The sequence below is a fragment of the Asterias rubens genome, chromosome 13 (genome assembly GCF_902459465.1).
Source record: "Asterias rubens chromosome 13, eAstRub1.3, whole genome shotgun sequence".
Classification (NCBI taxonomy): domain Eukaryota; kingdom Metazoa; phylum Echinodermata; class Asteroidea; order Forcipulatida; family Asteriidae; genus Asterias; species Asterias rubens.
The window spans coordinates 9,028,630-9,316,987 of record NC_047074.1 but is presented as its reverse complement, the minus strand read 5'-3'; the positions used below and the strand labels follow the sequence as shown (position 1 = coordinate 9,316,987).

At 39.3% G+C, this 288,358-nt stretch overlaps 11 protein-coding genes, 1 long non-coding RNA gene and 1 other non-coding gene across 21 annotated transcripts; 8 read left to right on the top strand and 5 right to left on the bottom strand.

Moving 5' to 3' along the window:
- The first annotated feature begins 6,484 nt into the window (after positions 1 to 6,484).
- Positions 6,485 to 17,059, top strand: LOC117298922 (kidney mitochondrial carrier protein 1-like). Its single transcript, XM_033782304.1, has 8 exons — positions 6,485 to 6,808; positions 7,627 to 8,042; positions 11,737 to 11,881; positions 12,612 to 12,894; positions 13,342 to 13,466; positions 14,186 to 14,333; positions 15,453 to 15,533; positions 15,694 to 17,059. The coding sequence occupies exons 2-8, from the start codon at positions 7,979 to 7,981 to the stop codon at positions 15,733 to 15,735; spliced, it is 888 nt and encodes a 295-aa protein (XP_033638195.1). The 5' UTR covers positions 6,485 to 6,808; positions 7,627 to 7,978; the 3' UTR covers positions 15,736 to 17,059.
- Trnay-gua lies at positions 8,255 to 8,327 on the top strand. Its single transcript has one exon. It is a non-coding gene; the product is annotated as a tRNA-Tyr (tRNA).
- Positions 17,060 to 25,709: 8,650 nt separating the features above from the next.
- On the bottom strand, positions 25,710 to 35,506 carry LOC117298572 (membrane magnesium transporter 1-like). The gene is made up of 4 exons (XM_033781891.1): positions 35,420 to 35,506; positions 29,608 to 29,660; positions 27,215 to 27,318; positions 25,710 to 26,136 (listed from the first exon to the last, which is right to left on the bottom strand). The coding sequence occupies exons 1-4, from the start codon at positions 35,493 to 35,495 to the stop codon at positions 26,010 to 26,012; spliced, it is 360 nt and encodes a 119-aa protein (XP_033637782.1). The 5' UTR covers positions 35,496 to 35,506; the 3' UTR covers positions 25,710 to 26,009.
- A 2,883-nt stretch (positions 35,507 to 38,389) lies between these two features.
- On the top strand, positions 38,390 to 39,373 carry LOC117298698 (beta-1 adrenergic receptor-like). The gene has a single exon (XM_033782015.1). It carries the CDS (start codon positions 38,390 to 38,392, stop codon positions 39,371 to 39,373), a length of 984 nt encoding a protein of 327 aa, XP_033637906.1.
- A 14,830-nt stretch (positions 39,374 to 54,203) lies between these two features.
- Positions 54,204 to 62,856, bottom strand: LOC117298696. The gene is made up of 5 exons (XM_033782014.1): positions 62,734 to 62,856; positions 57,646 to 57,768; positions 56,064 to 56,202; positions 55,377 to 55,469; positions 54,204 to 54,432 (listed from the first exon to the last, which is right to left on the bottom strand). Exons 1-5 carry the CDS (start codon positions 62,854 to 62,856, stop codon positions 54,236 to 54,238), a joined length of 675 nt encoding a protein of 224 aa, XP_033637905.1. The 3' UTR covers positions 54,204 to 54,235.
- Positions 62,857 to 82,700: 19,844 nt separating this feature from the next.
- On the bottom strand, positions 82,701 to 91,248 carry LOC117298695. The gene is made up of 7 exons (XM_033782013.1): positions 91,213 to 91,248; positions 90,105 to 90,467; positions 89,258 to 89,588; positions 87,054 to 87,108; positions 85,605 to 85,654; positions 84,168 to 84,862; positions 82,701 to 83,231 (listed from the first exon to the last, which is right to left on the bottom strand). The coding sequence occupies exons 2-7, from the start codon at positions 90,454 to 90,456 to the stop codon at positions 82,882 to 82,884; spliced, it is 1,833 nt and encodes a 610-aa protein (XP_033637904.1). The 5' UTR covers positions 90,457 to 90,467; positions 91,213 to 91,248; the 3' UTR covers positions 82,701 to 82,881.
- A 905-nt stretch (positions 91,249 to 92,153) lies between these two features.
- On the bottom strand, positions 92,154 to 99,826 carry LOC117298694. Its single transcript, XM_033782012.1, has 7 exons — positions 99,626 to 99,826; positions 99,215 to 99,353; positions 96,025 to 96,236; positions 94,792 to 94,881; positions 93,894 to 94,218; positions 92,793 to 93,092; positions 92,154 to 92,503 (listed from the first exon to the last, which is right to left on the bottom strand). The coding sequence occupies exons 1-7, from the start codon at positions 99,824 to 99,826 to the stop codon at positions 92,154 to 92,156; spliced, it is 1,617 nt and encodes a 538-aa protein (XP_033637903.1).
- Positions 99,827 to 103,534: 3,708 nt separating this feature from the next.
- On the top strand, positions 103,535 to 106,635 carry LOC117298286 (myosin-G heavy chain-like). The gene is made up of 2 exons (XM_033781441.1): positions 103,535 to 104,290; positions 105,498 to 106,635. Exons 1-2 carry the CDS (start codon positions 104,198 to 104,200, stop codon positions 106,293 to 106,295), a joined length of 891 nt encoding a protein of 296 aa, XP_033637332.1. The 5' UTR covers positions 103,535 to 104,197; the 3' UTR covers positions 106,296 to 106,635.
- Positions 106,636 to 107,667: 1,032 nt separating this feature from the next.
- Positions 107,668 to 125,522, top strand: LOC117298534. The gene is made up of 12 exons (XM_033781839.1): positions 107,668 to 107,883; positions 110,609 to 111,258; positions 111,848 to 112,126; positions 112,567 to 113,213; positions 114,415 to 114,594; positions 115,404 to 115,839; positions 116,796 to 116,946; positions 117,607 to 117,901; positions 119,680 to 119,761; positions 121,832 to 122,023; positions 122,821 to 122,994; positions 124,500 to 125,522. Exons 2-12 carry the CDS (start codon positions 110,634 to 110,636, stop codon positions 124,544 to 124,546), a joined length of 3,108 nt encoding a protein of 1,035 aa, XP_033637730.1. The 5' UTR covers positions 107,668 to 107,883; positions 110,609 to 110,633; the 3' UTR covers positions 124,547 to 125,522.
- Positions 125,523 to 127,548: 2,026 nt separating this feature from the next.
- Positions 127,549 to 137,100, bottom strand: LOC117298337 (activating signal cointegrator 1 complex subunit 1-like). Of its 4 annotated transcripts, none has more exons than XM_033781535.1 (9): positions 136,958 to 137,100; positions 136,179 to 136,318; positions 134,060 to 134,254; positions 133,384 to 133,562; positions 132,542 to 132,631; positions 131,681 to 131,727; positions 131,160 to 131,279; positions 130,414 to 130,627; positions 127,549 to 129,709 (listed from the first exon to the last, which is right to left on the bottom strand). In XM_033781535.1, the coding sequence occupies exons 2-9, from the start codon at positions 136,303 to 136,305 to the stop codon at positions 129,593 to 129,595; spliced, it is 1,089 nt and encodes a 362-aa protein (XP_033637426.1). In that variant the 5' UTR covers positions 136,306 to 136,318; positions 136,958 to 137,100; the 3' UTR covers positions 127,549 to 129,592. The 4 variants fall into 4 exon arrangements, with proteins under 4 accessions (XP_033637426.1, XP_033637425.1, XP_033637428.1 ...); XM_033781534.1 differs by having other exon boundaries at positions 137,005 to 137,100; XM_033781537.1 differs by having other exon boundaries at positions 130,414 to 130,606; positions 137,005 to 137,100.
- On the top strand, positions 135,527 to 215,220 carry LOC117298336 (FERM, ARHGEF and pleckstrin domain-containing protein 1-like). Of its 6 annotated transcripts, none has more exons than XM_033781532.1 (27): positions 137,578 to 137,688; positions 146,165 to 146,584; positions 159,064 to 159,168; positions 165,962 to 166,004; positions 175,468 to 175,546; positions 176,281 to 176,378; positions 176,996 to 177,119; positions 177,956 to 178,199; positions 180,024 to 180,190; positions 181,078 to 181,143; positions 182,164 to 182,410; positions 183,124 to 183,361; positions 198,640 to 198,749; positions 199,356 to 199,445; positions 199,983 to 200,113; positions 200,562 to 200,643; positions 202,586 to 202,772; positions 203,618 to 203,668; positions 204,654 to 204,784; positions 207,322 to 207,354; positions 209,716 to 209,874; positions 210,680 to 210,793; positions 210,908 to 210,965; positions 211,338 to 211,507; positions 213,056 to 213,163; positions 213,618 to 213,769; positions 214,457 to 215,220. In XM_033781532.1, the coding sequence occupies exons 2-27, from the start codon at positions 146,258 to 146,260 to the stop codon at positions 214,512 to 214,514; spliced, it is 3,372 nt and encodes a 1,123-aa protein (XP_033637423.1). In that variant the 5' UTR covers positions 137,578 to 137,688; positions 146,165 to 146,257; the 3' UTR covers positions 214,515 to 215,220. The 6 variants fall into 6 exon arrangements, with proteins under 6 accessions (XP_033637420.1, XP_033637423.1, XP_033637422.1 ...); XM_033781531.1 differs by having other exon boundaries at positions 177,956 to 178,205; XM_033781533.1 differs by lacking the exon at positions 207,322 to 207,354 and having other exon boundaries at positions 177,956 to 178,205.
- Positions 215,221 to 257,285: 42,065 nt separating this feature from the next.
- Positions 257,286 to 258,227, top strand: LOC117298325. Its single transcript, XR_004519965.1, has 3 exons — positions 257,286 to 257,387; positions 257,602 to 257,745; positions 258,178 to 258,227. It is a non-coding gene; the product is annotated as an uncharacterized LOC117298325 (long non-coding RNA).
- Positions 258,228 to 269,046: 10,819 nt separating this feature from the next.
- On the top strand, positions 269,047 to 288,144 carry LOC117298693 (G-protein coupled receptor GRL101-like). The gene is made up of 13 exons (XM_033782011.1): positions 269,047 to 269,071; positions 269,449 to 269,754; positions 270,357 to 270,488; positions 271,307 to 271,660; positions 273,166 to 273,273; positions 274,649 to 274,930; positions 276,962 to 277,088; positions 277,261 to 277,332; positions 278,823 to 278,894; positions 280,092 to 280,163; positions 284,496 to 284,567; positions 285,502 to 285,594; positions 286,977 to 288,144. Exons 1-13 carry the CDS (start codon positions 269,047 to 269,049, stop codon positions 288,142 to 288,144), a joined length of 2,883 nt encoding a protein of 960 aa, XP_033637902.1.
- Positions 288,145 to 288,358: the final 214 nt, after the last annotated feature.

The following is a 288,358-nucleotide window of genomic DNA, read 5'->3' as shown; positions in this document are numbered from 1 at the left end:
CGCACCATGATGAACATGTAAGATACGCCTCAGTATAGAGAAATATTCAGCAAGTCGTTACTTCGATACTCTACAGCCATGGCTGATAAAAGGCAACGCAGTGACAATTTCACTGCTAACGAAAGGATGGCTCTCGTTGAGACCATGAGGGACTTCATTTCCATTATTGTGACGAACGATGTGACACGAATACCCAAAACAGTTATTGAAGACTGAAAAACATTACCACCACAGACATCATATTCATCACGGACAGTAAGAATTTTAAAGGGACCGTTACAACCCACCTCTATAGAACAGCTTAATAAAAATATACGGCGCAACATAAGTGACAGAACGCGGATAAAAACTGTGCAGGACGAAGTCCCGAAAATGCAATAACAGGTGGCTGAGATTTATACTTGAAATATGTGTCAGTTTGACCCATATCTGAATCATTTTGAAACAGAATCCGGGTCAATTCGGACCAGGAGTTTTTAGAGTGATTTGTATGGATATCTGTGTCTGTACATTCAATTCCGAATCGTATGATCAATATTAACCCATTCAGTACCGCTGAGCCAGATGCGCTCAAAAGAAGCATTCTACTACGTGACCAATGAGTCCCTATGGCACCTGACTATTTTCTCTCTTGTTTACCATGGAGGCTCACTGGCACACGCACGAACAGTAAATTCGCAAAATATAAATGGCGCCCTCAATCGCATGCAGGCCCCGCGTGCGTGTATCAAGGAAAGTTTTGTCTGTGAAGGTTTAAATAGAGAATATTTATACATAATGGAAGTAAATGCTGTAAATAACACATATGTAAACTGAATAAGGTTACTTACGGGAGATGGCTACGGAAAATTACATGTCTGAGACCTGAGTAGAACTAAAAAATAAACTCGAACAGAACACAGCGGAATCAGGAACAGATATGAGCTTAAGGTGTTCGCTGCAAGCATTATATATTTCGCAGCCAACGCCCAGTACGTTGGTACCCGGGCATACTAGACATTACAAAGCAATACCAAGTAAATACTAGGAATGCAGTGGTTGAAATAAATAAAGGGGAAGGCGGGCGGGACAATAATAGAAATACCTTAGGATAATACCATGAAGCAATAATGATAATACAATACAACAAACACACTTATCGGCGGAGATAACATCTCCTCTTGATGGAATTCGTTCCTCAGTCAACAGATGCAGTTCGCAGTTCGCACGATGCGGCCTGATAACGAGAGGTGGCCGATGTAGGCCTACCGATGAAGTTGGCACCCTCGAGTATGCCGAATGCGGAGAGACACAGACGGCCGACCATTTTTGACAACCGCCCCTTGTACTGTCCCCCAATTTAACCCGAGTCAACAGATTCACCATCAAGAAAGTGGCTGACAAAATGGCTCCATGAGGCTTTTTCACAGACCTCGGGGAGTATAGGCCTATACATTGCTGACACACATCGGTATGGTTACCAAAATAAATATTCTTTATCCCCGATGCAATCTTGGATAAGCAGTTGTTGTGCTAGGCGCTAGGCTTATTTCTGTGGTTACAGACAGTGGACACTTTTGGTAATTGTCAAAGACCAGTCTTCTCACTTGCTGTATCTCAACATATGCATGAAACAACAAACCTGTGAAAATTTGAGCTCAATCGGTCATCGAAGTTGCGAGATGATAATGAAAGAAATAACACCCTTGTCACACGAAGTATGTGGAGCAAATATTCTTGGTGTCGCTCTACTGAGAAAATTACTTCTCATAATGTTTTATAATATCAACCTCTCCCCATTATTACTCATTTTCAAGTAAGGTTTTATGCTAATAATCATTTTGAGTAATTACCAATCGTGTCCACTGCCTTTAAATAACTCTTCGTTTGGGTCCTGGCTTATGTTTGGCCGATACGTGATAAACAGTTTTATGTAAATAGCAAACAGATTGCACACAACGTGACTTGAGTTCTTTATTTAAAAATAATAATAATGGCAAGTTTATTAGCTAAAAGCAGATTGTTAGAGTGTTTAACAGCATACTGTACAATGTTAAGTTTTCAAATACAACTTGATAAAGTCACAAAATTAACACTTAACTTCGGTTACACATAAGATATAATCACCGATGAATTGTTTTTACACACAAGCCTGGAATTACATGGATGCCATGGAGGTCAATGTCTCTGTTGCCCTGGTCTGGCCCTCCTTGGTGCACTTTTAAACGTTTCCCATATAGATTTTAAGGTATTTTCCAACGAACCCTTGCAGACGCGCGTCCGCGGAGCGGAAGGCACCTCCGCACACTTCGCGTCCACAATTTCCATCATCTTGCTTGAGACACGGCTATAATTACGCTGCTGGTATACCCAACGCCTGTTGGGTAAATTTTTACCTAATAGTTATGGTGTTCGCCCACTACATCTAAAACAGGTAATATTTTACACAAGTTGTGTAATCTTTCCTCTGTGTGCATCTGTTATCAATCGAATTACTTCGCTATATAAACGAAGCTTTGTTGACGTGTTTGTATGACTGTTGGTTGTGTGTAATGGGCGACTTTATTTAAGAGGTACGAAAAACAGTGAACTGCATTGTGGCTTCAAGCAGTGAATGGCAAATTAATTACTTTACCTCTCTCTAATTCAAAGAAGGTTTTTTTTTTTTACTCTACTTACAACACAATTGCATTATTATAATTGTGTTGTTTAGTTTATTTCAGAAATAAAAACCTCAAAGCCATAAGAGTTGTATGTTTACAATACTATTCAGAAGATTTTAAATTTAATGACATAAAATTATACAAAAGCTAGAGAGTTCTTTTATTTATTGATCTCCTTTTTTGTTAATGCTGCGATGTTGCTTTATTAGTGTCATGTTTTAGGATTTCAATGTTATTGAATAGGCAGGAAGGTGATGCTTTTTTTTTTTCTTTCTTGTTTTAGAATAATATTGGCTCATTCGGAGTCGGTGCGGTCAGCATCGATTTATGAAAAAAAAAATTGTTTTTTTTTTTATCAGGGAGGTGATGTGTGTTTTAAAGACTCTGCTTTCAATTGGTTTGGAAATAACCAGTATGCTCACTTGGTGTATCTCAGCACACAATAACAAACCTTGGCAAATTTGAACTGATCAATTTGGTCGTCGAAGTTGTGAGACAATAATGGAAGGAAAAACACCCTTCACACGAAGTTGTATGTTTTCAGAGGGTTCGAAATCAATTCAAATATTAAGCCATTGGACACTTTCTGAACAGAACAAAAACTAAAAGTTCACACAGATTTACAAGTAACTTTTACAGGGTTTACAGAAGGCAATGGTGAAAGACTTCCCTTGAAATATTATTCCACAAAATGTTTTACTTTATGAGAAAATATTAAAACAATTATCAATTCTCGATATCGAGAATAACGGATTTATTTTTAACACATGTCATGACACGGCGAAACGTGCGGAAACAAGGGTGGGTTTTTCCCGTTATTTTCTCCCGACTCCGATGACCGATTGAGCCTAACTTTTCACAGGTTTGTTATTTTATGTATATAAGTTGTGATACACGAAGTGTGGGCCTTTGGACAATACTGTCTACCAATGCTGTGCGGCTGCTTTAAGCTATAATTATAGGCTACGTTACTTCAGAAGGAGCCGCTTCTCAAAATGTTTTATGCTATCAACAGCTCCCCATTGCTCGTTTTACCGGGTAATTTTTTATGCGAAAAAATATTTTGGGTAATTACCAATAGTGTCCACTGTCTTTACAGGAACACGTTGCCTTGGATCGGTCGAGTTGGTCTATAAAAAGCGTTTGTAACCGTTTGTTATAAAGTGTATATGGTTAGAAAGATGTTGTAAAAGTAGAATACAATGATCTTCACAAATATGCCTCAAAATTGCCTGGTTTTCCTTTTATCTCGTCGACTAACATGGTCGGCCATCCATAAAATGGCCGACCGTGTAGTGTTAGTTCTCAATTTCTAGGCAAATTTGTGTGGATAATTATATTCTACTTTTAATTTATCTATCTAACCATTAAATTTTGCATTTAATAACAAACGGTTTCAAACGCTTTTCAACGACCAACTCGTCCGATCCAAGACAACGTGTTCCTTTAAGCAAAAATGTGCTTTTAAAAGCAGCTCTATGAAATTTAATAATAAAATTATAAAGAGATATTTATAAAGCGCAAAAACAATAGCAGAAAGAATCCGCCTCAAGGCGCTGGAAAAGAATAATAAAAAAAATATATATATAGACCAGACGAATACAAATCAGAGTGTTACACAGTAAAATAATTTAAGGAATCTAGATACAGAAAGCTGGCAAGTCGCTGCCTACGAAACGCTCTGTGAGCAAGCCCCAATAATGCCAAGTGTCTTTGGCTCCATGCTTGAGGTCGAGACGAGACCAACTTAAAACAAGTAGACCTAAAAATATTAGGCTTACCTTCAGAGCTCTCTATTATGCAAAATCAATCCTAGTTCTCTTGTTGTTTTGTCTTGTCATGGGTGAACATCCAGCGCTCACATTTCCACCACAGTTATCCACGAACACTTTTGTTTAATGTGCCCATAATAATTACATGCATCAACAAGTCTTTTATAGTGGCGGCTGCCCATTTGCTGGTGGAATTAGAGGGCGGCCTTCATTAAACTACCGCGCCATCTTCAAATTATCATGCCCGTGAAAGATCACAAGCCAGTCCCGGTGTAATAAACTGACTTTAGATTCTTCATCATGAGCAGAATATCCTTACATTTCGGAGTGGCAGACATGCAATGAATGTGTCAATGGTTTTCCCTTATCGTTTTGCGGCAGCCCTTCCAGGGGAACCTCTGTACATAATGAAACGTACATTCCACATGGATTTTGTTTAATTTGCATAATGACGGCAAGGGATTATAGGTCTACCATAAAGATCAAGGAATGGGCCTACCGTGTCCCAGCTGTGTACAGTGTCTCAGGTTTTAGAACCTTGTTGATTTGAACAACTGTCCTAACCATTAATTTTTTATCGAAGCTCCATTTTCAGAGGATTAGATCATACACATTTTTAGACAATAATTACGAATTCGAACAGCGCTCGTTTCAATCCATGCAACCAATTCTTTCTGCTCGGTCCCAGCTTTTATCCGTAAAGTGAAAGAGCCGTTTTGCTACCACCGAAAAATTCTTTATTAGGTACTTTTTGTATGACACACACAAACCTCTTCTAGACAGATCAATTTAACTAATCCACCGTGTCTTAAATATACTGATTGTATAAAGTTCCCCTTAAAATAATACTTGCTGATTGCGAACTGAGTAAGACAACGAATTATTACAAATTGTTGACTCGAGACGATAATTAATTAGTCTGTGGCAGGCGTTTCTACCCCCCCCCCCCCCCCCAAATAGTATAACTGTACTCGGAGACGCCGCGGCCGGTGTCCCAGTGAATGTCTGCAACACCCCTTTTCCCGGGATGGCTGCTGGAGGAAGAGGATTCAAAAGAGGGCGCTTTTAGAATTGTAGGCAGGCGTATAGACTGTTTGGATGGCCAGGCCGGTGTCGCATGCAATGATGTCCTCTTTGCAATACTATCCGAAGGACATTATTGCATATGCAATTATAATGTCCGCCGGACGTTTTTGCATATGCAATCGTGTCCACCCAGACGCAGCTGCATACTGCAATTGTGTCCGCCCGGACACATTTGCATAATGTGTCCACCCCCGTGCAAAACCGTCCTTGCAGTAAATTAAACGCCCCTGGTAGACGGAACACGTTCCCCAATGTTTTACAAGTGCATGACAAAATTAATGACATGGGAAATGTTCGGCCGTTGGGTATGCGCTGCAATCATAAAATACGTGAATATTCATGCTGCATATACGTAGGTTCAGTGCATGCACGCTCGCTTACGCGCGGACGTTTTTTGCATAACCCCGGACACGATTGCATATGCAAAAGTGTCCGGAGCGGACAGTATTGCATGGCGGACACAATTGCATCTGACACCGGACCGGGGTCAATCGAACGGGCGGGGAGGGGGGAGGGGGAGGGGGAGGGGGGATAATCTCCCCCTTCTAGATGTAAAAGAGTTTAAAACACCACCTCTTTACATTTGGAGTTGTCCAACAAAATTTAATGGCTCTTTACTATAAGAGTGGCGGTTATTTCATTCTTTTAGAAGGATTTCAATCCAGGACAGAGTAAAAAACAACTCAAAAAGATGCAAACTTCAATTTAAAAGAGTGGAAGACCACTCCCATATGGCTCTTCCTTCAAAGAGTGTTTTTTAACTCTTTTGCATTGAGAGAGCAAGCAGAATATCCTGCCACACCGGTTTGGCCGGCCTACCTGAGTTGTCCACGGTCTGATCTGTTCATGTCCGTATTACTTGTTATTATTATCTAGGGCGCCCTCAACTGACAAAAATGGTGATCACGTTTACAGCACATGTACATTATGTGTTAAACGACTGTTTCCTGCATTTACTATTGTGTGTGCAGCAGCTGCAGCACAATGCATGGTGTGTAATTATGGATGGATGTGGATGCCAAAAGGCCATCCACACAGTACACACACAACCGGACCGGCGCCTGTCTGTCATAATAGCTATGTCTAAAGCTACTTGTTTTGTACGTACTGTAAAAATACAATAAAATGTAAAAGGCTAATTTAATAAGTTAACACAGTGACAGAAAACTCCCACAACGCACATGATCTTCAAATCAAAATGACGACAGATATGAGATAAATAATGCAACATTACGATTCGCGAATCGTGAGTTTCGTGGTCAACATTTCTTCTACGTTTTCTCATCTCCATCAATCAATCAAATCGTGGTAAGTCAGAATTAATGTTGATAGTGATACATTTATTTTTTCATGATGGTATTTATATTCTAGCAATTAGCATGACTAGCGTCTTTAGCGAACAGTATGTTACTTGCATTTTTTGCAAGCTGATTTTCCTTCTTGACATAATTTTATGGGAAGTGAAAATTGCAGTTGAGTAATCAATTATTGACAAGACCATGGTCAAAATGGAGGAATAAGAACAGTGCTTTTCATGATGTTGGGGTAATAATACTTTTGGTAATGTGGCTGGATCATATAGAAGTCCGAGTGTGACACTTCCAACCTTCATGACCTTTGCCACTTTGTACCCTGGACCATGATGGAGGTACGTGTAGGCCTGCCGCCTGGACACTCGCCTTCGGGACACTTCGTACCATATTTAAAACCGGGTTGGTCTATTTGTACCGTGTGCGAGGTACAACCCTAAAGTGACTCTGCTAAGTCACTTCGTCAGACAAGTCACACTCACTCCAAACATTCAATAAAATGTGTATTCCTTTTAATAAGTTATAACTTAATGGACACATACTAAATAATTCTTAATGAATTGTCATTTGTGTCTGTTATTAATTAATGAAGCTGAAACTTCTACAAGTAAATTATATTACATTAGGCTACATCTTCATTCACTCAGAGCACTAGTTGCGATAACGTAACCCTCCTCCCTGGCGGCCGTCTGGAGGAGGGTTAAGTTATCGCAACTAACAGAGTAGGGATTAATGTCATTTCCAAATGCTTAATCTAAAAAAGGTATCAAATCCTTGTAATGGATTATAATGTTTTCAAATCTTGTCTTTCATCAGATCATGAACACCCAGCAGTCGAACCTTGGATTTGAAAGATACATGAATCGGCTTTAGACACTCAACAGAATCCCGCCAACAGAGGGCTGCCATGAATCCGCAGCAAGGCTGAACAAACACAGAACACCTCTGAGAATCAGCAAACTTGGTTGCTGTTTTGTCATTGTGCCAACATTATATTGAACCTCGAGATTCTGAATCCCAGGTTGGACTACAGAGTCGGTGGGCGTTGGATCATTCCGATCACTGACACTCTTAGCTCAGTGGAACGTACCCTGAGTGATTCAAAGAGCTTTGTTTCCCTCACAGAGACCCCTTTTTCCGTCGAGGGTAGCCGGCAAAGAAGGAAACAATGATTGCAGGGGATTGGAGACCGTTTGTCTATGGAGGCATCGGTTCTGTTACTGCTGAGTTTGGTAAGGCATCAAGGCATCAGAAACAAAATACCTGCCATAGTGTCTTAAGGTCCGGTCCTACTGTCACAGCGATAACGAAAACGATAGTTAACGATCACGATGCAAAGAGAACGCCTTCTATTCGTCGAATTGCTCCACGTAGATTACACACTACGCTCATTTATATGGTACGAACAAAGATATTGACAAAAAAAGGGACACCGCCAATATAGGGCTAGATAACTCAGTTGGTAGAGCGCCGGCACGTAAATCCGGAGGTCGTTGGTTCGAATCCCACTCTAGTCAATTCTTTGTTCAACCCCCAAAATCATTTAGCAAAATTTACCCAGTCAGTTTCCCTTGTGGTTTATATTGATAAGAGTTAATACAATGACATTTCTGACGTAATTTGTTCAAAGATTACGAAAGTTTTCCTTCACTTAGAGTCAATCACGATGAAAAGAATTAGCAAATTGCCATCTTTAAATTAGATCCGGTTATTTTTATGAATGAACCGAGTGACACTATTTTTTTTTTTTTTTACTAGCGCCCTCTAGCGGCAAAAAAAACTATTCGAATATCCGGTTAATTTCGGATAGTTGGCCAGCGGTAACCGAATACAAAAATTTCACTATTCGCCCAGCACTACTTAGCACCAATGGTTTACCAGGTGCTGTTGCGCAATATGCTGCCTATCCAGCCAGGAACACCAGGGCGAACCTCTTTTCGATAAACCCCCATGGGACCAATGGCTTTACGTCCCATCTGAAGGACGGAGCAATGATTAAGTGTCTTTCTTAAGGAAACAAGTGTCAAGGCTGGGTGTCTTTTGGACACCCAGTTATAAATTTGGACACGCTGTCTTTTTTCTGTCATTAAACATTTTGACACATAGTTTTTAAGTTTCCAGGATATTTGGACCTGTGTCTTGGTGCGTAATGATGCACAGTGATGCTTTGCGCATTTTCTTTTATGCGGCTCCTTTTTTTACATGTTAAACAACTACTGCGCCTCGTAGTCGCCATACTTAACGTATCACGGATTGAAAATGAACCTGGATGTACATGTATTCCTACCATGACTGTGTAATCCATGATGGAATTTCGACACAGTAGGCCTATATCGAGAAATTTCAAGCCACCTCCCTAGCAGGGGCGGTTCAGAAACGGATAAAGCACTCTATCGGGATCGATCACAGTGTTGAAAAGTTGCAGTGTTAAAAAGGGTCTGTCCACATTACACGGATTGTACTTGTCCAACAAAGAGATACTGTACAGTGTGGGATGTGGAAGGCCTTTAACATCAATGACGTTATTCAGACCTATCAGTGACATTTAGATCTACCCTTGCTCTATGATCATGATATCTAATGTTTGCACATAATATTAGTAGCGGTTGAGTCCTGTGTCCAATGTCATAAAACCTGTTATCACAAAAACCTTGCTAAGCACAGACAAATATTGCTTAGCAGAATCGGTCTCTACCAGTATTATGGTCACAGTGGTCCAGTGGTTAGACTGCAGGACTTGCAATCACAAGGTTGTTGGTTCGAACCCCCAAGCTAACTGCTGATCTCACAATGACTAGAATTATAAGTATTGCCGACTAATTACTGAATCACAATTTCTTGATTTGTGTTAAATTCATAATCATCGGCGCTAAACCAGTGTTTGTTATGAGAGAGATTGGCTGTTGTCAGCTTGGTGTTTACAGTGTATCCATCCCCTTGTGGGAGTTTTGCCGAGTTCCCTTGATAGGAAGATCATGTAAACAAACAAACAAACAAACAAAATAAACAAACAACTGGCTACCAGCCAATGGTTCATAAAGTCATAAACTTTACAATGTACATTGTTGCGACTTAACATGTTGACCCACAGTGCCACCTAGTGTTGGCTTTTAAACCTTCCCCTTTTGTCTTCTGTAACAGCTTTATGAAATTGGGACCAGTTCTGATGGTGTTACCCGTTTTTATATAGCGCTTTCCACGCCCGAGGGGTGTCTCAAAGCGCTTTGACATCATTACCCCTGGTCACTAGGCCTTTAAATCATGCCTTATAAACCATCTCAACTCCCTGGGGAGTATACAGCCTAGTGCACAATATAATGCGCTACTTGGCTAAACCAAACACAAGAACCACCTCACAGGTACCCATTTACCCCTGGGTGCAGAGAGAAGCAATTATAGTGAAGTGTCTTGCTCATCAGGGACACAAGTGTCACAACGGGGATTCGAACCTACACAAGCATTAGAGCTTGAGTTCGGTGCTCTTAATCCACTCGGCCACGACACCTCAAGATACAAATTAGTCACTGTGTCAAGCTGGCACCCCATGGGTTTACAATCTACAATTTAATGTACTGTACAATGACCTGTGCAATGATCATCAGACATGTCAGATCTAGTCATGCTAGTGTGACCAGACCACCTGGGCCCACAATTTCATAGAGCTGACTCTGAAAGCAGAAAAGCACAACAAAACGATGCTTATTTACCAGAATAAGGTTACCGGCCAAGCTACCATGTCACAAGATGTACAGTTTGTGACTGGTATCCTGTCAGAGTCATCCAGCATGTACGTCCAAGGCCAAATTTCATAAAGAGCTGCTTAAGCAGACAATTTTGCTTACAACGTACAACTTTGTGCTTAAAACTAGCAAATAACTCCAAACTTGTAGTTTTGGGAGGAAGTGAATAATTTAAGATTTGTAGATCTGTAATGTAGTTGGTTGTGCACTGACTAATTGTAGGCCATGGCGTCTAGTGAAATTTACCATTAGACTGGTTGCGCCTCCAGTGGTACATTACAGTCATGACAGTAGCACAGTACATGTAGTTGAAAATCAGTAGTTATGACTTGACTATTGACTTAGCAATCACAAGTCAGGACTTCGACACATAGTCGCCCAGGCTTCCTCTTAAGTTACTGGGAATGTTTGCCGTCAATAAGTGAGATGGAAAGCTGAACACTTTATGTTAAATATCAAAGTTCAAATAAAGGTCAATGAAATGCCTTCAGTGCACTGGTATGGATGTCAATTGGTAGTTTATGGTTGTGTTTATGGTCGTCCACAAGGTCTGTGTATGTACACTATATTATACCTGCACTATTGATTGACAACTGATTACAGACACAGAAAAACAAACATTGAGCAAATTACACCCGCTTTAGAAAGAACAAGTTGTCTATTATGCGTGTTTATCCCCCCAGATATGTTTTCATACAAACTCAGTTTCAGGGAATGTGATGTAGTTTTGATATGAAAAGCTCATGGTCTCTATTGTTGTACTTGGTGTAAAAGAAAATCGGTAAAGCACTGGACACTATTGGTAGTTACTAAAAAATATTTATTATATTAGGATAAAAACTTAATGGTAACGAGCAATGGCTGTTGATAGTATGTATAGTGATATGAGAAATGGCTCCCTCTGAAGTAAGTATTTGAGAAAGATGTAATTTGTCACTCGGATAGCAGACCCCAGGCCTAAGCTTTTTATTATTGATCTGAACGAAACATTTCTTTTCTTTCATTTCTCTCTTGCAACTCCTTTGAGTTCAATATTTAACAATCACACCTCTGTTTTTATATTTAATTGCTCTCTACAAATGCGCCTAGATGCTTTTAGATTTTAAAGGCGCTTTACAAAATTTCTTCATTATTATTATTATTGTTATTATTATTATATATTTTTTTTCTTTTCTTTTTCGTTCAGGTACCTTCCCCATCGATTTGACCAAGACTCGACTGCAGGTTCAAGGTCAACAGACGGGAAGCTACAAGGAGCTCAAGTACCGAGGGATGACCCACGCACTGGTCAAGATCTCAAAGGAGGAAGGCGTAAAGGCCCTCTACTCTGGGTACGTGAAAGCTTGATTCGTTAAACCATTCATTGAATCCTTCAAAATCCACACAGGTTTCTTCTGAGTATGTGACACATTGATTAATAAACCACTCTTTGAACCCTTCAAAATCCACGCACACAGACCAGTAGGGTGTAAGGGCTCCCTCCTCTGGTATGAGAAACGTTGACCTGTTAAAACCACTCATTGAATCCTTCAAAATCCACGCACACAGACCAGTATGGTGTATAGGCGCCCTCCTCTGGGTATGAGACACCTTGACCTGTTAAAACCACTCATTGAATCCTTCAAAATCCACGCACACAAACCAGTATGGTGTAAAGGCGCCCTCCTCTGGTATGAGAAACGTTGACCTGTTAAAACCATTTATTGAATCCTTCAAAATCCACGCACACAGACCAGTATGGTGTATAGGCGCCCTCCTCTGGGTATGAGAAGCGATGACCTGTTAAAACCATTTATTGAATCCTTCAAAATCCACGCACACAGAGCAGTATGGTGTAAGGGCGCCCTCCTCTGGGCATGAAAAACCACGCATTGAATCCTTCAAAATCTATGCACACAGAGGTGAGGGTGCTCTAATCTGGGTACATTGTATCTGAAACCTCAATTTTGCCTCTGTGAAGTAAAAGGCCTCATCATGCCTGTACGTGAACTATATAGGACTAACCATTGTAGTGTTTCATTACCTATCTACCTATGTGTTAACTCACCCATTCTTCCACAGAATCAGACCGGCCATCCTACGCCAGGCGTCGTACGGCACAATTAAAATGGGCTGCTACCACTCCTTTAAGAGACTCCTGGTGGAGAACCCCGAAAACGAGACACTACTCGTCAACGTGGTGTGCGGCGTAACGGCTGGTGTGCTGGCGTCATCTATCGCAAACCCCACCGACGTGCTGAAGGTACGGATGCAGGCGCAGGGCGCCAGTTTTGCCAACACCAGCGGCATGATGAGCTCCTTTGTGAACATCTTTCAGGAGGAAGGAACCCGGGGATTATGGCGGGTGAGTTTCTGTCAAAAAAATTATGATCGGGGGAACAGTTTCATAAATTTATGCATACATGTACTTTATAATTTGAAGTATTCGTTAAAGTCTGTGCCATTATACATGATTACAGATAAATGCACTCGGATAGTCTTGTAGTTAGATCTTTTCAAACTTCTTCCAAATCCTTGCCTGTGATTCTACCCAAGTTGGATGAATTCAGTAATGCACAGCCAAACCAATCAAACTTATCATCAAGCAAGGCATATACCAATCTTATCAGACATGTCAGAGTGAAAATAGTTTGCCTGAGTTTGATGGAATTGGTACTGCACAGCCGAACCAAATGCAGAAATACCAATCTTATCAGGGTACAACAGTTTTGAGTGAGTTTGATTGGATCCGACAAATATTACCGATGGGGATTATTTTTGCTATTTTGGATTTTTCAATTTCTATTGACAGGGTGTGGTCCCCACAGCGCAGAGAGCAGCCGTCGTCTGTGGTGTAGAACTCCCGGTCTACGATTGGTTCAAAAAGTGGATCATTGACAATAATTGGCTGGGAGACACCATGTCAACTCACTTCATGTGAGTTTCCGATCTTTGTTTTTGTCCGAAAGGGGTACACCAAAATGTTGTGACAGCACTTGCCAGGGAATTTGGTGCTAACAATTGTTATCCCATAGAAGGCCTAGAATTTCAAATTTGAAAGGGCAAGGCCATTTTCATTTTGCAAAAGGCACTTCTATCAACAATCTTAAAGTCAAAGGGAAACTTTTGAAGGGGCACCTAGGCACAGTCCTGGGTCCTCTTTGTAATTCCAGGCGCTGCCAGGCTTCTGCCATGCCTTGAAATAACTCACTGCACCCACAGCAATTGTTTGGGTCCTCTCTGCAAGGTTCCTGTACAAATTTACATTTTCCTCATGAAGTCCGAGTTATAGTCGGTTGCGCGATGGTCGGGCGATGGAATCTTGATGCACGATCATAAAAAGACACGTTTTTAGGCTTCGGTCTTTGGATTGCGCGCAAGGGACCGACTATAAACCGGCCTTTAGCGTGCCCCTCACCAGAGAGAGATTACTGTGCCCCTTCACGGGCGAAGAGAAAGAAGTAATTTTCCACGAACTTGATTTCAAGACCTCAAAATTAGATTTTGAGGTTCCGAAGTCAAGCATCTGAAAGCACACAACTTCGTGTGACAAGGATGTTTTTTCTTTCTCATTAATACCAAATGAGAAGACTAGTCTTCGACAATTATCAATAGTGTCCAGTGTTCTTTAACACTCTATTTTCTTTTTGTATCAGTGCCAGCTTTGTCGCTGGCTTTGCTGGAGCTGTTGCGTCAACGCCCATCGATGTCGTCAAGACACGACTAATGAACCAAAGAAACCTACGAGGTTGCTCCAGTAAAGCTCAACACATCTACAAGAACTCATTAGACTGTCTGGTCAAGGTGAATATGAACAGCAAAATATGCTTAGAACATGTAGAAGAATAAGGTTACCGGCCGAAATACAATTTAACGTTTACTATCAGTGACTGGTGTCCCATTTCAATTCTGCTTAGCAGAAAATGATTAAGCAATATTTTCTGCTTACAGGCACTGCCATCGATTTCCCCAAACTCTTCCTAACTTAAGACTTATCTTAGGACTTAGGACGAGTCCCAACCCTGCACTGTAGCATGCAGACCTTAAGATTAATCCAAAGGCAGAAAGAGTTACTCGTCCTAACTCGAGATAAGACGAGTCCTAACTCTTTGTGAAATCGACGGCTGGACATCTTTGCTAATTGTCAAAGACTAGTATTCTCACTTGGTGTATCCCAGCATATTAACAAATCTGTGAACAATTGGACCCAATTGGTCATCGAAGTTGCAAAAGAATACTGAAAGAAATAACACCCTTGTTGCTAAAATTAATGTTCTTACCTTGATTTCAATTTTCTGGCGCACTGAAGTGAAGAAGTGGCAATCCGCTGAAAGGATGCATGCCTAAAATGGGGGGAAAAAATGTAAAAACAAATTTACTGAAAAATGGGGCAACAAAATTGAAAACAAATTTACTGAAATCGATTATGGAAACCTTCCTGACTGCAAGATACAAATTTTAGCAGCTCTGCATGGAGAGGTAAGCTCAGAGTTCTGTGGTAAGCAGAATAGTGAAATTGTGCCCTTACCTCTCTTCGAGGTTCATACTTCCTGTGAATGCAAATTAAAATCGGTTGACTTGTGTTGTGAAACACTCGCTGTGGAAAACAGCCCTGTGACATCAAAATTTGTATCGCATTGGCATTCACGAGAAGTACGAGTTAGGGTTTACGTACATCATTATTGGTCCCTCTCGTCAAAGAGTAAACACAAATCCACCATCAACAAGTCGCGTCAGTTGACTTGTGCAGAACTCCTCCTGCGAAACATTCGCTGCCAAAACACCCCCGTGACTTCAAAATTCGTATCGCATTTGCATTCGCAGGAAGGATGAAACGGGCTTTACAACCTTATTGTGCCCCCTCTTCAAGGAGTAAAAAAATTTTTTAACATAGGAATTCACTTCTTACTTCTACTTTTTCAGACGTTCAAGTACGAGGGATTCTTCGCTCTGTATAAAGGCTTCATACCAACATGGGTGAGACTTGGACCTTGGAATATTATTGTATCCTTTTTGTATGCTGAGTTTAAAGTGGGGAAGGATCGTAGTAAATTACCCAACAATGTTTGTGTTATGCCCAAAGTACAAGAAAACCTTCAACTGAAATTAAAACTTAGTAATACCGGACAATTGTATTGTCTTCCTTAATATTGGATGTCACCAGTTTTTTATTACATACGAGCAGATGAAGAAGCTTCCGTTATGATGCGGTCACATCCTGTCAAGCGAGGGCCTGCCTTGAGGGTGCACAAACAAAAATGAAATCTTGCCTTGAAGTAGAGTGCGTGGAAGTCTACAACACTGCAACTCCTACCTGCAGAGAACAACTCTTATGTTAGGGAAAACAGATTGATCAACATATTTTTTTACCAAAAACAAAAAATCAGGTTTTGATGGGAGAAATTGTTTAGGTTCTGATTAGGACCAGATATGAGGTGGAATCTTTGTCAAGTTTAAAAAACATTGGCGAGTATTCAGGAGTTCAGGGAGTTCAGAGGTCACAAGACAGAGTAGCACAAGCAAAGAATTGGCGCTTACAGATCAGGGACATCGATGAGAGAAATGTATAGGTTCTGATAACTAGACAGGATATGAAGTGGATCTTTGTCAAGTTTGGAAAACATTGGCGAGTGATAAGGAATCTAGGAATTCAAAGGTCACAGGAGGGAGTAGGGTCTAGTGTCATGGCTCTGTCTACCGCTAAGCGAAGAATTGGCGCTTACAGAAGCAGGGACATCAGTCTGGGCGACCAGTCAACTAGTGTCAAAAGTCATAACTATTAAACATGTTAAATGCCATGTCTAGTCGAGACTGCTGCTTCCTGGTCAACCACGCTGCAATGATCACTGAAAAGTGGTTGCGACTAAGCATCAAGGAAATGAATTGGTTCTTTAGAAGCAGGGTCATTGGCTCTTGCCTCTTAAGCGTATTGGTGTGTAATGCAGGTAACAGAACCCAGTGCACTTATCGTAAAGAGACCGGGTTCACTTCGTGATCCTGGTTTGATCGGCTGCAAATTATACAAATATTGACTGCTTCGAGTGCTATGGTTAAAACAACGACACCCGAGGTGATCCCCGAGCAGTCTATTTTCCCGAGGCGTAGCCGAGTGGAAATGGAACGGTGCGAGGATCACCGAGGGAGTCGTTGTTTTAACCATAGCACGAGTTAAAGCAGTCAATATTTGTTACACGTATGCACAACTGATTGGGTTGGAGGTGGTTAAAAAGACGTCTGGGTACTGCACGTCGCCGGACTACCACACGGCAAAGGTCGCATTATCAGAACGGCAAACGATCTCACGGCCGCCGTCTAGTAAAAGTGAGACATAACATGTGATGCGATCTTAACCAATGAACGGGCAGAAACCACAGCACCTTGTAAACCATTACATGGTGCTACATGGATTAGGTCTTGTACTTGCAAAACAGTGCTCTGCTTACCTTGCATGAATAATACTGAATATTGAAAGGCCTTAAAGGAACACGTTGCCTTGGATCCGACGAGTACAATACAATGATCCACACAAATTTGCCGTGAAATTGCGCGGTTTTCCTTTTACCGTGCGAACTAGCGCGGTCGGCCATTTATGGGAGTCAAAAATTTGACTCCCATAAATGGCCGACCGTGTTAGTCGACGAGGTAAAAGGAAAACCGTGCCATTTCAAGGCATGGTTGTGTGGATCATTGTATTCTTCTCATAGGGCCTATGCATTTTGTAACAAACGGTTACAAGCGCTTTTCAAAGACCAACTCGACCGATCCAAGGCAACGTGTTCCTTTAAGCGTCACTGAGTGGATTTGAGCGCTATATATAAGAAGCCACTATGTATCATTATTTGAATCATTATTTCACAGATTAACAGTGAAATTTTTGCTAATGCGCCGAACCTTTATGTTACTAGGAATTCTTTGCTTACACATATTGATGTTTTCTTCCATTGGGCTGTGTGCAAAATCACACTTGCTGGAAGTCCAGAGTAGGCCTGGGCGACTAGTGAAATTTACTTCTCGACTAGTCGCAACTTTGAAACTATTAATGACTATTTTGTACTTCCCAAGATGCATTGGGACATAATGCCATGAATGTTTGCCGCAGGCGCAATAGTAAAATTCACGCTAAAAGGATTGAAGGATTGTTTCACTGATGTTTGATTGTGTTTATTACGTGTAAGTAAATCGTCTTGAAAAGTCATGAGCGTCACAATTGGTTTTCCAAACAGGGTGTCACGACTATTTTTGTAGTAATCGTGACTATTTTTGTAGTAGTCTTGGCAACATGATTAACGGAGTAGTTGAAAAACGGTAGTAGCGACTCGACTGAGCAATCTATAGTCACAATTATATAACACCCAAGCAGATCCTTGCCATTTGATTGGAGGATTGTCCGTCACGTGATAGCAAATAAAAGTACCATTGCACGCTGAGTCACTCGCCGTGCTTTTTCGTTCCATCCGAAAAGTACCATTGCACGCTGGCACGCTGCCAGCGTGCAATGGTACTTTTCGGATGGAACGAAAAAGCTGAGTAAAAACATCACTGCGTGCGCGTGTCTTTGGTAACGCAGCAGGTGTTACTGCAAGAAGGCATAGTAAAATTACTAGCATTCGGCTTCTACAGTTGAAATTGTTTGTTTTGAAAGTTGTTTCTTTCAATCAAAATGACAAAGTTCTACTTGGATGTTATATAAAACAAATAATGAATGTTTTTCATTCGTGCAATGGTGCGAATATGTTCATTCGTTGAAAGCTGGAATGTTCCATTCAACTCGGCTCCGCCTCGTTGAATAGAACATTCCATCTTTCAACTCATGAACATATTCGCACCATTGCACTCATAAACATTCATTATGTGTATACTACGACACAAGTCGCACTAGTCGCCCAGACTTAGTCCAGGGTCTGTGTTTCTTTTGTTAACAAATGATGTCACGGGTCACATGTTCCATACACTTCCCGCTTGGGTGAAGGTTTTTTTTACTGACAACTGGTCACAACATTTTTTTTGTTTTTGTAGTTTGGTCTGTATATTTATGGTGTAACTTAAATATTAATAAGTCAAGGAACTTTTGTGAAAGATAACAATATTTGTTAATATTGACATGTTTTGATGGTTTGTATATACTTTGTATTTCAGTTCAATTGATTTTACAAGCTTTTTTGTCGCTGTATGTAGATTATGCAGCATGTTTTGTTCTCCAGAGGAAGCTTTCTTAGTAATGATATATTAAAGAGACTTTAGGTTTGTCTATGCAAGACATCAAAACCAAAACTTGTTTTATTTAACTTCAAACATACGCTGCGTTTTATAAATGGGCAGCCTTGTGTTTTATAATATTATGTTCTTGGTCTTGTGTTTGAACAATCATATTTGTTCAGTAAATGCAATGGTTTTTCAAACAATAACAAATCTTCCGTAAATGCAATGGGTTTTCAAACAAGAATAATAAATACGCTGCGATTTTAAGATGGGTAGCCTTGAGTTGGTGGAAGATTTTGTTTCTTTCAATATTCCCAATCATGTTCTTGGTCGTTTGTTCGAACAGTCATTGCTCTTCAGTAATTGCAACAACATTTCAAACTTGCGCTGCGATTTTCTAAATGGATAGCCTTGAGTTAGCGGAAGGTGCTTTCAAGTAATATTCTTAGTTCGGAGTCAGTAATTGCAACGGATTGAACTGCATAGGTTTTAAATTATTTTAATTTACAGAGACGGCTGTCCAATAGTTGGCCAAACAAATAAATACTGTGTGCCGTGATGAAGCCAATTTCATATATATTTACCAACACAAAAAAAATATGTTGGATATCAACAACAAGGGACATTCGGGCCTGATACTTCACAGAGGTAACGGAGGCGCTTGCCTCCATGCCCCCTGGTCATTGCCTTGGTGCCCTTGAAATGCTCCAGTAGAATTTACAACTTCCCAGTAGGGTGCCCTTTACCAATGAGAAAATGCCTCAGTGCCCTGGCCCTTTAAAAAAACGAAGCATACAGGCCTGGACATTTTTATAGTGCCATGTGTCTGCCAATTTTGACGCTTACGTGAACATTATTACATTAGCTTATTTTATCTGGCCATAGTTTCATAAAGCCTGTTTAGCATGAAATTCTGCTAAGGACAGAAAAATCTTGCTTGGCAAAATCAGGTTGCTGGCCAACATCCCATATCACGTACAATGTTGCAACATGTGCCCCACTCATTTTTGCTTAGCAAAGAAATTGGTTAAGCAGTAACAGCTATGAAATTTTGAAGAGTTGAAGACGGCCTTGAAGGCACTGGACACTATCATGACTATTGGTTATTGTCAAAGACACGTGTTCTCACTTGGTGTATCCCAACACATGCACAAAAAACAAATGTGTGAAATTTTTGACTCAATTGGTGGTCATCGGTAGTTGCAAGAGAATAATGAAAGAAAAACACCCTTGTTGCCAATTAATTTGTGTACTTTCAGATGCCTAATCAAAGGCTTCAGGGCCCGACGTCTACGAGTGAGAACAATTATTTGGAGTAACTAACAATTGTGTCCAGTTGCTAATTTTTCATTTGGATAATTTTACTGATTAATTACTAAAGCAATGCCCCTTATTTTTGACCGCGCGAGGGCGCTATAAATAGTATTTTGATCACTTCCGGGGGTACACGCGATTCGCCCTGCACAAATTAATAGGCGTTCTGTCACTTTTGTTGCGCCGTAGTTTCAATTTGCTCTAGAGGTGGATTATAACGGCTCCTTTAAAAGTCTTATTGTCTGTGATGGATTAGATGTCTGTGGTTATAATGTGTTCCAATCTTTAAAAATTGTTTTGGGTATGAATAAATATACCCCCGGAAGTGATTGAGAGCGCCCTCACACGGTCAAAAATATGGCCCATTTTGTATGCATTGCATGTTGCCAATTGCCACTTATACATGTTATACATGGTCAAGTGGTTGAAGAATACCATGATTTACACCCATACATGGGTGGGTAGGTGTACACATTCAAACCGGGGACATACAGTATGCAGGGATGTGATTACTCTGGAATTTTCTCCAGATTTCAGTATTTTGTCTTCTTCAAAATCTCCATGTGCCATTTCAGTCACCAAAGGACAGAGAAACACTCCAAACCTGTAGTTCTGTACACGTATTTCTGATTTCTGCAAATCTCCTGATTTGTAACATCTGTGAGGTTGCGGGTCTAAAATAAATGGGGAACTCCAAACCATCAAGTCATTTTCTGCAGCCATGATATTTGTTCTGCTTACACAATGTACATTGTTAGTCAGATTTCCTCCAATGGTTTTGCTCTTGGAAAAATCTGAAAATTGTGACTAAATAGCCTGGATGTCTATTTAAGCCTACACCATGTGCAAATGTACAAACATGTACATGTAGGTCAGCCTTTGTACTCGATAAAATATTCCTACTTTTTTCAAGGACCAGGAAATCGGAAAAATTGTGATTAGAGACGTACTAGACACTATAAGTAATTGCCAAAGACCAGTCTTCTCACTTGGTGTATCTCAACATGCATAAAATAACAAACCTGTAAAAATTTGAGCTCAATTTGTCTTCGAAGTTGCGAGATAATAATGAAAGAAAAAACACCATTGTCGCACGAAAACGTGTGCTTTCAAACGATTGATTTCAAGACCTCAAAATCTAATTCTGGAGGTCTCAAAAATCAAGTTTGTGGAAAATTACTTCTTTCTGGAAAAATACGTTACTTCAGAAGGAGGTTTGAGTGATTACAAATTTTAAGTGTCCACTGCCTTAGCCCGACATGTCTATTTAAAGGAACACGTTGCCTTGGATCGGTCGAGTTGGTCTTTGAAAAGCGTTTGTAACTGTTCGTTATAAAATGCATACGATTAGAAAGATGTTGTAAAAGTAGAATACAATGATCCACTCAAACATGGCTCGAAATTTCACGGTTTTCCTTTTACCTCGTCGACTAACACGGTCGGCCATTTATTGGAGCCAAGTTTTTGACTCCAATAAATGGCCTACCGTGTGAGTTCGCAAAGTAAATGGAAAACCATTCAATTTCTTGGCATATTTGTGTGGATCATTGTATTCTACTCTAAAAACATCTTTCCAACCATATGCATTTTATAACAAACGGTTACAAACACTTTTGTATAGACCAACTCGTTCGATCCAAGGCAACGTGTTCCTTTAAGCCTACACCATGTGCACATGTAGGTAAGCCTTTGTACTCAACGAAATATTCCTACTTTTGTCCAAGGTCCAATTATCGGGCCTGTTTTAGGAAATGGTCTATTCGTGAAATCTCATCCCTGCGTATAACAAAGGGACAATAAGGTACCTGGTTGTGTTAAAGTCCCCAGTTTGAAAGTGTGTAAAGAACAAAGAAAGATGTTGCCAAAAAGTACGAACAAAAGAGGGACAATAGCCTCTTGTTTTTAAATCATCTTGAAAGATGGGTAATCGTTGGTTACCAGGTATGTGAGTAACTTTCCATGAAAAAAGAGGAAAAGAGAAAACCGGGCAAGAAAAAAAGAGAAAAAGATTATATTTCTATACTTTTGTACACAGAAAGTGAAAAATCAAAACCCCAAAAAGAGGAAATCAGTTGAAAAGCGGAAGTCTCACATGCCTGGGTTACAGAGCAGTTTCAGAAACTATAAAGTCTGAGAAATGTTTGCTTTTCAGTGAAAAGGAAACTCACAAGAATTAAGTATTTAATTTAAAGCATTATTTAAATTGGTACAACAAGCTGAGCTAAAATTTATGTACACGATTTGCATCTTCTCCTAGTTTACATCTAAGCGAGTTTCTTTCGTATTGTTTAGATGTACTGCTGAAAATTAAAGACAAATAAAAGGTTAACAAATTGAACAGTTGACAAAGTCGCTGAATCAACCTAACATTGTGTTTGTGTTTTATTTATATTTCTTTGATATAACAATCACAATCACAGTAAACAGGTACATGTAAATAAACATTTCTTACACCAACCACCAGCCAGACGTGCCAGAGAGAAAAACAAATTACAAAAGGCAAATTGCGCTTAATTGCTTTAGACAATTTGTCGCTGGTTTAATCCGACATCTCAATCAAATTACACGTACTAAAATAAGAGACTACTTCTGCATGTGTTTACTTGTTGACAACAGTGACTGTCATCAGCTGCAAACATCTGATTACATTAACAACAATCAACTCAAATCAATGTAACATTTATTTCCGCAATAAGAAAAAAAAACAATTATTTGAACACAATTTAGAAGTACAATACAATCAAAGAGTAAACATGACCATTGATATTCACCTAGAAAAAAAACCAAAGTGATATTGTAAAGTAGCGAGTAGGGAGACTGTTCAATTATAGTTTACTCAGTCAGTTGTCCTTCCATAAATGGAAAAAAAGAAGAAAACAAACATTTACTGGCTACACATCTCAATCAAATTACATGCACTAAAATAAGAGACTACCGCTGCACGCGTTTCCTCTTCTTGACAACAGTGACATCAGCTGTAAACGTCTGATCACATTAAAAATCAATCCAATTCAAGGTAACACTTATTTCCGCAATTCTCCGAATCATTTGGACAAAAAAATAAAGAAGTACAATACGAGCAAAGAGTAAACATGAAGGTATTGACTGACCAATGATAACGATACTGAACAACAACAAAAAATGTAATAATATAAGTCGTGAGTAAAAGAGGGTGTTCAATTATAATTTACTCGAGTCGGTTTCCTAAATGAATGTATCCGATTGAAAAGTTACAGAGCACTATTTTCAGATGAGTCGCTCAAATACATTTTACATGCTCACTAATTTCCGCGATTTTGTGAAATTGTTTTAATAATTTTTACAAAAACTACAGCAGGTAATATTTTAAGAGAAGCTATCTACTGTCATAATCTTTAAACCGTGTAAGTTTAATGTAAACAGTACCCAACCACTTTAAAGGTATTAATAATAATAATAATAATAATAATACAGCATTTTTAAAGCGCACTTAATCTGTAAACACTCAAACATGTCAAAGGCGCTGGTAAAAGAACAAGAAGAAAATTTCACTCTATATCTGCATAGGCTAATCTGAAGAGATGGGTTTTGAGAGAATGTTGGAATCGTGAGATGTCATGTGTGTCCTTGAGATGTTGAGGCAGAGAGTTCGTGAGGCCGGGTGCAATGTTTTCTGAATGCCCTGTCCCCATAGCTGGATAAACGGGTCAGAGGAACATAGAGCATGCTTCCCGATGATGTCAGACCCGGCCTGACACTACGGGGCTGAATCATGCTCTGTATGTAGGTAGGAGATAGTCCATGGAGAGCCTTGAATGTCAGAAGAATGATCTTGTATTACAAAGGATGGTCAAGATAATAAACATCCTAGGATCTTGCAAAGAATTACATTAAATGAAACTCCTGCGTGCCACACCCGATAAAACATATACCAAGTTGGAGCAGTCAGCCACTTATGTTACATGGTTTCGTAATCATGCAAGACATCCTGGGTACCAGGCAAAATCGCCCTACAGTCCACAATAATCAACTTAAGTCACTTGCTCGGACTTAATGATAAATTTGCATTCAAAGAAAAAATAAAACTGACAATCAAAATACTTGTAAAAGATGGCTAAGGCAGTGGACACTATTGGTAATTACTCAAAATAGTTATTATCATAAAACCTTGGTAATGAGTAATGGAGAGCTGTTGATAGTATAAAGCATGGTGAGAAATGGCTCCCTCTGAAGTGACATAGTTTTCGAGAGAGAAGAAATTGTCCACTAATTTGATTTCGAGACCTCATTCAGATTTAGAATTTGAGGTCTCGAAATCAAGCATCTGAAAGCACATAATCTTGTATGACATGGGTGATTTTACTTCCATTATTATCTCACAACTTCGATGACCAATGGAGCTCAAATTTTCACAGGTTTGTTATTTAAACAAAATTCTTTTGACAATTACCAATAGTGTACAATGCCTTTAAAACTGTGTGAAAACAAGTTTCAATAAGCCTCAATTGGAACTTGCATTTTTCATACGATACACTTACAAACAAATTCAAATCATTATCAACACCGAAGAACAAATTTTTCACCGTGTTTTCAACAAAACATGAACTGTGGATGGTGCAAAACGTTGTACTTTTTTAAATTCACAAAGTTAACTTTAGTGCATGATGTAACTCTCGTCCAATATCCAATCGTTCTTCATTTTTTTTTTTACTCGGTTTTCAGAAATTCGATTTCCTTTTTTTATCAAATTGCTAGAATTCCAGCTTGTTTCTATTACACCATAATTAACTTTGGAATAATGATTGTCCATGTGTTACATCACCTTCAGTTGGCCTCTCGATAGAAACTAAGTTGACAGAAATGCAATTTCACATTGATTGTGGGTAAACAATTAAACTGTTTTCGCTTTCGTATTGGAGTTCACAGCACAAAATGTAATGATCTGGAAGTAGACACAGTGGGTCCTCTATACCTCAATTGCCTGATAAAGTCTCAAATGAATAACCTGGGGGTTAGCCTTGTCTCAAGGATTTTTTTACGCAAGCACCCTGCTTTGAACTCACCAGGTAGCATGAATCGCATGTTGGACGATGAACTGCACAGTACTGCATGCAGTACTTACTATACAGTAATTGTGTGCTACAAGGGTTCCATAAGCGCAGAATTCTGTGGTAAGCAGAGCCATGAAATTTGGCCCAGGACTAAAAACAATATTTGACCCTACATGTAAATGTACAATTACTACAATGTACGAAGGGGAAACAATGCGAAAACCTTCATTCATAAATATCTCAGACAGTTTCGCTATTTCTATTGGTGGAGAGCACCTCACGTGCGTGTGTATAAACCTTTGTTCATGACCGGTAAAAAGTGTTAATTCATGGGCGTGACACGCGACCTTGCACCTGTTCTTTTAAGACAGTTTCTTCATTCCTATTGGTCGAGAGCAACGGCTGAAACAGTTGTGCCACATCACGCGATACGCGCACAGCATTCCCTTATTAGGAGTTATTTACCTGAGGGTGGCGGAGGGCTTTACCATTTCATAGCTGGAGGGGTGTTGTGTTGAAAGAAACCATTTAACGATTAAAATTTTTGCATTTATTTTACTTTTTGACCAAAAAGTGATGATGTTTTTGACCGAAAAGGTATTTATGAGTGGGAATCAAAGTGTGTTGAGTCAGTTTTCAACTAGTAGGCCTCGTTGGGATTAAACAACTAGTTGAAAACCTCTTCACCACACATTGATTCCCTTATTATTTAACTACATTGTAAAACTAAGATTCAATCACTTGTTTTGCTGATGAAATAAATTTACTTTCTTGTTAAATTTTTCCCCCAAAGTCTCTTATAATCTGTTGATGTATTTCAGGGCACTTTTAGGAAACAAAATATCCACTTGTCTTCACAACACATTCTGTGACAAACATCACTGAAAAAAAAAAAAAAAAAAAAAATCAATTGAGGATGCAGACCGGTCTTTGTACGTCACGTAGCTGGCTCTATATTCTCCACGTTTCTTGCGCTCCCGCACGAAGGGTTCAACCCAAACATGGCCTGGCCTCGGTGCCGGAACATAAAGAAGGACGGCCTGTTACCAACTGTGTCAAAAGATCTGCAAGGAACGGGAGAGAATTTAAAATGTTGAGGGGTCCACTTTTTTGAGAAATTAATCAAAAATCATGCTCAGAGCAAAAACAGAATGCAATGGACAGTCAACACTCATTCTAAAGAGCCATGTTTTCAAACAGAGGTCCTGCTTACAAAAGTAGGCTACATTTTGAAGTCCCGAATATCAGATCTGCTTTGACAACTCCCTAAAAAAGGATTTTGGAGGGTTAGGATAAGGATGGAAGAGGAATAGCCTAGGTAACAGAATCGCCTAAAAGGGGTAACAGAGTATTCTAGGATAACAGAGTATCCTAGGGTAACAGAGTGGCACAGGGTAACAGAGTATTCTAGGATAACAGAGTATCCTAGGGTTAACAGAGTAGCCTAGGGTTAACAGAGTACACTGTAGCACAGGGTAACATAGTATTCTAGGTTAACAGAGTATCCTAGGGTAACAGAGTAGCACAGGGTAACAGAGTATTCTAGGATAACAGAGTATCCTAGGGTTAACAGAGTAGCCTAGGGTAACAGAGTATTCTAGGATAACAGAGTATCCTAGGGTAACAGAGTGGCACAGGGTAACAGAGTATTCTAGGATAACAGAGTATCCTAGGGTTAACAGAGTAGCCTAGGGTTAACAGAGTAGTCTAAGGTAACAGAGTAGCCTAGGGCAACAGAGTAACACAGCGTAACACAGAAGCTTTGGGTAAATGAGCAGCAGAATAATAGACTATATGGTAACAAAATAGCTTTAGGTAACAGAATTGACTACGGTAACAGAATTGCCTAGGGTAACAGAATAGCTTTGGGTAACAGGCAAGCTGTAACAGAATAGCTTAAGGTAACATAATAGCCTACATGTAGGGTTACATAATAGCCTTGCGTAACAGAATAATAGACTACAGTATGGTAACAGAATAGCTTTGGGTAACAGAATTGCCTAGGATAACAGAAAAGCTGTAACAGAATAGCCTTAGGTAACAGAATAGCCTTGGGCAACAGAACATCCGGAACAGAATAGCCTAGGGTAACAGAATAGCATTGAGCAACATAACATGAGGGTATAACAGTATTCTACTTACTTCTTCTCCATGTCTGCCATAGCTTTGATTCCCCTGAACTGCCCAGCTATGTTGAGAACACCATAGATTGTAAACAGGAGACTGATCAAGCACTGGCAAATGATCTACAGACAGAGAAGAACAATCACATCAGAACAATAGGTCAACAAATTCTGGACATGTGGCGTGTGTCTGTTTAGTGTTATTGTGCTCGACGCAACCACAAATTGTAGCCCATCAACCATGTCATATTTGCCCATGCTGCCTACATATTATAGAAAAGATATGGAATGCTCTACCTACAGTAGTACATCAGCCTTTCAACAGCAAAAATATGGTGTGTCACAACCTTACGCGGTTAAGAGCACCGGATTCAATCGGTCTCTCTTCTGATTAGCAGTGGGTTCCAGTCCCGGTCGTGACACTTGTGTCTTTAGGCAAGACCATGATTGCTTCGTAAAGTTGGAGAGGTACATAGCTTTCTGTTATACCAGCCAAGCTTTTGATAGATGTTACCCAAGCCGGCCTATATCCATATGGACTGTAAAGGAGGTAACCCTGTCTTAGCCCTAGGAGTGGGTGGCAATGGCCCCTGGAAAATAGTAGATTTGAACCCCACACCTTGAAGTTGCCTTCAGGCCTTGTGTGTCTGGCGACTTGCATACAAAAATGTAAACAAAGGGTAAACAATGACAGTTGAAAAATCCATGCTTCAAAAGATATTGCTTGCTACATATATTTGCCTGGTAACATGCAGGCCTACTGAATGCAAAGATATTTTGCTTGTTTGTTGATCTCCCACATTGCTGAGGTTTTTCCTAATTGTTTGCATATTCAAAGTCAAAGAAGCCATGGTCTATGTTGCCATGGTGATGTTCTTAATCTTAGTGCTTGGCGTTGGTCTTAGTGCCTGGCGTTGGTCTTAGTGCCTGGCGTTGGTCTTAGTGCCTGGCTTTGGTCTTAGTGCCTGATGTTGGTCTTAGTGCCTGATGTTGGTCTTAGTGCCTGGCCTTGGTCTTAGTGCCTGGCCTTGGTCTTAGTGCCTGGCCTTGGTCTTAGTGCCTGGCCTTGGTCTTAGTGCCTGGCGTTGGTCTTAGTGCCTGGCGTTGGTCTTAGTGCCTGGCGTTGGTCTTAGTGCCTGGTTTTGGTCTGAGTGCCTGGTGTTGGTCTGAGTGCCTGGTGTTGGTCTGAGTGCCTGGTGTTGGTCTTAGTGCCTGGCGTTGGTCTTAGTGCCTGGCGTTGGTCTTAGTGCCTGGCGTTGGTCTTAGTGCCTGGCGTTGGTCTTAGTGCCTGGCGTTGGTCTTAGTGCCTGGCGTTGGTCTTAGTGCCTGGTTTTGGTCTTAGTGCCTGGCGTTGGTCTTAGTGCCTGGCGTTGGTCTTAGTGCCTGGCGTTGGTCTTAGTGCCTGGTTTTGGTCTCAGTGCCTGGCGTTGGTCTCAGTGCCTGGCGTTGGTCTTAGTGCCTGGTTTTGGTCTTAGTGCCTGGTGTTGGTCTTAGTGCCTGGCGTTGGTCTTGGTGCCTGGCGTTGGTCTTGGTGCCTGGCGTTGGTCTTGGTGCCTGGCGTTGGTCTTGGTGCCTGGCGTTGGTCTTGGTGCCTGGCGTTGGTCTTAGTGCCTGGTTTTGGTCTTAGTGCCTGGCGTTGGTCTTAGTGCCTGGTTTTGGTCTCAGTGCCTGGTTTTGGTCTCAGTGCCTGGCGTTGGTCTTAGTGCCTGGCGTTGGTCTTAGTGCTTGGTTTTGGTCTTAGTGCCTGGTGTTGGTCTTAGTGCCTGGTGTTGGTCTTAGTGCCTGGCGTTGGTCTTAGTGCCTGGCGTTGGTCTTAGTGCCTGGCGTTGGTCTTAGTGCCTGGCGTTGGTCTTAGTTCCTGGCGTTGGTCTTAGTGCCTGGTTTTGGTCTCAGTGCCTGGTTTTGGTCTCAGTGCCTGGTTTTGGTCTCAGTGCCTGGTTTTGGTCTCAGTGCCTGGTTTTGGTCTTAGTGCCTGGTTTTGGTCTTAGTGCCTGGTTTTGGTCTCAGTGCCTGGTTTTGGTCTCAGTGCCTGGTTTTGGTCTCAGTGCCTGGTTTTGGTCTCAGTGCCTGGCGTTGGTCTCAGTGCCTGGTTTTGGTCTTAGTGCCTGGTGTTGGTCTTAGTGCCTGGTTTTGGTCTTAGTGCCTGGCGTTGGTCTCAGTGCCTGGTTTTGGTCTTAGTGCCGGGTGCTGGTATTATGATCTGGTGTTGGTCTTAGGGCCTGGTGAACAGTGTAGGGCATGTTATTGATCTCAGGGCCTCTTAGTCAGGCTTCACAATGAAAGTGCCGTTTGCAAGATGAAAGTGGCCAAGTATTAAAATTACAGACCTTTGATTGTATGTACAGCACATTGTGATGACTAGCACTAGAAATGAGCTACAGGATACAGGTTGTGCATTATTATTATACTTACATCAATGGGTAATCTTGTAAACTCTTGCTCGGTTAATCGCAAATATGTCCTGTCTGTAAAGATAAAAAGGAGACAAACACTAAGATGCGATCACAAATTCATAAGGCAAGTAAAGATGAGGAGGTTGTTCAACATACATGTACCAGTGTACTGTAGCTCACCATAGGCTATTACATACATGTACATGTAGTAAGTTGAACAAAGAGAAATTGACAAGAGCAGGATTTGAACCTTCAGGATTATCGTCCTGATGTGGCAGTATCAAATCCCACTCTAGTCACTTTCTCTTTATTCAACCTAAATTTTTAATATTTTAGCCTACCTAGTCAGTTTCCCCTGCGGTTTTAATCTACCCAACATCTAGGTTAGAGCGCCAGTGTAACATACACGTATAGCTTACAAAAACCAGTGAGATGAAATAAAATTAAGCCTGAATTGGCGGCTATAGCTCCGACTACAGCTACACAATATTATGTATGTGTTGAAGTACTATTACTAGTGCATCCTCAACATCACCCTTACTATTGTAGCAAAGGTCATAGCCGTAGACAAAGCTGCCAATTCAGATGTTTGGCCTTGGTCTCTAATACATGTAGTAATAATAAAATAAAATAAAATAATGTAAGGTATTTATGTTGCGCTTTTTCAAACCATGATCTACAAGAAAGGAAAGGATAAATTAAAACTAGCTAGAAACAAATCATAAATCTACTGTTTAGGAAAGAGATCAGTTTTAAGTTTCTTTTCTAAAAGTAACAACACAAGAAGATTTACGGACATTGATTGGGAGATTGTTTCAAAGTTCAGCAGCAGAGTGTGAGAAGGAGTGTTTACCATACATGTACATGTACATGTAAGTTAATCTGGACTCATGAGTGTTAAGCCGCGTCTAAGTATTAATTTCCCTGTGTGATTTGGTATGTAATTTCATGTGTATTTTGAATGCTTACTTTTCATTGTAAAATGTGAGATTCATTTACAAAACCTTAAACCGACCGAATTCAACTGCCACCAGGGGGCACTTGCCGCCTGTTCCTGGGACTGAAACAGGGTGACATTGAAACAGTCTATAACTAAATGTAAGGATGTAGGCTTGGGTATTGGAGCCTGGCTGGTGGTATGGAGCAGAATGCACTACATGTACATTCCAAACTTTTTTACGAAGCAATTATGGTTCATTTGTAAGTGTCTTGCTCGAGGGCACAAGTGCCATGACCGGGATTCGAACCAAACAACAACATGACCAAAGCTTGGGTCCGGTGAACCAGCTCTGCCAGGCTCACCACATAAACAACATCACAGAAAAAGAAGGTAAATCTCTAGATGATTGCATTTAAAAGGTCTGGGTACTTTTTGTAGGAACAAAAAACAAAATGTCCACATATTTACATTAAACTTACACAGTTTGAAGATACTGATGGTAGAAAGCTTCTTTGAAAATATCATTTCCTGGGGCGCTGTAGTTTTTGAGAAATGAGTATGACGATGTCATGAAAATAATTTCCGTCTCAGTGATCATGAGAAAAAAATTATTTTAGCATGTAAAAACGTATTTTCATGACATTGTTTTACTCATTTCTCAAAAACTACAGCACCTCAGCAGCTAATATTTTAAGGTACGCTTTCTACTAATAATATCTAAAAAGCTGTGTAAGTTTAATGTAAATCTGTGGACAATGTGTTTTGTGTTACATACATGTGTATGTACTTGTACAAAAGGCACCCTAATCCTTTAAGCCTTTGAGAAAAACTCTACTGAAGAGTGAAAAACCTGAGAACTTGTTAGCCCTTTTCACACGGCCAAAATGTAGCCGCGGTCCCTTGCTATAAAATTTACGAGCGTGGATTGTTAATTTGTTATCACAATGCGTGATGGATTTTGTGAGCTTTCCTACTGCAAAGTTAAAAAACTAACAACCCTTGTGCGCCATGAGAGTGATATGACAAATTGGTAATCCTGATCAACTTAGTTGGACAAGATAGCACCCACAATAGTGTAGCGGCGGTGCCGATCGGCCGGTTGGGGGCGCCAACACGACTCCCCTTCGGAGCACTGCTGTTGGCCCAAGCCGGTCGATTTGTGAGTCTGCTCGCCAGAGAGGGCGCTCTCTGGCTTAGGGTTCTGGTTGGTGTAATTTTATGACTTGTTGTGTGTGAATAAACCTCCAAAGAAACGGACAGAAAAGGCAGTCAATTGTACCTTCAATTGTGTCATTCAACTGTGTACAACGCAACCCACGGTCAACGCTACAAACGCATGCTCTGTATGGGCATTTTCACCTAGGACGTCGTTCAAGAAACAAGGGTTCCTTATGGATGTAGCCCACGTCCTTGGTCAAAACTTCCGCTAGTGTAAGATTTTGTCGTACATGTAGGTCCAGACCTCCAACAACATGTAGCAATGTTGGACAAGATTTGACAAGGGACCCTGGAGACTCAAAAAATTATTGTCCTTTCACACGAGGTGCATTTTGTAAAATCTTACAACCATGCTACAATTTAGCATGGGATCCTTGCTAAATTGCTCTCGTGTATAGTACGTCAGTTCCTTCAAGAGAAATCCCAAGACGTTGTGATCATCTTTAACCAGTTTGCTTCAATTGCCAATTAGGGATTATTTTCCTGCCACAGCGCCACTTTCTCTTCTAGCCAAACTTTAGTTTTTGTTAACGAATCCCTGTGGACATCATTGTATCCTGGCAACACATTTTCTCATTGACATTTACTCATTAACAGCGCCACTTTCTCTTCTAGCCAAACTTTAGTTTTTTTTAACGAATCCCTGTGGACATCATTGTATCCTGGCAACACATTTTCTCATTGACATATTACTCATTAATGATTATTATATGTTCTGTTTTTATGGTTGTTTTTTTCAGATGCACATTCAGACCATTGGGAATCCATTACATGTTTGGTTTGCGGTTATAGGCCCTACATGTATACATACTATGGCCCAATTTCATAGCGGCTGTTTTTTTGCTTACTGTGCGATTTCTATTTCATAGCGCTGCTGGCCATAAGCGCACGAAAAGGCATGCTAACCTTCCGGTGCTTTCCGCACAAAAGTAAATGACGTCGCAATGCAAATCCACTGTAAACACGCAATATGGCAGCAAAATTGTTCTGCCAACCTGTGAAATAATGACCAGGGGGTAGGCCTATGGAGGCAGTCACCTTTTAGTATCAGGCCTATTACACATGACTGTTAAAAAAAAATGCATTGTTGTCCATTCATAAATTCCTCAAACAGCTTCCCTATTTCTATTGGTGGAGAGCGCGTCACGTGGATAAACCTTTGTTTATAACCAGTAAAATGGGGTAAAATGTGTTGAAACATGGGCCTGACACGCGAGCTTGCACTTGTGCCTAAAGAAAGTTTCTTCATTCCTATTCGTTGAGAGCAACGGCCGGGACAGTTGTGCCACATCACGCGATACGCACGAACCACACAGCATTCCCTTAAAATAAGGAGTTGTTTACCCAAGGGCCTTACCATTTCATAGCTGGAGGGGTGTTGTGTTGAAAGAAATCATTGAACCAACACTGCATTGAACAATTATATTTTTTGCATTTATTTTGCTTTTTGACCAAAAAATGTTGATGTTTTCTTACAGTGAAAACCTTTTGAAAACTGTCGCATTGTGAACGCAGTATTTTGTGTTTTAAGAATGTCTTTTTTAAGGTGTGAAGTACAAAGGAAACTGAAGTTTGCTGGGTAATGACCAGTGAAATGTGATCAATCAATGACCATTTTGAAAACATACAGAATTAAATGGAGGCTCAAAATGTTTGACTCCTATCATAAAATTTGATAATGGGGTCCTACAAATGTACATTATAATATTACATTCATAAATAACAAGACAGTTTCGTTATTCCTATTGGTGGAGAGCGCGTCGCGTTGGGGTGTTTAAATCATTGATAATGACCAGTGTTTATAACCGATTGTGAGCGAAGACTCCGCGCTAGTCTTGATGCAAGATGTTCCTTGTTACGGGCGATGCAGGCGCTGTTGGTGAGTTGGCCGCGCTGTGTGTGAAAGGAAAACCAGCGAAATGCACAAAGACTATCATAGGCGCATGCGCACGAACGGAACCGGAAAACATACGAGTATGGGCGTCGTACATGTGCATGTAACATACTGAACATACATTGTACCATGGAGGTGGAAACATACAGAGCTCAAGCACTCGGAAACGGATAAGTTTTACAGAGTTTCTTACTTTATTACGCCTTTTAAACAAAATGGTAGCCTATTTATGTATGGGAATCAAAGTGTGTTGAATCGGTTTTCAACTAGTGGTTTAAACCCCGCCGAGGCCTGGTTCTTGATAATTTACCTTAACTTAGGCTCGGTAAAATTATCAAGAACCAGGCCTCGTTGAGATTAAACCACTAGTTGAAAACCTCTTCACCACACATTGATTCCCTTTACAAGGCTCCCCTTAGTTTAGAACTAAGAATTAGAACTAAGAAATCTTAGAAAGAAGCATTCGAGAACAGAGAGAAGAGACTTAGGCATAACAAAAGTTATGTTGTAACCTGGTATTCCCTAAAACTACGAATATTTTTATTATTTCAAGGCCAAGGGAATCAAGGGAAGAACTTTAATGATTAAAATCTATAAAAGACATGAAAATAAAATTAATGTCATCACGAGTTTTAAAAATCTACTAGTTGTTGTGTGTACATGTAGCCTTATTTTCTTTTGTTATCGTGTATAAGACCGGCTTAAAAAGTTAGAACTCATTTTCGTTGCTGGGACTGGGAGGGGGAAAACAAAAATCCCTACCTCATGCTCCTATCCTGTCCTACCTAACCTACATGTACCCTATTTTTGAGGGGCCTGTTACGCCAACATACCAATTTTTTGTTTATGCCTTACAGTGGGGCATGAGTGGCATGAGTATGTAAGTATTGTTTGAAAACCAATGACAAAGAAATTCACAAGGCCTACCATTAACTCAGCAGTACAAACTACAACCAATACAGTCCACTCCCTATTCATCATTTCATGCCAGTACCAGTCGGTAGATCGAGCCCCCGTTTCCCTTCAAATTATTAAAGGAACACGTTGCCTTGGATCGATCGAGTTGGTCTTTGAAAAGCGTATGTAACCGTTTGTAATGTAGAATGCATATGATTAGAAAGATATTTTAAAAGTAGAATAGAATTATAATGATCCACACAAGTACATGTATCACTCGAAATTGCGTGGTTTTCCTTTTATTACCTCGTCGACAAACACGGTCGGCTATTTTTATGGGAGTCAAATGTTTGAATCCCATAAATGGCCAACCGTGTTTAGTGAAACAACCGTGTTTAGGGAAACAAATCTGCGCACGGTCGGGGGACAATCGCATATCGCGGCATTAGCGGTAAAAGAGCGTTAGTTGAGAAAATTCACACGCGAAATTCACTTCATTTTTACTCAAAATCTGTGATACCTATTTGAACGATTCCAAGTGTAGTAGCCTATCTGCAACTTCTGAAGCATTAGATCGGTAAGTTTCATGATGCAGAACCTTGCAGAAGGTTTTTCAAGGAAGCGAAAGGTTTTGATACCAGTGGTGCTGGGGCCAAGCATACGGAGTGGATTGGACCGATTTATATGGGGCTAACCATGGGCCTACAGCGGCTCCTACACACACTTTTTAAAGACCAACTCGACCGATCCAAGGCAACGTGTTCCTTTAATTGTTTTTATTTGTTTTTCCCTTACTAAAGTCAAATCTCAGCACTTAATTAAACCATAAACACAACTGTACAGTTATGTGATACTTAAGACTAGAATAATGGAGATACTTACGTTGTGCAGCTGAATAACCGGCATGGGCAAGCCCCAGAAATCCAACCAAAAGTGTGACACTGCTGAACGTCGCCATTTTGTAAAGAGTTGCAGCTTGTCAACGACTGTTTCGTGATCACTGATTGGACGGACAGACAAAGTCGATAAACGACGTGCAAGAGCCGTCGCAACAGCGACGCTTCTTTTATTTTGTTGACGGGCGGCAATGGTAATTAATGCTATTTTTAACGCACAAAACATGTCAATTCAAGGGGTGCCCGAAGGCACATACAAAAGGGGAAAAAAGTAATTAAACATGGCACTAGCGACAGATTACAGGTGCAAATTGCCTTGATTTTTTTGATTTTTTTTATTTTAACAATATTCCACAATTGAAAAAGTCTCTTGAAAGCCTAAAAAAAAAAAGTATCAACAAAGTTTTAAAAAGAAGTACGGAAATAATTATGCATAATTTACATCAATGGAAAATTCCCGTTTTTGCCTCTATTTTCACTTATGTTTGTGTGCATACGCACTGATAGTAAAAAAAATGATAATTTTGACATCAAATTTTGATGCAACATCTCTTAAAACCCTAACAAACATAGTATCAAAAAAAGTAGAAAAAAAAGAAGTACGGGGATTATGCATAACTTGCTGTTTTCGCCTCTATTTCGTGTATGTGTGTACACGCACTGATAGTTGTAGAATTGGTATCATTGTCACATCAAATTGTCCTGCAAATGCCTCTTGAAACCAGGTAACCCTCCAAAATAAAGTATCAACAAAGGTAACAATATATTTTAATTACATTGTTTCATTAAAGTTACTCGCGTATTATGGAATAACATAATATGCGATACTGACTGCACCTTTAAATGATGTTTGACGTCTTGGACTGGGCAGTGGGCACCATTGGTAGGAAAATGTTCGGGATATTCCAAACTTTACAGAATTATTATCTCTAGCCCGGTCATTAGTGGGTTCCAGTAATGTTTCTTGTTAGTGCATAAAATTAAAATGTATTGCACCTTTGTCACTTTAAAATATTGTTCATACTTTATTTGGGAGAGTTAGGCCAACCTGGTTTCAAGAGACATTTGCATGAAAGTTTGATGTGACAATAATATAAATTCTTCATCTACCAGGGCGTGAGCACACACACTAGTGAAAATATAGGCTTTGTTGATACTTTGTTTTGGAGGGTTCAAGAGATGCACAATTATTTAGGTGAAAATAGACAACTTGTACTCCGGGCTTATGTGTAAACAGTTGCGAAAACGTCGTCTTTTAATTTATGCAAATTATGCATATTTCCCCTGCTTACTTTTTGCTACTTGTTTGATATGTTGTTTTTGAGGGTTTAAATAGACTTTTTCCAGGTCAAACCATTGTTTTGCTTTTTACTAGACTGATACAGTAAATGAAGCGTTTTTGAAACATTAATTTAACTTCAACGAAGTAGTATATAATGTGGCTATATAAAACAGCGTTTTTGTATGCTATTCATTTGAACCTGAGAAGCGCTTCTCATACTATACAGGGCAAAAAAATGAGCTGAAAGCAGAACAAATCGCATAACAATTTTCTGTCAAGTAGAAATGAGCAGAATACCAGTCACAAATTGTATACGGGACATAGTATTTTGGCTGGTAACCTTATCGTAGTGAGCAAAATTGTATGGCACTTGTAAAAACCTGGTAGCTAGGGGTGCCAGAAGAGCAGTAAATGTCACGGTGTAAGTTTTGCAAACTACCCCTTCAAGGCACAAATTAATTTACAAAACTTCCACTTTGAATTTTACTGCACTTTACTTGGCACCCTAGCTGCCAGGTAGAGCACCGTAAATTTTACGGAATTTTGGTTACAAATCTACCCATCTCTTTGAACTTGGGCCCAGATTGTATATTTTTTTATTTGGGATTATTCCTCCTGTAAGGAGCTTTTATAGGGATATGCGTGAAAAAAAACTTTGCGTGTAAATCTGCGTGTAAACGAAAATAATCTGCGTGCGAACGAAAAAAATCTGCATGCGAACGAAAAAAAATCTGCGTACGAACGAACAAAAATCTGCGTACGAACGAAAAAAATCCCGCGAGGAGTACCATTATACCAGTAGAAACTTTGCACATGACGTCACACGCCCAAAACTGTATATTCACTTAGTTCAAAGAAGAGTTATCATTTTGTGGAGTCGCATGCCGCACACGTGTCCATTTTTGACATCACTGTCGGTCCATAATAGGCGGGTACATGCGCTCCAGGCCTCTTATAATACTCCAGTACTGTTAAATTATGATTGCTCAAAGTGATGCATTCGTAATTTCCAGAGGAACGGTTGTCATGGTTTTTGTAACGAAGTTCCACCCACCCGTCGCTGATCACCGTTCTCGCTCTGTAAAAATCATCACTAAAACAGTGCAACACGGAGATGATTAAACTGCGTCTCGGGTGCTTTTAGGCTACGAGCGGATGTGTTTTATGGTTGGAAAGTTGTTTTACCAAGTCTCCCTCGAAATTATTGGGTTTTTTTTTTCCGTTTACCTCGAGAACAAATTCCTGTAATATATTCGAGTAAATACTGTGGTTCTTTACAAGAGCGGGCCATGTTTGTAGACAAAGTAAAAGGAACATCAGTACATCAATTTCGAAGTTTGTTTGTTGAATGGAGAAGTCTTGAAACATCTTGCGACGATTGTTTATCTCACAACCTACGCTTTTAGAGCCCCAAAAGGCGCCAAATAATCCGAAGGCAGTGTGAATCTTTAAGCGTTGTACTGTGATGATTAGACAGTTCCATTGTCAGCTTTAAGGCCATAACTTGGAGAGAGAGAGTGAGCACGGAGGATTGGGATAGTTCGTAGCTTGTCCGATGCCTTGAACACTCGGACACAAGTTGTGTACATCGACACTTCATCAGTATTTATGTACGGTGTTCCTGCTGACTTTCAACAGACAAGAAGGAACCGATCAAAACCTTCAGACAACAACATGGCAGAGGCTATCCTCATCCTACGCATCATCAAGACCATTGTAGGGTTGCTTGGGATGCTCGGAAACGGTCTGGTGTGCGTTGTCATCTACAGGAACAGCTTCATGCACACACTGACCAACGCGTTCATCGCAAACCAGGCTGCCCTGGACTGTCTGGGCTCCTTGATGCTCATACTCACCAGTAACATCGTGGTGATCAGCCCGCTCCCTGACACCACTTGGTACCACTTCCTCTGCCACATGTGGCTCTCCAATCTCTGGCTCTGGGTTTTCTTCACCTCATCCACCGTGAACCTGATGTCTTTGACTTTTGAAAGGTACATTGCCATCGTCTATCCCTTCCACTACCACAGCCTGTACACGACCAAGTTTGTCAAGGGCACACTGGTCGTGATTTGGTTGTCCGGTCTCGCCCTCGACGGGGCGTATACGGCAGCGATAAACACCTTCGAAGACGGGCAGTGTTTTTACAACTCCTCGGTTGCATCCCGCACGGCCGGTATCGTCTTCATCCTTGTGAAGTTCTTCATACCCGCAGTCTCCATGCTGTTTGTGTACACGCATATCACCGTGGAGCTCAAACGAAGCGCCAGGCGAGTGGGAGGTGTTACCGTACCAACCGTATCTGCGTCCGGGACCTCAGCGGCTAACAACAACATCGAGAACCAGGAACAGTCCCTACTCCGTGCCCGCCGAAACACCTTCAAGACGCTCTTCATGGTCTTCATCACCTTTCTGGTCTGTTGGACTCCGAACCAGGTCATCTTCTTCATGTTCAACTTCGGCTGGAGCCTGGATTTCAACGGAGCCATCTACATCATTTCTGTGTCCATGGTAGCTTTCAACTCGTGCGCGAATCCTTTTATTTATGCCTTCAAGTACAAGCAATTCAGGCGAGGATTCCTTGTGACGATTGGCAAGACTGGACGGGCAGATCAGCATCACTCAACGACTGGTACTACACGCAGTACTGTAGCCTGAGCTGAACCAAAATAGGAACAAAACCTGAAAATCCTATGGAGGTAACTGTGCAGCACAGGGCCCCATTTCATAAAGCTGTTATTAACCGGTAAGCAATGTTTTGTGCTTAGTGTAGCAGTATAAGAGTGAGCAAGCATAAACGTATTTCACTATATAATAGATGTTAAATTTGCATCGGGGATAAAGAATATTAATTTTGGTTTTTACCCATACACCGATGTGTGTTAGCACTGTATACTCAGTACTTTCCCGAGTCCTGTGAAAAAATATCACAGGCATGTTACTCGGGTGGGATTCGAACCCACGACCCTTGCAATTCTAGAGCAGTGTCTTACCAACTAGACTACCGAGGTTGCCCGGCAGCTAGAGGCAGTTCGAATCCTATGCCTGTGATATTTTTTCACAGGACTCGGGAAAGTACTGAGTATACAGTGCTAACACACATCGGTGTATGGGTAAAAACCAAAATTAGTATTTCACTATGCTATCTCTAGTTCTAGCAGAACGTTTCTAGGCTTGCGTGCACGTTAACTATGGATTTGCTTTGTTATCTCGTGCGCTAACCGCGGGTAAGCCAGCGTTTAACCTTGATTATAAAAATTCTGCCAAGGGACGCTCACATGCTTACATAAAATTGGGCCATGGGCCAAATTTTCAAACAAAAAGCCTGTAAGCACAAACCGTTTAACTTAGCATGAAATTTTTTCCTTGATAACAGTATTACCAACCAAATTTCCACGTGATTTTCAGGATAAGCAAGCAACAGCCGAATAACCAGTAAACAAGCAATGTGCAACAAATGGAAATTTCGTTGGTGTTCCTGTTTTTTATCAAATAAGAAATTTCATGCTCAGCAATTTGTTTGTGCGTACAGGCTTTCTGAAATTGGGCCCTGATCTCAAGTTGATACCGCAGTAAAGCTTTTGACAAAAATTGGTTCATAGGAATAATGCTTTATTATTTAGATGGATCACACATTATCGCCATCGACCGCCATATTAACTTGATGATAAATAATGGAAAAACTCAAATTCAAATCTAAACGCGCAGCGCACAACTCTCAGCCAATGATAGCCTTCACTCGTGCACGTCATCAAAGATGGTGATCAATGACGTCATGTGCAATCCATCTATAATACACGAGAGAATGAGTGAAATTTGTATCTTTGTATGGTGGGGGAGTGCAATCCAAAAAGAGGTTTGTGGAGATACCACAAAACACTATATATTTATTATAGACTGCATGACTTGCAAACACAAGGTTGTAGGTTCGATTCATACAACGCTGATTCCACAATGATTAGAATAAATATTGACGTCTATGAGTTACTGAATCTCAACTTATTTTGTGATAATATTTACAAAACATAGACGTTAAACAGCGGCTACAGGATAATCTCAATATTTTAACTATTACCCTTTTGGGCCAAACAGACATCGTAGATGCCTATTTATAACCATTTTACGCTTAAAATCTGCACTTGGTATAAATAATTCAAGTCAAAAATGCACCAGTGGTGATTTTCCCCTAATTGGATTTGAACACAGTTCTCCAGCTTTGGCAAACTAAGGGGGCTATTTTCCACATCAAATAGCCGCCAATGACATCACGATTCCTTTGTCGCGCGGGTTTGTTTGACCTCACGTTTTTCAGAATTTTGGCTTGGAGTGTTTCGGGGGAAAAAAATGTTTACCATGTCTTAACGTGAGGTACGAGACTCGTTATAGTTTTATTATGTTTCCTATGGACTGCATCTATAACAAAAATTTAACAACTTTATATTTCTGAGCATCCTGTCGCCGCTGTTTAAACCATTGTTTGTATGAGAGAGATTGGCTGTTGCCAGGTTGGTGTTTGTATCCCCTTGTGTGAGTTTTAAAGTCTCCCATTCATTTTTGGTGTCGCGCCATACATGATACGTGTATATTATTTAAGAACAAAATAACATTAAAGGCAGTGGACACTATTGGTAATTACTCAAAATAATTATTAGCATAAAACCTTTCTTGGTGACAAGTAATAGGGATAGGTTGATGGTATAAAACATTGTGAGAAACGGCACCCTCTGAAGTGTCATTATAGTTTCCGAGAAAGAAGTAATTTTCGACGAATTTGAGTTCGAGACCTCAGATTTAGAACTTGAGGTCTCGAAATCAACCATCTAAACGCATGCACACACCTTCGTGTGACAAGAGTGTTTTTTTCTTTCATTCATATCTCGCAAGTTCGATGACCGATTGAGCTCAAATTTTCACAGGTTTTTTATTTTATGTGTATGTTGAGATACATCAACTATGAAGGCTAGTCTTTGACAATTATTACCAATAGTGTCCACTGCCTTTAATCACAAATTGTACCACATTGTAACATTTTCAGCCACCATTGATGTTTTCTGATAACGATTTGGAAAGGGGAGGGGTAGGCGGATCTAAACAAAATCAAGAGTTATATTATATTGATTGCGAGTAGTGAATCGTACTTAATTGCCGTTTAGTTTTGTTGTTGTTTCATGCGTGTGAAAGCAACTGTTTTAATTTGGTGTATAATGTTAACGTATTAATAAAGTTTTTTTCACCCCCAAAAATAACTGAAAGGCACCGTAGTTGGTAATTACCCAAACTAATTGTTAACATAACAGCTGACTTGGTGAAACGGGTAATTATAGGGGCTGTTGATAGTATACAACACTGTGAGAAACGGCTCCTTCTGGTTTTACTGGTTCATTTTGCAGGAAGTATGCTCCGCATGCCGTCAACCATTTTATAGATTTCCCGCAGGGGTCAAAATTAGGATGCTTTTTTTGCGCCTTGTTCAAACTATATGGTGGTACATTGCATCGGTTCAAATGGACTTAGAGACATATATGTTAAAGGCACAGCAACCGACTTCACAAAACGCTAGGTCCGGGATTAATCCTATCGTAGGATGGATTCAATGCGTCATAATTGTCTTCAGAATACGGAACTTAACTCGTCCATAAGTCTAGGCGGATTTCTGGAAAAAGTGACTGAGTGAGGCATTTTGGGGTAAAAGTGTGGAACCAGACTTTTTAACACATTTTTGGTGTGCTGAATCCGAAAAAAAAATGGTTGACCATCTAATTTGCATAATCATATTTCTGACCTTTTTGAACCATTTTGTTCGAGAAAATATGACTTCAGTTAAACTTAAGGAAGACCAAGGCGATGGCATTCATCTCGAAAGACGGTAAGGACTAAATGGCGCTTCCGTCATTGAGAAGTTCAAGTACCTTGGTGCCCTCATAGGATGGATTGAGCGACATAAAAGTGAGGAACTCTTTGGAATGGAAGGCCCTTCATTATGGCATTGGCGAGTGTGTGTGGAAGAGATCTGGTCTGACCAACATCACCAATATATTTCTTTTTATGGCTTCAGTTGAGTCTGTACCTCTTTGATTTGATTCAAGGTGTAAACTATGAAAGATTGATGCTCCCGGTTTCAATTTGATGCGTACTTCCCATCAATCATTATTTGGTGAAAGGTTCACTGCTCCATACCTGAGCTTTCTGAGCCCATGTACATTGGATGGGAACATGGTGACTCAGAACCACAGCCCATACTGATGTCAATGAGTCAAATCCTTAACAGTGACCTGCTGGAAGATACTTTGTGTTCATGCCAGAAGCATGGGTTTCAATGCACAGCAATGTGTGCATTTCAGCAACAGGATTGGTGATGAAACTCGCTGTATGGCTACATGTTCCTAGGCAACAGCAGTTCATTCTATACCCAACTTAATATGAGGGACTGGTGAGTGACACCAATTGCTTTTTCGGCCTGTATTAGCATCAAGTAGTATTTCGGTGTAAAGTTAAGGGGCCTTAACATTAAGCATTCATTCATGAATTGTTATGAAATTCATTGGTAGTCATACTAGCTGATTTGCATAAATAAGCATTTTGAGCTATTTTACTCGCTCGTTTGTATAAAAAGCATCTTGCTTATCATTTATCACATTGGTTCAGCCTCAGAACATAGGACAAACACTTCGTTTATCATTTTTGCTTGCCTAGCTACAGAGATATTGAAGAGAAATCATGTTTTTGTAATGGCGGCCACTAATTTGCATGTTCATGAGTATTAATTAGCACTAATTACTTCTGAAATGGTTTAATCCTACTCTGTGACCTTCAACATCTAGGTACTGACGCATCACTTGTCATTTTTGATTGTCATGTTACAGAGATTTGCTTAGAATGGTTCAAAAAGGTCAAAAATATGATTATGCAAATTAGATGGTCAAAAATTTCGAACCATTTTTTTCGGAATCAGCACGCCTGAAATGTATTAAAAAGTCTGGTTCCCTGCTTTTACCCCAAAATGTTTCAATCACCTTAAGTAGACCTATTTTTCAGAAATCCGCCTAGACTTTAAGTCCGAAAGACTGATCCTGAGTATAGGAAGAGTTTGGTGAAATCGTCGGCTTGACACTATTGGTAACTGGTTCTCATAAAACTTACTTGCTAACGAGCGATGGAGGACTGAGGATCAAAAAATCGTGAGAAACGGCTCCCTCTGATGTAACGTAGTTTTTGAGAAAGAGGTAATTTTTACACTCAAATATTAAAAGACTACAGGTCTGAAGCCCTGTTTGATGGGCATCGATGAAAACACACAACATTCGTGCGACGAGGGTGTTTTTGTGTAATATAATTTTCTATAAACTTCGATGAACAACCATGCAGTTGAGTCAATTTTTTTTTTTACAGATTTGTTATTTTGTTATTCATGTTGGGATACACCAATTGAGAATACCGGTCTTTGGCAATTCTCAAAGGTGTCCATCGTGCCTTTAACGTGTATGATTGCATGCTGAAGTATGTTACTTGTTTACGCTTTTCACCTGTGTGCGGTCATCCTGTTGATTTCCCGCCGGGTAAAGGCTGGTTTATAGTCGGTCGCGCGATGGTCGCGCGACGGAAGACTTGCGCGCAATCCTGAGACTGAGGCCTAAAAACCATGTCTTTTTATGATCGCGCGTCAAGGATTCCGACGCCCGACCATCGCGCGACCGACTATAAACTCGGCCTTAAAAGTAATGATTGTTTTTGTGCGCCTAGTTCAAATTATGGTGTGGTACATGTACTTTAAATTGCATCGGTTCACTTATATAGAATTATAAATCAGATTATAAACATGTTATAAACATGGCTCAAGTAGTCATCAAAGTTGCAGGAAAGTAGTGAAACAAAAAGCACTATTGCTGCATTAAATTTGATTGCTAGAGCTAACGATAGTCGCATACACTTTTCATGTGTGATCATCAACCAAACACATTGCCTTGGATCGGTCGAGTTGGTCTTTGAAAAGCGCTTATAACCGTTTGTTATAAAATCCATATGGTTAGAAAGATATGGTAAACATAGAATACAATGATCTACAAAAAAAAAATGCCTCGAAGTTCGTTTTTACTTTACGAACTTACACAGTCGGCCATTCATGGGAGTCAACAATTTGACAAACATAAATGGCCAACCGTGTTAGTCGACAGGTAAAAGGAAAACCGTGCACTTTCGAGGCGTGTTTGTGTGGATCATTGTGTTCTACTTTTAGTCTACAACATATTTCTACCCATTATTCATTTTTATTAAAAACGTTTACAAACGCTTTTCAAAGACCAACTCGACCGATCCAAGACAACGTGTTCCTTTAATATTCGGATAGACCGATCGGGGTAACCGATCTTTCTCACATGCTGCCCCATGCCTATGACAGGGTAAAATTAATTGTCCGCACTAGTAAAATCACCTGTTTCGTAAAAAAAAAAAAAAGTATATTGTATTTGTAATTCTATACCAAATATTCTAGATTTCTTCTCAGCTTAGGCTTACGTTCTAATTTTGGTTTGTTGTACCGTGTGTCTCAAATAAAATTACTTTGAAACGGCTGCCGAAAAAAATGATTCTTTGGGAAAAGGTTTGTATATATGGATATGGACTCAACTTTTATATGACACCAACAAGCCCGAAAAAGAAATGGGTATGAAAAATAGGTTTCGCAGAAAGAAGCCTTGTAAGGTAAGTCCTTTGTAACTTAAAAAATTCAATCCGAGTTGTCGGCTACTTCAGGTCAATAGGTCACCTGAGGAATAAGTATCCAGCATCTGTGACATTCCCTTTTTCAACAAACCGTATTTTGACCAAGTCAATTGTTCAATCCCCATCTTGTTATTAAGTAAATCAATGAGATGCTTATTACTAATCTTACAATAACTGAAATGCGGGTGAAAGTTTTTATTCAAAGTCACAGATGTAAAAAGTAACAGTTTGTACCATCACCCCATCCTGACTCACACGAACACGCCACTGAGTCGACCAGGGAAAGTGACAATGTACAAGAAAACAAATATGCAATTCCTTCTCACTCATGCATAACAAAATAATTAATGGTTTAATAAACCCCCCAAAATTCACTCAGCAAACCAAAACTGATCGCAGTCGATCATTAATTTATCATATCACCCTCAATTTTGTAAGCTCCAGGACTTTACCTCTCATAAATTGGAAGGCTTATTCCTGCGCAGCCTAAAATTTCCCAAGCATTAATTTTTTCGGACTTTTTGGTAGCCGGTAACTTTTCCTGTAGTCTTCGATACTATAGTGCAGTTTCCACGTCTATCACACTATAAACTCGTCTATTTTCTGTTCGTCTTTCATGATCCAATTTTCATTTTGTATTAAATATTTTAGGATCAGCGTTCTATACATCGTTGTCATGCTATCATATCAGGGCATTGTGTGTTTTAATCGTTCAGAAAAAAAATCTAATTCACATAAAGATTTAAACGCCAGTCGCGACGATTTGTCCATGCGGTGTTTTCGTGTCCAAAACTGAACTTTTGTTTCACCCATTTTATCAAGTTGTCTAGAGTTCAATTATAATTGTATATATACCACACACATTATACCACGGATGCATAGTTCTAATAAATTACATCATCGTTGTTTTCTCTTACGTAGTCCACTGAATAACGTGTAGTTCATTTAGCCAGACGCAAAAACAAGATGCACTAGTATTGTGCCAAAAAGGTGTGGTGCAACAGAGGAAAAGTGTCCATCTCCTATACCACCGCCTGTTCGTTCATCATGAAATAAATTGTATCTAATTTAAAGGCAGTGGACACTATTGGTAATTGTCAAAGACTAGCCTTCTCACTTGGTGTATCTCAACATATGCATAAAATAACAAACCTGTACAAAAATTTGAGCTCAATTGGTCGTCGAAGTTGCGAGATAATATTGAAAGAAGAAAAAACCCTTGTCACACGAAGTTGTGTGCTTTCTGATGCTTGATTTCGAGACCTCAAATTCTAAATCTGAGGTCTCGAAATCAAATTCGTGGAAAATTACTTCTTTCTCGAAAACTACGTTACTTCAGAGGGAGCCATTTCTCAAAATGTGTTATACTACCAACCTCTCCCCATTGCTCGTTACCAGGCAAGTTTTTTATGCTAATCATTATTTTGAGTAATTACCAATAGTGTCCACTGCCTTTAACATTTCAGTTAATGGATGAGAAGTTAATCTGCCCAAGGCAGTCAGCCTTATTGAGATATTCATTGTGGTTAAAATTGGAAAAGTTTCCGTATGGCGCCACCACTTTTTCATTCGAAATAAAATAATATAGTATCTAATTTACCTGATTGACATATCCCTTTTTGTAAAAATGAGTGAAAAAGTGGTGGCGCCATACGGAAAGTTATCCATACATTATACATAACATATTTAGAGGGGCAAAAAGAAATAGAAATCGGACTTACATGGGATTTTGAGAGCGATGCAGAGAATGGAATAGCTCGGGCCGGAGAGACGAACCAATGTAAAACTCAAACACGGAAAGAAAACGGGCTCTTCGACACGAACATTGAATTGGAACCACCGCCTCTCTTTCTGCACCTATAGATGTTTTATACCACTTTAAACATTCCAAATCTGGGAGTACACAGGGCATGAATACAAAGCAATCAACAAAAGAACCACTCAAAGGGTGAAAGTATGTCAAATATGCTAACTAACCATGTTAATCTTATACGAGTCTCTGCATGTTACAACAGCAAATTTGACACTACAAATAAAACTAAAACAAATCTTTAGATATGGGAATTGGAATGTCAAATGGTGGAAGCTCGTGACCTTTTTACTTTGGGAATATTGAGTTAACTTGTAGTGTTAGAGGAACATTACAGAATTGGTAAGGAGAAAAACAAACTCGTCTAATATCACAGGTTGAATAAATATTACTTACATTGGTCTAATGACGTTAGGAAACATCCCTTGAAATGACCCCAGACAGTTTCTATACACCTTTTGGCGGAGAGCGCGTCACGTGGGGTGTTTAAACGGTCGATAATGATCAGTGTTTATAACCGGCTGGCTTCCGCGTGTGAGGCGCGCAAGATTATCACGCAGAACGCAATTCATAGCTATTAGTAACAGCTTGTAATCTACTTCTAAGCGCGCGCGCGTAATCGTTTTCTAAGCGCGCGCGCGTACACTCAACCCACGCGCAACAGACTCTTCACAAACTTGTTGAACAAAATATTTCAAACCTCGAATTTTCAACTGTCAAAGTGTCTGTAATAATTGTACTTTTTATATCCTACATGGACATAAATTCACTCGGATTTCGACGATATCTATGACAAAAATCGACCCCATTGCAATGACAATTTTCGCATAATTAATATAAAACTAACACGTTTCATAATTCCTTCCTCTTCCTCCATCCAGAGTTGAAAAGGACGTGGATTCGAATCCCACCCAAGTAACATATCTGAGGATTTTATTCGAAGAGCTCGGGCAAGCACTGGGTATTATAATAACAGTGCTAAGACACAATGCATATGGGTCATTCCATGTCAGACCAACGCACTTTTTTACCTCATGTCTTCCGATTTTGATAAAAATTGCTGTGATTGTAGGTCCTCATGAACAATGAATGCACAGCAATTTTTAGCCCGATCGGACTTACCATGTGGTCAGGGCAGAAACCACTAAAATCTGAAATTTTTAGGGTAAAATACCACCTTTTTGGTAAAAATATGTCATAACCATGTCAATTCTCATCACATATATGCAAATTTGGTATCAAAATGATGAGAATTGCATGCTCAAATCAGTTCTTTTGTCAAAAATAAATTTTCTGAAATGTAGGTCACTGTTATCTTTAATATGTTATCGTGACCTTTGACCCAGTTTTTGAAATAATGTATCATTCCAAAAATCAATGAAATAAAAATCTCTTGATAGAACATGTCTTCCTCTATAAGAATCCACTAAGAAACAGTTGGGCTCTTCAAAATTTACAACTTTAAGACTATTTTTGTACAGTTGGTAGGTTACTGATTCTGATAGAGGATGACATGCTCTATCAAGTGATTTTCATTTCATTGACTTTTGGAATGATGCGTTATTTCAAAAACGGGGTCAAAGGTCACGATAACATATTAAAGATTACAGTGACCTACATTTCAGAAAATTTATTTTTGATGAAAGAATTGATTTGAGCATGCAATTTTCATCAATTTGATACCAAATTTGCATATATGTGATAAGAATTGACATGGTTATGACATACTTTTACCAAAAAGGTGGTATTTTACCCTAAAAATGTCAGATTTTAGTGGTTTCTGCCCTGACCACATGGAAAGTCCGATCGGGCTGAAAATTGGTGTGCATTCATTGCTCATTAGAACCTACAAGCACAGCAATATTTATCAAAATCGGAAGACATGAGGTAAAAAAGTGCGTTGGTCTGACATGGAATGACCCACATGGGTAAAAACCAGAATTAATCTTTATTATACCCGATGCAAATTTAACATCAAAGCCTGTTTTTGTTCATGGCATGGTATTTCGTCCTTGTAACAAAGGAGGGGCACTTGAAGTGATGACGAGTCTGAGTGTTATCAATGTCGACACAGTCACTCTGCGATCTTTCCTTTGTTCTGCCCACTTAAGGAAAAATCTTTTCCTTCTACACTGGTGAGATTAATGTGCTCATTTTTAGTACCATATAAAGACCAAGGACAAACACAAAAAATAAAATGTGAAAAAATAAAAGATGTCCATAAACACATGGATTTTCTAAAGACCGGGATTTCTCAAGAAGGAAGTTTGTGTACAAAGTCTATGGGAAACCGTTAAGTGCATGTAAGAACATGCGTTAAGTGCATGTAAGAACAAACGAGGGCTAAAGGATACATTTTAAGAATACGTGTAAGGTCGCGTGTGTATCGGGCCCCCTTTCAAATGTCGAATTCAAATAACCAGATTTTGTTTATAATCCGATTTTTTCAAGATTTGCCACTGCATGGTTTTATACGTGTGCTCCTTCAGCGGTAGGAGCACGACGTATGAAGCCACCTTTGGAATTCGGCGCGACAGAGGCACTTCTCACATGTCATTGACCAGTCTTCGATGAAACCCTCACCCATGAAAGACTGTTTATCATCCGTAATGGCGACCGATGACGACGCTATGTGTGATCCATATTCGCTCAACGCAGTAGGAGCGCGAAGTTTGAATCGGACCTGAGACAACGTGGTGTTTCAATGTCCTGCTTTATGTGGACGTCTGTTTTTCGCAGGTCAACATTTCGTGTCTAATGCTTATACCCAACAGTATTGTGTTAGGCCATCTACCTCCTTAGTGTGATTGGTGTCTCAGTGCATACAAAGCAAAACGGGTCTTACAAAATGTTCCTGACCAGGAATGTATTGTCCAGGGCCGACATATATTTTTAAAGAAAAACAAGAATGTGTCATTGTACTTTGGGTATGTGATTAAAGGCAGTGGACACTATTGGTCAAAATAACAAGTAATGAGTAATTGAGAGCTGTTGATAGTATAAAACATTGTATGAAACGGCACCCTCTAGTAACGTAGTTTTCGAGAGAGAAGTTATTTTTCACGAATTTAGTTTTGAGACCTCAGAATTAGATTTTGAGGTCTCGCAATCATCTGAAAACACACAACTTCGTGTGAGAAGGGTATTTTTTTCATTATTTTCTCACAAATTATACGACCGATTGAGCTCAAATTTTCACAGGTTTGAATATGTTATGCACATGTTGTGATACATGTTTATCAAGTGAGAAGACTAGTCTTTGACAATTAATAATAGTGTCCAGTGTCTTTAAGCACAATTGAATGACTGACAATAAGTTGGTCTCAAACAGGTGCCTTACTTTTGTTGTAGCTGCATTGACAAGAATGGGATAACCTTGTTATCAAATCATCATGACACACTACTTTAAAGTGTCCCCCTCACCAACGCCAACCATCCTCCATCCCAGCCGATTTGGCCGTAGACTTGACTCAAGTCCCAATCCTTGCCATCGGCTAAGAACATTGTTTTGTGATGCTCTGCATACATTCCCGCAGGCTAGGCCCCAACCTGTTCCGCGCGTGATCGTTACTGCAATAACTACATTTTGACCACATACGAGAAAGGGACTTGAATCAAGTCTAATTTTGGCCACAGATTCGATTCCTGTCAACAGATTCAATTCATGTTCACACTTTTCCACCAACTTTGGATCGCTGCTGCAGTAACTACATTTTGACCACACACGAGAAAGAGACTTGAATCAAGTCTAATTTCAGCCACAGATTCGAGTCTTCTTCACACTTTCCACCAACTTTGGACTAGGCGTACGGCATGATTTCAGGCAAGGTGAAACAAAATTAGTGTTTTTGCGCTTAGTAAACAATGCGGCACGTTAAATGTCGGTTACTAATTTCATTTATCAGCAGTTTTGGGTCGGTAACCTTGACCAAAATTCTTATTTGAATCACGAAGGCATGCTCTAAATGTTAAAACCTTTCTTTGTAATGAGTAATGGTGAGAGGTTAATGGTATAGAACATTGTGAGAAACGGCTCCCTCTAAAGTGACGTAGTTTTCGAGAAAGAAGTAATTTTCCACGAATTTGATTTCGAGTCCTCAAATTAATTTAGAATCGCGTCTAAAAGTGTCTGAAAGCACATAACTTCGCGTTACAATGGTGTTTTTTCTTTCATTAATGTCTCGCAACTTCGACAACAAATTGAGCTCAAATTTTCGCAGGTTTGTTATTTTGTGCATATGCTGAGATACATCGAGTGCTGACAAGACTGGTCTTTCACTGATACCAATAGTGTCCAGTGTAAATACCCTTTCTTTTTCGGGCGTTTACTATTATCTTTGTTCAACCCCAAATTAAATTCTCAATGTTTGAAAGTCCTTCAAAAAATAATGTGCATGCATTGAATTGTTATACACCGATGCACTTAAAATCCCCTTAGATTGGGCGTTGTACTGTGGGATTGATAATAATCCTGTATACAGCAGAACTTTTCAAAGAGACCGCAGGGATCCATGCTGTGTCTTATCCGGCTTATCACTCTGAAAAACTAGGAAGTACTGTTATTTTCCATATACTTTAAACTCGAATATAAGACAAACCAGATGGTTTTCTATTGTTTGTTGTCTATTGTTATTTGTTATTTTTTTATTTTTATTTTGTTTTACTATTATTATAGCAATCTTTGAATGAAGATGGTAAAAGCTTGCAAGATGCTGCGGGCTCAGAGCAGAAAAATGTCTAAGAAACGTAGACAAACCAGACAGAGATGGGCAGACAAAGTCGACTGAGATCAAAGGACCCAATGGGCCTCATTATGAGTGTATTTCTTTATTATCTCAATTTGTTCAGGGCCTCACATAATCTCCTACCACAATGGCACGCAGTACATAGAAGCGGGGTTGCCTTTTCAAATTGTGTATGTTTCTTTCCATTTTATTTCGAAATCCATCCCAAAACAAAACATGAAATCTAACATACACAGCTCATATCGCAGCACTTATGCTCATAAAGTAACTATGGAGCAAATGTTCATAAAAATGAAGGAAAAAAACAACTTTATTAGGCTTTGTCATAATATGGACCAAAATAAACAAAACAGTTTTTTACCATTAATAATATTATCACTAATACTGTTATTATCTTTTATAATTTGTGTCTGTAAGAATCTGCTTTGAGATTGAGTGCATATTATTATTATAAACTGCCCATTTTAGCACTACCCCGAAGACATAATGCAAATTATAAACTTTACTTTTGGAACCTATTTCATGTAAGCACAGCAACTTGCTTACCACGGCATAGCTGCTTAATGGAAACAGGATACCAGCCATAATTAAATTAAAAATACAATGTTGAGACTGGTGTCGCACTCCATTTTTGCATAGGAAAAATTTGCAAGCAGAATGTTCTGCTTGACAGAATATGGGCCCTGGTTGGTGCCATTAATTAATATTATTCGCTTGATCTCGCTGCATTTTCGCATACAATTTATAAAAATTTTTAACCAACGGCAGTCTAGGTACTCCACTACAGGGGGGTTATACCCCCAATGGACAGTGCCTCCGTTTGTCCTTAACTATTGGTATTACATTTTCCTTTACCATATAATAGTTTTACTACAATTGTTATTTATTTCTAGATGTGCAAATGGAAATAAACCAAACATGCCTGTCCCCTTTTAAAAAAATTTAAAAGGAATATATAGGGGTGCCTTCAGCATAAATTATTTACAGTTTTTTTAGGAGATAATTGGTTGTTTTTAGCAAGAATTATTTCTAGGATTGTTTTGTTAAGCCGTTGAGGCCGCCCTGATTTTTGCCCCCCCCCCCCCCCCCCAAAAAAAAGGCAAATCTCGCGGCTGTGCGTTTCAAAAGATAGGATACAAATAAAACTAGTTGGCCTACGATCATAATACTGCGATCATAGACAATGTTTATCAAGAATTTTACCTTTTTGGGTAGCATCTTTGGCCTTCCCCCCTCTTTTTTTTTTATATTTTGGTAGTTTGTTTACATGCACTATAAAAGGATTGTCATGTTTTCCCTCTTAAGGCCGCCCTTAATTTTGGCCAACCAAAATTGGCAAATCTTGCGGTTGTGCGTTTAAAAAGACAGAAACAGTCTTGCCAAAACTGACGTTTGGTGCACCACAGCAAAACAATCCTTGCTTTGGGTAAAAACCGAAGCTAAGGGATTGCAATTCATTTTTATAAACTGCTTTTTCTGAGACTCCTTACTATTCAAACCAACTATTTCAATGCCAAAGTAAAGCCGACTTTTTCTTCATAGAGAACTGTCACTGTGTTTTCAATCCTGTAACTGTTTTTTTTTTACGAATTATCCATTCATAACAAACAGGCACTTAATAAAATGTTAAAATTAGCATCTGGGATAAAGAACATATTTTGGTTTTACCCTCACGTGCAAGCATTGTATACTCAGTACTTTCCCGAGTTCTGTAAAAACAAATCACAGGCATATGACTCAGCTGGGATTCTCACCCATGACCTTGGCAATTCTCATCAACTAAACAACTGAGATTGGTCAGTAACTAGAGGCACCTCTTGAGAAAGTTAGGAAAAGTTAAGAAAAGTGCACTGACAGCAAAACAATACATAGATGCTTGGTGAAAACGCTAAGGTCTAACAAATACGTCACCTTTCGGGAAAGTGTCGCATCGTGTTAGTTCACTTCGTAGAAACGCAAAATTAGTCAATCTGGTGATAAGTTGTTTAATGAATCATCTGTGAATAATACCAGCAGCCGATTTCACAAAACGCTGGGATTGATAGGTGCAATAAGTCCTGAACGTCTATGGTCACGGAACAAACTCGTCCTAAAATTGTTATGCTGAGTTAGGTAGAGTTTGGTGAAATCGACGGCAGTATAACTAAATCAAATTGCAAATTATGTTTAACCCAAACGTCAGTTTATGGTGCGACCGATAGATCATCTACCCTGCCTTATATTGCGATCGTGAGTTTTTGTGGTTGTTTACATGCGGCGAATTGTGTACATATCTGCGCGGCCGTCTTGTAAAATCAATGATATATCCATTTTCTCGACTAGTTCCCATCTGCCTTTCTGTATGTTGTCGTTGATGGCGTCCTGCATGTCATGGATGATGTCTTTATGTTCTTGGGTGTCTCCTTCGACCAGTGTCCAGCTCAGAGTGAACACCATTAAGCCCCCTACAAGTATAGAGCATGTACAAAATTATGACTTGAGAAGAGACTATAAACAAATAGTAAACGTGCGGGTACAACCATTACACATGGTTGTACCCGCAAGTTTACTATTTATTTATAGTTTCTTCTCAAGTCTTAACACCATGCAAAGCTTCAAACACTACTTAAAAATTATGACTGTTTTACCGCACATGAAATGTTCACCACGCAAACTGAACATGTAATACCAAGTCAGGTTCGAGTTGACACCATTTGTGTATATTTTAATAACAGTAATACAAACTAATTCTTTTTCAGCGAAATATTTATAATACGCTATCAATAAGCTTTGCATAAGTGTCTTGACATTGCATTGAATAAAATACCGGGACACAGGCCGTGTCCGAAACGACGACTTCGGCTACAGCTACGTCTAGATCAGCGCGTCTACCAGTGTTGAAGAATAGGCAGACGCGCGCGATCTAGCCGTAGCTGTAGCCGAAGTCGCCGTTTCGGACACGGCCTAACTCTCAAAAGGTGCAACCATCAATACGCGACGTCACGTGAAAGGGGGACCTTCGGGACGCTTGGTGGCAGCAGACCATACCAGGTAAAATTCATTGTTCTCGGTATTGTGCGCATTGCACAAAAAGGAAACGGACTATAGTTTTCCTTTCAGTCTCCGTTTTAATGTACACTGAGATGAATAAGAGAACATATACATGGCTATAGCCCACCTTGTTGAGCTGTTAATGGCTCCGCTTTTAACATCGGTCTCATCACTGGAGGCCGATAGTAAAAGCGGAGCCATTAACAGCTCAATAAGGTGGGCTAACATGGCTACACCATGATAAAGGTCCAATAAAACAGTCCCATGTTATCCTACTTTTGACCTCTTTAAGCGGGCGCCCAGTGACGCCAAGAACATTGTTCCACCCAAAAATTACCATTTATGGTACGTAGCCTACCTTTTTTGACTATTCTGTTCCATTCAGGGAAGACATCGCATGTAAGATGACCTATCGATAGAGCACCGACGCAGATCAATCCGTCATAGTAACCTGCAATACAAAATGATTGCTGGTTAGACTAAGGCACTGGACACTACTCACGGTAATAACCTCAACATAATTGGTAGCTTTAAAAAAGTACAAAATAGTAACGAGCAATGGAGAGTTGTTTATAATATTATAGTATAAACCAATGTGAGAAACGGCTCCCTCTGAAGTAATTTAAGAAAGAGGTAAAGTTTTACTGGAATAATAACACACTTCAGCTGACGCATGTATGCATCTGAAAACACACAAGGTATTAAATGCAACAAAGGTATTTTTTCTTCGATGACCAAGTGAGCCCTAATTTTCACAGGTCTGTTATTTTAGGCACATGTTGGGATACACCAAGAATACTGGTCTTTGGTAAACACCAAACGTGTCCAGTGCCTTTAGTCATACAATGCTACGAACCATTCCTGAGCAGGTGTCAAAAATGGTAAGCATGTTTATCTTTTAAATATTATGATTAGATCCAACACTTTGTGTTTAAACTCTAACAATATTTAATTACCGTGCAGTATTTACGGTGCCAAAATCCGACCCAAAAGAAGAGTACAAAATTAGAAATTCGATTGTACGCATTTTTTTCGTATAACATACCATCTTCAACGTTTTTAATCTTGTTGCTGCCAAGATGATCACAAATGAGTCTCTCGTAGACTCCTCTCGAGGTGCTGATGTCCAGACTTTTCTGTGAAAAGTCTACAGCATCGATTCGCTTGAAACCGAGTCTAGCCAACTATGAGAAACATAATGAAAAGATACAAGAACGATGTTGGATAAAACAACGCGTCACGACGCGATGATTCAGTCCTTTGATAACTTAGTCTTTACTTCAAGAAATTGGGAAGATTTGAAAGCCACGTGAGGGTGCTTGTCAGCAATACTGAACGCACCGGAGCCCAGTTTCATAAAGCTGTTCAGCAAAAATTGCCGCTTCAACAAATTTCTTTGCTTAGCAAAAATTAAATGGGGCACCTGTGATAACAGTGTCAACTTAATGTACTTTCGGCTGGTAACCTTGTATTTTAAGCGATACTTTTTTGTGCTTATCAAACGTTTGTGCTTACAGGCTTAAAGGGAAGGTACACGTTTTGTAATTACTCAAAACAAATATTAACCTAAAAACTGACTGTGTTGGTAACGAGCATTGGAGAGCTGTTGATAGTATAAAACATTGTGGGAAACGAATCCCTCTGAAGTAACTTAGTTTTTGAGAAAGAGGTAATTAAAAGAGGTAAAAAATAATAAAATACTTCTAGGTAGAAGTCTTTTGTTGTTATCTGAAAGCACATAACTTCGTGTTACAAGGGTGTTTTTTCCTTTCATTATATTATCTTGCAACTTCAACGATTTCACCATTTCACTGGTTCGTTATTTTATGCAGTTGAGATAAACCAAGTGAGAAGACTGTTCTTTGACAATTACCAATAGTGTCCAGTGTCTTTAAAGGAACACGTTGCCTAGGATCGGTCGAGTTGGTCTTTGAAAATCGTGTGTAACCGTTTGTTATAAAATGCATATGGTTTGATAGATAATTTAAGAGTAGAATATAATGACCCAATAAGTATCACTCGAAATTGCGTGGTTTTCCTTTTATCTCGTCGACGGTCGGCCATTTATGGGAGTCAATTTTTGACTCCCATAAATGGCCGACCGTGTTAGTTCGCAAATTAAAAGAAAAAACATGCAATTTCGAGGCAAATTTGTGTGGATCATTGTATTCTACTTTTTTTCTAACATCTTTCTAACCATATGCATTTTATAACAAACGGTTACAAACGCTTTTCAAAGACCAACTCGACCGATCCAAAGCAACGTGCGTGTTCCTTTAAGGAAGAGAACATGTTACATTTCCTTATACCTACCCAAATTTAGAAATAAGGTAATGAATGCAAAACTTTGGTTCAACTGCTTTTAGTTTCTAGATGTTTCTGTTGTTTGGTCAATAGAATAACTCTTGGTCAATATTTGTATGTAGCTGGGGTGCGTTCGTTTAGCTTCCCTGGGTCGACCCCGGTGTGTGGCGGTTTTTTCTTCCAGGATGAACGTGGGTAATTATCTGCACACGTTCGTCCTGTGAAAAAAAAAACGTCACACACCGAGGTCGACCTAGGGAAGCTAAACGAACCGTCCTCCATGAACGAACGCACCCTGTATAAGGAGCAAAAAGTTATGTTACCTGTACACCTACTCTCCCCGTTCCTGCTGCACAGTCGACGATGCGGGCGCTCCTATTGGCGAGGAATTTTCCAAGAGTGTCTGCGCATGCCATTGGTCCATTGTAGTTTGCATGGTCGTAGACCTGGGAGGGAAGAACAGAAACAATAGTTGATTGACAAAGACAAGTTAAAGTATCGTAACGATTTAATAAATAATACTGGATGTGTTGGATGTTTATAAAGGTCTGCAGAGGAAGGGTGTGGTAGAGAATACGGCTCAATATAAAACATAAGTATACACTGTTGTGACTGGTACCCCGCTGAAATTTTGTTTAGCAATGCAATTTGTCCAACATGCAGTGCTGCTGAAAGGCAGTGGACACTATTTGTAATTACTCAAAATAATAATTAGCATAAGACCTTACTTGGTAACGAGTAATGGGGAACTGTTGATAGTATAAAACATTGTGAGAAACGGCTCCCTCTGAAGTAACGTAGTTTTCGAGACAGAAGTAATTTTCCACGAATATGATTTCGTGTCCTCAAATTAATTTAGAATCGCATCTAGTGTCTGAAAGCACACAACTTCGTGTGACAATGGTGTTTTTTTCTTTCATTATTATCTCACAACTTGGACGACCGATTGAGCTCAAATGTTCACAAGATTGTTATTTTATGCATATGTTGAGATACACCAAGTGAGAAGACTGGTCGTTGACTGACTGTCTTTAACAACTCGATGAAATTAGTTCCCCTTCTTTGACAAAAGTACCAACAAACCACATTATTGTGAGAGTTTAAAATGTAGAAAAGTTCGCACTAGAAGGGTACCAAATTGGCATTTTACAGGTTAGTTCAGGTTAGAGACTTGTACTTTACTGTTGATAACTTGGGAAAATTATTGCATCACAGAACTGAAGTCTACCCGATGCCAATACTTTAGTTTAGTATTTCAGATCCTGTTCATGTATTATAGCCAAACTCTTATGGTCAGGTCATACATGTAGATTGGTATTGCATAATAGAGTTTACGGAGTCGGCTGTCGCGATGGTAAACAAAGCCTCTATACAACAACTTGCTAAGCACATCAAAGTATTGCTAACCAGAAATAGTTTTACGCCAAAATAATACCTTAAGCTTTCATTGTTGTGACAAGTCTTGGTGCAAGACGTTTCTCGTTTCCCTTTCACGCACACCGCGGCAAATTCACCGACAGCGCCCGCACCGGCTCACCTGACTTAACGGAACACGTTGCCTTGGATCGGTCGAGTTGGTCTTTGAAAAGCGTTTGTTATAAAATGTATATAGGTAGAAAGATGCTGTAAAAGTAGAAAACAATGATCCACACAAGTTTGCCTCGAAATTGTACGGTTTTCCTTTTACCTCGTCGACTAACACAATCGGCCATTAAGGGAGTCAAATTTTTGACTCCCATAAATGGCCGACCGTGTTAGTTCGCACAGTAGAAGGAAAACCACGCAATTTTGAGGCAAACTTGTGTGGATCATTGTATTCTACTTTTAAAACATCTTTCCAACCATATGCATTTTACAACAAACGGTTACAAACGCCTTTTTATAGACCAACTCGTCCGATTCAAGGCAACGTGTTCCTTTAATATTAGTCCACTCACTTCTCCGGGGCGGTGAGTGGACTAAGTCAGGTGAGTCGGTTCGGGCGCTGTTGGTGAATTGGCCGCGGTGTGCGTGAAAGGGAAAAGAAAAACGTCTTGCACCAAGACTATGTTGTGTCTGGTGCACCCTCACTCAGTATTTTTGCTTTTTTAAATAAACTTTGTCAAGCAGTTTGTTCTGCTGAACAGTTTTATGGATTTTGACCCTGTTATCAGAGGGATTGTTTGCTTTTCGGAACTCGAGGTTACGCTGATCTGTGGCATCAAAATCAGGACAAAGTCCTGTTGTTGTTATTGTGTTCCAGTTATGGGCTATCGTGCCTCGCACTACACACTGCGGTGTAATAATTAGAACCGAGGATTAGCTTAAAGGCACTGGACAAGTATGGTAATAATTGTCTAAGACCAGCCTATTCTCATTTGGTAAATCTCAACATTATGTATGCATTGACAAACTTTGGAACATTTGGACTCAATTGGTCATCCAAGTTGCAAGAAAATAATGAAATAAAAACCCCTCCTTACTGAATTACTTTGCGTGCTTTCAGATGCCCCCCAAAAAGCTCCAGGCATGAAGTCTTTTTTTTTTTTTTTTTAGTAATTACCAATAGTGTTCAGTGCCTTTAACCACGACATATCGTCCATGAAAAACAAACTAGTCGAAACCTGGTGGCACCGGTTGTCATTTTATCATCGGTCTGAGTGGGGTTGTTAAACAAACAAATACTTCTACTAATAATAATAACTACGTAACACTGAAATGTCATCACACTATTGATTTTTTTCTAAAGCCACTGTACACGTTTGGTAATAATATTGTCAAATACCAGTGTTCTCACTTGGTGTATCCCAACATAACCATAAAATAACAAGACTGTGAAAATTTGACTCAATTGGTCATCGAAGTTGCGAGAAACTGGTGAAAGACAAAAACACCCTTGTTGGACTAATCTGTGTGCTTTCAGATAGGAATAAAAGAATTCTAGCTAGAAGTATTTTATTACTTTTAGCGAGATATTACCTCTTGTTCACAAACACTTCAGAGGGAGCCGTTACCCACAATGTTCTATACTATCAACAGCTCTCCAATGCTGGTTGGCAAGTCAGTTTTTAAGTTAATAATTGTTTTGAGTAGTTACCAATTGTGTACTTTCCCTTTAAGGAAACAACTAGAAATGAGTTATGATTTGTAGCGTGCTCTTGTGTACAAGTTCCGAGATTGATTGGCCACGGCACCTTGTCAGCCATTACATAGGGGTAAACGAATAGGTAACCCCACTTACCATGCAGGAAAATACTGAATGTTGAAATGCATTTAGAGGCACTGTGGGCGACAAATTAATATGACCGCTAAATAGAAAAGCTATTGTTCATGTACTGAACACACCTACTTCCAATGATTAGAGCTACAGGTGGATGGGGGAGGGAGGTGACAGTGGCCAGGGGCGGGAGAAAAGAATTGTCCCTCAAATAGCTCACTCTTTGTTGTGTCCTCGCCCTGCTTCCCTTCTACTCCCCATTAAGATACCTGGTAACGCCACTGCCTATGCTGTAACATTAAAGGCAGCGTGCACTATTTGTAATTACTCAAAATAACTACTAGCATGAAACCTTGCTTGGTAACGAGTAATGGGGAGAGGTTGATGTTATAAGACATTGTGAGAAACGGTGAGCTTTCTCTGAAGTGACGTAGTTTTTGAGAAAGAAATACTTTTCCATGAATTTGATTTCGATACCTCAGATTTTGAATTTGAGGTCTCGAAATCAAGCATCTGAAAGCACACAACTTCGTGTGACGGGTGTATCTTCTTTCACTATTATCTCGCAACTTCGACAACCAATTGAGCTCAATTTTTCACAGGGTTGTTATTTCATGTATATGTTGAGATACACCATGTGGTCTTTGACAATTACCAATAGTGTCCAGTGTCTTTAAATGCACTGGACACATTTGGTAATTGTCAATGACCATTATTCTCACTTGGTGTATATCTCAACATACTGAACAAAATAATAAACCTAATGATAGTTTGGGCTCAATAAATATTGGTCATCGAAGTTGCTAGAGAATAATGACAGAAGAACGATCCTTTTGCTGCACAAATTTCGTGTGCTTTTTAACAGGAAGGCTTCAGGCCTGAAATCTTTTTCAGATTCAAATATTATTTTAGTGAGAAGTTACCTCTTTCTCAAGAACTACGATACTTCAGAGAAAGTCGTTTCTCACAATGTTTTGTTATGCTGATTATTAGTAGCGTTTCACAAAAAAAATCTTACTGCGCTTTACATTAGTGCGCTGGTCATTGAGCCTAAACATTCCTTTAATCTTTGTCAGCTTTCTTGGAGTATACAACCCTGATGAGCTGCCATGGTGCTGCTTTATTTTCATACACAATATCAACCTCTACCCTCGCAGGTACCCATTTGTATAGCACATTGCCCAAGGACACAAGTGCCATTACAGGGATTCGAACCCACATTGTGACGACTTAACCAATGCACACCCAGCACTTGAATTCGATATTCTTAACCACTCGGCTATGTTACTTTTAAAGGCACTTGACACCTTTGGGAATTGTCAAAGGCCAGTGTTCTCATTTGGTGTGTCCCAACTTGTACATCAAATAACAAACCTGTGAAATATTTGGCTCAATTGGTCATCGAAATTGCAAGAGAAAAATGAAACAAAGGGCACCCTTGTTGGTTGCTTTACTTTGTAACTTCGTGCGCTTTCAGAGATGCATACTAAAAGGCTTCAGCTGAAGTTATTTTTGTTTGAGTGGGAAATTACCTCTTTCTCAAAAAGTACGTAATACATGGAGCCGTTTCTCACAAGTTTTTTTTTTTTTTTTTTTTTTATACTATCAATCAAAGATTATAAAGCGCCGGAAGCTGCTCTATACTCTCAATTACTCGTTACCAGGTAGGTTTGTATACTAACAATTTATTTGAGTAATTACCAACAGTGTGCAGTGCCTTTAAACAATGAAGATTTTAGGATAATGCTTTGGCAGAAATGTAAACAATAGATGGTTAAAGGCACTGGTAATTACTCAAAATAATTATTATCATAAAACTTAACCTGATAACGAGTACCGGTAGCTGTTGTTGGTATAAAACAGTGTAACGTAGTTTTCGAGAAAGAAGTAATTTTTTCACGAATTTGATTTCGAGACCTCAGAACTAGAGGTTTTGAAATCAAGCAGCTGAAAGCACACACCTTCGCGTGACAAGGGTGTTTTTGTTTCTTTCATTATTATCTCACAACTTCGTTGACCGATTGAGCGCAAATTTTACTGGTTTGTTATATTGTATAATGCATAATTATGTGTGATACACCAAGTAAAAAGACTGGTCTTTGACAATTACCAAGTGTCCTGTGTCTTTAAGATAGTGGGACATATCAGCTTTAGCGCTGCTGACAACAGCACCCACGAGTTTTAAAAAATGATAAAAAAAAACAAATTATTCTACCTTGTCGTACTGATCAGCCCAGTTATCGTAGAATTCTTTCACTGCGCTCGAAGAGTTCTTTCTGGTCGACAGTTTGTGAATCACCTTCAACTGAGTCTCCGCATCTTGAATATCGGTATCCATGGTGATATAAAATACTGAGAAGTAGACAGAAACAGAATCACAATAGTTCACCTGGAAACCACGGGTGTAGGTTCTACAAAAATCTGCTATGTTTCCTGCAGATGCTTTTTGTGTAATTCATTCACCTTGCTCAAAATTGACACAGTGATAACACCAATTTATTTTCGATCTGAACTTTTGGATAAAAATTTGACGTTAAAGGCACTGGACACTGTTTTTAATTACTCAAAATAATTATTAGAATAGCATTTCACTTTGGACACACTCAACGGGATGGTTGATGGTATTAGAACATTTTGACACATTTACGACTCCCTCTGAAGTAACGTAGTTTTGAGCGAGAAGTCAAACTTCTCCCTCAAAATAATAAAAAACTACAGGCCTGAAACCTAAAGGCACACACAAATTGTGCACAGATTTGTGCAACATTTTTTTCTTCTCATTATTCTCTTGCAACTTCGATGACCAATTAAGTCACATTTTCATTTTTTATTATTTTTTATTTTGATGAAAAGGCGGCATATAAAACACCTATAACACACCTTTGTAAACTCGGTACTTTCCCGAATTTCATAGAGCTGCTTGAGCAAAAATATCTGCTTAAGCAAAATAATCCATGCTTACTAGAATCAGAATACCGGCCAAGACTCCACTCAATTGTTATGCTAAGTAAACAACAGCTAAATACCAGTCACAGGCAATGTATATGGCATGACATTTTGGCCAGTCACATGTGTTAAATAAGCGAGCTATTTTCGTGCTTAAGCACGAAATTGGACCCAAGTGATATTACGGGTCTTTGACAATTTAACAAAGGTGTCCAGTGCCTTTAAGGCCCACGATTGTAAGTGACCCACATTTGTAAACAGTAAAGATTGCGTCAGCACTGGTGTCATCCAGAGTCCACGAAGCCTGCTTTGGCACTAAAGGCAGTGGACACTTTTGGTAATTACTCAAAATAATTGTCAACATAAAACCTCACTTGGTACGAGTACTAAATGGGGAGAGGTTGATAGTATACAAATATTGACTGCTTCGAGTGCTATGGTTAAAACTATGACTCCCGAGGTGATCCCCTGAGCGTTCTATTTTCCCGAGGATCACCGAGGGAGTCATACTTTTAACCATTGCACGAGTAAACATTTGCATTCAATATTTGTTTTATTACACCCCAAACATTTCTAAATACCCTATTACTGTAAGTTACAGACTTGAATGCTACAATCCACGGACGACGCGAATACAGATTGAAACAACTTTTTCTGTACTGCATGTAGTGTCGTCGTGCAATCCGAAATGGTAACAGACTATTAATTTATCATCCTCGTACACGCAACGGACGTCTGGGTACTGCACGCCGTGTGCTAGTCTTCGGACTAGCGCACGGCAAACCGGTGCACTATCACACGGCCGTCGTCTAGCAAAACTAAGACATGTCATGTGACGCGCTCTAAACCTTTGAGCAGGCAGAATATTTGTAAGGGGTGTTATAATATAAAACATTTCGGGAAACAGCTCCGTTTGAAGTGACGTAGTTTTCGAGAAAGAAGTAATTTTCCACGAATTTGATTTCGACACCTCAAGTTTAGAATTTGAGGTCTCGAAATCAAGCATCTGAAAGCACAAAACTTCGTGTGACAAGGGTGTTTTTTCTTGCATATTTAACTAGCAACTCCGACGACCAATCGAGCTCAAATTTTCACAGGTTTGTTATTTTATGCATATGTTGAGATACACCAAGTGAGAAGACTGGTCTTTGACAATTACCAATAGTGTCCAGTGTCTTTAATCTGTGTTGATGGTTTGTATAGTCTAATCCAAGCAAACCCCAAACCCGAGAGTTTTTGGCCGGCCGATATAAAGACACCGCACTTTACAAACTTCCTTAATTTTCAAGTTTAAGATCACCAGCAGTGCACACCATGCAGTGAGTTCATTATTCAAAACGAGGACATGTACAACAAGAGGACAATAGAGTCCATGGTTTGATCCACAACGGGAGCTGTTGCAAAACAAAATATGTCTAAACAAGAGAGACAAAAGAGATCACACAGTTGCAGACATAAACAAGGCTGGGTGAGTTTGTGACGTCATTGGGTGCTAAATTCAAGGCACTGGACACTATTGGTATTTATAGTCAAAAATGTTATTTGTTAGCATACAAACTTACTTGGTACGAGCAATGGAGAGCTGTTGAAAGATAGTACATTGTGAGATAACGTAGTTTTTTAGAAAAGGGTAACTTCTCACTCGAATAACATACTTCACGGATGAAGGCACACAAAGTTGTGCGACAAGGTGTTTTTTTTTTTTTCTTTTTCTCATCATCATTCTTTTTCGAGATTGTTATTTTTGTTATATTATTATTCTTTGTTTCCGCCTAAAACTCCAAACAGATTTGTACACGTTTTTTGTTCTTCTTTAAAGGCAGTGGACACATTGGTAATTACTCAAAATAATTATTAACATAAAACCGTTTTGGGGGGAGAGGTCGATAGTATAAAACATTGTGAGAAACGGCTCTCTCTGAAGTAAATGTGGTTTTAGAGAAAGAAGCATTTTTCGAGACCTCAGATTTATAATTTGAGGTCTCGAAATCGAGCATCTGAAAGCCCACAACTTTGTGTGACAAGGGTGTTTTTTCAACGAAAGTTTCATTATATATTATATCACTCGGTGCTTATGATACAGCATATTAGGCTGTTGTATTGTGTGTTTTAAAAGCCTTTAGTCACATGGATATACATGTGTTTGAGGGTGCAATTAGTAGAAGATTTAATTAATTAATGTATTAATTACACACTGAACAATCTGGCCAGTAACGGGCCAATTATGGGCAAATAGTGGCAAACTGTGTTGGCACAATATTAAGAAATGCCAGCATTATCATGAACGTTACTGGGCCTAAGTCAACTGGCTGAGTTATGGCAACTGTTACGTGCAAAAAGTATTTTGGCCAACCTTCTGCCAGCTGTGGCATTATCTGGCCAGTAGCTAGCCAATTCTGGGCCAAATAGTGCCATGCTATAATTTGCCCTAAAATAGAAGTGCCAGCATCGGCGCGAGCGTTATTGGGCCTGTACATGATGAGTTATGGCAACTGTACTGGGCCGATTAACTGCCAATGTTTCAAATATAAATGCCAGTATCGAGCCAATACAGATGTTTGCTGGGAGACTCCTTGGGCACTGGAGATTAGCCTAAGGTAATCTTGACCTCTGTTGACTTTAACTTCCGGGTCAACCGGAAGTTGGGCCATAGCTCAAGAACTACACAACTGATTTTCATTTGTTTTCTTTCTTTTTTTCAGTTATAGACTCTTTGGGCAAAGACCAAAACTGTTATTTCTTGTAATCAGACCAACTATAATCTTTGAAGCCCTCAATCGAAGCAAAAGACCACGGAACAGCTTTGTGTTTCTGCACAAACACCTAATGTCTAGTTAATAATTATTGTAATTTTTTTAAAGACTTTGAATTAAGTTGCAATTCAGCGGTATGCTGCGATGACATTTTAAAATAAACAAACCATAATTTAATTAAAAAAATTATAGCAGGACATTATTTTGTGCTAAAGTGTATACCTCCTTAATTATTATTTATTGGTTTTTACATAGCATTTTTAAATTAATTTATTCATTGCTGCTGTTTTTTCATTTTTTGTTTTTTTAATTTTGTTTTTATATCATGGACAACCACACTTTATTGTAATGGACTTTTTTATTGCAAGTAATATCATTTAAATTTAATATTATTATTTGATGTACGTTTTTCATTTTTTTTTGTTATAAAAACTGACAGTTAAAAGGCTGGTTGCATTTTCGTCTGATAACGAAAGTTTTACTTTCTGACATCTGTCTACTGGTTTTTTTTTAGGCACACCATTTTGGCAAAAAGGTAGAAAACCTCTATAGGGCCGATTCTGTTTTTGTAGCTGCACCATAGAAAATCTTTTCTGGGCCAATACTGTTTTCTTTTTTTCAGCGTCACGCCATTTTGGCAAAATGGTATAGAACACTTTTTCTGGGCCAACACTCGTTTATAAGTGGCACACCATTTTGGCAAATAATGATGATAACAAAGCTTTTCTGTGCCAATACTGATTTTGTAACGGCGCAGCATTGAGCCGGCATTGAACCGACATTGGTCATAATATGCAATTTTCAGGGTGTCAAAGCTGTGCCACAAGATGGCTTAAGATTGTGAAACAATTAAAAACTAACCAGGTAATGTAGTTTGTTGGGATTTGTTGCTATAAAATACCCCAAAAATTGTGGTATTATTTGACGAGCCTTTTTATTTTTCTTGATTGCAATAATGTTATAATTTGGAATAACTGATAATCAATATCACAACATGGGTACAAATTGATTGGAAGTTTAATTATATATTATATCACTCGGTGCTTATTACAATGCAAATTAGGCTGTAGGCTGTTTGTATTGTGTGTTTTAATAGCCTATAGTCACATGGATTTGTGTTTGAGGGTGCATTAAGTAGAAGATTTAATTAATTAATGTATTAATTACACCCCACTGCTATTAATTAACTGCTATTCCTCTCACGCATGCCGATTCGCGATAGGGTTACTAGCTGCGTGCTTGACGGAGCGATCCACAGGAACGTTCCCAAAGCAGAGTATGCTTGCGCGTTCCCATAGGATCGTTGCCGTATGCCCACTGGATCGCTGTCGTATTCCCAGCGGAACGTTCCAACCGTTCCGACTTTACCGTATAGGCCTATATCGTATTTCGAACAAGTTTCGAATCCTGCTTTTCATAACAGTCGCGTTTGTTATTCGAATACAAACCAAGTTTAATCTGCACCAGGCTGGGAAGGTCATAGATTTAAGATATTATGGCTTAAGGGGATTAATGGCTTCTATAATACGAAACGAGAACTGTTATGTAACCCCATTTCCAGACAATCGAAAACCTTGAGTCATGTTGATACAGTATTGTATATTATCATTAAATAGTGTTTATCAAAACACAAAACAATATTTGTTATTTATTTGGTTTTTACCCTTAAAGGCAGTGGACACTTTTGGTAATTACTCAAAATAATTATTGGCATAAAACCTGTCTTGGTGACGAGTAATGGGGAGAGGTTGATGGTATAAAACATTGTGAGAAACGGCTCCCTCTGAAGTGCCATAGTTTTCGAGAAAGAAGTAATTTTCCACAAATTTGATTTCGAGACCTCAAGTTTAGAATTTGAGGTCTCGAAATCAAGCATCTGAAGGGTGTTTTTTCTTTCATAGTTATATCTCGCAACGTCGATGACCAATCAAGCTCAAATGTTCACAGGTTTGTTATTTTATGTATATGTTGAGATCCACCAAGTGAGAAGACTGGTCTTTGGACTGCCCGGTATTACTAGCGAGGCAGTCTAACCCTAATTTCAGCCAAGGCTAAATAGGTGTTGACGGTTTTAGTATGACAACGGTGGCAGTTAATAATAATAATAATAATAATAATAATGAAGACTTATAAAGCGCCTCCTATCAAAGACTAAACTTATTCCGAGGCGCATAAAACAAACAAAGAGTAGAGTAACAAAACAGAAACAAAAATACAAATTACGAAGTTGGAAAGAAATAAGGGTACGTTGAATAAAAATGTTGAATTACATAAACGTGTTGGCAAAAATAAATGGTTAAAAACAGACAGATAATAAGCAGCAGCTGTATCATTTTATAATTGAGAAGTCCCCTTTGTAAAAATAAGTTGCGATGCTAGTTGTCAATACAAATAATCTACCCGCACCAAGTGTTATGCTGTCACAGCAAACCAACGTTGTGTGTGACCCAAAACATTATTGACACGTTCGCAGACCATTTTAAGGGAAAGCTCCATTCGAGGCAGTGGACACTATTGGTAATTACTCCGAATAATTGATAATAATGGTTAAAAAGTAACAAAAGTAAGTATTTAAATTGGTATTTATTGTACTTGACTAACAATGCACCAAAAATAAAACGAACAAAAATAAGAGGTGTTCCGGGCTGTTGGCCCGAACACCTAAAAATCTATGTCACATGCATGTAGAGCTGTGCGTCAGAATTAGCGGTGTTCGACGTGCAGCGACCTTACTTGGTGACGAGTAATGGGGAGAGGTTGATGGTATAAAACATTGAGAGAAACGGCTCCCTCTGAAGTGCCATAGTTTTTGAGAAAGAAGTAATTTTTCACGAGTTTGATTTCGAGACATCAGATTTATAACTTGAGGTCTCGAAATCTACCATCTAAACGCACACAACTTCGTGTGACAAGAGTGTTTTTTTCTTGTATTATTATCTCGCAACTTCGATTACTGGTTGAGCTCAAATTTTCACAGGTTAGTTATTTTATGCATAATGTTGACATACACCAACTATGAAGGCTAGTTTTTGACAATTACCAATAGTGTCCACTGCCTTTAACTGCACGTCATACCACGAGCCACTTGTCCCTTTTTTTTTTTTTGGCGTGGAGACTCAAGAATTCTTTAGATGATTACAAGCCGAAGGTGTTTCACTACATGAGTTCAGTGTTGCGTAAAGTATGGGTACACTCTGCACACATCAATCATGTTGTTATGTTTTGGAAAAAAAAAAAAAAAACAGTAGTGTCCACTGCCTTTAAATCGGACGAGTTGGGCTTTGAAACCGTTTGTTGTGAAATGCACATGGTTAGACATAGTAAAAGTAGAGTATAATTATCCATACAAGTATCACACGAAACTGCACGATTTTTCTCACGGTCGGCCATTTTATGGAGTCAATTCATCCCACAAAATTGCCGATCGTGTTTCTTCGCGACGTAAAAGGAAAACAGTGCAGTTTCGAGGCATGTTTGTGTGTACCAAAATAGCCTACTTTTAAATTATCTTTCTAAACATGTGCATTTTATAACAAACGGCTCCAAACGCTTTTTAAAGACAAACCCGACCGATTCAAGGCAGTGTGTTCCTTTAAAGATGTACAATTCTTTACTAGTTATAGTGGCCACAAGGTTTTCCAGAGAGTGTTTTGATTATTTGGTTTTATCTCTGCATTTTCAATCCTGTGGAACATATGTAGTAGTTGTCGGAAACGAAAAGAATAATAAGTTATGGTTTGAACGCTTTCAATAATGTATTGCTTTAGGCCTATAGCAAAACTAATTGTGAAAAGCAGTTTAATTAAAATAATAAACAAATCGTTTGTGCTATGTTTGCTGTATGGGTTATATCTTTCTCGTTATTTTCACTTCATCAATTAAGAGTTATTAACTAAATCCAACTAATATATAAACTAAAGGGACAGGCAGCCGATTTCACAAACGCTATGATTAATCCTGTCTCAAGTTAAGACGAGTAGCTCCGCCTAACTTAGGATTAATCTTAATGTTTGCATGCTACAGTGCAGGGCTCGGACTCGTCCTAAAGTCCTAAGATTAATTAATAGGTTAGCAAGAGATTGGTGAAAGTGACGGCAGGCCCTGTATAAGTATATTATGCTTGTTAGTGCACTTCACTTATCACCTCTTGTACCCAAATGTATGGAGTACATTCTTAGCATTTAATCCAATAATAGAGATATCTCTATTAATAATAGATATATCTCTTTTAATAATAGAGATATCTCTATTAACAATAGAGATATCTCTATTATTAATAGAGATATCTCTATTATTGGATTAAATGTTAAGAATGTACTCCATACAAATGCATATACATTGTATTGTGTTATTTGGGAGAATACACCTATAAAACTAAACCTATAGAATCTCACATGATATTATTTCGAAAGAAGTAGAATGTTCACTCTGTGGAAGCACGGTGTGGCACTGGTGGTATCTAAACTGGATTTGAGAAATTAGTAAAAGTAATAATTTTCGTCTCAGTTTTAGCATGTAAAAACGTATTAACCAGTTATGCTATGGTTTTGATATAATATCATAACTGGTTAAGGGGATTTTACATGCTAAAATCATTTTGGTCTCATGAGACGAAAATGATTGTGTGACTTGTTTTACTCATTTCTCAAAAACTACACAACCTTAGTTAGTAATATTTGAAGGGAAGCTTTCCACTATCATTCTCTTCAAACCCTGTAAGTTTAATGTTAATCTGTGGCATTTTGAAAAAGTACCCAAATCGTTTAACGACCCAAGTATTTAAATGTAAAAACACCCAAGGGAGAAAAGCTTTAAATGAACTGGGTACCTTTTGTAATTGTCAAAGACCAGTTTTTTTCACTTGGTGTATCTCAACATTGCATTAACAAACTTGTGAAAATTTGGGCTCAATTGGTCGTCGAGGTTGCGAGAGAACAATGGCAGGAAAACACCCTTGTGACACAAGTTGTGTGCTTTCAGATGCTTGATTTTGAGACCTCATCAGCTGAGGTATCGAATTAAATTCAAATATTATTTGAGTGAAACATTATTTCTTTCTCAAAAGCTACGTTACTTCAGAGGGTGCCGTTTCTCACAATGTTTTTCACTATCAACAGCTCCTCATTTGCTCGTCTAATACGAAGTAAGTTTTTATTTTGAGTTATTTTCAATTATTCGGGAGTAATTACCAATAGTGTCCACTGCCTCGAAGGGAGCTTTCCCTTAAAGGTCTGCTAACGTGTCAATTAATGTTTTGGGTCACACACAACGTTGGTTTGCGGTAACAGCATAATACTTGGTCCGGGTAGATTATTTGTATTGACAACTAGCATCGCTACTTATTTTTACAAAAGGGACTTCTCAATTATAAAATGATACATGATATTTGACATGCTAAAATAATTTTGGTCTCATGAGACCAAAATTATGTTGTGACTTGTTTTACTCATTTCTCAAAAACTACACAACCTTAGTTAGTAATATTCATTATCTTCAAACCCTGTAAGTTTAATGATTGATTTCAAGTCTGAGTTCGAGGTTATTCCTCTCCAATGCATTTCTGCACAACTCTTACTATCCCAGTTTTGAAGGGCAACTCCCGGTTGAACTATTTCCCATCAATTTGCCCGGTCGTCACGGATAGACGTACCCCGGGGAAACCCCTGAGCAGGGTTAATTATTTCATGGGAATAATTTATTTCCCGGGAAACTCTCTAGTGTGAAAAGATCGACCAAATGTACCCGGGAATGTCCCGGAAAATCACTTTAGTGTGAAGAGGGCTAGAGCAGTAAATCTACCCGTGGTAAAGTCAGAAGCCCCATGGTTTTGTTTATGATGATCCAAATAAGTCAACGGTCTCTAGCCAGATAAACAAACAAGTTGGCAATAAAGCTTTGTGTGGAAGCTTGAATAATTCTCCAACACGCCCATCTCTGGGAAATAAGTGTCGCTATAAAGTAGAACATCTTATACAAGCCTATACACAATACCGTAAAACACATGAGTGTTGAAAAAGTCCTATACATATTATAAGCAGAATATTTGGAGGAAAGCAATGAGGTAGATGGTACTAGTAAAACTGAAATGTATATAGATATTAACCCACATTGAAGTTGGCAATACAACGCTTTGAAAAGCTTGAAATAACCCAGTTTACTTCAACAGTCTACGTCCAAGCCTCTAACAATAGTACTGTGCTTTCATCAGGATGTTTATTTAAAATTTTTAAGAGATGTTAACAAAAAAAATATTCTTCTATTTGTCATAACACTTCTCTCAAAAAAAGAAGAAACAAATGCTAATAATAGTAAAATCGAACATCTTGATGAAAGCAGAATACTATTGGTAGAGGCATGGACGTAGATTGTTGAAGTAAACTGGGTTCTATTCAGATGAACAAAAATTAAGTTGGCAAAACAAAGTTCAGCTTAAATATTATCCAATCTCTTGAAAACATTTGTCCCTAAAAACAGAACATTTTGAATCTACACATAACCATAAAACACATAGCTCTTTAGGAAAGCCTGAAAATTTTTACCAATCTCTGGGAAAAAAGTGCACCTAAAAAAAAATATATCTATATAATTTGCTACACATTACATGAGTATTGAACAAGTTAGTCATAAAGACTATAATAAGCAGCATAGTTGAGCTAAACTGATTTCTGTTCATATAAACAAAATAAGTTGGCAATGTAAACCTCAGGAAAGCTTGAAATAATTATTTTTCAATGGAAACACTTGTACAGAACAGCTTGAGAATACGCTACACAATAACATACACATGGATATGGAATAAGTCCAATGGATATAATAATAATAATATATCCAGGGGACTTATTCACCAAGTATTTTGCTTATTACAATCTTATTGTAATAAGCAAAATGCTTGGTGAAAGCATTGTGGTAGATATTTGAAGTAAAAAAACTTTTATTCAGATAAACAAATTTAAGTTGTCAACACAACGCTTTAGGCAGGCTAGAATTATCTTTGAAGAATGCATCCCACAGTTTTACTATTATGGCGGAATTGTCATTCACAATTGTCTCACACACTGACACTCATCTTTTGTTATCTACTAGTTACTTTTGGTTGCTGAGACGTACGCCTTAAAACAGTTTCACCGTCTGTTCTTCCTTTGGTATTAACTTTGTATCTTGTTGTTGTCTTTATTCCTGTTGAGAGCATGAGACTAGGCAGATGTGTTGTAACAAATGACGGTTTTTTACTAGTTATTGGATCTAACGAATTTAGGCTATACAATTATGTTTCTTAAAAACAATGTCTTTTTTTTTCATAGGCATTGGTAGTTTACATCATTGATTAGAATACGTACATGTTTTCTTTATTTATCTATTTCTTGTTAGGCAATGTCGCCCGAAGTTATGGCCAGCTATGGAAGACTACATTCGCAGCATATGTTTGAAAATATAACAGTTATCATGACAAACAATGCAATAGCTTGTCTTTTACTGTGTTCGTAAATTGGGGCTTACTTGCGACGAATTGTGTACATATCTGCGCGGCCATCTTTTAGAACCAATGATATATCCTTTTTCTCAACCAGTTCCCATCTGCCTTTCTGTATGTTGTCGTTGATGGCGTCCTGCATGTCATGGATGATGTCTTTATGTTCGTGGGTGTCTCCTTCGACCAGTGTCCAGCTCAGAGTGAAAACCATCAAGCCTCCTGTATTCATAAAGCATGCAAAATTATGTTTGTTTTCCTTTCATGCAAAGCAAAAGGGGGCTTTCGGGACGTTTGGTGGCAGCAGACTTACCGGGTAAATTACATTGTCCTCGGTAATGTGCGCGTGCTCAGAACTACGTAAACAATTGACATTTACCTGGTAAGTCTGCTGCCACCTAGCATTCCAAAGTCTCCTATTACATTTCTCAAAGTAGGAAAGAGGAAACAAATTTTAAACATTATATTTTCAACACCGTTTTCTTAACCATTCCATAGACGGCTAGGTCATTGATAAAAGATCTATGAAAGAGGGCGCCCTACTGGAAATTCCTGTAGACCTTTCTTTTGCAACGTCACAGCCCGAGTTTTTGCCAACCCAGATTGGAAAACTATAGAAAGCCATAAGTGCAAATCAAGAATAGATCGCTTTTTTGGTAACAATGTTTCAAAATTTGTTGATGTTGTTTAAAACAAAGCAACTTATCATGAGAGGTATTTTATTTATATGAAAATTTGCAGAAAATGTTGAATTTTGTGGAAACATCTGTTTTTACGATTGAGTGTTTTACTAACATTCGGCCGACCATGCCAACCAAGGCGGTTTGTTTATCAACAAAAGAAAGGTCTAGTGTGTAAGGTCTACTCGGCATGCGCCCGACCAACTCGGAGGGCCGTCTTTACCAGTTAACCCATGGTCAACCAAACATCTTGCTCCACAGAAATGTCATCATTAAAAAAATCTCTTGTTTTTTAAGGATAGTGCCTACCCTCTATGGAATAAATTCAGAGAACGCTACGGCAGAGGCCATTTCGGAGTTCAGACAACAAAAAGCGTTTGGGTGGACCGTTTACCGCATCTGGCACCCAGGCGGACACGACGACCACACCTAAGCCGGCAGGGAGGTCAGCATATATACCAAGATGGCGGAACTTCTAACCCAAATTGGCGTGCTTCAAATCCAAGATGGCGCAGGGTACGCATTTAGTGGTATAGGCATATACCTTTTTTGACGATTCTGTTCCATTCAGGGAAGACATCGCTCTTAAGATGACCTATCGATAGAGCACCAATGCAGACTAATCCGTCATAGTAACCTGAGATAACAAACGATTAAAATGATGTAATTGGTAATAACTCAAAATAGTTATTAGCATAAACTACCTTTCTGAAGAAGCGTAGTTTTCGAGAAAGAAGAAATTTTCCACGAATTTGATTTCGATACCTCAAATTTAGAACTTTGGGTCTCGAAATCAAGCATCTTGAAGCACACAACTTCGTGTGACAAGGGTGTTTTCTTTCATGATAGTCTTGCCACTTTGATGACCGATTGAGCTCAAATTTTCGCAGGTTTGTTATTTTATGCATTTAATGAGATGCAGCAAGTGAGAAGGCTGGTCTTTGACAATTACCAATAGTGTCCAGTGTCTCTAATGAACACTAGAGAATTCGTGATAACAAAACAGTTGCTGGCATGTGTAAGCACTCTATGTAATCCATCACATACTGTGCAAGTACATAAACTGACAAACCTGTAGAAGTTTGTGATTGATCGGCCATCTGGGTCATGTGAATATAATGGCATGCAGATTACACATTAAATTTGGGTGACACTGATTAAAAAATAAAACAATTAAAAAAAATCTCACTTAGGGATGAGCTCCAAACATGAAAATAGTTTTATTTATTTGTCAAAGGATGTTTTCTACTATCATCACCATTAGACCGTGTAAGTTTTATGTAAATCTATGATCTTAGACGAGATATTTCGTTACCAGTTTCTGTAATGTTCTTCTAATGTAAAGGAAGGTATGTGTTATAGTAATCACTCTAAAATTTAATGCCATTAAGACCCGTTTGAATAAAGCCAAAAGCAGTTTTTGATAGTATTAAGCATTTTGGAAAAATTTCACTTCGAAGAATGGTGGCTAGACGGGTCAAAAACCCTTTTTCATTGTGCATGTCTCCCGACTACAGATTTAAGATCTGTTTGCTTCAACATCTGGTTTGAACGGGAAGACCAGGTCAAATTTTAGGTCATACTTATAACTGTGTAGGTTCATTCAATTTTTTGTGTTTAACCTATGTGCCACTTTGCTATAGTATGTGCTCTTCCCGTGTGCTGCCAATACCTAATACCCAGGGCAATTGATGTTAATGTAGGTGCTTTGTTATGTTTTATTATATTGTGAATTGGTGCGGACAATGGAAATGCAGGAATTATCTTTCACGTATAGGCCATTGCTTTGGGGTCCTAGAAATGCTCCAATGCAAATGTCCTCGTAGGGATGCCCTTTACCAAGGAGAAAATGCCTTGGTGCCCTTGCACTTTCAAAAACGAAGCATTAAATATTTTGGACCCAGCACTCGGTGCAGGGTTTTAATTTTAGGCTGTTGATGAGAAACCTGGGTGGATTTCACAAAGTGTTGTGACTAGTCTTATCTCGAGTTAGGACATGTTACTCGTCCTAACCTAGGACTTGCCATACGCTTTGTATATCCCATATAGGACTAGTCCTAAAGTTAGGACTAATCCTGACTCTTTGTGAAATCGACCCCAGAAATCTATAGCGCAAAGCGCGAAAGCAGGCGAGCTCGAAAACTTGCGAGCATGAAACCCCAAAGCACTACTCTGCATGCAATATGGGGCGTTATCTATTGGTTATGTCTCAATTTCTTTTAGAAATCGATCTAAAATATTCATATTATATTTTGTTTGTTTTTCTTAAGTGAAAAACCAAACAAACGGAATTCCGTTTTGAAACGGAGGAATCACATCCTTAAAAAAATAAATAAAAATAAATCAGATTACCTGGTCGTAATCGTTAGCCCAATTATCGTAGAATTCTTTGATAGCGATCGATGAGTCTTTGCCGATCGCCAGCCGGTGAATCTCCTTCAAATGTGTCTCCAAATGTTGGGCGCCAGTTTCCATGGTGATTTTTTTAAAAAGCTAAAAGAAGAAGAAAACAAAAATAATCTACTCGGTTAGACGCACAGACATAAAGAACCTTCTTTATGTCTGTGGTTAGACGGGTGGTTTCTCTAATTCTACAACGTTTCCGAAGGTGTACATTTAAAATAATAAGTTCATTGTTTCAAGGTTTTGTTTCAAGGTAAAAGCGCCCTCTTGTGGTACAACCGTCTTGTTCTCTCACACAAGGCGATTGATTTGAGGCAACTTACTGCAGTGCATGCTACACGGGACCACTCGCGACACTTCAACTCCTACTGCCTAAAGAAGCATCGCATATTAATTAATGCAGGCGCAATAAAGTAAATTCGTGCTGAAAAGATTGTGTCACTGTGATGTCTGGTTGTGTCTCCTAAGTCGTGCGCGACAAAAGTGGTTAACCAATCAGAAAGTCGCACCTACTTTTGTAGTAGTCGTGGCAGCACGATTAACCGAGTGAGTTGAATAACAGCAACAAGGATCGACTAAGCAATCATAAAGTGCAATTTCCCATGGGTTATGCTTTAGTTCCAAAGAAGATGCCTATATATGTTTCCATGGGTTATGCTTTAGTTCCAAAGAAGATGCCTATATATGTTCCTTCAAGTTACGCTTAATTCATTCCATCAAGTTTCGCTAAATAATCCCATTACGTTTACGTTCCAAGATACGCAGCTACGCTTACGTTCTACGATACGCTTACAATCCTTCAAGTTATAACGCTTCCATTCCATTAAAAGGTACGCTTTCAATCCTGAGTCAAGCTATACGCTTACGTTCCAAGGTACGCAGCTACGCGTACATACGCTCAAGATACGCTTATGTTATCTCAAGAAGCTTTCATCTATCCATCAAGGTTCGCTTTCGAATCCCGCAAGATACCATTCCCTTCCCCGAAGCTGCTTAAAACAATCTATCACGTAACAACAGGTCACAGTTTCATCTGTTAAAGGCAGTGGACACTATTGGTAATTACTCAAAATAATTATCATCATTAAACCTTTCTTGATTACAAGTAGTGGGGAGAGGTTGATGGTATAAAATATTGTGAGCAACAGCTCCCTCTGAAGTGACGTAGTTTTCGAGAAAGAAGTAACTTTTAAAGAATTTGATTTCGAGACCTCAAGTTTAGAATTTGAGGTCTCGAAATCAAGCATCAGAAAGCCCACAACTTCATATGACAAGGGTGTTTTTTCTGTCATTATTATCTCGCAAACTCGACGACCGATTGAGCTCAAGTTTTCACAGGTTTGTTATTTTTTGCATATGTAGAGATACACCAAGTGAGAAGACTGGTCTTTGACAATTACCAATAGTGTCCACTGTCTTTAAGCAGAAAATGCAAAAACAAATTCTTTGCTAAAAACAAATTAGTCAAGCACCAGCCACATTTAAGTAATTTGGGTTGGTAACCAGTTTCTGCTAAGCACTACTATTCTATGCTAAGCAATTTTCTTGTAATAATACAGACTTTATGAAATTGAGCCCCGGCACGTCGGAAGCATGTTAGGCCATACGATCGAATTCAAAACTGCATCATGACATAGGCATAGTTTATCATGCCAGTGGTACGTCAGTCAATACTGGATCTAAAACGCTTTATTTTGTTCTTAATTTGTCCCGTCATATATTTGTGGGTAGTTTCTTTGTGTTCTTCGGGACGACCTTTGGACGTCAAAGGATTTGGCTGATGCGTGTATACTTCGGTTGCTTATAATACCCATGGATAGTAGACTGGATCCTTATGCTGCGCCATAGTAAAACGTTGATATAAACAAAGCATCAGTCTGCAACAGTGCGCGACAATGTCACGTAGATTCGACAGTTGCAACGGCTGGAAAAGCGTATACGCTCACCTTTTGACCGCTTTTGGGTTTTAATACAAATTTTCGCCACTTCATACGTGATATTTTGATTATTTTGTTTTACAGCAACCATCTAAACGAGTGTTATCTATGATTCTGCACCATAAGTAAACGTAAACGGTGGGCCGGTGTTTCCCTTCAACTTAAACTGACTGATCATGACAATTAATATTTTCCTTAGTAGGTCTATTGTTTTGTATGTTTGCGTAACGTATCAATGTTATAGGTTGTTTAATTTTGAAGATAACAAAACATTATAGCTCCATGGTTGAACCATAATTTTTCCTCCATGGTTGAGAACGCACCTAGTGTTGCATAACCTACGCAACCAAAGCTTTTGTGTGCTTTTTGGACCAACGGATTTTAGTATAAAAGGTCTTTGAAAGACGTTACATAATTACAAAGAACAGCATACAAAACGTTTATCTTATCTATCTATCTATTTTGGACCACGGGATTTTAGTAAAAAGGGATCATAGGAAGACGTTACATAACAACGCATAGCACACAAAACGTTTATCTATATATCTATCTATCTATCTATATATCTATAATTTTCTTCTTTTTTTGAGGGGGGGGGGGTCCGGTGATCTGTATACTAGGGGGGTTATTTTTGTTTCGGCTTCGTATTTCAAAAATATATATATTTCACATAATTTCTTTGGAAAAAAAAAGAGGATGGACGAACGCAAAGTATGAAAGTGCGGTTGGTGATTTACGCATAGTATGGTATAAGGGGGGGGGGCAGGGGCGGGTGGAGGGACGCAGTTAGAGTTACAATACAACTAACTGTGGCAAGCAACCCATGTTCAGACGAATCTGGGTGCTTTGTGAAATCGATGTTTTAATCCCGTAAACTATTGCCGAAGAAAGAGAGTCATTCCAAGGAGATCAAAGAAATAGCAGCAGCACTATTATAGAGCAGACATTCCAAAAACAGTGTCGAAAGTAGTTTGACATTAAACAGTAACTAGGTTAAATTACAAATACCACTAAGTATTTACAACGCAGTCCAACTTTAACAAAAATGCAGTGTACCTGTAACTGGATGTAGACAGAAAATAAGTGTTAACTTCTCTGTTGAATCTAACGTTTTCTCTTTTACGAGAGGGTTATTATCTGTTGAGATGAGTGTTACACATTTAGTTCCTTATGCTTTCAAACATTTCGCAGATTTAATCATGAGGGCCCTATTTCATAGAGCTGCTGAGCACAACAATTTGCTTAGCATGGAATTTCTTCCTTGATAAAAACATAATTACCAACCAAATTTCAATTGTTTGCAAATTGCTTGTTACTGGCCAGCTGTTGTTTGCTTATCCTGAAAATCACGTGGAAATTTGGGTGGTAATCCTGTTTTATATCAAGGCAAAAATGTCATGCTGAGCAATTTTGTTTGCTTAGAAGCTCTATGAAATTGGGCCCTTTTTTATAGAAATGTTTTACTATATTATTTATCAACCAAATAACTAAATTTCAACAGCTTATCCACTTCCCGAGTAGTTTTCAATAAAAACAGCATTGTTAGATTGAATTACATTATCATCATAATTTGTTTGGGCGGACTTACAAATTCCATACAACCAACCCCCAAACCCCCTGCTCCCACACACACAATTTTATGCCAAATTCACACTGTACTTGAAGACCACCAAATTGAAGGGGAAAACATGATCCTCAGGTTACTAATCCATGAATATTGCTTTTGATGAAAACACCTAAAGGGCAGAAATTAGGGAAAAGATCGTCCAAAACGCAATTTCACGAACTTCACTTTGCTTGTGGGCCAAGCTGCTACTTAAGCCCATTACATGCCCAATTCAAACCCTACCGCGTCGGTGTACTTTTTTCAAATTCTACAATAACAAATGAAAATATACTATGCTTACCGAGTCCAAAATAGGAGAAAATACACCTTGGAAATGCCAAGTAGAAACTAGAACTTGATGATGAGAGAGCACAGTGTGCAGTGTTCCTCCTTCGCTGCCCAGGCTGATATCTGAATATTATTATGTACATGTACTGAATGCGTGACTCCACCACCAAGGATTAAGAGACTGTTTACTTGTAGTACGAAAGACTTTTCAGAAAATAAAAAAAATCCAGGGGTGCTATAAAACAGCTTTGTGTGTATACAATGCAAATGATCGGGAAACGCCCATCACTTTTAGTTTAAAAACGAGAGGTGAAAAAGTACTATTCAATGGAAACATTTATGTTTTTTACTAATGGAGTAAACTTCAAGTTTTATCAGAAATGGGACTCATTTTTGATCTTAGGCCAAGGTTAACTTGCTTTTATTGTTAATACTATTGTATATTGTATTTGTCATGTAAGAACTGTTTGTACGAATATTGAAACAAGAGACAGTGGAAAATAAATAAGAATCCCTGGGATTATAAAAAAAAAATAAAAAAAAATAAAAAAAAAACAGCTTTAGGAGGAAAAGTAAACAGAAAAGGGCACTTAACTTGAAACCATAAATGAACTATCTTGAATATTATGCAATCGTTCACACGCCGTATGTACTAAAGTTGGTCTAACTCAACTTGGACCGGTTTGGGTTCAACTTTTGTGCGTCTGAACGCAAAAATAGTTAGACCGGATGGGTCTAAACCCAAAAACTTAAACCGTCCAGCGGGTCGGTCTAAGTCTATGCCAGTTCGGGTTCGTGGTACGGTTGGCTTGTGTGTTAAGCGCTCGCCTCTCACCAAGGTGACCCCGGTTCGAGTCCCGGCCAGGCCCGTTATGTGAATTTAGTTGTGCGTTGGTTCTCTGCAGTACGCTTTCTGAACAAATTTAAACAGCGGCTTCAGGAGAATCTCAATATTTTAACTATTACACTTTTTTTGGCAAACAGACATCGTAGATACCGATTTATAACCACTTTACGCTTAAAATTTGCATTTGGTAATAAATAATTCAAGTAAAAAATGCACCTCTCTGCGCGGCTTTTTTAGCCCAGAGGCAAAAACGGCTTATCTATTATAATAACCCCTTGACGCAAGTGACGATTTTCCCCTCATCTTGGGTTTGAACAAAGTTCTCCATCTTTGTCCAACTGAGGGCGCTATTTTATAGCCGACACTGACATCACGATTCCTTTGTCGCGCCGATTTGTTTGACCTCACAATTTTCAGAATTTTGGCTTGGAGTGTTTCGGGGAAAGACCATTTTTACCATGTTTTAACGTGAGGTACGAGACTCGTTTTATGTTTTTTCCGTTTTCCGTGGAAACAGAAATACTCTTTACTTCTGAGCATTCTGTATAGCCGCTGTTTATGCATTATACTTCCGTTTTGTATGGTACAATACGTTAAATATTTTGACAATATTGTAATATTCCTGTGTTAGTATTTTTAAGATTCAGTCTTGAAGTTTACTTTTCTTTAACCTGTGACTGCACTTTTAAAGACCACGTGTTTCCCTCTGACCTAACTTTGATAGAAGAACTGTATTTTTGAATTAAATAAATGTTGGTTTAAGCATGCAGCTTTGCTTTGGCATTGTGTTTTAGTTTTGGTTTTTCAGTTTATAGTTCTTGGTTTAGGTTTCACTTGGTTCTCTGAGGTTTCAAACAGTGTTCATGTTAAGGTTTAGATCCCAAGTCCATCTATTTCGGTCAGAGGTTGTCATTGTTTTATGTGACCCACTCCACAGGCACGGCACAGGGGACTGACTCGGGTACCCAAACACATATACTTTTAATAGTCACTGCATTCATCCAATGATATCATTGTATCCAATGGAGACACTGGATCTGAGTAGCAGGTACCTGTCTTTATCCCTGCAGGTAAAGAGATGGGCCCAGTCCAGTGAAATACCTGCTTCCGTAAGCCCGTAAGCGCCAATTCTTTCCAGAGCCATAAAACCAATTTCATGAAATTGTTTACCCGTAAGCACTAGTTTCTTACATGAAAATGACAGATCAATTAAAGACAACAACTCAGTAGTTTTTACTGTAAGTGTCTTTTTAATCAGTATTGATGAAATAAATATACCATTAATAGGCCTAATTCTTCTCATTAATATTTTCTTCTCAACCAGTTCTATGGTGTCTTTTATTCGCCATATTTGCTCTTAATTCGTTAATTGTTTTCTTTCTTTAAATTCACCAGGTACTGAATGCCAAGTTGAATTTGAACAAAAACAAAACGCTTAGCTGTAATAACAGTACATTATTTTATGGTTATCCCCTTTGCTCTCCAAATCCGGGACGGAACCCTCGCGGTACTTGTCGAAGTCTATGAAATCGTCCTCCCCATCCCACTTGAACCATTCCTCGTGTACCCTCATGCCCAAGACCCGCTGACAAGTGTTGTGCTTTCGGAAGAGAAAGAACGGTTCTTCTGAAGGGAGAACTATGGGCGTGGTCACGTCGCCATCCTCCCTGCAGCAGAAGTAGATCTTTGTGTTGTGGTCGTAGACGCCCTCTGGCATAACACCGCCGTGTTTGTTTTTATTGAAGAGGTTCTGGTCGTCCCATTTGATCCAGCCTTCGTTGAAGCCTATCAGATAATAAAACAAAGAAACACAATTAATGACAGGTTTGAGTTGCGGTGGTTCTGAAACAAGAACAGTATAGGTTTCAACTCGACAATCGATTACATTGTGTTTAACTGCATATCTTACCATATCGTGTTCCACCATGCAAAGTTTACTATTCTACTTGAGTTTTCAAATGTTTATCTTTTATTTCTTCCATTAAATGAAACACACTGAATAATCACCGTAGTCCATCGAGTGTGGGTTCGAATCCCCAGCCGTGACACTTGTGTCCTTAAGCAAGACACTTTGAAGCCATTGCTTCGTCCTTCGCTGGGACGTAAAGCCGTTGGTTCCATGTGTTGTAAACGCATGTAAATAACCCAGTGCACTTTAATATCGAAAAGAGAAGGGGTTCTCCCCGGTGTTCTTGGCTGTGGCTGCTGTATGCACCGTAGCACCTTCGAAAACCCTTAGGTGCTAAATAATAGGGTCTCAGAATTCATCACGGCAATAAAATTTATCTCTGAAAGTTTGTTTATACTCAGCGCCTTGAGTACCTTGTTGTGTAGATACGTGCGTTTTTTTTTTGTTTTTTTTTTACAACATCATTTTCACAGATTAGGTGCGTTTAAATTGAATTACTTGGGACATCAAACTTAATAATGGGTGTCGAGATTTTAATCTGTCTTGGGAAGCCAGCAGCCCTACTAGGGAGTGTATGGTCAACTGTTTGTAAAATGATTTTTACATGAAGATACCAGGTGTGAGTTGTCAGGTGAAATAGATGTCAGCTGATTTTATATTTGTGTACAACGCTTTGAGGCTTTGCATAAGGCGCTTATAAATGTTTCTTTATTATTTATTTATTTTTGAGAGTATATATCCTTTGCTATTATGTTGTGTGAAGTTTGCGTGGCTTTCAGTGAAACAACGACACAAGATTGGGATGGTCTCACCCTTGTTAGGACAGTATTCCCCTTTCTTCATGATGCAGTAGTTTCCTTTCTCCCACTCAGGGTCAAGCGCGGACGTCTGGTAGTCCGTCTTTACGCAGAAGTTTTGCTGCATGTTATTGTGATAGTACGGGCCGAGAAGATGCAGGGGATCCGACCATTGATTGTTCGGAAATGTGTCTTGTGTGTCGTGGTACCTGTATCCCGTCTTCCAGTTGTAGTGGTTGTACGGGCATAGGGACACTGGCTTAGGGAGAGCGTAGGTTCCTTTGGGCCAAGCAATGTGGGGTTTGATCGGTGTGGTGGGTGGGGCTTCTGTGGGTGGTTTTGGGGGAGCCGTGTGAGCATCAGTAGGTGGTTGTTGGGGAGCCGTGGGAGCCTCTGTGTGTGGTTTTGGGGGAGCAGTGGGGGCCTCTGTGGGTGGTTTAGGAGTCGTGTGTGGGGCCTCAGTGAGTAGTTTGTGGGTTGTCATAGGAGCCTCTGTGTGTGGTTTTGGGGGAGCAGTGGGAGCCTCTGTGGGTGGTTTGGGGGGAATTGTCGGTGGAACCTTAGTTGGGAGCTTGCCAGGGGTTGTCGGTGGAGCTTTTGTTGGGATACTCCCCGAGGTCGTCATGTACAACTCTGTTGACTGACCCGTCCCCAGGATGCAAAGCCAGGCGGCAACGGCCAAGTATACACCCACACGAACCTGCATTATGCTGTTTGATACAATAAACAAGACACATAGTTAAGCACTTGTAAAGTATAGTGAACCGTGGTTATTTCCAAGTCCTCAAGTATCACAAAATGTACCCTTCTCAAGAAAAATTCTTGAGGCATTCTGTGGTATCGTTTATGATTATTATATACCGAATCTTCCTGTCAATGTAAGAATGTTTCAGCAAAGGGTACCGCAAGGTTTCAACGGATTTGAAGTTTGCATCGGGGATAAATAATATTTCTTAGAATATACGATACCCTTTTCAGTATGAAACGTCTTCAACAACCACTTTAAGGCACTGGACAAGTTTGGTACTCAAACTTACTCAAAATCAATGTTAGCATAAAAACTTACTTTTGGTAACGAGAAAAAGAGACGTGTTGATAATATACGCCATTGTGAGATTAACTTCACTTTAAAGTAAAATAATTTTGAAAAAAGGTAATTTCTCACTTAAATAATTATTGAAAACATTCAGGCCTGAAGCCTTTTATTAGGAATTCCAATCTGAATCAAACTAGTGCAAAGAACAGTGGTTTTTCTCCGTTCATTATTCTCTTGCAACTTCGAAGACCAATTGAGCAAAACATTTCCCATCAGGTTGGTTATTTTGATGCAAATGTTGAGATACACCACAAGTGAGAATACTGATCTTTGACAATTTATACCAAAGGTGTCTAGTGCCTGTATTATGAAATTATTTTGTTAACTAAAAAAAAATCCAATCTGTACACACCTACCTGTATTCCCTGCGACGTGTCTCAATTTGAACGCACCTTTCATCAGCCAGCTAGCCACTTCGTGAACTGAGGATAAAATTTAATGCAGAACAAGTTTGTACAACATCACTTTGATAATCACACGAGTTATTTCATCTAAAACGCATTCCTTGACAATGGACGTATAAAGTAATCAGTAAAATGTCGATCAATGACTTACTAATTAATTTGATAGCTTTATATTTTAACCCCTTTTTTCCCTTATCGTGATGACATTATTTTTTTAGTAATCTTGATTGAGGGATTACATTGGGAATAATGAAAAAAAAAACATAAAAAAAAACGTTTAGCATCCCTCTCCCCTTTATGGCCGACACATTTTTAAAGACAACTGGCCGGGCTATTTTGTTGTTTTTCTTGGATCGATAAAAAAACCAAAACAAAACCGAGATGGCCTCTAGCCTATACGAAAGGAAGCAGATGGGGACGCTAAACATTTTTTTTTTTTTAGTTGGCTTCATCAGTTTGAAACAGCAGGTTGTCATTCTCACTGTTCCAGAGTGCCATATATACTGGGTCAACGCGGTTACTTATTATTTTTATTTTGGGTCGATCGACGGAGTGGGCTAGATTTGAGTCTGAAGTTATCTTGACATTTGTGATGGATTTGGCATGTGTCTGAGGCCCGTGCCAGCTGTCCATGGTCGTGTCACCATACCCCCCCCCCCCCCTCTTATCAAGTGCAGACGTAACACATTCCACGTCCACACTTTATACGGGAGAGGGGGTAGTGACACGACTATGAGGAACAGCCGAAACGAGCTTAGCCTGAACTTCTGACTTCACACTTCGAGACCCGTGAATCAGGCCAGGTAGTGGCCTCCAGCCTTGGTCAATCCCCGTGGAGATATGCAGTCAAATCCTACATACATGTAGAACAACATTACACGCACTGTACATAATACACAGTTCACACAGCATGGAGACGACCCGAAAGAAAGCTTTCAATTCTGTGTTTTGGTTGGTCCAAGGTGATGTTGGTTTAGCTGCACCCACATCACCGCAGACCAATCAAAACACTATGTCACTGCAGGTTTATCCAATTAAGTAATGTATGCAATGAAATCGCTGGTTCTGAAAAGCAAGTACCTTTCTACCATTCTATAAATGATATCATGCCATAAACGGGGGCAGTGGGTCGGACTACCCTAGACTGGTAGACATTCAAATTCTACGCACACGTTGACATAACAAGCATCATCATATCATTTTGGATGTACATGCACTGTAATTATTTACGTTGTATCAATGAAATCGCTGGTTCTGTGAAACTCTAACTCTATCCGCAAGAGGGTCACAATGAAAGCCAATTGGAGTGCGTTTTGGCAACCCCAACCAGAAACATTGGTCATCGGTTGAGCGATTTCGCGTGTTCGGTTGAACCGCGGTGACGATGCTGTTCAGACCAACCGGTAACCAACTTGTTGATTCGGTTGGGCTTGGTTGGAGTCGCCAAAACGCAATCCTGGTTTCACAGAACCAGCGATATCATTGATACAACGTAAATAATTACAGTGCATGTACATCCAAAATGATATGATGATGCTTGTTATGTCAACGTGTGCGTAGAATTTGAATGCGAACATAAATGCGAGATCAACGGTAACATCCGTACCACGTGACCGTCAGATATTGATGCAGACTTGAGGCCGTGGCCACTCTCTGGCATAGCTGACGAGCCTCGAAGTGTGACGTCATATGTTCAGACTATTGGTATCCCCATGTTCCCCTACTTAAACGCACCTTTTCCCTTTTATATAGTTATATGAAGTATACCCCCATATTAAAACCATTTAAAGAATTCATGAGATTCCAAGCAGATAATGAATACACAAGTATGGTGACACCATAGGAATGAACTGTTCGGTTTGGGTGTATTCAGACGATTTTACCCATACCAAATAAAGCGCTGGTAATGTGTCCACCGTACCTCAAAATGGCTTATAGAGGGGGTGGGGGTGGGGGGGGGGGGGTAACCATTATGCCCCATGTCCATCACCAATATCAAGCTCGGTAGCGTCTACACTGGGTCCATGTCTTGAATCCGCAAGGATATGAGCCTCGAAGTTGACGTCAGAAACTGAAGAGCCTAAATTTATCAAATCTCCTAAAAATATTAAATCTATTAAATGCATGACCCCAAAAACATAATTTCAAAAGTAAGTATACTTGGGTTTACACATAAACTATAATTAGCTCGGCATATGAATCATATAAAGTGTGGTGCAACCGTTAGATAACTCTTTGATTATTACCATGGTGTAGTGCGCCCTCTCTTGGTCTTCTGCCAGATTGCTTAAAGTCTACGCTAAACAGCACATTATGGGGAAGTAGAGCTTTCCGGACATTAAACTTGAAAGAAAACACGAATTTAAAACTCTTTCTTGCACATTTTTTTTTATTAAGTTAATGGAAACATCAATGTCTTGAAATAATATTGTATTTGTTCGGTTCAACAAAATGTGTGTCACAACTCCTTTAGGAATGAGCAGTTACTTTTACGAACAACGCTATTGAAAACCCCCTCCCTCACCAATTTGTTTTTAATTAGAGAGGGATGAACTCAAAAATGTTATCAATCGTTTTATCACGTAATTTCATAGCATAGCAAACATGATTAAACTTCTTAACAATCAACTAGACATTAAGGCAAACTTATGATTCCTTTTTTTTTTTAATTAACTAGTTTTGATTTCTCCAATAGACCCCACTGATGACATTATGGTTTCTTTGTACGTTGCAACCCTTGATGAAGGCATGTGCCATTATTTATGACCGTTTGTTTATTTCGGCAGTTTCTCAAAAGTGCAATAACCTGAGTCCTCGATATCCTATAGACTGGATTTTGCCACATAAATCGAAGGGGGATCTCTTATTGAGCTGGAATCTTTTATTTATATTTAGAGGGTGTGTCAGTGAAATGGAAAATTTTTGCATTGGGACTGGGGCTGACACGCCTATAGTGTTGTAACTGGGCACTGCCTTTTCGATAGATAAGCACCAGAACTAACGGTTTCCAGTTTGTCTGTAAACAAACACTGACGTCATCAACATGATCCAATTTCATAGCAGCTGCCCGAGGTCAAATATTAGCTTTAAACACAACACAGGCATGCGTTCCAGAAGTGTTACCAGCTAAGAAAAGCTACAATTTCACATGTAGAGCAAGAATGTGACTGATATCCTGGGTATTTATTGTTGCTTGAACCTTTAAAGCAATTTTCTGCTTAATTGGTTTGGTGGCTACCTTTTGTAGAACACAACACGATGTCCACAGATTTACGGTAAACTTTACACGGTTTAAAGATTATGATGGTAGAAAGCTTCCCTTAAAATTTTACTTGCTGAAGTGCTGTAGTTTTTGAGTAATGAGTAATACAATGATGAAAATAATTTTCACAGACGTAAAAACATTATTTTAACAGACGTATTTACCAGTATTGGTATTTGGGAAGCTTTCTACCACACTTTTCTTCAAGCCGTGTAATGTAAATCTGTGGACATTGTTTTTTGTTCTTCTTTTTTTCCTATACACAAATAACCAAAACTCTCCAAGCAACTCTATGAAATTGGGTCAATTCATGTAGGTCCATTATTAGTAATAGTAGCAATACATGAGTTTATGGTTGTCGCCAAAGCTGTCAAGATCCGGGACTTCCCCTTCCACATACTTGGTGAGATCGATGAGGTCATCCTCTCCATCCCATCTGAACCACTCCTCCAACATGATCATCCTCTCAACGCTCTGGCAATGACCGTTCTTCCTGAAGAGGAAGAAAGGATCGTCGACTGGGAGAACCAGGGGCGTGGCCGCGTCTCCGTCGCTGCGGCAACAGAAGTAGATCTTCGTGTTGTGGTCGTAGACACCCTCGGGCAGCTCGCCCCCGTGGTCGTTCTGATTGGCGAGGTTCTGGTCGTCCCATTTGATCCAACCTTCGCTGAAATCTGAGAAAGAGGGTGAGAGAATAAAGTGAATCCGTACCCGGAAAATATTAGAGAGGTTTCGCAAGCGTGCGGATACAGATACAGATAGATACGGATATGAAAACCATGTCCGTACACGTTAGCCGCGTGTTGTATTTTGTTTCGCAAATTAGGTATGTTTCACTTGAGTGCGCTCGCATTCATGACGAGTGTTTGTCTGACAAACATAACCTACTGAGACCCCGTATGTTATACACGGCATTTTCTCATCGTTTTGCTTGCAAATGACTTACACTTTTCTATCTATCTCAAGCACGGTATACCAATGAAAGCAATTCCGTGGGAAATGTCTGGGGCAAAAAATACAGCTAAAAGGCTGCAAAGCAGTGTCTGTTTTTTGGATGTCAGATTCGTTTTCGGATCCGTTATTCTGATGTCGTACATTGATTCGTGTTTAGTTACTAAAATATAAACTAATCAATGAGATTGAAATGGAAATTCTTACTGAGAAACAGCGAGACCGTTCGTATAACTTACCAGTAGGACAAAAGTTTCCCTTCTTAAAGATACAGTACTCTCCCTTGCCCCACTCTGGGTCAGTGTCTGCCGTCTGGTAGTCCGTCTTCACGCAGAAATTCTGCTGTACGTTGTTCTTGTAGTACGGTCCCCTCAGATCGAGTGGGTTGGACCACCCGTTGTTAGCAAACAGGTCCTGGGTATCGTGCCACCTTCTGCCGGTCTTCCAGTAGTAATGGGTGTTCTGGCAGCCGACGTCGGGCATTGGCAGGGCGTAGGTGCCCTTGGGCCAGACGCTGGGAGTTGTTGCCCCGGATGCGGAGTGGCAAAGAGCGGTGGCAAGGAGGAGGAATAGGCACAAGTAAAGCGCCATAGTTGCTTCTTCTGGTGTAAGGGCAATTTGAATTGATAGTAACGTTTAGTGATGTTTGAAGTTTTGAAAGGTTTGGATCATACGAAAAAATAGTATATATATGATTTGAAATTTTTCACGGTGGAAGTATAAATAATAAAAGGTTTGCCGTCGTTCTGAAAGTACCGATGGTTGACAATCAACAGCATCATTTCCTGAAGACAATCAGGGCAAACTGATTTAAACATTGAGTCTTTAACCGCCGATTTTTGTTTATAGAACCAACACTCCCTCAGAAGAGATATTCACATCGTATTACCGCGAACCTCTCTTAGAAAAAAATTATAGTGGTGAACTTGCGGGTACAGCCATTTATACAAATCTTTTTTGGGGGAAATGTTGGCTCCAAAGAAGAACCGATGTTGTATCGACGATTCGAACAGCATATTCTGCACTTCTTCATGATAATAACAATCTGCTGAAGACAAGCAGAGTATACTGTTCGAAACGTCGAGACCGCGCCGAATTTCTCAGAACCAACACTTCTCCCCATAGAATTATTGTTAACCAAGTTTACAGCACAGTTTTTCTTTTGATTATATCAAATCTTTTCCCTGGTTTTGAAAACATAATAAGTGATATTGATGTGTTGCTAGTATAAGGAGAAGCACTAAGAATTTAGTACATGGGTATAAGTTCCAAATTAGCTACCGAACTATGAGGCTATTGAAGAATAAGAAGAGCTTAGCAGTTAAATAATAAAAGTAATGGGCCTACCGTGTTGCTGTCCACTAACTTGGTGTAAGACTGGCAGTTTCTCTCGGAAAAGACTGCCACAAAAAGCAGATTTCTGTTTTATATTTTAATTGTGTACAGTATGATTGACATGTAGCCGGACATCAACAATGAATATTACTAAACGTCAAAGTGAGATATCTACGATAAGGCCCTCAGCGACGTGCCCTCAAGGAAGTTTGTTGACGCGAGAGGCGAGCTTGTCAATTATAGGTCTCGTTCCCGTCTCATTCCCCTGTATTGGAAGCGTGCAATATTAACTAATAAGGGAAAGCCATGGAACAGTCCCTCTGCAATATTAGTATGTAACCATACTATTGTTGCAGGGGGGTTAGTGCTCGATATGGGAGCATGGTGTCAATAGTGCCCCCACCCCCTTCCCCCTCAGCCTTCCTTATGAATATTAGACAGCCAGGCGTGACTTGTGACCTCTTCCAATATAACACGTGACGTGTGGACTTTTATCGACTTTTTAAAACACATACGACAACCACGCTGATGATGCGAAGTTTTGCCAGGAATATTAAGTTTATTCTGACAACATTATACACTGCTATACGCTTGTAGAACTCAAAGGAATTGACAGGAAAAGGAAGGGGGTTTGACAGTTATATATATTTGTATATAGTTACTTGTTCTTCAATTGCGGTAGAAACCTCAAAACTTGTAGTTGTTGACAAAGTGTTGGAAGTTTATTACTTTTTGTTGGTGACCAACCATCAGGTGATTAGAACCTATCGGTTTTAAGAAGTTTAAGCACGATTCGTTCAAGTTCCGAATGAAATACCGTCTCAGAACAATCTTATACGAATTCTGTGATGGAGATTCTGGGTCTGGATTCAAGACTAATTCGCTCCACATAATTGAGATGCTCTGCCACGAAGGAGTCCACTGGGCTAATTAATTACGGGGAGTGCCATAATCTAGTAATAGTAGCAGTAGTAGAGCTTGTGGTCGTCGTCTCGGCTATCCATAAACGGGACGGAACCGTCGCTGTACTTGGTGAAGTCTACGAAGTCGTCCTCCCCGTCCCACCGGAACCATTCCTCAATCAAGGTCATGCCTTCCACCGCTTGGCACTTGCCGTTTTTCCGAAACAGGTAGAACGGATCCGCTGTAGGGAGGAGTATCGGAACGGTTGGATCGCCGTCCTCGCGACAACAGAAGTAGATCAGGGTGTTGTGATCGTACACGCCGTCAGGGAGCACGCCGCTCGCCTCGTTGCTATTGAGGGCGTCCTGGTCGTCCCATTTGATCCATCCTTCGGCGAAACCTGGAAGGAGAGTAACAATTAAGCCGACATTGTAATATTATCCTTGTAACATTGGTAACTTTCGTTGCATGCAGTGAGAATGGACAGATGAATGCGAGGTCAAAGGCAGCATCCGGTCTGGCAGGTATCTCGCGTTACTCATGAGCCTCGAACGTCAGACGTTCAGGCTATTGTGGCTATCTGTTGTTGCTTCGCGAATTAGTTTGTGGATTTGTATAGTTTTCCAAGCTAAGTTGGCAAAAACTCGGGCTGTGACGTTGCAATAAAGGGAATATGAATAGGTTCTTACCAGATGGGCAGATACCCTTCTTGAATATACAGTATTCCCCCTCGTCCCAGTCCAGGTCACTCTCCGTCACCAAGTTGTCCATCTTACTGCAGAAGTTCTGCTGCACGTTGTTCCGGGCGTACGGACCGGGGAGATGGCACGGATCGGACCATTGGTTGTTCGCCCATAAATCCTGCGTGTCCTGGAACCTCCGGCCGGTCGTCCAGAAAAAGGCAGAGTTGGGACATCCGGATAGGCTATCCGTCATGGGCAGACTGTAGGTGCCGATCGGCCACGTGATGGCGCTCTGGACCACTGGATCTATATGGGACGAAATGATTTTTTTTATCAGACGCTACAATCCCGGCAAAATGCTTGGGCCATCCATTCCTAACGTTATATAAACCATTCCCTTTCCCTGTCCACTTCCCACTGACATAAAACATTGTCTCCCGCATCCCCCATCCCTGCTCAATATTATTAGGGACTTTTCGTTTTCGACGACGGATGGTTCTGCGACGGTAAAGATGACATTTGGCGTCATCTGCGCATGCGTCGGCTTTGAGGACGGTCGTCCCTCAATTTCTACGACAGTACTTGGGATGAATCTTCGTTGTGCTGAAAACGACAACGTTTAGCTGAACAACCGTCGCAGAACCATCCGTCGTCGAAAACGAAAAGTCCCTAAAGACTGTAACGCACAAGACCGGCAATCAGAACCAACATTGAAAGGGGACAAGGGGGCCCAACAAGATATGGCCGGGGTTTAGGTGGCAACATATGTACGGGTGAAGTTTACGCCGACTGCAAGAGTTTTATAATTCTTATTTTACGAAGTTGCACTAAATGGAATATATTGCGTGACAACTTTAACCTCACAAAATGACAATGTTCTTGAGAGTTCAGTTTGCACTTTGAAAAATTTGCAGCAATTAAAAAAAATTGAAAGTATTCCTTTGTTTCAACACCCTTTCAAACTTCAACTTTCAAGTTAATCTCAATTCGTGGAAAGGTTTTTTAAGTAAACTTAGCAAAGATCGCACTATTATTAGATGTGAATGTACTTCATCTGACTGGATGACTATAGTTTCGTTTGTTTTTCTAGAATCATCTCTAACGTACCGGATGACATCTCGGCATTGTGCCAGCTTGGATAGGCCGACATCGCCTCCTTCAAGTGACCCTTCTTCGATGCCAATAGTGCCTCATCACCCTCCGAGCACAGACCCTCCGATACATATCGATCCATCAGCTGCCAATAATCAATACTGAGTACCTCATCGATACCCATCAATCCAACCGCGATGGGTTCGGCGTGGGAACTACTGCCAAGGGTCATGGTTTCCACGAGGTCATCGAAGAGGGCGGGCTCCTCGCTCAGACGCTCCTTGAGACTGTCGACATCAATGGTTGCGTATTTGCCATCGGAGCTGTAACTTGTATCGTCCTTTCAATGAGAACAAGTACACAAGTTCGCATATTATGTAAAAGAAAAAAGTTAATTCTGTGGCTCTTTGGAAACTAGAAAACACAACTCTTAAAACAAGAATATTTTCTTACTGTTGGTTGTACCATCTCCCATTCAAAGATGATGACCATCGCTCATAATATTATGACACCGGATTTTGGGGCTAAATTTAAGGTACAGCCTAGGGGTCAATGGCTTGATATACCTTTTATTAAGGTACATGTAGGGTTACTGTAGGGTTACCGCGTTGGATAACAAGTAATATTTGTTTCAAGATGTGTGGTGCTTCGAAGCGAATTGCCTCTCAAAATGCCTTCAAAGCTGTTGTTTTTCTTACCAGGTAAGTTTGGATTGCCATTCATTTTCAGAGTATTACCAAACGTATACTAAACATGAAAGTTTTTAATAATACTAGCGTAATAATATTTATTATTTAAAAAACGCCTTCCATGTCACAGACATCACAAAGCGCAGTACAATAAAAAAAAGAAAACAATAAAAATACAGAAACTTTTGTAAAACAATTATTTTCAACTTTCTTGTGGCACTTACAAGTTTCCTTGCAAACTGAACCAGTGTAGTATAGTCCGCCTGTGACCGTCTTACAGTTCTGCTGCCGATGTCAACCTGGGCTACGATGTGCTGAAAGGAAACGAGAAACACAAATATATTGTTCAGTGGTTTCATTGATGTCAATCTTTATTGTTTTTATAATAATAATAAAGCCTTTTTACCGCAATTGTTTTGTGTTGTTATCAAGTTGTAATAAGTATTGAAGGCTAGTCTTTGACAATTACCAATAGTGTCCACTGCCTTATAAATTAAAGGCAGTGGACACTATTGGTAATTGTCAAAGACTAGCCTTCACAGTTGGTGTATCTCAACATATGCATAAAATAACAAACCTGTGAAAATTTGAGCTCAATCGATCATCGAACTTGCGAGATGAAAGAAAAAAACACCCCTGTCATACGAAGTTGTGTGCGTTTAGATGGTTGATTTCGAGACCTCAAGTTCTAAATCTGAGGTCTTGAAATCAAATTCGTGGAAAATTACTTCTTTCTCGAAAACTATGACACTTCAGAGGGAGCTGTTTCTTACAATGTTTTATACCATCCATTACTTGTCACCAAGTAAGATTTTATGCTAATAATTATTTTGAGTAATTACCAATAGTGTCCGCTGCCTTTAAATTAGAAGCGGACAGGGTAGATTTGGAATGATCTGGGGTTGAACAATGAAAAATTGACTAGAGACGGTGGGAGTTGAACCAACGACCTCCGGACTAACGTGCCGGATTAAATCGGATGTTATTGGTTCAAATCCCACTCTAATCAGTTTGTCTTTGTTATTCAGCACCAAATCATTTCAAACGTTATCCGGTCAGTTTTAATTGTGGTTTGTTAATCGTTATACTAACAACTTGATGACAAACAAAAACATAATTGGTGTCAAAAAGGCTTACTATTATTAGTATTATTAGTATTTAAAGGGAAGGTATACACGTTTGTTAACCACTCTTAAAATTAATGGCAATAGATGTCTTTGGTTAGAAGCCTACAAAAATATTTTTGGAAGTGTTTAAGTATTTTTGAGACAACAACACATTTCACTTAAAAGAAACGTGGTTATGTCAAAAAGAAATAAGTTATGCCCCCAAAATAAGAAGATGTGAAGCATTACTGCAGTAACGGTTCACACTGTGTCAGGGTATATTCTTCTACGGAAGCCTGTTCGTGCCATGCGATTTCTTTGACATGTGTATGAAATTACAATAATGCTTACAGTTCCCCAAGTATCCAAGAACCTCATGTATTCAACCGGGTCAAAGGTTGCGGGCAGAGCGCATGCGTCTGCCACGAAATCACGCGAGAGTGGAAACCGGTCTGCGAGAGCGAGCTCGTCGACGTATCTGGCCCGACCGAGGTTGCAGACTGTGACGTCATCAAAGAACACGTGATGACCAACATCCGTGGATTGACTGATAGCACTATATCCTATTAAGTTGTAATAAAGTGCAAGGGTTATAATAATGTGAAGTCTGAAAATTAAAGGCTATTTATGTACACTTTTGGTAATTACTCAAATTAGCATAAAACCTTACTCGGTAGCGAGCAACGGGGAGCTGTTGATAGTATACCAAATTGTAAGAAACGAAGCCCTCTGAAGTAACGTAGTTTTTTCAGAAAGAGGTAGGCCTACTTTCTCACTTAAAGGCAGTGGACACTATTGGGAATTACTCTAAATAATTATTATCACAAAACCTTACTTGGTGGCGAGTAATGGGGAGAGGTTGATAGTATAAAACATTGTGAGAAACGGCTCCATCTGAAGCGACGTAGTTTTCGAGAAAGAAGTAATTTTCCGCGAATTTGATTTCGAGACCTCAGATTCAGAATTTGAGGTCTTGAAATCAAGCATCTGAAAGCACACAACTTCGTGTGACAAGGGTGTTTTTTTCTTTCATTATTATCTCGCAACTTTGACGACCAATGGAGCAAAAATTTCCGCAGGTTTGTTATTTTATACATATGTTAAGATACACCAAGTGAGAAGACTGGTCTTTGACAATTACCAATAGTGTCCATCGCCTTTAAATAATAAAAGACCTCTGGCCAGAAGCCTTTTATTCCTGTCTGAAAGCACACGTTTTGTGTACAACAAGGGTGTTTTTTCTTTCATCATTCTTGCAACTTCAATGACCAATTGATTCCAAATTTTCACAGGCTTGATGTTGGGATACACCAAGTGTAAATACTGTCTTTGACATAATACCAAACGTCTTCGGTGCCTTTAAAACAATCAACCATCGACTATTGTACTTAGCGCAATTCCAGAGAAGGATTGACCCCTGCCCCTGCATAGTCATTTGACCATATTTATGTTTAACCATTCTCAGCTCCCTGGAAATGCAGTGCCTGTGCTGCTGCCAATACTAGCTAACCTTGTTTAGAAAACAGTGGGTGGGGAACCTGTCACACCAATGTAAACGTTGTGGACCTTTGGCCGGTAACCGGTTTCTACTAATCAATATTTGTGTGTGCTTAGCAAGTTTGTGTGCTTAGCACGCTTTATTAAATTGGGCCATTGTCTTGATGATAACCCGTGAAAGAAATATTAAAGGAACACGGTGCCTTGGATCGGACGAGTTGGTCTTTGAAAAGCGTTTGTAACCGTTTTTTATAAAATGCATATGATTGGAGAGATATTTTAAAAGTAGAATATAATGATCCACACAAGTATCACTCGAAAATACGTGGTTTTCCTTTTACCACGTAGATTAACACGGTCGGCCATCTATGGGAGTCAAATTTTTGACTCCCATAAATGGCCGACCGTGTTAGTTCGCAAAATAAAAGAAAAAACATGCAATTTAGAGGCACATTTGTGTGGATCATTATATTCTACTTTTAAAATATCTTTCTAATCATCTGCATTTTATAACAAACGATTTCAAACACCTTTCACGGACCAACTCGACCGATCCAAAGGAAACGTGTTCCTTTAAGCTCATGCGTTTCAACGGGTCTCACTTTTTGAGTAAGCACGAGACTTGCACAGTCTGTTGCCCGTTGGGGTCGGTTTCACAAAGAGTTAAGACTATTCCTAACTTAGGACTAGTTCTAGGAGATTTTTAAAAGGCTGGTCCTAAGTTCGGACACGTAACTCGTCCGAGCTCCAGATGAGACTAGTCTTATTAACTCTTTGTGAAATCCAACCAAGTATATTGTGTAAGGACTGTAATAAAACACCCTGGGATATTGACTTCTAAAATGGCGCTTCCAAGATCACTGTGATGTCGTCATGTGAATTTTGTCACTAAAGGGCCCAATTTCATGGCTCTGCTTGCCGCCGACTCTGCTTATACGATCATAATTCTGTGTTTATGTGGCAAGCGCCGAATTTCTGCGCTACATGTGTAAGCGATGAATGCCTATAGTAACGTTGAGTCCACTTTGCGTAGGCCCGAAATTCCCTAAGCACCAATTATATACGGTATACGCAGAACCCTGAAGTTGGGCCCATACGGTTAAAGGTTCCTCTTACTTGAACTCTGCGAAAATTCGAAACCGGCAAAAGCGGCTCCCGAATTCCCTGTGTGAGAGAGAAAAGGAAAAAACAAAGAAATTAATGGGGTTTTTTATATGAAAAAAATAACATTGCACAATAAATACTTTTGAAAATGTTGATGTTGACAGACAGGTGACTTATCTTCTAAACCAATTCGATTCAGATAATGAAGCCATTTTCTGCAATACCGGCATATTAATTTGTTCGATTTAGAATTTTTGGGAACATGAACAGGTGTTTTCGTTTTCTTGTGAAGGAAAATTATCAGCTTGATTATTAGTCAATGATAATCCGCCTGTCGGTGGCCTGAAAATAAGGTAATTATTTACAAAATGTTGACAGACAATGTCTTATCAGCCAAGCGATTATGAGAAATTTAAGTAATTCCACTAGGCATATACATGCAGGCAGGGAGTGGTTGAGATGAGGGAATATTTTATTTTTGGAAGAGTTAAAATATGGACCTCTCGAATTGAGGTCATGCCGCCATCTTATAGAGATGAAACAATGATGAAACAATGGACACCGCACGTCACACTAGGCCCCTTTCGTCTCCATGGCTTCGGCTTCGGTTTAAGTTTAATAGCTCCATGGTTTCACTGAGGCTCCGTCCTCTCGTCTGAAGCCCCGAGCACGTACACAGAGCATGCGCAATAATGTCAAAACAACCGCGGGGCCAAGCTAGCCTGAGACGAATCTGGACCCGAAGCCGTGGTTTCGAAAAGAGTCACAGTGTATGGTTCTCAGAGCGCATAGCTAGGATGGGCCATTGAAAGACTAGACCCAAAACCGGGGGCGGCCTTCTTAAATGACGTCATGACTTTTTGTGTGCATAAGTTCTATATTATTCGTTATCGGTAGACTGCATTGTGAATGCTACTAAGTGTGTGTTCTCAGCAATTACCTAATTGTGAGACGTAGTGTTTTAGTTCGTCTTGGTAGCTTCGGGTTCCTTGGAATATAGTGGTAGACGAAGATGTTACACAGCTCTGTCGCTGTGAAAAGGCCACCTGATCTGGCACTAACTGCCCATCAACGGACACCTGTAACATAAGTGAATATTATTGTAAACAAAATCAGCCGGGATGATTTATTTAACACCCAATAAGGCAAGAGTCTATTTGGGACGTTTCATGTTTTCCCAGATGTACAGGTCAATTTGTGATTTCACTTGATACAGCGGACCAGTCTATGCTGTAAAAAACCCAGCGGTTGCCCCAACCACTCAAATTTTATACAAACAAATGCTTAGTCAGCCAAAGTTGCTAATTGGCATTGTAACGCACTAAGGGTAAGCTAAACATACCCCACTGACCTTTTGTTCTTCATAGGTAAAGTCGAAGATGTGACGTGTAGTCTTCACCCCGGGGTCGATATGACCGGTCCGGGGATCCCCTTCTGGGTTCCCGAAGAGGATATTATATCCAGTACCGAGGGTGGAGAGAGGCCCTGATTGGTCTAGAGGTATCCCCTGGCTTCCGGAGAGTAGGAGAAAAAGTCCTACAATCTGTAGCATGATGGCTCTATAAAACAAAGCGAAAACAAATAGGCCATAGAAAACTACAAATCCCGGTTCGAGACCGGACCGGAGCTTTGCAACTGGGTTCAGAATTCAGCCCCACATTGTTGCGTGGGTTTTGCCTCACACGTCTAAAAACTGAAATGTCTTCATGGTCTTTCACTCAAACAGTTGGTGTGATGTAGGATGCTTTGCCGGCTAATTATCATTCGGATTCAGAAATAATGGTAACGAGGTTTAAAGAATCGACATTCAATTTACTTTTATTTGTGGTGATACCTGACCACGGCAGTTTTATACAGACTGAATGGCTTTGGACTGGCAATGCCAAACAAATATAATTGACAGGGGGTCCTCCGACATAAGAGCTATAGACGGCTCGTTTCCAGATTCTGAAGTAACAGGTTCAAATCCCGCTCTACTAGTAAATTTGTCACTGTTAAAGGCAGTGGACACTATTGGTAATTACTCAAAATAATTATTATCATAAAACCTTTCTTGATTACAAGTAATGGGGAGAGGTTGATGATATAAAACATTGTGAGAAACGGCTCCCTCTGAAGTGCCATAATTTTCGAGAAAGAAGTGATTTTCCACGAAATTGTTTTCGAGACCTCAGATTTGAAATTTGAGGTCTCGAAATCAACCATCTAAACGCACACAACCTCGTGTGACAAGGGTGTTTTTCTTTCATTATTATCTCGCAGTACGATGATCGATTGAGCTCAAATTTTCACCGGTTTTTTATTTTATGCATAATATGTTGAGATACACCAACTGTGAAGGCTATAGTCTTTGATAATTACCAAAAGTGTCCCGTGCTTTGAACCCAATAAGTAATTTTACAATTTGTGCCCAAATCAATTTCCCTTTTAGTTTACGGAAGTACTTGACATCTCAAAGTTAACAAGTCTTACCTTATGGTGTATTCACTGCAGAATGCAGATAAATTTTATTGAAGCATCTATTTAATTATGAAATATTATTTATACTAAATGCAGCAAAGCATAATCTAGTTACAAAGCAGCTTAGCATGATAACATAGTTGTAATTATATAAATTTATTTCAGGATTTAAGCTTGCTTGACGCAGCAATTCACAAGATAAATTATCGGGATTATTTTTTTTATTTTTTTTAGGATGAGACAACATTGGTTTCCCGAAAAGTTCATTCAAGCAAATGTACAATACATGTAGAGAGTTGTTAGTCGACTGCTCTTTCTAGCCTGAACGGCTGACGTCACACATCCCCGTCCATCTTAACCTTTCACCTACATTCATATGGAGACGACCGCAAGTACAAGTGCAGCTGCCAGTCACCTCGGACCATTAAAGACGTAGATATAGGAAGCTTATTGTCACTGTTCGTTTATCCAATGAAATCATTGTATCCAATAGATCACTGGTTCTGAGGCCCTTTTCGACACGACTGGAATTGGTTTTGGATTCGGCGCAGGCCAGCTTGCCCTCGCGGTTGTTTTGACGATTGCGAGTGAGCTTTGCGAATACGCGCCCAGGGTCAGACTAGTGAACTGATACAAAATTGCATTAACAAGGATGCTCACCTGGCGAAACAATTTTCACTTCATATTTATAATCGTTTGCTCAGAAAGGTCCTTAGTGCAATTTATGAATTCGTAAAACTGCTTTTGACTATTCGAGCTCCTGAAATGGGGTTAGGCCTAGTGATCAAGAGTGGTCATCAAAGCATTTGTTCTGCAATCTTAGAAAAAAATTTTTTTCCCCAAACCTATATTATGCAATTTCCATTTTAAGGACCTTTTGATAATGACATATAACTTTCCCATTAATGACCTCATAGTTCTTAACAGACGCAATGTACTTTTTGTCACAAGTAAGATATTTTGTATAATAACTGGGAAGTAGGCCTACACCCTTTTCGTATCAGAAAGCAAAGGGCTGAATGAGATAATGAACAATCATATAAAACCACAGTAGAAAAACCGCACAATATTTAAATCTCGGTTATTACAAAGTGTATGGGATGTCCCCCTGAGTTGATGATTAAGTGCTGTATAATAATCCAAAGTGACGTCACAGGAAACGCTCAGTCATCTATAGGCGCTATAACAAGAGACAACGGAAGGGAATTGACAGGTCTGACCTGTCACCGATTAAAGGCACTGAACACCTTTGGTAATTGCCAAAGACCAGTATTCTCACTTGGTGTATCCCCAAATATGCATAAACTAACAAATCTGTGCAAATTTGGACTCAATAATGGTCATCTTGCAAGAGACAATTGAAAGCCTTAAGGCACTGGACACTATTGGTATAAATATTACTCAAAATAATTGTAAGCATACAACTTACTTGGCAACGAGCAATGGATAGTATACATACATTGTGAGAAACGGTCCCTCTGAAGTACCGTAGTTTTTGGGAAAGAGGTAAGTTCTCACTCGATAAACAAAATACTTCATGCCTGAAGCCTTTTATTAGGCATCTGCTGAAAGCGCACAAAAACGCGTTGTGCAAGAAGCTATATGGTGCTTCCTGTATTCATTCTCTTGCAACTTCGATGACTTATTGAGTCTAAATGTTCACATAATATTTGTTTTAAAGCATATAATTATAGAGAATACTGGTCTTTCACAATTATCAAAAAAATGTGTCAATGCCTATCAGCTCCGTGCCAAAAAATGAATGCCCGCTATTCTTTAGACAATGAAACCGCAGTGCATGGTAGACTGAACATTATTTGACGTCTCACTATGAGGTTTAAAGCCATTATACACTTTCGGAACAGAAACAAAAATTAAAAGTTCACAGATTTAAAAATAACTTACAGTGTTTACAGAAGGTAATGGTGAAAGACTTCTCTTGAAATAATAGTCCATGAAATGCTCTACTTTTTGAGAAAACGTTAAAACAATTATCAATTCTCGATGTCGAGAATTGGGGATTTATTGTAAACACATGTCATGACACGGCGAAAACAAAAGTGGGTTTTCCCGTTATTTTCTCCCGATTCCGATGACCGATTGAGCCTAGATTTTCACAGGTTTGTTATTTTATATATAAGTTATGATACACGAAGTGTTGGCCTTTGGACAATACTGTTTACCGAAAGTGTCCAATGGCTGTAAGAATTACGCCATATAATAATCACCCTTGAGCGTACGGCAGGATCCGAGCAAATGTACCTTTGCCTCGCACCCATTTCACATGGAGACTCGCAGTCATTCACACAAACATATTGCGGAGTAAAAGAGACCACTCCATGATGACACAGCATAAATGCACCGTATGCATGCAGACGACAAAAAGAGCAGCTGACAAACATCACTTCGGACCAATCAAAACACAGATATAAAAGTTTATGTAACTGCACGTTTATCCAATGGAATCATTGCATCCAATGAAATCATTGCGTCTGTAAACCAGTGCAATGAAAGACAGGGCACCAGTCTAGGTTTGACCGGTCATCGGCTCATAACAAACCGCAATGATAGTTGTTTTTAATGTAATAACTATTATTATACAATGAGTTTATCACTGTGAGCAATCTCGCAGCTGATAAATCCATGTACCATTTCGAAGAGCTTGCTGAAAATGTCAGTGTTTCATTATAATTAGGTCCTGGCACAGATCCCATAACAAGTGTTTGGGATTATATACAAAGGAATGTTCAACGGAAATTGGCGATCCAGTGCCAAGATTTTTGTTTTGTATTTGTTGGACCTAAACATTTTGTGGTGAGTTTCTAAGAAAATAACTTGTGACACCCAGCAATGTTCTTTGTATGTAGATGCACAAATAATGATGCTCATTATTTTCAGGATTTCTATAATCACTGCTGTTCTTGAAGATACGGTGCAAACTGCAAACAGTGGACTGCCTGTATGAGGCCTATACCGTTGTAAATTCTGTTCAAAGCCCAGTTTTAGTTGTGGCTGACAACCACTAGTTCACAGCTATATTATACGGCGAGTGAAGTTTTGCGTACGGATATCCAAGTTGGAACTCGACGTCTCGAAGCAACTGTCACGACCTTGATGCATGAAGCTCAGACTACCATCAACTTCTACAGTTATCAGTTTAGAAGGGTGCCGAGGAAAAAAAAAACTGTTCGCAGTCTTCAAATGAGCTAGACTCTTCCTCAGCCCCTGTGTACATACTACTGTCTGATATAGAAAACGAAAGAGAAAGACCGACAGGGCTATAGAGTCAAATCCAATTTCTAGGGACATGTCAGGATGTTGAATTTAAACTACCCATGTCTCTGATGACAAACAGTTGGTTTGCTGTACATTTAAAATTCTGAAGCTGAAGGAATTGTTTCATGACTGACGATTCGCAAGGGGTTTATCACCGTCGTGAAGTGCTCACTCCAAGGGTGCCAAGATGACATTTCACGGCATTGGCTTGCTGGTGTTCTCTACCATTCTCTGTGAGTCTTTTGTTGCTCCTGCAGGGGTACATGCTGCGCTGGCAAAGGTAAGAAATCCGTTGCTGTTTTGCAATGCAATTATCGGTACCGTATTGAAGAGGTTGTATACGTTGGTGCTTGGAATCCGATACAATCAAACTAAAGTGAGATTTTCATGAAGCGTTTTTGAGATAATTGCCGAAAATCTGATGCGATTATGTCCACGATTATGTTGTTGTCAGGGGAACGCTTCTCAGATAAAATCTTGGGGTACAAAAAGTGGCTAAGCTTTTTCAATAACAAGTGAAACATTTCTCAAAACGAAACGAGGCAATGGAAGTTTCACTGAAAAGACCTTTCCATCGTTCATAACAATCCGCGCCCTTTGGCATGGACTGCCGAATGTTAGCAAAACATGCAATAAAATGTGTTCACAGAATGTTGTGAACAAATTCATCATTTCCTGCAAATTAATTGACAATTAAATAACATACCTGCCATGATTGGTTGCTCTGTTTTCAAAAAATTCGACATTAGTTGTCAATGTGTATCATTAAAAAAAAGTAGCGATCTGTGCGTTTTTTGTTTTTTTTTGTGTTTTTTTAATGGGGGGATGGGGGGGGGGGGTCTGGCTTTTAACATGGGTTGGCAATACCTAGGCTGTGATGTTGCGATATAGACAGGTCTAGATTCTCAAAATTTGTATGTTTTCAATGAGTAGCCTACATGAATGGCCTACATGAGTTTATAAAAGTACAGCATTCTCATCCGATCCCCGAACCGCTTCCTGCCTTGTAAAATGTTTCTTCCGGCCACAAACCCGGATTTTCGAGAAAAGTTACCACAATTCCACAAGGACTCACGCATTTCCGCTGCAATGTGATTGATACAAAGAAAATCAACATTCTCCTTCTTTTACATTGTTGAGCCTTGTGCCGAAATATTTTCCTGCTCCAAGAGAGATTTTCCCCGCGATGTAAAAAGTTGTAGTTCTTTACCAAGACGAGATTCGCTCGGGTATGAAAGGGGGAGAAGTGGTCGTAGAGAACATGCATTTTAAAGCTCTGTTTTTATGTGACGGGGTGTGTGGGGATAACCCCAACACCAAAAACGAACCACTCATGATGTCGACAAGGACAACGGCTTTTGCTAGTGGTTTATCAATGAGACAGCATAATGCTTTTAAGCTTGTGTATTGATCTCAGTTGCAGCCATTACTTCAGAGACTGTCCATGATACTTTAAAGGCGTTTACTCTTATTTTTTTTAACCGCAGGAGGGCGTCCGAAAATTGACCAACAGTTTAGATACCGTCTTTCCTGACGGTGCAAGTTCACAAGAAAGAGTCGGGAGCCTGAGACCAGCCCTTCCTCTACCCGAACTCGAATCAGACGTGGACCCACACACTCAAGATGGGGACAAGTTAGTTCACACTCTGCCGTCGGTGGCCAGTCGTGGCGACCGCCTGATACGGATGGCCGGTGCATGGTCGCCATCAGAAACCAACCGTAGAAATCAGAAAAACAAGTTGGCCAAGAATCAGATGTGGATTCAATTTCAACAAGACGATAGTGATGACGACGATGGATGTTCGAGCAGCAGTAGCTCGTCAGAGAGTTTTGAAAATCCTCCCGTGTCTTTTGCACGGAGGCGCTTCCCGGGTCGAAAGAGACGCACATCTGGGAGGCGCAGAGTGAATGGAAAGTACGGAAGTGATAGTCGGGCCCCTAACAGAAAGAAGAAGAACCCTTGTAGAAAACATCAACCAAGGGAAACCACAACCCCGGGAAGGGTACCCACCACTCAAATGATCACATCACCAACCACAATGACCTCGACATCATCAACGACCACGGGGATGACAGTGACATCATCGACCACACAAATGGCCATGACAACCCCACCAACAGTGGCGTCTGAGTCCCGGACAGAAGCTCAGTTCATGACGGCATCCACGTCTAGTAAACCGACACGAGAACAGACTACACAAACTGAGTCACAACCGACTACTGTCACGTATCCATCAACAACAGAACAAGTGAAAACTGTTGGTGTTGTGGAACCCGCAAAGTGACGCAGTCCTTTAGTCTTGATTGACAACGTTTATTTTGTTAACACGGTTGCCGATATCGCAACACTTATTACTGGACGGAGAAGATCTGTATCACTCCACAACATCTGCATGAACGAGCCAGATTTGTGGAAACAAATTAATGCCCAGTCAAAAAATTCTATTCTAGACAGATTTGAGAGCCCAAGAACTACACAGTGCAAACAAAATGTCGACTTTACGACTTGAGGTATTGTGGATGACACGATGCCCTGAAATAAATGGTCATTTTTATTTGCCGGGATATTTTGTCAAGACCGATGCTCGGATGTTTGTAAATTACACTGGTCTAGTAGTGGGGGGGGGGGGGGGGGTAGGCCTACTTTTACCACATATACCAAGTGCCTCGAAGCATGTTTGTAGTTGATGAAAGATACATTTTGAGTTGTCTATGCATCAGAATGTTGAGTCATTTAACCCACGTGCATTAATCAAGCACCTTTTATTTGGTTCACCTAACAAATAATAATTATTAATTGGTAACTCTCTCTATCAATGCAATGCATGTCCTTTTCAATTGCCGGCAAAGTCTGGCTTCTACTTTAAAAAAACGTATCATTTTGCAGTGCTGCACTGTTTGTTTATATTACCGGTATTCTTTCTATCGCTTTTGAGTGAAAAGTTGTTTTTTTATTTGTTGATTGTGTGGCAATTAAATGAAACCTCAGCAGACCTTTACGAAAGTGACAGTTTTCGATTTCTTAAAGCGGTAAATTTTCATATCGTTCATTTCAAGTTCTATTCGAGGTATTGCATCATAAAATAATTGTCATTATTACTATTTCTAAAGTGGTTTCTAGGCAAGTCCTTTTGAAAAAGAAAAACAAGATTCGGCCCCCAAAAGGATGCGGGCGGGGACGATCAACTGGTATTTTTGTTTTTGTTTATTTGGCCTAAGGCATGATGTTACCGCAAACCTTTCCATTATCGTATTTCCACCGCGCGTGCAAGTTTCAAATCCTCCTTGGCGTCATTACACCATGAACATGGAATTCGGGCTTTAGGTCCCTTTTTGAAAAAATCCTTTCGAAATCACAAGATTGGCTTTGGATTCAGTTCAGGCTCCGTCCTCTCGTCTGAAGCCCTGAGCGCGTAAGCAAAACACGCTCAAAATATTATTGTCAATGCGGGGCCAAGCTAGCCTGAGCCGAATCCAAAGCCGAAGCCGTGGTTTCGAAAAGGGCCTGTGAATGGTTGGTTGGGAACTGGATGAAGTGGACGCTGATTTTTTTCTCTGCCACAAGGTGGCGCTCTACAAGGAAGAGTAACCAGGACCGTGTGTGTGTGCGAAGGCTGTCGACTGAACTCTGACGACGGCGTAGGCTAGGCGCATCCATCTCAATACAATAGATTGCAAGCAAACAACGTTTACTTCCACTTCTTAGGACCCATAATTTATCATTATGGCGTTAATGCCAAGGAGCAACCATGAGTTGAATTCGGTGCGCTATAGATTGAGAATAGATATTTAGACCATGCCAGCGGCGGATGTGTAACGCTTCAACTACAGCACAAAAATTAGTTTCCAAATCTGCTGAAAAATTAAAAAGAGGTAAGTGACGTCATGTAAGGGATAACTTTCCGTACGACGCCACCACTTTTTCATTCACTCATTTTTACAAAAAGGGATATCTCATTGATGTAAATTAGATACTATGTTATTTCATATCGAATGAAAAAGTGGTGGCGCCATACGGAAACTTTTCCCTAGCTAGATTCCTACTTCATACTACTTCTACTACTAGCTAGACTCTGTCTCTTGTTGTACAGTAGTAAGCGGTCCTACTACTTGCCGTCAACTCGCCGAATTGCCGTCAACTCGCCGTCAACTCATTTTCGTGCCGTCAACTCATTAAATTTACATGAAAAATCTATAAAAAGGGGGCACGGAAGTGTTAAGTCTGGGCTAAACTACATATTTCTCATGATGGTTTTCGGTACAAATTCATTCACAAAAACGACTTTGTGTTGATAAAAAAAAAGTACCAATCATTGACATCTTGGGCCAAGACTAATTATTGTGAAAAAGCAAGATGGCGGCCGACAGTTTTTTGGCTTCGAGAATTTTTTTTCACGAGAACAAAAATCAATTTTTATTCCGAAATATGACCTAAAACTTACGCGAATGCTCTTTGAGCTGATACTTTACAGTTCTATGCTTCTTTTGTGGATTTTAAATGTATATTGGAGGAGTTGACGGCGAGTTGACGGCGCAAGTGAGTTGACGGCGAGTTGACGGCAAGTAGTAGGACCGGTAGTAAGTAGTCTAGCTAAACCAAAGTAGTCATGGACTCATGGTCATGGTCTTATGATGAAGTACTACATCCATGGCCTGGGCTAGCCCCACTTTAGCCCCACTTCACTTGTGTGGCCAAGGATAGCTGAATCCTTAATTCAGCTATCCTTGGTCACACAAGTGGGGCTAGGCCAGGGCTACTCCTAGTCCTAGAACTATGAAAAAAGTATGAGGTTTGTCTGGCTATCGTCTCCCGTAACCTCATAATAGGATAATAGGTTGACATGTCTCACAACACAAACGAGGGGGTTTTGGCATTTCGATTATGAGGTCAAATCTCTCTTTTTTTTAAATCCAATCTTGCTTGCCAAAATTAGGCTCTACATGTTCTCTGAACTTTCATTGACCTAGGAAATGGTCCAGTAAATCCACTCCGCAATCTCAAAAAATCTTTAAAATTAAATTCTTACCGTTTTTACTCAGTCCCCACATGGTCCCCATAATATTCCTTTTTTTACCACTACACAACAAATGCGATTGTCTTCGATGCGTTGCGAGGTCACGACACGTGACGATCGTGCACTGATCTTTTTTCCCAGGATGAACATGGAGAGTTATGTGCACACATTCGTCCTAGATCCCGATCCGTGCTTTGCGTACAAAACACGCCCACGCGTCCGGGAACCAAGAGTTAGATCTAGAGTCGTACTACTGGTACCCCGAACGAGCTTCGTGGTTCCCAGACGCGTGCTTATATGTTTTGTGCACCAAGCACGTACCGGGTATATTTTCTTTCCAGGATGAACCTGTGCACATAATTTTCCACATTCGTCCTGGGAAAAAAAAAAACGTGCACAATCGTCACGTATCGTGACCTAGGGGCGTGTGGGAAGTGAATTTCCTGTCCATTTCCAGGTCAAAAACCCAAATGAGAGTTCAAAAAACACGTAGAGCCTAATTTTGGGGAGTTTGATTTAAAAAAAGAGAGATTTGACCTCATAAATCTAAATGCAAAAACCTCCTCGTTTGTGTTGTGAGACATGTCAACCTATGAGGTTTAATACGGGAGACGATAGACGAACAAACCTCATAGTTCTAGGAGTAAGCCTGGGCATGCTGGGTGGGTAATCTGTCGTGTCCGTGGATCGCACAAAACAAGGTCAGTCTGTCTGAGACTCAGTGGCTAGATGCTGGTGGGGATATGGGATGGGGCTGGGTACTAGGCTTGGGCGACTAGTGAAATTTACTGCTCGACTAGTCACGATTCAAATAGTCGCGACTACGACACTAGTCGCGTCCAATGCAAAGATGCATTGTGGCAATGTTTGCCGTAGGCCCGATATTACATAGTAAAATTCAAGCTGAAACGATTAAAAGATTGTGTCAGTGATCGTGTTTTTCGTGACAAGTGTTAAAACAGTGTGGGGAGCCCGTCTCTTCACTGCATGGTGATGACTGAGTTGGTGGCTGGCCACTGTGACATCATATTAAAACTCAACAAAACCATAAGAAGCAAAACATAAGCTGTGCAACCTTTTTCCTTTGGCGACTCACTATTCAGGCATATTTTCAAGAACAAAATGTTTGCTTTCCTTAGATCAACGAAAATCAAGAGCGAATTTGTCCTCGCAGGAAGAATAATCCTTAAAAGGATTTCATACACTATCTAGAAAGCGTTGCATTAGTAATGCTCTTTAGATAAATTTAGGGACACAAAAACCGCTATATTTTTGTGAAAAGTGAAATGTTTTTTCAAAATGCTTTATACAATTTGAAACTGCTGTCTACAGTCTAGATGCTACTAATCAGAAGTCCTAAACACTAGCCAAGTATACTGTTCGACTGTCGATACCACACCAGATCTTTTCATAACCAACACTCCCACAAAAGAGATTTTCACATGGTTGTGTACTGGCAAGTTTACTTTTTATTATAGGTTCTTCCTAAAAATTATCGTTATTAATTATAATTTTAAGGGTGATTACAGACAAACTTCCCTTTAAATTGGGGTTGATTTCTCCGCGTTTTCTTTATTTTGTAGATTGTCTTCTCATCAGTATCCAACCATGGACGCTTCCGAACTAGTCAGTTCTAGGTTTCGCTGGCTCCTTGTCTACATGTCCGACATGTTGGTCCAGGACGACGTAGACAAAGCCGTCTTGTATCTCCGTGATCGGCTGGGGCCCAACTACGACACCATCAACGGGGACGCTCTGAAGTTGTTTGAAGTACTCGAACGAGAGAACCAAATCCACGAGGGTGACACAGAGCTCCTGCGGATGTGCTTGACCACCCTGAAGCGAATCGACATTCTTGAGTCGCTGGACGAGTACGAGAGAGAGCGCCAGGCTGTGACTCGGAAACTCAAGATACGATGCTCCTCCGTCGACGGGCCATTCTTCGGACACCGTGACATCATGGACCAGATTGTTGGTATCCTGGACACTTCCTACGACCATGTGCACATGGTCTGCGTCGCTGGCATGCCGGGTACCGGAAAGACGCGCCTGGCGAACGAGGTATGCCTCAGGCTCCGACAGTTCCACAAGGTGATCTTTGTGGATCTGCGGGAGCTGAAGAACATTGAGGCAATCTTCTTTGCAATCATGCATGCGTTTGGAGTGGAAAGTCGTACCTACGACCCGGAAGTCATGTACGGCAAGTTGAGGTCCTTCGACCCAGCAGAGCATGGTAAGAAAAAGGGAGACTAAACCTACCTTATGTTTTGGCTCCTAATTTGATTCCACTCAAAATGATAGTTTGTCACTGAATAGAGAGGCATGTAGTTCATACAAAGAGTAGAAAGACTGTTGAGAAATCTACCATGATAACACCTGTACAGAATATCTGTAGGGGAGGCTCTGCAAAGAAGCTAGGCTAGCCTGGAAGATGAGTACTTTGTGCCAGTCTGTGTATGTATACATTGTATATCAGTGCAGCGTTGTAGTTGAGACCCGATAGTCCGAGACCTGAAGGTAAAAGACCCAGACCAAGCTCGAGACAAAGGGGTGATTGAGAAAAACTGTTGACTACATCCTGTAATAATCTCTTTTGAATATCTGAGGAGGCGCTGCAAAGAAATGGGACCTGATAGTCCGAGACCAAGACTGAAAACGGGACCTGAAGATCCCAGACTGAGCCAAAGACCAAGATCGAGACCACAAGGTACAGTACCGAGACCCAACACCGAGACCCGACACCGGCAAAACTGGTCTTGAGACCTACACTGCTGGTGCATATGCCTTAGGAAAATAATGTTTTTCTTTCTTTTCTTTTTTAGGTGGTGCTGTTTTGTTCCTAGACAGTGTTGATGACCCTTTAGATCCAGGCTCGGGAGCCTTCCCGAACCCAACCTACGAAGACTTCGTCTCAATGCTGGAGAATATCACAAACCTGGCGAACAAGCGGCTAAAGCTGCTCATCACGTCACGGTTCGGAGTAGAGAAAATACCAGTCAAGAAAGGCTCCATGGATTGCTGGCGACTGGACGGGGAGAACGAACTGGACATGGAGAGCGCTGTGGAGATGGTCAGATACCACGCTGGAAAGACACGTCTTGGTGAGGGCCTACACATATTAATAATAGTGGCTTCTTATTTTACACAAATAGCGTGCATTATCCGTCAGCTCAAGGCGCTTCAACATACAATATTTTCCTGCAAGGTGTGGGACTCTGTTTGAATGATGGGGCCTGCTTCTTTTATGTATAGCACCTTGTAATGGTGTTAACAAGGTGCTGTGGCGCAACGGCTTTACGTCCCATCCGAAGGACAGAGCATCATGGTTAAATGTCTTACTTTGTGAAGCACACAGATGTCACGACCGGGACTCGAACTCACACTCTACTGATCAGAAACAACAGAGTTTGAATCCGGTGCTCTAGACTCAACTGTTTTCAGTTTTATTCTCTGAAAAATTACTCCTTATGCTTGATGGCATTACTTTGATTGCTTCTGCTGATGATGTACATTTAGTTTGTTTATTTTATTAACATTGCAGTGGATGACGATGCAGAAGCATTTGTACGCCTCTGCAGCAAGATTCCCCTTGCTCTCAAGGTAGTCGCCAGCCGCCTCCAAGACCAGACAGTCAAACCTAAGGACCTCCTCCGGTACATTTCACCAGCTTCAGGCGACAGGGAGCAAGGCCTCAACATCACCAAGGCCCTCTCTCACTTCGGGCTGTCGCAGAGCGACCAGATCGGCCCCTGCCTCAAGAACACCATTCAGAATCTGCCGGCTGTGAAACGACGCAATCTGATCAAGCTGGCCGTGATTCCAGGAACGTTCACCCTGAAGGTTGCCCGTGTGATTCTTGGCTACAGACGTAAGCAGCAGGTGGAGCTACAACTGGAGTTGCAGGCTCTCAAGTATCGCAGCCTCCTGGACAGCAAGCAGGAGACGGACTCCAGGTGGTCGCAATCCAAGGAGGACAGCACACGCTACAGCCTGCATCTCTTGCTGCGCTCGTTCGTCCAGCAGTTCGTCCAAGAGACCGAGGGCGAGATGGAAACCCTCTTCAATGAAGCCGAGATGCTCTTTGTGGACTACTACGGTAAGAGGATGAAGAAGCTCGCCAAGTTGCTGCAGAGCAGAGCAGTGGCAGCACTAGGAAACCTTCAGGAAGACTCCGCCAACTACATAAAGGTGAGGAGAGTTATTCTGAGGTTTGTCAGATATGCTTGTTTTAATTACTATCACATGTATGCAACTTTTCCTTTGATAAGCTGAATTCCTCTTTTTGTATTCTCATTTGAGCCATTCAAACTTGAACAAACTTTGAACAAGGCCATTGGAGTTTGTCATCTCCTCCAAGTTACAGTTTCATGCCTGCTATCAGTGATAAGTAAAAGCAAATTTGTTGTTATACATGTACATGTAATACTGAATGTTGGAGCACCATGAGGATCACTGAGTGACGAATTTAAGCGCTATGATAAGAAGCCACTAGATTATTATTATTATTGGTTTATTTAAAAACATCCAAACTTGGCAGCCAGAGGCTGAATTGCATTTAAAATTACAGAGCATAAGAAAATATATATACTATTTTTTAAAATTACAGAAAAACATTAGGATATAAAAATATTTATTTAAGTACAAGTACAAAATACAAGATATTCAAAGACTAAAATACAAAAATACTTTCCACTAGGGAGGCATAACACACCTCTTGCTTATAAACTCTGTTAAGTGCTACTATTCATTTAATATTTTAAAAGAACATAAACAGAAGCACGAAATAAACAATTGCACTACAAGAGCATCCAGCAAGAGGCAAGTTAAAAATAAATAGCAATTTATTGTTTTTATGTAGTTTCTGAAAAGCTCACCTAAATTTCTTACCAGTACCAATACTCAGGAGAAAAAAATGAAGTCATGGGAAAAGGAAGACTAGAGCAGATCATCATTTCTTACTTCATGTACTTGCATGCCACACAAAAAAAACATGATGTGAAAATGCACAATTTTTTGCTGAAACCTCGCAACTGGACTTGATGACATTTTCACAAGGCTCATGTAAATTAACCGCAGACAGTTTCAAGAGCAACGGCTAAAACAGTTGTGCCACGTCACGCGACACGCATAACGCGCACAGCATTCCCATATAAGGAATTGTTCACCCGAGGGCCTTACCATTTCATAGCTGGAGGGGTGTTGTGTTGAAAGAAATGATTGAACAATTTTAATTTTTTGCATTTATTTTACGGTAAAATGATCAAGAACCAGGCCTCGTTGGGTTTAAACCATTTGAAGACCTCTTCACTACACATTGATTCCCTTATTTTATGATTGGAATGAAACTTCAAGAATTATCTACATGTACCTATCCTTTACACTTTTGCAGGCTCTGAACATAATGAAGACTTCCAAAGAGTTTCATGTACCAGACGCGATCTATTGGCTGTATCTCATCGTGGAGATGCTGTTTTTCACCAAGGACCGTCTCAAATTCTACCATGAGAGAGCCCTGTCGGCTAAGGAGCATGGCCAGATGCTGGTTTATGCCGAGAGCAAATGTCATGAGGTATGAAGCAGTTTTTGTTTAAAGCCATTGGAGACTTTCGGTAAGCAGTATTGTCCAAAGGGCTGCACTTCGTGTATCACAACTGATATAAAAAATAACAAACCTGTGAAAATTTAGTAATCGTTTTTTTTTTTTTTAACCCTTTGAAAATTTCAATCCTATATGTATTTAGATATAAACGCAAGTAGATATAAACACAAGTTGGACCCTATCACCCCAGAACTCATCAAACTACATGTACACTGGTTCCCAATCCAACAAAGGATCAACTTCAAGGTCATCATTAAATATTGCATTTGTAATATTGTATTCTATACCACATGTTCTAGATTTCTCTCAACTTAGGTTTGTGCGCTTTATAAGTTTTCATTATTATTATTATTATTATTATTATTATTATTATTATCATTCTCATGTTCAAGGCCTTTCATGAACAAGCCCCGAATTACATTATGGACATGCTGCACTGAGTGCTGGACAGAGACAACTAATGTTGATCAAATAGCTCCTGCTCACCATAGATTGTTTTGACAAGAACATGCCACATCACTTTTTCTATATGCATGATATAGAACCAAACTAGATTAAACTTGCAAGTCTACAGTGTTTGATTTAACAAAGATAGTCCTAACTTTGGAGTATCATCTTGGGACTCTTTTGAAGTCCACCCCATGGACACAACATCCCTCAACACAGCTAAAAATTGTTTGATCTCTTCTGTGCCTTAGCGCCTTTGAGCAAACCTTCGATTTATAAGGCGCTTTGTAAATAATTATGTAGGCCTATGCTTGATTGATTGATTTGTACAGGTGTACCAACTGATGGACCTTGGCCACACAGTCGAAGTCCTCCTGCCTATGATTCAAGAAGCTGAAGACGAATTGAAAAAGCTGGATACAACGACAATCGGCGTACAACTCGGCCTCGCCACCTGCTATCACTTCCGCGGAGACATCTACCTTCGAAACAGAAAATGGGCGGACGCCATCCCGCAGCTCGAAAGATGTCTGGCCATCCGTCGGGCTCACCTGAAAGAAGACGACCTCTTGACCGCCCGGGCATACAACTCTCTTGGTGGAGCCTACCAAGACAAAGCGATGATCGATCCCGGGCTCGCTCCGGCGTTCATCAGAAGCGAGAAGGAGAGAGGGAAAGATTGTTACCGGAAAGCGCTAGCTATTTGTCGCAGGAAGACGGGGGCTCATGGACAACATTTAGAAGTACCTACATTTCTCATGAATTTAGGTAAGAAGTAATTACAAGATACATTTTTAAAGACACTGGACACCTTTGGTAATTGTCAAAGACCAGTCGTCTCACTTGGTGTATCTCAACAGCTGTTGATAGTATAAAACATTGTGAGAAGCAGCTCTCTCTGAAGCAAGGTAGTTTTTGAGAAAGAAGTAATTTCTCAGTAAAAAAAACACACATCTTCATGTGACAAGGGTGTTTTTTCTTTCATTGATATCTCGCAACTTCGACCAATTGAGCTCCAATTTTCACAGGTTAGTTATTTTGTGCATATATGTTGAGATACACCAAGGGAGACGACTGGTCTTTGACAATTACCAATAGTGTCCGTCTTTATGTATCCAAATGAAAACAGTTAAAATGCATGCTGTCAGGGCTCAAGAAGTTTCTATCTCATTTTGGTTCTTGTCTAGCACAATGTTTTTTGGTCCAGTAAACAGTTTGAGAAACCACCCCTTTGCAAGGTGACCCATGCTGCCAGACCATGCCAGAAACACCAGGGCAAACCCCCTTCTCTTTGCTGTAACTATAACTGGGTTCCTTTTGTATGTATTTAAAAAACATACCTACGTGTACATCATTACATGAATGACTTTATGTTCTATACAGGCCCAATTTTATAAAGCTGTTTCGCAGAAAATTCTAGTTGAAAAGTGTCTCTGATATTCAAGCCAAAAATCCAGCATGCAGGAGCGTAATGTAGTTCCTCAGCGCTGGTTAAGCCGGTGTCTCTTTTCAGGATGTCTGCAAAGGAGAGACATCTTCTCCCATGAGAAGCCTTGCCTTGTGTGGGCTCCCAGAGGATGGTTGGGCAAGTGTCAATCTCCGAGTGGCAGACACAGTGCCCAGCAAGCTTGAGGCGCCCTTCACAGATCTTTTCTGTAGCCTTTGGCCAGCCGGCATACAGGTTGGAGTTCCTTCAATAATTAGTTTTTCTTATCTTCGTGTAGGTACCTGCCTCCATGATATGGAAGATTATGAAGGTGCGGTGGACTACTACAAACAGGCCATGGAACAGGAGAGACTGCTCGGAATGGAAGGAACGGACAAAATGTTTACTTCCCTCAAGAATATTGCTATGAGCTACTACGAGATGGGAAAGTAAGCAAATAGCTTCAAAAGTTTCAGCTACAGGTTTTTTTTATTATTAGTACCATTATTTTTTATTTTATTTTATTTTATTTATTATATTTTTTCGGGGGGGGGGGTGTTTCTTTCAATCTGGGTGGTCTTGTTGGTATGACATTGCCCTAAAAAGACACAGTTTCGTGGGTTCAAATCTCACCAGAGTATTGTCTGATTTTTTTCATAACATACATCGGCGCAAGGGTAAAACCAAAATGAATGTTATTAAATATAATTAGCTATACTACATTGACACAAAAAAATGATGTTACAGACATGTAATCTAGTATTTTTCTATAAATAGCTCTGCTTAAGCCTGTTTTCAAGGCGTTTTCAACAAACATTTCCCTTCTGGTTAGATAGTCTCTTCTCCAGTCGTCATTATTCATCAGTTTCTATTTCTTCAACCACAAAAGCTATTTTGACAATCTATACATCATATGAAAGGGCTTTACGTACTTCACAAAACGGGGTGTGTTGGTGACCATGTAGGCCAAAGCGATTGCTTGCTTTGATTGGAACTTTTTTTATTGTGACTAGTAAAGTGTACTTGTGAAACGACCCCTTTCACACATCCGAACACCTAGAGTTTGTTTTACAAGTATGTTGAGTAAATCACTAATTTATAACCAACAGCTATGATGATGCAATCCCCATCGCCAGACAGGCCATGGAGGGCCGTAAACGTCTCCTTGAGGTACACCCGCTGACCGCTCGCAGCGTCTACTTCGTCGGCTCGCTCAACCTCGTCAACAAGAACTACAAGGAGGCCCGGAAGTACCTGGACGAGGCACTGACGATGGAGGAGGAGCTCTGGAGGAAAGGGATGGCTCACAGCATCGATTGGCCGAGACTCAAGAACAAGCTAGAGTTCTTGCTGACAAAACTCGGGAAGTCGACGACTCTGTCGGCTTACAAGCGACGCTTCAGGGTAAGATCAAATAAATATCTTTACTTTTTTTGGGGGGGGGGGTAGCTAAGTCTGTGTTTTGTTGTCTGTGTATTATCTTTGTTGCATATGGAATACAAAAAAAATACAAAATTAAAAAACATCTTAAAATATAAGGTTGATTAGAGCCATTATACACTTTCGGAAAAAGAAAAAAAAAAGGTTCACAGATTTACAAATAACTTACAGGGTTTACAGAAGGTTATGGTGAAAGACTTCTCTTGAAATGTTATTCCTTGAAATGCTTTACTTTTTGAGAGAACATTAAAACAATTATCAATTCTCGACATCAAGAATTACAGATTTTTTTTAAACACATGTCATGACACGGTGTAACGTGCGGAAACAAGGGTGGGTTTTCCCGTTATTTTCTCCCGGCTCCGATGACCGATTGAGCCTAAATTTTCACAGGATTGTTATTTTATATATAAGTTGTGATACAAGAAGTGTGGGCCTTTGGACAATATGTTTACCGAAATTGTCCAATGGCTTAAAAGCTAAATGACTAAGGCGTCGGCGTGGTGGTATCTTCCCTCGCCTTCCGCCCTGATTAAAATCACTACAGGGGCACTATGTGGATTGAGTTTTTAGTCTCTACCTAACTAGATGGGTTTCCCAGGGAATAATTCTCTTTGGTATTCCTACAACATCTAAGACTGAACCTTTCTTCCGTGTGTTTTCTTCAGTGGGTTCTTGGCTAGTACAGTGATGACGTTCACTTCTCTGAGAGTCCTTGGATTCACAACTAGAATCAATAAAATGTAATGAAAGCCTGGGTCACGGTCACCTCAAAGCGGACTTGAAGAACTTTGGTGGTGTAGTAAATCATTATAATGTGCAGACAGCAAAAAAGTAACTCAGCTGTTGTACAAGCACCTATAATTTTAAAATTGTTACTAAAAATTGTAAATGAAAATACCATGAGACGGACAATTTATTCACGGTGATTTTGACACATTGTTTGTGAAAATTGGTCGAGTGTTGTTGTCGCGGTATGTGCTTACAGTTGAAAAGTGCCCATTTCCATTGTTGCAGGAACTCCTATTGACATGATCGTCTCTCCTCTGATTCAGCGTGAAGTTAATAGCGGGAAGTTTCAAAAGCGGTTCTTGTCAATAGGAGTTACTGCAACAATGAAAATTGGCACTTTCATCTGTAAGCACTTACTGCGACAACAATATTTGACCGATTATAACAAACGAGGTGTAAAAATCACCGTAATAAAAATTTTTCCGTCTCCTGGTATTTTCGTTTTCAGAATACGAGTAACGAGTTTAAAATTATAGGTGCTTTTACAACAGCCGAGTTACTTTGTTTGCTGTCTTCAGTAAAGAGTGTAGTAAAGTATAGGGTGTCGTGACCGAGTGGATAAGAGCACCGAACTCAAGCTGTGGTGCTTCTGTTCAGCAGAGTGTGGGTTTGAATCCTGGTCGTTACACTTGTGTCCCTGAGCAAGACACTTAAACTATAATTGCTTCTCTCCACCCAGGAGTAAATGGGTACCTGTGAGGGCAGAGATGGTTCTTGTGATTGATTTAGCCGAGTAGCGCATATTAATGTTGCACAGGCTGCATATTCCCCACCAGGGAGCTGAGATGGTGGTTTAAGGAGTAAATCAAGGCCCAGTGACCAGGGGTAATAATGTGAAGCGCTTTGGGACGCCCTGCGGATGTGAAAAGCGCTAGAAAAATAAACTGGCTATTATTAATAATATTATTAAAGTACTCCGAGAATTCTGATGAGTTTTATTTTCTTTCCAGGAAGCAGAGAATAAGAGCAACCAGCACAAGCCCAAACTGGAAGTCCAAGATGCTAGTGAGACGGACTCGTCAATCTCAACATGTAAAGTTTTCTTTCACTTGATTGCATCAATAGCAGAATCAATCCTCAAGGAGAAATATTTCCATTGTGAAAATCTGTCCTTGACTTAAAGGCACTGGACACTATTGGTAACTATTCAAAATAATGTTTAGCATAACAACTTACTAACGAGCAATGGAGAGCTGTTGGAAGTATAAAAAGCATCTGAAAGCTCACACTTTGTGTGGCAAGGGTGTTTTTTCTTCTGTTATTACATGTATCTCGCACTTTTGACGACCAATTGAGTTCAAGTTTTCACAGGTTTGTTTTTTGTGCATATTATGTTGAGATACACCGAGTGAGGAAATTGGTCTTTGACAATTACCAAATGTGTCCAGTGTTTCTAATACTTGGCTTGGAAGTGTTGATACTTGGACTTGAGACTTGCTCTGGAAGTCTCAAGACCTCTCTTTTCATTCATGTATACAAAATCCTCCTCACCCAATCTCCATCATATCTGGTTGAACTTGTTCATTCCCACAACTCCAATACTGCTGATGAATACAGGCAAGTCTCCGCTCATCAGCTGACCAGACCCGGCTTTCCGTTCCTAGAACTACATGTAGACGGAAAGCTGGGACAAGCTCATTCTCCATAGCTGCCCCCGCCTATGGAATGAGCTCCCAGCAGGTCTGAGAGAGGCCTGTATTCAAAAGCCTCTATTCAAAAGACATTTCTTTTTCCCCACCCAGCCTAGTTTGTTTGTTTGTCTTTTGTTGTCATAGTCTCATGTAAAGCGCTCTGTTCTCCGTAGAGCGCTAAATAAATGCTTCATATTATTATTATTATTATTATTATTATTATTATTATTATTATTATTATTATTATTATTATTATTATTATTATTATTATTATTTAGACTTGCCCTGAAAGACTTTGGACTTGACGTGAAAGACCTTGAGACTTGACTTGCGACTTGCTCTAAAACACTTCTTATTTGACTTGAGACTTGACTTGAAAGACCTTGATATTTGCCTTGCGACTTGCTCTGAAACACTTCAGACTTGACTTGAGACTTGACCTAAAAGACGTGAGACTTGACCTGAAAGACCTAGACTTGACTCGGGACTTGCTCTGAAACACTTCAGACTTGAATTGAGGCTTGACCTAAAAGACTTGACTTGAAAGACCTTGAGACTTGACTTTCGACTTGCTCTGAAACACTTCAGATTTAACTACTTGACATAAAATACTTTGGGCCTGATAACTTGAAACTTGCTCTGAAAGACTGGGGATTTGACTTAAGGCTTGACCTGAACAACATGGAACTTGAATGGCAAATGGAGATGGCCTTGAAAATTGAATTGAAAGATGGGGAACTTGACTTGAGACAAGAGTGGTGCAAATGTTTCAGCCACTAAGGACTGCAGAACGTTGTAGGCATGAATGAAAAACAAGCAGAAGTTGATCAATGAGAATTTTTTTTTTTACTTGACTTATTACTTGGGCTAAAAATGTTGATACTTGGACTTGAGACTTGCTCTGGAAGTCTCAAGACATCTCTTAGAATATTACAGTCGAGCGAACTGAGACATTGCAAAAATGTGACCCACTCTGTGAAAATGAGTCAGATTTCGCCCAATGCATTATTAAGTTATGGACAGTTTAATGTGGAAAATGTAATAAAAAAACAAATAAAAAAAAACATAGTTGCATGGTTAACCTTTAGAACACTTACTTTTAGGCAATAAAGCTTCAAATACAACAATTTTGTGGTCATTTTGTGGTCATCTAATTTGCATCCTTTTGCACGATATGGTAGTTTAAAAAATTTCATTTTACTTGTAATTCGTTTTTCACAAAAAATGGTGTAGTGGCTTATTTCAAACAGGAGTAACTCAGCAACGCGATACACCCCAAAGCTTAGACACATACCAAATTACTGCTGCTGATGTTTTCTTTCCAGCCATTCATATAACTCAATTCTTGAAATTGCCTACATGTACATGTGACTCATTTTCACAGAGCGTGTCACAAATGAGTAGTTAATTTGTTCCTGGACTTGTTAGCAAGAATCTGTATATTTATTTTTTTGTGTTATCTATTCTTCAGCAACTGACAGTGAGTCCTTGTTGAAAAGGAAGAGGGGATCTTGTTCAAGCACAGATTCCTCAGTAGAAGACGAGGCCAAACTCCATCGTCAAGTAACTCCCGCTGATAGTAATTTGCGCCATTCGTCAGTTGAGGGCGAGGCCAAACTTCATCGTCGAGTAGATTCTGCTGAGAGTAATTTGCCCCAGGAGAGTAAGTCAGCCTGTACCTCCACCAGTTGCCCAAACCTAGGCTAGGGCTGTTGGTCAAGCTTGGGCTCTGGGGCAATCTTCATTATGTCATATTTAAAAAAGAAATACCATTTGCATCTCTGGTCGCAAAAAGACCTCAAACACTCACAAATTTGAGAAACGACTTCTGCAAGAATCATTTCTGTTTCTCAGATTCCGTTGTTTGGGTGAATAACTACCCAAACTATATATTCTTCCAAGAATAAACAAAATAGTTCATTCAATGAGGAGAAGGGAAATAATTAATGGGAAGGTACACGTTTGGTAATTATCAAAGACCAGTGTCCCCACTTGGTGTATACCATCATATACATAAAATAACAAGCCTGTGAAAATTTGAGCTCAATTGGTCATCGGTGTTGCGATAAAATGATGAAAGAAAAAACACCCTTGTTGGCAAATTTGTGTCATGTGTGCTTTCAGATAGAAATAAAAGACTTCTACATAGGTAGAAGTCTTCAATTATTTTAGTGAGAAAATACCTCTTTCTCAAAGACTATGTTACTTCAGGGGGAGTCGTTTCCCACAATGTTGTATACTACCAACAGCTCCCCAATGCTCGTTACCAAGTCAGTTTTTAATTTAATATTTGTTTTGAGTAATTACCAAACGTGTACACCTTCCCTTTAATGCAAAATTGTTGCACGATCAGGGATGAACATGAAGGAAAGCTAAATTTCTAGATTTTTACACTATGACTTTTTGTCTTTTTCTTTGTAAGATTTGCAAATGATCATATGATTTTTGTATATTTCCTAGGAGACGTACATGCACATATAGAGACCAAGCCGAAAGGCAAGAAAAGACGTTCCAACAATGATGCGGATGACTATGTGGAGACGGACTCCAGCATCACGAGCGTTTCTGGGTTCTCCATGAAAATGAGACTGGACGACAATATCACAGTTCATTTCCCACCAGCCGCTCCAGTCGGTAAGTGTCAACCCTTCTTCGCCCAGGCATGAAATTATTCCTACTTTTCCTATTTATTTTTGCCCATCGAAAAATCAGAAAAATGGTGATTAAAAGGCACTGGACACTATCGGTAGTTACTCAAAATAAGTATTTTCATAAAACCTTTCTTGATTACGAGTAATGGGGAGAGGTTGATGGTATAAAACATTGTGAGAAACGGCTCCCTCTGAAGTGACGTAGTTTTCGAGAAAGAAGTAATTTTCCATGAATTTGATTTTGAGACCTCAGATTAAGAATTTGAGGTCTCGTAATCAAGCATCTGCAAGCACACAACTTCGTGTGACCATGGTGCGACTTTTTATTTCATTAATATTTCACAACTGCGACGATCAATTGAGCTCAAATTTTCACAGGTTTGTTATTTTAAGCATATGTTGAGATACACCAACTGCGAAGACAAGTCTTTGACAATTACCAGTAGTGTCCAGTGTCTTTAATAAAATAGCTTGAACACAAACATTTAACCACCATATGAACAAGTACGTAGGGCAGCCGTTGTGCTCAAATATTTATTGCACTACTGTTGTCCATGGATCAAATATGCCTGATACCTTTACCTCTTGTCAGTGTACATGTACATGTACCTCTCGTCAAGTGTTGTGGCAGAGCAGATAAGAGCACCAAACTGGAGCTCTGGTGTATCAGTGTAGGCTTGAGTCCTGGTCATGACACTTTAGTCCTTAATCATTATTGCTGCGACCTTCGGATGGGATGTACATGTATAAAGCCATACATGTAGGTCCCATGTGCTGCGTTAATGCTCATAAGAACCCAGTGCACTTACCATGATGAAGAGAGTGTGTTCCTGGCTTGATCAACAGCATATTGTGCCGCATATTGTGCCACAGCACCTTGTAAACAGTTACTTGGTGCTCTACAGGAAAATGTCTCATACATGCAGAGCAGATAAGAGCACCGAACTCAAGCTCTGGTGTTTCTGATCAGCAGAGTGTGGGTTTGAGTTACGGTCATGACACTTTAGTCCTTAATCATTATTGCTGCGTCCTTCGGATGGGATGTGTAAAGCCATACATGTACATGTAGGTCCCATGTGCTGCGTTAATGCTCGTAAGAACCCAGTGCACTTACCATGATGAAGAGAGTGTGTTCCTGGCTTGATCAACAGCATATTGTGGGTTTGAGTTACGGTCATGACACTTTAGTCCTTAATCATTATTGCTGCGTCCTTCGGATGGGATGTATAAAGCCATAAATGTAGGTCCAGTGTGTTGTGTTATGAAAAACATGTTACCCTTGGGTTAATGCCTTTAATTCTATCCCTGAGCAGGGTTAAATATTTCCAGAGAATTTCCCAGGTATTCCTTTAGTGTAAAAAGGGCTTTAGTAATACTTCCGCCATGCAAAGTTTTCAATCCGACTTTTTTAAGGACCAACCTCTAATTGTTGCTAAAAAAATTAAAATAATTTTGTTCTACCTGAATTTTATTTCATGACTTTTAAAGACGAAGAAGAGGTGAGCTACAAGTGGCCACGCTGTGTCATCAGCTAGTGACAGAGGTCAAGGTCAGAGATCAAGGTCAAAGGTCAAAGTGTAATGTAGTTGGGTCAACATGAGTGAGAGTCTGACACAGTAAAAAGGATAGATTTTAAATGTGATAATTATGAGGGTTTACATCATTGCAATTCTTTGGGTTTTATTCCAAAAGTTAAGAAATTGCAACAGTTGGGGGTTTAAAGCCCACTAAAATGAACTAATTATATATGCTTTACTGGATTGCAATAGTTTGTGTTATGTCATATGTGAAGATCCAACAATTTGGGGAGTTGCAAGGGTGAGGGGTTCCAATCCCAACCCCACTACCGACTCGGGGGAAGGTATAGAGCAAACAGTGCTTAACATCCATCGTACAGGGGTAACAAACAATTGTATTCAATATCTCTCCGTAGTAGTCTGACATTTTTTTATTTTTTGTTTAAATGTAACTAAAATTGCCTTTATCTTTGTGTGCGTTTCTTAACAAGGAAATAAATGATGGCTTGTTCTTAAGCTAAAAAAAAAAATAGAAAAGCTTTCAAATTTAATCGTACTCGGTTTACATTATTAATTGTGTGTTGTATTTTTTATCCCTCAGTACTAGTCTGACATCTATTTTTTTTTTAATGTTACTGAAATCTTCTAACTTTGTGTGTGTTTGTTAAAAAGAATATTAATGATGGCTTGTTCTTACAGTCTTAAGTTTTAAAAAAACTAGTTCAGCTTTAAGTTAACATTTAATCGTACTAAGTTTACATTTTTAATTGTGAATTGTTCTTTCTCAGCAAACTTCTCTTTGAAAAAGAGAAACTGTAGATATAGATATAATTGTGTGTCACAATTACTCAGTAAGCGTTTTAATACACAGTGTTATTTTATTCCAGAATTGTACATTCCAAGAGCAGCCCAATAATCGTAAGTTAAAGACAGTGGACACTATTGGTAATTGTCAAAGACAAGTCTTCTCACTACATGTACATGTATCTCAACATATGCATAAAATAACAAACCTGTGAAAATTTGAGCTCAATTGCTCGTCGGAGTTGCAAGATAGCTATGAAAGAAAAAAACATCCTTGTCCCACGAAGTTGTGTGCTTTTAGATGGTTGATTTCGAGACCTAAGATTCTAAACTTGAGTTCTCGAAATCAAATTCGTGGAAAATTAATTCTTTCTCGAAAACTACGTCACTTCAGAGGGAGGCGTTTCTCACAATGTTTTAATACTATCAACCTCTCCCCATTTTTCGTTACCAGTTGATGTTTTATGCTGAAAGATACTTTGAGTAATTACCAATAGTGTCCACTGCCTTTAAATCAAAGTAGAGCAAGTGCTTTTGCATTCTACGCAAAATAAGGTCTTAAACAGGGTGTCTATAAAAAAATATATACAAACACTTTTGAAATAGCTGCTGAATAAAAAAGATGAGTCTGGGGGAAAAGGTTTATACACTGTATGTATGGATAGCTTATCATCTCAACTTTCATATGACACCAATAAGTCCTGAAATAATTCATGCTTGGGTAAGCACGGCTCACTTTTGTAAAGTGTATGAAAATTAGGTTGCGCAGGAATTAGCCTTCCAATTTGTGAGAGGCAAGTCCTTCGGAGCTTACAAAATTCACTCTAAGATGTTGGCTTCTTATTCGTCAGTGAGCAGTGCTAACCCAAGACTTTTTGGTCTCATGTGAAAGTTGAATCCATAAGCTATCCATACATCTATAAACCTTTCCCCCCCCCCCCCCCCCCCCCCGAGTCGTATATTTTTTATTTGGCAGCCATTTCAAAAGTGTGTAGTTTTTTTTGAGACACACAGTATTGCACCATTTCTATGACGGGGGTGAGAGTCGTTGCTGACAAAACAGTCTGAAACAGAGAGCTCTAGATCGTTGGAAGTACCTTTAAAGGCACTGGACACGTCAAAGACTAGTATTTTCCTTTGGTGTATCCCAACATTTGCATAGAGTAGCAAACATGTGAAAATGTGGGCTCAATTGGTCATCAAAGTCGCAAGAGAATAATGAAAGAGAAACACCCTTGTTGCACAACTTTGTATGCATTCAGATGCAATACACTGTAGTAAAAGGCTTCAGCCGAAGTATTTTATTTGTTGAGTGAGAAATTACTTCTTTCTCAAAAATTACATTAATTCAGAGGGAGCCGTTCCTCACAATGTTTTTATACTATCAACAGCTCTCCATTGCTTGTTACCAAGTAAGATTTTATGCTAAAATTATCTTTAGTAATTACCAATAGTGTCCAGTGCCTTTGATGGCATTTCCACCTTTAAAGGCAGTGGACACTATTGGTAATTTCTCAAAATAATTATCATCATAAAACCTTTCTTGATTACAAGTAATGGGGAGAGGTTGATGGTATAAAACATTGTGTGAAACAGCTCCCTCTGCAGTGACGTAGTTTTTGAGAAAGAAGTAATTTTCCACGAATTTGATTTCGAGACCTCAAGTTTGAGGTCTCGAAATCAAGCATCAGCAAGCACACGACTTTGTGTGACAAGGGCGCTTTTTTCTTTACATTATTATCTCGCAAATTCGACGCCCGATTGAGCTCAAATTTTCACAGGTTTGTTATTTTATGCATATGTTGAGATGCACGAACTGTGAAGACTAGTCTTTGACAGTTACCAATAGTGTCCACTGTCTTTAAGTAACCGGTGGAATTATAGGTTTTGAGGAACAGTATCCTCACTACTGGAGCAGTAGATCAAAGAGCACGTCTTATTGTATTTTGAGAAAATTATAAACATTTTTGTTTAGCAGGCAGACTTTAAAACATTTGCGTTTAGATGAGAGTCTGGTTTATATCATCCCCGATATGAAATGGTGCTTCATACATGTTTTTTACTTTTTTATTGCAACATCACAGCCTGGGTTTTGCCAACCGAGGTCAGTAAAACTATGGAGAGCCATAACTGTGAAGCATAAACAGATAGCCACGGTTTTTAAGATTGTTACACGATTATTCAACACTACCAAAAAGAATTACGGACAACCCAAACATTGTATAACTTGATCAAATCAAGTTTTCTTTAATTATAAATGCTTGCCTTTATACTGTAGTTTTTTTTTGTAATGTTTTCAGTAGACACTTTTTTTAGTTGAAACTTTCACATATAACTTTTATTGTATCCGTCTTTGTACTTGCCTACAAAGGATTCTTTGGGACCGAAGATCTAAATCTGGCCAAGCTAGTTCATTTGTTTTTATTTTATTTTACCAAAAATAAGAAAGAAATTCGATGCTGTGTAATTCCGCTATATATTTTGAACAGTGGTAAATATTGGTAAGGATTTTTTTAGGGGGTTGGGCAACTTCGCAGAAGGAACTTGAAAAGAAGCCTGTTGACTATTCGTAATTTTCATTGATACAGTGAAGGTTCTTAATGGCAACCTTGGTATCAAATCAACCTTGAATAAAAAGGTACATTCTATACTATGCATGACAAGTGTATGTGTAAACTTGTTCAGTTTCAGAACTGTTATTCGTATATGATAATCAGCAATAGACTGTGCAAGTCTCCCCAATATCAAAAACGAGAAAAAAAAATTCTTAATTTTATAATGTTACAAGATAATAACTTGGGACGAGAATGGTGTCTTTTTAGAAACCCAGTCACCCCTGACCTTCTGTGACCATTTAATAGGTTTAATGATAACATTGAATGAAACATTGTAGGTCAAGTGTTATTCTCATGTTTCTTTAATGATTTATTGAAAACTTTTTTACTTTGATATATTTCATGGCTGAAGGTTCATTTTCACAACAATGCAATGTAATTTCTATAGCCATAAACTCTGTTTAACTGAAGATATAGGAGAAACAGAATGGTCCAGTGGTTGCAATTACAAGGTTCTGTGGGTTGGAATCCCCAATGCTCACCACTAATTTCACAATGACTAGAATAAGTATTGTAGTCTAGTTACTGAATCACAATTTCTTGATTTGTGCAATTCATAATCATTGACGTTAAACCGATCTTTGTAGGAGAGATTGGCTGTTGCCAGCTTGGTGTTTATATCCCTGTGTGGGAGTTTGACGAGTTCCCTTGATGGGAAGATCATCTCAACAAACGAGCAAACAAACAAGCAAACAAACAGACCAATTTGGTCCTGGAAGTTTGAATACTCTGGAGACTTGCACAGTCCCGATTCCTTGTGTCCCTCATTCAAAAATCATTGTGAAATCATACTTAAAACGTACTCAGAGTATATCATGAAATAAATTAATATAACTTGCAGCTTGCTGTAGATTAGTGCAATAGATCTGCTGTGTAGTGTATTATGTCCATCTGTTTTGTTGTTTCCAAACCCTCAATCACGACATCAGGCTGTTTTGAAAAGTTTGTTTGTAAACACACATTTTTAAAAGACCAATTAAGAACTCACTCGGCGGCAGTGAAGTTAATGACTAGAAGTCCCCTCACTCCACTAAGAGAAAGTAGTTGTCCCGACTGATTTCCTACCTTCAGCCGAGGTAGTAGAAAAGCAGGACAGTTCTTTTCAGAATTGAGATGTCTCAAAAATTCCCCAAAATCTACTCCGCATACAGTAGTAGAATATAAAATAGCAATACAAGTTCTCAAAAGAACATTGTCTATCCAGCAAGTAGATGTACAAGTGGTGTAGAAAACGTAAACCAAGTATACATTGATACCTCACCATGCAATGCCTCAAAGCCCATAAAGGTAATTTATTCCAACAAAAAATCACCTGAGACCTAGCCACTTGGCAATAAAAAATGTCAAAAGGAACTCATTACATAGCATTCTTGTTTTCTCATATTATTGTCCATCATCAGATAGTTCGACACCAAGGTAGCGTTTATGGAATTCCTTCAGCAATGATCGAGTTCGAGCAAGAGACTATTGTCGACCATTGGGCGACTTTGCCTGGTACCCATGATGTATTGCATGCAGGTACACCATGGAACATTGACTTGTGGTTGACAAATGGTCGCTGCCCAAACATGCCCAGTGATGCAGTAGCCACGTTATCCATTACTAAAAGACCTATGTCCAATTGTCCATTAAAATGTTTGCATCATCATGGCAGTGTTACAGATCCAACAGGTAGATAATAACCATCTACCCCATATGAGCCTCGCTGCGATATATGGATTGTATTGACTAGGCAGTCCCCAAACGAGTAGTCCCCAAACTCCTACAAGACAATACAAAATAAAAACAAGTAAAGCAAGGGTTAGATTACACAATGTACAGGAGTGGTAAATTTGTGTACAACAAAATTGATAGCTTCAATCTTAAATTTCACTCAGGCCACGTTTATGTCATTTGCAAGTCATAAAGCCCTGGTCATGATAGTCAAGTCCAGTTCTCACTATATTGCCGATGTGACTTGAGTCAAGTCCAAGTCACCAAACTCATGACATCAGTCCAGAACTTTGACTTGAATTGCAAATAATCCTCAAGTCAACCACGCCCGTAACTTTTGTGTAATTTCTTGCTCTTCATCGTCTTTCAAGAATCACATTTCCCACACAGTTTGTTCTGCCTCATTTCGTATCAGCGACATAGGACAAATCTGAAAATACTTTGACCGCACTTCTACACTCATTTGTTTAATCTCGTCTTGACATGATAAATATTCACTTTTACTTGGTCCACTTATCTGGAATCAGCCACCCATTCACATTTAAACCACAAGTAATCAAAAAGTCTCTCAAAACGGGACTCGCATGAAAATCATTTTCTCTTGACTGAATTTTATTATGGTTTCCTTTTTGTTTAAATTCTCTTCCGTTGTTGTTACAGCGCCTTGAGCACCTTTGGTGGATTCATGCACTTGGTAAGACTCAGTTATTGTTATTATTATTTAGTTTCGAAACAAACTGTACAGCAACCTACCTGAAGTATTCTGCTTGCATCAATGGACTCCCTAACCCTGTCTCCTTCTCCATCTCGTTTTCCCTTGCCCCTTCTTGACCCATCCTCAGCGTCCGGCTCTTTCCTGAAGATCGTGTTGATGAGAGTGATGTGAACTTTGACCCGCTCATACTCCTTCTGCATCAGCCCTGCCCTGGTGAAGCTCTCTGCAACACTGTCACAGATGAGCTGCAGTCTGTTAAACCAATGTTTGATGCTTTACAAATCTTGGACTAGGAATAACTTAGAAGTCTTGTCAAAATAATTCCAGAACAGGTAGTCAGATAACAATGGGGGACGCAACTAGTTGTGACAAGGATTGTCAGCGCAGACCGCTCAATGAGAGCCAACACCGATTGGAATCCAGGGGACCCATCAAGTTATGACTGTTATGGAATGGCATTTATAGGCCACCATAGCTTTTCTGTATGATGGCTATAAATAAACCACTTTTACTGAATCCCGTTTCTAACACCATATTCTAAAGACGGCAGGACTCCAGTAGCATTCACTGAAAGTGGTTTATTCATAGCCCTTGACCTCATCATACAGAAAGGCTACAGTGGCCTATTAATGCCACTACACTGAAATTGTTCCTAATATGAAGGCGAGATGTTGTCTTTAGAACAATTACAAGGACTGTCAGATTGGCAGCGCAGATCGCTTAATGAGAGCCAACATTGATCGAGGGACCCAACAAGTTAATATACCAAGGATTCTAATCTTACTTGTTTGATCCATCTTTAAGTTCTGCCTTGGCGTACAGCACATCAACTTTGCCGGGATCATCATTCATGTATTCCAAGCCTCTCAGATTGACCAATAGAAACGAGTCTTGAAGGATTGGACTGTGGTGATTGGAGGAAAAAATTGAGCACAACTTAAGTTTCTGAATAAAAACTATATGGCCGCTCACGAAACAAAAAGTTGCATCCCCTTAAGGTGACCCCCTGGCTGCTGCTTCAAAGTTGTATCGTAATTTGGGTGTGGTCCCTGGCTACACAGCAGTTAACGGTTGTATGGCTTCTGACTGGCACCCCAAACAAAGATATTGAAGAAAAAGGGAGATCACCCAAAATAGGGCTAGATAGCTCAGTTGGTAGAGCACTGGCACATTTATCGGAGGTCCTTGGTTCAAATCTTGCTCTAGTAAAATTGTCTTTGTTCAATCCCAAATCATAATATTTGTGTTATCCCATTTACATTGCATATCAACACTTCACATTTAGTTTTCGTAAAAGGTCCTCACTTGATTACATCTTGTTTACACTGTTCAAGAAGTTCTTGCGCCTGAGCCTGCAATGAAGGAAAAGATGAAGTTATATGGATGACGAGTTGGACAAGACGACACGCATGGCTGTCTGTACCAAGGTCTGCGATCGCGACCAAAATGCCACGTACACAATAAACGTGCCCTCTGCCTCCCGCTCAATGTTGTTAGGAGTGCAGACAGCGCAATGAAAACCAACATTGAATGGAGGCCAGGGGCCCACCAAGATATTTGGCCAGGATAGAAGAACTCTTCTATTGATAAACTCTTCCAGTCTCTGGACAAGTATGACCCTTGACCCCAGAGCGCTTGACACTTGTTCTGCGTTCACATAATTTGAAAAACCTCACTTACTTTCAGTAGTTCCGCAAAATATATTCTATCATGTAGCACCATGATCTACAATCCTGGGCAGATTTCATAGAGTGGCTGAAGCACGACTCAAGCAGCCAATCATAACAAAATTATGATTACCAGAATGAGGATACCAGCCAGACTACTATGCCGAATGTACAAACTGTGACTGGTATCCTGCTCATTTAGCTCGATTGGAATTGGACCTAGGCAGAACTCGTTAGGCACCCAGACCCCCGATCAACTCTCATTGCGCTGTTTGCATTCTAGCTGGATTGGTTTGATTTATTCGACCAAGATTTCAACTAATATTCAACAATACAAGCCGGAATTGTAGATGGAACGGGTCTGTATTAAACCTTTTATTTTTATTTACAAAATCAAAACTTTCTCCACTTTCTGCACTAGCCTCCTCTGAGGGAGATTACTGCTTTGAAAATAGATTTATTATTAATTTCAATCTACCATCAGTCCCTTCCGACTCACCACTTCTTTTCTTGACATGAGGACGAGTGTTCCAAGAGTGAGATGTAACTTTGCCGGCTTCTGGAATAAACTTACATCCAGTCCTTCATCCTGAAAACAAAGCCCCCGAAAAACCATCAGTGAGTTTAAAAAACATACTAAGCTGAAACAACAACATATCGAGAAAATTAATGTGCATAAAACAGTTTTGTATTTGAACACATTAATGGTTTACCACAACAGAAATGTAAACTAAGATTTGTTTCTGTTCCACTCATTTTCAAAACGTTGAAAATGAACTAGTCAGGATCGGAGGCCGGTGGTTGATTGATATCTTGCTCTAGTAAATTTGTCTTTGTTCAACCCCCAAATCATTTAAATTTTACTTAGTCAGTATCCCTTGTCTACTTTTGTTGTGCAATGCTTGTAAAGAAACCCAGTTGTTTTTACACTTATATTGTAGCTAGTTGAGAGAAGGGGTTGGCCCCTGTGTTCTGGTGGCTACACGTCAGTTTATGGTTGTATGGCTTCTGACTGGTACCCGAACAAAGATATTGACAAAACAGGGACACCGCCAACATAGGGCTTAGATGGCTCAGCTGGTAGAGCGCCGGCACGATAATCCGGAGGTCGTTGGTTGGAATCCCACTCTAGTCAATTCTTTGTTCAACCCCCCCTCCCTAAAAAAACAACAAAATTAGCACATTGACATGCTGCTAGGGGTGTGATAACGCCCTTTATAACGACCAACTAGTATTATTATTATAATCTAGTCAATGTTTGGTAAATTTTCTAATCCTGAATCTTACTCTGAAACTTGTTTTTAATTTGGACAAAGTCAAGTTCTAGAATTTGACCCATACCCCTCTCCTGTCTCTCAACACATCCTCCGTGAACTCGCGCAACTTGTTTTGTGTGGGGGCGCTGTTGAACGGCATAGACAGGAAGTGAGTGAATGGCTCCCTCTGTCTGGCAGATGAAACAATCACGTCAATTCTTGTTTTGGCCGAGATGATCCCTGACTTCTGCTCTCCACGAATAACTATGAACAAAATAAAAAACACAATAACAAAACCTTGAACAAACCTTATACATTGACCTGATAATTTTAGAGCTATAAAAGCGGCAAACGCACATCGATGTATGGGTGGCACACGGGATGGGCCAATGAGGAACCTTCTTTAGACCTCTAAACGAACGCGCCCTCTTCAAATGAACATCATTTAGGTCTATTTTCAGATTGGAGCATCTTGTTTTCAATTGTCAAAATATTTGTCAGGCTTTGTCTGAATTGGCGGCTACAGCTTTGGCTTGGCTAAAATCTGCGCCATCTGTGCTGATAGTACATCCTTAGTAAAAGTCAATGCTGTAGCCTTATTGCCAACTCAGCTATGCTCTTACCAGATGGAGCATAAACCACTTTTTGCCAATAAATCAACACTATGTTGAAAACCATCCATGACTCTCCTTATTTAAGCATCTACTATCAAACTAGCCCAAGATTGAAAATTATCTTCGTTTTAAAAGCGAACACCCTACCTATCAAATCCTCATCACTATGCGCCTTAGGGAAGACAATCTGCGTCTTAGTCTCTCGCTCAATCTTCTTCTTTGTCTCTTTGTTCTTCCCGATGATGTGACCGAAGAAACCGCTGGGGATCTCAAGGTTCAGGGTGTAACCTTTGTCCGTCTCTTTTATGTCTAGAAGTTCACAACTTTCCTCATTGTACTCATCTGGAATTGAGATTAATAATAGTTTGGGATTGACTAAAGAACAATTGACTAGAACCTATGACCTCTGGATAAACATGCCAGTACTCAACCAAATGAGCAATCTAGGGTGTAACCTTAGTCCATCTCTTTTACGTCTAACAGTTCACAGATTTCCTCCTGTCTACTCATCTGCAATCGAGATTAAAAATAGTTTAGGTTGAAGAAAGCCAATTGACTAGAGCAGGGAACCTGTGATCTGGATTAACATCGCGTTCTAACAACTGGGCTATCTAGGAGGTAACCGTTGTCCGCTCTTTTATGTCTGAAAGTTCACAACTTTCCTCGTTGTACTCATCTGCAATCAAGATTCCAAGTTTGTTGGGTTAACAAAGACAAATTGACTAGAGTGGGATTTGAACCTGTGACCTCATGATGATGGCACTCTACCAACTGAGCTATAGACCTTTCTATTGTTGATAAACAAACCGCCTTGGTTGGCATGGTCGGCCGAATGTTAGTAAAACACTAAATCGTAAAAACAGATCGTTTTAACAAAAATTCAACATTTTCTGCAAACTTTCAATTAAATAAAATACCTCTCATAATTAATTGTTTGTTTTAAACAAAATCAACAAATTTTGTTACATTGTTACCAAAAATAGCGATCTTTTTCTTGATTTGCACTTATGGCTTTCCATAGTTTTCCAATGGGTTGGCAAAAACTCGGGCTGTGACGTTGCAAAGAAAGCTCGATAGCTATCTAGGATTTAACCTTTGTCTGTCCTCGTTGTACTCATCTGTAATTGAGGTTAAAAATAGTTTGGGTTGAACAAAGACAAATTGACTAGAGCGGGAGTTGAACCTCTGACCTCCGGATTAACATGCTGGCACTCTACAAATTGAGCTATCTAGGATGTAACCATTGCCAGTCTCTTTTATGTCTGAAAACTCACAACTTTCCTCTGGGTACTAATCTGCAATTGAGTTTCAAAATAACTTGGGATTGAACAAAGACAAATTGACTAGAGCGGGGCTTGAACCTGTGACCTAAACATGCTGGCGCTCTACCAACTAAACTATGTAATGTTGGCAGTCTTCCTATTTTGTCAATAGCTTTGTTCGAGAGTGCCAGGCAAAAACCATTTCATTATGATTTGTTCTGGTTGTAGCCAATGCAGAGAAAACAAGGAAGTATAAGTTTCAATTTTATGATGGTGGAAGTAAAACTCCGTATAAATATTTATACTTAGGAAAAACCTGAGCAGTCAAGCAGGGACTGAATTGAAACGCAAATCTATGATCTGAGAGGCATTGTTTTACTGCAGTAAACGCTTCTCAGATTGTGTATTCCCTTTAGGGATTATTCTTTTTGCGTGGAAAAAACTTGCTCCAGATTTACGGGGATCTGAAAAACAGGACTACCTTTTGAAATGAAACATTCACAGGTAATTATAAGTGTATGCTATGAACAGTTTTATCATATAGAATTAAAACAATTATAAATCGGTTTAAAAAAAAAAAGTTGGCTTACAACGCTTTTGGTACTTTTTGTAACACAAACACAATGTCCACAGAATATTAAAATTACACAGTTTGAAGACAATGATGGTAGAAGGCTTCCCTTTCAATATAACTTGCTGAAGTGCTGTTGTTTTTGAGAAGTGCGTAAAACAAGTCACTAAACAAAATTTTCCGCTCAGTCGACAACGAATATTTGAGCGTGAAAAACGTATTGTATGCTAAATAAAACTCAGATGAAAACTATTCGTTTGTGACATTATTTTACTTATTTCTCAGAAAAAATGACAGCACCTCATCCTGTACCTTTTATTAAGGAAATTGCTTTCTACTAATCCTATCACATGAGTTTAAAGTTAATCTGTGGACATTGTGTTTTGTGTAAAGAGTACCCAAATCGTTTGAAGGACCACATCACACAACATACCATCATACATTTCGTCGTACCCCTCCATTTCATCTTCATGCTCCACCCACTCAGAGGGCCTCTGCACCGGATTCAAACGATAGCAACGGCCATCAATGTTTAGAATTGGTGGCTTCAGAACGTCCATGTTTTTTTCTTTCCTAGGTAGTGGAAGACAAATAAAGAGCGAGTCAACAGAAAGGAAACATCAATTTGAAAAAAATGAAATGACACCAAAGTGTGACCCAGGACAGGGGTTTTAGCTGGATTTGGAGAAGGATGTCCATCATTTTGATCAGATTGACTGGAAATTAAAAAACTGTGCAAATTGTTCACAAACAAAATAAGGTGTCAAAATTTCAAAACAGGCCGACCATGTGAAAGTTCCCACATTCATTTAGGCCTACGTTATACACTACTACACAGCACTATAAAACCCAGAGCACTGATTGGTTAAAAGTTTGACCTACTTCAATTCAAGTGCATGTTAACAGATGTTTATTTTTATTCCAATCATCTTCTTCGTTAACAAACCCCTTTTCTCTTGAATAGAATTATAGAAGCACCCCCTAAAAAAAATACTCTAAAAAAGAATTTCCGAGATTCCCAGAACACAATGAATAGACAACAAATGGAAGGGGAGGTGTGTCACACATTATCATCAAATCAACATGATCAAGCACGATTTGTATGTAAACAAACAAAATGTCTCGCAAAAGTTGGGATTTGGATGGGAAAACTTAAGCCCTCAACCCTTATCCCTACGGTTGTGACAAAATATTCCCTCCCCCACTGATCACCTGATGATGACACACGACGCCTAAAAATACAGCTGAGCAAATCTTACAAATATAAGTTTTATCAATCAACAGTCAAGATGCTCTCAAGGCTGAGGCTCGACAGGAGGATTCTCCCGATCAGCTGATCGGTTTTCTCCTCACAAGCAAATCATTGCGGTATTTGGAAATATGGGACCCTGCTTGCAAAGTGCACTTTACAAGTAAAAGTGGGGGAACATGTCAGTCGCCATACTAAACAAATCGTGCAACTGCATTTAGCAAACTTTATGATTGCGGAATTGGTTATTTTACTTTCAAATATAAAAGATAAACAAATATATTATTCTAATTAAGTCTACTTAACATTTTGATATAAGTTTTTCATATTTTAAGCTACATTAATGGATTAAATTTAGATAATTAGTGAAGCTTAAATCTCTTTATAGATTGTTTAACGGGGAGTAAGTACACTGATTCTACTCGCCAATACTAATTGGTACGCCTGACACATAAAGCCCTTTGGGCTTAATAGCGCCCAACATGGCTACTTTTTAACTCAAAATAGATTGTGCTACAAACGATTTTGGGCTTTAATTGGGCGTAACAACACTGCACTGTAATTTATTTTACGTGGGAATCACGATTGTGTGGCTTGGCACTTGAACCTTCTACAATGGATTGGAGGTGAATTTCCACCCGTTTTGGCATTATTTTCTATTTGGAAATTAGTGTTTCACCACGGTCTGTAACCAGTAAGTATTGATTGTTCAAATGCTTTGTATTTGGGTGAGATTAGGACAACGGTTTTGGAAAAAGAAGTTGCGATTTGATGGAAGGTCTTTCTCCAACTTACTCGCCCCTGTTTTATAAACTGTGCTGTGCTGTGCACACTCGGGATCGGGGTGCACTCTGTTATGTACACTTTTATTGAGCGGACAAGATTATAATTCTCTTTTTGGTAGGCCTACATGTTTTGCGGTAATTGTAAAGCGAAAGACGTGTGTTTCCGACAAGTGAAAAAAGGGGTTGGGTGTATTCATTTCAATTTTGTAGTAGGAGTGTAGACAATTTACAGCAATGAGCCATTTGTTTGTGAACAGAGGAGCCAGTATTTGTTTGCCTTTTACTTTTAGGGTTTAGAAGTAAAACAGTTGTTTTTTCCCCCAGTGTTTACACTGAAATTAGTCAGACCAGACTGATCTGTGCACAAACTGACTCACACAGTCACACAGCACAGCAGTCACACAATCGATTGCGATAACGTAACCCTCCTGCCGACGGCGTAGCCGAACGGAGGGTTATGAGTCACTCCCATTCGATGCAGGGCGAAATATTTTAGTCAACTAATTTGCTCATTTTTTACCACTTTAAAAAATAATGACACAAATTCTATGAACACGAACTTAATCCTCAATGTCTAATGAATAACATTCAAAAACACATTGAGAAAATATTTTGAAAAAAAGGACAAAAACTTAACAGATTCCAGGAGCGAAACAGTCACAAAGTTCCCAGGTTCTATTTTTGAACCTGTCGCTGGTTACCATGCGCTGACCCCAAGCGCTGAACCCAACCGCAGGTACCAGCCAATTGAATTGACTACCTGCCGACCGAGCCTCAGCCGAGTTTGACTTTAAACCATTCTGTAAAAGGGGTGTTACAAAGGGTGCTGCAGTGCGGCAGTGCTTTAAGTGAGTGAACAGCGGGCATAGGCTAGTAAACGGACAGCGCACACGCACTGTCGCGCTGCCTTACATGTATAACACCCCTTTTACAGAATGGTTTAGTCCAACAGCAATGAACATCGGGAAGTCACAAAATGGTGAAGTGACAGGTTCAAAATAGAACCTGGGAAATTTGTGACTGTTTCGCTCCGGGATCTGGTAAGTTTTTGTACTTTATTTCAAAATACTTTCTCAGTGGTGTTTTGAATGTTATTCATTAGATATTGAGGATTAAGGTGGTGTTCATAGAATTTATGTCATGATTTTCGAAAGGGGTAAAAATTGAGCAAATCTGTTGACTAGCTGTCGAAATTGTACGTGTTTGACCATTTCGCCCTGCATCGAATGGGAGTGACTCGTAAGCCTCCGGCTCCGCCGTCGGCAGATGGGTTACATTATCGCAACTAACAATCGAGTCGCAGTCACACTACAGTCTGCACTGTGTCCGTGTGATTGTGAAGATGAGTGTGAGTTTATTTAAACGTGACATGACCTGGGTGGTGCGATGTCGCTGTCCGACCTCAGTCGTAACCAATAAATAAGGGTTTCGGTTGAACTTGCCATTGGTTGCTTAAAATTAAATTAAAAATGTCCATTGACCGAACGAAACAGTGGTTTCAATTCAATTACAAAATAGCACCACATTTGTGCATGGGACAATTCCGACAATTCTAATCTGAGTTCTGATTGAAAATTTGTATTTACTTAATTAAAAGTCTGGCTTTCTGAAATTGTGATAATTCTATCTCTCAAGGACGAATAGGCAGTCAGGCAAGCAATTAAATATTTACAATAAAGAGTAGAGTCTGTATACTCACCTGACCCAGTAAGCTGAGCAACTCAACACAACAACTGTGTCTGGTGCGTTTTTGTACTCCTTTGTGAAATTTTGACTTGTGAAATTTTCTGACTTTCTTGGGTTTTATGATAGTTACAGTTAGGCCATGTGGCAATTAAAACCAATGCAACTTTTGCAGCTACCCCACTCTAAATGTAAAGTTAGTTTTTGCTAAACTTATAAAAACAATTTTTAGCTGGAAATAAATTAGTTTTGTTTTACAATTTTTTAATTATTGGTTGTTGTGTTACCCTGCATTCCTTTCTCCACATGGTTACTAATATTTATCCTGCAGAGTTGGTGACTTGAGTCATGCGAATGTTTGACTTGGATCACATGTTGTAATTTGACTTCTAAGTTTTGCTTTTGACTTTGTGACTCGACTTGGACAATATTGCAAAAGTAATTGGCATCTTGTCTTGGACTGCAAAATAATGACTTTCTGCCAACTCTGTTTAATCCTGCTAATGTGATTTGTATAGAGAGAAAGTGTTGTGGAATAATTCTACACTACATTGTGTTTGGATTTAAAGTACAATGTAGCTGTGAATCATCGAGTGATCAGATGAAGGAGTGTCATCTTTCTGCAGAAATATAGTTTAATGACCATTTTAAAAATAGGTCACAGACTGGAAATTCTGAACGCACATTTAATACCAAAAACTAGACTGGAAAACCAGTCTTATCACGAAACAAAGTGAGGGAACCCTGACACAGAGTTCAATGGAGTAATGTGCCGAGTACAAAACATTTGATTGTCTAGGTGTTCAATCGATAAAATGAAATATAAAGTAAGTCTAAAAGTTAAATGCGTCTATTCTGTGCTTTTAAAACAAAATAGGGGGTGTGTAAATTATATAACTGGGACAAACCTAAGCAGGAAACCACGTTGACCATCACACATGCGTTAGACTGTACAAATGTGGCTTGTAGGCCCTATTTGTTCGTCAAGTTTGAGCAAGATTTTGCAGCCTTTACACTAGCGAAGAAACTGTACCCAGAAGCTAAACAAAAATTTATAAAAACACTATGCGCGGGACATGCAGCACAGTCTATCGGCCTAATGGTTGCACCCACCTTTTTCTACAACCGGGGTGGAAATTAAAAAAGGATCACATTCAGTTTAGACCATGGTGGGTATAGAACTTCTCTTGAAGGGGCACGGCAAATTTTTTTCTGATGAGAGGCCGGTCCTTTTACGAGGAAAATGTGAATTTGTATTGGAACTTTGCAAAGGGCACTTCAGCAAAAGCACAGGGCACCACGGCAGTTGCTGTTGGTGCAAGGGGTTATTTCAATACCTAGTCTGGCATGGCCTATGTGGCCCCTGGTCTTTCCTCTGGTGCCCCTTTAACAATCCCATTGACTCTAAGACTTTCCTACTTCCTGGAAGTACATGTAGCTAAGCAGATGAGTTTGCCCTCTCAAACTCAAAGATGAAATTCCAGCATTGTCCTTGCACACACACCATTAGTTTCAAGAGGGGATCGAGATCTTAAGTTATTATAGCTTTGATCACTCATCAACCGTGAGCAAGCCAACAATCCAGTTTTTATTTTGGTGATGTAATTTATGATAAATTTGCCAGAGGCAAATTTCATTTAACACGATCTGTGAAAGAATTGTAGGATGACCAGTAAATTCATAATTGCAATTAATCATATTGCGTGACCGTTGTCAGTTTCACCTTAATTTTAAAGTACATAGGCTAACGTTCATATTTCATTAGTCACTGATTCAGAACCAGTGCACGTGCATTCTACGTTACGATTGATGGAGCTTTCTATCTACTTCAATGCCTGGATTGCTTCTCCATTTCTATTATTAGTGTGTTGTCAGATGTCAAACAATGTCAGCAGGGCTAGAAATTTATGCTGCCTGCCAGGTCAGCAGGCATGATGCCAGTAATTTTAGTGTTTGGCCTGTATTAAAAAGTAAACACATAATGAGACTAGTCCGACAGCAATATTATTATTTTTGTTTAAGTTGAATAACAATTCTCGTTAGGGGGCTGTGTAATATTTTGAACTCAAAAACAAATTCTGAGGAAATTTTTGTTGCAAAAATATATGGTGGTGGTATCAAATTGTAACAAAAGGGATGTTTCAGATCTGTCTAGAACAAGGAGAATCCCACATCCTCTTGAAAGCTATGTTCTCAAGAATTTTCACATTCCAATCTGGTGCCTGGTTTTGATTGGGTACATACGTGTATGATGATGTTCGATTTTTTCTTATTGAGGAAATGTTATACTAGAAAATGACTTGAGGAAGTTGGAGTTAATATAACATGTTATTTTTTCTTATTGAGGAAATGTTATACTAGAAAATGACTTGAGGAAGTTGGAGTTAATATAACATGTTAAAAACAGGCCTGTTTTTTGTTTTATGAAAGAGCAAGGGCACCAGGGCAAGGGCACCAGGGCATTTTATCCTTGGTAAAAAGGCACTCTACATTGTACATTGTGCATAAGGAAATTGAAAAATGTTCTACTTGGCAGAGCATTTCAATGGCACCAAGGCAATGACAAGGGGGCATGGCTGCAATCGCCTTCGTTGCCCCCATGACCGGTGTCAGGCCTAGTACAATGTACATGATCGTTGCTGTATGCGGTATTACATGTTATGTATATAGCACAAAATAATAATAATACTGTTATGAAAATTTAATTATAAACCTTGGCAAAAAGCAAGGAGCTCATGCGGCAATTGCCAAGATACTTTCAATTTGTGGCCTGGGGTGTTGTTTTGTTTTTCTTCTAAGTATATGAGGAATTGCAAAGCATGCGTTGAGGACTCCAAGATTGCAGTATAGGCCTACTCGTACACGTTAGGCTGTGTGTAGCATGTTGCACTGTGCCTGCGTGCCGCATGACAGTAGGTATATTATGACTCATAATGTGGTAACGCCATTCTGAGGAAGCAGCTACTCTTTCTTTTTCACTTCTTGACTTAAAACACCACAGGATAGCATTATCATGTACACATGTACAGCCAGGGTTTGCTATTAATGAGCCGTGTTTTGTAGCGTTTCGTTAGGGGTGTACTTAACTGTCACGCAGAGTTACAGTGCATGAATGATGAACTGGGATCTCAATGTAGGCAAAATGGTGCTTGCCTTTTGGACTGTATTGTTAAAGGTAGGGCCATACTTTGTGATTGATAAATTGCCCGAAAGGAAATTGTGTAATTTTTATCTGAATGCCTACATATAAAAAAATGTACATATGCACGTGGTTTAAAGACATTGGACACTATTGGTAATTGTCTAAGACCAGTCTTCTCACTTGGTGTGTCTCAACATGCATTAAATAACAAACCTGTAAAAATTACAGCTCAATCGGTCGTTGAAGTTGCGAGATAATAATGAAAGAAAAAACACCCTTGTCACACGAAGTTATGTGCTGTCAGATGCTTGATTTCGAGACCTCAAATTCTAAGTCTGAGGTATCAAAATCAAATTCGTGGAAAATTACTTCTTTCTCGAAAACTTTGTTACTTCAGATGGAGCTGTTTCTCACAATGTTTTATACTATCAACAGCTCCCCATTACTCCCCATTACCAAGTAAGGTTTTCCGTTTTCATGTTAATAATTATTTTGAGTAATTACCATTAGTGTCCACTGCCTTTAAAGATTATATTTTGCCTAAAGTGCCCCCGTTGATTTGAAATAAAAAACTATACAATCATTGATTCAGTTGTATAGTGGCAACATTTGTTGAATCTCCAAAGATTGTGGCATGCAATTAAAAGAAAAAATTGCTGGTCCATTCATTCATCTAACTGATTTCTATTAATTATACAATGTACACAATGCACTTTCATGGTCTAGTTGAATGCTTTCCTCGTTAAGGCCAAGGGGATAGAGGGTACAGCAGTTTTAGCAGTGACAAGATTTACAAAATTTCAATCAAAATTCAAATCATAAGCCCACCGTCCATGCATGAACACACCCTTCAATTGTTAATGCCGTCGACGTTGGGCTAACTCATGATGCGTATCTTGAACAAATAGGTTCATGAGGGTCGTTGCTCTATATGTTTGTGAGAGTGCTACCATCTGTGACTCTTCAGATCAGAGTACACAGTAGCAGCACACTTGGTCATTAATTTCACCTGTACTCTGTCTGCAGTTATACATAATTTAAACGGACAAGCCTCTATCTATTACACTACAACAAATGAGGTCATAGACTTGAGTCAATAGCAGTGTGCATTACGCACTGGTCTTTGCCTTGGCCAGGGCACGAATTGGGGTAGACTTGTTGACAAGCCGTTTTGTGTTTGTTGCTGTGATAACGTTCTGACTCTCACTGCGATCCTCAGGACACTGGCAAAATTTTCGCAAAACGGCTGGCCTAGCGAGAAACTGCTCTCATGACTACATTAGCCTGATAATTCTGGACCTAATAACATGGCTCTCTTTTTTTGCTGAATTCTGTGCTTACCTGCAACTTGCAAGGGTAGAATTTATGCGCACGCTAGCAGCTGTGTAAGCGCTGAATGCCTAGTAATACTATGCTTTAAAAGCAGTAAGCCAAAACGTGCTTCCACAAGGGATGATTCTTTCCTTAAGGTACAAGCAGAACCATAAAATTGGCCTTATACATGTAGCATTCTTGTCTAACAGTTGAGCTACAACAAGCGCAAGGGTAACAGCAATTACCCCAATTTTAAAGGGACCTTCTAATGAGGGAAAATGTAAGTTTTCATTGGAACTTGGCAACAAAGTGCACCCATAGAAAAACCACATCAAAAGCCAAGGTGCACCCATCACGCATTAGGACGATTGCCCTTGGTCCCAGTGGGTTAATCCAGTGCCTGTCAGCCCATGATCAGCCACACAATGGAATCAATGCTTCTCACAGACTGCATCATCAGTTTGCGTTATTGGTACAGTACATGATGTTATGTATTGTAAGATTCTTTAGCCCTGGGCTGCATACTGTACACTTGCAATGTTCAATGTGTGCATGTCAAGAGATGGTGCATAGATAATTTAAATACACAGATGGCATGCAGGCCATTGCCTCTGTTACCCCATGGAGGAATTTTATGGTTGCCCCTGGTCTTGGGCTTTGTCTTTTGGTGCCCCTGCCTCTTCAAAAATTTCACATAGACTTTAAGATGTTCAGTTGGAAGCCCAGGCCTGATATTTCATGAAGGCTACAAAGGCGATTGCATTGGCAAGAAGTATGAACCGGGATAAACTGTTTCTGCTGGCTGCACAAAGTAGTCACTAAAATAGTGACACGGGCAAACCCTGATTACTGACGTAATTTACATGATATCGTGCCAATGTTTGTCAAGTGTTTTAGAGTGTTGTGGGTTAGTCAAACTTTTCTTCTTGGGTAGCCTTTTTAATATTTATTAAAATATTTGTTATTCATTAACATAATAGTATGCAATGTCCAATAAATAAATGTTATAGTTGTACTGTAGCATGTGTTTTAACTACAAGCGTATTGCATGATTATATTAGGCCTAATGATTAATACAATAAAGAGAAAAAAAACCATCACATTGTGAAATCTTGTTGAAACTAAATGTAGACACACAAGGAACAAACTATATTATGAATTAAAACAAAAAATATTTGAGACCACCAGGCTCGAAACAGAACACTGTTATTGTGAAGCAATGGCTGACGGGCGAGGTTTCAGTGTTCCACAGAAACCACTGGCGTCCAACGAGAGCCAGTTTAAACAAACCTTTTGCTGTGGATATCAAGAGAACAATGTACAAAGTTCACACAGTAACAATGGCCTGTCGCAGAATAAAGCACTATGAAAACACAGCCACACTCGCTGTGTAGCCATTGATACTGTCCTTGTTTGTGTTTTTAAAGAGTGAACTTGAGTGCTCAGACAGAACGTGAGTAATGGTCTTTTCTGGAAAAATGTGCTTTATGTAAACTTGTGAAGTGCACTACAAACTGTAATGTAAAGGCAGCCAGACTTTGATTTAAAGGACCAGAGAAGTACAAGTTGTGTTTTCTTGTATTTTTAACTCTCAGAAATGTAGGATTTGAAACTTTGCATGGTGGAAATACGATTTGGAAAGGTTTGTGGTAACACCATGTGATGAGAACCGTTGGTTTCAACTCGACGTTATAACTCAACGTTTCAACTCGACGTCTCTAAAATGTGTAATATTTGTTATGTCTTTGTTATTTGACTGCAATGTAGCCTTTGGCTGTGATGGTCTTTGTTTTTAATAAACCATTTCAAATCAAATCAATCTGCTGTGGAATAACAAGAATGTGGGGTGGTTTAAAATATTTTAAAATCAGAATCAAGCCTCAAGCCTCTCTCATATTCAAATTTGTTGATGAAAAATAACCTCTTTTTCTAAAACTGTACATTACTTCAAAGAGAGGCCTGCTGGCCAGTCACTAAAAATGGTTAAAATGGTTAATGGAAAATCCCTGGTGGTGGTGAATCTTTCTACTTAGTACACATAAAAACTTGTTTCTTGGCACAGTGGTGCTATGCTTCATAACTCGTGCAATTGAGTGGTTTCAACTTGTTCGGTCAACTTACTGGAAAACGGTAAAAAGAACTGAAGGACGGGTTAACTATTTTAAGCGTACTGTTAACCTGATATAAAAAGATTTATAAATATGGTGCTTAACTAATGGTATTCTTTCTCACTATTTTGTCTTTAGGAAGGACGCATTGTCCAGTAAGAATGCCACGCGTTGGAAGTTGACCTCAAATGACCCCACTCGGATTCAGACGACCTTTAACCTTTGAACACAATGAACACCTACGTGGCACCAGAAGGCCCACATTGCGGAAGCGGTAACAACTCAATGGCCGCCCTCTCCCAAGTCTCCGGTGGGAACCACACCTATGCCGGAAGCAGCCATGATCAGCTGAATGATCGTGAAGCGTCGTACTCATATGGGTACAACTACACGCCGACTGGCACCCCGACTCACTCCTACAGCACGGCTGATCGGACCTCGGAGCACCACTCTCTGGGGAGGGACAGTACGGCGAGGGGTTCGATGCGTAAAGGAGGGAAACTTGTCTCAATGAAAGTCCAAATGTTGGACGACTCCGTGATTACTTTAGATGTGCCAGTAAGTATACATTACTCATAATCAAGTTTAATTTAGTGTCGGGCCTGCAGTTGTTTCGTTCGTGAAACGGCAAGGGCACCAATGTGTTTTCTCCTTGGTAAAGGGCACCCTTTGAGCAAATTGTACATTTTTACAGGAGCATTTGAAGGGCACCAAGGCAATGAGGGCATCAAGGAAGGAGCCTTTGTTTCCTCCGTGTAGTATCAGGCCTTCATTGTACGGATTAGATCAGAGCTTCTTATTTGCTTTCAACTTGACCCACCTGCCCAACAGAAGAATTTGTTATAAACTTTTTCTATTCTGAATGGCCCCTTAGTCAACTAGCTGTCAATCTTGGCCAGCTAGGTATTTTTCTTCATTGTTGTCAATGTTATAGTACAAATAATTTTGTTTTAGAGTAAAAAAAAATGAAGTTTAGTTTTCAGCAAGTTTTGTTTTGACCACCCACCCACAAAGAAAAAAAACTATTTTGGTACATTGACTATTCTGCCCTTTCACACAAGAGTAACTTAGCAAGGGTCCCTTGCTAAATAGTAGCATGGTTGTTAAGTTTTACAAAATGTACCGCGGGTGGAAAAAAAAGGGACACAATACGTTGTCATACTGTTAAAAGGTCTCTTGTAAAATCTTGTCAAACAAGTGCTACATTTTACAGCCATGCTAAAATTAAGCAAGGGACCCCTGTTAACACTGCCATGTGAATAGCACCTTAGTGGAACCCACACCATGTGTATGAGGTCGTTGGCTTACTCAGAGACTTGAATATGAAGCATGAATCTCATCAGACCCCGATGGCTGAAGGCGCTGCCGATTCCATTTTCTTACTCACTGAAAATGGAATTGAGATGGGCTGCTCTTGTCTCAGTCCGTGTCTGTGCTTTGATGGTGATCGATCGTCACAGGTATTGGGAAATTCAAAACTAAGCCAAGTAGAGGTACATATGTAGCACCAAAGGGCATTGTGCAATGTGTGCGTAGTTCATAAAATGATGCTTGAGGAGTTTAAAGGGCAGGTTGCCTTGGATCGGGCGAGTTGGTCTATAAAAAGCAATTTGTAACCGTTTGTTTTTAAAATGCATTGTGATTAGAAAGATATTTTAAAAGTAGAATACAATGAACCACACAAGTACAGTACTTGTATGCCTTGAAATGGCACAGTTTTCCTTTTACTTTGCGAACTATAACACGGTCGGCCATTTTGCTTTCATGGACCAACTCGCTCGATCCAAAGCAACGTGTCCTTTAAGGGTTCGGATGTGTAGGATACATTACCAGAGGCTCTTGTTGGAATGGACCACCAGATAAGCAACTCGATGCGTAAAGTGCTGTATGGTCTGCCCCCTTTTCAACATTGAAATTACATTTGGCACCGCACTGCAGGCTACAAACGCCTACATAAATAAGAAATTCCATCGACATTTATAAAATATTTGAGAATGTGCAATGAGCAAGGGTCTCTATGGTCCAGTGGTTAGCCTGCACGACTTGCAATTACAACCTTTTTGGGCTCGAAATTCCCAAGCTTATTGCTGATTACACAATGACTAGAATTAAGTATTGTTGTCCAGTGACTGAATCACAATTTCTTGATTACGTGCAATTTTTAATGCTAGAGGATAAATAAGGGAATCAAAGGGTAGCGACGAGTTCTCCAACGAATGTTTAAACCCGGCAGGGTCGATGGCCATGTGACTTATTCCCATTCATAAATGCCCTTTTGTTAAAAAACATAAACAAATACAGTTATAGACACTTTAACAATTGAAAATTTGAAGTTTAAAATATGTTTTTTCCAAAACTTTGTGAAGAATCTGTTCGAGGTGCGTGAGTTGTGTGTACGCGCACGCGCTTAGATAACGCGCTGATAGCTATGATTAGCGCATTCTGCGTGATAATCTTGCGCGCCCGACACGCAGAAGCCAGCTCAGTATGCATAAACAGAGCTCCAGTGTGCACTAACAAAAGGTTTATGCACACCTACGTGACGCGCTCTCCACCAATAGGAGTAGAGAAACTGTCTGGGGTATATGAATGTGTGTTTACATTAAGAGATTGGCTGTTACCAGCATGGTGTTTAATCCCCCTCTTTGAATCTACCAAGTTCCCTGACGGGAAGAGCATCTAAAGAAACTTTATTTTTGTGCGTCCATCCGACAGCCTGAATTTTACACTGGACCCCAGTCTGAGGCCAGTGTTTTTAGTGTCTGGCCAGTATAGAACTCAAGTTCGGACAAGTCCTGTAGGCTTATGTTTTTCAAACTGAGTAATATTACATACTCATTTTTCAATTCTTGAACACAAACAAAAAAGTCAAATATTGACGTTGTTGAGTCTGGACTACCTTTCGATCCTGTTGAGTAGTTTTAAGAAGAAAACTCAATATCTCTGAAGACAAATGAGATTTTGTTAATTTTGTCTGACTTGGCAAAGGTTTGTTCAAACAAAAACAGTAACACTTTGTCAACTGGTCAAGAAGTTTTTACTCATTTTTATTTGGTCTGGTCTTAACAAGACTCTCCCTGATTCATCAGAAAGTTCCCGGAAAATAAATCAATCTGTCTATATTCTGATGGACATCTGGAATGTTACCCTGATTATGGAAACTTTGTACCAATTATATCAAAATAGCTGCCTGGTTGTTATTGTTTAAAAAGTCTCCCTGATTGCACGATGCAAATGTTGGCAGCTCTGCTCTTAATAAATGTACAATAGTGCACCAGACATTGCCTCCGGGCTCTCTTTCTCAATTCTAGTTTGAACATCCACATATATTGCAGACACTTTATTTTAGCACTGCATTCCAAGTGTGCAGTATGTTCATATTCAGTGCAGCTAGCAAGGTTATAATACTTGAGACTTTTAAAGGGAAAGTATACTTTGGTTTTTGGAACCGTTCCATTGTTTTTAATATATTTTTTAGGCCTAAACACTTTATGTACACAATCAAACTGACCTCTGAATATTTCATTGCAAAAGGTGGCTGCATTTCTTACTGCTAAGTTTTTATGGTCATTACTTTTTTGGAGTACAGTACTAAAGGTGTGCTTACATTGTATTTGTAGGAGAAGGCACGGTTGGTCATGGTTTTACATATCGAGTACATTGTATGCCTGATGAGCTGTACTGAGGTTATTAATTTTGGTTTTTACCCATACACCGATGTGTATTAGCACTGTATACTCAGTACTTTCCCGAGTCCTGTGAAAAAATATCACAGGCATGTTACTCGGGTTGGATTCGAACCCACACCCTTGCAATTCTAGAGCAGTGTCTTACCAACTAGACTACCTGATCGGTGTATGGGTAAAAACCAAAATTAATATTCTTTATCCCCGATGCAAATTTAACATCTATTATATCGTTGCGGTACCCGCTGCCAAAACATAGGATTCGAACTGCCTCTAGCTGCCGGGCAACCTCGGTAGTCTAGTTGGTAAGACACTGCTCTAGAATTGCAAGGGTCGTGGGTTCGAATCCCACCCGAGTAACATGCCTGTGATATTTTTTCACAGGACTCGGAAAGTACTGAGTATACAGTGCTAATACACATCGGTGTATGGGTAAAAACCAAAATTAATATTCTTTATCCCCGATGCAAATTTAACATCTATTATATCGTTGCGGTACCCGCTGCCAAAACATAGGATTCGAACTGCCTCTAGCTGCCGGGCAACCTCAATATTCTTTATCCCCGATGCAAATTTAACATCTATTATACTGTACTGAGGTGTTTTATAACCAGGCTGGTATGAACAGTAACAAGCCTGGAATTTTATGATAGACCTTTGATGTTGCTTGGAGCGATAGGAGAAGACCTAGGCCTACGTAAATCACATTGTGCATTATTCCTTACTTGAAAATTAGTTATTTTTGAAGCAGCAAACCTGGAACTTCATCTTTGAGAGGGCAAGGCCATTTTCATTTTGCAAAGGGGCTGCACTTAAGTCTATGGGATACTTTTGAAGGGGCACCAAGGCCAACACCGGGGGCAACAGAAGCCATGGCCTCTTGCCGCATCCGTGTTAGTGTTGGCCTGGATAGTGTATTTTTTACATTTTCAGAAGGTAAATTTGATTACTCAGTAAATTGGCTGCAATCCACTCACCCAGTGCCTCAAGATCAATCTTAGGGGTCAAATGTCATGGCACTGCTCACCAAAGAATGTGTGGATTACAATTGTAGGACACATTACACATTGTAGAATCTTAGTCTTGACAGGACACTGTGTAAGTCCAGATTTATTGTGGTACAAAGCATTGCCATTTGGGCATTTAAGTCACTTTAGGAAAATCTATGAAACTTTGGTGTTCATGAGATAATGTACAAACAAAACTGGGTCCTTCATTGTCTTATCAGCCTTACCAGTGCAATGTACCTTTGACCCTTTGGTTGGTGTTCTACAACACTATGTAGTTTATAGTACACTAATACCCGTAGTACACTGATACCCTTATACCAGCCACCTCTGTTAGTGACACATAAAATTTACATTTCAATGCTTGCATGTGATAGGCCAAATAATGTTGTTTAAATGTTTAAAGCGTCCCTGCCCGCTTGCTTTTTAAGGCTGCCTCCTTTTTTTTTTTCTTTTTTTTTTTTCTCTAAAAGTATAGGCCCTAGGGGATTAATTTTGCAAAGTCTCAGACATAAAAAATAAATTTTGAAAAAAAAGTTAAGCCGATTGTCTTTGACAAAAAAGGTGGCCCTCCTTTATTTTTTCAAAAAGGCTGTTTTTTGTTATATTATTTGGCCTACATGATAGTGTCAGTGATACACAGTGTACACTCGGCAATTTGCATGCAGTGGTACCAAACAAAGTAGGTCTACAGTTTTATCCTTTTACAGTTACATCTGAACGTCTCAGTGTATGTAACCTAAGGATCCGATTGGCTAATAGTACTTCTACTTTGGACATTGACCTTTCCTTGGGTGACCTCATCCTTATAATTAAAGCAATTCCTTTCAATTTGCGGCATGTGGTGATATATACATCATACGGATGACTCACTAATATATATGCAAACTTTTCTAAAGCACCCTGGCTAATTCTATTATAAGTCTTAGTATTGTGTCTATACAGGTTAGGTCGGACCTCTTAGCCTTCTATTTCCATACTACAACGGCTCTCTGACGTATGTAGGGCCTACATTGCACTTCCTTGAGGAAACAGATAGTCTAGATGCCCCCTGGTCAATGACGTGGTGCCCCTTGTAATGTTCCAGTATACATTTAAATTTACCTCGGAGATGCCCTTTCATAATGGAAAACTGTCTTGCATGTACCTGAACAAAGTATTAGTGGTTCAAATGCTACAAAACCTGTTGAATCTATCTTTTTGAAGGTGATAGCTTTTTGATATTGCCGAAAAGATAGAGCAGTTATAACCGCACAAGAAGAATAATGCAAGATTGGACACAATCTATGCAGAAACAGTTCTCAGATTGAAACGTGTAAAAATCCTTTGGATCTATAAAAACACATTCCTTTAAATGGAATTAAGTCGGTGTTTACAGTAATAATCTTTGGGGTAACTACCAAACTCTCCCTTTAAAATTAATTGTGAGTACTGGTTACTGGTTTGCAAATTCTAAAATCACTGTGCAATTGTGTGTGCCAGTCTGTGTAGGCCATGTTCTAAAATCACCCTGAATTGTGTAGGCCTATATGTACAGCTGTGCAGGGTGTTGAGACTTATGTTACAAACTGACAGGGATTGTTTAGTAAACATTGGGGGTGACTATTATGCATTTGGAGTGGGTTCTGATTGTTGTTCAGCCATGCATGAGGGGGTGTTGCCATTGTGTATGATTGCATGCATGCATAGTACACTAAGGTTTTCCAAAGAGTGCAAAAGAAACCCATCAGTAGATTCCATTTATGGCTCTACAATCACAGTGAACGATTTGCCTTGTATAGCAGAGCAAAATGCTACGCAAAGTGTATCAGTTGCTACTCAAAAATCATCATTTTGCTAAGTAAAGGCATTCAATGTGCACAAAATCTGTTCAGTTGAAATATTTTGCGATGCAAAATTGCTGGATGAAATAATTCCCTGAATCAGACTTATTTTGCAGATCAGAAACTGTTGCTTTCAATACGATTGTGTTCACGCTGTTTACATAATAATTCATAACTCAAAATTAATACTGGATTGCATGCCCAGGGCCAGTAATTTTAGCACTGGGCCAGTTAACTCCAAACTGGGTTTGCAAGCCCTGTAGTCAAGGCAGTGGACACTATTTGTAATTTACTCAAAATAATTGTTAGCATAAAAAACTCACTTGGTAACGAGTAAAGGAGAGCTGTTGATAGTATAAAACATTGTGAGAAACGACTCCCTCTGAAGCAACAGATTTTTCGAGAAAGAAGTACGTTTCAACAAATTTGATTTCAAGACCTCAGAATTAGAATTTGAGGTCTCGTGTTAAAAGCACACAACTTTGTGTGAGAAGGGTGTTATTTGTTTCATTATTATCTCGCCACTCTCAACAACCAATTGAGCTCAAATTTGCACAAATTTGTTATTTTGTGCATATTTTGAATACACCAAGTTAAACAGACTGGTCTTCGACAATTACCAATAGTGTCCGGGGTCTTTAAGTGGATTTTTCGCCCAAATTCAAGCCCTGCTAAACACAATGTAATTTACCTACATACAGCACACGAACATATGTGACTGATACAGCCTCCATTGCCTTAAGGTGCCCCCTGAACATTTTTCTTTACCAAGGAGAAATCGCCTTGGTGTCCTTGCCCTTCCATACAACCAAGCATTACATAGGCCTGGACATTTGAAATTCGCAAGTTGCTGATAGGTAAAATCAATCAAAAACTCAAGCCCTAATCAAAGCCTTATTAGTTGATTTTGTTTTCACTGATAATGTTAGTGGTAACCGAAGTCCAAAAGTGCAACTCCCAATAAGTACACACCCACGTTATTTCAACATAATGTAAGCAATAACTCTCACTGCAGGACACCAGCTTAATTAATTCACATTTCGGTGAATCCCAAATGTCAAGTGAGCCTTGCGGAATCTTGCGCAAATAAAAAAAAAATAAAATACTTCATCACATCTTTTTAAGACTCTTGTTTAATCTTCATATACCACCACGGTTTGTGGACACAGTGCACTCATCAATTTTAAATTAGCTGTTTATACTTTATAGATTTAGTAATTCAAGCAGCACATTATTGGTGAAATTGGCAAATGGTGAGGCCATTAGTCAGAAATGCAATTTCCAATAACTTTCCATTTTATCATTGTGTAAAGTGTACATTAGACATTATAGCTGTGTTAGAGTCGTACAACTCTAGCACACTGAAAGCTTTCACGGAATGAAACTCTTATCAATATCAAATTTTGCATTTCAATAATGATTTCAGAAAATTTACCAAACCTCTTAGCGCTCTCCTCAAACAATGGACCGTTTTCCAAGTGCTAAATAATAATTACTCCAAAAATTTATGACTTTTGTTGAACAAAGATAAATTGACTATGCATTTGGATTTGAACCAATGACCTCATGAATCGTAGTGGCGCTCTACCAACTGAGCTATCTAGCCCTAAGATCTAGCCCTAAGTTGGCGGCTCCCAACCACAATGAAATTTGCCCCTGATTGCAAGATGCAAATGTTGGTCTCTGCAAATGCTTCCTGTACCTTGTGTTCAAAGTGCTATGCACACGACGGCAGTTTAACTGGGGTCCCTTGCTTAATTGTAGCATCATGGTGGCATGCTTGTAAAATGTCGCAATGTTTGACTAGATTTTGCAAGAGAACTTGGACAGTAGAAACAAATTGTTGTCCTTTCACATTTAGGTATATTAGTTTGTCAACATTTTACAACCATGCTACAATTTAGCAAGGGACCCTTGCGAAATTTCTCTCATTATACAGATGAAAGGGGTCTATTTCTACCGCCATGCTTAACCAAAGGCTGTGATGGAGCCACACGTATTGTTTTTCATGTAAACTTGTAAACCACTCTTCTGGTAGGCTACCTGTCATAGCGCACACTATGTGCTCTAAATGTACATAATAAAATTGTTTGACTAAGGGGGATCATGTCCAGGGACATGCACTGGCAGTCTGGTGTCTAATGTTGCTCAATGATTAGGCAGTGTCATCAGGCTATAGGGACTGCAACAGTGATACAAACCCATGATGGATAGTGTTACACCTACTGCTGGCACTGCGGCAGGCTTTGTGAAATGAATCTGCGTGATCAGTGCGCCAGACTAGAGGAAAGCTTCTTTAGGGTCGTGACCCAGTTGAGTGTCAGTGGCTGGGTATAGTAGTGGCTTCATAATAGGGACTTTTCGTTTTCGACGACGGATGGTTCTGCGACGGGTAAGATGACATTTGGCGTCATCTGCGCATGCGTCGGCTTTGAGGACGGTCGTCCCTCAATTTCTACGACAGTACTTGGGATGAATCTTCGTTGTGCTGAAAACGACAACGTTTAGCTGAACAACCGTCGCAGAACCATCCGTCGCCGAAAACGAAAAGTCCCTAATGAATGTGCGGCTACAGCTAATGGCTTTGGTTCTCAGAACACCGTACATTGTATCCCTACGTAGTTCCCATGGCTTTGGCTTTGGCTCTGCCCATGCACGTATTGTTAGCGCCGTTTCCTTGTTTGAAGAGCCCTGATGGAAAACACCTAATGACGATTTCATGAACCGTGTAACACGTACAATTTTAACTGGTCCCCTCTGCTTAGCATACAATTTTCTTTTAGCAATATTTATGCTTAATAATCAGCTTTCCATTGAACGATTTCCCTTGTACATGTATAGCAGAGCAAAATGCTACACAAACCGTGTCAGTTGCTAATCATAAATCCTCATTTGCTACACAATATCAGCATTCAGTGTGCAAAAAGCAAGTGCAGTCTGAATTATTTGCTTTGCAAAATTGCTGGACAAAATCCTTCCCTGAGCTTCGTGAAATGTTGCATTGGACATCTTACAATCTCAGGTTTCCCATGGGTTTCCTCATGGGTTGCCCAATCATGCAACGCATTGTCATGGTTCCCCCAATGCTGTGAATGATACATTTTATCTCCACAGTGATCAGATAATGATAAATTAAGGATGGCTCATGATCTGTGTAAACAGAAGATAATGACTGCATGGTAGCCAGCAGACATTCATTGTAAATTACCTAATCCTCACTAAACCTCCCAGCTTGACACTGCAGTATCTAGATAAATTGACCTATAAAATGACATCACATGTTTACAAAAAGGGCCACCAAGCCCAGACTTCATGCAGGCTGATTTGTAGCTTGCCTTCCTCCATGTGTGACACAGCTCAACCAATGGACGAAAACATAAAATTGTAATATTATTTAATTGAGATTGACTGTCTAATTTTTTATTAACTTTGATATGATAAAAGGGGGCACATCTCATGTTATTGTTAGCTTTCCCTTCCTTATGTCTTATCTTTGGCAAATGTCCACTTTGGAACTTGTGGCAAGGAAACAGCAAGTAGTCAACTCCATTATAAAAATAAGTAGAGGAAGTGTCAAAAGGAAGATATTGCTTCTGAACACTTGTACAGACTAGGCTCGATTTCATAATTTGATATTTTTCTATTTAATTGGTTTTATTTATTTGTGCAGAGCAAATTACATTGTATGCAAATTGGTTGTGCTTTTTGCTGTTTATATCTTCTTTTTTTTAGATTTGGATCTGCTTGTCAAAACAGTTCCAGAGAATTTTAAAAATTTCATTTTAATGATCATGTTCACAAAGTATTTTATTGATCAGTTTGTGGATTTAAAATGAAGCACTGTAACCTTTAAACACATAGTACTCATGAATTTTATGACTTATAGGTTAGAGGTTCCTAGGCAATGTGATTGTCATTTGATCAGTTTGATGAATACATTTTAATTGAGCAATAAATTAAAACCAAGGCTGACTCATGAAAAGGTTTATGGTCTACCTGGTATTACATGTAGGCAAAAAATGTATAGTTTAGCGTCCCACCGGCATCCTTTCTTGAGGCTGTCTCCTTTTTTTCTTCCCTTTTTTTTTTAAACAAAAACATTAAAATACGTGTACATAACATTCTCAGTTGAAAGAAACAGTTTTTTTTTTAAATAGTTGTACCCAACCGTCTGAAAAAAAATGTGTCGGCCGGCCCCCCCCCCCAAAAAAAAAGGCTCTCCTCCTTCATTTTTCCCAAAAGGCAGGACGCTATAACCTGTTTTGTTTTGGGGTTTTTTGGGCCTTATCAACACTAGCAAGAAAAAAAGACAGATTTTGGCTCAGGTTTCTCTATCCATACCTGATACTTCATGGGGACAATTTAGGTGACTGCCTCCATGCCCCCATGGTCACTGCATTGGTACTTTTGAAATGCTCACTGTAGAAATTTACAATTTCCTCGTACATGTACATGTCCTAGGGTGCCCTTTACCAAAGAGAACATGCATCTTGCCCTTTCAAAATAGAAGCATACACATGCAGGAGAACCACTTAATTTGACAGTCTTTATGAACATAAACAAAAAAAAACTGAATTGTAGTCCCTATTGAGTAGAACCTTTTTCTTTGGGCCAATGTTAGAATGTCTCACAGGAAAATGTAACTCCTTTCTCACTCCATTTGGTTAAATTTTTATTTGGGGGGTGATGAAAGTCACCTTTTCACTTCTCAGTCTGTGAATAATGGTCTACACCTGCTTTCAGTTATGTGTACCTTTAGGGATCTGTGTCACTGTAGAAACAAGATTGATTAGCCTTCAACCATGACTGAACATTGCGCATAAATAAGGTTCCCAAAAATGAGCCTTACAGAAGTTCTCTATAGGGGTTCCAGTGACAGTTACAGACCATAGTACAGACCAACGGAACAGAAGTTCCTTGCACTCCTTTTAGGTTATAGAATGCAAGTCTCCGAGTATTCAAACTGTTGGGACCAAGTTGATTCCAACTATTTTATTTTGGGGTTAAGGGATACTCCCTAGGTTTTGTCAAAACAAGGGGGGAATTTTTGAACCAAAGATTTTTAATTTTGGCTGAAGCACGTTGAACTTAATAAAAACAAGGTCTATGGAATATTTTCCACTTGGTTTTAAAAGCTGTATACCGTGCATCTTGAGCAATCATGTATTTTATTTTAAGGTATTTTAGTTTCAAGAATTTTGTACAAATACAATTTTAATAGTTGATTTGATTTCTTTAAAAAAAAATTCACTCTGCTTTCGACTTATCTTCTCTTTTCCGAGACTTGCACAGTCTATTCTCTGGGGAGTTTGAAAGACCTCACTGTTAAAAATATAAATTGGATTTTAAAAAACACTGGATAAAAAAAAAAAAAAAAATTATATTCCCAGCAGGATATGAACTTCTGATGTGGCATTTTATTTGAGCACTTTGATCATGTAACAAAAAACAAAAAATTGACCAAAACCATACCGAAATTCAGTTTCTTGAATCCTGTGAGGTTTCTTTGTATACGTGCTGAAACATAAACAGTCAGATTGGATAAAAGTCAGGTTTTAAAGGCAAGGCATTCTTTGGTTTATTGGAAAACCTATAGATTGGTTTGGTCCTGTCACATAATAAAAATGTAAAAATTTCATTCATACGGTTGGTAACGCTTTTGAGACACTGCTGAAATTCTGGAGCAGTTACATGTGTGGCCGAAGGAAAACAGATCAGTAGTTAATTTACAGTTTGAGGAAAGTATCTGACAGTTGCGTCAAGTCTTAATAAGTTTTTCTTTGATTTGGGCATACATCAAAAAGTTCAATTGTCAGTCGGCAGTTTATTTCAGAACCAACAATATTCAAATAAGAGTTTACTGATGGGGTAACAGCAACCTCGCCTAACTCCCACCATGCAAAGTTTCTAATCCTACTTGCAATTGATGTCACCCGTTAGTAGGCCTGGGCGAATTATTTGAATATCCGGTTAATGGCGAATAGGTTTTCCTATCCGTAACCACGAATGCCTTTTTTTTCTTAACCGGATATCCGCAATGGGCGCGAATACCTATTTATAAACCGGATAGTTCTGTAATTACAATCAAGTAACCGGATATTCTTTAATATCCGAATATTCTACGGACGTCGGGCGACAACTGATATGGATATTTTGTCTGAATCCTTATGAAACTTCTATTAAGACAGCATAAAACAGCATAAATTAAGTATTTAAACTATGCTCACCTCCGTAAAGAGTTAAAACAATGACATTTCTGACGTAATTTGTGCAAAGATGACAAGTTTTCCTTCCTGTAGAGTCAATCCGCCCCTAAGATCTAATTTTTTTTATTTTTTTTAATAGCGCCCTCTAGCGGCGAAAAAACTATTCGAATATCCGGTTAATTTCGGATAGTTGGCCAGCGGTATCCGAATAACAAAATTTCACTATTCACCCAGCATTAAACTACTCCTTAGCTTACTGCTCATTCTTATTCATTAATTTTTAACCTACTGTGCCTTTTTTCCCTTCTCCTTCAGAATGGATGTCTTGGGATGGACCTGTTTAAGGAGTGCTGCAGACATCTCAACCTCCTGGAGATGGATTATTTCGGACTGGAATACTTCAACAAAACTGACAAAGTGGTAAGATTATTAAATATAAGAATACCTCTAAATATTGATTGAATTCTCCAAAAGATGCTTAAAGGTAGAATACTTTTTGGTTGTTGTATCTGTACGGCTGGTTTTTTTTTTTAGATATGAATTTAGATATACAGTAATACTCACCTGTGAAAATGTCACTATAAAAGGTGGTAGCACTTTTGAGATACCCACTAAAAACTGGAGTAGTTATGCCCATGCAGGAGAATAAGGAAGAATACTGTAGTCCATGGAATACATAACTTTCTAAACGATACATAATGTTAAAACATTTCAACAATCTACCTTAGTAAATGTAGAGCAGACTTGATTTTTGTCATTTATTTGATCATTACCAATGTACATGACCCTACCCTTAAAAGGCTCTTTAGGCTATTATTTACAATCAACCTAGTACAAAGTACCACATTATTGTACAGCCAGTGTTTACAGCAGATCAGCGGTTAGAGAATTCAACATTATTATAAATAATAGAAAAGTAAGCAACCAGATTTCACCTTTAAATCCCATCGGAAGAAATCAGTGATTCTGGCTGAAGAAATAATCAAATAGACTCGGTCCGTACTAAAAAAAAAAAGACAAACAAAATATCCTATAAAGAAATCTACACTATACTGTTGTTGTAACCAGTGCTGTCAGGCCATCTTAGGATTATAGTATTAACAGTATTGGGCTGCAAGGCGCTTGCACGGATTCTTACTTTAAAGGCAATGCACACCTTTGGTAATAGTCAAGTAGACAGTATTCTCACTGGGTGTATCCCAACATGCTTAAATTTACAAATCTGTTGGAAAATATTTGGACCCAATACATTAGAGTTGCCAACAATTTTAATAAAAGTAAAAGCTTATTGGATTGCATATTGTGTGCTTTAAGATGCATAATAAAAGGCTTCATGGTTAAAGTCTTTTAATATTTGAGTGAGAAATTACTTCTTTCTCTCAAAAACTACGTTACATGTACTTCAGAGGGAGCCGTTTTCTCACAATGTTTTATACTATCAATCAGCTCTCCAGCTTTAGTTACCAAGTAAGTTTTTTTTATGCCGACAATTATTTTGAGGACAGTCAATAGTGTCAAAGTGCCTTTAACATTAAGGGCTGCAAGTGCGAGGCGCTTTCATGGATTCTGAGCTCTAAGCTCTATTCACGGAGAGGATTGCATTCCCTGGTATGGAGGCTCATGTAAACACCCCACGGTTACCAGTCTTTATGTTGAGTATCAGATGTGATTAGTGTCCCTGTCGTGACAAAAGGTTCGGTGTCAACGTCTAAATACGGCCGCTACATGGACATCCACAATGCACAAATGAACGTTTTTATACGATTTCAGGCCTGGAATTTTGTAGGCGAAGGGCATGGCCTCTCAGGCCTTAGACTTCACAAAGGTGATCGCCTCTATGCCCCCTGGTTATTGCCTTTGTGCCCGAAAATCCTTGAACATTATGTTAATTTTGGAAGTCAACAAAATCCATTCAGGCTAATTCTCATAAAGACATACAAAATGCATTTGTAATGTACCATCCCCACTTGGGAAATACAGGAAATTATGCTGCTACATTGTAAGAGCAGTCAGAATTGACGCTAACAAATCGCACGAACAAGGAGTCGAGACATTACAATCATTTAACATGTACATCATGGCAATAGCGTCTCTAAAAGGAATGTTATTTGCGATGAGCTGAGCTTCATTGTTTTGTTCCGGCTTTTTTTCTTTTCTTTTTTTCTCTAGTAGAGAACCGAGAAACCCTGCGAGGCTTCAATACAAAGTAGTTTCGCTCAAAACTGTACCATGGTTCGTCCCAAAAAAAATATCCACAGAGTTGGTTTAGATGTCCTTGTTGACATTATAGACACGTAGGAATTGTCTCATGGCAAAAGGGAAGACCAGCAAAGAAAACAAGGACGGAAAATTACGCACAGCGTGGAGGCTTGCAGAACATTGCCGCAGGCCGCTGCTCTTCTCCCTCAAAACACACAAGCAGTTGCATAAGTGCACAGGAGAGATGTAACCACCATCCAGTAAATCCGCATAATTCACTGTGGACATATAACTGACCCATATTTTACAGCAAATCAGATTTCAAAACATACGTTAATCCGTCATGCCCTGAACCTCTTTTATTTCTCGCTCAGCTAAGTTTTGTGTCAGGGCTGTTAAAGGTGCATGGTCTGGATTTCCTCGGAAAAATAAAAATCTCTAAATGAATTTTTACAGATAATGTCATTTGAAAATGAAAAGCATACAAAAATTAGCGTCACAGAAAATGGCTGATTGATTTGAGGTAATGTTGGGATCTTTTGACAATAATTCAATATGTTTTTTATTTTTTTGCAATTTTCGATTTACAGTTTTTTGTTGATGTGCAATACCTCAAATAAATTTGGCGCTTTATCTTTGGCTGCCACACTCAGGATCGTTGTACACATGCAGCAATTTGAGCACTAGTTCTTTCAAGGTTGGACTATTGCAATAGCCTTCTCTATGGAACATCAACAAAGAACTTGCACTCGCTACAGCTCCTTCAAAATCAAGCTGCCCGTCTTATCTACAAGAAACCGAAATACACGCACACATCACCTCTCATCCAGACCCTGCATTGGCTACCAGTTTTGCAACGGATTGAATATAAGAACGCAGTACTCACATATAAATCACTCTCTAACCAAGCTCCAACTTATCTGGGCAACCTTCTCCACACCTGCCAGTCTTTGTATAATTTAAGATCCACTTCAGCTGTTGTAATGAATGCCCCACGATCACGTACCCATGTAGGATATAAAGCTTTTGCTGCAACTGGGCCAAAATGCTGGAATCGTCTTCCTCAATCTGTTCGTTTAGCCAATTCCCCGAGTTCCTTCAAATCCCAATTAAAAACCCACCTCTATCCTAAGTTACTCTAGATTGAATCATTGTTAATTGCATTGTTTTGTCTGTAAAGGATGTAGTTTATCTTTTGTTTGGTTGCTATTGTTTCGTTAGCGCTTTGTATCACTTTTGTAAAAAGCGCTATATAAGTAAGGTTATTATTATTATTATTATTATTATTATTATTATTATTATTATTATTATTATTATTATTATTATTATTATTATTATTATTATTATTATTATTATTATTATTATTATTATTATTATTATTATTATTATTATTATTATTATTATTATTATTATTATTATTATTATTATTATTATTATTATTATTATTATTATTATTAAAAAAAACCATTAAATATCAAATTGACAGACATTTTTGAAGTTTGAATCCAAATGTTGGTTTACAACTCAGGCCTAAAGTTATCATGATTACAAAATGTATACACTGTACACTACTTAATACAAGCCACTTAGTCCATTGCCTCTGTTGCCCCTGGTCTTTGCCTTAGTGCCCATTCAAAATGTTTCCAATGGCTTTTTCAATTGAAGTGACCTTTGCAAAATGCCCCCTCAAAGATGAAATTCCAGCGGTACAAATCTGCCATAAATTGGTCCTTGCATCTTAAATATGAATATGAAAAATAATTTATTAGGAATAAATGTTATTGGATTAGAGGTGCTTTGAACTGTGCCCTTGTGCTGGGCGTGGAACTAGGTTGCTGAGACGAGAGTGCTCAGTTTCATAAAAGCTGTTCATTATGTTACAGAGGTAATGGAGGCAGTGTAAACCTCAACTACATGTACATGTACATGTATCAGTTGGTTTCAGGTTGATAAAGGACAAGACTTCTTGTTGAGTTTTTTTTTCTTCAAAATATCTCCTGTCCTCAAAATAACCCCTTGGCACCCACCCACATCCATTGCTGTGGTGCCCTGTATTGCTGTGGTGCCCTGTGCTTTTGCTGGTGGTGCTTTTTGGGGCAAAGTTCCAATTCAAAATTTACTTTTCCCTCATTATTTAGTGCCCCTTACCAGAGGAAGATTTGTGTACGAGGCATGCAGCTCTGAAATCAAATTTCTGCCTCGCATAATTTGGTGTCAGCTTGACACTTATTACTTGGTGTATAATGAGTAGGGTAGATTGCCTTAGCTTTCGAACCAAACCGGAACTTCTTCAGAGGCAATACAAGTACAAACAAATACATAGGAAAAAGAGGGGAAAGGGATTAGGATCCAGAAAAAGACAGGAAAAATATAAGAGAGAATAGCTGATAAAACGTGGGAAAAATGTAATAATTTATTTACTAACCTTTAAGGGGAAAATAGTTAACACACACGTACAAATTTGTTTGTTGCTAGAGGGTTAATTATATAAACGACAAGGGAAACTGACTGGGTAAATTTTGAAATGATTTTCGGGGTTGAACAAAGAATTGACTAGAGGGGGATTCGAACCAATGACCTCCGGATTAACGTGCCGGCGCTCTACCAACTGAGCTATCTGCATAGCCCTATGTTGGCGGTGTCCCTATTTTGTCAATATCTTTGTTCGGGGGTGCCAGTCAGAAGCCATACAACTGTTAAATTTATGAATCGACGGGGCTCTAAGCTTTGTGCATTATTACATGTGGACTAGTGATTAAACTTGTGGCGACCCGAAAATGTTGTTGACTTGTTCAGCTGGCGAGTGCAAAAAGAAAAGTTAAGGGAAACCCCTGTAAGTGAATCTTTGTATATTGTGTACAAAACAGGAAGCTAGATTGACTCAGTTGTCAGCTGGTCCTCACTCTATGATTGCAGGCGCAAGACTTCCTGCTGTACCGATTTAAATTTGACATTTTACTTTAAAGGAAAGTTGTATGAACACTGTACATGTGTACGTACAGGCCTAAACAAATAACCCATGGCACCCACACCCATTAGCCTTTTTTGAGGTATGGCGGACACCATAGGAGCACACTGATTGGTTCGGGTGTACACCGGAAATGGTTTTACCCAAACCATAGTGTTGTAGCATTGTGTCCGCCATATCTCAAAAAGGCTTAAAGGGCTCGAATTTTAAAGTGGACCACAGGCCCGAGGCCAGTGATTTTTAGCTTCGGGCCAGTAAACTCACGACTGGACAAGTCAAGTGTATTGTGTATTTCGATTGTCTTGTAAAACAAATTATGGCAGGCCTGATACTTCACGAAGGCAACGAAGGCGATTACCTCCGTGTCCCCCTGGTCATTGCCTTGGTGCTCTAGAAATGCTCCAGTACAAATTTGCAATTTCTTCATAGGGTGCCCTTTACCAAGAAGAAAATGCCTTGGTGCCCTTGCTCTATCAAAAAAGAAGCATACAGCCCTGTTATGGTCTGGTGAAAGTTTTGATCTTCAGGCCCTGCTTGCTTTCTTGTGTTATTTTATCCTAAATTCGAGCCCTGAAACTTTAAAACAAATAGCCAGAAAATGAGGTCAAATCTTATTCACATGTTTTTTCAAGAGTGGTCAACGTTAGAGTTATCTGATGTCCCTGAGACATATCTTAACGCATCTACATGTAGGCCTTATCATTCAATACATTGCAAGAGTCACTGTGTACATGTAGGCCTAAATACAGTGTAGAAAACTTTTTGTGCACGTCATGTTGTTTGTCTGGCCTTAGAGCTTAAGATAATTAAGCGAGAGGGAATAAAACAAAAACCTCCATAATTCTCAGAAGACTTATTCGTCACAGCGCTCATAAAGCAACTGGGATGCATCATTATACAGTCTTGGATGATTCACATCTGCAGGGGACCAGTGAGTGATTGGATAACGATGGGTCGATGACGGGGTCAAGTGTAATAGGTCGCATACCACACTGGCTACAAGTTAGTGTTCTGTACAGTCCTCGGAACAGACTGTTAGTAACGCCAGTATGCGTTAGGAGCTACATGTACGTGCTTAACACAGCAGGGTAGTTGTGAAGTCAACTCCAACAGACCATGTAGCATATTACATGTATTATGTACAGCTAGTTTCAAAATGGCAAGGCAAGGTATATGAATCGGGTGCATACAACGCATAGCGTTGCAAGATGTGCACTGTTTTACACAGAGGAATGCTATGGCAAAGTCAGGTCTGATAAAACAAAAGCAATTGCCTCCATGCCCCTGGGTCATTGCCTTGGTGCCCTTGAATTGATCCAGTACATTTACAATTTCCTCATAGGGTTACCTTTACCGAGGAGAAAATGCCTTGGTGCCTTTGCCCTCTCAAAAAGGAAGTTTAGGGGGTCTACAGGCCTGCAGAATGAAACATAATGTGTTTGGTTTAAGAGTGGGTGAGACAGATGAAGATTCCAATCCTACAGGGCCCTATTTCTGTAAGACTGAAAGCACAAAAACTTGCTAAGCAAAAAATTAATAGGTTACCATTCTGAATACCATACAGTTTGGTCACTCCATACACAGTGTCTGTGCCGTTCAGCATGTTCCTGACAAAATTTGAGCAGACTTTTTTGCCAAAGAGCAAAGTTTTATGTTCGAGTGTTTTTAAAAGCGTGGCAGTTTTAAGCTTCTGGGAAAGTTTGACATTAACATTTCAAAGGGGCATCAGGCATGGGAATCTAGATTTTTCATTTCAAAACATGGGGACTCCAGGTTCAGTGTGATTTTCATAATAATAGCAAAGACAATTTGCTAAGCAGAGTTATCTACTTATAAAACAGCTTTATGAAATTGGGTCCAGGCTGGCTACAGTAGTTCAATGTTTGAAAGCGTCCCTTTTTAAGAAGTGTGGGCTCAAGTGAAATGACAAGCCCACTGGTCTTGCTGGCTAGTCACTGAAAACAATTAAGAATGTGTTTGAAGTTCAGGACAATGTATTGTAACTGAGTCATTGTTTTATTAATAATTTCCCTTTCGTTTCCACAGGTTTGGTTGGACTTGGAGAAACCCATAGCAAGACAAGTTTTAGGTAAGAGAATAAACCTGTTTATGTCTGTTCCTACCAGCATGACCAGGACCAAGTTTCATGGCTCTGCTTACCGCAGAATTATGCGCTTACGATCACCATTCTCTGCTTATGTGCAAGCGTACTAACAATGTGCGTTTTCATGTATAGGGGCAACATTTCAACTGTTTGTATACTGATAATCATCTGAATTTGTTAGTACAATGTGTGCGTCTTTAACACAGTTATTTATTGGAAAGTCTTACATTTATTAAGTGATGTTGACAGCCAGTCTGAAAAATGAGTCTGTTAAACAAAGAAAAACGATGTGCCAGAATAAGCGAGTAGAGAGGAGTGTTTTATGTGAAGAGGATCTTGGGAGGGATTAGAGGATGTGGTTGCCATGGTTGCATTCCTCCAGTGTCTAGAGCAGTTGAACTCGGACTTGATTAAAACTGCTTGGTGTCAGCATGGCAGATGGTAGAGGTCCCAGAGTATTGTAAACAACAGATGATGTTGAGACATTCCTATCTATTTGTGGATGTTTTTTTGCTTTTTTTTTTTTTTTTCTTTTAAGGCACTGAATACCTTTGGTATTTGTCAAAGACAAGGTTTCTCTCTTGGCGAATCAAAATTATACATGTATGCATAAAATAACAAATTTGTGAAAAATTTTGTCTCAACTAGTCATCGAAGTTACAAGAGACTAATGAAAGAAAAAACACCCTTGTTACACAAATTTGTGTGCTTTCAGATGCCTAAAAGATGCCTAATAAAAGACTTCAGGTCCAAAGTCTTTTAATATTGAGTGAGAAATTGCTCCTTCTCAAAAAACTACATTACTTCAGAGGGAGCAGTTTCTCACAATGTTTGATACTATCAACAGCTCTTCCTTTAAGTTGTTATGCTAACAAGTTGGAGTAACTACCAATAGTGTCCAGTGCCTTTAACGTGTTTAAGGTACTTTATATAATTTTGAGTATGATTTCAGACATTTTAGTCAGCAATGACTGTCTTCCCTAATTATATCATTGTGCAATTTTGTATTATTTTTTGTCTCTTTCGAAATAGCCCATTATATATTTGTATCATTTTTTTTTGTCATGTTCGAACATGAAGATAAAACCATACCGAACACCCCAGACTACATAGTGGGCTTTTAAAGCCATTGGACACTTTCGGTAAACAGTATTGTCCAAAGTTGCACACTTCGTGTATATATAAAATAAAAAACCTGTGAAAGTTTAGGCTCAATCGGTCATCGGAAGTCAGGAGAAAATAACGGGAAAACCCACTCTTGTTTCCGCACATTTAGCCGTGTCATGACATGTGTAAATAAAATAAATCCGTAATTCTCGCTAACGAGAACTTATATTGTTTTAATGTTTTCTCAAAAAGTAAAGCATTTCATGGAACAATATTGCAAGAGAAGTCTATCACCATTACCTTCTGTAAACCCTGTAAATTATTTGTAAATCTGTGAACTTTTTTCTTTCTTTTTTTTTGTACCAAAAGGGTATAATGGCTTTAAAACTAAAGATACAATGAATATAAGCAAGCTTTCTCACTCGCAAGCTTTCGCGCTTTGCGCTCATATACATTGTACGTAGTTCAGGTTTTTTTTCAACAGCCTATCACATTAAATTCTGGGAAGTAAACATCCCTGCAGTCTTTTAGGCGCTCATCATCAGTTTAATCAAACACAATTACACTCTCAATCAGCAAAACTTCATCCCCATTTACTGAGTACACATTGGTGAGAGGCAAATCCGGATACATGTAGTTGCACTAGAGCTCCGAGCATCTTGCTCAAGGATACATACATAAAGTGCCACTGTCAAAGCCAGCCTGGTTTGGGGTTTAAAGTTTAAACCCACTGTCTGGCAGCTTACATGTATTTGTATAAGAACGCTGCGCTTTGGCTGTCGGAATGTGACTGTACACATTGACAATTTATACTGGACTGATGGCCCTAGGCCAGCGAATTAAGCGTTGATACTCTGTGATAAAGCCATTTTTTAAAAGTTCTACAAATTTGTGGGTATTTTTTACGAAATATAGATTAAAAAAAACTGAAATTTTATAAAATTAGATTAACAATTTCCAACAGTCTTTCCAGATAGTACAATGTACATATATGTCTTGTCTGGTATGTTTGTGCTGTCCATTGTTTATACATGTAGGTCAACCCCCTCAGCCTGTTGAGAAGATGGCAAAAATGTATGGAAGCCAGGAAAAGCCCTTGCAAACACCCAAGATGCAAATAATGGCAGATCTACCCATACACCACTGTATCAAATGATATTATTAATCTGACACACAAGGGATATTTAGGAGTTGGGTTCCACCACTTGGCAATTCCGTCTGAGTCACTCCCTGTTCAGGAGGCGCATTCCCTGGCACTGGCAGCAAGAAGTTTGTAATTGGCAATGATAATATGATCGTCTTGTCTGTTGGGAGGAGAAACTCCGGGTATCCCCAACGCACATGATGTCCCTGGCAGCATGGGGTTGGAAGCCACCAATTAGGAGCTCTGCTGGGGTGACCACCGACCACGTTTTAAGGGTAACACGCTTTATCGCAATAACGCTCAAAGTGAAGTGCAATGGAATGGAGCAAATATTGAAAAGTTTGAAATTCCTGGAAACGATAGTGAAACTCTGTTTAAAGTGAACGTATAGTCCCACTCTATACTTTGAAAGGGTAATGTTTATGTAAGTTGTATAGGCCTACATTGTAGCAATACAATCCAAACTGTAATTTCTGTGAATTATGAAGTATCTTGCATGGAAAATGCAAGGAGGCCTTCAAAACTTCCCCATTGACTTCAAGATTTTCAAACATTTGGTAAAATTCCAGACCTGTAGGCCTATTAGTTAACATACATGTAGGTGTATGTACATGAAGGTGTATACCGATACAGTTTGACTACCAAAATGCCATGCCATCATGCCTGGGATTTCATCTTTTGAGAGGGCAAGGACGTTTGCATATTTGCAGAGGGCACTTTCTTCTGTTTGTTTTATTTAATTTTTTATTTCAAAGTCAGTGGGGAACTTCTATATAGGTACACCAAGGCCAAGACCAGAGCCAAATTTCATAAAGTTGCTAAAAGCAGAAAATAATGCGTAACAATTGTCTGCTAAGCAGAAATGAGCAGGATACAAGTCGGAAGTTACACATTGGGCATGGTAGTTTAGTAGCTGTTAACCTTTTCTGGTAAGCATACTTGTGTTTAGCTACTTTTTGTGTTTACAATGTATAAGCGAAGTGAGCAGCTCTATGAAATAAAGACCTAGGGTACTTATAACAGAGGTCATGACCTTCCTGGCCTCTCTGAAATTCCAGGGATGGACACATGCTGGATTCACAAGGTACATGTAGTCAGCTTGTGATGTCAGTAATAATTAGGCCTGGGCGAATTATTCGAATATCCAGTTAATGGCGAATAGGTTTTCCTATCCGTAACCGCGAATGCCTTTTTTTTTCTTAACTGGATATCCGCATAGGGTGCGAATACCTATTTATAAACCAGATAGTTCTGTAATTACAACCAAGTAATCGGATATTCTTTAATATCCGAATATCCGCGGACGTCGGGCGACAACTGATATGAATGTTTTGTCTGAATCCTTATGAAACTTCTATTAGACAGCATAAAACAGCATAAATTAAGTATTTAACTATGCTCACCTCCGTGAAGTTTTCCTTCCCCTAGAGTCAATCACGATCAAAAGAAAAAGCAAATCGCCATCTTTAAATTAGATCCGGTCATTTTTATGAATGAACCGAGTGACACTGTCTAAAACTAATATCAATCCGCCCATAAGATCTCATTCATAAACGAACAGCGCCCTAGTCAATCACGATCAAAAGAAAAAGCAAATCGCCATCTTTAAATTAGATCCGGTCATTTTTATGAATGAACCGAGTGACACTGTCTAAAACTAATATCAATCCGCCCATAAGATCTCATTCATAAACGAACAGCGCCCTCTAGCGGCAAAAAGAAAACTTTTTTTTAATGTATGTATTTTTTATATTTTTTTATAGCGCCCTCTAGCGGCGAAAAAACTATTCGAATGTGCGGTTAATTTTGGATAGTTGGCCAGCGGTATCCGAATAACAAAATTTCACTATTTGCCCAGCACTAGTAATAATAGTTATAAATGGCTTCTTTATTACATGTATATATAGCATGCACATCCGTCACTCAGTGGACATTCCTAGCGCATAATGTACGTGTACAGTATTTCCAAAGTCGATGCAAGGGGTTGCTCACAGTAAGCAAAGCCATTAAATTATGCCCTGATTATTAAAACTGGGTGGGAGGGGGTACTCAGACTCGTTCTTTAACGACTTAAGCTGTTTTTCGTTTCTGAATCATCATTTTCACTTCCGCTTTGCTAAGGCTCTGTAGGGGTGAATGATTCAGGCAATTACGCATGGTGTTTGTGGTCCAAAACAGGGAGCTGTGAATAAAAACGGATTCCTGCAGATTTTATCGCCGTTGCCTTTAAGCGGATAGGCTTAACATTGCTCTTTGAAGATAAGATTAACACGAACTAAATGCAATTGCTCAGTTTGTTTCTTTTTGTTTTTCTCTTTAAAGGCAGATAGACACTATTTGTAATTGTCAAAGACTTAGTCTTCACAGTTGGTGTATCTCAACATATGCATAAAATAACAAGAAAATTTGAGCTCAATCGGTCGTCGAAGTTGCGATCTATTAATGAAAGAAAAAAACACCCCTGTCGAATCATGGTCACACGAAGTTGTGTGCATTCAGATGCTTGATTTCGAGACCTCAAATTCTAAATCTGAGGTCTCAAAATCAAATTGGTGGAAAATTACTCCTTTCTCGAAAACTACGTCACTTCAAAGGGAGCTGTTTCTCACAATGTTTTATACCATCAACCTCTCCCCATTATTCGTAATCAAGAAAAGGTTTTATGCTAATAATTATTTTGAGTAAATACCAATAGTGTCCACTGCCTTTAAAGAAATAACACATTGGTTACTTTGTACATGTACATTTTCATGTACATGTTAGCTTTCAGTGCTAGTCAAAGTTTTCCAGAACTGTATGGAACACCTTCAACTTTACCTACAGTAAGGGTGCACTCCAAATAATCGCTTCTGAATAAATGCTCTTTACCAAGTAAGTTTCAAAGAGAACCAATAGCAATGGGCCCCTAAGTATACATGTATCTCCCCTTTAACAAGAGATAACAGAAATTGCAATCAGCACGATTCACAGATGTACATTTGTACGTATAGCTGTAGCTTTAACATCAGAACTTGCCATCTGCCATTACAAAGTACACTCAATTTACCAGAGGTCAATTTATTTTCAGGAATAAGATATCTTGAAAAACAATGTAAGCGCTGAGTGATTGCGGTTGCATTTTGCAATGCGTAGTACAGTAGTACAGAATGAAACCTTGCATACTTGTCTTTCCCTGTGGCCAGTAATCCAGTTTGCTTATATCACAGAGTGTGAACAGACATGATTAAAGGAGCTGGACACTATTGGTAATTGCTGAAAATAATTGTCAGCCATAAAAACCTACTTGGTAACAAGCAATGTAAAGCTTTTGATGGTAGAGAGCATTGTGAGAAATGGCTCCCTCTGACGTAATGCAGTTTTTGAGAAAGAAGTAATTTCTCAGTCAAATATTTTGATGTGACATAAAATTTCGGCTGGTAACCTTATTCTGGTAAGCATCCTGTTGTTGTGCTTACAGAAGCTACTTTTTGTGCTTAAAAGCAACTCAATAAAATTTGACCCATAAACAAAACTCTTTGGGTGGGCGAACCATGCACAGGTCTTGAGTTCAAATCCCACGGAGTGATTTGCCTGTGATTTTTTTTTTCCACAGAATTTTTGAGAAAGTACTGAGTAATGGTACTCATTAGTATACAGTATGTGGTAAGGGTTAACACTATATATTTTTTATCCCCGATGCAAAAACAACATGAAACAAAAAACAACAAAAAACATGTTCCGGCTATGGTTTATTCTTTTTCGTCACGATAACCCCTCTAGGTTTTCTGCTTGAAAAATGTATCCACCTTTTGAAATGAAATTTTAACAGTTACATCAGTAGTTTTATCATATTTAAGTCTACATGTACATTCATAAATACCACAGTTTCGCTATACCTATTGGTGGAGAGCACGTCACGGTTGATAATGACCAGCTGGAGCTGTTTATAACCGGGCGTTTTTTGGATATGTTTAGATGCATACTACTACGCGCACGAATGCATACATGTATCCGAAAAACTGTCTCAGTCATAAAAATAAAACACACGTACAGAGCTCAAGGCAACGGAAAAGGATTTACAGAGTTTCATACTTATTACGCATTAAAACCAAAAAGGCATTTATAACTGGGAACAAAAAAAGTAGTGACTCGTTCTTAAACTGCTGTTTAAAACCTTGCAGGGTCGTAGCCGTGCAATGAAGACCCTCGTTTTCGTCTCGGGCCTTTATCGCACGACCACGACCCTGCCGGTTTTAAACAGCAGTTTAAGAACTCGTCGCTACCCTTTTATTCCCTTTTTTATAGGCCTAAAGGATTCACATTGAACGTTCCAAAAACTAAAGGTATACTTTGCCTTTAAAGTGCAAGAAGGCCTGTGTATAAACACATAATATGCTCCCTTTAAAGTTTGAGCTCCAGCGATGCGCTGCCGGCATGCCTGAGGTTTATGCATGAATGCCGTCACAGAGGTAGTGTATGTGTTGGCAAGAAAGGGAATTGCAAACTATTAAAATACTTGGAATGATGATGGGGATTGGGAGGTTGTATGGGTTGAACATGTGTGATGGTGTGTCACTCGCTCAAGATAACATGCTGGGTAGCCATCTTGGAAATGTAGACATAAAACATATTTAAAGGGCATGTACGGTTAAAGTCACTGGAAGAGATTAGGACTAGTCTTATCTGAAGTTAGGACTTACACTTAAGACCTATATCTTAGCATTGCCTACGACTAAGTCCTATAAGTTAGGAATAGGTTTGTGTTCATGTAGGTTTGGTACGTAAGTGTCAAAGACCATCAAACACTGCTGTACATGTACATGTGCATGTAGGCTTCTTACAGTAGATTTGTATTACCATTAAAGGCAGTGGACACTATTGGTAATTACTCAAAATAATTCTTAGCATACAACTTTACTTGGTAAAGGGTAATGGGGAGAGGTTGATTTAGTATAAAACAGTGTGAGAAATGGCGCCCTCTGAGGTGACGTAGTTTTCGGAAAAAAAAGTAATTTTCCACGAATTTGATTTGGATACCTCAGAATTAGATTTTGAGGTCTTGAAATCAAGCATCTGAAAGCACACAACTTTGTGTGACAAGGGTGTTTTTTCTTTCATTATTATCTCGCAACTTTGATGACCAATTGAGCTCAAATTTTCACAGGTTTGTTATTTTATGCACAAGTGACAAGTGAGAAGACTGGACAGGTTTGACAACTACCAATAGTGTCCAGTGTCTTTAATTTGACAGTTGGGCCTACCTTCTCTTTATTACAAATTTTGCTCAGGATAGCATCAATACGGTCTCTTACAAAGTCTTAGAATTTACTTTTGAAAATGTGCAACCCTGGAAATGTACTCAATGTATCCAAGTGGTTCAGCTGGCTCAACAGATACATGGACATGTGTAGTTCACCCACAGCTACATGGTGTACAATATTGTAGACCAAGACATGTGCAGTAAGTTACAATGTACAGGTTTTTTACGTATGCGTGTACACGCACACATAATGTTGTCAGCACAGACGGTTTAACAGCTTTACATTTAATCCTATTCAAATGACAATTGTTGAAATGACATTGCCGAAACCTTTTGACATGGAGGTATACACTGTACGCTCAAATGCAGTGCAACAGACAAGCAGACTGATGTATATATGTACAATAGTGTAGTGAAATGGCAAGTTATGGTGGGATGTAAGCTGGCAATCAGCAAGGGCCAAATTGTCTGGGAAAATTGTCTTTTGATCTTTCTTGAAACAACATGGTGTTTAGTACATGTATGCGGTTGTACATTTAACATGTTTTATAATTCAACATATTCTTGAGTACTAGAATGCAGTTCCCCAAATAGTTTAAAGTTCCCCAGTTCCCCCAAGTTTACCCCCAAGTTTACCCAAATATTGTTGTTTTTTCCTCCCAAAGGACTTAAACAAACACAGCCAAAGACTGTAATACATGTGGTACAATGTAGATGGCTTAAATGCAGTATGTTTGTGTCCAAAACTGGCCAGTGAATTTTTACAGTATTGACCGAACATTGTAAAGCCAGAAAATAGTTAATGCCCTGTCGTTTGGACCCTACATTAGCATAGACTTTCTCGAAGGCTAAATGACAACACAACAGGCATTGTAAAGTCATTGCCTAATATCAGCAGCTTCTAATTCCCATCAGCTGAAACCTTGACATTAAACGATGTGAAAAATAATACAAATTATCCTCCTCAAATCAATAGAAATTCATTTAAGTGGAACCTTATAGGGGTCTGCAAATGCTTGCCATCAACTCGATCAATTTGTTGCATTGTCCAAATCGTCACCTTCCATGTATTTTTGTGTGTGAGGGATGGAGGGCATCTATTAAACTGGGTTCTGAAACCCTCGCCCCCTCCCTGCTATTTGTGTTGTTGTGCTGAAATTTCGCCTTTGAGTGGGTATTTGGGCAAGAATTGCCTAGGGCACTTTCATTTGAAAATGTTTTACTGCTCGCCCCTTTTCCTCTAGTGTTGTTGTTGTTGCAGGCAGGGGCGGTAGGCCTATATAAGTTTGAGTGGGCAAGGCCATTTTCACTTTGCATAGGGCACTGGCCATTGGAAAATGTTTTACCGCTCCCCCAACGCCCCCCCCCCCCCCCCTTCTAGTGTTGTTGTTGCATGCAGGGGTGGTAGGCCTATGTAATTTTGAGTGGGCAAGTCCATTTTCACTTTGCATAGGGCACTAGCCATTAAAAAATGTTTTACCGCTCCCCCAACGCACCCCCCCCCCCCCCCCTCTAGTGTTGTTGTTGCTTGCAGGCCTGGGGCCGATTTCACAAAGATCTCAAATTGATCGTAACTGCAAATCAATCGCAGTTGCTAAGTAAAGTGTTATGTCACAATACAAATCACTATGGTGATACTAAAAATTTGTCTTGCGATGAATTTTATTGCTTTGTGAAATCGGCCCCTGGTATATAATTTTGAGTGGGCAAGGCCATTTGCACTTTGCATAGGGCACTAGCCATAGGAAAATGTTTTACCGCTCGCCCCTCACCCTCTGTTGTTGTTGTTGTTGCAGGCCTGGAATTTCATCTTTTGCAAATGGCACATCCGGTTTGTTTTGCTTCACATTGTGTTTGTAAGCCCAATATTATAATTGTTGTTCTTTTTCAGCATATTTTGTGCTGATTCACTAATTGCTATTTTAAGTTTGTGTTTATTTTTTTATTTTGTTATACAGCTCCTAAGAAGACACTCTTCCATTTCACCGTCAAGTTTTATCTTGCTGATCCAGGCCAGCTTCATGACGAATTCACAAAGTAAGTTACACTCTTTACACGTTTCTTTATTTATGTTATGTATTTGTCTGTTCTGGTTGTGATAGTTTTAATCACTATACTAGCCAAGAACCCCACGGAGAGAAGTCAAGGAAGAAAGGTTCAGTGTTAGATTGTTTTGGGGAAACCCAAGAGAAGTAGTCCAGTAGAAGTTTACATAGTCAGATTAAAAAGAAAACATATTATCCACAGTGCCCCAATGGGATTCGAACTGAGGCCCTCGAGGTTGAAGGCGGTGAAAGAGACCAAGCTTTCCACAGTCATAATTCTTCCCTGATTTTGCAGAAAGTTCCCTGAAAAAAAAAACTTATCTAAAAGAACTTTCCATGTTCTTGTGAAAAAAGTTGCAATCACCCTGATTGTGGAAAGTCGTCCCCAATTACAACATGTTGAATGTACTTTGTATACTACCTGATTGCAAGATGCAAATGTTGGCAGTTCTGCCTCAGATGATTTCACTTTGACTTTGATAGTGGCGTGTCATGGTCAAGCAAATAAGATCACTGGACTCAAGCTCTCTTTCTGATGAGCAAAGTGTGGGTTTTATTGCCAGTTTTGAAGTATTGCTATGATTGCTTCCTACATGTACATGTACGTTGAAAAGGGACGTAAAGCGATTGGTCTCGTGTGTTGTGTAAAGCGTGCCAAAAAACCCAAATGTGCGTTCAACAAGCTTTCAGTATTTAAACAAGCTTTCTTGATGGATTCATTTTCAGGTATCTGTACGCTCTTCAAATCAAGAAGGATTTGTCAAATGGAAGGTTGCCATGCTCGGAGAATACAGCTGCACTTATGGCGTCCTATATGCTGCAAGGTAAACATAAAACCATTTGTACTTCACTGTAAATTGTACATTTGTTATTATTATTATTTTATTAGGCATTACAATGAAACATACAAAGGAAATTACACTGTTTACAAAGTCAAGGACAGCCTAAAAAGCTGTTCACACACGGCTTATTTCCATTCCATCGGGGAATGATCCACTTCGTGTCGGCCAGTAAGCCTGTGACTAGACAAATCTGACAGGTATTGTGTTTTTCAACTGAGAACTTGCACCTCACTATGTAATAATAGGCGCAAATTATAATCAAATTTTGGCTTTGAGGGTATCAAGTACCTGTTGAGTAATGCAGTATACATGGTATACTCATGTCATAAAGACAGAATGAGGTAAAACATCCCTTACACTGCACATGCATTAGTGGTTGTACTTACTCAAATAAAAAACAGTTATACGTGCTAAATGCAACAAAAGTTTTTCTAATTTAATTTTTCTGGTCTTGCATGTCTTGTAAAAAAAATTATGTTCCTGTAGATATCTTTAGCTACATACATACCAGCCCTGTGATCTTGAGGATTTTCTATCCAAACTTAAGCCCTGACTCTAATGGCACTCATTGACTGTATTTGTCTGTTTTATCCAACCAGCTGAAGTGGGTGACTTTAGCAGCCCAGAGCACGACGATGGACGTTACATCACAGCGTTTAGATTTGTTCCCAATCAAACCAGAGCCATGGAGAGTAAAATACAGGAGTACCATAAGAATCATATGTAAGTACAACTTTTTCTTGCCTGCTGTACCTAATACCTTGGTCTCACGGGCATGACCATGACAGGGATGAGATTGTTCAGACTTTTGGCTGAATTCAGACTTTTTATGTAGGCCTGGTGGAAAAAAATCAGACAATATTTGTTATACAAATTAAGAAATCCTGCTCATTTGGTCTACTTCTCTAGTGCTTTGGATACTGTTTTCAAAAGCTCTATGGAATCTATAACCCCAGGGGTCACCAAACGGTAGAAATGGCATCATTTCAACATACATGTACCTTTGAATTTGTATCCAATATGTGAATTTGTATTCAATTAAAGCTGAGGCCGGGCATCGTCTGTAGAGGTCAAAAGAATCAGTGGTTGACAACTCAACATTACGATCCTGAGGACAATTGGAGCATAGTGATCGCAACAGTGAGTTGTCAACCACCAGTTCTTTTCAGATCCATCACCACTCAAAAGAGATTGTGCTACATGTATCTGCAAACCTCACCTTTACTTCCACCATGCAAAGTTTTAAATCTTATATGTACTTAGATTATTTACGTACAAGTAGCAGCAAATAGACCTTTATAACAGTGTGGTCATCTCGATTTTATACCATTTCAACTCATTGTAAACGAACTGAGTCTGGTGCAATGCGCAATGAATGTTGGCATTAATTGCTGTTATTGGAAACGAGTAACAAGACCAATATGGTGACAGCTCTATAGGAAGTGTACAATGTACGTACTTTTTTCAATCAAACAGATGATCATGCAGCTTGACCTTCCATTACAAAATATTTTTTTATACTTTTCTGCTTTTTGCAACCCTTTCTCTCTTCTCCTCAGTGGGCAGACGCCAGCCGATGCCGACTTCAACCTCCTGGACGTCGCGAGACGTCTAGAGATGTACGGCGTGCGCCTCCATGCGGCCCGGGACTACGAGAACGTTCAGCTGCAGCTCGCCGTCTCGCACCAGGGCGTCCTGGTGTTCCACAACAACACCCGCATCAACACTTTCTCCTGGGCCAAGATCAGGAAGCTGAGCTTCAAGCGGAAGCGCTTCCTGGTCAAGTTGCACCCGGAGGGATTCGTAAGTGTGAGGACAAAGTTTGTTATTATCTGTTGTGACTGTCTTGTGTGTTTTCTTGTGAACAAACCTCTCACGTACTCTCTCTTGTCATCTGTGACCCGATCAGTGCCCGCTTTCATAAAGCCATGTCAGCACAAAAACTTGCTTAACACAAAAAACATTATTTCTTGCATAGCCAAGAAATTTCCTAAGCAGATTTCTGCTTTATTACACATGTTTCACACACATGTGTAGCCTTCAAGTTGTTCCATTGGAGGTCTCCTCTGAAAAATTAACCTGGCTTTGCCCTCTCAAAAGATGAGATTCCAGGCCTGTTTGCTTGTCTTTGTGAGGCGCCCCTCCCCCTTTTTCTAAATTGACTAAAAAAACATCCGGGTATGACTAATTGTTTAAAGTCCACTTGAAGCTGTTGTTAGTCACCATCAGTGATTTATTACAGTCATGCCAAAGGTAGCCTGAAATGCCAAAGGTCATGTTTGTGAAATTGAAACATTGAAATAGTTCTTTACTTTGTGTCCTAGGGTATAATTGTTTACAGTAGGAGGTTGGTATACTATGGTAAACGCTCAGTTCCGGTTTATTGGCAACGTACACTTTTGGTTATTGTCTAAGACCAGTATCCTCACTGTGTGAATCCCAACATATATATGTATACAATAACACTCCTTTGAAAATTTGGGATCAATTGGTCGTATCAAAGTTACAAGAAAATAGTGAAGGGAAAGAATACCCTTGCTGCATAGAATGGGAGACTTTCTGGGACGATAGAGGGCAGCAGACTTACCGGGTAAATCCATTGTTCTCAGAATTATGCGCATGTTCAGAACTACGTAAACAATGGAAATTTACCCGGTATGTCTGCTGCCGCCTAGCGTTGGAAAGTCTCCTATTGGGTGCTTTCAGATGCCTGGGAAATGCTTCAAGTCTGAAGCCTTTTTCACATTCAAATTTTAGGGTTGAAAAATTACCTCTTTCTCTATAACTACATGTATACATTACTTCGAAGGGGTCATTTCCAATAACTTGTTCATAATATCATTAGCTCTTCAGTGCTGTTTACCGAGAACGAGAACGCTTGTTTTGGTTATATCTTGTGATGTAACTACAAAATGTACACCCTGCCTTGAAAGGTGCATCGTGTAGCCTTTTGTTTTCTCGCACAATATTATTTGTGTGATCATCTTTTGAAAAAAAAATAACAGGATTACCAATTACTACTGTAAATGCAAACTTAATATAAAGTCTCAATGTACGTGTATGTAAATATTAAGGAGGCAAAAAATGCAATTCCAGGCCCCAAACACTGCCATGATTAAATAACTGTTAATTTCTGTTGATTTAGTTATGTGTACGTACATTATGTGGAGTATCACTATTAATTGTTTAGTTCTGTTGTAGTGTTTAAGTGTAGTTTTTAGTCTTGTTGAAGTGTTGAAGCCGTTTATATTTGCATGAAATACAATAAGAAGGTCAATTATGGTTAGAAGTGATTTTTTTTTTTCTTCTTTCAATTTTTCGTTGATGTTGGGTTGAACAAAAAATATTGACTCGTAGGTGAAATAAACCTGTTACCTTCGGAAGCATGGTTTGCGGTCCTCCCGCTTAGTTGATATCTTTGCGTGGGGGTGCAAGTCAGAAGGCATACAATTGTATGGAATCACACCCTATTTTACAGTACAACCTGGGTGGCAGCAGCCAGGGATCACCTTAAGGGGATGCACATTTTTTATTTGATTTTCTTTGTTGCATCTTCATGTTTGACAAGAATCTCCCCCCCCTTAAATCTCTCCAACCGTTCCGCCCCCTTTCCCCGTTTCTATCCAGGGCTACCCTCGGAGTACCGTTGAATTCATGATGTCAGCGCGCAACGAGTGCAAGAGATTCTGGAAGACATGCGTGGAGCACCACACGTTCTTCCGACTCACTCAGTCACGACACGGCCGCAGGCCACGACGGAGACTCATGAGTAGGGGTTCAACATTCCGTTACAGGTACAGTAGTCTACTCTTGTTTTAAGTTGGAACCCTTGTAGCAGACCAGCCCTACTTAACCCAATGCTCAAACGTAAAGTCAATTTGGCTTGTCAGGCCGGTGTTTATATCAGGTTTCCTTTGCAACAAACGGATGAGAATATTTCTATTTCCCCCCCCCCCTCCCCTGGACAGGATGCCAGTCCATTGCAGGGTTACTCACAAGCTCTTGTCATTACCAATTTGTACTCATAGGTGGGGAGAAGCAATTATAATAAAGTGCCTTGCTGGAGATTAGGGTCATGACATGACCAGGCCAGGATTCGAACCCACATTCTGTGAAAAATGCTCAAAGGCTCCCAATATTGACCTTCCATTATTGTATAAAGGTGTATATGAAAAAAAGTTGCATTTCCTTATAGTTTTTACATGTAAGTGATTTCTTCTGTCTGTAATGACTTGAGCCTTATTTTTCTTTGTTCAAAGACAGCGGCCACTATTGGTAATTGTCAAAGACCAGTCTTCTCACTTGGTGAATCTCAACATGTGCATAAAATAACAAACCCCTGTGAAAGTTTGAGCTCAACTGGTTGTTGAAGTTGCGAGATAATAATGGAAGAAAAAACACCCTTGTCACACGAAGTTGTGGCTTTCAGATACTTGATATCGGGACCTCAAAATCTTATTCTGAGGTCTTGAAATCAAATCCGTGGAAAATTACTTCTTTCTCGAAAACTATGTTACTTCAGAGGGAGCCGGTTCTCACAATGTTTTATACATGTACTATCAACAGCTCTTATTACTTGTTACCAAGTAAGCTATTTAATGCTAACAATTATTTTGAGTAATTACCGATAGTGTCCACTGCCTTTAATGCTCTCTCTCTCTCTATCTCTCTCCCTCTTCAGTGGGCGAACTCAAAAGCAAGTAGTAGAAGACGTGAGGGTCACATACATCCAGAGACCTGGCTTTGGGTAAGTGAAGAGCGGCTATTACTCATGCAGGATCATGGAGACTGCAAAAATAAAAATCTTCAATTCTGAATTGACCCCTTGCATTAGCTGCCATCACTAAAGTAAAACAATGGAAACGTGTACGCACCGGGCTAACCTCTCAGCAGATGGATGGTCTTCATTGACCTCAGTGATGGCGTTGTTAGGGTCTTGTGAGGTCTAAAGCCCGGTTCATCTGCCTGCGAATGCGAATGCGATACAAATGTTGACGCTACAAATTCGCAACGAAAAATTTGCAGCAGTTCAACTATAATCAACTCACTTGCGAATATCGCTGCGAAAGGAGGGTTGTGACGTCAAATTCACGTCAAATGCAGTTTGAGTACTGTCCAATAAGAGTTGGTGAGAACTGCCTACCACAGTCGTATACAGGAATTAATGATAATAATAATAACTGTATGTATAATGCGCCTTTTGCCAAAGGATACAAAGTGCCAGGTATTATTACTGCAAGGAGTGGGAAGAGACAAAGTTTGAGAAATAAGACCTAATCCTTAGCACCATGTTATGGTGTGCAAGGTGCTGTGGCGCAGTATGCTGCCAATCAAGCCAGGAGCACCGGGGTGAACCCCTTCTCTTTTCGATAAGTGCACTGGGTTCTTTAACATGTGTCTTCAAAACACATGGGACCAATGGCTTCACGTCCCATACGAAGGAAGAACGAATGGTTAAGTGTCTTGCTATTATACATTACAATTTAGCCCAAAGTGTTTTACCTGTTTTATTACCGGATCACTCTTAAAGGCAAACTACACCTTTGTAGGTGGCTTTGAAAAAGGGTTAAAAAGTTTATTTCAGAAGGTTCTTTGCTTAAAGTATTTAACGTTTCCTTGACAAGTTTTTGTAAAGTGAAACTAACAGAAGATCCTCTTTCAATCGTAAATTTTAAGAGATTTGCTGTTTTTGTAAAACAGGTGGTTTCAGAAAGAGAAATCTCTGCATTGTTTTTGTTTTTTCTCCCCCAACTTTTTCTCCCATCAGTCCAAGCGTCTCCCGAGTCTCAACAAGGAGCCTTGGAGCCCCCCGCACAACCACCCCGCTAACAATCCAACTGTCGGAGAACATCGTCCCCGATCACCACAGCGCTCCGGACCTAAGCTACGGTGATGAGTACCCCAATGGACAGGGGGAAAATGCTGCCAACAGCCCCACGTCCATCTCACCCACAACGCCTTCATCTACTCCAGTCACCCCGGTCCATGATAACTCCAGAATAGCCATCCACAAGGTGAGCTATTGTGTTCTTTAAGAAAACTTACGCCGTGGCTTAATTTGTGGCAGTTGCTATGTCTTTGGCTTGATCACTGTGTCATCATCATAGAGTTATATATATATAAGAACTAGAGAAGAAGGTCCGGATTGGATCGAAAGCTAAGGCCATCTACCCTATTCATTATATATAAGAACTAGAGGGCGCACTGGTGATGCTTCTTGCACAAATGGACGGGACCACAAGGAGACCATTCTGTATGCGCGTTGAATATGAAATACACATTTGTGTTTATTGAACACTACGCGATGCTGTTTTGTCAACTTAGAAAATGGCCGCCTGCTTGCATGCCGGGTCGCGTATAATATAGGACAGTGCATCCTCTAGTTCTTGTATATAACTCTATGGTCATCATGCATTAGTTGGAAACAACTGCATGAATGCGTTAAATGGATAAATGATATTCCTAAATTTTCTCTTAAAAAACCAAGTGTGAGATTGCCCTTTGAAAAAATCTGAAAAATTGTGATTGATTGGCCTGGAGGGTCTGTTTAACCATGGTTAAGCCCTACACCAAATGTACATGTAGGGCTGCCTTTGTACTTTTTCAACATTCCTGAAATCGAACAGTCAACAAATGATTCCAGTGAATGATTTCATTTTTGAAAGGCAGTCATTCATGTATGTTGGAGTAGAACAAATAACACTGATTTTATTCTATTTATTTGTAGGGCAACTCCAATTCAAGCATTACCTACGAGTACACAGTAAACGAAGACAGCGTTCAAGTGCTGTCCAGCCCAGAGCAGAATGGCGAGACTGTGCACTTGGAAAACGAGTCAACGACGGAACCGGAATCCGAAGAGGCTGCAGTCAGCGAGGACCTGAAGCCAAAACCAGAACCCATGCAGGAGCTGGAGGTCAAACTGCCAGTCGTCAACGGAGACCACAACAACACAGAGGGTTTGAGTACGAATTATTCCACTGATGCATCTGATATAAGCATCCCAAGCGGCAGCCTGCATATCGATATTGATTATGAAATGATGAGACGGCAGGTCATCCTAGACCTGCCCGATGAGATAGAGAGGGAGGATGAAGTCTTTGAGAGAAGCCCACCCACCTCGACAGATCGGGCGAGGAGTGAGAGTGAAAGCTCTGGTTCCTCTTCCGGATCCTTGAGTATCGAGGATGGGGAAGGCTTGGAATACGAAGATGAGATCCCCACCGATGAGGGTTTTGATTTAGAGATCCTTGAAAAGTTAAGGGGACCCATGTTCAGTGAGTTTGAAGACGACATGGTGGGGAAGAAGTTTGAGCTTCCGGGGATGGGAATGAAATTTGAAATCGGGGAGAACAGGGCCAAGCTTGAGATTCTTGAGAGCCTTCAAAGGCCGGTGGCGAGTGAACCGGATGATGCATCTCCCACTAAGAGTGTTGAAGCTGAAATGGGGTCCGCAGGAAGCGAAACTAGTGGGGAGCTCTTAGGGTCTATGCAGGCTGCCGCTTCCAATGGGAGCACCTCTAGTGATGGTATTAATTATGTTGAGACAGAACAGACCGACTCTGATATTCGACTAAACACGACCATTGACCAGGTGATGAAAATCGCTGCAGAGCTGGCAAGTCCAACTGACGAGCCCACGACTCCAAGTTTTGAGACCCGGAGCCTTGATTCTCTGATGAACGAGGAGGGATCTGAAATGGGCCACAAGGGGTACGACGAAACTCCTGAAGATGACCCCGAATGCCCCAAAGATTACTCCTCGTTCATGAAAGAAAGGCAGTTGGTATTTGCCGACAGCAGCGACACAGAGAGCGGAGACAGTAGCCTAGGCGTGACATTAGGAAAGACGAATCAAAACTTGACGAGCCTAGAGGTAAACCTTGACGAGACGTCTGCCGAACTGCTGCTCCTAGAGCAAAGCCTGGCAGAGACGCAGCAGAGTCTGTGCGCCATGGAGAGTGGCGCGCTGTCAGATTTTTCCACCGGAAGTCCGGTTTTCAGTCCGGAGGGTTATGACGAGCGTAACGCGATTCAGCTCACCTTTGAAGAATCCCCTTTGCAGGAGGCCCCAGTATCCCAAAACACAAAGCTAGATCGGGGAACGGGTTGTGACCCTATCTCAGATGATATTATTAATGCCAATACATTCATCTCACCATTCAGTGAGGCGGACCTAGTGAGGGCCTTAACCCCAACCGCTCTAGATTCCCACAGAATCAAGAACCTGCGCGACTCTCCCCCTCCACCAACCCCACCTCCAACGCCTAAAGTCTCAGTCATTGATCCTCCGACCCACTTATCCCAAATTTCCACTGTCGAACTTCATCAAATAACTAGTTTTGATGATATGTTGCCCCAGTCTACGTCTCCCCCATCATCAGACCCCTGTAGTCCTAGAAAAGTGAAGAATATCGCCCACATGCTTCCCGATCTTCCTCCACCCCCACCCTTGCCTTCGTCCCCTCTACCAGAGTCTCCCCCGTCTACTCCCACTTCATCCTTCTCACCCCTTACCTCACCCATTTCACCCCTACTGAAGCAAGATATCAGTCATATATTATACCAGAGGCCTCCCCCTGTTCTGCCCACATCAAGACCCGTTCCTCCGCCCTGTGCCCCCAAACCAGACAGAAAGTTTGTCCCAGTCGAGATGCCTCCCCCGTCCCTACCGACTCGGCTAGATTCTACCGTTAGAGATGAGGTTGATATTCCAAGGTCAACTGTCACTAGAGTTCAAAGTTCAAGGGCCAATGTGCAGTTGAATGTGAAGAAAACTCAGTACCTGGTCTCCAAGAAAGAAATTGGAGATCAAAGGTCGGGCTTTACCGAGTTTCAAAGAACAGAGTTTACTCAAGTAAGAAGGGTTCAGGCATCACAGGTTTCAAGTGTTTGTCACACAGATCCTGACGAAACCCACAAAATTACCTTAGAGTTTATGACCGATAATTCAGAGGTGAGCTCAATCGAAAGACCCCCTCCCCCCGTGGTCGGTGCGAATTCTTTCAAGATGCACGGTCAGATTTCCCCGACGTCTGACAGAGTCACCATCACGCCTGAAAGCAGCGAAATGAAACTGACCCGTCCCGGTACTTTTGTCACTGAGTTGAAGATGATAGTGCGGCCGGGCAATATAAGCGTGTCAGATTCGACGTCACGAAACAATGCGCACAAGCAAGAAGCGGCCGCGAGCAGGCGAGATCATGCAATAAGCCGCAGCAGTCCCGAAAGCGTCAGCAAGCGAGAAAGCATGGAAAGCACAGACAGCGCGGACTCCGCCAGGCAAGAGTTCCTGGACCGTAGTTTAGAGGACCTCCTGAACAGCCCTGACATCGTAGGGTACCCGACCCCTGACGATGACACAGAGAGTCTCGGCGAGAGATTCCTCCTCGCCGGGGACCTCCACGATTCTGAAACTTCCTCCACCTCCTCTGGCAGCACGGATGACAGTTGCGTCTACCATTATGAGGTAGCCGACGCCCACATGACCAAGATAAAGGGGGACGCCCCCTTGGCAGTGGTCGATGATGACGCCGGCTCCTCGAGTGACAGCAGCAGCAGTAGCTCAGCTGAGGAGAATGGTTTGCTTAATAGGCATGCGATTGGGAACGGGGGTATTCTTTACACCAACACATTAGAAGATAGCTCACGTATATTCTCTGACCTACAGGACATGGCTTCCCCCTTGTCGGCCCTTTCGGCCGAGACCGGGGTAAGCTCGGAAGATTTTGATTAGAAACCCTCCGCAAGCTGTTCAGAGTTTTTGTTTTTGCTCACTCCTGTCAGTCCTATTATCAGAAACAGAGTTTTGAACATGTTTATTTTGCAAGTGTCTTAAGAATTCTTCTTTTGGTGGTCATGCATTTATGGACAAAAATATCTATTTCAGTTAGAGGTGTCTGTATCTGCATCTTGTGTGCTCTGTGAAGTTTAATGGGAAATGGTCTTGCTATGAAGTCAACATCCCTCCTGTACACTTATATTTTTTTCAAAGATTCAATACAGAACACAGCTTTGTGTTTAGACATTTATTTCAATATTGGCAACAACAACAAAAGCATCAAATGCATTTCAACCATTATACAGGCTACAGAATTGCAACATACTCTAACTTTGTTAAAGGTTGGGTCATAGTTCGGTATTTGACAACATAATTCTGATTCATAGCCCAAACAGATCAAGAAAGATTAAAAAAAAGTTTGCCTGCGACAGTTTCAGCTGAATACATTGACTGAGAAAACAGCAAAAAATGTCATGCGGTTGAGGGAGGTGACAGCGGGTACCAACCGCTTCTTTGACCTCAGCATTCAGAAAACATAACACCGGGGAAATCTGAATCTCCTAAAGTCCCCTCATCAAGATTTTTTCAACCTACATTGTGTACTTTTACAGATTTGTAATGCAAAGTTGGTACTTCAGATCAGACAAAATAATTTTGCTGGTGCTTTTTTGCCATTACCATCTTGAACATCGAAATAGTCTTTCCAAGGAGTTACACCTTTTTTTAAAAGCTCATTGCCAAAGTATGAACTTACCCTTCAACCCACATCTCATAACAAACCTACACAATTACAATACAAAGCATGCTATGTTGCCGGACATGTACGTTTAAAAAAAAAATTATTTTGATCATATAGCATTCTGCATAAAGATAGACGAACACACCTTTATTGTATAACAGACGTCAAAACTCCAATACACATAATTGTTTTTATTTATTTTGTAGCTGATTAATTTCAGGCATCGTACGTATCCATAAAGTTAGGATTACTCGAACATTGTTTTTACACAGTGCTGGTGAAAAATTTGTTGGTACTAAGCATTCAGTGATTTCTATGAATTTAAAACATGTTTTAGAAATCCTCCTTGTTCTTGAAACAGTTTTTGTTTCCTCCTTTTTTTGCTGGTAGATTTCGGCCATAATTTAGAAGTAAATGCACATAGTTTTCCTGTCACTCAAGTGTTGGGGAGCACATTTACATGTAGTAGACATAGATTTGTATGTTGTGAAGCGGGTAAATTATGTGAACAAAACAACACTTTTTCCCTTTCTTTACCTGCAGCCTATGTTGGCACTTTATTTGCTTCATTCAGTACTTGATACAGTCATGTAGCTCCTCCTACTTAAATCTGATTTTCAATTATTTTTTTTTTTTGGCCCTCAGAAAATCAGCAAAATTTGTATTAAATAGGCTGCAGGCCATTAAAACCTTAACGACGTCTACATGTACTTGTAGAGATCAACCCTTGTACTCAACACATTTTTTTCTACTTGTTTTAAGTGCCAAACATCATGCCTGTTCATAGCAGCATGCCATTTTGTTAGTACTCTTATTTGTAAGATTTTCTTTCAAATTTATTTTTATTCTAAAACAGAAGTCCATTCCAAATATGTTTTTATTCAAGTTCTTTCTGAAATATCCCAAAGAATACTAAGCAGTCATATTGCATGATAAATGTTTATTATAGGCTTAATTTTTGTATAATCAGTCAGTACTAATTTTTGTCATCATTCGTGAAACAATCATTGCTACATGTACTAATTCATAAATCAATCCCTCTGCTTATAATGTTATAACGATAATCATAATATAATGAGAATAATAAAAGTGGCTTCTTATACAGCACTTGTATCTGTCCCCCAGTGATCAGGTGGTGATGCTTAAAGGCAGTGGACACTATTGGTAATTACTCAAAATAGTTATTATCATAAAACCTTTCTTGATAACGAGTAACGGGGAGAGGTTGATAGTATTAAACATTGTGAGAAACAGCTCCCTCTGAAGTAATGTAATTTTCGAGAAGGAAGCAATTTTCCACAAATTTGATTTCTGTTTTGTTTTGTTATCTCTCAGGATTTATCTTGATTTCAGGACTTTGCTAACCCTAACCTCAAGCCCTCTTGAAAGAAGCAAACCCATCACCAAAAGCGAGAACAAAATAGACAGTATCCGCATTTTCCCTTCAAATATTGTACCATGTTCTACTGACCCAAACGGAGAGCTGCCAATTCTACCGATTCCGAAGAACGTTTGCTAACAAAAAATAATGTTTTCCTGAAAATGATACCAAAATTATTTGACAATCCCCCCTGATTATGGAAACTTTTTCCTTAATATGTTGAATGTACAATTCCACGAAATATATCCCTGATTGGTGTGCAAAATATCCTTGATTGCAAAGAGCAAACATTGGCAGCTATGCGGATTCTAGTTAAAGCCCATTAGGCATTTTAAAACCATAGCTTACATAGGATGTTATAAATATTTGTGATTCTAGCCCACTCAATGCCTAGTTTTGTTACTCAACATCCTTATATCAGTAAATATCCTTTCCTATTTTAGATAAACACTGTGCCTTTTCCAACAGGAAATGTACTAGTTCAAAAAGTCTCGCTCAAAATAAATTGCCATTTACCTGCTCAAAATGATGATACACATGTCACCAATGAAACATTATAAATCATTCAGTACAATGAATTTCCTAGGTTTTTGTAATTTGACAGTATTTAGGACTTAAAAAGTTTGAAGTGCTGTTTGATCGCTCTAAAATCTTTGCCATTAACTCGTTCTGAATGTCATGTATATCAGCCAAAAAAAAAAAAAAACATTAAATGCTGTAAATTTCCTAGGTTTTTGTTATTTTACAGTATATATTTAGGACTTAAAAAGTTTGAAGTGCTGTTTGATCGCTCTAAAATCTTTGCCATTAACTCGTTCTGAATGTCATGTATATCAGCCAAAAAAAAATATATTCAATGCTGTAAATTTCCTAGGTTTTTGTTATTTGACAGTAAATATTTACGACTTTTAAAGTGCTCTTTGATTGCTATAAAGTCTTCGCCATGCTAACCTGTTCTGAACTTCATGTAAACCATTAGAAGAACATTCAATGCAATGAATTTATTAGGTTTTTGTAATTTGACAGTAAATATTTAGGACTTTTTTTTTAAGTGCTGTTTGATCGAAGACCCTCCTCCGCTGGAATAATTGAATAGTTTGAAAGCAATTTGGAATGTTAATTTTCTGCATGGGGGAATGTTTCAGATAGTTTTTCGTCTTTAGAGGTTGGACTCCATGTTCAGCGTAAATCGCATGGAGAGTTGAGCTGTCTTGACCAGAATCAACATTGCCGAGCAGTGCTTGCTTGTATACAAGATCAGTAGTTTCACCACGTTGTGTTAGGCTTGGTTATTTCGGCGTGCATTGTGTGAGATTTTAACTGGATTTGAGCCTTGTTGTAGAATCAGAACCATTTTGTAGTTGTCTTCTTGCATAGTACAGTAATCATAGTTTTATTCCATTGTCATGTAGGCACACTGTGGCCCTGGCTTTTTGCTATCTCTGCTTCATTATTGTATTCAATAAATTTGAATTGGCGTTGGGATACAAAACAACCATTTCAACCTTGCTCTTCGCTGAGAGGGATTAAATGGGTTTGGGTTGGAACCTAGGCTCAATTTCAGAAAACTGCTTAAAGCACAAAAAGCAGCTTAAGCACAACAAAATTATGCTAACCAGAATAAGCCAATTTACCCGAAACTAGCCTAACTACCGTGCCAAATATACAATTTATGACTGGCAAGATTGACGACTGAAACCAAGAGGCTTCAGAGTCAGTCAGACGGTGTTCTTTTGACGTCTACATTGTAGCATGCCCAGTCACTCCTGAACTTTTCATTAACTTAACTAAATAACTAGTGCCTGTCTGAACTGTTTGAGTCAGGTTTGTGATTAAGGACATACAGTTATAGGGGGGGTCAGAACACAGGGGTGTCCAACATACACACATGTAGGTTTGTAACCGTTTAAAGTCGTATGGTTTAGTTTTTGGGTTTTTTCATTTCGTAAGTAAGCATTTTAGGTGTTGATTGGGCTCCAGAGGACCCCCTACTGCTTTTGTGACTCACCCACCTACACATTAAACTCAAACACAGCGCTTTTAAACTTGTCACTACACCCTTTTGTTAACTTGACCTCCCTTAAACCCAGCCTCACACCCCAAAACCCCTTTTATAACGGCACCTTTTATAACCCTTGAACCCCCCCCCCCCTATAACTGCACCGTCGGTTGTTCTTTAGTATTAACGATTTAAAAATGGATTTTCTTTTCTTTTTATCTGCTTCATACTGGTTCTCGTGGCATGCCTATTAAGCACCATTCATCAGTTGTGTGTCTGTTACTGTCCTATACGGAGTATATATATGCAGTATCTCATTATGTTTATGCAAATATATGCAAATGTATGCAGGGATTTTTTTAATAATATTGAAGTCTTGTGTAATCCAATTCAAATTGTTGAAATTGTCAACCAAATGCATCCAATCTAAAGCAGTTACTTACTGAGACCGACCTTAAAATGCAATGTATACAAAAAAGAAAAGGAAAAAAAAAAGGATTTTTATTCTGAATAAAAAAAATTAAAGATGTTTGTTGACAGTATTTGTCAGATATTTCATTGTGAAAGTCGATTGAGAACTGCGGGGGAGCATACTGCATGTGTACACTCTTGCTTTGAGCTAGCTGCAACTGTGGTCCGTCTGCCAAGATAAAGCCTTTTAGTATCTGTCAAGACCCCGTAAAGAAACGTTTTTAATAAACCACCGGGTTTTAGAACATTTAAAGAGCAATATTAAGTTGTTCAATCTACTAGGAACCTGTCTGAAGACTAACCTGTGAAAAATGATACTGATTGGATAGGGGTTCTGCCGGATGAGGCCTTGCGGGACCATGTTGCCACTCCCATCCAAAAATATTCAAAATGAAACACTTTTTGTGAAATTGGGGAGGTAGTGCTTTCTACTCTACCGGCCAGGCTTCGGATTGATGATACCCAAGCCAACATCCGTATGGACTATAAAGGGGGTAACCCTGTTTCAGCCCTAGGAGTAGGTGGCAACGGCCTCTGGAAAAAAATGTATAATACTTGTAGCTCACACCTTGAAGTGGCCTTCAGGCCTTGTGTGTCTGGCGGCTTGCATAAAAGAAAAAGAAAAGAAAAAAACCTTAAGATACAAATAAGATGCAGAAACAAAAGAAAAATCCATGTGCATTGAAGAGAGCTGTTTCTGTGTCAGCATTGGGCAAGTTCGATCAGCAACCAGTTTTCAACCACTAGTCAATGTTCCAAGGTTACCTATGCATGAAATACATCCCAGGTACCAGGACAAATCACCCAGTGGTCGAGACTGAACTTGCTCATTGCAGTAACTGGTTTGTTGGGAGTGCCAACATGCCACCCAGTGGCATTGCAGCCATCAAAAGACCTTAAACATGCTGTCACCATATTGGTCATGTTCCCTGTTTTCAATAACAGTAATGAATGCTAACATTCATTGTGCAAACATGGCACCAGGTTATTGTTTCGTCCAGCCTCAGTTTGGTTAAAATGAGTTGGATTGGAGCAAAATCAAGATGGCCACACCATGATAAAGGTCTATACATGCATTAGATTAGCATTTGATTAGCTTACATAAGTCGATCAATTACCCATCACTTGATACTCGTGTCTGCCCCGTTAAGTCAGCCACCACGCGGACACAGCTCACAAGCAGGTCTCTGGTGGCTACCACGAGTGTAAACCCCTGGTACACACGGGGAAGCTTATCCAACACACCCCATTTAGTCTTTGCAACCAGGCTTTTTGGGAGTGGCAATATATGTATCATTGAGTGGCTTTCACAAGACGGCAAAACCGTATATCCAGTCAGTATAATACAGATTAATAGTTAAACCAATGTGGGACTCCCCCGCTTTGATGTGGAAGAGTAGTTTTTTTTAAGGGACTCAAAATAAGTTTTCACGGTTACAAAAAAGTTAACATTTCAGAGGTGGAGGAAGAACTGCGGAATATGACAAACATTAAGATTTATAAGTATACCCTTGAGTTAAATTACAAATTATTATGACTTGCCTTGGTATTATAATTATTGTATTGGTTAAAATATTGATATCTCTGTACTGAGTTTTAGTGCAACCTAAATTCTGGTTGTCAAAATTTCATAATGGTAATTTTTATATACAGTTTTATCAAAGACATTCGTAACTGAAAAGCAAGGTTGCAATAAGAATTGATAATCAGTGTTTGGAAGATTGAGCTTGGCTCAATATTAATTTCATTTTCAAAACGTGATAAAATCACAAACCTTTTTGCCTTTTATCAATATTGCCTTGAAGTGTAAGCAAATAAGTAAAAAAAAAAAAAATGGTTTTTTCGACATACTTTAAAAACGATAAGTCACTCTTAGAGTATTGGTTCAGATTTATCATGCTCAGAACTTCCCTACCTAGATCTCTTAATGTAAAATCAAACTGAGATCAGTTGCACAGTGTGTACTAACATCATCTGCTAACTCATCCTAACCAGTATAGACCGGTGAGAACCAGTTCCATGCTGACAATGAAAGCATGTGATTGGTCCACTGAAACTGGTTCCATCATGCAAACAACCAATAGGAGCTCTGGTAGGGACTAATATTTTTGATTATAATCACAGCTACTCTTAAAGAGGGCAACTTAAAACAAAAGTAATTACAAAATGGCCGAACTTATCTCTTATTACCTTTTGTTACTCTTGTTCGTCATTTAAATTTCCATGACTATAAAGAAGGAATTGACTTAGTGGTAGAGATACATGTTTTAATTTACAACTCATGCGAACTTAGTGCCAATTAAGGAATTATAGAATTATAGGAATATAGTTGCAATTTGATGCTAAATTCTGCAGGTTTATTGTTGCAGTTGCTATAGGGATAAGGAATTTTGTGGGTGCTTAAGTTTCTCTCGCTTAATTAGAAATGTAGGTGGTGTTCTTAAGCATTTTTGTAGTTATATTCTAGTTAAGGTACTCTTTATAGAACAATTTACCAAAATGTCAATTCTTTCTGGGAAAACAGTTGGGCTGCTTTATTAGAAGTGTACGTGTAGGTGGTGTTCTTAAGCGTTTTTCGTAGTATAGTACTTTTCAGAGGACAAATTAAAAAACTGTCCATTCTTTCTCGAAAAAACGGCTGGTCTGTTTAAAGGTTTTCTTTCTAACTACCATTTTTTCCCATTTTTTCTTTCTTCTGATGAAAGTGTGCTAGTGAAGACAATCAAACAAATTTGGCATTCATCAAGAATTATAATGTAAACTGCGACAATGCGTCATCCGTCCGTCGCCAAAGTACAAGTATGTTGTTCGATCAAGTTAGACAATTTGATGCTAGAAAAACCAAGCATCATCTCACAACAATTGTTGATTTTTTTTTTTTTTAAGTCCCCTCTTTATTTCTGAAGGTTTGAAAAACAAAACTTGTATGGAGATATTAATAATCAAAACAAGTTCTTAAGTAGCGCATTTTTACAATAAGCGTATCAATAAGCTTTACATGAGATACATGTACATGTATAAAGACACGAAATTAAAAATATTTGTGTGAAGATTTAATTTTTCGGGAAGTTGTATTTGATGCTTAAATATTTCAGCGGTAAATTTTTATTTTATTCGTTTGAACAATTTTTGTGGGGCTTTTTTTTTTTTTTTTTTTTTTTTTTTTTTTTTTTAAATTCTTTTTCACTTCTTGATGCATTTCCAAACTTACTTTGATAATCTTCCAATCTTATTAAGTTTTAATTTCATATGGTGCCGTCTTTGTCAAATTTTTAAGAGTCTATTTTTTGAATTTTTTATCGTAGTTTGGATGTCTTCTCAAGTACTACATTAATTTTGATCCAACAGAAGGATCGCAAAATTTATCTGAAGTTATTATTTTTTTCTTCTAAGTCATAGAAACACCACCTTAGAGAAAAGAGTTTAACCTTTTAGAGATTGTTCATTTCTGTATAATTACCACCGTCCGCCCTGACATGGCAAAGTGTTGAGTTTTTGACAACGTTGTCTTTTTTGAAAATTTTTTGAAAATTTACCATAAAGCAAACACTTTGGACTGTTTAATAGCAACATGGGTTAAGTTTTTCTTGTTTTAAGTTAGATATTTTTCTTTTTTTCAAAAAACAAAGGCTTTATACTTTTAATTTAAATCTGTTTTCTAATACTGTTTACTTATACATCAGAAATTTTATTCTAAATGGTACTTAATAATTGGCTTACAGATTTACACATTTACGTTTTGCTTGAAAGTAAATGATTGTGTTATTTTTTTTTTAGGATAGATTTGATTATTCACAGTTATGAATTTTGTATTCAGAAATTATATGATAAAAGGTCAGTAAAGATCAGTACTTGAATTGACTTTTAATGTAAATCAGTTATGAAATAGTTTAAATTTACCTAAACAAGCTTTAGTTTCAAATGTCAGTACTTATAGGGTTATGTGATACTTGTAGATTAGTCAATTTACTGCAATTTGAAGTCTTTTTATGGTGACACCCCGAGATGCAGTACTCTTGCTCAAACTTAAAGCGAAAGTATACATTTAGTATTCACTCTTAAAATTAATGGCAATAAAAACATACTTTGTTAGAAGAATGGCAGCCTTCGATAGTATGAAGCATTTTTGACTAAAATAAGCAATTATACTATGATAAAATCTAAACTGGTGCCTTTTTAAATCACTGTGGAAAGACGCGATGGCGTTCAATTGTTTATTTGCAGCCCGTTTTCCCAAAGTAATAATAAACCAATGTATTCTTGCGCACAGATTGGGGGGAAAATGTGTATTTGTTCCGTTTTGAAACTTGCTGCATGTACATGTAGCTTTTAAATCTCTGCGTATTCAGGTAGATGGCATTTGGTTATTTATTTGCAGCCCGTTTACCCAAACTAATAAACCATGTATTCTTGCGCATAGTTTGGGGGTGGAAACGTGTATCTATTCAATGTTTGAACTTACAAGCTTTTAAATCTCTGTATATCCAGTACTGACTTGAGCTTCCATTATTTTAAAACAATTCCTTGTTTTCCGTGTGGAAGATATGTAGGAATGTTTCCATATGGAAAATATGGGAAACCTTTCCCTTGGGAATAGGGCTGCATTACCAAACACATTTTAAAAACCGTGTTTCTAATAAGTGGGATTTTTTTGTCCTTAGAAGCAATTTTTTCTGAAAATAATCATAAATGACTTAAATTGCATATGGAGGTAACTCCATTTAAATAATAAACTGTATTCTATCAAAAAAGCTGTACCATTCCTGCAATAATGAACAAGTACTGTGATATAAGTATTATTATTTTTATTTTTTAGAATTGCACAATTCGTTCTTGTAGTTTTTTTTTTTAAGTTTAAGGTTCTTGTAAATTACTTGTTGAGAATTTTGTATTATGGATAGCGTAAAGTGATTAGAAGAATTATTTTTTTAATTTGAATACTTGGAAAAATTGTTGTTTTTTGTGACAAAGCAGTGAAATTGCATCCGGTAGAATTCTACCGGTTTACCACTATTCAAATGAACTGTGAAATTTCTTAAAAACAGTACTGCACAGGTTTGTGTTTTTATGAAATGACAAAAACAAATTAAGCGACAGTTTGGAATAGACTTGGAAATGGCATTCATAAATTCCAGGGACAGTTTATCCATTCTGATTGGTCGAGAGAAGATCACATGGCCATGCTTAAATGTGCCATATAAACAAGGACTGAGAAAATTTTGTTAAAAGAGGGTCCTATCAGATTATCCCGGGGTGCAAATTCCTTGGCACATTATTTAGTATGGTCCCTTTTTTGTATTGATTTCATTGCTGTGACTACACTGCAACATATAGGGAACCCAACAAAAGTTCTCAAAGCATGAAACAAAAATGGCCCGTCTGTTAAAGTAGGTGGCAGTTTTTTCCACAAAAGTAGGAGCAAGGTCAGGGGGCAGATTGTGGTGGCTTAGAATTTGAACTTGACCTAAAGATGGCTGAAATTTTGTGTACGAGTGGCATGGGTTTGTGTAAGATTATCATTTTATGTAAATATTGGATGTGCTGAAGAAAGCGCTTTAAACAGTTCATGCTCTGAACAATCACATGAACTACCGCCCCCCCCAAAAAAAAAAAAAAAAAAAAAAAAAAACAGAGAGAGGGGAAACAAAAAGCGGGGAAAAGAGCCCCGTCTTTAAGAATGTGCAGCTACAAAAAAGAAAAATTAATCCAAAAACAAAATGTAATTTTACATGAACTACATGTAAGTGATCATTTTCGACAAATGGTTTTTTTAATCAATAAAACAGCATTTAAAGGTTTCTTCTCCTCTAAACATTTTTGGAGATGACGCGAGAGTTTGGATGAGATTTCGATGATGCAACTTTTTTAAATGACTTTTTGAGGAAACTCTGTTGATGTTTCCATCTTATCAGTGTTTTTACTTTCCTGTTAAAAGCCAAGTTAAGCATGAGTAATGTATGGTTTCAAAACATTGAAATTTTGATGTGAATTTTAAAAGCTGAATAAAGTAATCTTTTCATTTCAGTTTTGATGTCTGTTTCTTTCTAATTTTTACGTTTTGTGTTTTCTACAGACAAATCATTGCTGTCATTCCATCATCACATCATCACATTAAAATACTAACAGAGTTGTGAAAAAAATTGACATTGCAAGTGACCATAACAAAATACTTCCATGAAGAGCTCACAAGATGAGAAGGGTGCCAGTTAGGGCAAGTTTGGTTATTATCTTAGCATGAGTTACCAGCTTAGTATGGACATGCCAGTTAAAGCCAGTTGCAACGAGTTCGAACTGGTTTTGTGCAACAGTTACAGTAGCTGTACCAACAATGAGATAGGTTGAGACAACAAACTAGATGTAGATGTAACCGGATTTAAGTGAGTAGACTATAAAGCTAAACCAGTTCAATCTCACAAAAGCCACTTTGTACCAGATCAAACTGGTTTTCAGTTCTGGTCATGTTTGTATCCAGTTCCATCCAGTTTTTTTTTCTTCAGGTAGCTTCTATTCTCAGCATAGCTGCCTTGTGCTAGTTCAAACTGGATTTCATTTGCTACACTGTAACCAGTTCAAACTGGAATTCATTTGCTACACTGTAACCAGTACAAACTGGATTTCCTTATGAGCCTAGCTTCAACGTTGCATGGCTTATCGTGTAATGTGTTGTGCCATTCCAACCAAGACTTCAGTCTGAATAGTTCTTCATGGCATGCATCCTTTTTAGTACATTTGCATTTAATTTATCTTGGCCGAGTGATTTGGTGCATCGGACTCAAGTTCTGAAGTTTAAGTCATCAGGGTGTTGGTTCGAATCCCAGGTCACGACACTTGTGTTCTTGAGCATTAGACACTTTACTATGTAATTCTCTTTACCCAGGATTACATTGGTACCTGAGAGGGCAGTGATGGTTTTCTTGCGAATGGGCTACAATCCCAGCCATATCTCGTTAGGCCTCCCGCACAAAGGCTTCCATGCCCCCTTTCAATGTCTGCGCTGCCATCAACATTGAGCGGGGGAAGGGGGAGAGAATGTTTGTAGTGGTGTCCAAAGCATTTTGGCCGGGATTGTAGCTTGGTCAGTTGGTGAACCACATATTTGGCATCACAGGATGTATACTCCCAAGGGAGCTGAGACGGTTTAAGAAGTAAAATAAATGGCCCAGTGAGCAGGGGAGCGACATGAGCATTACTGAGTGGCAAATTTGAGGGCAATAAAAAAAGTCACTTTTACATGTATTACTACATGTACTGTACATGTAGCTGCCTTATTTCCAGTTCAAACTTGATCTCAAATCCCTGCATAGCTGCTTTGAACCGGTTCAAACTAGATCACTCCAGCTGGAACTGCTGTCTGCTGTCATCACAAGCTGACCATGAGGTTGGAGAGTTTTCAGATCATGACAAGGACAAGGGAGTCTCTATCAAGAGTGGTAAAGGGTCACCAATAGTGTTGGTAAAAAGATCGTCATCCGAATCATGAGATATGGAAGAGATTTTGTCCTTTCTTTTATATTTGAAAGAAGTTTTGAAAAATAAACGTAATGTATCTCGTTTGATTTGGAATGAACGAGTCCTGGAAAAAAATATTTGTTATTATCTTTTTACCATGCAAACCTCCATGTCCAAACCCCAGTTCATACTTCCTGCGAATCTGATTGCGATATGAATTTGAACGTCACAGCCCTGTTTTTGCTGCAAATGTTTCGCAGGATTTGAGCACATTCCAACTGATGCAAATTGTTTGTTGTGAATTTGTGACATCAAAATTTTGTTTCGCACTCGCAGAAAGTATGAACCGGGCTTTATGGGTGAAGAAGCATCGTGTCGGTTAATTTGTGCATTGAATAGTTTTCTATTATTTTGATTCAGCAGATTCACCCCTTCTGTCCCCCGCTGCCAATAGAACAGAGTCTTCTAATTTCCAGTCAAATGAGAGTGCCCCACCCGTGGTGCTAGAGGAAGAGTCTGGGGTCAGAAAAAAGGTAAGCAGTTTACACGTAGTGCTCCAACAAGTATACACTGAACACTCCATACCCAAATTGTCAAAGTTGTCTAAAAGAGGGCGCTGCACCCTTTATGCTGCTCTCACACTGGCGAATATTCTTCCAAATATGAATATTTGAATTTCTAGGTGAATTTGCCCAAAAACCGGATTGGGTAGTGAATATTTCCATCTCGGTCTCACCCATCGGTCGTCCTAGGTCGGCCCTTTTCTTACCAATATCTTACGAATATATTACAAATGTTTACCATAGCTTGCCAATGCCTTTACGAACGTTGCCAATGCTTACGCACGCTTTACCGATGTTACCATTGGCTTACCAATGCTTACACAAATCGACGGCACGGTGAATGACCGTCTTTGCAACATTCGCTGAAATTCGCTGAAACGCTACATATTTATTAATTTATGTGGGTGGGGGGAGGGATTCTACATGTACATGTATGCGAACGTAGGGTTTGTTGCTTGTAACTTTTGTTGTATCTTTCTTGATAATCTTACCTTTAAATCAGTACTACGTTGACAAAAACAATCTTTGAATGGGTGATAATGAATTATTTCTTGTTTCTTTTCTTTCCCCACACAGCGCCATACCCCTGACAGAGCATACTTCATTGCCAAGGAGATTCTTACAACAGAACGTACATATCTCAAAGATCTGGAAGTGATAGTTGTCGTGAGTGAAAAGTTTTGAATTCATCAACTATCTCTTTGCCTTTTGATGTGCCTTCTCCGTTTTTAACCGGAAATCCATTTTTGTTTAAAGACACTAGACACTATTGGTAATTGTCAAAGACCAGTCTTCTCACTTGGTGTATCTCAACGTACATGTATGCACAAAATAACAAACCTGTGAAAATTTGAACTTAATTGGTCATCGAAGTTGCGAGATAGTAATGAAAGAAAAAAACACCCTTGTCACACGAAGTTGAGTGCTTTCAGATGCTTGATTTCGGCACCTCAAAATCTAATTTTGATGTCTTGAAATTAAGTTTGTGGAAATTGTTTTCTTTCTCAAAAACTACGCCACTTCAGAGGGAGCCGTTTCTCACAATGTTTCATACTAGCAACCTCTCCCCATTACTCGTTACCAAGTAAGGTTTTATGCTACTAATTATTTTGAGTAGTTACCAATTGTGTCCACTGCCTTTCATTTGAAACACAGTAAGCAGCGCAAACCTTCTAAACTATTTAAAATTGTTTTCTTCCCCAGTGGTTCCGCAAATCCACAACAAACGAATCTTCACTGCCTGATATCCTGGAGACACTCTTCAATGGTCTGGACCCCATCTATGAGTTCCATTGCAAGTTCATGAAGGAGATCGAAACCAGACTTACGTCATGGTAACTAGATTTTTTTATATTTTTTTATATTTTTTTTTATAACATTGTGTTGTGTTTGTTTGTTTGTTTATTCTTTACTAAAAGTAATTGATTGCCTTCCCACACTTCCATTATTTCATTATTATTAATAACTATTGTATTTGTAAAAAAATAAAAATTGTTGTCATTGTCTTTTGTGTTTCCATCTTCTTGTGGTCAAGCCAGCCCCTTCCCTTCAACCCTCCCCCCTTTTTTGTCCCCCTATTAATTGTTTACCCCTTGCTTTTTTCTGCATGCTTTCTAACCTCATTCATGTATTTCTACTTCACTGCTTATGTTTCACTTACATGTAGTTACCTGTTCATGTTTGTTGTGTTGTCATTTACATGTAGCCTTCGAGAAAGACTCTGCTAGTAGGGTCGAAACGTCAGGCCATTAACTGTTTTTTCTATTTATTTTTTGCTTACAGGGAAGGGCGTGTCAACCCGGCGCAGAAGGGCAACTTTCAGAGAGTAGGGGACATCATGCTCAAGAATGTCCAACACCTTAAGGTATGTACCTCACACTCATGATATGAACGCCAAACTGGCAACAGCCAATCTCTCTCATACAAACACTGGTTTAAAGACACTTGGTAATTGTCTTCTCACTTGGTGTATCTCAACATATGCATAAAATAACAAACCTGTGAAAATTTGAGCTCAATTGTTCGTCGAAGTTGCGAGATAATAATGAAAGAAAAAACACCCTTGTCACACGAAGTTGTGTGCTTTCAGATGCTTGATTTCGAGACCTCAAAATTTAATTCTGAGGTATCGAAATCAAATTCATGGAAAATTACTTTGTTCTCGAAAACTATGTCATTTCAGAGGGAGCCGTTTCTCACACTGTGTTATACTATCAACCTCTCCCCATTACTCGTTACCAAGTAAGGTTTTATGCTACTAAATATTTTGAGCAATTACCAATAGTGTCCACTGTCTTTAAACGTTTATGATTATGAATTGCACAAATCAAGAAGTTGTGATTCAGTAACTAGACGACAAAACTTACTTTTATCATTGTGAAATCAGTGGTTAGCATCATGGTAGGATTCAAACCCAGGGCCCAATTTCATAGAAATACTTATGCACAAAAAGTGGCTAGGCATGAAATAATAATGCTTACCAGAATATTGTTACCAGCCAAAATACCATTTTCACATATATGTAATGAATAGGGTAGATGGCCTTAGCTTTCGATCCAATCCGGACCTTCTTCAGAGGCATAAAACAAGTACAAACAAATACATATCCATTTATAGAAAAAGAGAGGGGGGAAGGGATTAAGGAAAGGATCCAGAAAGAAGCGGGAAAATAACAGCCAATCAAAGTTCCTATTTCAGAAACAATATTGGTGGCTATGAACCAATGGGAGTGAAGTGGCGAGGACAAAGGATGTTTAGAATGAAAGGAAGGGTTACTGGACCATAAAAGTGGTAAAAGTATTGTTCGACAACAATGCAGGGAGACATGAAAGGGTAGGATTAGAGAGCAAGTTGCATCATGATGCAACTAACAATGGTCAATTAATAAGAATAGCAAGATCAGCAAGATCAAAGGTATGATGATTTTAAAAATAGGTATGAGGGACCTGTGGAAAAAAAGGGGGGGGGTTACTTACATCAGATAGTTACAGTGATGAATTTATAAAAACAACTTTAAACTAGGTTAATTTATACTTTATGTACAGAATATATACAACATATAAGTTCTTAGGCAGAAGTGAAGTGGAGGGTAATGAGAAGTTATTTAACACCAGTGTTTATGTTAAGTCCAAAGGGTTTGACTGTCTTGAGTTGGTGAATCCAGTGTGATTCTCTATTCTTGCGGTGTGTGTCATCACATATATGTGGTATATATACCAATTGTGACTGTTATCCTGCTCGTTTTTGCTGAACAGAAAATTGTTCGGAACAAGAAGCTCTATGCTTGGACCAGTTTAATAAAGCCTGTAAGCACAAAAAATTGCTAAGCACAGAATAGTATTGCTTAGTAGAAACAGGGTACCAGCCCAAATTACATTAGGTTTGCATTGTTGTGGCTGGTGCCCGAAAATGTTTGCTTAGCAAAGAAATTCGTCAAGCAGTATTACCTGCTTAAAAGCTTTATGAGATTTGGCCCAGGGCCCCATTTCATAAAGCATGTAAGCACAACAATTTGCTTTGCATGCAATTTCTTCCTTGATAAAAACAAGATTACCAACCAAATTTTAATTTGATGCATATTGCTTGTTACTGGCATTCAGCCGTTGTTTGCTTATCCTGAAAATCACATGTAAATTTGGTTGGTAATCCTGTTTTTATTAAGGAGTAAATTTCATACTAAGCAAATTTGTTTGCTTACATGCTTTATGAAATTGGGTCCTGGTCTTAAGGTTTCCTTAAGCCTGAGGCGCTTAATGAATCTAAATAGTATGACTATTTTTTATGAGCTCTCTGTTTCTTAATTGCAGCTGTACCAGGGCTACATCGCCCAGCTTCAATCCATCCTCCAGGATCTTGAGACCGGAACCAAGAAAAACAAGAGGTTTGAGAACTTCTACAAGGACTTTGAGTTACAGAAAGTGTGTTACCTGCCTTTCAACACATTCCTGGTTAAGCCAATGCAGCGACTGCTCCACTATCAGCTGATCCTAGAACGTAAGGACTAAACAAAACAATTGCAAGGGTCGTGGGTTCGAATCCCACCCGAGTAACATGCCTGTGATATTTTTTCACAGGACTCGGGAAAGTACTGAGTATACAGTGCTAACACACATCGGTGTATGGGTAAAAACCAAAATTAATATTCTTTATCCCCGATGCAAATTTAACACCTCTTAAAACAATTTCAAACAAAACATTTGTTTTTGATGACCCCCACATTTTTCTATTTGTAAAGTTTATACAACTTTACTTGATGCCATTAATAAATGCAAATGCCTACATTACGGCAGTTTTCAACAGTCGGTTTAAAAGAGAGCATGGAGCACCATGGTCAAACTTATCCTTGCAACACCACTGCACTCAATTTATCCAAATGAACAGCCAGGGCACTGCTTACAGCCATTGTACAAGTATACAGAATAAGCCATCTGGAAACTATTTGGTTCATGTAACCAATAGTTGCTATTACAACAAGGCTAAGATAACTGCTGTACAATTCCTCTGGGAATTCTGGGAGAGCTGGTCATTGATGTTTTTTCTTTGTTAAGGGGAAAAAACCCTGATGAAAACAAGACAGCTGGCATGCATTTTAACTTGGTAAAGTTGGGGAAGTTTTCCACCTCGATATAAAACTGAAACTTCTTTCATTGTCTTCTCTCCATTGGTTTATTGGCTAGTAATGTAGTACAGTGATAAAGCTCACTTTCATGAGAGTCCAAGGTTAGGATGTGTTTTTGAAAACTAAGGGACGGAAATTAATTTTACTCTTCTGAAAACCAACTTTGTGGCGATAATGACAGGATTTAGATATGTTTTTATGTTTCTTTCTCGTTGTGCAGGTCTGATCAAACATTATCCATCGGACCATCCTGATTACAAGGACTGCAAAGGTGAACTGTCATTCCTTCCACATCACATAAAATGAAGTTAAACTTTTAGATTTATTTATCCAAGTTCAAGCATAATGTGAACGGGTTACTTTTAAGTTTAATCTTACCTCTTCTGTGTGGCCCGCACCTTGAGCGGCCTTTTGTGAGATGTGCAACTTCCGTGAAAATCATACATTTAAAAAACAACTCGAACAAACTAGTAGAAGGTTCAGGTTCCTTTTCCGGAACCGTGTCTGAGCTCATTTGGCATTCTTGAAACTTTGTTACTTCTACATTTGGTTTTGCATTAACATAAGCTGAAGCGAAAACCCTGAAGTAAAACCATAGAAGCACAACAAATCTGTTGCCTGTATTCCAATGTTTTCAAGTGCATAGTGATTTGAAGGTGTCATGGCCGAGCGGTTTAGAGACTCAAATTCAAGTTCTTGTGGTTAAGTCATCGGGATGAGGGTTCAAATTCCGGTTGTAACCTTATAAGTTTGTTTCTCGTAACAGCTTAAAGAACTACCTTTATTTTGTACACCCAGTCGAAGGGAAGCAAATTATGGTAGTTTATTCTCAGCATTTACATTCTCTTCACAGCTGCCCTTTCAGAGGTCAATGAACTTACAGGTATTGTCACTGATAATCTTAAAGAACTACCTTTATTTTGTACACCCAGTCGAAGGGAAGCAAATTATGGTAGTTTAGTCTCAGCATTTAATTTCTCGTAACAGCTGCCCTTTCAGAGGTCAATGAACTTACAGGTATTGTCACTGATAATCTTAAAGAACTACCTTTATTTTGTACACCCAGTCGAAGGGAAGCAAATTATGGTAGTTTAGTCTCAGCATTTACATTCTCGTAACAGCTGCCCTTTCAGAGGTCAATGAACTTACAGGTATTGTCACTGATAATCTTAAAGAATTACCTTTATTTTGTACACCCAGTCGAAGGGAAGCAAACTATGGTAGTTTATTTTTCTGAAATTACTTTCTCTTCACAGCTGCCCTTTCAGAGGTCAATGAACTTACAGGTATTGTCACTGACAATCTCAAGACGATACAGAACTACCAGAAGCTGACTGAGCTTCAGCGTGACCTCGTAGGATTCGACAGCCTGCTGCTCCCGGGGAGGGTAAGTCGCAAGTTCAAAGGTCAAAGTCGAATGTCAAAAATATAGAATGTTCGTACGGATGATCAGTCGGAAGTGGTTTGGAGGGGGAAAGGATCTAATTGTTGAGTTCAATTCAAATGAACTTTTATTTCCATATACATGTACCATCATCAAAAAGTACAGTCAATAATATATGAATGTGGATGCACGCTCCAAATAGCAGGGGCTTGTCGAGGAACAGACTCGGAATGAAAACTTACTATAAAGATGATGATGGAGAGAATGATCGGACGATGTGATGTGGGCCAAATAAGCCATTTGGGTGTTAGATTTATAGCATGCTGGTCGAATGGACTGGACTAAAAGCTCATAGTGTTTTTGATCAGCAGAGTGTAGCTTTTGGTTCCCTATCAAAACTATAGCCTACATACATGTGTAAGCTTGCCCCGAATCATGTGACATATACATGTAGCAACTGTTTACATGTAGGTCGATGAATTCAAATTGAAGTGGTAATTTTTGACTTAGCAGCTCCTTGTACCCGACATTATTCAAATCATTGAGCAAGTTAAATCGAGGGACTAAAGTTGACTATTGTTGACCACTGGGTGATTTTGGCCTGGTACCCAGGATGTACTTCATGCATAGGTAATCATGGAACATTGACTAGTGGTTGACAAATTGTCGCTGATCGAACTTGCCCCTTCTCGCACATGGCTTATTTGAATATGTGTGTGGTTGACCAATTGCAGAGCTCCTCCATTTGTACTGCAATTTCTGTACATCGTGTGATTGGCCAGAACTTAATCTGTTATGTTTTGTGAAAAGAGCAAAGAATTATCATCCATTTTTTAAAAGCATTGTTCATACTTCATGCGAATTTTGACAATAGAAAAATATACGTATTGATTGGAATGACAATGTCAAAGAATTTGCTTTAAATTCGCTTGAAGTACGAACCAGGTTTTTAAATTTCTATTCCAATGTATATTGTGTATCTCTTTCTTTACTTCAACTCTTTTAAAATGTTATGATTCATTTTGCAGCTATTATCTTGGCTAACTAAGCCACCTCCATTCAGTTTCCGTCATTTCTTTTCAACACTTTATTTTCAATCATTTGAAGCAGTTTTCTTTATTGGCAACACACAGTTCATGGTTATGTTCCTATCATCATTTTACTTTGGTTCATTTACTGACAAAGGCTCACTTAACCATCAATCTGTACTAATCTGGTTTATAACTAACTAGCAGTGGTTAAACTGGTAACAGGTTAACTAATAAATTAAGCTTTAATTCTCCTTTTTGTTCCATTCCTTTTTGTTAATAAATTTAACTTTAACTTGGTTACGGTTTGGATAACTGACCTTAAAGCATATATTCCATTCATGTTACCTATTTTTTTTAATAATACAATAACAAAATGTGACACTCGGGAAAAGGGTCGGTGCGCTTATCTGAGTTGTTGGTAATCTCCTTTAATGTAATATCTGTAAAAGTGAAGACAGTGACGAAGCACACATTAGAACTGTCTTCATACATGTCATAGACTGGAATAATGGGAGCGCCCGAAACCTGACATAGAGGGCGCTCAATTTTATTTACCCAAAAAAATTAGTTAAAGGAACTTACTCAAAAATTTGCATCCAGAACGTAGACCCAATTCAAATTTAGTTAGGTGACAGTGGGTACCAACAAAGAGGATTCCGTTGTGACAATTATATTTTTAAAAAAAATGGGGTGTTCAAGGAATTTTTCATTTTTTTATATATTTTTTTTTTTCATTTTTTTTTTTATATAATAAGCTATATTTGTAATACGCTTTTCAATTTGGAGTTCTGTTTGTCAGTTTTTTTTTTTCAAAGCCATGATTTCCCTCAGTATGTAAACATATGTGTATACTTGGTGACATATGTGTTTTCAATAACTTGAAATTAGGTTGTTACTTATTTTATGGTATGGAACAAAAATTCAGGAGGTTTACGTTTAACCAAAGGTGTACAATGGCACTAAACCCTGAACAAAAGTATTGAATAAAGTAATATATGCTGACATCAAACATTAGGGCTACATAGCACAGCCGAGTGTGGCAGCATTTTACATCATGTAAGTCCTGATCTAGTTAATTTGTCTTTGTTCAACACAAAGTAAAAACCTTCGTACACAATTGTTTTTTCTGTGTTGTTAGTTTTATTTTAAATAACAAAGGGTATTTCATCTTAGTAACAAAATTCTAACATGCTTTTAAAAAAAAATCCTATATATATTTTTTATTTTCAGTCTATTTCTTTCCATCGTTGGCCTTCGATGCTTTAATGCCCAAATTACTAATTTCATATAATATCATATATCCATATAATAAAAATAACACCACTACTTTAATAAAGCATTACGATATTTTTTTTAAATTTAATCGCGGTACTAATGCAGATTTGTCTGCGACACACTTATGATTTGGGCTCACTACTAACAACCACCATGTCATCTTTCTGGCCACATTTAAAAAAAACTAAAACAAACAACCAAATTATCAACGATTATTCTATCTTCAATTTGCAGAATAAGCCAGTTCCATTGGTGCGTTCTAATCAGGTAACATATAACGATATGAACAAAAAAAGATAACTAGGGACTTTCGTGTCTCCAGAATTAGAAGTCATCTATTTTAACAAAATATTATTTCACATTTGTTGGAGAGGGGTGGGATGCGATGGGAATACTTGAGATCCTCCGGTTTTTTTTATTTATTTTTTTGGGTGGGTGGGGGGGGGGGGGGGGTTTAGGCTTACCCAAAACTTGCATTCATACCAATGTAATAGATATACTGTACATAGGGAAAAGGGAAGCTTACAAGAGAAAAAACTTTCAATCAAAAAGTTTTCTCAGCTGTTTTTCTTCTAAGTTGTTAATGAAGGCAGCTGCACCAACAAGTTTATTTATGGATTTTCGTACATTCAAAGCTGGTGTAAATAATTTCCACAGTAAAAGACTTGGCTTTAAGCCTTGTAGATGTAGTGAGGCTGCTACTCAAATTCAAACACCAATTATTCGGATAATTAGACAATGCCTAGAGTAGAGACACAGTAGACATTTTTTAGCAGGGAAGCTACACAAAACTTCTCCTTTCGCTCTCTGAAGTAAAACTAGGGGAAATGTAGGCTGCCCAGCTCAAGTAGTATCTTGGGAGAAAAGGTTTGTATATCATCTGCTCAGAATGAAAAGGCCATTAATGTAATTTGTATCGACCTGGTGAATTCCTTCTGATCTTTTTTTTGCACTCCTGGTAATTGGGGTCTATAGATCAGAGTTGGTCTTCAAAGTGATTATTTGGCAAAAGGAAACATTCACTTTCTATGAAAAGTCAAACACGAATTTGTGTATTTTGATATAAAAAAATTCAAACCTATCTGCATTTTTCATTCAATGACCTTTTGATAAGTACAATGAAATTGCAATTAGTGATCTTATTCATTTCTCTTACTATTCATGCATAATGTCACCATTCTAACTCAAAATGAGGCCATCAGCACAGCCACTGCAATTAGGATTGTGTGGCTAGTACTGGTGGTGGCGTGATGCATGCCGATGGCGTAATTTTTTGGTAAGAATGGTGACGTCATGCATGCATATTAAAGCCATTGGACCCTTTCGGTACAGAAACAAAAATAAAAGTTCACAGATTTACAAATAACTTACAGGGTTTACAGAAGGTAGTGGTGAAAGACTTCTCTTGAAATATTATTCCATGAAATGCTTTACTTTTTGAGAAAACAGTAAAACAATATCCATTCTCGATAGCGATAATTACGGATTTATTTTAAACACATGTCATGACACGGCGAAACGTGTGGATACAAGGGTGGGTTTTTCCGTTATTTTCTCACGACTCCGATGACCGATTGAGCCTAAATTTTCACAGGTTTGTTATCCGATATAGAAGTTGTGATACACGAAGTGTGGGCCTTGGACAATACTGTTTACCGAAATGGTCCAATGGCTTTAAGAGAGGCGCATAAGATCAGTAATAGCAAATTCATATTTGTAGAGCAGTTCTTAGCAGACGATATTATGCGCTATGGTGTCTTTAGATTTAGTGTATGAGAAACTGCTAGCATTGCATTGTCATTAATGGATGCTGCATGTGGTAGATTGTAACATCTTCTTAGTTGTAGAGTAACAAAGCCTGATTATTATTATGTCCGAAGCAGATCTTTATATATTTTTTATATTAAATTACAAATTGATGAAAATAGTGAGCCTTTGTCAAACAACAGGAAATCATATCAAAACTTACCGTTAAGAAAGTACACCCATTGTCTGTGCAAGTTTATTTATGTACATGTTTAGTATCTCATTTATCTCACAACATGATCAAACTTTCATCACAAAACTGACAAGGAGAACTACATTTAATAACTACCAGAATATGCAATAAATCACTTTACAATTCCATTAAGGAAAAGAAAGACTCTCTCTGCTTTTTGAGTAGGCATGCATCAAATGATTTTTCACTTTGTGATCTTTTTAAAGTTGTTAAGAACCCTTTTCAAAGATTTGTTTGTTAGTTATACAATTTTTGTTTTCCCATGCATTTGAATGAACCGTATTTTTTACTGCGTGAGGGCACTCTCAGTAGTTTGTTATAACTTCCACGGTATACGCGATTCATGCACAGTTTTAATCGACGTTCTATCACTTTTGTTGCATGATAGTTTTAAGCTGCTTTAAAGGTGGATTATAACGGCTCCTTTAGAAGGTCTTATTGTCCGTGATGGATATGATGTCTGTGGTGGTAATGTGGTCCAGTCTTTAATAATTGTTTTGGGTATGATCGAACATACCCCCGGAAGTGATACAAATATGCTTGAGAGCGCCCTCAAGGGGTCACAAATACAACACAATATGATTATTTGAGTAAGAAGGCAATTCCTTGTTTTTGGCTCCGTGTTGTAGCATTTTATTCGAGAGGGTTGTCTTCACAAGCTGTCTCGCAAGGGCTACCAGCAGCGAATGTTCTTCCTCTTCTCTGACATTCTTGTCTACACAAGCAAGGGCGTGACCCCAACCAACCAGTTCAAAGTTCACGGACAGATACCTCTTAAAGGTGTTGTGGTGAGTAGAATTCATGGTAAAGTTGATTGTAAGGATGCACGTTCAACAGAACCTCAGAACCCTTGCACCGTTTTGTCCCGAGTGGTTAACAGCACCTTGTTCAAGTTCAAAGCCAAATTTCATGACTCTGCTTACCCCCGAATTCTGCACTTTTAATCATCATTCTCCACTGACTGGGCAAATGCCGAGTTCCTGCACTAGCGGTGTAAGTATAGAATGCCGAGTATGCACCCGTACAAGACAAAATTCCCAGTTGACCCGCAAGAGCGGATTCTTTGCTCGCGGTAAACAGAGCCACGAAATTGGGCCCTGGTGTCTCTTGGCATCAGAGTGTGGGTTCAAGTCTTGGTCTTGACAGTTGCCTCGTTAAGCAAGACTCTCAACCAATAAAGAAAGTCTATGAGAAGTTACATGTACATCCTTTTGAATTGTAATATCTCGGAGACTTTTGGGGAATAAGGAGGAGCCCGTGCATAGCTTAATTTCAGGAAGATTTACTTTTGTCAAGTCTCATCTCGGATTTTATAGACCTTTATCATGCCACCACCATGCACCCTGTATCCAATAATCGAAATAGATACCACTATTCATTGTACTACAAGGAACCAGACTATTTTTCCTTCCAGCCTCGGTTTGGTAAACAATGTTTGAATGCGAGAAAAACCAAGATGGCCGACTGATGATAAAGGTCTATTGTTTGTATACACAATAGTTTAAGGAAAGCGAGAACAATCAACACAGCTGTTGAAAAAATGTCTGGTTTGAATATCTGTACATTGTCTTCTTTTTTTTTTATTCTATTTAGTTGGAGGACAGTGACCATAATCGTTCAGTAGCAAATTGTGTCACTTTATATGGGACCAACAAGACGGTGGTTATTGCAGCAAGCACGCCGGAAGAAAAAGAAAGATGGATGGCGGTAAGTGGGACTCTTTTTTTTCTATAAAATTATTTCTTGGTTTCTTCTTATAGTTTGTAATTTTATTCTTTCAAATTTTTTTGTTTAACTTAATCTTATTCTCTTTAAATACAGGATTTACGAACTGCCATGGCACTTGCATCCAACAATCCCAATTCTCCAGAATCAAATAGTAAGTTTTCATTTTCAGTCCTCGTGTTTTTTCCCTCCCTTTTTTTCTAGAGGAATTGTGGCTTAAAACTCTTATCAAGCCATGATGGTTGTTAGGACTCTCATTTTACCCAGAATTCTTTGTGCTTTGATAAATTAACAGTCACGCTCCTTGGGACATGCATATGGGCTATTGCAACTGCTCTGACGAGTTCAGCGTTCTTCTGAAGACAATCGGAGCAACTGATCGAAACATTGATTTGTCAACCACTTGTTTTGTTCAGGACAAACACTACTTTAAAAAAAAGATTTTCACATGGTGTTACCACACACCACACCTCACCATGCAAAGTTTCAAATCCTACTTTATCATGGATGTGTAATTTTCTTGAAGGTACCATGTCCGATCCAGAATCTTCAGTTCATGAGGAGTCCGAAGACGACGTCTCGTCACCAACACGCTCCATAGAGCGACAATCACACCACAGGGCCAATACTACAGTGCACGTATGCTGGCATCGTAATACCAGCGTCAGTATGGCTGATCATGTCAGAGCTATGGAGGTAAGGCCCGCGATATATTTTTTTCAGCTCAGTTGCGGCAGAATCAACAGGGGGCGCTGTTTGCGGGGATATACATGTATTACACTGTGTTACAACGACACACAACAGCTCTATCAGTATCAGCCTTATCAGCCACACGGCAAATGCATGTGCTTGCGACAAGAAGCTAAACATGCATTATTCATATATTTTTCTGTGACGAAATCCCCAAAACACCGCCCCCTTTTAATTCTGCCGCAACTGAGCTGGAAAAAAATTATTTCGGCCAGGTCCTAATGGACCTTTTGTTCGCAGTGCAATTGCACACGCATCTCCTGTCCGCCATTTTGGGTGTCAAAAAACGCACAAAAGTTTGGTACACCCGTTTGCGCACCTCCAAACAATGTGCGTCAATCATTTATGCCTTTTAGGGGGAGCCCATTCATTTGGTGAACGTTTTGACACAAAATGGCGGACAGAATGTACGCTACGCATTATGCAAGGGGTCTACACGTATAGGCCCTTTCCTTGAAATATTTTAACTGTAATGTATATGGCTCAGACGCACTAACATTTTGGTTGGCAAAAAGAGTGAACAAGCGTTGTTTTGTCTGCAGCTCATGGCTGCGTGATGCGTTCGCCAACCAATAGGGTCTATACACATGTGTGAATGTAATTAGCATATTTCATGGGAAGGGTCTATTTGAAGGTACAGCTACTAGGTAGTGGTGTGTCGTGGCTGAGCAGATAAGAGCACCTGACTCGAGCTCTGGTGTTTCTGTTCAGCAGAGTTTTGGTTTGAGTCCCGGTTGAACACTTCAGTCCTTAAAGGATTTGGGTACTTTTTCAAAATGTCCATAGATTTACATTAAACTTACAGGGTTTGAAGATAATGATAGTGGAAAGCTTCCCTTCAAATGTTATTTACTGAGTGCTGTAGTTTTTGAGAAATGAGTAAAACAATGTCGTGAAAATACGTTTGTAAATGCTTAAACAAAAATTGGTCTCATGAGACCCAAAACTATTTTCATGACATTGTTTTTCTAATTTTCCAAAAACTATACAGCACCTCAGCAGGTAATATTTTCAGGGAAGCTTTCTACTATCATTATCTTCAAACTGTGTAAGTGTAGTGCAGTAAATCTGTGGACATTGTGTTTTTTGTCCTACAAAAAGTACATACACTCTTTAAGCAAAACACTTTACCATCATTGCAGCATCCTTTGGACATGTTGGATGGAATGTAAAGCCGTTGGTTCTGTGTGTTGGGTAAGGCACGTAAAATAACCCAGTGCACTTATTTGAAAAGAGAAGAGGGTAGCCCTGGTGTTCATGGTTTGATTGGCTGCATATTGTGGCACAGCACCCTGTAAATCATTACATTGTGATAGAAAGGAACAGGTCTCATACAGTACAAAAATCTAGCTCCACATACATGCAGGAAATAACACTGAGCGCTTTGGTACGCCCCTATAGGGGTGTATAATAAAGTGCAATCAAAGAACCAAGTATTATTATTATGATTATCCATAACAATTTAATTAACAAAATTCATCTCAATTTTTACAGAACCAGCTGAGTGGATTCCTTCTGCGTAAATTCAAGAACAGCAACGGCTGGCAGAAACTTTGGGTTGTTTTTACAAACTTTTGCCTTTTCTTCTACAAGATTCACCAGGTGAGCTCAAATTTAGTATTACTCAGAATAATTGTTAGCATAAAAACTTACTTGGTAACGAGCAACGGAGAGCTGTTGATAGTATATAAACATTGTGAGAAACGGCTCCCTCTGAAGTAACATAGTTTTTGAGAAAGAGTTAATCTCTCACTCAAAATATTTGAATCTAATAAAAGACTTCAGGGCTCGGTTTCTCAAAGCAATAAAACTCATCGCAAGACTAATTGTCAGTATTACCATAGTGATTTGTACTGTGACATCACACTTTACTTAGCAACTGCGATTGATTTGCAGTTACGATCAATCTTAGCTCTTTGTGAATTCGGCCCCTGACCTGAAGCCTTTTTTTAGGAATTAAACTTTTTGATTTTTTTCTCTGTTTAGGATGACTTGCTAACAGTGATTACCAATAGTGTCCAGTGCCCTAAACTTTTGATTAATTCTTTCTTTCCAGGATGACTACCCTCTAGCCAGCCTCCCGTTGTTGGGTTACTCCATCATGTTCCCCACAGAAGAGGATGACATCAGGAAGGATTACGTCTTCAAGCTGCAGTTTAAGACTCATGTGTATTTTTTCCGCGCTGAGAGCGAGTACACCTTCTCAAGGTAAATAACTGTTCTATTTTGCTTTTGTCTGTGCAGGTGTCTTTATTTTATAAAGTGTTTTCTGCTTATTTGCTTCCATTGTTATTTTGTAGACAGATGTTTAAAAAAAACAAATTGGGTTCAGATTTTTTGAAAAAAAGTCAGTCAGTTTCATAGTCGCTCTGGATTTTTGTTTCTTGGGTTTTGGGGGATTTTTTGTTATTTCATATTTTTACTGCCATTTAACCAGTGGACTGCTGTAAAGGAGAACGCTGTTGTTTTTAGTTTTATTAGACTTCACACTGGCATAAAAATATAAATATACAAATCGATACATAAAGAAACAAAGAATCAAAATAGCTAGAAAATACCAAGCCAGTGAGTGGCGAGGAGGAACAGGTGACCAGCACCTCTACAAAACCGTCCGGCCACAAAGAGTGTCCCCTGAAACACACCCCACAGTTAAAGTACATTGATGTACATGTACATGTGCTTCTTCATAGGATATTTCAGAGGAACTTTTGCTTAGTGAAAAACAATGTTATAAGGTTTGCAGTAACACTGATTTGAGTTGCTATTACTCAAAAAGAACCTGTAGTTGAAAACCTGGTAAACCCATTCAAAACTCCAACACCCCTTCACTCTACCTTGTTTTCATGTGCAGAAGGATGTTTAACTTCAATTTCATCTTTTTTCATTATATTTTAGATGGTTGGAGGTGTTGAAGAGCGCCACCTTCAGTTCAAAGGTTGAAGATCTTTTTTAAAACGCCACCAGCCTCCGCAAAGAAAGGCGTCAAGAAAAAAGAAACATTAGATAAATTGAATGATCTTCCATCTGGTTTCATGGACCTCTAAACATTAAGAAGTAAACAAAATCAAAGAGAGTGAAAAATGTAAAGACACAATCTGATGACCTCTGACATTGGGCGAGATGAACTCTGACCTTTTGACCTTGTGACCTTCACACACTCATAGACTTGCCTTAGACCTTGAACAAAATAGTTTGTGAGAAATTTTGATGTATACAGATATTTTTTAAGTAATGTATTTTTTTGTCGGGGAGAGATCTAGATTTACAAATTGGGCAAAGGTAGAATGGTCATGTCTCCCTATGTTTTCTTTAAAAAAAAAATGCCACAAGGATATTTTATGTACACGCAAGATGTACTTGCTCACATTTGATATGTACATTCTGGGGTTTGTGTTATATAAGTTAAGGGAGGGTTTTGGTTTTTGTTTTGGTTTTTTTTTTTACTTTGGACAGGCGTTTGGAAATGTTTTAGTCAGTAGCTTTTACCTTAGATTTCCTGAACCGCAAGGAGGATTAGGCCTACTTCAAAATATTTCAGTTGAAAACGCCTCTCTGGAGTTATTAATTTACGAGAGTAATTATTTACAGGCATGATATTCTTTCTACTTTAGTCTGATTTCCGATTTGTTTTGCGGCCTTGGAAAAATCTGAAAAACTTAGAATAAATAGCCTGAAATGACTGTTTAAGCTTACACCATGCATACATGTATGTACTAAGTAAAGTTTTTCTATTTTTTCTGGGGACCTAAACATCATGCCAGAGTTTTCGAGTAGTTTTGTACAAAAATTATTAATACTAAAATAATACAAGGTAAGTAGTTATCATAAAATGTAAATCACACTATTAAAAGGGACCTCAATTATATTGTGACAAATCTGTTAAAGGAGAGGTGGTAAAAAAATAATCAAAAAACGTCAAATTTTACACAATGTAATTAAATTGTTTTGTACAGTCTGTGAATCTGTGCAGAAAAGTGACTTGTACAGTTGTAGTGAAAGCTTTAAACCACAGAAAGATGCAGAAGGTTCAAACAATGCCAGTGATTATCTATAAAGTTAGCTTGTGGGCCAAACACGTAGATCTGCTAAGTAAAAAAAAGGGAAATATGCTTAGTGTTTATTTTTGCTAATATTTTTGCAATCTCTTCAGGCTTCTCAAATGCTGAGCCTCTAAAGTTTATTCAGCTGTAAAAAATTAAAAAAGGTAAAACTCATTGACTCATAAAACTACATTCGATGTGAAGGTGTAAAAAAGGGAGAGCAAGGTGAAAGGTTCGATTCGCGGCCGGGGCCATATATGAGTTGAGTTGAGTTGAGTTGTGCGTTGGTTCTCTGCTGTGCCACGAGGGTTTTCCATACCATCTGGTTTTCCTCCCTCTGGGAAAAAAAAGCAAACACTTTCGGTCTTTGGCTGTGCTCCGTGGTCATAATGAGTTGATGTGGCTGGCAGCCAAAGGCGCCCTTGCATGCCTGCTTCTCGAACACGTTGTAGCCGCGTCCGTCGCAATTCAGCTCTTTGCTGCGAGTAAGGATGATTAGCCCCCCCAAATTATTATTATTATTATTATTATTATTATTATTATTATTATTATTATTATTATTATTATTATTATTATTATTATTATTATTATTATTATTATTATTATTATTATTATTATTATTATTATTATTATTATTATTATTATTATTATTATTATTATTATTATTATTATTATTATTATTATTATTATTATTATATTACGGGTGGAAAAAGATCAGCTTTACAGGTTAGCTGTATGGTTACCAGGGAACTGAGGAAACTGGTTCCCAGTCGACCTAGTGTGCCAACAAAGTATGAATTTCACCCTGTTATATGAGAGTATCCGAGCTTATTTTAATATAGGTGGTAGCCTGGCGGTATGAACTGACGGCGAACTTGATATAGATGGATTACACATGGCGTCATGAACCACGCCATATTTGATGTTAAACATATGGCAAAGTGCACGCGTCTGCTCCACACAACTCTCAGCCAATGACAGCCTTGCACGCGTTCCATCAAAGATGGTGGTCAACGAGTCATGTGCAATCCATCTATGAAGCAAACCTGAGCAGATTACCAGTCACATGTATGTTTATAACACTGTATTTTTGGCTGGTGACCATTTTTTTCGCTGATGACGCAATCATCTTTGGTAAATGGCCTTATTAAAGAAAAAATAGTTCAGGCCTTTATACAGTCCTGCAGGAGCTCTTGTGAAGGAAGTCACAAGAGTTTTTTTTTTTTTCTCTCACTTCATTTTTTATTTTTTACTTGCGTGTATAAAGCTTTGAAAAACATCTTCCATAATTGCTTTTGGACTGGACCAAGGATTATGTTCTGGAGTATTAAGCTTGGAGATTGCCTGGAACTGGTTGCCTGTACTGCCACGTGTGATATATAGCCAGTTGGATGCCAAAAGAAAACAATGATTGCAGATCTCGCTCAACTGGTTGGTATTGCTGCATCAATTTCGAACAACATTACGTTGAGAGGGGGGGGGGGGGGTATGGGTCCCACTGCCAAAGGGAGACTTTGGACTGTCCTTTTCACAGTTCTCTCAAGTAGTGCGCATGCTCGGACCTATGCGCGCAATGCTGAACATGTGCACGCAAAAAAGGAATTACGTCTGCTACCGCCAGCGTTTCAAAAGTCACTCATTAAAGGAAAGCAAGATTAAAATAAAAAATAATTAGACAAATCTGTATTGGCCAATGTCAACGGCAAAGGGACAGACTAAGCAATTATTCTTTGCCCCATGGCCTTCTTGGCCAAAGAAAAAGAGGAATTACTGACACTTCATGTATCTGTAAAAATAAAAGCATGTAAGATGTAACCTGGTTTGCTAAGATGTAACCTGGTTTGCATAACTATTTATTGTAATATAATCATAACTGCCATCAAGTAAACTACCAATTCAGTTTTACTAGCTGTAACATTAACCAATTTAATTTTGTATAATGTATTCCATAATAGTATTTTTTTTCCGAAGATTTAATTTTATTTTGTTGCACTCTGTTTTCTCTGTAATTATTCTGTTCACTGGCTGGACAAAAAACCCATATGACAATTTTTTTACATTCCCACTTGATAGATATAGATCATATCAACTCGCTTATAGATGGATTGCGCATAGCGTCATCGACCGCCATATTTGATGATAAACAATTGAAACATGCATGCACCGTGCTGCGCACATCCAGCCAATGATAGCCTTTCACGTGTGCACATTTTGATTGAAGATGGTGGTTAATGACGCGTCATATGCAATCCATCTGTAGAACATGTAACCTTTGTTCATCAAAATAGTGACCATGTACAATTCTACGGCCGTGCAGGCAAGATAATGCACTGGTTATGTCGGAAATTTAAAAAAAAAATTACTTGGTAACAAGCAATGGAGAGCTGTTGATAGTATAAAATATTGTGAGAAACGGCTCCCTCTGAAGTAATGCAGTTTTGAAAAAAAGAGGTAATTTCTCACTCAAATAATAAAAGACTTCAGCTGAAGCCTTTTGATTATGCATCTGAAAGCAAACGAACTAATGCAACAAGGGTTTTTCTTTCTTTATTCTCTTGCATATTCAATGACCAATTGAGCCCAAATTTTCACAGGTTTGTTATTATATGTTGGGATACACCAAGTGAGAAAACTGGTATTTGACAACTACTAAAGGTGTCCATGCCTTGATGTTTAATTATTATTAATAATATTATTTATTCGGCTATTTCACAAAGAACAATAACAATACATGTACATTTGCAAATAAGATTCTTTAGTTAATAGGTAGGAAAAAAACAACAAATGTTGAACAGAACTATACCTGTAACTTCATCTAATGCTTTAACTAATCACTAAAAGCTGTTGATACAAAACCCATCTACCAATAGCATGGGGATTTCCTTTCTTTGTTTTCATTCAACCGTATTCCATTAAGGTTTTTTTTTAATAAGGCGTTGATGTGTGTAGTCAAGCGCATGTTTTTTATTTGTACAATTTTTAGGATAATCTTTAATAACTTGTTAAAATGAGGAAACTGTTTTGGACGTACCATCATAATATTAGTTTACAAATTTGATTTCATCATGATCTCTACTACAACCCACATACATCTGGCCGCAGAAATCATACAGTATAATTTAACACATTATGTGGATGTAGGGTATTTCTTAAATGATGTTTTAACCTGGCTTTATATACAGACTGTATCAAGTTTAATTTAAGGTATAAACCGTGTGTTATTTAAATTCATGTATCTGAAATTGTTTTGATTGAAGCAGAGATTTTGATTTTGACCCAAGCTGAATTAAACTACAAACAATTTGTTCTTTAAAAAAAAAAAAAATGTTTGTTTTTTTATAGTTTGTTCTGGGATGCATTTCAAATTTAAATTTGTTTGAATGTATTTTGATATTAAACTCTTAGGTCCAACTTTTTTAAACATCTTGTACATAGTATTATTTAGTTGAAACGTGTACTTTTTTTGCATCATAGATAATTATTGCATGCGAAGACGAAGTTCTGTTTTTGTTTTTCTAAGATGATTTTGGAACACACAAACTATGGCTTGCAATTTTTCTGTGTATAAACATTTTTAGACTGAATCTCGTAAACATAAATACTGTGTAAGAACTTTTTTTACGGGAAAAGTTTTGTTTTAACCTTAAAGGCAGTGGACACTATTGGTAATTACTCAAAATAATTATTAGCATTAAACCTTACTTGGTAACGAGTAATGGGGAGAGGATGATAGTACAAATCATTGTGAGAAACGGCTCCCTCTGAAGTGAAGTAGTTTTCGAGAAAGAAGCAATTTTCCACGAATTTGATTTCGAGACCTTAAGTTAAGAATTTGAGGTCTCGAAATCAAGCACCAGAAAACACACAACCCCGTGTGACAAGGGTGTTTTTTCTTTCATTATTATCTCGCAACTTCGACGACCGATTGAGCTCAAATTTCCACAAGTTTGTTATTTTGTGCATATGTTGAGATACACCAAGTGAAAAGACTGGTCTTTGACAATTACCAATAATGTCCAGTGTCTTTAAACCTTAATTATTATGCCTGTCTGCCTTGATATAAAAAGACTTGTAAGCCATCAATGTGATAATGTGCTAGGTTGGGAATGTGTGGCTCTTTTCAAAACGATGTCTTTGGGGCTTGGCTTCTTAGGCCTGGGTTAGGTATGGGCGTAGGCCTGGGTTTGGTATGGGCTTTGGTCTGGACATGAGTTTTGGCTTCAGTCCGAAATTGGGCCTGGTTTTTTTTTTGGCTTAGAGACCAGGGCCCAATTTCTTCTTAAGCAGAAAATGTTACTTATGAATAGCCGCTTGTAAAAAATGACCAGGATACCAGTCACAAATTGTACTTGTGACTTGGTATTTTGGGTGGTAACCTTATTCTGGTGAGCATAATTTTGTTGTGCTTAGCTATTTTTTTGAGCTTAATCAACTCTATGAAATTGGGCCCTGTGCTTTGTTCTGGGATCAGGCCTGGGTCTGGGTTCCGGCATTGTCAGTCATTAAAAAAAAACACGCACTTCAAATATGTAGCCATGGTTTGGAAAAGGATCTGGATTCAGCCCATATAAATGACATGTAGCTGTGGCCAGGGCCTACATTCATCAAGCTGTAAATCAGAAAATACTGCTTAGCAAATTTCTTTGCTAGCCTAAACATGAGTAAGCTTCATGGAATTTCGGTTAGTAATAACCAGTTTCTGTTGAGCTAGGTTTGTCTGTGCTTGGCAAGTTCTTAGGCTTACAGGCTCTATGAAATTGTGCCCTAAATTGAGAATTGCGAATCCAACATTCAGTGAGGCAAACTGATTCAATGAAACTGCGTTGGCATGTTTCCAATAGTGTTATGGATTTTTTATTTTTTCATCAACCAGGTTTTGTTAATTTGCATTTGACCACTAGTTTGAATAATGAAACATTTGATAATCGGTTAGAACAAAACAGCTGTTTAAACCAAAACCAATGACTAAACAGCTAACATTACTGACTGTTATGTGACAATGAAAACCTAAATATCAAGTGTTTACTAGATACACTGGGCCCTATTTCATGGCTCTGCTTACCGTAAGCAAAGAATCGGCGCTTGCAAAAGCAGTGAATCTTGTGTTTCTGTCAACGGGGAGTCAGCAGGGAAATTTGGCTTGTGCGCGTGCGTACTCCGCATTACTAGCGCAGAAATTTGGTGCTTGCATAATTATAAGTGGAGAATGGTGGTTGTAAGCGCAGAATTTGGCGGTAAGCAGACCCATGGAATTTGGTCTTTATGGGCATAATTATGCAGGTTATTATGTGACTTGCATTTATACACCAAAGCCTTGTATTTTGCATGTATTAAAAGGTGACATGTGAATTAGTGACTGCCATGTTTGTTTTAATTGCCGATGTCGTTGTTGAGTAGTTTTGTTTGTTTGTCAGTTTCTGTGTCGGCCTACCATTGGTTTGATTTTAGCATACAAAAAACAGGCTTTGAACCAAGTCTACACGGTTCACCGTAGTAGATTGAATAAGGAGATTTACAAAATTTCTTTTCTATTTTGATGTTGAGGGTTAACCGTTTATTTTTTTTACCAAACAGATGAATGTGGTGGTTCAAAAGGATCTGAACAGGTTATGTGTTAGTGTACTCTAATGCCCTTTCGTGTCGAACAAAAGCACTTTTCCGGTAAGTTAGCAGCAAAAATGTCATGGTGAACCGTGCGGTGAACCGTCAGACATGCACGAAACAAGAAAGTTTGGACATGTATTTTTTGATGGCGGTCATGCCAGAGGAATCGTCATTGTTATGCATCAGGAGTGAATAGACAATGGAGTTTTTGTCCGGACGGGCTATTTTAGGAGTGACACCGGTGTTCATTTGTGTTATTTTATAAAATGCATACCGAACACATAACATGAAGAGTTTGATAATGAAGAATAAATATCCTTCGAGGAAAAATACCGAACTATTTCACAAATCAAACCCAAGAGAAAATATTAATTTAGGTTTTCCTATGAATATAGTAATTTGTGAATTGTGAAAGCGAGTCAAAGTCATGTCAAGGAGTCCATTTACAGCGAGCATGATTATGCAGTGTGAGAAATGCAGTCGTAAAATATTTTGCTTAGCGAATGGGAGGGTAATAAAGTTATACGCCTTACACAATGCACGCTCTGTACAATTTGCTTATCGCCAAACAGAGGGTAATACGCCTGAACAAAGTATATTCATGGTACGCCTCATGGTTTACGTTTACAAGTCCGTTGAACAGATTTCAGGGATGCATTGCACTTTGCCGCCATTTCTCTCTGTGATTTTCCGCTCCTTCGCAAAAGACGAATATAAGCACGGTTTTCGTTTGAAATTAAACCACGAAATTAAATTGTTTGTCTTTTTGACATTCAAAGTCTATTAAAAGCCTTACTTTTGTAGTAATGTAAAATAAACGCCGAAAATATTCAGACAATCCCGTCCAACATGCTTGGGCCACCCATTCGTAACGCTACAAAAAAACATTCCCTGTCCAACACCCCCCCCCCCCCCCCCCCCCAGCTCAATGTTGTCTGGAACACAGAAGACTGTGCAACAATGAGAACCAACGTTGACAGGGGCGGGGAGAGGGGGGTCCAACGAGAAATGGCCGGTGTGTGTGGCAGGAGAGCCCCCCCCCCCCCCCCCGGAGATGCGGTTCCCCGAATCGATGGCAAACTGTGTACAAACATCTTCTGAAAGCTCCCTCATTTGAATTATCCTCCCTCACCTCAGCCCATGTTAATTTCCTATTGGGGGACCCGAATCTCCGGTGTACAGAACTCCATGGGACACCGGGGTTGTCTGAATTTGTTTCAGCGTGAATTTTTCTTTGAAACATTACAAAATAAGGCTTTAAACAGACTGATTGCTTCTCGTACGTGAATTCTCTTTGCCCTTATTGGGTAACAATGCTGCACTTTCCTCGTATGTTTTTTATTAAATGTTGGCACAAATTAATAGAAATGCTGGACTTAGGCTTACCCCTTGCGTTAATTTTAATTTGGGGCTTAAATTTGACAAAATGTATGTACTACCCCCTGAAGTTGTATTTTAAAAATTCCGGTCTCGCACATAAGTAAACAGATACTTTGGTACGGGTGGGATTCCGGACACTTTGGCATATGCAATCGTGTCCGGGGCTATGCAAAAACCGTCCGGTGGACATTTACAGTCACATGTACATGGCTGTAGGCCTACATGGAAGCGAGTGGCATGCATTGAACCTACGTGTTTATGCAGCATGAATATTCACGTATTTTATGAGTGCAGCGAATACCCAACAGCCGAACATTTTCCATGTCATTCATGACATGCACCCTTTAGCTTGTAAAACAAAATGGCGAACGTGTTCCGTTTACCAAGGGTGTTTAATTTACTGCAAGGACGGTTTTGCACGGGGCGGACACAACTGCATATGCAAATGTGTCCGGGAGAACACAATTGCATTATGCAGCAGCGTCCGGGCGGTCACAATTGCATATGCAAAACCGTCCTGCGGACATTATTGCATATGCTATAATGTCCTCCGGATAGTATTGCACAGAGACCTTTATCATCGGTCTAAATGACAACTATGATAAAACCGATGCTTAAATAGAGCCATTTTAGCCCAACTATTGTAGTGGGCTTTGTGTCTGCAGTGTTCTGGGAATCTCCGTAATTTGTAAGAAGATACATTTCTTCTGTACAAAATGATTACTGTGTTTGATGCGATCATTTTGGGGACGACCTCTACCACATATCGGCAGGTATTGCTATTGCCATAGGCAACTTGGAAGTAGTTAAATTATCGGCACGTTAAAAATACCTATCCGGCATTTTAAGTAAGTGCCTTACTAAGGCTCTCCGCTTTACACACGCTCGAAAATGTTTTTTAACAACAACAAATTAATAGTCAACATGTTATTTGTAATTGCCAAAGAGGCAGTTGCGGGTGAGACTTGGTCCTTGTTGCAAACGTCGACTCACATCGGACGGTTGCGGGGATGCTACATTTGCATTCATGAATTCTGTATGACTTTGTTTCAGAAAGTAAGGCAAATATTATATTTGAAAAAATCAGTCTGCACAATGTTAAAACATTTTTCACAGGAGTACTTTATAATTGGGTTCGTCACGTATCAGCGGTAAACAGCCAACTGTTATTTTGTCAAGTCTAATTCGAGGTCAACTAAGTCTCACATTTGTTTTACTGCCCGATATGTGGAAGAAGGATCCCCGGCCCTCTTCTCTCGTGTATAGAGGAACGCCCATCGTACATTTCCCAAAGAATTCCCGAGATTCCAAGATGACAATGAATACACACACAGTGAGAGAGGAGAGAGTTACCACGCCATCATCAAGCACCAGACGATTTGTTTTACGGGAACATACATACATGAACAGAGCAGGTGGACAGAGACTTAAAATCTTTTCGACGGAATGCTGAAAAACACAACGGTTAAATTGTCCACTTCTCAACAGCTTTGTATCCAGTTGAAGGTCTATTGTAATATTAACTATTACAACTCGGACTGCAGCGTGTACTGTTCTCCACGGGTCGACGGGTATGGGCATTACACGTGTGACCAGACTACAGGGGGTGATGTCTGTAAACCAGGCTGGCAAGGTACGTTCTTATCTAAAAAGACTATACAAAAAGGCAAAACGCATTAAAACTGACAGTTTTGTTTATTTAATAACCAGATACATCAATTTATATTTTGTTATGAACTCATTTCACACCACAGACGGAAACAGTTTGTTGAACTCTTTGATATTGTCCCGCACCTCGCCACTAGTTTATCCGCCCTAAACACATTTTTTTCCCCTAATTCTTGTTAATTTACTGTACATCGCTCTAGCCTTTTGGCTCTTGTTTTGGGTATGTTTTTTTTTTTTTTTTTTTTTTTATTACATGTTGGTGCAATTTTTTTAAATATCTACTAACGGTGTAAACTTGAATCGAGTTTAGCCTTTGGAATTTTAATGTGATGATAATAAATATAAAACAAATCAAAAAATCTCCGCAAATTTTTTGCTAACGGTTAGCTGAACCGTCGAATTAGCGAAATTGGCATTGCAAAATGTAGGGAAATTGTCCGTGGTGGCAAAAATATGGATAAAAACACAATTGAATATAAACCACCCTCGTGTGCAACTACTCAAAATTTGAACCACCGCTAGTGACAGGAAAGTCGAAAACAATCTAAAAATGTGCTATGATATTTACACGTTAACACAACGGTAAAAGAAAGCGTGTATATTCACAATTCTGGTCTCCAATGATTCAACGTTACACGAAGGCAAACAATGCAGAGTGGCGGTATCACACCTTCTGTACAAAGAGATCTAATCGCGCTCACTAATCGGCCATCCAGCAGGAGGTCTCCTATCTTTTTCCAATGGTCAGACAGGGGCATTGTCATGGTATTCTTTTGTTACTCTGCGGGTTTGCGGGTCGTTCAAACTCCTTCTCTTCCTTCCTCCATGGTATGCAGTACGCTGTGTTTGTTTACATTTTACCCACATGGGTCACGTGAGGCACGGAGCGCAATCGGTTTATTGGTTATGACCATGAAAACACCAGTTTTTAAGCACCAACACTGTAGCGCAGTGCGTAAGGTGCTGGGACTGTTTCAGCAACTCGGATCATCCGGTCCGGGTTCGAATACCGTCTGTCTCTAATATAGATTCAAGGCTTTTTGCTGCCCATGGGACAGTGTGATTGGGATCTGCTTTGTTTTCTCCCCTAAAGGGACAGGGCCCGCGCAGCGGCTAGGGTTCGAGACAGGGGGGGATGTGCTCTGGGTCGGAGGCCACTCCACAAGGGTTCTATATGGCAATGGGGAGGGGCCAGTGTGTGCCATTAACTGAACCGGCGCCTGAATGCCTGACATACCGGAGCGTAACCTTTTATATTTTTCCACCAGATTATATTTGCATTATTAAACGCTTAATTGATATAATTTGTTAGATATAGTAAATATCGCGGTAGTCTAGTTGGTAAGACACTGATCTAGAATGGCTAGGGTCCTGGGTTCGAATCCCTCCCGAGTCATGCCTGTTTTTTTTTTTGGGGGGGGGGTTGTCGTTTTTTTTCTTACAGGACTCGGGAAAGCACTGAGTATACAGTGCTAACACACATCGGTGTATGGGTAAAAGACAAAATAAGTTTTCTCTATGAATTTATTTATTTACTTATTTATTTATTTATTTATTTATTTATTTATTTATTTATTTATTTATTTATTTATTTATTTATTTATTTATTTATTTATTTATTTATTTATTTATTTATTTATTTATTTATTTATTTATTTATTTATTTATTTATTTATTTATTTATTTATTTATTTATTTATTTATTTATTTATTTATTTATTTATTTATTTATTTATTTATTTATTATTTATTATTTATTGTTATTATTTACCACGCATACTGGGTTGACTGGAATGTATCTGGTAATTGTGTAAAACAGCATTTACATTAATTAACTAGGTCAGACTTGTTCTCTGAACACGAAGGCGGGGTCAGTTTTGTCTGAAAAGAAGGGGGCTACTGTTCTAACTGAAAACACATTGTTTTCGTTGTCAATCTTGTTGGGAACTCTTGTCTTGTTTGTGTGTAGAATAGTATCCTTCTAGTTTAAAGATCAAAAGGGGGCCCTTGATAGTAGAAAATCACAATGGTTAATTTGGGATTATTGAGAAAAATACAAGGTTTTTGTTTGTTTGTGTAAAAATTGACTATTTCCTGTCAACAAAAAAATACAAAGTTTATATGATGACGAAAACACAGTTCATGCGCCAATTTTGGAGGGGGAAGCAGCTCCACTCTCTGGGGGCCATTTTCCCAGTGAACATTTTAATTTCTTTCTATTCGTCACAGTGCTGAGTGTTTGCTAGACCATGCACACAGTTTATGCGCCAATTTTGGAAGGGGTAGCAGTTCCACTTCCTGGCCGCTGGCACCGCCTTAAAAACCGTCATGAGTTTAAGTTTTATACAAGAAGTAAGCCCTTTAAAATGGCCATCCGATGGTGCCAAACTTGTTAAGATTAAGCATTAAATTGTGGTCGAAACTACCCGTTGTTACTTTTGCTTTTCTCCCCGACAGTTCTGTGTACAAAATTCTCATGGGGAGGCTGTTGAGAACATTTCGGAGCATGCACGCCTACTTGTCATCTGCGCCATCAAGAAGTGTGGAAGTCGCCCTAAAACTGTGAAATTATAATGCAGGGACATACCATGATGACTCAGGTATACAAGCTGCGTCTCTTTAGTAATTTTAGTTCAAGAGTTATTGAAGATTCTGGCTGCTATAATGTATTTATGCTCACATCAAGCACGAAGTTGTCAGCCAAACTACCATGTCACAATCCGTGACTGGTATCCTGGTATTTTTATTTTATTTTTGTTTTGCTTACCAGAAATTTGTTAAGCAATAAGCAGCTCTTTGAAGTTGGAATCAACAATATGTATGCTTTGAATGTACCCTTATAAGCAAGGGACATTATTAATACTTTAATATTAAGGGGATAATTATGTGCTTGGCCGGTTTTAAACATTCTGTTTAATACCGGTGGCAGTCTGGATGCGATAATTACCCGACCCGAAGGCAAGGGTGATTATCGTCCGCCAGATTTGGAGTTCTTGCAGCAAAACAGTAACATTGCCAACGCGTATACAACACTGGTGATCTTGAAAGAAAAAAAAATACCATTGTCACACGAAGTTGTGTGCTTTCAGATGCTTGATTTCGGGACCTTCAATTTTAAAACTGAGGTCTCGAAGTCAAATTCGTGGAAAAATGATTTCTTTCTCGAAAACTACTGTACATTACTTCCGATGGAGCCGTTTCTCACAATGTTTTATACTACCACCAACATCTCCCCAATACTTGTAACCAAGAATGGTTTTATGCTAATAATTATTTTAGAGTAATTACCAATAGTGTCCACTAGGTAGTGCATTTTTTGGTTAGCCTCCCTGAAACTGCGTATTACTTTAAAATCTACCTGTTCGGAAATTTAGGTACAAACATGGTCTGTAGGTTGGGTACCAGTATATCATGTTACCTCACAATGCAACGCCCTAGATCCCATATGCGTACCTTTTGTTTGCTATTTTTTACTGTACTGAAATTATCAGTTGATTTTTCTGCTAAAACGAAGGCCGAACAATGATAATCAAATTATGTATAATTTAGTTGTACTTTTCCTCTATGCCTGTATAGAACTATAATTGCATGAAACAGCAAACAAATTTCTCATTTCAGGGTTGCTGAAGCTTTTAAGTTGGAATGATATTACAACGCAAAACCTGAAAATAAATTCTGCATGTTGATTTTCTGAATCCCTACATTGCTGTACATGTGTGTGTGCACGTAAGCGAGCGTGCATGCACTGAACCTACGTATTACGCAGCCTGAATATCCACGTATTTTATGATTGCAGCGAATACCCAACGGCCGAACATTTCCCATGTCATTCAAGACATGCACCCTTAGCTTGAAACAAAAAATGACCAATGTGTTCCGTCTACCAAGGGCGTTTAATTTACTGCAAGGTTTTACACGGGGCGGACACAACTGCATATGCAAATGTGTCCGGGAGAACACAATTGCATTATGCAGCAGCATCCGGGCGGACACGATTGCATATGCAAAACCGTCCGGCGGACATTTTTACATATGCAATAATGTCCTCCGGATAGTATTGCGCAGAGGACATAATTGCATGCGACACCGGTTTGGCAGGAGATTATGTCCCCCAATAATAATAATTGTGGCAAACTGTGTAGAAACTTCTTCTGATAGCGCCCTCTTTTGAGTCATCCTCCTCGGCCCATGTTATTTTCCTATTGGGGATCGAATCTCTGGCGTACAGAATTTCATGGGACACCGGGATTGTGTTAATTTTACAGCGTTAATTTTTCCTGTAAACATTTAAAATCCACTGTCATTACGGGTGCCATTATGCTAACTTAAGAATACATGCGGAATTCTACTACACATTATATTGGCACGGTTGCTTTTTAAGGACTCGAACTGCCTCATGCTACCAGGCAATCTCGGTAGTCTAGTTGGTAATAAGACACTACAGTCTATTGCAACGGTCGTGGGTTCGTTTCCCACCCGAGTAATAAACCTCTGATGTTTTCTCATAGGACTCGGGAAACTGCTGAGTATACGGTGCTTACACACATCTGTGTTTAGGTAAAACGATTGGTGTTAATTATGAAAGCCGCCCTCTATATCTATATCTGGATGGGGCCGATTTCACAAAGAGCTAAGATTGATTTAACCCTGCTGGTTTCATAAAAACTTACTTGGTTACAAGTATAATGGGGAGCTGTTGATAGTATACAACATTGTGAGAAACGGCTCCCTCTGAAGTAACGTAGTTTTCGAGAAAGAAGTAATTTTCCCAAACTTGTTTTCGAGACCTCAGATTTCGAATTTGAGGTCTCAAAATCAAGCATCTGAAAGCACAAGACTTTGTGTAACACTGGGTGTTTTTCTTTCATTACTATCTCGCAACTTCGACGACCAATTGAGCGCAAATATTCACATGTTTGTTATTTTATGCATATGTTGAGATCCACTAAGTTAGAAGACTGGTCTTTGACAATTACCACTAGTGCCAAGTGTCTTTAATGTGTGATGTCACAGGACAAATTACTATGGCAACACTGGCAATGTAATACTGGCGAGTGAGTTGCTGTTGTGAAATCGGCCCCTGTAAGCTGTATGAATATCCACAACTAAAAAGACTCGTTGATGCATTTTGAAAGACACAATAGAATCGTGTTCGTGGATGACTGGATGTCCGGGGAATTGAGCGTTGGATGTTCACTCGTGACTGTTACAGTTGAAGTATGAGAACAGTGACAAGCAAACTTGGATACTCTTTCGCCTTGAGACCTCACAAGGTATGCCTTCGGAGTTTACTTGTTCCCCTTGTGGGTTTTTATCTTGATCTAGTCCCTGTAGCTCTCTAAGCAGGGACCAAAGACACTTGCTTTAATAATAATAATTTCAATACAAAAAATTGTATAGCGCCCTAATCATGTGAACATGCTCTAGGGCGCTAAACATGGAAAAATAGACAAACTAAAAAATAAGAAAATACGGAATTATAGCAACGGTGGTAAAGAATTCTTAAACACATTCAACCAGTTAACCACACTTTTAGAATCGTTTGCAGTATATGCCTATTGTTGCATGCCCGATCAAACACACCTGTACAGGTAATTTGGAGCGAAGTCACGGTGAAGTATTTTAGGATTCTAGCGTGTAAATCTAGCTCAACTGTTTTTTTTTTTTTTTAGGACTTATCGTGGTGGCGGTCGAGATAAATAATGTATTTCTCTGATGATTATGCATAATAATGAGGAGGAGACATAGTGATGATGTTTTTTTCCCTTTTCATTAATTTCTTGTGGCTTCGATGATCAATAATTGAGCCAATTTTTCTAAACGGGTTTAAATAATCGTACGGTTCCAAAAAATAAAGGTATGCTTATTGCCTCTGAAAAGTACTCAAACAAGCTCTGTTTCGTATACACTAGGCTAGTTTCGATTATGTTGTGACAATATTAAAGCATGTGCCCACATCCCCTTTACTTTTTCTTGTTTAAAAGGCACTGGACACTACTTCTAAAAATAATTATAATCATAAAACCTTACTTGAATACGAGTAATGGGGAGAGGTTGAGAAACAGCTCCCTCTGAAGTGACGAAATTTTCGAGAAAGAAGTAATTTTCCTCTTCAGAGGGAGCCAGTTCTCACAACGTTTTGTACTATCAACCTCTTCCAATTACTTGTTACCAACTTGTTACCAAGTAAGGTTTTGTACTAATAATTATTTTGAGTAATTATTTTAGCAACAATCTCTGCTTACGCAGCGGTCTCCCTTTGACTTGAACTGCAGGCCAGGCAAGTCGAAATATTAGGCTTGAAACTGTTGGACAACATTCATAATAATGTCTTTGTGGAATATTCTCCGAACACACGTTTTAAAATTTTTATTTTTATTTTATTTTTTATATTATAATTACTATTATTTATAATTATGTAATTTTTTTTGCGTTTTGCTTTATTATGAGTGACACATATTTCAGTTTATTACATCATAAAAACCGTGTGGTATTTTGGCTACAAAAATATGCTGGTAGTATATTCTATGTTGATCTTTTGAACTGACGTGTAACACAATGAAATTGGCAGTTCAGAATGGATAGAATCACTTGAGTACACAATATTTCCACCCCCATCACGAACAAGCACACAATGGCGCGGAAGGGGGCTGTAAACAATGCCCCCCCCCCCCCAGTAATATCTGTCAGCAAGTGACTGCGGGTGAATTATAAAATTTTACTTTTTGTTCAAATTTAAATAATTCAGGAATGGATCCCTTAAAGGCACTCTGATAATTTCTCAAAATAACTTTTAGCATACAAAACTAACTTGGTAACGAACACGGAGAGCTGTTGGTGTGAGAAACGGCTCCCTTTGAAGTAACGTAGTTCGTCGGCTGTTTTTTTCTTTTTACATTATTCTTTTGCAACTTCGATGACCACAAGTAATAACACTGCACTTTGACAAAACCAAAGGTTTCCAGTGCCCTTATGGAAAGGTTAAAATAATGAGCGGTGAAAACTGTTGTTTAACAATGGGCTACACGATTTATGTACCGTGACCAGTAGCCGTACTTTCAAATGGTTTTGAGTGTTTTATTTTTGGCACAACCTAAAGCCATCAATTGGTAATAGTAGCCTATAACACGCAGGCATGACGATCTCAAACCATTTGGGTAGACTAATGACAGCTTTGTGTACCTGGTATGAAATAATATATCACGATGCAAATGAAAGAAAACCCTGGATCTGAAATTGCCTATAGTTGCCAAGGCAAAACTGTTTATGGACACCATTTTTCGAATGCACCCTGTTAAATTATAATCTTACTTTCTGAGTAGTGCAGTGATGCGTTAGTATTGAACCTCCTTGGTCGGAATTGAACCGAAGTCCGGAAACCAGGGGGCCTGAGCCATTTGATTGGTCGGGTTGGCGTAGTAGTATCTTTCCCCGCCTTCTACCTCAAAGACCACGGTACGAATCCCACCGAGGGAACCACGTGGATTGGGTTTTCAGTCCCTACCTGATTGGCATGGGTTTTCCCTGTTGAGGTTGCCCTCCCATTTCTTCGGCGGTCAGGTTGGCGTAGTGGTGTCCTTCCCCGCCTTCCACCTCAAGGACCACGGTTCGAATCCCACCAAGGGAACCACGTGGATTCGGTTTTCAGTCCCTACCTGGGCCCAATTTCATAGAGCTGCTAAGCACGACAATTTGCTTAGCATGACAGTTCTTTCTTGATAAAAACAGGATTACCAACCGAATTTCCATTTTGTTGCTTTTCCTAGTTACTGGTATTCAGCTGTTGAATGCTTATCTTGAAAATCATGTAGAAATTTGATTGGGAAATCCTGTTTTTATCAAGGCTAACATTTCTTGCTCAGCAAATTTGTGTGCTTAGCAGCTCTATGAAATTGGGCACAGATTTGCATGGGTTTATCCCGTCCATTTCTTCGGCGGTCAGGTTGGCGTAGTGGTATATTTCCCCGCCTTCCACCTCAAGGACCCCGGTTCGAATCCCACTGAGGGAACTACGTGGATTGAGTTTTCAGTCCCGACCTGATGAGCCCAATTCCATAGAGCTATGGATTAAGCAAACAAATATTGCTCAAAATTGTTCGTCTAAACGCAAATAAGCAAGATACCCACATTTTGGTACATGTAAATTGGCATGTAAGCTGGTAACCTTTGTCTGGTAAGCATAATTTTGCAGTGCTTGGCAACTTTTAATGCTTAAGCAGCGCTTTGAATTTGGGCCTTGACCGCGTGGGTTTTGCCTTCAATACATTTTCTGTGTTTGTTCCTCCCACTTTTAAAACCGAATTCATTTCTTGTCTCTATTTGGTTTTGTCTAATACTAATGATTAATTAAGTTCGCTTTCTGAGTGTCCTTAATTAAACCAAACAAATCTGGGTCAGGCGGTAACTGGTAAAAGAAAAAGGGGGATTTTGGCCCAGATTCTGCGTCAAATTACATTTATAATGGATAGTCTCTGTGAAAACCCGGCCCTTTGGGCTAAAAGCTTCACCTATATAATTGATGAAGCAAACACCTTGTTAATGCACGGGTCAAGTGTCATGCCTCTAAAGTGATTGATTCCACCATAATCAATCGCTGATACTCCAAATTGGGCTGTCGTTCAAGATTACTTCCCCCCAAAAAAGGTAAAACAATTTAATGAACTGAAATAAATCATGATAAGATAAATATTCAGATTTAATTTAAAGGAAGTTACATAATTTGTTAGAAAACAATAGCGAAGATCACAGATTTACATAAAACGTAATTAGACGGTCTATAATGATGATGATGATAGTAGAAAAACGTGAAATAGTTCTGTCTCAAATGTCATGTAATTATTTGATGAGAAATGAATAATCAAATTTCGTGTTTGGAGTTTATCGCTCAGTGAGCGTTTTATTCATTTTGCTTTCTCAGTCAGCGCACCTTCATTTTGGAACAATCTACCTCTACACAACAGTCAGGCTTGAATCCCTTAACGCCTTGTTAAAACTCATTTACTTTTATACTTGGCTAAGTTATTATATTTTGTGTTAAATCGTTGATACTTTGTACCGCGCTTTGTAACATTTGTAAAAGGCGCGTTTAAATAATGTTAATTATCATTATTTATTTTAATTTTATTTTGCATCGATATCGATGTCATGCAAATGCGCAATCGGCTTTTCACTATTTTTTCATGACTTAGATAGCTATTATAACGATCTCAACATTCTACAGGTTTGTCAGTCTATGTTTATGGTGGATTAAATCAAGTGCTTACACTGCCAACAACTGCTTTGTTAGCAAACCAATTATTTTGGTCCTTATATTAAAATTCGGCAATGCTTACCCGTTTTAACCGTTCGATTGTCTATTTTAATCATATTTAAACGTATATTCATAAATACCTCAGACAGTTTCGCGAGAGCGCGTCACGTGGGGTGATAATGACCAGTGTTTATAACCGGTTGTGAGCGGATACTCCACGCTAGTCTTGATGCAAGACGTTTCTTGTTATGGGTGATGCAGGCGATGTCGGTGTGCCGCGTTGTGTGTGAAAGGAAAACCAGAACGTGTTGCACCAAGACTATACGCGCATGCGCACGAACGGAACCGGAAACTGTCGGAAATAGGCATGCAACACACGGACGTGTAGCATGAACATACCATAGAGGTAGAAACATACAGAGCTCACGTTGGAAAATTCTAAATCCGAGGTCTCGAAATCAAATTCGTGGACAATTACTTCTTTCTCAAAAACTAGGTCACTTCAGAGGGAGCCGTTTCTCCCACTGTTTTATACTATCAACCTGTCCCCATTGCTCGTTGCCAAATGAGGTTTTATGCAAAAAAAATTATTTTGAGTAATTACCAATAGTGTCCACAGCCTTTAAGCAACTGCTCCAATATAATCCCATACCTTCGCCCAAGCGTGGCATCATAATCTCATCGAGTCCTGTACAAGTGAAACAAGCGTGGCATCATAATCTCATCGAGTCCTGTACAAGTGAAACTGAAAGTGAAATAATAAAAACGCTTCGCTGAACATTTACAACCACTCAAACCGAATTTGCAAGTCGACCGTGTACCACGAATCGTTTGGAATTGGATTCGTTCGATCGTTGAAAGTGAATAATGCAAAGGTAATTTGATCTGAAGCACCGAGTTAACCCAATTTTATGGCTCATGCTCACCACAGCGTAAATCTGTGCTTCTGCGTTCGTCCATTGGAATAAAATAAGTTTTCCTGCAGTAAAAACGTAGTCTTGTAACTTGAAAATGGCACGTACACTCTCTCAAAGTATTCCCATGAACGTATCAATCAAGTGTGAACCATCAAGTCATCATCTTTGATTAAGTTATGGCGGTCGTAACCACTTAAATGTACCAAAATAGTTGAAAAACGTAAATTGATTACGACCACCAAAACGCACCCATGTTATAAAACAGTTGAAACGTGCACTGACTTTGCGTATAGCGTATTAGTAACAAATAACATGGCGTGTCATAAGCATATTGCATATGTTAGAGTTGGAAAGTCCTGTTAAAAAATTAAAATGATTGAAAAATATTTAGACAGGGGCCGTTCGTGTGCTTTTGTGAATAAACCTGATGTTATTATGGTGGGTCACGATGCTGTTTGACCTATTTTAAAACCAAATATAAACCGTGTCGGGTTAAATTTCGAGCTGTCTCTGAACGCCAGGTAGTTTTAATTTTACAACTGCCAGCCGCTGCTCGTAAAACTAAACGGTTCGTGGAGTTGCAGTAGTGGCCAAATGGCTCTCTCGTACTATCTCGCAAGACTGCTGCTCTGCGCGAGACTACTGCAGCTCTCGCGACTACAGTCCCTTATCTTGCGAGAGAGCCGTTATTACATGTAACGAATTGTCCACAAATCTAGTCTAACCCCAGTAGTCTGAACATGGCCAATTTCTGTGAGTGACTGAAAGTTAATTATTTAAGGACGCCTTTGGCCGTCGGCAAGTAAACACTTTTTCGACAGGTAGCTTTTCAATTTCCTCTTCTTCTGCAACTCACATCCTTGCTCCTCTCACAAAGGGGACGACTCAAGTTGACGACTTAAAGGCAGTGGACACTATTGGTAATTACTCAAAATAATTATTAGCATAAACCTCATTTGGTAACGAGTAATAGGGAGAGGTTGATAGTATAAAACACTGTGAGAAACGGCTCCCTCTGAAGTGACGTAGTTGTCGAGGAAGAAGTTATTTCCCACGAATTTTATTTCTACACCTCAAGTTTAGAAGTTGATGAGGTCTCGAAATCAAGCACCTGTAAACACAAAATTTCGTGTGACAAGGTTTTTTCTTCTTTCATAGTTATCTCGCAACTCTGACGACCAATCGAGCTCAAATTTTCACAAGTTTGTTATCTTATACATATGTTGAGATACACCAATTGAGAAGACTGGTCTTTGACAATTACCAATAGTGTCCAGTGTCTTTAATGAGAAAAGTAATTTTATTTATAGCCTCTAGACCATTATGCTGTCCAAAATATGATGTTTTTTTAACACTCGAATATTAAAACCCTTTCAATACCACATTGTTTATTGCAAGCGCCGAACCGGATACCGCATTGTTGACAAAGGTCACAATGCTGTGTACCGTATTTGTTCACACTAAAAAATATTTAACGCAATTTGCAGTGTGTACTGTTTTCAATCTTGAATTTCTGTGGGAAGACATTATTTTTTGGAAAAACTTTGTGCATGCAATTTGTAGCATATGAAATGACCTTTCCTACGATGTCAAATTTGTATATTATTATCTTAATTTTGTTTGCAAGATTTCTGGCTAAAACGAATTACTTCTATTTTTATTCAGGATTTCTGTCTCAAGAAAAACGACAAGATTTTCAACCTAATTTTCCTCAAGAAAAGTTTGTAAAAACTACTCAGAAAATATAATCGTTTTTATTATAAGCTTCTATTTCCATATGTACCAAAATCGGAACCTATTTTGCTGAAAAATCTGTTTTGAAAGTGTTCAGCCACCACGGTCACTTCGACCAGCACGAGTCGGTCGGGGCCCGCCCGCCATGCACGCCCAAACCCACGGCGTTGAACGGGTGACGTGCTCGGTCCAGTTAGCTACCGTTGTTATATAGTCCGGTTTTGTCATCATCTGACTGCATGTCTGGCGACGAAATACCACGATTGGCTGCCAAATGTTCACTAGATTCTCTCTCAGAACTTCCCAAGTCTTTTTATAGAGTCACTATAGGCAAACATATAAGCCAAAACCTTCGTGCAATGAGGAGACATGATGGTGATTTTTGTCCAAAAAAAACGGAAGCGTGAAATCTTCAAACGTACTTTTCTCGGAAAATCATATTGGCGACCCCCTATACAATACATACCATTGCAATGCTTGGTAAACAAGCAACCCGTCTATATAAAACCTAACAACAGAGGGTGCCAAACAAAATAAATACAATCTCTCAAAGGCAAGGCTTTTTTCTGTCGAGTTTTCTCGACATTGGTACGGAGCGACTACACAACGCACGGTCGAGTTTTCTCGACAATGGTAAGGAAGCGCTTGCACTGCGGTCGAGTAAACTCGACAGTGGTATTGAAGGTAGTCCATTAAGGCGCCTTGTCAAAACCTCCAAGCTGTTCCATTCCGCGTGCATTTTGCGGGAGTCCGCGGATTTTTGTAACAAAAGAACATCGAAGCTAATGACGATGAAATAATTTAGCTCATACCAATTAGTAAACACAAAGGAAACTGTATTTATTCATCATTAATATTGATATTGTCGAAAACTAACGCCTTCGCATTTAATTAGTTTGAGCATTGAGTCAGATAAAAGCCTTGACAAGCTATTGTGTCCATTTTATCCTTACAAAAAAATATTCGAGAGCCGATTATTGTTCCCAATGGGAGCTTGTACTTTTATACAAACATTACCGAAAGGGTAAAAAATTGTGCATGAATATTAAGCCATCTTTTAAAAATTGAACTACGATTCCAGTTGTTTACTGCAAGAATCTTGAAAAAATGGTTTTCAGAAACTCGGGCGGTGCAGTGACTAGAGGGTTGTCAGAGTATCCAGGGGACAATTTTAACTGTTCGTTCTTACTTTCCAAGCGGAAAATATTAGTTTCTTATTTATAAAATCCCAAGTCACCGTCACCAATAAACAAATCTACACACCTGTGCAAGTGTGTCTCCATGTCAAAACAACCAGATAGTCTGGTTTGTCCAATGTCTGGGGGGGGGGGAGCCACAGTTTTAGAGACCGATGTTTCTATTGGCTGTTGAATTTACATATAGCGCGTAACGAATGTTTTCATTGGTCGATTTTGCCCTACTGCCAGAGCAGCATTATTGTATTCAACATCATGGAAGAAAACGTTAAGTAGTCGCGGCGGCGGTGATTTCTTATTAATTTAGCATCGTTTTTCTTGCGGGAAAATCGATTAAATGTGAATGGTTTCAAGTTAAAAATCGATATTTTTGTATCAAGCATAAATGTTGCAAATTATGCTTCGCAAATTGGATCGCAACATTTGCGATGCACTTTTTACAATTGCATAGCAAATCATCAAAATTGCATCACAAATTGCGATGTATACAGGCGAAATCGTTCCCTGATTATCACAAGCGCTGGATGGTGTAATTGTCTTGTCGGTGCGGCCTGTCCGCTTCCAGGAGGATGTTATTCATGAGTAAAAAATGTATTGTTCTGGAAGAGCATGGCCGGTCCGCGTCCAAGTCGCTGATATTTATGACCTGAAAATACATTTTGTTTATTCATGAGACTTATTGTTATACTAACAATAGCGCCCGGCAAGGATAGCTCATTAACTTCGCCGCGCTTCAACGCACATGTCAGCGGAGGAACGCCCGGGAGGTTTTGACAAGGCGCCTAAAGCCGCAGTAAAATGTAATTAAACAAAATCCCCATTACGAATTATTTTTGTTATAATAGCTCTAAAAGGAATTATAACTCATCTATGAAGATGCACAATTAATTGAAACGCATGGGTTTGGACAAACAAAGTCTGATCACGAATGGTTTCTTGTGTAAACCAAAATTGTTTGACTTGCCCGTAAAATGAAATACTACAACAGATTTTTTTTGAGCGAGAGAGACAGAGTGCACTTTACTCGTTTAAAAGCACTGGACTTGAGAATGGGACTTGAATCAAGTCTTAGAAACGTGGGCGCGTGTATAATTTGATAAGAGTCGTGCGCATGCGCATACGCGGGTGCACGCTCCGTTCCTTTGTCATCAAAGATGGCTGTCAATGACGTCATGTAAATCCTGTTTTGTTAGATCGCACTTGCATCAAGACAATTACTTGGTTACTGACGTTAATTTGAGTTGTCACTTAACCTCGATCTACTCTTTATTCCACTGTGACAACTTCTCCGAGAGCAAAATATTAGTCTGAACTGCAAATCAAATCTTAAACTGCTCTCTGCTGAGTCTGATGTTTCAATACCAATGACTTTGTACTGACAGATCATCATATAAGATGACTGTTAGTGATTTGTGAAATCGAGCCCTGTGACCATAAAACGAAAGCATTAAGTAAATAACACTTTATTTGACACTGCAAATGAATTTAATGAATTTTCCACACTCGGGATATCTCTGCTGTGAAACTGTTGAGGTATAGGACCTACTCTCATTGCTTTATATGGAGCTGCTTAAAGACCAACTTGAACGAATACGGCAAGTCGTGATCTCTGCTGAATTTCTTTTGAAGTGTTTTCAATCAATAAGGAAGTTGTGTCATGTGAGTATAAATATATTTTATTTGTATAAAAAGTAAACAATCATTTCAAAAACCATTATCTAGTGCTTTTCTGAAAGATTCATGTAACGTCATAATGTAGGAGCTCCAATTTGTATAGCCACTTTGTTGCAGCGTTGAGGTATAACAAACCAAACTCCCAGACATGACGTCAAAGTATTGTAATGTAATGTAATGGACACGGAAAAACCTAATATTGGGGGCGTTTACAGAACACATAAAGGCTTGTTTTATTAGAGAGAAAAAAACAGGGGTGTCGTGGCCGAGCGGATGAGAACACCGGACTCAAGCTGTTGTGTTTCTGATCAGTAGACTGTGGGTTCGAGTCCCGGTCGTGAGACTTATTTCGTTTTTATTTATTTTTTTTTGAGCGAGAGAGACAGAGTGCACTTTACTCGTATAAAAGCACTGGACACTATTGGTGATTACTCACAATAATTGTTAGCATATAGAAACCTACTTGGTTATGAGCAATGGAGAGCTTTTAATAGTATAAAACACTTTGAGAAACGGCCCCCTCTGAAGTAACGTAATCTTTTAGAAAGAGGTGTTTTCTCATTTGTCTTCTATTTTCAAGCACACAAAGTAATCCAACCATGTTTTGTTTTTTGTTTTGTTTTCTTTCATTATTCTCTTGAATATTCGAATGACCAATTGAGCCCAAATGCTCACAGGTTTTGGGACTTTACGCCTAACGTTGGGATACACCAAGTGAGAATACTTGTCTTTCACACTTACCAAACGTGTCCAGTGTCTTTAATGTGGACTACAGAACTGGTCAACGGCTAGTGAAGCGACAGCCAAGTTGTCCAGAGTGCCCTAATGTAATAAAGACCTACATCGGCTAAACACGAACGACAGGAAACCCTTTACGTGATGTACAATCTGGAGAGATTGGGTCTCGCCTAATCAGCCCTTCCTCTCAACCCATATCCATCAATCAGTATGCACTCCTCTGATCAAATAATTGCTATTAAAACAAAACAAAGACCATTGGCAAGCATTTAATTCATTACGAAGACCATCACTTTTCCCCAGAGATAAAAGGATGGTTCATATTTAAAGGGGACATTACTGATTCTAAAGTGATTGAGCTACTGTCATGTTAAGTCGATGGTGTGGTCATTTCCTCTTTGCTTTGGAATACCTTTTAGGCAAAAAAAAAACTTGAAAGGTAATACCTGCCAACCGACTGCTGGAACGGTAGCTACAGTGCAAGGTAATTTACACTTAACACCCTGAATTATTAGAAAGGTCAGGCACTCCTCAATACTTTGTTCTTTAATAACACACTGTAATGTATCTCGTTTAATAAGAACAGCTAATACTAGACATAGTGCTTTTTGTTAATTACAAAAACACGGTGTTCGGTTGGACGTTACGTGATGACGTGGTTCAAAAACATTGAACCATAAAGATCTTTTTTATACAATGTGTCGTTATTTTATAGTTAAATGTGCATTACAGATTTGAGAATCCCCTTAAAATGGTTTAGAAAAGTGTGCCATAATGCGATCGTTAATGCAAAGCCACTCCGGATTTTTAGGTTTAGTTTTTCAACTGAAAATCTTATGTCACGATAAAAAGCCGGTTCTAAACGAAAGCAAGGTCAAACAGTAACAAACAAATTTTGTCGTGGAAAAGACCATAAAAATAGCTTATTGGTAGCATTTGTGATTCTCAAGATATAAATTTTCTAGCTATTTAATGTAATGACTTCATCAATGACGTCATCAATTCAAAAAAGGTTGTGGTTTTGGTGCGAGACGTTATCACTCAACTATTGCGATTTTCCGCTCTGCACATAGCGCTCAATGTTTCTAAAATCTTTATACCCAACAGCGCCCTCTTTCGTTGGACCAAAGAGAGCGCCGTTGGATATTCCCCCCAAATTGCGCGCCATATGATTTTTACAAATTTTAAACTTTGATTTATTGTAGTTTAATGCCCGATGACGTCATTATGACATAGTTAGGTCTGTGGTGTCTTGATACCAAGGTTCACCTATCTGTTGAGTTTCAAAGTTCAAATCAATCTCAATCTTGAGTTATTCCGTAGATAAGCTCGAAAGTTTTTTTTTTATAAAAAAAACACGAAGGCGAACTTTGATCCAGGGTAACGACCCGGAAGTTAACGTCGTACGATTTTTGCGTTAACTTTTCAAATGTTGTCCAAGTCTTTATCTATTCAATGCCTAAGTATGAACATCATAGCTGTTATAATCGTTGAGATACAGCAACAAGCAAATGATCATTTTTGAACATTAAAAACCCTGTCATGACGTCATCAATGACGTCATCATTCCAAAAACGTGGCGGTTTCATCTAATCACTATTACCTATGTACATAGTAAGTTTTAAGTTTGTACAAGCTTTACTTTTGTTTAAAAGCTCAAAAGTTGTTTTTTATGAAAAAACACGAATCAAAAAACACGAAGGCGAACTTTGACCCAGGGTAACGACCGGAAGTTAAGGTCGTACGATTTTGGCGTTAACTTTTCAAATGTTTTCCAAGTCTTTATCTATCCGATGGCCAAGTATGAACATCATAGCTTGTATATTCGTTGAGATACAGCAACAAGCAAATGGTCATTTTTTAACATTAAAATCCCTGTCATGACGTCATCAATGACGTCATCATTCCAAAAAAGTGGCGGTTTCATCTAATCACTATAACCTATGAACATAGTAAGATTTAAGTTTGTACAAGCTTTACTTTTGTTTTAAAGCTCAAAAGTTGTTTTTTGATGAAAAAATGCGAAGGCGAACTTTGACCCAGGGTAACGACCGGAAGTTAAGGTCATACGATTTTGACGTTAACTTTTCAAATGTTGTCCAAGTCTTTATCTATCCGATGACTAAGTATGAACATCATAGCATTCATATTCGTTGAGATACAGCGAAAAGCAAATGTCGTTTTTCAACTTTAAAAACCTTGCCATGACGTCATCAATGACGTCATCATTCCCAAAAAGTGGCGGTTTCTTCTACTCACTATTGCCTATGTACATAGTAAGTTTTAAGTTTGTACAAGCTTTACTTTTGTTTAAAATTGCTGGAGAAGGTTCGCAGGGAAAGAAGAACGCGAGGAAACTAGACATAGTGCTTTTTGTTAATTACAAAAACACGGTGTTCGGTTGGACGCTACGTGATGACGTGGTTCAAAAACATTGAACCATAAAGATGTTTTTTATACAATGTGTCGTTATTTTATAGTTAAATGTGCATTACAGATTTGAGAATCCCCTTAAAATGTTTTAGAAAAGTGTGCCATAATGCGATCGTTAATGCAAAGCCACTCCGGATTTTTAGGTTTAGTTTTTCAACTGAAAATCTTATGTCACGATAAAAAGCCGGTTCTAAACGAAAGCAAGGTCAAACACTAACAAAATACTTTTGTCGTTGAAAAGACCATAAAAATAGCTTATTGGTAGCATTTGTGATTCTCAAGATATAAATTTTCTAGCTATTTAATGTAATGACTTCATCAATGACGTCATCAATTCAAAAAAGGTTGTGGTTTTGGTGCGAGACGTTATCACTCAACTATTGCGATTTTCCGCTCTGCACATAGCGCTCAATGTTTCTAAAATCTTTATACCCAACCGCGCCCTCTTTCGTTGGACCAAATAGAGCGCCGTTGGATATTCCCCCCCCCCCAAATTGCGCGCCATATGATTTTTACAAATTTTAAACTTTGATTTGTTGTAGTCTAATGCCCGATGACGTCATTGTGACATAGTTAGGTCTGTGGTGTCTTGATACCAAGGTTCACCTATCTGTTGAGTTTCAACGTTCAAATCAATCTCAATCTTGAGTTATTCCGTAGATAAGCTCGAAAGTTTTTTTTATATAAAAAAAACACGAAGGCGAACTTTGATCCATGGTAACGACCCGGAAGTTAACGTCGTACGATTTTTGCGTTAACTTTTCAAATGTTGTCCAAGTCTTTATCTATCCGATGCCCAAGTATGAACATCATAGCTTTTATATTCGTTGAGATACAGCAACAAGCAAATGGTCCTTTTTTAACATTAAAAACCCTGTCATGACGTCATCATTCTAAAAAAGTGGCGGTTTCATCAACTCACTGGTGCCTATGTACATAGTAAGTTTTAAGTTTATACAAGCTTAACTTTTGTTTAAAATTGCTTGGGAAGGTTCAGAGGTAAAGAAGAACACGAGGAAAATTAAATCTATGAACAGATTGTTGATAGCTTTTTAATTTTCACAGAAAGTAAAAGTGTAAATCTATTACATTTATACCTTTCTTTGCACAGAAAACAAATGCTAAGTTTAATACTTGTTAAAGCGATGTATTTTATTAGTAAAGAGCTAACTATGTGCAAAGTTTGAAGGTTTTGTGATCCTTGTGATGTTTAACTCAAGAGTAAACTTCTTAAAAGGTTAACTGGATTTGGGGAAACTTTATACGAAACAACAGTTTACTAATTTTAGACTTGTGAAGTAAATAACTGTAAAAGACTTATTTATTAAGTATTACAGAGGTTTCGCAAGTGTACGACACGGGTACAGATACAACTAAGATAACTGGGATGCACGTTAGATTTTGTTAGGCATTAAATAAACACTTATTTTAAAAAGCAATGATTTGTACACAAAGCTTTACCGTGTAGCGCGCTAAACACTGCCGTGAGTGCCAGATAGAAACACCCTTCACGAGTCGATGTCACGAATCCGCTTCCCGGTGTTTGATCAAAACATAACCAATGTTCGTCTTTTTCTGGTTGCATTTTCTCACATAATTAAAAGTCATACGAATCGCTGCAGTAGGTGGCCATCTCAGCGAAGCTTCGTCTTTAATTCCGTTTTGATAATTAAGCCATGAGCAGGGCGAACAGGGGAACAATTTGACGCCGAATATGATATGAGCGGACTTCAATTGTAAAATGTTGGTACACCATTAAACTAGCGCTACGTTGTAAGTACAATGACCTGAGACTTGTCAAAACATGAATCGAAATCCCGCGCACAGTCAAACGATGCACTATTCCGAGCAGAACACACAGGCCTCGTGGACTGAACAAGGTGTGATCAATGGAGCGGAACGGCCAGCCAAAGCGCTTTTGCAGTGTACGCAGTTATCACGCAGGTCAACACATCCGTGGGCTTTATCGTCCGATTTCGACCAGAGTTTCAGGTCAAATTGGTATCATCTCTGTGGGAAAGTTTGAGCAGGATCACTCATCGATAACGGGATGCAAAATTTATGTTGAAATGTTACGTAGTTTTAGAGATCAAAAATTGTAAAATTGTTCAACCTTTGGTTTGAACCGGAAGTCAAGGTCAAATGGGGTCATTTTGTGTGTAGCGTTTTTTGAAGTTTGATCGACCTGTCCGATGATATGTAGATTGTCAAAATCCACCATAAGGTTCAGGAGTTATGATTTCTTTAAAATATTTAACTTTGATTTGTTGTAATTCAAAACCTGATGACGTCATCATGACATCATTAAGTTTGTGTGGTCTTATTATTAAGGTTCAATTGTCTGATGAGTTTCAATGTTAAATTCCATATCAATCTTGAGTTATGACAACAAATTGTCTTTTTTTACAAAAAAACACAAAAAACACAAAGGCAGAGTTTGACCTTCCGGTATGACCGGAAGATGAGGTCATACGATTTTGGCGTTAACTTTTCAAATGTTGTCCAAGTCTTTATCTATGTGATGCCCAAGTATGAACATCATAGCATTAATATTCGTTGAGATACAGCGAAAAGCAAATGTCGTTTTTCAACTTTAAAAACCTTGCCATGACGTCATCAATGACGTCATCATTCCCAAAAAGTGGCGGTTTCGTCTACTCACTATTGCCTATGTACATAGTAAGTTTTAAGTTTGTACAAGCTTTACTTTTGTTTAAAATTGGTGGAGAAGGTTCGCAGGGAAAGAAGAACGCGAGGAAAAAAAAAAAAAAAAAAAAAAACAGAACAATAACAATAGTTGTTCGGCTGTTGGCCGAACACCTAAAAAAAAAAAAAACAGAACAATAACAATAGTTGTTCGGCTGTTGGCCGAACACCTAAAAAGCAATGTGTACTTTTGGTCTGCCAGTAACTGTATTGTCAAAGAAAACCTGTTTAGTAAAAGGCGCACTTGGGAGATGTTGTAAAAACAGCATGGTTTTACAGAAAGAGGTAAAAGTGGAGGTACACGTTTGGTCATTGTCAAAGATCAGTGTTCTCACTGGGTGTATCCCAACAAGCATAACACAATAAGCCTGTGAAATTTTGAGCAAAACTAGTCATCGAAGCTGAGAGAAAATGATGAGAGAAAAAAACACCCTTGTTGGACGAATTTGTGTGCTTTTATGTAATAAAGACCTACATCGGCTAAACACGAACGACAGGAAACCCTTTACGTGATGTACAATCTGGAGAGATTTGGTCTCGCCTAATCAGCCCTTCCTCTCAACCCATATCCATCAATCAGTATGCACTCCTCTGATCAAATAATTGCTATTTAAACAAAACAAAGACCATTGGCAAGCATTTAATTAATTACGAAGACCATCACTTTTCCCCAGAGATAAAAGGATGGTTCATATTTAAAGGGGACATTACTGATTCTAAAGTGATTGAGCTTCTGTCATGTTAAGTCAATGGTGTGGTCATTTTCCTCTTTGCTTTGGAATACCTTTTAGGCAAAAAAAAACCGTGAAAGGTATTTACCTGCCAACCGACTGCTGGAACGGTAGCTACAGTGCAAGGTAATTTACACTTAACACCCTGAATTATTAGAAAGGTCAGGCACTCCTCAATACTTTGTTCTTTAATAACACACTGTAATGTATCTCGTTTAATAAGAACAGCTAATAAAGGCAAGGTGTACTTTTGGTCTGCCAGTAACTGTATTGTCAAAGAAAACCTGTTTAGTAAAGGGCGCACTTGGGAGATGTTGTAAAAACAGCGTGGTTTTACAGAAAGAGGTAAAAGTAGAGGTACACGTTTGGTCATTGTCAAAGATCAGTGTTCTCACTGGGTGTATCCCAACAAGCATAACACAATAAGCCTGTGAAATTTTGAGCAAAACTAGTCGTCGAAGCTGCGAGAAAATGATGAGAGAAAAAAACACCCTTGTTGGACGAATTTGTGTGCTTTTATGTAGGAATAAAATACTTCTAGCCAGAAGTCTTTTATTATTTTAGTGAGAAATTACCTCTTTCTCAAAATCTATGCTACTTCAGAGGGAACCGTTTATCGCTATGTTTTATACTATCAATAGCTCTCCAATGATCGTTACCAAGCCAATTTTTAAGTTAATATTTGTTTTGAGTAATTACCAAATGTGTACCTTCCCTTTAACTTTCATCCCTAAGTTTGAATCTGAACAAAAGGTTTAAGGCATTAAGCTTTTGTCGGGCATCTGAAAGCACTATGTATTTTTTTTTTTTTTTTTGAATACACCCCCGGCATTGGCCACCATCCTTGATGAAACGTTAGACTTGACTCAAGTCCCAATCCCGTGCCATCCCCAGAAAACTACTGTTTTGTGGTTCTCTGCATTCCCAAACCTGTCCTGGCATGCAGCAGGCGGGACCACACACACTGTACTGTATTGAATGCATGCTACGGTTTGTTCCATAGTAAGTTGGCGTGATATGCTTAGGGACCTCTCACATGAGAATGGGACTTGAATCAAGTCTTAGAAACGTGGGCGCGTGTATAATTTGATGAGAGTCGTGCGCATGCGCATACGCGGGTGCACGCTCCGTTCCTTTGTCATCAAAGATGGCTGTCAATGATGTCATGTAAATCTTTGACGTTGGGGTATAACAAACCAAACTCCCAGACATGACGTCAAAGTATTGTAATGTAATGTAATGGACACGGAGAAACCTAATATTGGGGGCATTTACAGAACACATAAAGGCTTGTTTTATTAGAGAAAAAAACAGAGGTGTCGTGGCCAAGCGGATGAGAACACCGGACTCAAGCTGTTGTGTTTCTGATCAGTAGACTGTGGGTTCGAGTCCCGGTCGTGAGACTTATTTTGTTAGCATATATTGCCACGTCCTTCGGATGGGACGTAAAGCCGTAGGTCCCGTGTTTTGTACCATGCACGTAAAAGAGCATAGTACACTTATCGTATAGAGAATGGATTCGTCTGATTTGATCGGCAGCCAATTGCGCCCCATCACCTTTTTGTTGGGTGGGGGTAATCATTTCGGCCACGCCTACTTATATGCCTATTGCTGGGGGGAAGCAGGATGTCGTGGTTTACGTCTGTGCTCTGTGATTTGCAGACGAGACTCGAAAGGCAGTGTCAACATTATTGACAGTGAAAAGTCATAGGATAGTCGGTTTCACAAAGATGGTCATAACTTATAGGGGTTATTGCAAACTTAAGGCTAGTCCTAAAGTTAGAATGAGTAACTTGTCCTAACTCAAAATAAAACTAGTCAAAACTATTTTTGAAGTCCCCAGCACATGTATCATTACTTCAAGAACGTAGCCTCACACAACTTGTAGGGAAAAAAACTGAGCGCTTTGATACGCCCACCTGTTGTGATAAGGCGCTCATATTAAAAGAACTCCGTATTCTCATTATTAAAGCATGATTGATAATGATATGATAAACTAAGTGCGTGATGATGTTGTAAAGCACACTTAAACGGGCACTTTCAAATCATCCATTAGTCCAGAGGAAAGTGATTGATGTTGACAATTTACAACAATTCTTTTTCCTGACCGCATTTTTAATTTTTAATGGCGTTCTTAATAATTATGGTCTAATTTTGTGACAACCTTATGAAATCTGACAATGTAATATCAGGCCTTGAAGGGGCACAGCAGTTACCTTCTGGTAAGGGGCATTTATATGCGGAAATTGGTAATTGTATTGGAACTTTGCAAAGGGCACCACAGCAAAAGCACCGCGCACCAGGACAATTGCTGTGGTGCCGTGGTTCATTTAAGGCCTGTATGTAGGAATTTGTTTGCTATAAATTATCGAAGAAAAACGGTGGATTTTGTTTTAGGCGCAAAAATAGCCTAAACTTTATTGTTTTTGCATAGATTAATTTATACCCGATATCACAACCATGAGTACAAATTCAGTACAAAGTTGAACATAGCACCAATATTATACAGTACATTAAGTTGTGGGCAAAGTTTGTATGTGTTTGTGTATTAAATTAGTAGTCTAGTAGTTAAAAGTATATCAATAGCGTAATAATTACACGCTAAATGTTTTCAGTTGCAGTATATTGATTACACGTTAGCCCAAGACTGTATCAATGATGTACACATTAATGTACCAAATGTTGAGTCAGCATCCTGCCAACGCAGTCGTGAAGAAATTGGTTGAAAGTTGAAATTGGGTTTCGAAATCGTTGGAATAGCAGTGGGGAAATGGTCGCCGGTATTACGTCGAGCTTCGTTTTCGACGACGGATAGTTCTGCGACGGTAATTGTGTTGTGTGACCTTTGCGTCATCTGCACATGCACCGGCTTTGAGGACGGTCATCCCTCTATTTCTATGAATCCACGTTGTGGTCAACATAGCAACGTTTGGCTGGAAACTAATAACCTAATCAGAACCATCCGTCGTCGAAAGCTCTATAGAGATGAGATCACAATGGAGTCTGGACCAATTGTTGGCTTACGTTTAGCACAGCAACGCCTTTTAATGGCTATGACGTCATCACTCTGCACATGTTTGAATTTTTTTACAATCTGATCAAGTGTAAAGGTTTTCTCGACACGAGTAGCAGCGGCACCTATGTAAGTGTAAGTAAAACGAGTAGTAAAACTAACTAAAAGTCTGCGAGAAGCAAACACAAATTTACCAATAATTCATTGAAAGTTGAATTTCTTTGTTGATGTGTTAGTTTTGGTTGTCTGTTTTTGCCATATTGAATATTGCGCTCTTTCTCTGTAGATGTAAGCAGCCGTAACCGGGTAGTCATCGAAAACTGCACACAGCTGCATCAGAACGGTAACGCGTATAACAGATAGCTAAAAGTAGTAGTACACTCTGACCGTGCGCCAACGATCGAAAACTCGCTGGCATCCACCCCAAAAGACATTGCCGACGTGGAGCCGACGGATGCGGCTTTTGCGAAAAGTCATCGTTTACCGACACCTTTCCAACGATAACTGCCGACTGAAGCCCTACGTAGGGCCAACGTTGGTGTGTTACCTAGGTTCGGACTGTGCCGTCAAATCAGGAATAGCTGGTGACTTTTGCTTGGTTATGATGACTTACTTTTTAAGTGAACACCTAGGGTGAGAACAAATATTTTTAGAGGAGAATTGTATATGGTAAGTCTGCTTTCAGTAGGGTTTGAAACTTGCTTGGTGGAAATACGATATAGTAAGGCGGTATAGTATTAAGGTTGGCGGTATAAACAATGAATTGATAATCTGTAAGTGAGTTGGGGTGGTTCTAAACAAAACGTTGGTTTTATCTCGACGTCTCGATCAGTATGCTCTGATCATCTTCTGGAGAAAGCTGGACTTAATCTATACACTGCTTTAATTTACAGATCGGCATTGATGACATACATGTGCACCTTTTAAGTAACATGGAAGGCGTTCAGTTACGTCTCATTCTGGTGGTTTTTGCATTCATCTTGTGCGGATGCATGAGCTCCGGTAAGTGATATTCGAAACATTGCATGGTAAAGATAAAACGAAGTAAGGGTTTGCAGAGACGCCATATTTAATAAATTGCAATGGCATTGCCTATTTACGGAGCCCCTAAAGGGAGAGGTTAAACATACTGAAATTATTTCGTTCCCTCGAAATCTTATTTCATTCCCTAAAATGTGTAATTTGGGACAAAATAACATTCCGAGGGAATAACATAATATTTCAAGGGATGTTCTTTCAAGATAAAAACAATAATTTAAACATTTGTTTTACCTTTCCAACAGTTGTGTTAACCTGTCCATTTAGGGGCTCCGTATCTGTTCAATCTCCTCAGTAAACAAAATATACGGATGTGTAATAATTCGCAGCGTGACGCGCACCGAACAAAAGCTAAGGTGTTACAAGGAAGTGTGGGTACGAGTCCTGGTTTTTGTGACACGTGTGTCTTTAAGCAATAACTCAACTGTTAGCGCTTTCCTTTGCAACGTCACAGCCCAAGTTTTTGCCAACCCAGATTGGAAAACTATGGAAAGCCATAAGTGCAAATCGAGACAAGATCGCAATTTTTGGTAACATTGTAACAAAATTTGTTAATTTTGTTTAAAACAAAACAACTTAGTATGGGAGGTATTTTTATCTCATTGAAAGTTTGCAGAAGATGTTGAATTTTGTTAAAACATCCGTTTTTACGATTTAATGTTTTACTTACATTAGGCCTACCATGCCATCCAATGCGGTTGGTTTATCAACAAAAGAAAGGTCAAGTAATGCTTCGTCCTTCGGATGAGACGTAGAGCCAAAGGTCCCGTGTTGTTGCCCTTGTGTCTGTGGAAGTGGGAGCCGCCAGTGCGCCGCGGCGCCAAACCCTCATTGTGCTACAAATAGCTTTCATATTTATCAACCCCAAAACCTGTCTTAACAAGTGTGATGGTGAATTTGTGTTTATCTTGTTTACGTTGGAGATTGCCTGTGACTAGCTGCATTGTATGTAGTGTCCCGACGGTACATGTATGCACTACATGCAATGTTTAGTATGCTATGTAAATGAAACCTATGCAAATTGGATTCACCTCAAGAGTTAAGGGGACACATTATTCTGGGATAGCAGCATGGTCGAGGACCGGGAATAAAACCGAGACATATTCACTTTGGATTCAATTCGTTCTTCATTGGAGTTCAATCTGCCTTTACAATAATACTACATTCCCCCCCCCCGCCCCCCCCCCCCCCCCCCATAACAGGATTTAATTTCATGGCCCTGCTTCACCGCCAAGTTTCTGCGCTCGCTGCGTAGAAGCAGAGAATCGCTAGCCATGAAATGTGGCCATGTACAGCTGCTGAAGCAAAGCATTCTGTTAAACATTTTCCTGCTTAATATCAAATTAGCAGGTTATCACTCAAGTGGTGACTTTGGAATTTTTGACATGGTATTTTGGGCGTTTTGGCTGGTAACCTTATTCTGGTCAGCATCTTATTGTTGTGCATAGCTACGTTTTTTTTTTTTTTTTACAACAAAGCATCTCTTTAAACATTTTCCCAAACTTAAGCTGTTAACCAAAAAATACGGCTTGACATTTTTTTGGGCTTGGCAAAAATTTAGAAAGGCACCAGCCATAACAATGCAAACTTAAGGTAATTTGGGCTGGTAACCTGATTCTGCTAAGCAATACTATTTTGTGTTTACAGAAATGTTGTGCTTACATTATGACATTTTGTCCTTGGTTGTGATGAACGGGGCCCTCTGAGTTTGTTACTTTCATTTGTTTTACCACTTAGCGCAACTGTGTCCGACTATCGTCTCACGGGACGTCGGCATCAATACTACCGAAGCCGTCGTGGTATCCTCAGATGAAATAGACCAGCCACCAGTCAACTGCACATCAGCAACATTTGATCTGTATTTCATCATCAATGATATTGGTTTCCTGACGTCCATAGACATTCTTGAACTTCGAAGCGACCATCCAGATCTTGAGCTAGTGGTTGAGTTGTTTCCAACTGGTTTCGATAATAACAAGTTGGTCGTGCAGGAGGACACCTACAAACGTTTCATCCTTGAATCAGAAAACCCGATGCCTAGATTTCGTTTGACGCTCAAGAGGAGAGTGGGGGAAAGTCAAATCAATGGCAGTTACAGTTTTCGAGCTGGAGTGTCGCTGATCAGCAAAGCAGGTAATGCCATGTATCCATAACTTAGTACCATTGTGGCCTCGTTATATAAACATAGTTAAAATAGGCCTGTCAAAGACCAATATTCCCACATTTTGGGCTCATTTGGCCATCGAAGTTGCATTAAGAGAATAATGAAGGAAAAACACCATTGCTGCGCAAATTACTGTTTTTATGTGGCTAAAGAAATAATCAGTATACCAGGCCTGGGCCATAAGCACCAATAGCTAAAGCACATCAAAATTGTGCTTACCAGAATTTTGTTGGGCAATATTTTCTGCTTATAGGCAGCTCTACAAAAATGGATTTAGCATGCAGGACACGGAGGTCGGGTCATGGTCTCTTTGCCCCAGGTAAGTTGGCCTCGGTGCCCCTTCATAAAAATCACCCTACACTTTAAGACAAATGGCCTTGCTGATTCTTTTTTCTTTACTAATAATATGTAATGTTCCTTTAACAGAAGATTTGGTTGCCGAGGTTCGATTAATACAAAAGAAAACTGCAAATTTATTGTAATTTAAATGTAAATCTGTTGCATCGAAAATAGCCGAAGGACCATATATGCAATCATGTTTTTCGTCCGCATAAAATCACTTGTTTAGTTTGTATATTAATTAGTTCTTTTATACATTTTAGTAAAGTGAGTACCTATTTGGTTTGCGGTAACAGCGGGTGTTTATCTACTTGCTGGGTAGTTTTATATGCCCCTTTGAGAACTTGTCTAGCTTTACAATTTACTTTGTTATGCCTCGGTAACAAACTGTGAAGCTTGATTGGTCGAGAACAACTCATGTGACGCGCAACAAAAACGCATGTTACCATGGCTCGGAGGTCGGGTAACATGAAAAGTGATATACATCACCTTGATCGTTCCCAGCGTTGGTCGATTTCAAACGCGCTGTGTACGAAACAACCGCGGGTTCGAGGGAATTGTTTCTTGTTCGTCCGCTTATTAAACAATAAATAGTCCGTCGTAATAATGTTCGAAGATGACAACAGATTTTTGAGAAGAAGAATAACAATTATACAAAGGTATAACAAAACAATTGTTGCACGCTGTGACTTGGGTCCATGGGTTTTGCACACCCTCTGTGGCTAACGGCACCATCGGCATCGCCTCGTGCCATTATTCCCCCTCGGGTGTACAAAACGCCATGGACCCCGTCACAGCGTGCACCAATTGTATAATGTATACCGCGGAGTAGTTGATTGAAATCCGGGAGACTTCATGAAATTTTATGAAAAACTTACAAAATTTCGTTGAATTCTGGTTACACTTATGGATGAGATTGAAGGTGTTTCTTTCTTTCAAATGAAAAAGTCTGACTCTGTCAAAATGACGACGCGTTTGTATTAATCCTTTTAAACGGGTTATCATCATTAAAAAAAACGTATGAAAAAAAGAAAACTCTCATTATTTTTCTAAGCTTGCCAGCACATGTTACGAATAATTTGCGACCGATTCCCGTTTAACCGCTTTATACACATTCCAATGGCAAGGGTGCGGTCTCGCGGTCGTTACTAATAACCGTGACGGTCAATGGCCATTGGTTAACCCATGGAAAGTTCAACCGAAAAAGATAGTGGATACGACCGCGAAAACGCACCCATAAGGTACGTGATGCGTAGTCCACCAATAAAACGACATGGATCTGTGGCCCTTTTTTAAATCCACGGCTTCGGCGTTTGATTAGGCTCCCTGGCTCAGTCATCTCGTCTGAAGCCCTCAGCAAGTATACGCAAAACACGCGGAATTGTCAAAACAACCGCGGGGCCAAGCTAGCCTGAGCAGAATCTCGAGACGAAGCCGTGGTTTCGAAAAGGGCCTATGTGTGGGGTATATCATATGTATAATATATTTTCGTATAAACTGAGTCAATTAAGTGTGTTTCTATAACTTGATGACTAGTTCCCAATGTATTAACCCACAATTTGTCCTGTAAGCAGGGTCCGATTTCATGGCTTTGCTTACCGCCGAATTCCTCCGTACTGATCACCATTCTCCGCTCGGCATTCAAGGCAAAACAACCTATAACTCGAAAAGTTTCGTTTTTAGTAAAGAGATAAGCTGTCTTGCCATAAAACAGAATGAAATTGAAAGAAGAGAATAATGCATTTTACATCCGTGCCTCTTAAAACCTTTAAACCGAAAAGAAAAACAAACTCGCTCAATTACCCAGAAATTACCTTATAACTATTTATAAGAAACCACCATTTTATAGTTAGGCTTTTCGCGGGTGCTGTGCACGCTGTAGTGCTGGCTTTCTGAACTAGCAGTAATAATGTCTAAAGCCAAAATGTCCTGCCAAACTGGGAAATACTGCTTTCGTAAGCACAAATTCTTTGAATACGGTTAGCAGAGCCATGAAATTTGTTCCGGTCTCTTGGCCGGCCGCACTTTTTTTTCTGCGGAAATAAAATAGAAGTCCTCGACAATTTTCCAGATTTTGTTGTTGTTGTTAAGGAATCCCTTTTTTGAATCGATTTAGAAGAACACAATTTCACCATTGAAAAGCATTACGGCAGTGGCAATTTTGATGTGTACAGAAAACAAAATTGCGGGCCGGCCATCATCAAATACACTCTATGTTATTAGACCATTGATTGTTTGACTACATCAATTACGACTATACAGTGTATAATTGTGACCAAACTTCATGTTCATTTCTTTTTTTTTTTCACAGATTGTGGAGATGACTTTATTTGCCAGCAGAACGACAGCTTGAAAGTTTGTCTTCACCCAAGGGCAGTATGTGATGGTCACATTCATTGCAACATGGATTACTCTGACGAAGTCATTTGCGGTAAAACAAAATTGTTGGTTTGATTTAGTATATTAAGGAAACCTAATAGTGCCATACTAAATACTTTAAATAAAGACATTTATTCGTCGATATATAACCCATAATTGTTTTGTGAGCCCATTCAAGACCAGGATTTTTGTCTAAAAACCCGTGTTTTGTTACCACTGCGAAGTGTTTCTCCCAAAAAGTAAATGAAAATAAACAAAACTTGTTAACCTGAAATTTTTTGGCACATTTTGGGCGTCGTTTTAACACTTTCAGTCGGAAATAAGACATTTACAAGTAAAATTTGTATAACGTATTGTACAATGACTTGCTTTGGCACAGGGGTACCGTTTAGATATGAATTCCTGGGAATAAAGACATTTTCTATTGTCAAATGGTGCGGGCAAGCTCTTGCATCGTTATAGACCCCCAGATTCAGCTCATTCCCAGCTCATGCTAGACAGGGTCTTTTGTTATTGACTAACGCTGGCTTGGCGGTCGGGGCACCATACCCATTCTTCATTCTTCAACAGATTATTGCGGACAGACGAATTTTGACCTCGAGATCAACCAAGAGGTCAGCATTCAGAACCCAGACGTCACATCGTCTATTTGTGTCTGGCAGTTCAAAGCACCACCCTCAAGCCGGATGCTACTACAATTTACTACCTATGACGTAGTGTATTCGTCTGTGTTCGTAGTCTCTTTATCAAACGTTACCGTTGATGATGCTGTAAATGGCCGCAGCCATCCCGATTATATCGTCTATCAATCCTACTCTGCCGGTTACGGGGAAAACATGGGCGGACCAAGTGTTCCCAGAGACAGGGCGGTGAGAAATGAGTCTATATGGGTGATATTTGTGAACGCCATCTTCGAGGATAATCACTCACCGTCGGTATTTAGTCTACGTGTAACGGCACTAAATGAAAGCGGTAAGAATCAAACCCATACTCCCCCATAGGATTTGAATTACTTTCCATGGTGGAAATACGATATATGTCGCGGTAATAATAATAATAATAATATAACAGTTCTTATATAGCGCATCGCACAGTGTCTCGATGCGTTTTACATACAATAACAAAGAGTTAAATGTTAAACAGGTAGGTCTTCAGTACAGTTTTGAATTCAAGTTCAGTTCTAGCAGTCTTGATGTGTTGTGGGAGAGAGTTCCAGAGAGCAGGTGATGAGTGTGTGAAGGACCGATGTCCATACGTCTTGGTTCGAATGGCCGGAACCTTGAGTAGCAGTGCCGAGCTGGAGCGAAGGGTGCGTGATGGTTGATACGGTTCAGTGATTTCGCGAAGGTATGACGGTGACGAGCCGTGGATGCATTTGTACGTGACAAGTAGAATTTTGAAAATGATGCGCTTATTGACAGGTAACCAGTGGAGATTGCGGAGTATGGGGGTTATGTGTTGCCGTGTAGATGAACGCGTAACAAGTCTGGCGGCAGAGTTCTGAATTCGTTGAAGTTTCGAGATTTGAAATTCCGGAATGCAGTGAAGAAGACTGTTGCAGAAGTCCAGTCTACAGGAGACGAACGCATGAACCAGTCTTTCTGTCCTTTGTTGGTCCAGAAATTTCCGGAGCTGTCCTATTTTGTGAAGAGCTAGAGATAAAGAGCGGCATATGTTGTTGACTTGTCTTTGCATGCTTAGGTTTGTCGTGACAATGGTTCCAAGGTCACGGGTGCTAGTGACAGTTCTGCTGCAGGAGTCGCCGACTTGGATGCTTTGAATTGGGGAATGGCGTTTATATTGAGATGTGATGTGAATGACTTCGGTTTTGTCGTCATTCAGTTTCAACTTGTTGGCTGAGGACCATGACTTTATGTGAGAGAGGCAGGACTCCAATCTCCGAATGACGTCGGGTCGCTGGTCTTCTGTCATGGTGACGTAGAGTTGGACGTCATCAGCATACACCATGCAGCTGACGTCATGCGAAGCAATGATATCTTCCAGTGGTGATGTGTACATTGTGAACACAATGGGCCTAGAACAGACCCTTGTGGTACTCCGGTATTGACATGGTGCGATGGTGATGAGCAATCGTTGATGAGGACGGATTGTTGACGATTTGCAAAATATGATGTGAACCAATCCAAGGCAGAGTCGGTGATGCCATAATGATGATGTAAGCGTTTGAGCATGATATTGTGGTCGATCGTATCAAAAGCTGCTGAGTAATCAAGGAGTACAAGAATGGATTCAAGTCCCTTATCAGCAGCAAGGAGAAGATCGTTGTAAACGCGTAGAAGAGCTGTCTCCACACTCCGGTATTTACGGTAGGCTGATTGCATTTTACCTGCGAGATTGTGAGTACACAATGTTACGTCTATAACCAGCTACAAACGTGAGTGCTTTCAGTAGAACAGGCATAACGTTTCTTAGAAGTGATCAATTGTTCCATTCCTTTTTTTTTCTTCAGAGAAGCAGGACAACATAGAGTACCCAAAATAGACTTTTAAGTCAAACTATTCTTGGGAAAGATCAATTTCTATCTTTCTTTTTTTCTTATAAAGCATGCAGAAGAGAGTGCCTGTTAAATATAATGCTCTCCTGAACTTTTGAGTGTTATTTGTTTGTTTTGTAAAACATCACCAATCCCAGTCAACTTCTTTTTCCACTCACCCTGTATTACTATACATATTTTCTTGTGACAGTCACGTGTAGCGGAGATGAGTTTCTATGCGACACTGGCATTCAGTGTGTATCGAACAATGCGAGATGTGATGGTCTGCCCAACTGCGATGACTATTCTGATGAGATAGGGTGCAGTGGTGAGTTAATAACTGATTCCATAATTACGGACTGTAATTAATTGGCAAAGTTCGAGCAGCTACCATTTTTGTCAAAATTCAATGATTACCTAGACGTATGCAATACATCCCAGGTACCAGAAAAAACCGCCCAAATGGTCGACTTTTTAGCCCCTTGCTCGACCTTGACCAATGTGTTGCTAACCACATCGTCCTTTTCAAACCCAACCAATAGATGTGTGCCAACCCACGGAGTTTGCGTGTAAGCAAGGATCTTTATCAAGCGAGGAAGATTATAAGTCATTGCAGTGTTTCTCTCCAGTCATCTTCTGTGACAACATCATTCAATGCTACGATTTTGAGGACGAAATAGGCTGTGGTGAGTGGTAGGGTTAGGGTTAACGTTGGGGTTAAGGTTACGGGTTAGGGTTAGGGTTAGGGGTTAGGGTATGGGTTAGGGTTAGAATAGACGTTATGGTGTAGGTTAAGGTAAGGGTTACGGTTAAGGTTAGGGTTAGGTTTAGAGTTAGGGTTAAGGTTAGGGAAAGGTGTTTTAAAGGATTTTGGGTACTTTTTGTACGACACAAAACACAATGTTCACAGATTTACATTAAACTAACACGCTTTGACGATAAGGGTATCAGAAGATTTCCCATAAAAAGGTTACTTGCTGAGTTGCTGAAGTTTTGGAGAAAATGAGTAAAACAATGGCACAAAAAATACTAATTACAAAAATCAAATATGCGTTAAGATTCATGAAATTGGGCCCATGCAGTATTGAGTCCGTATTTTGACCATTCTTTTTTTGTAGTCCCGTCATGTGGGAGTCACGTCATTCAGCTACAACAAGATCAAACCCATCAGCTGCTATCTCCAAACGCTCCAGCTTCATATCCTAACAACACCAAATGCATCTGGTTCATCACGGCTCCTCCGGGAACTGCAGTTTTCATCCAAACCGTCAAATTCAACATCTACGATGCAATTTTATGGGTTGGAAATGGTCGACTGGTCGACCAGACTCGTATTATTTGGAAAAGGAGGGGAGGGACAGCACTCCTTACTGCTTCATCGGAGGGGAACGATGTCTGGGTTTACTTGGAGAATTCTAGAAACGATCTTGTCGATGATGCGTACTTCATTCTGGAACTATCTGTACTTTATCAGTTGGGTAAGATGGTCTAAAACTAACATGGGACTCCTGGGGGATTCGGCGGATGGGAGAATTCGGCAGGATTTTGCTGGATCCCGGTGGAACCCCGGCTGGTGGGAATCCCGGCAGGATAATGATTGGATTCTGCTTGTATTTTGGCATGGTCCTAGCGGGATTCTGATGGAATCTCGGTAAATCAAAACGAAATCCCGGTTGATCCCGGCAGAATCCCGGTCAAATCAACCGGAATCTCTGCTATTACTAAGAGAATCCTGTTTGATTTCGGAGGAATCCAGGTTTTAATTCAGCCAAAATCCCGGTTATCGACCGGAACTCCGGTTGATCCTCGCGGAATCCCGGTTAACTCAACTGGGTTTTCTATGGGGATGGTCTAAAATGCTGAAACAGTTTTCAATATAGACTGCAAGTCTAGCGCGTCGTTTGAACATGAGTGCCTGTTAATACAAAATGTATTGCTTACTTAAAATGCAATTATTAAAACTACTACTCTTGGGGATGATCATGGTCGCGTTCTATTTCACGAACAGAAGGCGAATACAAATATAAATAGCACAAGATAAAAACAGTAATTATTTGTGTGACAACACCCTATATTTTGGCCTAGAACTCATCATGGCACCAAGAAGTTGCTGTAGCCATGCGTGCAGTACATCGGTTGCTACGTGATAGTACGTTGGTTGCTATGAGATTCATTGTGCTGCATAACACGTCATGTTCGCACGATTGTAGTAAAACAAAACATTGGCATTACCAAAACCACCATTTTGTATTAATCTTATCGGCTGCAAGATTTTATTTTTGAAAGTGCATTAAGTTACGGTTTTTTGAATTTAAATTTCAGAGGCTGTGGTTTAACGTTCATTATTTGGAATAAGGCACAGAAATGTGTGACGTGTTTTACACAAAATAATTGAAGGGCTTTTGTTTTTCTTTTTTTTCCCACCATGCAGTGAATTGTTCCGGGGAATACGAAGTCGCTTGTAAGAGCGGGTACCAGTGTATCAACGAATATAATGTATGTGATGGCATATTTCACTGCTGGGATAAATCTGATGAGCTATCATGTGGTACGTAGGCCTACAATGTACATAAAATATGAGAGTGACGTTATTGAGCGGAGCTGTGTATAAACCCTTTCTTTTGTGACGTCACGTGGTTGTGCTGAATGCCATTTTCAATCCAAAAGGTAGCACATTAACCCAATGGGCAGACTAGTCTGGAACCCATGTGTGCCGCCCATTCCTTGCTATATCATTGCTGCCCATGGTAGCGAGTCTGTCAGTGAGTGGACTGTTTTGGGCTAGTGACGTCATGTGCAACATAGTAGGCCTACTTGCGATTTCACAAGCGCGTACTTAGTATCCAAAAGCGCAATACAGTGACAAGAGGTATCACTACGTGCCTGCTGCCCATGGTAGCGCAGTGAGTGGACTGTTTTGGGCTAGTGACGTCATAATATGCAAGGGGGTTTTGGTAGTCTTGGGTCATACGCCATTATGAAGTATGGTGGACTAACTAGGTTCATTTTGGGGTCAATTTCTCTGTTTACACCCAATCCAAACAATGCACTCCTCTAGTCCGCCATATCTCAAGAAGGCTAATGAAGCGCTAGCCGTGTACAAAATGTAACGTAAGCCTATAATGTAGACCAGAACCTAATCCCTATAAAGGACTCTTCCTCTGTGCTGTTCACAGATACTGTAGTATAGTACAAAAGTGCAAGGCCGCCAAGGCTACCCAGAACCTTTATGTATAGCTCTTGATTTTCGGACAACATTTAGGTACTGCGTTCACCTCCAAAGTAGTCACATTATTTGAAGCGAATTCTGGATCAACGCTGACCCGGAAGTTTTTGGAGTGTAACATCCTTGACGCTCAAGTAATCCTGTACATTTTGCCATGCTGTGTATAATAGGTCAGTGTGACTCCGGCCTACCGTGTAATGAGAACCAGTTCTGTCTTCCGCATATGTATATATGTGATGGACACTTTGACTGCAACAACTTTGTTGACGAGGTATCATGCTGTAAGTAAAGTATTAATGTCAATATAAGTATTAATAAACAGGAAGAAAAAAGAAAACAGAGTCTAAACAGAACTGTTTCAGCAAATTTGAGAATCCTTGCAATATGAGGGTTATGTCACACGAGGCAGTTTACAGGCAAACCAATTCCTTCATGAAGGAACGGCATTCTCATTTGAATATTCACTCGTTATTTTGGGGAATCGTATTACACATTGTTCTAAACAATTACACGTTCTACTACAAATGGTCCGTAGAATGAACTCCAGTTGGTTGTCTTATTAAGTTTCTTGTAAAAGTTGCCATGTGTCACACGAGGCAACTTGCAGGCATCTAGTTCCAGGCAATCTCCATGAAGGAAAGGCCATAACATTTTGATTGTTTAAAGTTTAGTCTTGGAGATCGTAAGACATATTTTGAAAAATAATAATCAAGTGCTAGCTACCAAAGTGATTCCGTAGCATGCAACGAACGCAGCTGGTTCCTTCAAGTTGCATGTAAAAGTTGCCTTAAACTCGATCAAGTCATCTGTTTGTAGGGTGTCGTGGCCGATTGGATAAGAACACCGAACTCAAGCTCTGGTGCTTCTGTTCAGCAGAGTGTGGGTTCGAATCCCGGTCGTGAAACTTGTGTCCCTGAGCAAGACACTTAACTATAATTGCTTCTCTCCACCCAGGGGTAAATGGGTACCTGCGAGGGCAGAGATGGTTCTTGTGATTGATTTAGCCGAGTAGCGCATATTAATGTTGCACAAGGCTGTATACTCCCAACCAGGGAGCTGAGATGGTTTAAGGAGTGATTTAAGGCCCAGTGACCAGGGGTAATAATGTGAAGCGCTTTTGGGACGCCCTCCGGGTGTGAAAAGCGCTATATAAAAACGGGTTATTATTATTATTATTATTATTATTATTATTATTATTATTATTATTATTATTATTATTATTATTATTATTATTATTATTATTATTATTATTATTATTATTATTATTATTATTATTATTATTATTATTATTATTATTATTATTATTATTATTATTATTATTATTATTATTATTATTATTATTATTATTATTATTATTATTATTATTATTATTATTATTATTATTATTATTATTATTATTATTGTTTTCTGTAATATTTATTATGTTTCATGCCTGTTAAAATTATTTCTTTCTCCAGCAAGTTCATTTTGTGGAAGTGAGAGATATATCAATCTTGAAGACTATCCAGATAACACGTATAACATTTCATCCCTTGAAACGGGACTTCCACCAATAACTGCCTGTCTCTGGATATTCACCGCAAGGCAGGGATACAGGTGAGGTATTTATAAAAGAGTAGAGATGATTTAATTGTATTTGTTGTTATTATTAACAGCATTTTAATAGAAAACCCCTTTTCCGAGCGGCTACAAAGCGCTACAACAAAACAAATAAAAACCTTATAGGAAATACATTATAAAACACAGGAGTGAGTTTTTAAATTTTTTTTTTTTAAACTGGGAAGTCGAAGCCACACAATTGCTTACGAACCAGGTACTGATTTCTAGAGTGTAGGAGTTACGGAAATACACATTCAAATCAAAGACTCAGGGATCGGGGGAAAATGGCACCAGGACAGTGAAAATACTTGTTATTTTGGGACAAAACCAAAGGGAACATCCAAACCATGGGACAGCAAATGAAGTACTATAAAGTTTAATGTGGTGTGTTTTGAACACTTGATGAAACCATCATAGTAAACTCGCACGCTTACCAAAACAGTACATTTTTGTTTTAATGATCTGACAAGTACTTCACGACGAAGTGTAAAAGATTCTCACATGTGCGTTGAAGCATATTATGTAACAAACGGAAGTATTGAAGCTGTGTATAATGATAACACACATGGAGGATAATACATTTTTCAACATGCCTTCCATCGATTGATATGAAACATCAGATGGTGTTTGACTTAATAATACATCAAGCCTGGAACAAATCTATTGATGACATAATCGATTACAGGCTGGGGTGACAGTATCAGAAAAAACTGACACACTTACACCATGGTACTGTTTTCAACAGTTCTTTTTTAACATAGTCTGGTGACATTTTGTACAATGTATTTTAGCATCCATATTACTGTTTTGGATACAAGGAACATGACAACGATTATGAAAGTATATTGCTCTCTCGAATAATAAAGGATTCTTCTAGACGTTAAACAACAGAACATAGGACCTGACACATTTACGACTGTAGGGAGTGGCGTGGACCCAACAGTTAAATCATCTCAGCTGGAGTCTCTTGCTGGGTACTCACAACCGCTGTTGATCGCCTCCCTTGAAAACTCAATGTGGTTGACTCTCAGTAGTTCGGGACGAGGAGGACCATTGTGGTATCAAGTAAGGGAGTTCGACGACTCGAGTAAGTAAATATTGACACTTACAATCACTCTTTAAAGAAACTGGACACTACTGGTATATTGTCAGAGACAAGTCTTCCCACTCGGTGTGTCTCAACATATGCATAAAATGACAAACCTGTGAAAATTTGACCTTAATTGGTCGTTGAGGTTAAGAGATAACTGTGAAAGAAAAAATACCCTTGTCAAGGGAAGTTGTGTGCTTTCAGATGCTTGATTTCGACACCTCAAATTCTAAATCTGAGGCCTCGAAATCAAATTCGTGGAAAATCAATTCTTTCTCGAAAACTAGTTCTCTTCAGAGGGAGCAGTTTCTCACACTGTTTTATACTATCAACCTCTCCCCATTACTCTTTACCAATTAAGGTTTTATGCTAATGGTTATATTGAGTAACTACCAATAGTGTCCACTGCCTTTAAACTGACCGACTGCCCTTGCATGCTACGTCACTAGTCCCCTTACTAAGGTGAATGAAGGGCTTTCATTGGCTTTTAACTTCCTGAGAAAAATAGTTATAAACTGGAACTTCAAAAACCTCGAGTTCATCCACATTGGTACACATCGCTGTTCGTGAACGGACACCAGCCCTCAGAAATCTCAGAGACGATTCCAGAACTGTTTACCAGATTCAAATGTTTGTCAGTGAAAATAAATTAGCAAAACCATAATAATTATTTCCATTTCCATTGCCAACAACTCTCTGTCATATCATTTCAACGCCATTTTAAGACTTATCTTTTTAAATATTCGTTTAAACCACAGTGACTTGCTAGCGTCTTTGATTGGTCATCCAGATACTGTGCGCCAATCTTTGATCTTACCTTTAAATTGCACTGTACAATAAAAAAAAATATTTAAGAAATTTTGAACACTCAAAGTGTGACCGATGGCGTTTTCTTTATAACACAAACTTCTTACTATTTTTAGTCCCCTGTCAGGAAGGACAGTTCAGGTGTGAATTGTCTAGTCTGTGCATACATGCTCGCTTCCAATGTGATGGCATCGCTAACTGTAAAGACCTCAGCGATGAGCTTGGTTGTGGTAAGGTTCCATACCCTTTTGTCGTCGCAATTTTAAGCTATTTACGCCCTCTCTTGACTTTGATCCGTTACCGTGTAGTGCACGTAGCCTGAATACCTGACATCACACTTTGAGGCCTGAGAATTAGCCGGATACCTGACTTGAGCAAGTGTACCGATCCGAACAAACGTACACTATTCCTCGCATCAATTTGACATGTAGATTTGCAGTCAAATCCTACATTGTGTGTATAACAACATTTCATGCATATACATGGTTACATATATGCTTGCGTCACTGCACGCAGTGAAACGATTGTATCTAATAACAAATGTGGGTCTGTAGAGCTAGTGCCTGGCCCATAGAAAATGAAGCTGTAATTTCGCCAGAATTCTGCCAGGATTTTGCTGGGGATAGATCAATCCTGGCATAATCCTGGTTCCTTATTAGGATACCAGTTTAGGTCATTCGGAAGAACTGCATGTTTCCGTGCAGAATAAGTCACAACCGGGGTCCCGGTAGGATTTACGTCAAACCGGAACGTGGTGCAATTTTGTCCAATAGATTTTTTCTTAATTGGAATTTTTTACTAGTTTATAGACTTTATTTTCCACCGTGGGATCTTCGTGGAATCACGCCGGGAATCCCCATAAAGTTGTCTTAGAAGACCGGGAACCAGTCTATACACGTATAAGAATATACAGTTATAGCTCGGAAGAGTAGGGATCAACCCCGGTTTGTCTTGTTCACAATACAGGTGTCCATGTTTACAGGTTTCCTTGGTTTCATCACCAGAAAAAATTAGATGATCAGTAAATGGTTCAGAATACTCACTAAACAACCCCTGTACCATGTTTAAGAATTGTTAATGTTTGTTAAAAACACATGTTTAACTCTAATGGTTTTTTTAACGCGGCTAACTAAAAGCAAGCTTTGTAGTACCTGCTTGAAGTTAGACACAAGGTTTATACAGTGACTACTAATTTATACGCATCTAATGGGTTAAACGGCTTTCGTAGTTACGGCCCTACATGTTTAGGCCACCAACTGCCATCATGCAAGGGGCAACGTTATTAAAAAGGATGAGACACTTTTTTAAATGGTCATGATCGATTTTATTTCCTGGGGACTAATTGCCAATCGTTGGTATTCTGTAAATTGCCAAATGCCTTTCATTGGATGATGACCTTACATGTTTCCAAAACAAGTGTTTTCTTTGTCGCATTGAAAGCCAAATTTGTTTAAAGAATTCATTAAAATATCATCAGGATTTTTGATGGCATCCCGTTGAATCCAACCGGAATCCTGGTTAATCCAACTATAATCTCGGTTAAATCAGTTTCCAAAGCGATTGGAGATCTTCTGCGTGACTATCAAGTTAATATTAATTATAGATTGATTAACTACCAATTCCATTACTCCAACAGATGTCTGCAACGGTCAATCAACAATCAACATTACCGACGACTTAGTTCATACTCTGCATGCTGACATTGTAGAAGACTCGATCAAATTTCCCCATGGCAAATTGTGTATTTGGCAAATTTTCGCCTCTGTGGGACACCGTATTCAACTCACCATGGTTGAACTGGACTTGTCCGGGGCAGACTTCATTTTCAGCGATGGGACTCGGTTTACACTTGGACGGGACACCTTCCACACGGAAAATGATGCAGTTTCAACAATAGCTGTAACGTCGCAAACAAACAATGTGCTGGTGTTATTGTTGCCCACTGCCAGCTCCAGCACTCGGTTTACCGTGGAACTGGAGCAGTTTGAGCCATTGGGTGAGTAGTTTATGCAGACCCAAAAACCATGTTGAATGGTTTTGATACCTTTTGTAGATCAAGTTGTTGGCCATGACATAAATCAACTTTGAATGAAGATATAAACTATGTAATGTAATTTACTTGTAGAAGTTTCAGCTTCATTAGTTTTCAAGGTTTTTTTTTGGAGCAATGTTTTCAGGAGAGTCGCGTTATACATTGTATATGCTGAAATGGATTTTGTGAAATTTTTCAATTATTTTTCAAAAACTACAGCACATCAGCAAGGATTATTTATCATTATCTTCAAACGGTGTAAGTTTAATGTTAATCTGTGGACATTGTGGCTTGTGTCGTACAAAAACCCTTTCATGCCATGGACAAAAGTCATGATTCAACGATTGCAATGATAAGATCTAGTGCTTTTTTAAATTAATTACAACTGTTACAAATTGGCTGCAGCAGGTAGGACCAGATAAAAACTGTTTTAGAAACACGCTGAAGATCATTTAGAGCCTTATCTTAAAAACCTACCGATAGCCCATTATGACGTGAAACATAGGGCGCCCACTCAAATAGGCCGAAAAGCGTGCTTCGCCGTTTTATCGACACTGTATCGACACTGTGGCTCTTATGACGATTGCGTCATGATGACGTCCATGTGTTCCACTGTACGATTTTATGTGCGAAGGAAAAAAACCTACATAATGGGTCTACGGTCAAATGTTCACATTTTTGAACTCGTTTAACCTGAAGCAGGAGCCGAGCTCTTTCTTGTTTCATACGATCAAATAAACAGGCACAGTGTGAGCAATGACCACATCTTGCCTCCTTTCCCCAACCATAGGGTGCGTTCGTTTAGCTCCCCCGGGTCGACTCCGGTGTGTGGTGGGGTTTTTTTTCCAGGACAAAAGTGTGCAGATAATTACGTTCATCCTGGAAAAAAAAAACGCCACACATCGGGGTCGACCCAGGGAAGCTAAACGAACGCACCCATAATAGGGGACTTATTTGACCTTCCCTGTCCGTCGCTTAGATATAAAGAGAAGGGAAAAAAGACTAACAACGTCTAATAGTGTTGTTTTTTGTGGTCGTTATTGGTTGATGGTCATCACCCTCTATTGCCTGTCACCGTCGTGTGCATAAAAGAGGATTGGCACTTCTTGGGTGTTTAAGTATGGAAACATTTTTTTAACACTGTTTCTTCCTGCTTCCTTTTTTTCAGAATGTGGGGAGGGTGATGTTGTCTGTCCGTCTGGCCTGGCTTGCATACCTGAACATGAGGTGTGTGACGGTACACCACAGTGCCCGCTACTAGGCGATGAGGTTGGTTGCGGTAAGTTCTATTGTGTCGGGCAGTGTATAAGAGAAAAACTACATATAGCGATAATGGTCGGTGTAGTTGTGTATTTCCTCGCATTATGCCTCTTGGACCCGGTTCGAATCCCACCGGGGGCACCATGTGGATTGTGTTTTCAGTCCCTACTTGACTGCGTGAGTTTTCCCTGGAATAGTTCTCTGGCGTGTTCATCCCACCTCAGTTTTGTCCATAACTGATCCTGTTTAAGAGATTGTGTGCCTCCATTTATGTTCTTACATCGTCCTATCATATTTTCTCATTTTCCTAGTTTGTGGATGCCACCCAAGTTTTGTTGTACACCATTTGTTTTGCGGGCAGTTTGTCCAGCTCTTCTCTATTTTAGCTCCTTTTATTTTCCTTGTGATTTCAATTTCCTTTCGTATTTCCATATATAATGACCCTGTATCAATGAGATCTGTTTCGAAACCTTCGGGAAATTACAGGTCAGATTATTGTTTGTATACACTATGAAAAAAGGAACACAAAATAAATTGTTTAAAATGCGTTCAGTAACATAACGCCTATTGCACGAAACAGTGTACTGATGGGTTCATTTGCAGTGTGTATGGAAATTACAGTTAAATATTTTCTTAGCAAATATTTGTTTTTCTCCCAACCCCGATTTGCATTGCAGGTAGTTGCAGCAGTGAGGATTACCGATGCGACGATGTATGTATTAGCCGAATGCAAAGATGCAATGGATTTCGAGATTGCGCAGACTTTTCAGACGAGTATAATTGTTGTAAGTATTGAAACAGTACTAGGCCGTGAAACTTGAGAACTTTAAATATTACTTGTTCTTTCCTAGGCTCCGTAGGTTTTAAAATGAGTTTGAGGAAGTTAGTGTTTATTGGCTTTATTGGAAATTGTATACGTGAACAAATATGGACGAGAATAATATTAAAGGCAGTGGACACTATTGGTAATTACTCAAAATAAGTATTAGCATAATATAACCTTTCTTGGTGACGAGTATTTGGGAGAGGTTGATGGTATAAAACATTGTGAGAAACGGCTCTCTCTGAAGTGCCATATAGTTTTCGAGAAAGAAGTAATTTTCGACGAATTTGATTTCGAGACCTCAGATTTAGAACTTGAGGTCTCGAAATCAGGACGAGGTCTCGAAAACGCACAAAACTTCGTGTGACAAGGATGTTTTTTTCTTTCATTCATATCTCAAATTTTCACAGGTTTGTTATTTTATGCATATATTGAGATACAGCAAGTGAGAAGACGGGTCTTTGACAGGTACCAATATAGTGTCCACTGCCTTTAACTACAACTTTTATGAAGTGCGTTTTTAGCTTTTTAAACAAAAACACAAGTAATTTTTTTAATAATTGTATTGAAATAAAATCAAAGCTGTAGGTTAAGAATGCTGATTAAGCGTTAAAAAAAAGTTGTTGTTTACCCTTAAACGCCTTTATAATGTGCGACCACTAAACAATTAAAGCGTGATGCAGTTCATAAACCTGATGCTTCGCCGTTTTCCAGCCACCATCTTAAAGAAGTAAACGGATGAAGGCTGATGCTTCGCCGTTTTCCAGCCACCATCTTAAAGAAGTAAACGGATGAAGGCTGATGCTTCGCCGTTTTCCAGCCACCATCTTAAAGAAGTAAACGGATGAAGGCTGATGCTTCGCCGTTTTCCAGCCACCATCTTAAAGAAGTAAACGGATGAAGGAAAGCACAGGGCCCAATTTCATAGAGCAACAGAAATCCTTGCTTAGTAAAATCAGATTACCGGCCAAGACTCCACTCAATTGTTATGCTAAGTTAACATTAGCTAAATACCAGTCACAAGCAATGTATAATGGCATGACATTTTTGCCAGTAACATGTGTAAAATAAGCGAGTTATTTTCGTGCTTAAGCAAATTTGTTCCTGAAATTTGTCCCTGATTTGTACACGCAGCGCACAGAAATCCACAATGAACAACCTCCTTTTGATTATTTGTATAACTTATGAGGCGTCCTTTCTGTCATTGCCTGAAATGTATAGGGCTAAAAATACGCTTAACTGGATTTATTTAATAACAACTCCCCTGTTACTATTTGAAATACTTATAAAACTCAGGATTTTACTGAGTTTTAAAAATATTTCAAATAGTGACAGTGACGACAACTTTAAATCTGTAAAGATATGCATATATGCTTATATAAGAAGAAACTATAATATAAATAGTAAGCTTGCGGGTACAACCATGTGTAAATCCCTTAGGGTGAGTGTTGGCTCTGAAAGAGCCGGTTTGGTCTCGACATTTCGAACAGTATACTCTGCTCGTCTTCAGGAGAATGTCGCTTATATACCAATGCATCTTTATCATTCACAGTGCCATGTGGGAAAACTGAAATTGTGCTGCAGAACGGAACCCAAACTTCGGCGCTCTTGTTATCACCAAATTATCCAGAGAACTATCCGAATTATCTTCGGTGCTTCTGGCTCATCACCGCCGACGCAGACGCCGTAATTTCCCTAGAATTTTCCCTCCTTGACCTGGAGCAACGCGACGACAAACTCGTCGTTGGCAACGGGGCCAATTCCCCGGACGAGGCATCCACCATTGTGACTTTAACGGGCACGCTAAGCAGCGTCCGTGTCCTGACCCAAACCTCAGAAGCCTGGGCGTATTTCCAAAGTGATGAATCCAATTATTTTACTAAACAGGGATTTTCATGCAAGATATCGCAGATATATCCGAACTGTGAGTATTAGCAATACTGTGTATAATAGCGTTTTCAACGGACACATGTGGTTGACCCTCTGGGGCCTACATGGCAAAACAGCCTAACTCAGAAGTGTTGTTTTCTATATCATCATTTTTTTGCTAATTGAGCCGGTTTTTCCTAATTCAAAGTATCATGGGGCATACTATGTATGTGAAATATAAACACAATTTATTTCAATTTATCCGAGAAGGGCTTCGGGCATGTCGCCTTCCCTTCTTCGGGCAGCTGAGAGGAAACACAATTCTATGCAACAGAGGGTGTTTTTTCTTCCATTATTTTTTTAAAACTTCAATGACCATGTCAGCCAAACATTTTCACGAGTTGATTTTTGATGCATTTTTGGGGGTACACAAAGTGAGGATACGTCCCTTTGACAATAACCAAAATTATATCCTGCATTTAATAGTGGAAATCAAAAAGAACCAAAAGAATTTGCGAATAAACAAATAAAATCAACTGCGAAACGTCGAGTGCTTGTTTTTTATTGAGGATTTTATCTTTTAAAAAACAGCAACAGGTGTTTGTCGAAACGATGAGTTTTCCTGCAAGTATACTTCAGCTGGAACTGTGTGTCTTGGCATGGAGGAATCGTGCAATGATTACACTACTTGTAAAGATGGGTCTGATGAGAATTGTGATAACGGTGAGTTGAACAATATAATGGAATACTATCTCCTTGTGTGGGTTTGTTGTTTTTATTATTTTATTCAAGGCTGTGCCAGCATTGTTAAAGGCACTGGACACTATTGGTAATTACTCAAAAAAATTCTTAGCATAAACACTCCGCTGGAATGAAGCAATAGAGAGCTGTTTATAATATAAAACGAATCAAGCATCTGAAAGCCCACAACTTTGTGTTACAAGGGTGTATTTTCTTCTTTTATTACCTCGCAACTTCGACGACCAATTGAGTTCAAATTTTCACAGGTTTGTTATTTTGTGCATGTTGAGATGCACAAACAAACTCTGTTGACGTTTTGCTTGAGTTCGATGGAACATGCTGTGAAGATGTATTGTCTAGGTGGATGCAAAGTGACTACTCTATACATGTTCTGTATTGACTGAACATTTTAAAATAAATGTCAGCAATGGTTGCCGCTTTCGTTCCAGTGGGTCTTTATTACGACACAAACGACAGCCTGGTTTATGTACTTTTTAACTTGTCAGTTACAGTCTGATAAATCAATTTTCATGGCAGACAATTTCTAAACTAAAAAAAAAAATCAAACTGGGATACCGGTTATGAATTATCCCGCCGGGGATTCCCGAGTCATGCGAATTATTAAACTCAACCGGGGTCCCGGTAGGAAACCGGGATACTGTCGGGACTCCTTTATCCCGGAGGAATCCCGGTTGATGAACCCCGGTTTCATTTTCTATTGGCTTGACCACTCTGCCGTGACAATAAATGGTTCAGAAATCTCGGTCATAAAAATGTTGTATGTTGTGTTTGTGTTTCAGGCAACTGTGGAATCCGGTATATTTTTGTCCTCGAAGAGCAAATCAATTTCACTTCTCCTGCGTTTCCAAGCCCTTACCCGTTAGTCACTTATTGCACATGGGGCGTCATTTCAGGCATGTCGTCCTCACTGGTCTTTAAAGTTGTGGAGTTCGCTCTCGAAGACGGATTTGATTTTGTGAGATTTTACCTCGGGGACCACCCTGCTTTAACAGTGTTCGAACTTACTGGTACAGATATCAAGATTAGGAGGCTTGTCTATAAAGGCTCTGTCAGCGTAACATTCACCAGTGACCTGTCGGGGGCTCATCGGGGATTCTTCTTTTTGATACATCATCTCGATGTAGATAAGGAAGGTAAGCTGTTCGAGGTGTCAAAGCCGAGGGGGTGTTGAGCCAACCTCGCTACCATGGCCAGCGCGCCGTATCACCCGCTAGATCTGCGTACGTGTATTCAGTTTTTGGTTGGGGTCGCAAAAACGCACTCCAGGGGTTATGATCGAGCAAGGCATGCTGGGGAAAAAATGACGCGGCGAGATCGATCAACCCTGGGAACGAGGCTGGTGTTGACCATATGACATTCCCGTGGAAAACCTCTAATCAGTTCCTGATGAAGGGATGTCTATGTCAAAATAGTAAATAAGAAAGCAAATGTATCATTTGGTGGTTTTTATTAGTTACAGATTGCAATGTGGGTGTTTTGATTGTGAAAATGCATACCAATGGCTCTGGTAATTCAAGTTTTAAGTGGCAAACCTGTTGTTAGTTACTGATTAACATTACAACTGGTGTCAATGTCAAAAATAGTAAATAAGAAAACAACTTGACTAATTCGTGTTATTTATTAGTAACAGATTGCAATGCGGCTGATAACTTTAGTTGTGAAAACGACATTCCCGACGTTGCCCTAGTCAAAAAAGCAAGGTTTAAATGGCAAACCTTTAATCGCTTAAAGGGTGGCTGCAGTGTTTTTTTAAATAATTTAAACGATTGACTTTTTAAACCTGAAATATTGTTTTTATATTTTTTATTAAATGCGCAAGTATTTTAAAAATGGTTTTCAAGAGATTAGGGGAACCCACCCCGCCCCTAAAAGGGAGCATGAACGTGACGTCATGTCGGGAACCCGAGCTGTCGGGCCCCCTGGCTGTGTGCATACAGAGACGTGTGCACTGTGTGGCCAGGCACCTAGGCGCGTGTAGTTAGGGACCAGACTCTTTTTCCCGACGTGACGTCGATGGTAGGGGGCGGTAACAATCAAAAAAAGGGGGGGCCATGACTTATTCGCTAATTACGCAAGTGAGATATGTCGGGAAAAAAACAAAACACATTTTATTGATGTTCAATACATATATCAGAAATAAATGACAGCAAAATTAACTGTTTTATTTTAATTCACTGCAGCATCCCTTTAAAGCCATTGGACCCTTTCGGTAAACAGTGTTGTCCAAGGCCCACACTTTGTGCACCACAACTTCTATATCAAATAACAAACCAGTGAAAATTTAGGCTCAATCGGTCATCGGAGTCGGGAGAAAACAACGGAAAAACCCACCCTTGTTTCCGCGCGTCTCGCCGTGTCATGACATGTGTTTAAAATAAATCCGTAATCTCGTTAACGAGAATTTGTGTTTTGCTGTTTTCTCAAAAAGTAAAGCATTTCATGGAATAATATTTCAAGAGAAGTCTTTCACCATTGCCTTCTGTAAACCCTGTAAGTTATTTGTAAATCTGTGATTATTTTTTTTTCTGAACCGAAAGGGTCCAATGGCTTTAACTGATTTACATGGAAACTGATGCCAATGTTGAATCAGTAAAGAAAATGTATGACAATATTGTTGAGTATTACTTATGAGTTACAGATTGCGATGTGGCCGACTTTGATTGTGGTAATGGGATCTGCATCGACCCGACCGCCAAATGCAACGGTTTCAACGATTGCCGAAATAACAGAGACGAGTATGATTGCGGTAGGTCATTGAAACATTTCACTTAAAGACAGTGGACACTATTGGTAATTGTCAAAGACTAGCCTTCACAGTTGGTGTATCTCAACATATGCATAAAATAACTAACCTGTGAAAATTTGAGCTCAATCGGTCATCGAACTTGCGAGATAATAATGAAAGAAAAATAGCCATTGTCACACGACGTTGTGTGCGTTTAGATGGTTGATTTCGAGACCTCAAGTTCTAAATCTGAGGTCTCGAAATCAAATTCGTGGAAAATTACTTCTTTCTCGAAAACTATGGCACTTCAGAGGGAGCCGTTTCTCACAATGTTTTATACCATGAACCTCTCCCCATTACTCGTCACCAAGAAAGGTTTTCTGCCAAAAACTATTTTGAGTAATTACCAATAGTGTCCATTGCCTGTAAAGACAGTATTAGTAATTACACAAAAAAAATGTGTTTTTGTATAAAAACTTACTTTGTAACAAGCAATGTAGTAGTACAACACATTGTAACAAAAGGCCCCCTCCGTGAAGTAGTTTTTAATAAAGAGGACATTTTTCACTCAAATATAAAAATCAAAATCAGCTGAAGCCTTTTATTATGCATTTGATAGCACACGCACAAGGAATGTTTGGTCTTCCATTGTTCTATTGCGAAATCGGTGACCAATATTAAGACCAACATTTTTCAGGTTTGTTCATTAATTGTGCATACATTGGGATAAGCTGAAGTGAGAACACTGGTCTTGGACAATTACCAAACGTGTCCGGTGCCTTTAAACTCAAACTAGATTCAGTGTAGGTTGCAGAGAGATATGATTTTTTTTTTGGTATCTAGAGAAAAGATGGATTAGATGTTAGTTTTATTATTTTCCCTATTAAAAAAAAGGTTACATTTCACACCAGCAAAACACTTCAAAAAGCTTACCAAAAGTACAATTCACAAAATAGAACTTTGACTGAGCAATACAAATGAATAAAAAAATAAAATAATAAAAAAATACTAGCCTGTGTTCTCAAAAAAAATTTGGGCAGGTAGAACACTCCGAAAATTACTCCCACCACGAAATCTGGAAATGTTAAAATAATAAAACATTGTTGGAAACGACCCCCCTTTTTGAGAAATGTATAGTTTAAGAAAAAAAAAAAACCTGAACATTTTGAATAAAAGAAAGCTTGGGGCATATGAAGCCTTTCTCACACATCTGAAAGCACTCATTTTGATGAAATGAGGGTGTTTCTTTTATTATTTTCTTTCTTGCAATTTTGATGACCAATTAGGCCCACTTTTCCATAGGTTTGAAATTAATAATATGTTGGGATCACCAAGTGAGGATATTGGTCTTTTGTAATCACCAAAAACAGTATTCCCTGCCTTTTCAATCTATCAGATGATGTCGTGTGTCCCGATGCATACAAGTGTGACAGGCTTTTGTCTTCGTCCGTAATATCACCCGGAATATCCTTGCCGTCGACACCGAGTTCGACACCGAGTTCGACACCGAGTTCGACACCGAGTTCGACACCGAGTTCCAGTTTAGACAGCAGTAATAGTTCACCATCCCCGTCGCCATCACCAAATGGTTACATCAGCAGCTCTCGATGCGTGTCTGTAGCGAAGGTCTGCGATGGCAATTTCGATTGCCCCGCCATGGACGATGAAACTGAATGCGGTAAGACATAGCATCAATGTAGACAAGCATACGAGTACTTTGGCCCAACGGGTCAGGGTACTTTTTGTAGGACACAAAACACAATGTCCACAGATATATATTATAGGCAGTGGACACTATTGGTAATTGTCAAAGACTAGCCTTCACAGTTTGTGTATCTCAACATATGCATAAAATAACAAACCTGTGAAAATTCGAGCTCAATCGGTCATCGAACTTCCGAGATAATAATGAAAGAAAAAAACACCCTTGTCACACGAAGTTGTGAGCGTTTAGATGGTTGATTTCAAGACCTCAAGTTCTAAATCTGAGGTCTCGAAATTAAATTTGTGAAAAATTACGTCTTTCTCTAAAACTATGGCACTTCAGATGGAGCCGTTTCTCATAATGTTTTATACCATCAACCTCTCCCCATTACTCGTCACCAAGTAAGGTTTTATGCCAATAATTATTTTGAGTAATTACTAATAGTGTCCACTGCCTTTAAACAGCTACTTGAGCGGAATGCTTTTTAACGGAAATTCTGTTTTAACTTGTTGTAAAACGTTTGTTCACCATTTAAATGTAATTTTGATATGTGTACACCTCTTATTTTTCCGCAATTTTCGATTAAAAAATCAGTCCCCAACCTCAAGGTTTTGAACAACTAAACACACTTCTGCCGTTGACGGCGCACGTCAAAAGGACAATACTTTGACGTCATGTCTGGAAGTTTGCTTTGTTATACCTCCGCGCTGCAACAAAGCGGCTATACAAATTGGACCTCTTAACTATGACGCAACATGAGTGATTACGTAACGGAGCTTTTCGCGAATCTTTCAGAAAAGCTCTGGATAAGGGTATTCAATTTTTATTTTTTTTTACACAATTAAAATATATTTATAGTCATGTGACTGGATTTCCTTTCTAATTGAAAACATTCTAAATGAAATACAGCAAAGTTCACGACTAGACATTAATTTCGTTTAAGCAGGTCTCCCACACAGTTTGCAGATTATGGTGGTAGAAAGCTGAATTAAAAAATAACTTGCTGAGGTGCTATAGTTTTTAGAAATGAGTAAAACAAGTCACGAATAGACAGTTTTTGTCTCATGAGACGAACATTATTTCAGCATGTAAAGCGTATTTTTGTGAAATTGTTTTGCTCAGGTCTCAAAAATTATATCACCTCATTAAGTAATATTTTTAAGTAACATTTCTACTATTATCCTCAAACTGTATAAAAGTAAGTAAATCTGTGGACATTATATTTTGTGTTACAAAAAGTACAAAGACTCTTTAAAGCAGAAAGTTTGTTTATCATAATTTTCTTTTACCCGTGTCACTACCTTAGCACTGTACATTCATTATTTTTTTCCGGGTTCTGTGAAAAGAATAATAGGCATATAACTCGGGTTGGATTCAAACCAACGACTTCTGCCATTCTAGAGCATTAATAATAATAATAATAATAACCGTATTTATAACGCGCCTTTTGCCAAAGGATACAAAGCGCCAGGTATTATTACTGCAAGGAGTGGGGCGAATTTTGAGCTATAAGACCTAATCCTTAAGCACCAAGGTGCTGTGGCGCAATATGCTGCCTTGTCAGCCAGGAACACCGAGGCGAACCCGCTTCTCTTTTCGATAAGTGCACTGGGTTCTTTTACATGTATTTACACAACACATGGGACCAACGGCTTTACGTCCCATCCGAAGGACGAAGCAATGGTTATGTGTCACGGCTGGGGATTCGAACCCACACAGTGCTTCACATACATGGGTGTACATTTGAAGCCAATCGAAATACCACATGATATTTACCATAAACTGAATCGATGTAAATGTTTGACTATTCAATGTCTCAAAATTACTCCTTGAGATATGACGTCAAAAGATAAAACAGCTCTCTCACAGAGGTCAATGGCAGACCTACCATTGGTTGAGAGTTGTCTGTGGCGCATGGCCGCTACTGGCGTGTGTCCATTGTTTGATCTATATTGTGTCTCTTGTGTTGTACTTGGTTTTTCTTCTCTTTTCGTTCTGCCGTAGATGTGAAAAAGTGTCCTGCTGATTGCGAATGTAACTACCGGGAGGGTGAGTTGAACGTCACATGCGCAAATGGATGGAACAGCAACAGCACACTTTTGTCAGGAGTCGCCGTGACCACAAAGTTGTTGTAAGTAGATGAAGGGTCGCGTGGTCCATCCAGCGTGTAGCACTTTAAGGCCGTTTTGCAGCATTACTGCGCTTTGTTATATAGTTTTTGTTTATATTATTATTGTTAATATTAATTAATACTATTGTTTTATGAAACACAATGCTTTTCCCCCTATTTTATCTTCATAAAGGCAACTATCTGGAGTAAACATCTTTTCGCTTGAACCAGGAACTTTTAAGGCATTGAGGAACCTCAAAGTGCTGTAAGTGTTTAAAACAAATGTTAACTCATTTTTACAGAGCTCCTTAACCTTGCATGATGCCATTGCCGAGTTATTGAGATGGGTTTTTATGCAGCCAGTGCTCCACCCATTTTTTCTTCGTTAAAGGGAAGGTTCACGTTTAGTAATTAATCAAAACAAATATTATCTTAAAAACTGAGTGGGTAACGAGCATTGGAGAGCTGTTGATGGTATAAAACATTGTGTGGAACGGCTCCCTCTGAACTAGCATAGATTTTGAGAAAGAGGTAATTTATCACTAAAATAATCAAAGACTTCTAGCTAGAAGTCATTTATTCCTATCTGAAAGCACACAAATTCGTCCGACAAGTGTGTTTTTTTTCTCTCATCATTTTCTAGCAACTTCAATGACCAATTTAGCTCAAATTTTCACATGCTTGTTATTTTATGCTTATGTTGGGAAACACCAAGTGAGAAGACTGGTCTTTGACAATTACCAAACGTGTACCTTCCGTTTAAAGAAATAAAAGTTTCATTTTTGTTTGCTGAAGACTAAATCTTTCACTGACCAGCTATCCAGAAATTTCCATATAATAGGAATTGTAGCAGTTGTAGCAGTTATCTTAGCCTTGTTGTTTACAATATCGACTTCTGTTCTTCGGTGTATTGGTACAATAGCTGCAAGCAGTGCCCTGGTTGTTTATTTGGAAATGATTGGCGTGGTGTTGATAATGTTAAGTCAGACTATGAAGCTCAATGTATTGCACGCTAATATAAACCGACTGTTGAAAACGATAATAATGTAAGCGTAATATACATTTCTTAAAGGCAGTGGACACTAGTGGTAATTACTCAAAATAATTTTTGCCCTCATTGGTAAATGTCAAAGACCAATCTCCTCACTTGGTGTATCTCAACATAATGCATAAAATAACAAACCTGTGAAAATTTGAGCTCGATTGGTCGTCGGAGTTGCGAGATAACTATAAAAAAAAAAAACCTTGTCACACGAAGTTGTGTGCTTTCAGATGCTTGATTTCGAGACCTCAAAATTCTAAATCTGAGGTCTCGAAATCAAATTCGTGGAAAATTACTTGTTTCTCGAAAACTACGTTACTTCAGAGGGAGCCGTTTCTCGCAAGGTTTTACACTACCAATATCTCCCCAGGTTTTTTTTATGTCAGTATTTATTTTGAGTAATTACCAATAGTGTCTTTAAGACAAGGAGGGCAAAAACGTGGCATCTGCGTACCAACTCACAGCAACAACACTTATTGTATTGTCTTTTAGCAAAATTATGCGTAAGTGTAAGCACGTTGTTACGGTTCGCAAGAGCAATTTCTTGTTCCATACAGAGTTTTGACTTCTGGTTTCTTTTATCCTTCAGCAGCAATATAATAACTACCACGGGAAAAAGACGCATGTATAATCTATTCGCACTTTATAAAAAAAAAAAAGGAAAAAAAAGGAAACATTAAAACTAGTTACCTTTCTTTCAAATATACGTACAGGTCTTTGAAGAACAACGATATATCTGAAATAACACAAACCACCTTCAGAGGTTTGGACTACTTATTGTGGCTGTGAGTATTACATGATATCAGCACTATAATAATAACAAACTAACTCTTTTTTTTTCTTTCTTTTAAGTACCATAAAAATGCACGCCCTCGATTGGTTAAATTGCTCCATGCAGAATACGCCCACGCTCATTCAACCAATCGAGGGCGTGCATTTTTATCGTGCTCGTTGTCGTTCTCGTTATTGGGGCCTGTGTGACCGGTGTGGCGGTTTCAGTCTTCCGCCGTGTTCAGTTTTCCGGGAGACGTAGCCGGACATTTCACCACGTTGTTGGAACGGTTTAAGCTTTCCGGCGTGTTCAGTTTTCCGGATGACGTACCCCAGACAAAAATACAGCCGCGAGTACCCTGGCGAGTACTGTTTCTCTCAGTGACCCCAAATTGTTTATTATTACGATTCTTTTCTGTTTAGTCACATTCTCTTGCCCCATCTTTACACGTATTCATGCGTACAGCTGTAAGCAGGTCACACTGCTTCTGCCACACCAAATTCTCTCATACGATCCACGCGTTCGCCGCTCGTTGTACTCGTGGACGCCGCCATGACTACAGCTACCGGAGAGTAACACGGATGACTCATACAGCACTAAAAATTGACTACTTTTGCTTGCTGTGCGCAGGCATCGCATGACGTAATGTTACCGTATTTGGTCAGTCGGAAAACTGAACACGGCGGAAAGTTGAAACCGCCACACCGGGCCTTTACACGAATGCCCTGGTGTAGTGCAGCGTAAGTGAAGACAATGTTTCCTATTAAACTGGACATTCCGAAGCCACGAGTCACCAGCCGTGACACTTGTGTCCTTTGAGCAAGACACTTGAAACCATTGCTTCTTCCTTCGGATGGGACGTAAAGCCATTGGTCCCATGTGTTGTCCGAAGACGATCAACAAAATTGCTTAAAATGTAAGCGTATTGCACAGGTTAATAGCAAGAACATTAATCAGCCAACCTGAGCGTTCACCGTGGTTTTGCATTGTTGCTCCATACATTTTCATTAGGAATTTTCTCGATGTCGAGAATTGATAATTGTTTTAACGTTTTTTCAAAAAGTAAAGCATTTCATGGAATAATATTTCAAGAGAAGTTTTTTACCATTACCTTCTGTAAACCCTGTAAGTTATTTGTAAATCTGTAAACTTTTATTTAATTTTTTTCTGTTCCGAAAGTGTATAATGGCTTTAATGTCTTTGTCAACAGAGATCTGTCCAACACGTCATTGATTGAGCTGCAACAGTTTACATTTAATGAAATGCCCAGCCTAAAGGGGATGTAAGTTCATGTATCTTTTTGGTATTGGATTCAAGCGATCCTCAGTACTTTCCCGAGTTATGTGATATAAATTATTGTATTCTTTATCTCCGATTAACATCTATTAAATATTTGCGGTGCCCGCTGCTTAAAGGCAGTGGACACTATTGGTAATTACTCAAAATAATTATTAGCATAAAACCGTACCTGGTAACGAGTAATGGGGAAAGGATGATAGTATAAAACATTGTGAGAAACTGCTCCCTCTGAAAAGACGTAGTTTTCGAGAAAGAAGTAATTTTCCACGAATTTGATTTCAAGACCTCAGATTTAGAACTTGAGGTCTCGAAATCAAGCATCTGAAAGCACACAACGTCATGTGACAAGGGTATTTTTTTCTCTCATAGTTATCTCTCAACTTCGACGACCAATTGGGCTGAATTTTTCACAGGTTGGTTATTTTATGCATATGTTGAGATACACCAAGTGAGAAGACTGGTCTTTGACAATTACCAATAGTGTCCAGTGTCTTTAACCCTAACAGACCAAACCCTTCGGAAACATACTGCCCAAGTCCTTCAATATCCTTCAGTTTGAAGTTGTCGTAAACCTAAAGTGTCCAAATCCTTCAATATCCTTCTCCTTATTGTAAATGAACATACTATCCCAAATCCTTCTAAATCCTTATGTGTTTATGATTTAGTTTAGAGCTCTGTTGGGGCCCTTGGTGTATTATATTTGATATTTGCGCCATTTTGAATAGGTTCTTTTTGTTTTTTCTTGGCTCAGTCAACAGATATTTTAGGGTGGCGTCCGTACCATAAGTTCATCGCCCACTCAGATTGAAAAATATCCTGATGTCATCATTGCCTTTTTTTTTTCTTTTCTTTTTTCGGGGGGGGGGGGGGGGGGTTGTATGTACAGTGGGAGACTTCTTTTATTTACAGGTCGGAGATTCTCTTTTTCTCCTCTCTCGGTCTGCTACTTTTTCTAGCTCTCGGGTTCTCTTTATGTACAGTGGGGGACGTCTTCTTTTTTACTACTTTTCTCCTCTTGCTCTTCTTCCTCGTACTTCTTGCTCTTGGCCTTCTATCTGGTATCCGTCTCTTACTCCTTCTCTTTTTCCATCATGGGGTAGAGCCCTGGCATCTTTGATGAGGTTGGGCCACCTATGTTGTGTTGAGCGACAGGTAGCGATACCTTGCTCTGACGGTGGCTTGAGCTGTCGGCGTAGCCATCGATGAAGTCCATGGCCAAAGACAGGACGAATTGGCTGTGTGTGAGGGGCTTTGACGGTGCTGGCACATCACTGACATCACTGTCCTCAGTGGACTGAGCATTGATATGGTGATGCTGCTTGTACGCTATGTAGGCGTTGACCCTGGCGATATCCACTATGAAGTATAGTATCTTTTTCCACCCATATTGTGATTTGCGGGAACATGTGTGATAGGCACGGAGTTGATCACTTCTGTCCACTCCGCGCATGTACTTTGTGTAGTCACACACCTAAAGATGAAAAAGAGGAAAAATTGTTACCACTTCCAATATAAATACAACACACAATGCAATGTAATGACAGCATCTGATGAAAGGTACAGGGAAAATACATACCTGAGGGGGGGGGGAGCAGCAATTATCTTGGCTACTCTTCGGGCAGTGATGTCGTCCGGTATCTTGCGGGTGAGGGTGTGGATATCTGGGTCACGCCAGCCTTGATGACAGGTAGACAGTGTGAGCATGATTCTGCTGTCTTTCCATGCCGTCACCACCATCTGGCCATTCTGCCTGCTGTAAAATGTGCCCCGGGGAACTTTCGCCATGTTCTTCATCCGCTGTTGGTTGGGATTTTTTTCTGAGTTGATGAAGTCTTTGGGGAGTCTTCTACTTGTGCTCTTCACTGCGCCGGTGAGGTAGGTGTTTTTGGTTAGGAGCAGCTCAGCAAGTTCCACTGACGTATACAACCTATCGGTAAAGATGTTGTGGTAGCGCTCAAGATGGTGTTTGGCTACTTTCAGAGCGATAGCTGTCATCTTTGTCGGCTTGTTGTTGTTCCATGGATGAACGATGAAGTTAAGTATAGCGTCAGTTGTTGATTCTGCGAAGATGTAGACCTTAAAGCCAGCTCTGATAGGTTTTAGCGGCATAAAAAACTTCTTTACTGATGCCTTGAAGCCTCGATATTTAATCATTGCCTCATCGATCGTTAAGTTCTTTCCCGGGTTGTATTTGTGGAGGCATTGTTGTCGGACACACTCCCATATTGGCTCCAGTGGGTAGAGGGGGTGTCTTTTCTTGTATCTGTACTGGTGGGCCTTGTCGAAGTAGGATGGATCCTTGTCTGGGTCATTGCAGGCCAGAAAGGTGTTGAGTATGTTGAACCGTGGTTGCAGAAATCAGGTTATTCCTCAGAGCTGGGTGGGTCGACCAGTAGTTCCTATAGTTGGCCTGCTTGATCAGTCCCATGAGGATGTGTAGCCCAAACCAAGCCCGAATCTCCGCTACGTTGGTTGCCTTTTTTCCCGCTGCTCTTATCTTCATGTTTGTCCACTTGACTATAAGCAGGAACAAACTCAGCGGGAAAAACTCCAAGAAATACTTCAGGGCCGATGAGGAACGCTTGAAGCAAGCACCGAGCGGCTTTCGTGCTTGTGCGATGGGAGGCTCTGGGTCGTTGTCAGACTCTGGCTCTGCCACTCTTCTTCTTCTTTTGACATTTTCCTTTGGTGTCTGTTGTTTCTTTCTTGCCTTTGGGGCAGGCTCAGGGATGTCACTGTCTTCCTCTTCATCCTCTTCGTCCTCCTCATCTTCATCGGCCTTGTACTCCTCTTCATCGTCTTCATCATCATCCGAATCAGAGACGTCGGGATCATTCCCATCTTCATCACCCCAATAATCCTGGCCAGGATCATCACCGTCATCACCATCACTTTCTTCTTCATCCTCATCATGACTTCCAAACCAGTCGGTTACAACACTGCTATCGGTCTGCCTAGATGACTCTGCACACTGGTCGTCCGCCATCATCGCTCCCACCGCCTGGTCCAGGTATTCGTCCTCACTCTCAGAGGAGCTTACAACTGCCCGGTATCTTTTCCCCAAACGGACACCAGCAGCTTTGGCACTGGTGTAGACGACACTTCTTAACTCCTGTCTTTTTGCCTCAGCCTGACGACGCAAAAAACCTCCATCTTTTGCCTTTGGTAGGGGTTCTTTCCCTCTTCCTTTCTCTCTGATTGCACCTTTATACACTCTCCCTTTATTCTTCCCCATGGCAGCTCTCGTAAACACTTCGGACTCCTCTTGAGTCAAAGACTGCTGTAGTGCTCGCCGCTTCTCTTGACGACATGCTAACTCAATGGTTGTCTGAAGTAGACAGGGGAGGAGTAGCAATCTGCACTGACTTTCATCGGGAATCAGCACTTAGTTATTACATAATTCTTCATTGATATTAAAATCACATAAACTTTCATATTGTTGATACCCATTGACCTATGTACCTCACTGAATTTGGCTTATTGTTATTGAAATCAATTTATAATTTTACATAATATTACCCTCAACCAAATGGAAGTGCCCAGCTGTATTATGGCCAGGACAATGCCCTTGAGAAATTCCAAAGATTCCAATGGCATGAATGGTGTGTTTACAAAGCCTGTGTGGTATACAATGAACACCCTATGCATGTGAACCCTAAAACAATGACCAAGCTAACAAAACAAATTTCAGTTGCCAAACAAAATAATATGTCTCCACCGGTAAGAGCCCAAAACCTTCACAATCCTGTTTTGGCCAAGCTACATCAGACCTAATACCTTCAAAATCCTCCTTTGTAAAAATTGCCTAATAGCCCAAGTCCTTCTTAAACCTCATCCTCATACAAACTCATAGTGTCCCAAAGCCTTCAAAATCCTCCTGTGCTGCAGATCACTAAAAACCCAAATCCTTCGTTGTCATACACTACAGCAATGAGGATATTGAAGGAGTTGGGCCCTATTTAATCATGATATTATGATTCAAACCGCCCCTAGCCACCGGGCTATATGTGGCTAGGTGGTCCAGTTGTAACATATCTGATCAAGCAAGGCAATGGTCATGGGTTCGAATCCCGGTTAAGTGACTTGTCTGTAGATTTTGTAAGAACTCGGGAAAGTACCGACTGGGGCCTCAGATCTAGAGGTGACAGAAAGGGCGTTCATTAAAGTAAATCCGCTAGTGTTGAAAGTGTTTGGTTCATTTAACTTCAGGGAATGGATAAGTTTTAAAATTTTCTTCTTTTAAAATTCTCTTCCGTTTTTTATTTTATTATTTTAATACTATTATTAATCTGTGTTCTATTATTTCCTATTCTAGAACTATCTTTGATGTTCCACTGGAAACAATTCGAAATAATGCATTTGCTGGACTAAGTCAATTGGATACTTTGTGAGTATTTTATAATAATAATAATAATAATAATAATAATAATAATAATAATAATAATAATAATAATAATAATAATAATAATAATAATAATAATAATAATAATAATAATAATAATAATAATAATAATAATAATAATAATAATAATAATAATAATAATAATAATAATAATAATAATAATAATAATAATAATAATAATAATAATAATATAATAATAATAATAATAATAATAATAATAATAATAATAATAATAATAATAATAATAATAATAATAATAATAATAATAATAATAATAATGGACACTTAATAATGCGCCGGTATCCGCCGCAAGCGGCGCTCCTGGCGCTACTCTACAAAGGACTTATAGTTGTACAACCAACTTCTATTACCGAACCTTAAAATAAATGTGGATTCAATTAGTCTGTCTCCTCGTCCAAGTATTGTTTCTCGGTGTGGCAGGAGATCCTGTCCCTCAAAGGCGAACTGCGTAGACGTTTCTTCTTATAGCGCCCTCTTTTGAATCGAGCTCCATCAGCCCTCGCCTGAATGTCTGACGTCGTTCTTTGAGGCTCGTGAATAACGCCAGAGCCCTGCCACAAAAATTGCAAAACGGGCGTTTAGTTTGACCTCTGCCCTCGGTCATTTCACATAGATACGCAGTCAAATTCCTTTGCGAGCTTGAGAGCAGTGACTATCAACTTGGGCATCTTTGTCACTGCACGTAATTGTATCCAATGGAGTCACTGGATCTAGCGGCAGCGACCTGTCTTTATCTTGCGGATAAAGACAGGGGCCCAGTCTACATCAGCCCATGCTTACTTTCCAATACGCTGAACATCTGACGTCACGCCGAATTTTTTGTTTTTAGTTTTAATCAAGCGTCGTCTGTAAATAGTTGCTTTTTCTTCTCTATATCCTTTTTTTTATTTTTCTATAGAATTCTTGTGCGGCAAGACAGAAATTTACCTCAACTGAAGTTTGAACGTAATGCATTTGAAGAACTTGTAGGCCAGACAAATCTAAAAAATTTGTGAGTATTTTTGATAACGGGGAAACAATACATTATAACCTGAGAAAGCAAAACAAGACTATTCAACAAAGTTAACGTCTTTCTAAATAAATGTAATGGGCGTGATGTTACCTTTTTTCTGAGAAAAGAGATGACGGAATTGAGATGAAGATATTTTTACAGGATAAAAACATCATTGTTTAAATAAAGGCACTGAACACTTTTGGTAATTACTCAAATAATTGTTAGCATAAAAACGTACTTTGTAACAAGCAAGTGAGAGCACTGTGGATAGTATAAAACAATGTGAGAAACGGCTCCCTCGCTCTGAAGTAGTTTTCGAGCAAGAAGTAATTTCCCACTAAAATATTTAGATTTGATTTCGAGACCCAAATTCAAGCATCTGAAAGCACACAACTTCGTGTGACAAGGGCGTCAAATCCATTTTTCGACGACGAATTGAGTTCAATTTTTAACAGGTTTGTTTATTTTGTGCATAATGTTGAGATACACTAAGTGAGAAGACTGCTCTTTTACAATTACCAAAGGTGTCCAGTGTTTTTACTGGTTATGAAGTTCATAACATTTTTTTTTTAACAAACACCTATAAAAAAAGAGTCATAATTCGAAAAAAAGGTATATAAAATTCTTGGAAACGAGCTGGTTGTTTGTTTTACAACGAATTAAAGGAACACGTTGCCTTGGATCGGTCGAGTTGGTCTTTGAAAAGCGTTTGTTATAACATAATGATTAGAAAGATATAATGATCCACACAAATAATATGCCGTGAAATTGCGTGGTTTTCATGTTACTTTGAGGACTAACACGGTCGGCCATTTATTGGAGTAAAAAACTTCACTCCCATAAATGGCCGAATTTGACTCCCATAAATGGCCGACGAGGTAAAAGGAAAACCACGCAATTTCGAGTGATACTTGTGTGGATCATTACATGTAAATCTTTCTAATCATATGCTATTTATAGCAAACGGTTAAAAACGCTTTCCAAAGACCAACTCGACCGATCCAAGGCAACGTGTTCCTTTAAAGACAATGTATTTACATGCTGAACAATGTGAGTTGTTTTTCAATATTCTCTCCCGATTCGCACAACGGGTCAAACCCAAATTCTCACAGGTTTATTATTTCATGCATACAATGCTCGCAACAAACAGGGACACTGTGTGCGACTAATTACCAGCTTTACCAATCCTGTAAAATTTCCTTAACTAAAATTGTATACTTCAAGAATATTGCCCCTCTGAGTCTACATGAAAGTTATTCACTATTTGAGGGGATGACGTGGTCGCTATATGGCACCAGTGAACGGAGCTAGATAAAAAAAAAAGAAAAAAAAAGGTAATGTTTCATTTCATTAAAACGAGTTTGTAAATTATTACATAGGTACGTAGATGATCACCGTATTTGCTGTTTCTTCAAAGATAAAAACGTTGAATGTAAGACGTTGGAACCGGAACCTCCCTTGTTCATGTGCAGCAATCTCATGCCAAACCTCGTCTTAAAAATCTTCATGTGGATCTTGGGGATAAGCGCCCTCGTCGGCAACATCTTCGTCATGATCTGGAGATGCCGCGAAGAGACTGCAGGTCGAGACAGTCGGAAAGTTCACTCGCTTCTCGTGTTTAACCTCGCCGCCTCCGATTCCCTTATGGGCTTGTACATGATGATCATTGCAATTGCTGATGTTCATTACGGTGACACTTATTTTGAGCAATCCTCGGAGTGGCAAACAAGTGACCCTTGCAGGTTAGCTGGCTTTATTTCCATTGTTGCGAGCGAAGCTTCGGTGTTTTTCTTGACTCTTATTAGCGTCGATCGATTCCTCTCCATCGTATTCCCTTTTAGCAGTAGACACATTCGTCCCCGGATGGGTCGCATTATTTCCGCTTTGATATGGATTTGCACCCTGATTGTCGGCGTGGTTCCCACCATACTTGCTTTTGATTCGAGCTCAGATTTATATGGCCTCTCTGACGTATGCATTGGGTTACCACTGATGACAAAAGTGGCGCGATATGAGACAAGAAGCCAGACAATTGATGCGGGTGGAGTCGCCAACATAACCGTTGAAATACCATACGCTGCTGAATATCGCGCCTCTTGGTTTTTCTCTATCGCGCTTTTTCTTGGCGTCAACCTGCTCTGTTTCGCTGTGATTCTCATATGCTATATTTCCATATTTGTCAGCGTCAAGATGTCAATGAAGCGAGTTCGACGTCACAAAAGTAGAGACGATGAAGTTCGCATGGCAATCAAAATGGCGGCGATAGTCATGACTGATTTCATATGTTGGACACCAGTGATAGTCATGGGTATCCTGTCTCAAAGTCGCATCGTGGAGATACCACCAGAAACCTACGCCTGGGTTGTCGTCTTCATCCTTCCCATAAACTCCTCCCTCAATCCTTACCTCTACACCATTGCGGATCTTTGCTCCAAGCGTCGACGTTTTGCCTCAACCCAGAAGAAGGAAACCTCTAACGAAAACAAAAAAAGCAAATCCACCATGAATACTGTTTTTACTATTGATGTTGCGAGCAAACAGGAGTAACTTATTGTTCAATATTAATAAAAATATAAATGCACAATTAATTATAGCCTCTATGTTAACCAGCCATTGATCGGATCTCGATGCTTGGCATTATTACCTTTTGTGCTTAGCCGAAATAAGCAGCTCAGGATAACAGTCACAGATTGTACATAAATTATTGTTGTTTGGCTGGTAAAAAGGAACATGTTGTCCTGGACGAGTTGGTCTATAAAAA

Excerpts from the sequence above, each read along its gene's own strand:
- LOC117298922 (XM_033782304.1), top strand. The coding sequence starts at position 7,979 with ATGATTGCAGGGGATTGGAGACCGTTTGTCTATGGAGGCATCGGTTCT. Across the intron at positions 11,882-12,611 it reads GTAAAGGCCCTCTACTCTGG|AATCAGACCGGCCATCCTAC; the intron begins GTACGTGAAAGC and ends ATTCTTCCACAG. Across the intron at positions 14,334-15,452 it reads CATTAGACTGTCTGGTCAAG|ACGTTCAAGTACGAGGGATT; the intron begins GTGAATATGAAC and ends CTACTTTTTCAG.
- LOC117298572 (XM_033781891.1), bottom strand. The coding sequence starts at position 35,495 with ATGGCGACGTTCAGCAGTGTCACACTTTTGGTTGGATTTCTGGGGCTT. Across the intron at positions 27,319-29,607 it reads TTACAAGATTACCCATTGAT|ATCATTTGCCAGTGCTTGAT; the intron begins GTAAGTATAATA and ends CTCTGTCTGTAG. Across the intron at positions 26,137-27,214 it reads ATGGCAGACATGGAGAAGAA|ATCTTTTGACACAGTTGGTA; the intron begins GTAAGTAGAATA and ends CGTTCCTTGCAG.
- LOC117298698 (XM_033782015.1), top strand. The coding sequence starts at position 38,390 with ATGGCAGAGGCTATCCTCATCCTACGCATCATCAAGACCATTGTAGGG.
- LOC117298696 (XM_033782014.1), bottom strand. The coding sequence starts at position 62,856 with ATGGATACCGATATTCAAGATGCGGAGACTCAGTTGAAGGTGATTCAC. Across the intron at positions 55,470-56,063 it reads GATTAAAAACGTTGAAGATG|GTTACTATGACGGATTGATC; the intron begins GTATGTTATACG and ends TTTGTATTGCAG. Across the intron at positions 54,433-55,376 it reads GAACAGAATAGTCAAAAAAG|GGGGCTTAATGGTGTTCACT; the intron begins GTAGGCTACGTA and ends CTATACTTGTAG.
- LOC117298695 (XM_033782013.1), bottom strand. The coding sequence starts at position 90,456 with ATGGCGCTTTACTTGTGCCTATTCCTCCTCCTTGCCACCGCTCTTTGC. Across the intron at positions 89,589-90,104 it reads GGGAAACTTTTGTCCTACTG|ATTTCAGCGAAGGTTGGATC; the intron begins GTAAGTTATACG and ends CCTCTTTCTCAG. Across the intron at positions 83,232-84,167 it reads GGAATACTGTCCTAACAAGG|GCTTCAACGAAGGCTGGATC; the intron begins GTGAGACCATCC and ends ATTATCTGATAG.
- LOC117298694 (XM_033782012.1), bottom strand. The coding sequence starts at position 99,826 with ATGCTACAGATTGTAGGACTTTTTCTCCTACTCTCCGGAAGCCAGGGG. Across the intron at positions 96,237-99,214 it reads ACACTACGTCTCACAATTAG|GATATAGTGCTATCAGTCAA; the intron begins GTAATTGCTGAG and ends ACAACTTAATAG. Across the intron at positions 94,882-96,024 it reads TCTTGGATACTTGGGGAACT|CACATCGTAGCCCAGGTTGA; the intron begins GTAAGCATTATT and ends GTTTCCTTTCAG.
- LOC117298286 (XM_033781441.1), top strand. The coding sequence starts at position 104,198 with ATGACATTTCACGGCATTGGCTTGCTGGTGTTCTCTACCATTCTCTGT. Across the intron at positions 104,291-105,497 it reads TACATGCTGCGCTGGCAAAG|GAGGGCGTCCGAAAATTGAC; the intron begins GTAAGAAATCCG and ends TTTTAACCGCAG.
- LOC117298534 (XM_033781839.1), top strand. The coding sequence starts at position 110,634 with ATGGACGCTTCCGAACTAGTCAGTTCTAGGTTTCGCTGGCTCCTTGTC. Across the intron at positions 112,127-112,566 it reads CGCTGGAAAGACACGTCTTG|TGGATGACGATGCAGAAGCA; the intron begins GTGAGGGCCTAC and ends TTAACATTGCAG. Across the intron at positions 122,024-122,820 it reads GAGTAATTTGCCCCAGGAGA|GAGACGTACATGCACATATA; the intron begins GTAAGTCAGCCT and ends TATATTTCCTAG.
- LOC117298337 (XM_033781535.1), bottom strand. The coding sequence starts at position 136,305 with ATGGACGTTCTGAAGCCACCAATTCTAAACATTGATGGCCGTTGCTAT. Across the intron at positions 134,255-136,178 it reads GTACGACGAAATGTATGATG|ATGAGTACAATGAGGAAAGT; the intron begins GTATGTTGTGTG and ends TCTCAATTCCAG. Across the intron at positions 131,728-132,541 it reads TCATGTCAAGAAAAGAAGTG|GCTCAGGCGCAAGAACTTCT; the intron begins GTGAGTCGGAAG and ends CCTTCATTGCAG.
- LOC117298336 (XM_033781529.1), top strand. The coding sequence starts at position 146,258 with ATGAACACCTACGTGGCACCAGAAGGCCCACATTGCGGAAGCGGTAAC. Across the intron at positions 177,120-177,955 it reads GAGTACCATAAGAATCATAT|TGGGCAGACGCCAGCCGATG; the intron begins GTAAGTACAACT and ends TCTTCTCCTCAG. Across the intron at positions 180,191-181,077 it reads GGTTCAACATTCCGTTACAG|TGGGCGAACTCAAAAGCAAG; the intron begins GTACAGTAGTCT and ends CTCCCTCTTCAG.
- LOC117298693 (XM_033782011.1), top strand. The coding sequence starts at position 269,047 with ATGAACAACCTCCTTTTGATTATTT. Across the intron at positions 269,755-270,356 it reads AGCCTGGGCGTATTTCCAAA|CAACAGGTGTTTGTCGAAAC; the intron begins GTGATGAATCCA and ends TTTAAAAAACAG. Across the intron at positions 273,274-274,648 it reads CAGAGACGAGTATGATTGCG|ATGATGTCGTGTGTCCCGAT; the intron begins GTAGGTCATTGA and ends TCAATCTATCAG.